We start from the raw sequence: 288,358 nt of genomic DNA on the forward strand, positions 1-288,358 counted from the left end.
TGTGTGATGAAGAGAGGCAGAACTGGAGTCAGGGTGGCGGCAGTGGTGGCGGCGGCGGGTATGGAACCACCGTGGAAATGGACAAAGGAGCAAGTTGTTGCTGAGTGGGGCTAGTCTGGGCACTGTCAGGACACTTCACCTGGGTGCCACTGGCCCTGCCCACAACGTGGAGCCACCACCACTGCTGCTGCTGCTGTCACTAGACTGTCTGCCCTTCTGAGGGGAGGAGAGTGTGGGCTGAGGTGCTGCCCTCAGGTTGCAAACACAATGGTTGTGCCTAGGGTACAAGCAGGGCAGCTAGCGCCGAGGGAAGGGTGGTGTGTAGCAGTCTGGAGCCTGCACGGGTCCCGCCCTCAGATACACTGATCAGCCCAGTGATTGCCCTGACTGTGAGCAGCACAGGACGCTGTAGATGAAGAACGGTTCATTGTCTGCACTGAGTCTCCTCGAGGGGATTCCGTAGTCTGTGCTGCCACCGGAGGCCATGTTTAAGTCTGTGGTCTGTGCTCTGGACAGAAACCATGTGAGTGCCCTGATCCATGCTGCTACCAGGGACCAGGCTGATGTCCACAATCCGTGTTGCTTCCAGAAACCATGTGGGAGTCCATGATCCATGCTGCCGCTGCTGCTACAGACAGGGAGGGTTCCTCTGTAGTGGTGTTGATGGCTGCAGATTCATAACTGAGCATGAGAGACACCGTAGGCTGCTGAGACAAACTCTTCTCTCCACCCCACCCCTGTAAGCTTCCGCACTTTTCTGTGGATACCCGAACCTCGAAACAGGCGCGCGCATTCCTGACTCGAGCCCACGAGAACGGACAATTGTCCTAGGGGTTTGAACAGAGACGACACACACACAAAGAGACCTGGCTCATCTGCCAAGGAGCAGTGGCAAATGGCAGCTTTATTAAGCATAAGTCGGGTATATATACTGTGGGGCAGAAAGACACCAGCCCCCCATCAGGATCAAGGAAAGAGAAAAGTCAGGGGGCCGCACCCAAGGTCGGAGAGCAGCTGAACAGAGAAAAGAGGAAGCCAGGTGGGCGTGCTCAGGCTCAGAGAAAAGCTGACCCAGGAACCTTGCCTGCGGGCAAGAACCTTGCTTGCAGGTGGAATTACCATGACAGAAGAGTTCTCTCTGAGCTACACCCTTGGGCTGTAGGTGATATTAACATAACAGGAGAGGGCAGTTCTATGCCACACCCTCAAGCTGATGCAGTGGAACCAGGAAGCAGAACAGCCCTGCATAGCGCCTCGGGAAAAATGGGGACCTGTGTACCTACAAGTCTCCCTTTAAATATATATAAATATGACTAGCAGCTGTCTTAGGCATGTCGGTCGTTGGGTTAGGTCCCTAAACCCGTCTACGGGAATGTGTTCAGGTCCAAACGCACCCCTTGTCTTAGGCGAGACCACCCCCCCGTGCAATAAACCCGTCATTGCTTACTAGTCATACATTGAATCCAGCCATATTTATGCTGAAAGATACTCCGAGGTGAATGCCTACTAGGGCCAGGCCGTGGCGGACCTGAAGCCACTGGCCAGGAGAAAATGTTCCAGCATACACATGAGTAATCCTGGAAGAGACTGTGCTTGCACAGTGTCTGAAACGTTTTGCTCTGAATAGAGCTCTTTTGAGTAAGGCTACGGCACCGGCAAATGGGACCCCTGGAATGACTAACCATACTAAATTAAAGCCAATTAGCAGTTTTGTATTCCGGGGTCTGAGAAAAGCAGCAAAATCTTATCCAGCGACCAGCAGAGGTCAAAATCCACACCCAGTTTGTAAAGATCAACAAAAACATCCAATCGAGAATTTAAATTAATTTGAATGTCCATGGTATTTCTGTCTGACCGGCAGGGTTCCCGCCGCGAGTACTCAATGTTGCAATCTAGGGTAGGGGAAGTAGCTGCTTCCCCTCAGGGGGTAGAGCAGCCTAGGCTAAACAGGCAGATCAAGGCAAAGCAAAGATAAGAAGCTGGGAAAGGGGCAAAGGTAGGCGCTGGATCATCTCTCAGGAATCTTTTTTGTCGCCTCTGCCACGCCCGCGGGGTCTCTTGATCTCGCCTTGTCCTCAGGTCTCTGAATAGAGGAATCCACGGTCCACACCAGACATTCAGGGACCCAAATGGATTGCTTTGCATCCTGTGGAAACACACAAACCACTCCTCTACCCCAAATTAATACATGAACTGGACCATATTACACATTGGGAGTAACAAATAGAACAAAACTTAGCTCAGCCAGTATTGACGTTGGCTGGTCTGAACTTAGAGACCTACAGGTCTCTGCTCCAAAGAGCAAATTTCATTGGCCTGTGCCATTGCAACTGGCCTGAACATTGGCCTGAATTAGCCAACCTCAAAACATTATTTTTTATTGGCCTGCACAATTGTAGCAGGTCTTGAACTGGGCTGAACCATCAGCCCCAAAATATCTTTTAGGATCAACTCCGCCTGGAACTTTTCCAGGGGCAGAAAATTATTATCTGATCCAGTATGTGAGCACTTACATAACTGGATAGAATTATTAAAATTGTTGTCTTTATGGGGGCACATTGCCTCCCACCAACATTTTGAGAAGTAATTAATAGGATCGACATATCTGGCTACAGATGTGGAAATCTTTGTCAGTCATCAATCCATACAGAAAACATTAGATTTAAAATCAGACAACTGTTTCTTACAACAACCTCTTTAACCCCGATTTACCCGGGGTATTCCCCATTTTTTAATTATCTCTTATTTAATTATATCTCAATCCCCAATACATCCTGGCCGGCTACAGGATGACCCAGTCCACTATCCTCATCTTTCCGATCTCGTCTACGAGTCTCGGCGGAGGGTGTCCAGGTTGAATGAAATCCATAGAACATGAAGTTGAGGAGAAACAGCAGCTTGCTTATTGCTGAGGGAAGTTATGATTCTTTGTAGATAAGCTCCTAAAACATCTTGTCCTGGAATAACTCTGTAGACCAGGCTGTTCGTGAACTCAGAGTTCCACAGTCTCTGCTTCCCCAATGCTAGGATTAAAAGGCGTGTGCTACAACAACTTGAACTCATAGAGATCTGTCCCTGCCTCCCAGGTATTGGCATTAAAGGTGTGTACTACCACACCCAACTACCTTTTAAAGAACTTTAACTTTTAGCCTGCTTACATTTTTAACACATTGTAAACCAGTTAGAGGTTTTCTTCCTCTTAGAATCTCTCTTTACTGTATATTTCTCCTTATTGGACTACATAAGTCTTTAATTTACTAAGCAATATGGAGATCCTTGGCTTTGATGGCTAGATCCAACCCATTTTTTAGCTTTCTATTGAGATGGAAAATCCTTGACCTAGCAGCCTTAATGTTGTCTGCCATTGCCCCAGGCTATAGGTCCGCCTTTGTTATCTAGGATACAGGCAACCTGCTGAAGCGGCAACCTGCTGAAGCAGCTCCCCAGCTACGGCATGCTTTCTGAGCTAGCCCAAAAGTAGCAACTGCCTGTCAGAAAACTGTAGGCTCGTGGCCTCTGCCAGCTTAAAGGCATTTGTGTCTGGCTCGGCCTTAGTCATGGGCATGCGCAGCCTTTGCTCTGTTGGTGTCTCCGAGCCTCGCATAACACCACATACAGCCTCTGATGTAAACCTGCCCTTAGCCCGCCCACTTGTGGCAGGCACCTTTTGCCACCGCGGTGTTCCACGCCTCGGCCGCCAGTTTCCTGGGACTCCTAGAGTTGCCAGCTGCAGTTGCGCAGCCTGCCGGAGTCCTGTGTACAGACCCTGTAAGGTCTATCGGCCTCCACGCAGGTGGATCACATTCCGCCTAGCATGTAGCTCATTAGCTGCGGGTAATACCCAGCTCCATCTACGGCTTGGGGCTCAAGGCTGCTGCGCTCTCTTATTTTGTCAAAACTCTCTCTCTTTTTCTCTTTTGCCTTTAGTTACTCAAAAACTTTTAATAGAATTGTTAGACACACCTTTGAATATTTTCTCAGCTCGAGGCCTGCAGTTACATGGCCATCGGCTATTGCTAGCGTGCTTGCTTAAGCTGGATCCTGCAACTTTGGGAACGAATTCCAGCCAGGAGCTAGCTGTGCCCAGCCTGTACTCTTTGGCAAAAATTAAAGTTCCCTGAATTTGTGAGAGTCAGGGACTGAGTTTTAAAATAGTCTAAACAGTCTCTTGAGCTGTGTCATCTTAATCCTGGTACCAAGTCTCATTACGAACTTTAGCAGCTGATTTGCCCACTGGCCTTCAGCTCTGGATCAGACCTTTCGGCACCCATACTTCTAAAAATTAAACTCATTCAATACCCCCTTATCACACGTGCACAACTGCACATCACAACACTGGCCAGATTCCGGATCGTGGGGGAACCCCTACCTCTTTGGGTTTCTCGTGGTAGATCCACAGACGGCAGAACGCTGTTCTTCAGTCCTTATTCAAAGCCGACCGGGGGACGCCATCTGTAAGCTTCCGCACTTTTCTGTGGATACCCGAACCTCGAAACAGGCGCGCGCATTCCTGACTCGAGCCCACGAGAACGGACAATTGTCCTAGGGGTTTGAACAGAGACGACACACACACAAAGAGACCTGGCTCATCTGCCAAGGAGCAGTGGCAAATGGCAGCTTTATTAAGCATAAGTCGGGTATATATACTGTGGGGCAGAAAGACACCAGCCCCCCATCAGGATCAAGGAAAGAGAAAAGTCAGGGGGCCGCACCCAAGGTCGGAGAGCAGCTGAACAGAGAAAAGAGGAAGCCAGGTGGGCGTGCTCAGGCTCAGAGAAAAGCTGACCCAGGAACCTTGCCTGCGGGCAAGAACCTTGCTTGCAGGTGGAATTACCATGACAGAAGAGTTCTCTCTGAGCTACACCCTTGGGCTGTAGGTGATATTAACATAACAGGAGAGGGCAGTTCTATGCCACACCCTCAAGCTGATGCAGTGGAACCAGGAAGCAGAACAGCCCTGCATAGCGCCTCGGGAAAAATGGGGACCTGTGTACCTACACACCCCCACCCTTGGAAAAGAAGAAAAGAAAAGAAAAGAAAAAGAAGCAGTCCAGACAGGAAGCTCCTAAAGAGAATCCTTTAAAACTGTGGTAAAGATGCTGAAGTGTAGCTCTTCACACTTGATGGCTTCTAGTGGACAGGTGGGAAAGGATTCGGTCTTAAGGGGCTGACCACCGGGAGTTTGGTCATGCTCCAGTGAGTATATGGAAGACAAAAAATGAATTTGGTAGGTCTTTTAGGGGGAGACCTGGAAGAAATGGGAAGCAAACGTGATCAGGATGCATTGTATGAAATTCCCAAATCCTTAGTAAAAATATCATGTTGGGGAAAAATAAAAGCAAAACAAGAAGGAGAAGAAGAAGAAGAAGAAGAAGGAGAAGGAGAAGGAGAAGGAGAAGGAGAAGGAGAAGGAGAAGGAGAAGGAGAGAGAGAGAGAGAGAGAGAGAGAGAGAGAGAGAGAGAGAGAGAAAGAAAGAGAGAAAGAAAGGGAAAGGGCCATTCTGAAAAGGGTTATACACTATAGGGTCCCCAGCTATATGATGTTCCAAACAGGCAGACAGGGCTTGCCAGTGTCTCTGGTGGTGGAGGGGATGAACAGGCAGACGGGGGTTCCAGGATCTCTGGTGGTGGAGGGATGAACAGGCAGACGGGGGTTGCCAGGGTCTCTGGTGGTGGAGGGGATGAACAGGCAGATGGGGGTTGCCAGGGTCTCTGGTGGTGGAGGGGATGAACAGGCAGACGGGGGTTGCCAGGGTCTCTGGTGGTGGAGGGGATGAACAGGCAGACGGGGGTTGCCAGGGTCTCTGGTGGTGGAGGGGATGAACAGGCCGAGCAGGCAGGGGTGAAAAACAGCACAACTCTTCTGAACAACACTCTAAGAGCGAATACACGTCCTTGTCTATGTTTCATAATCCACAAATATACAACCAAGTGTGACTCTCATTGTAAACCATGGGATTTGGTTGATGTCAGTCAACGCTAGCACACTGACTGCAGCAAGCAAACCGCTGTTGTGGGGTATTGATGGTGAGAGGGGCTGTGTGTATCTGTGGGAAAAGGGCCATGGAAACTATACTTCATTTCATTCAGACCCTAAGACTGCTCTAAAAGCTCAATGCATTAAAAAACAAAATGTCTAATGCAAGGCTGGAGAGGTGGTTCACAGTTAAGAGCAGTGGTTGCTCTTCAAGACCTGAGTTTTTGATTCCCAGCCCCAGGTTCACAACCTCCTGAACCTGGAATGTGGCTCCCTCTTCTGGCCTCCACAGGCACTGCGTGCATGTGGTACATAGAACATACATGTAGACAAAATACCCGTATACATAAAAAGAAGTTTAAAATAACAAGCAAACAAATAAATAAATGTCCAGTGAAGGGCTAGAGAGATGGACCCGCAGTTAAGAGCCTTTGCTCTTCTTTCAGAGAATCTGAGTTTGATTCCCGGGATTCATATCAGGCAGCTCACAACCACCTGTGATTCCAACTCCAGGGAATTTGACTCTCTTCCGGCTTCTGTGGAGGTCAGAGGACAACTTTTAGGAGTTGGTTCTTCCCTTTCACCATTTGGATCCCAGGGATTCGAACTCGGGTCATAAGTTTTGGTAGCAAGCACCTTTATCTGCTGAGTCATCTTGCTGGTCCCTTATTCCTCGTTTACTCTTAATTCTTTAACTATATATTTAATATTTACCTCCATATGTTGATAATCGTTCTAATCATTTTTGGCTCTCTGAAATTCATTTTCTTGTAAATTCCTCAGGAAAAGCTTATGGGAACACTCTTTTCAAAGTTCTTTCTTACACGCTGGTAAGAATTTATTTGTACCCTGATGTTTAAAAATCAGTTTCTCACTGGGCAGTGGTGGTGCACGCCTTTAATCCCAGCACTTGGGAGGCAGAGGCATGTGGATCTCTGTGAGTTCGAGGCCAACATGGTCTACAAGAGCAAGTTCCAGGACAGACTTTAAAGCTACAGAGAAACCCGTTCCCCCCCTTTCTCTCTCTCTCTCTCTCTCTCTCTCTCTCTCTCTCTCTCTCACACACACACACACACACACACACACACGAAATAAACAGACAAGCAAAAAATCAGTTTCCCAAGATATAAGATACTAGCTTGTGTTTTGGCTCCTTGGGCTTCAGGAATATGTTCCTCTATTTTCTTCTGCTTGCAACACAAAATCTCAGGGGGATTTTTTAGCTCCGAAGCCCTCCCCAGCTCATGCACTAGGCTTGTTTTGTTTTGTTTTGTTTTTTGCTTACTCAAATGATTTTTCGTTTTCCTTAAAGTCCATCATTTTGCAAAATTATGCCCTGGTCTGGGCCACTCTCGGTCAATGTTCTGGGGCTAATGTAATGTAACCTTTCCACGTGTAGTTAGCTTCAAGCCTTCTTTTCTTGTTGTTTCTGGAAGGCTTTCTTGAGCCGCAGCCTTCAGGGTGCTCTCTCGGCTGCCTTGGTTTTTCATTTTCTTTCTTCCTGGCTTCTCTCGTCTCTGTCTTGAATCCCTTTGACCTCCTTCAAGGTTTGCTGCTCTCTCTTTCATCTCCGAGTCATGTTTGTTTCTTTGATTTTTTGCACATTTCCATTTCTCTTTGTTTTCTTTTTTTAATTTCTTCCAAGGCATTATCTGCCATGTTTATTTGTCTCCGTGTTCTCCCCAGGTTCATTTCTGAAAATACTTCTTTCATGCGGGCCAATCCCTCCCTGAATTTGTGACTCTGCTTCTGAGTTCTTCTGTGTGTGGACTTCTGCTGTGTCTTCAGCGCTTCCATCGCTGCCTCAATCTCTTTGTGTTTGCTCTTGACGCGGGAGGCGCCAACCTTTGTTCGGCACACGTGTTTCCTCGTGCGGTTTTCCCCTGTCTCTGGGGGTATTACTTCACTCTTTATTCTGTCTCCTTCATTAAAATCACCTTGCGCGGGAGGGAACCCGGGTTCTTTACTGTTATTCACTTCCAGAAAGGTGAAATTAATTTTTATGAACTTTTACAAAGACGGTGAACTCAATAGAGCTTTCTTAATTTCACAAAGCACCTGCTTGTTTGGTTTTTGGTTTTTGGTTTTTTTCTTTTTCTTTCTTCTTTGGCAGTGTTGAAAAAAATATGGCAGCCTGTTTTCTGAGATTTGAGATCCCTGGCTCTTATAAAAAAAATATCTCCCATCACCTGAATCTTCCTTTTCCCTCTCTGTTTTTTTTTAATTTATTTATTCCTTTATCCATTTATTGCCTTGCTAGCGACTGAGCCCAGGGGCAAGCATATGCTAGCTATGTCCTACCATTGGGTTACACCCGAAGCTCCCTTGATCTAGTTTAGATTCTTCATTCTGGAAAACCCAGATTGCTTCCCGAGTGCTCATGGGTAGGGATGTTTCTGCCTCTTTCCATCTTCCTGCTGAAGACCCACCGCGCACACAGGCAGTGCTGTGCTGAGCAGAGCCCCCAGTGGCTAGCCAGACCTACTGGTACAAGCCTGCCATTCCAGGTCCTGAGAGGCACAGACAGTGCTTGCCTTGTGGGAGACCTAGGTTCAAATCTCCAGTTCCAATAATCCAGAAACCAGCCAGGCGTGATGGGTCTCTGTGAGTTCAAGGCCAGCCTGGTCTATAGACTGAGTTCCAGGACAACCAGGGCTGTTACACAGAGAAACCACGTCTCAAAAACAAACAAACAAACAAACAAAACCAAACAAATAAAAAACAGAAAACCACCAGTTTTCAGCTATTGTTTTCAGAGAAGGACTCTGCTTCTCAGCCAATATTTATTGCCTGTCCCAAGAAGGGACGCCCTACTGACAAGGGTGGCAAGCACCTATGTGTTCCTTTCTTCACACATGTCGTGTCTTAAGGTCACAACCGGTGTGATGAAACGCCATGACCAAAGTGACTTGGGAGCAAAGAGTTTATTATTTGGCTTATACTTCCACATCACAGTTCATCAACACAGGAAGCCAGGGTGGGAACTCACACAGGGCAGGGACCTGGAGGCGGGAGCCGATGCGGAGGCCATGGAATGCTGCTTTCTGGTTTGCTCCTCGTGGCTTGCTCTGCCTGCTTTGTTATAGAACCCAGGACCACCAAGCAAGGGATGGCACCACCTACAACGGGCTGGGCCCTCCGCCATCACTCATTAGATAAGAAAAATGCTCTACAAGCTTGCCTACAGCCCAGTCTTATGGAGACATTTCTCAATTGGAGTTTCCTCTTCTCAGATGACTCCAACCTGTGCCTACTTGACCTAAAACGAGCCAACACAGTACCACACGGGCTTTGGTAATGACTATTCTTTGTATAATCACTATGTAGCTACGCAGCCCTGTCTGGTTTCCGGCTCCTGAGCCTCCTGCCTCAGCTCTCCGCATGCTGGAATGATGGGTGCATGCCACCGTGCCCACCAGCTTTGTTCAAGAGTTTCTGTAGGTGTTGGCTTCGCCGTCTAAGTTGGTCTGTCTGCTTTCTGTTACTGGCACATTCAAGTCTATGCCGCTAGCCTTGATGCTGTTTTTGTTTTGTTTTGTTTTTTTTAAAAAATACCCCAGTCATAACTTGTTATTAACTCAGGATGCTTTATTAAAAATCACATTGAAGCAGAAAACCACACTGAGCCCTGTCTGTAGTGCCGCGAGTGGATTACGACACTGAGGTAGACGGTTCCGATGCCTGCCTGTAACCCCGCCGTCAGCCCAAGTTCAACACCAGGGCACAGGTCCACCCGCCGGCCGGCACCTGCATCTCTTCTCTCCTGAAGGCTGTCCCTGCCTCTACCAAAGCTTGAGGACCTGGCCTGTGCTTCTGAGGTCATTCTCAAAGCTTTGTCTCTGATGTGCTTTCGGGGCGGGGCGGGGCGGGGTGGGGTGGGGTGTGGGGGAGACCACAGCCTAAGAGAGACCCCGGCTGTGTTCCTATAGCGTTGGCCTATTCCAACTACCCGCTAAGGGCTTTTTAATATGGGATAATTTGGATGGCCTTTGGTGGGAAATCTGTGTAGTCTACGTAACTGACGTGATTCTCTATTCCTTGTTTACAGCTTCCTCATTCTCTCAAGTTCCAGATGACAAGCACTTCACCCCAGACCCTGTCTCTCCTAATGCTACGCTTGTTTTCCAGAACTCAGCAATCTTTTAACTGTCAGCTCTGTGTTTTATTTTGTTTTGTTTGTTGTTCTTTTCTGAACACGAAGTGAGAACTCTTTGTCTATAGTTGCCAGGATGTGCTTAGTGTTTCACAAAATGCACATTGAGTTATTATCTCTCTGCTTCTTTGGGAATATGAATGCAGACTCGCCAGGTCAAATGCCACACCGGATCCCTGGTCCCAGGGAATGTAACTTAGCAGCACTATCACGGTCTGCTTTGCCTGCTAGTTAGAAGTCTTGTCTGTCTGTCTATCTTCCTAAGGGTGGGTTTCTTACTGACCCAGCCTCCAGGAGATTCTCCAAGACTTGGCTAGGCAGCTGTGCCTGGGGACAGATGGCCCAGGCACCAGTACAAGGAACTGGGCATCACCACAGAGCCTGTCTCTAGCTTGCACAGGGGCCTGGAGGGCATCTTAGTACACCTGCACCCAGAGCTGAGTTGTGTCCATGCCCTGCCCCCCAATCTTGGAACAGGGTATGAGTACAGAAACAGCAAGTGTTAAAGGTGGATTTGCAGGCACCCGAGACACCACTGCTAAGTCCTAGCAGGGAGGGAGTGCCATCTGGGTAAAGGACAGGGATGGGGACAGAGTGTGATAGACTCCACGCTGGGAGCTTGATGGCCTCAAGGCTCTTTGCATCGTGTCAGAAGAGGAGATGTGGACTGCCTTGCCTTCTAAAGCCAACTTTAAACACCGCTGACAGCAAGATGTCTCCTGCAGGAAAGCAGACAGGAAGGCGACTGTCTCTCTTGTTTCCATGGCTACAGACAGGACGCCACTGGGCAGTATGCTGAACTCCAGGCATCCTGGGCTTTGCCTGCAGGATGGAGTTACCTGAGCTTGGGGAGAACTCGGCAGCAGCATTTTAGATGCTTGTCTTAGGGTTAGCACTGTCTTCTTTCTCAATGGCACAGATCCATTTTCCAAGAGGTGTCCCTCAGAATACTCCTTCACCCAAGAATCTTCAGAAACTGCAGACTACGACCTGCCTGATGACCTTGACCCCTTCTTCACACCAGGGGGTGGTTTAGTAAAACTCACAGGCCACTTGGGGAAGGTGACAGGCTCTCAATTATTTGCTGGGCATGGGCTGGAATGGGCGGATGGTAAGTTTCTGCATTACCCATCTTCAGGGCAAAACCCTTGGAGCATTTGAGGGAGCAAACCCATGGAGTCTTTCTTCTTACAGAGAACCTATAGAACATGGGGTCCTGTGTTGCTGCAAGATTTTCCCTGTGCAAGATTTTCCCTGTCGAGCTGACAGAGGCTGCAGGCCAGGACCCCTGCTTGCATGCCCCACTCGGGGCAAATGTTCCTGATACAATGCACTTAGACGTCCCTGTGCCTCCACTCGGCCTGGCAAATGGCTTTCTCCCGGCCCTGTCTCCTTGGATGCATCCCTCCACCAGGCTTTTGTCTTCCGCTGCGGTGGAACGAATCGTGCCGCCAGGTGTTGTGTGGGCTCTGAGCACAGTGTGAAAATACCACTCGCTCAGACCGCGTGGAGCAGGGCCGTACCTGCCACTGTGTTTCCATCCCGGCTGTGGCCGCCCACACTCTTTATGGCACAACCTGCCTTGTGCTCGCAGGATCCGAACAAACCTGGAGGCCAACCAACCCGCTGCATTGGGGAGAACTGTCGTCTTCAGGCAGGCAGAAGTCACTGCTGAGTTGGATGGTGGCTTTGTTCTCTGGCTCTGAGGGTGCGGGATCTGAAGCACCTCCAAGATGGGGTCCTTCTAGCCTAGCCTAGACATTGCTTCGTGTCCCCTATCTTTACGGAGCAGTTCTAAGCCAATTCCATTATCCCCCTTACCACCAAGGCAAGGACGTCTCACTGTGTACATCTTTACCCACAGGCATGTCCCCGCTGGCATCTGATACATGTTTCTGGAATTTTCCGCTGAAAATATTTTTATTCAGTTCAAAGCCATCTTTTCTTCTCAAAAATCTCCAAGGCTGATGCTTAATACTAAGCATTAAATTTAGACCAGCATTCAAGTTTGCATTGAAAAAAATTGCTTTCAGCTGTCTTGGGACTTAGAAAATACTTAAGCCCCACTCCTTTCCTGCCTCACAATGGAGAGGTCCTTGATAAGTGGGAGGAGGTGTGTACGTGTGTATTTGCAACAAGGTCTCTGTATGTAGCCGAGAGGCCTTGAATTCACGTCCTTCCTGCTTCTGCCTCCCGAGTGCTGGGATTACCGGCCTACGCCATTGTGCCTGGAAGCTGTAGGAGTTTTGAAACCATTGTCTGAGCTGATGTTCCTGTCCTAAGAGGCTCCACTGTCCCTCTCAAACCCCACGGAAGTCCAGGCAAAGCTGAACCCCTTACAACTTTTCTGCACCAAAGGCCTCTGAGTCCAGCCAATCCAGGCTAAGCCAGAAGGTGTTGCAGGGAATTAACAAGCTCTCCAAATCAGAGATCATTCAAAACCAAGGGCCACCCACTTACGTTATATAATCATTCCCCCACCGTAGTCCTCACCTTGGTTAGTGATCAGCCACATATAGCCAGGAAAGAGAGACAGCCAAACAAGTCTGGATGAATTGAGAAAAGTGTTTGTGATGAGCTCATTCATAGCCCGCCGCAGACATAACCCCCTATTAAGAGGTGTCAAACCCACTGGCTAGACCAGCAAGGGAGGTATCCTTAAGCCGGTTCCCACTGCCTCTGACTGACAGTAAAGAAAGTAAACTCGAGCCCGGCCCTGCATGATACCAACACTGAATTAGTGTGGTCCAAATCAAACAGCATTTGTTGAGTTGTGACAGATCGGCATTCTCCCATTTTAAACTATTTATCTCAGAGTAAAAGGAACTGAAGGCAGAAACTACCATTTAGATTGAAGGCATATTGGACTCCTTCCTCCCCGCCTGGAACTGTCCTCCTTCCCCCTGCAGTGGACAGATCTGGGGAAGGAGGTCTCAGCTGTGCCCTTGGAACTTGAGGGGTGGTCAGGTCAGACATCTGGTAATTGTATTTGTTTGTTTACTTACTTACTTACGTGTGAGTTCACTCTTTCGTGTATGCCACACACGTAGAGAGAGGACAGTTCTCTCTTCCCACTGTGGGGTACAGGGTGTTACACTTGTACTGCCCATGTTCCTGCCCGCCGAGCCATCTTGCCAGCCCCAGGGGTGGGTTGGCTGTTTTTGTGTGTGTGTGTGTGTGTGTGTGTGTGTGTGTGTGTGTGTGTGTTTGTAAGAGGCATTAAGTCAGGCATGGTGGCATACACCTATAATCCCAGCACTTGGCAGACCGGGGCAGGAAGACTGCAGGTTCCAAACTAACCTAGGCCACTTAACTTAGCAGGACTTCACTTTTTTGCTGTTTTTAAATTTGAAATTGATAAACCACTGACTCCAAGTCCAGTTTATATGGAGAGGCTAGATATGGACTGGGGCCTAAATCATCTTGGACTAGAGGATCAACAGTCCCCCTTTGTATGCTGGCTCACTTTAGATTGAGGAAGAAGGAGCCAAGGCCATTGTGACAGTAGTTTACCTTGTCCAAGGAGGCATTCTTTCCTAACAGCCCAAAGGGCTGTCCCTCAGTGTATTTGCTCCTCTTGCCTTCCTTCGGGCTCCAGAAATCTGACCTGCAAAGGCCATCTATTGCTATGCTCCTAAGGATGATGGAGACATTTCAGAAATCAGAACAGGTATATGGGGTGCTACAGTTGAATTTTCACACAGGCTCCTATGTGTGAGCAATTGGTCCCCAGCTAGCGGCACTGTTTTAGGTCTGTAGCCTAGCTAGCAGAAATGGAGGCAGGCCTTGAAGGTAGTCTCTGCTTCTGGGTCCAGCCTGAGCTCTCTGCTTCCTGATCCACTTACATACAAGGGCTGCCACCCACGTCCCGCTGTAATGGACTGGGCTGCCCCAGTGGCCATGTCTTTGCCACTGTGATGTCAGGTATCTGGTTAAAAAAATTAAGGAGAAAAGTAACTCACACATGGGGCATGGGAATACCCCTACACTGATGCTAATGCAGGGGCCTCAGGGGTGTGCTGACATTGGGAAATCCTAGGCAATGCCATAATGAAGGGCAAAACACAATTCTCCAACTCTTTGAATATCCAAGGGGTGACAGAAAATGAGGAATACCGTGGGAAGTGGCAGAGAAGGACCTGGGAGGAATACTTACACAGTCAGGTGGCTAAGAGAATTGGCCCTGAGTTTTCCTCCCAGCCAAGGTGCTTGCAAGAATCAAGGGTCCACAACTCAGGCCTGAAACAGGAGCCAAGAACCTGGGGCCCAATCTCACTCTCATTTAGCGGGGAGGACAAGGCTTGCAAAGGAAAGGCTGTGGCCACGTGACCGTGTTAGCACCTCAGCAGAGGCAGCTGGGGAAGGCAGCCCTGTTCCCAAGGAAGAGCCACCTGGCTGGCCATCCTACTCAACAGCATGCCATTGGCCTGTCTGTCCATCGAACTGACTTTGGGGGAACATGGAAGTCATCAGAGGCCACACCAGGGCCACAAGCTTGAGGAAGAGCGAGATCATGCCCTGAAGCACCTTGCCTTGGTGACTTAGGGCAGACAAGTCTGAGCACACAATGCCAGGTATTCTTGTGTCCAGAATTCATTCACACTCTCATGCTGCAGGGCAAAGTCTATTGCCTCCCCTCCCCTTTGAAAACAGGAAGCAGGATCTGAAGGCCTGGAAGACTTTGGAGGCCACCTGGCTCACAACTACATTCTGGTTGGTTCCCATTTTTTCTCTTTCTTTCTTCCACCAAGAGCAACTCAATCTTTTCTGCAATACAGTGCTCAGATCTTTGTTCATTTTCTGATTGGTCGTTATTACTTGATTTTTAAAGCAAGACCTTATGAAGTAGCCCAGACTGGCCCAGAACTAGATATATATAGTCCAAGATGGCCTGGAACTTACACCCTCCTGAGGGCTGGGATGATATGCCTGTGCCACTATCTTAGTAAGGGTTTCCATCTTTGTGAAGAGACACCATGACTTCAACAACTCTTATAGAGGAAACATTTAATTGGGTGACTCACTTATAGTTCAGGGTTTCATCTGTTATCATCATGGTGGGACATAGTGGCATGCAGGCACACATGGTTCTGGAGCTAAGAGTCCTAATAGGCAGGTAACAGGAAGTGAACTGTCTCGCTGGGTATAGCCTGAGCATAGAAAACCTCAAAGTCCACCCCCATAGTGACTCACTCCCTCTAACAAGGCCACACCTACTCCAATAATAGTGTTTGAGCTTATGAAGACCAATTACATTTAAACTACCACAGCCACCAACCTCAACAGATAGTTAGTTATACAATAATTAATTTTAATAAAGACAATTATTATTTGCTATGCTGGAGATTTAACCCAGGACCTTGTGCATGCCATGCAAGTGTTCTAGACCCAGGCCATACCCCAAGCTCCCCACTGAGGAATTCTAGGCAGGGGCTTTACCACTGGGTCACACCCCTGCCCCTCACTGGGGGATTCTAGGCAGGGGCTCTACCCATCCCCAGCCCCTCACTGGGGGATTCTAGGCAGGGCCTCTACCCATCCCCAGCCCTTGCCCTGGCTCTTCTCACTGTTTTAGGACTCAACACTGTTTTACCTAGGAGTTTCCAAACACAGTAAGAATCATCAGTCTCAGCCTCTTAGTCATGTTACCTTCAGTTCTCAGAAAAGGAGGGCAGGACTCTCCACTGGCAGGCAGGGTGGCTATGGGAAAATAAGATGTCAGCTCAGAACTGGAGCAAGAGGTTAGCCTGTAGTCTGTAGCTAAACCTCTCGGCATTCTACCCCAAAGAGAGGCATCTGAACTTCCTCCTCCTCTGCATCTCCAGGGAGCTTAGGCTGTGAACTCACCAGGCCACCCAATGAAAGTGGCTTTTCCCTTAGTTGGGATGCAGAGAGATGTGTTTGCCACAAATCTTTCGGTGGAGTTGCACATATCAAAACCCGCAAGCAAGCACAAGGCTTCATGCCTGAGCTTTGCAGCGCGTCTCCACCTCCCTCGCTGCAGAGGCTGGGCCTGACTTTCACAAAAGGGCACTGCAGCCCTTAGCAAATCTCAGGAGGAAAACTCTTTGCCTGTTCCTTCCAGGGGCCCCCTGGCCTCCTTCAGGGATTTCCCCCAAGGGAAGGACGAGTGAAAGGGACAAAAACCGTGGAGAGTGTCAAAGGCAAGCAGCATTGTTGATTCCTCCTGGTGTCTGCCTGAATGTTAGATGCAAATAAGGGCTAGTAAGTACAGTTGGAGAAGCTAAGGGAAAAACCAGCCTTCCCAGGAGGACTGCCGTACACAGGGCAGTTACCAGGGCCTGACTAGCTGTGCTCGCCAGTCATGGGGAAGCCTGTGTGGACTGGCTCTAGGGAAATAAAACCTGTGTAAACTTGTTCTCTGAAGGTGGTTGCTGTCCAAAGGCTCCTCCCAGCTTTGAGGCTAGGCTGGGGATGGAAGTTCCCATTATCTCCCCACTGGCCAATGTGTGCTAACACACGCATGAGGGTAGGCGTGTAACCGGCATGCATGTGTATTTACCCTGTAAAGGGTACATGCTGCTGAAGAGGGTCCGGTGACCAGTGGGCTTCTGAGACCAAATTCCTGGGTTAGTTTAGGCTCAGATGTGGCCCTCACTGACAACCATCTAGCGGAGCTGTAGCCAGGACTCTGGGTGCCGTGACAGGCTGGAAGTAGAGGGGCCATAAAGTCATGGGGACTGCAGCTTAGGCTGGTTGGACGGTAGTGGGTGGTAGCTGGTTGTGGCTCGCTGGTAGAGCACCTGCCAGGAGCTTTCTGCCCACTCGCCTTCATTGTGCCCATCTCTTCCACTCCGCTCTGACGTTTCTACAGACCATTCTTCCTGACTTGTGAGTCCTGCCCCTCTCATCCATCTCGCTCAATCTGAATTTCACCGAGGGGACACATACTTGTGCCTTCCTTCCTATAAGTTACCACTGCAGCCAAAGGAGCAATACAGATTGCAACACAGCCCCAAGACTCGGACCACCTTATGCTCCAAACAGGGTACCCCAGTATGAGCCTATTTCACTTAGGAGTCCTAGGTCCATCACCATCCAGGTTTGTTGACAGTCGCAACTTGGTGGCATCTTGTACCTCAGTTTCCTCATGTGAAAGATAAGAATAATAACGCATACTTTATTGATGCAAAAATAAAAGGGATAAAAGGAAGCTTGGGTGTGGTGGTATGTCGGTGGATTTTTCTCTGAGCAGCCAGCTCATAAATAATGACACAAAGAATTATTATTAATTATGAAAGCTCAGTCTGTAGCTTAGGTTTGTTCTTAACTAGCTCTTACAACTTAAATTAACCCATTTCTATTCATCTACATTTTACAATGTGGCCTTTTGCCTTTCTTTCGTTCTATATGTCCACCTCCCTCCATGTCTCCCTGATATCTCTCTGGCTCTTGATTATCTCCTTCTACTTCCTCTCTCTACCAGGAAGTCCTGCCTATACCTTGTGCCTAGCTATTGGCTGTTCAACACTTTATTAGACCAATCAGAGGTGCCTTGGCAAAGATGTATCTTCACAGTGTAAACAAATATTCCTCAAGAGTGGTACATGCCTATAATCCCAGCACTTGGAGGTTGAGGGAAAAAAAGATGGTGTGTTCGTGGTCAGCCTGAACTACACTGCAAGTGTGAGGCTAGCCTGGGCTAGTGAGAGAGAGAATCGATCTCAAAAACAGAAACAAAACAAAAACAATCCAAGGAAGGTCATCATAAGCTTGTCTTCTCACCTGCCCTGGTGATGATCCTCTGACTCAGCTTAACTGAGGTCATTGAAGAGACCCCAGGACCACTCAGGCTGTGCTCACGAGTGGCTCTGTTCCTTCCCAGGGCTGTCACACCCTTATCAGTTCACTCAAAAGCCACAGGTCCGTTTCAATCCCTAACGCATCACCCACGTGGGTCAGCCAACCAACCAAACAACAAATCATCTCAGCGAGTAAACCGCCATTCCTTCCATTACTGGAAGCTTCAAGCATTTTGTTTTTAAATCTCGTTCTGTATGTCCCTTCAAGACGAGGCAGTGACGGACTTAACAGGGCTTAGAAATGGTTGGTATGGGTGCAGAGCTGGTCTTTTCTTCTAGTGCCTGATCACCCTCTGCAGGTTGGGGTTCCTCTTCTCTGGAAAAACAAGGATTTGAATCCACAGCCCTGGAACCAAGTCCCCGTTCTACCCTGGGCTGTGGGGCTGTGGACCAGTGACTTTCTCATTCTTGCTCTGGGATGGATGGAGAAGGGTTGCTTGCTTCAGCTCTCAGGCTGGTGCCAGGTGGACTCTTAAGGATGAAGTTCTCAAGCGAGAATCCGGGTCATTGGGCACTTGTGGTTAAGTACAGACTCAGAAATTTGGGGGGTGAGTACATGAGACAAAGCCTTGATCGAATTCCACGCGGACTGTAGTCTGGGAACCTACTTGAATCTTCTGTGCATCAAACCCTTTGCAAGCCCTGCACCCCCGCACCGTTGGGTCTAGAGCACACGACCCTATCTGCTAGCGCGTTTTCCTTTTCTCCCCCAGGTCAGCGTGGGGTTACTCAGTGCCACCAACGGGACAGTGGCAGCTAGGAAGCTGCGGAGTGGAGCCAAGCGGCAGACCAGAGTCCAGCAATGGGGATCCCCGAGCCCGGGCGCTGCCCGCTCCAATACCGCCCCACCCCCCGCGGCCGCCCGACCGCGCCCAGCGGCATCTCCTTCGGAGCGCGCGGCCACTAGGGCCACGGGAGCCGCAGAGCGCGCGTGGGTGTGGCGCCCGTGAGCTCCCGGGAGGACTGAGAGATCCGGGAAGAGATTTCCCCCTTCTTTGCCCCGCCACCGCGGTAGCCGCTTTCCACCGTGGGGCGGGGCCCGAACTGGGGGCGGGGCGCCGGGCGGGCGCGGCGCTATTTTCAGCCTCGCCGGAGGCTTCGCTCGCACTTCGCTGGGAGCCTTCCCGGTGCTGGCTCTGGAGCCGGGTCTGGTGGCACCGCGGAGAGGAGACCGGACCGGGCGGTGGCGGCAGAGACAGGGGACGCAACCAGTGCGGGGTACCCAATAGGAGCACGCCGCCGCAACCTCTCCCGCGCGCTCCGGCCGCCGACTCTACGCCAATCGCCCACTCCCGGCACCTAGGACTACAAGAAGAAAGAGACGCAGCCCGGCCCGGGCGGAGATCCTTCTTGCTTCCCAAGCGCCCGCGAGGAGGATTCTCCCGCCGTCAAGAACCTCGCCGGACCGGAGAAACCCGTGGCCTGGAAAGCACCGGCCGCGCCAGGTAAGTGCCTACGCCCCACATCATCCCGTTTTCTCCTTATGCTGGCTGCTTACCCGAAGGGATGCCCTCGGGAACCCTTGAATGAACCCGGGACCGCCCTGAGCGCAAATCTTAACGCTCGACACGGATCGGAATCTCAACCTGCAGGTGCTAGTGGGGCGTGCGGTGCTTGGGTCTGGCAGTACTTTGGGGACCAGCCCCCATGAGCGGGAACTTTAATTAGACTTTCGATCCTTGGTTTTCTCCGCGTCTTGGAACTGCCTTTCTCTCTCTTAGGGCTCTCCCTGAGGACCCTTCATTCCTGCTCCTAGACCTGGATGCTGGGTGCTTGGAGGCAGCTTTCTTTGGGCTCTGAGCGGCGAGCGCCCCAGGGTCGGGCTGGAGCATCCTGGGCGCCGAGGCTTTGACGTGCGCTTGGAGCTGGGACTTGGGGATCAGTTGGGGCTGGCTAGGCGAAAGGGGAAGTTGTTGGCGACCTTCGCTCCCTATTGGGAGGCGTAAGGTATCTGAGCACTCCATTGCGCATCTCCTCCCCGCAACTCTCTAGGGCCCCGGCCTGTTTTGTGCTTCGGGCGAATGTGCGTGCGTCAGTGATCGCAGGGAGGTGTGTGCATGCGTGTGTCCCGGAGTGCGGGAGTTGGAGCCTCCGGCGAATGGGGGTAGGAGGCGGTGAGATGATCCTCTTTGTGACGGGACTGAGCCCAGTCTAGCGGTGGCAGCAACTCCCGCTGCTGAGTAGGGCTGCTTTGCCAACTGCAGCTCTGGCTTCGCGGAAGGCCGGCCTGACCAAGCGAAGGTGCGTTCCCGGGTTTGGGCAGGGCCAGAGGTGGCGCTTGGGCATTCAGTGACCTCTTTCTATTTCCCGCGCAGGACTCCAAACCCTAACTTTACTTGCACATTTTGTCTCCGTGCCCCGCGGCCCTCGCCTGGAGCTGGAACAGTCGGGGGACTGAGTCCTGGGCTGCAGGCATACAGGTCCAATTTTGGAACACTGTCCTGCAGTCATTTCAGCGACTCGGCATCACCCGTATCGCGTAGTGTCTCTGAGCCGCCTCCCAGCAGGACCCTAAGCGTGATTGGCTCTAAGGGGAACAGGCTTCTGGAGCTCTCTGTTTCTATGGAAGTAGCCAGGCTGCAGGCCAAGTGGGAGACTCAGTTGGTGGGCAAGGACATAGCTCCAGGTGGTAGAAGTAGTTACACGGGTAAAGGCAGACTCTTTCCCCTTCCTCCCTCCACGATCACAGGCCTGAACTTCCGTCACCAAGTCACTTTTTATGAAGGTTCACATTGACCTTTTACTGGTGGAGAGGGGGCCTTGTCTTAAGTTCCTCCCTAGTGCAACCTTTGACACACAGAACTCTTTTTAAAAAAATTCCCATCACCACAGTGTCTCCTGACCCTGATGCCCCAAAGCACTGTTGTAAAGTCAATGAGGGAGGGACGGTGGTTCTTATAGAAGTCCCTTTCTTTTCTTTTTTTAGGCAGGGTCTCACCGTGTAGCCCAAGCTGGTTTGGAACTCATGGCTTCAACCTACTGAGTGCAGGGATTACCGGTGTGAGCCATTATGTCCCACAGGACATTTTCTTTCAATCAAACCACCCCACCACCTGCAGGCAGACAGGGTCCAGGGCCTCTTGAGAGTGGAAACATGTTCTGGAAGCTTCCATCTCTGTAAAGTGACACACAAGAGGTGTTATTCAGACCCCGAAAAGACTGAGTCAAAATGGGGGTGATCAATAATCCAGTAGCATTTGAACACAGAAAACCCCAAACAAAGCCTGACCCTGTCCCATCATTCGGCAGAGTCACCACGGGACACATGAATGGCCATCTTATTTATTCATTTACCCGGAATCCAACTTTGTGGGAGTGAATTATGTTCCTGGGGTATTGATTTTTTTGCTTTTCTTGTTTTTTTTTTTAAGACCCCAAATTTAAAAAGTCAAGGCTTTCTCAAAGCAAGATCAAGGATTAATTATTTATAGAGAAACATCAATCAGCCGGGGAGGGGGTGTACTCATTTATAAATTCCCTGAGTGGGCAAAATGAAATCTATTTTTCTCTGGCTCCAGCCGGGAAAGGAGAGCTGGCTTGTTCGACGGAGGACGCTGTGTAACTCAGCCTGCTGGTGGAGATGCCTTTTCCATCTTGTAGCTGGAATATCACTTGGGAAATTTTATGCATATTTGCTGTGTTTCCGTAATGAACATTTACTGATTACAGCGTATCAAGGGAATTTGATTTTTTAAACATTTATTCAAATCTCTGTTTATGTAAGCTAATAAGTCTGGGAAAGTTCAGTTAACTACCCCCCTCCCCGCCCTTCCCCCCACCATGGTTGTTGGGCAAGTATGCTTGGTAGGCTCATCTCAGAATTTATCCTTCATTCATTTACAACGGGGAAAGTCAGATTTCCCTGATTGGAAATACGGTGCTGGCTGCTTCCCTGCACTTTGCTCTGAGTTCGTGCCAGCCACTGTTTTTTGTGGCTTTGCTGATGAAGGAGAGGTTGGTGCTTAGAACTGTGATGACTGCTTGGCTGGTGTGTGGGGTCAGAGAAAGCTGCCGTGGCCAATGGAGTGCTGGGGGGGGCAGACGGGGAAGGTATGGTCACCTGCTCACTTGCCCGCCTCTTGCCTACCACTGACCCCCGTTTTAGCGCCCCCAGGTCCCTACCACTCTGTATGGCAGCTGCAACGGAACAAACTACAGTCAGTAGACAATTGCCCAGCCCCTGTGTTAATCAGAAGGTAATGAGTCTTCTAAAAGGAGGTTTATATAATGCTGGCCTGGGGAGGTCAAGACGGCACTGCAGAGGGACAGCCAAAAATAAACTAGATGAGTAAAGACGCTGCGTGCGTGCATATGTGGCGTCAGTATCAGCAGCAAGACACTTGCTGGAGGTGGGCAGCCTTCGTGTGACCCTCTAGTGACCAGAGGCTCCTGGGTGCTTTGTCTTTGGAGTCCCTTGCTAGATTTGCCTGACTTCAGAGCAGTTTGGGGGCCCAAGAAAAAGCAGCCCCCAAAGAGAGAAGACTCACTGGCTCCCGGTAACCTGGGGACAGCTTCCCGAGCTCAGGTGCAGAGGAGAGGGAGACGTCGGCTCACTTCCTATTGGCTGAAGGATAAGTGACCCTCCGGTCAGTAAATCACTGTGGCAGAGGATGTGACTGACACATCGCTAGTGTAAAGAAACTGTGACTTCTACCCTCTGGAAAACTACCTGTCATTTGTCATCTGGTGTTGCAGACAGGCTCGCCGGGACTTGATCGTGGGTGGTTAGGAAATCAGAGGAGTAGTTAATGCCCTCCGGAAGCCGGGAAAGCTGTGTCCCTGGGGGCCAACAGCCAGTGGCAACCCCGGTCTTGTTCTCACAGAGTACCCAAATCTAGGGCTGAGGATGTCAGGTGTAGCTGCCTCCCCAGGCTGTCAGGCTGGGATTTGCATTCTCATTTCCCACCTAGAAGACCCTACTTCTGGGGCACGGAGGTCTGGTGACAGTGAGGGGTATGGTATCCTTTTTCTGTCAAACCCAGCTGGCTTTGGTGAGTGACATTTAGTTGGACTAAACTACGATTGTCAGCGTTGAAACTTGGAATCGAATGACTCCTGTGCCACACTCCCAGGGCCAGCCCTCCCGTCACTGTCCTTCATTCTGCCATCAGTAAGTGTTTATTGAGTATGAATTTGATGTCTGTCACTGTGTCAGACCCTGGATACAAGGTGAGCAAAGGCGGTGCAGTCCCTGCTCTTGTGGGACAGAGACGGCTGTCACTCATCCATCCATTGCACCATTATGTGCTAGGCAAAGGCATTATTAGAAATAACCAATGCCCATGGCGGTCTAGGCTTGAGAAAGGTACGGATGCTCAGGTTGTTTGGACCCGTGTGTGTCCAGCAAGTGCTGGGTTGTGACCCCAACAGGAATGGTTAGGTTGTTATGAGCCCTACAGACAAGCTAGCCAGCTGACTTAGACTGAGGGCGGGGGCTGAAGAGATGATGCTGAGGTTAAGAGCATGGGCTGCTTTTCCAGAGGTCCTGAGTTCATGGTGGCTTAGACTTAGGGCCTGGGGTGGGAGAACTGAGACCATTCTTCTGCTAAGCTCTAAAGGAGTGGCTGGTATGTATCAGGTGAGTGGGGGGAGGGCGTCCTCAGGAAGGAAGGGACCAGGTTTGTGTGCTGCTGACCGATGAAGGAGAGGGCTAGAGGCAGCTGCATTCCAGACCAGGTGCTTATTCAGCTAACTGCTGTGGGGTAGGGAGACCCATGAGAAGGAAGCTACAGAGACAGTAGAAATACAGAGCCGCAGTTCCAAAGGAACTGGTTTGGGAGGGGACATGGTGAAGTAGTTGAGATGAGGCTTGTGGGACATCGGTGAGAACTCGTGGTTCCCTGAGATAGAGGTCCCCCTGGGGTCCTGAACTCCTGTCGGTTCCAGGACGGGGTGGTCCGATGGCTGGCGGTGCAGCCAGGTCTCTACAGTACTCCCCAGCCCACTTCCGCTGCACCGAACTTGTCGGTTCGGTTATCTGCTGCTGTGAGAAAGCACCAAGTCACGTGGTGGAGAGGACAGGGTTTGTCTTACACCTTCACGGCACAGTCTCCGTTATGGGGAGAAGTCGGGACAGGAACTCAAGCAGGAATCTGCAGGCAGGAACTGAAGTGAAGACCCTTACTTACTGATTCGCCCTCCTGGCTCAAGGTCAGCTACTTCTCTTATATCTTCGAGGACCATCTGCACAGGGTGGCCCCATTCACAGTGGGCTGGACTCTTCCACATCAACCACTAAATATTTATTTATGCATATGAGTGCTCAATCTGCATGTATGCCAGCATGACAGAAGAGGGCATCCGTTCCCATGATAGATGGTTGTGAGCCACCATCTATATCAAGTTGCTGAGACTTGAACCCAGGTCCTCTGGAAGAGCAGGAAGTGCTCTTAACCACGGAGCCATCTCTCCAGCCCCTCATCAATCATTAATCAAGAGAATGCCCTTAAAAAACATGGCCACGGGCCAATCTGATGGAGGCATCCTCTTAATTAAGGTTCCCTCTTCCCAGATGGCTCCCAAAACCAAACCAAACTAAAGCTAATGAACACAGTGGACACCTCTTTGAACTAGCCTCACCCAGGACCCACCTTCCCCCAGGGGAGTGGAGTAAGGCTTCAGCCACCTGCTTGTCCGCTGGCCCCTTGCAGGGCTCTGCCGCCCACCTGCCTCTGGAGTTGGTTGCCTACCACTCCTGCTGTGTTGTATTTACTTAGCTTCCTGATTGGTTCCCCCCCCCCCCGTAGTTTCTTCACTTGCCATATAGTGGGTCTACCCTGGCAGTTGGCTGGCATCTGCTTAGAAAGAGCTCCTTCGCATGTCCATCCGTTCCCTCCCTCCTAATGAACTGTACCTGCTTCCATCCCTTTGAGGGACACTGCCCAGAGCTGAGAGCTCCCCCACTCCCTCTGAAGTCTACATCTTCTCAGGCTGTCTGTGGCTCAGGGCCCTGGCTTCCACACAGAGAGCGTCCCTGTCCCCCAGGCTCCATAGTCTTCCAGAACTGGGGTGGGGGAAAGCAGGCCTGTGAGTCACCCAACTTCCTGGTGTGTGCCCATGCTGCTGGCTGCAGGCCCTGAGCTGAGTGGCTGCCGAGCTGCAGGCAACAGCCCAGGTCGCTGTCACCTTGTCCTCACTGTGTCTGGGCCAGAGCCAGCTGCTTCCCAGCTGGGCCAGCCTTGGAGATGAGAGGGATGGCAGGCAAGGAGGAGTTCTAGGTGGTACGGTTTTATGCTTTGTGACCCTGGGCCTATCTGAGACTCTTTGCCTGAGGGTAGGCTGTTCTCCCCACGCTCTCTGGCAGAGTCCCCTGTGGCTGTCTGCCGCTTGTTCAAGGCTTTCTGTTCAGGCTGGCCCGGCCCTCTTCAGCTGTGACTGCTAGCTATCGGTGGACCGCTGGGCATGCCCACCCATGGGGAGGTGATACAGCAGTGCCCCTCTGCCAGCATTCTATACCCTAGGCTCAGGCTGACTCATGCTTAACAGACAAGTCATACCCATCTTGGAAGCCATCTCTTTTCGGGGGGCTGACTCATCTGTCTGGACAAGATTCATCTGCCCAGTTTTGTGAGCACTGAGACCTTCCTCCAGCCTTGTTGGTGGGCAGGGTGGGGTTAGGGAAGGAGGCGGTGTCTGAAGGGAGCATCTCAGCCTCCAAGGTCCCCTATGTAGGGGGCCCCATACCTACCTAGCCTTGGGGGAAACTGGGCTAACCTACTCAGGCCACAGAGCCACAGAGCTTGTACGAATGTTGTTCTTTCCCGCTGTGTCAGCCATGAAGAGTTTGGTCTGGAGGAGGTACGCATGACTCTGCTGACTGGCAGGCCTGGGGACCTAAACTTTCGGTCTATCTATACTGGTGGAGTCGTCATGTGGCATAGTGTGTCTACACCAACTGAGCCGGTGCCTAATGCGGGCAGTCTCTCGACGCTGGCTGAATTAGGGTTTGGTGCAGACAGTATGTCCTGTGGAGCTGGCGTGTGGTACATGGGGGAGGCATCCGCTGGTTGAGTCTTGGAAGTTAGCACTGGAACCCTCCATTTAGTCTGTGTCTGCCCCACTATCTGGGGCCTTTGAACACAGCTCAGAGAGCTCAAACTCTCTAGCTTCCACAGCTTTCTTGGTGACTAGGCTCTGCCCAGGCCCAGGCGTCCCTTGAGACCCCAGCCTGACTTGTCTCCAGCCTGACTTGTCTGCAGCCTTTGTCTTCCAGGGCTCAGGTGGTTAAACCCAGTGCGCATCACCATCTGTCTACACTGTTGGAAACCCGTAGGTGAGGCAGGTAGTCTTTCTCATGGGTTGAGACAGTATGCTTAGCAGGTGCTCTGTCTACCCGGGTTGAGCTCCCATTACGGTGAAACCCAGCTCGCGTTGAAGTCTGTCTATACCACTGTTTGAGTCAGTGTTCCAAGCACTGGCTACTCTGGTTGAGTTCAACATGTCATCCAGGCAGACTGCTATATTCTTGAGACAGTGAGGCACATGGCCGGCCTCAGGCTTGCTGGGGCCAGTGTTTTGGGTTTCTCTGGAAACATCTGCCCACTCCTAGGTGGCTCTCTCCCTCATAAGGATACCTCCTTACCTTTCCTCCAGCAAACATCTGAGTCCAGTGTGGGTCCCGTTCCCTAGCGACAGTTCCCATGGCCTTCCCATGTCTGTATGTCCTTTCAGCAGAGACTGCAGGCTGTCCGTGGTCAGTGCCACCTCCGCCATCCTTCATGGCAGCCACTCACATGTCTTTATCGCTGGAAAGTCATTTCATGTGGATTATTGCCTTGATGTGCGTAGTAAATTGAGTTTCCCCTGCTTGGGTCCGTCTTGCTGTTTTCTGCTGAGATTTGGGGTCTCCTGAGATTTGGCTTCATCAGCAAATCTAATTGCACGGCCATTCGTCCCGCGAAAGCGCACCCTCTGCCTATGATTTAGCTCTTCGCCATCTCCTTTTCCATTAATTAAAATGTCCGCAGACAACCATGACGACCACATACACCCCTCACTCCGCCCCAGGGGGCCACCTCCAGGTTGCAACTGAAGCTGGTGCACAGAGTCAAACTGGTTCAAATCTTAGCTTTGCCCCTTAGTCATTGTGTGGACTTGGAACTTGGTTTCTTCATCTATAAAAATGGGAATAATGAGAGCCCCCACCTCCTTGAGGTGAGTCTAGCAGCTTCCGTCAAGGCGACAGCTGCTCTTGTTACTGTCCTTTCTTTGGTCTCTTAGCCTAATATGTTGGTCAGGGATCTAAACTGACAATGTGAGAATGGTTTGGGGCGGGGCATGTGGCTCCTTTGCCAATGCCACCTCAAGTGTTTGTTTGAAAGGATTTTGTGTGTGTGTGTGTGTGTGTGTGTGTGTGTGTGTGTGTGTAAGTGTCCCTAATGTGTGTGCAGATGCCCAAGGAAACTAAAAGAGCCTCGGATTCCTTGGAGCTGCTGTTGCAGGCAGTCGTGAGCTGCCTGTGTGGGTGCTCGGAACTGAATCTGGGTCTTCTGCACGAGCAGCCAGCTCTCTCCACTGCCCAGCTCTCTCCATGCCCAAACCCTCTGAAAACGGTTTCCCGATGATATAGTATAATACAGTGATATGCTTCACAAGTGCACTTGAAAAGCTTTTATTCCACTTCCAGCAAAGCACACACAAAAGTGAGTAGGGCGTGTGTGAGCCATGTAGCAACTGTCTGAGAGCCACTCAGGCCCGTGTTCCCAGCACCAGAGCAGGCATCAGAATGCGGCTAACACACACCCCAGAGCTCCCTTTTCCTGTTCCAGCCACCCCACCCCCACCCCTTCATGTAACTAGTGCTATAGGTTTGTTTTCCTTGCTCTTGAACCTGAGAGATACAGAATTACAGCCTACATGCCTGCGTGACTGGGTCAGCATCGTGTTTGAGGGGTACATCTTCCCTGTATGTCACTGTTGGTTTCCTTTCTGATTATTCTCCAGGGCTCCCCGCTGCCGTTTGCATGCATGTCCACCAGAGGCCCGTGTTTGGAGGCTTTGTCCTTAAGGTGATACTAGTTGGGAAGTATTGCAAACCATTAAGAGGTGCGGTATTTTGGGAGATCTTTAGGTCATCATTCAGGGCGTGCCCAAAAGGGGACTGTGGAATCATACAATGGTCTTTCTTTTTTCTTGTTACTTCTTGACTTCATGAGGTGCCCCATCATTGTCATTTGGCACTCTCGTCAGAACCCCATTTGGGACCTCCTAATCATGTACTGGAAACTCTAGGCCCATGAGCTAAACCCCCTTTTTCTTTTTACAAAGCCGTTGCCCCATCTGTTTCGCTGTGGCAACAAGGAGCCGACTGATACCATTCCCTTGTGTGGACACACTCTAACCTATTTACCCATTCTCCTGTTGGTTGACATTTAGGTTGTTCTGAGATTTTTGACCATGACAAACCATGTTGCACGTGTTTTTGCATGTGTTTCTTGGGTTCATATAAACATTTCTGAGAAGCAAGAACGTAGAGTCTCTAGGTTAGGGGGACACAACTTTTATGGGAACTGCAAACAGATTTATAAAGTGTTCATTCACCCAGGCATGGAGGTACACACCTGTAATTCCCATACGTGGGAAGCTAAGGCCAGAGGATCATGAACTCAAGACCAGCCCAACCTTCCTATCGAGATCCTGTGTGTGTATATGGATGTGTGCATGTGTGTGTGTTGGGGTGGGGTTGGGATTGCACCACCTTAGTCTTCTCAACAGTTATGTATAAGGGTTCTGGTCACTCCACGTTCTTTCCAACTCTGTGTGGTTGACTTTTGTCATTTTAGCCATCTTGTGACTATGTAGAACTATCACACTGTGCTTTTAATTTGATTTCTCAGATGACTAATAGAGTTTCTTTCTTGCCCAGGATATTTTGAACCTGAAAACACTCTTCAACAAATCTTAAAATTCACTTCCACCCCCAGATGATAGGATTCTGAAATGTCTCTATAGGTGTGTATGATTCTTTTCCGGGGGAAGTTTGAATATGCTCTTCTAGAAGGTGGGAGATGCAGTAGTCTGGCACTTCTGTGTGAGGGTGGGAACCGCAACTGTCACTATGAACTTTGAGTCTGCCCTGTGGGAATCATGTTCACTGCTGTCTCAGTGTCCAAGATCATCCGAGGGGGCTGGAGAGATGGCTCAGAGGTTAAGAGCATTGCCTGCTCTTGCAAAGGTCCTGAGTTCAATTCCCAGCAACCACATGGTGTCTCACAACCATCTGTAATGGGGTCTGGTGCCCTCTTCTGGCCTGTGGGCATACACACAGACAGAATATTGTATACGTAATAATAAATAAATAAATATTTTAAAAAAGACCATCTGAGTACCAAGCGAGGCACCATGAAAGTCCAATGTGATGAAGAGCTGCTCATTGGTCCTCTTAGCCCCTCCTACCTACATGACCCGACAGGGCTTTGTCAGTATGCTGAGCTGCCCTGGTAAGGGCTCTAGAAGTTGGGTTCTCAGTCCCTAAAGGTCACCCTGTACTGGGAATCCGTTCCCTCTAGTGACCTTGCCTCTCCAAAGCCAGCTATGATGGAGCAGCGGACATGCAGCTATGGTGGAGCAGCGGACATGCAGCTATGGTGGAGCAGCGGACATGCAGCTATGGTGGAGCAGCGGACATGCAGCTATAGTGGAGCAGCGGACATGCAGCTATGGTGGAGCAGCGGACATGCAGCTATGGTGGAGCAGCGGACATGCAGCTATGGTGGAGCAGCAGACATGCAGCTATAGTGGAGCAGCGGACATGCAGCTATGGTGGAGCAGCGGACATGCAGCTATAGTGGAGCAGCGGACATGCAGCTATGGTGGAGCAGCGGACATGCAGCTATAGTGGAGCAGCGGACATGCAGCTATGGTGAAGCAGCGGACATGCAGCTATGATGGAGCAGCGGACATGCAGCTATGGTGAAGCAGCGGACATGCAGCTATGATGGAGCAGCGGACATGCAACTATAGTGGAGCAGCGGACATGCAGCTGTGATGGAGCAGCAGACATGCAACTATAGTGGAGCAGCAGACATGCTTACCCAGGGCTATAAGCAATGACCGCTAAAGAGCTTCATCCCTTAGCTGAGCCTGGTGCATGGTCCTGTAATCCCAGCCATTCTAGAAACTGAGGCAGGAGGATCACAAGTTCATGTTCTACTTGGGCTACAGAGTGAGTTCAAAGCCAGCTTGGGGAAGATCCTATCTCAAAAGAAAAGGTCTGGGAATATAGCCCAGTGGTAGAGGTAGGAGGTAATTTCCCTTGCCTAGAGTCTAGCAGTGAGAGACTCAATGGTAGAGCACTTGTCTAGCATGTGTTAGGTCCCAGTCCTTAGGTGCCTTCATCTCCATCTTCGATGGGTGTACCTGCTGTTGGATCCCTTTACAGGTGTCCGATGTCCCCCTGCCCCATCAAAAGCAGTGTTTCATTCGTGTGTCATCGCCTCCTCGGCTTTTAGCACTAGCTTTCCGTAGCTGTCCTGCTTTCCATCCGAGTGGAAGCAGAACTAATAAAACCATCTCACTGAATCCTGCCATTGCTTGACCATAACAATACCTTCTGCCGTTGGCTGCATCTGGTCCATTTCTTTCCAATCAAACAGAAATCTTTGGAAAGCTATGTGGTTGGGCAATGAGAGCCCTGGGTCAGAGTCCTTGGAAGGAATGTGCCGTTCTTCATGTTCCTATTATCCCTAGGGAAGGGAGTGGACCCACATTCAACTGGGGTGTGAGAAGCACAGAGTGATGGGGTGTCTAAGGTTTGACAAAGTGGGTAAAAGATTCTAGCTGGGGTAGCTGGACTGACCGTCAAGATAGAGAGCCCACACCTCCCCAATGAATGAGTGTGAGCAACCCCCACCTCCCCAGTATCAGCAATGAGAAGTTCACAGGGCAAAGACACTGGGTGCCCAAGAGACACGAATGCGAAAGATTCATTAGCGGATTCTAGAAGGCTTTCTGGACGAAGCCAGCTTGAGACCACTTACCTCCAAGGTTTGGGATCACAGGGCACACGGTCTGTGTGAACCAAATACAAGTCACTTTAAAATAGGACAACAAATGACTCCGTGACACACACATTGTTTGTGTGATGTGTAGGCGGGTGTGTGAAGATGGAAGAGCTAAAAGCGGTTTGCGAAAACAACACCTTTTTTTTCCTTTGGTACGATGGCAGATTAGGGAGGTTTATGGTCTTCTGTGATAACTAATATGAAAGGTTTATCAATGTTTAAAAAAAAGCCTGACGTTTTTTGCAAAATTGATTTGAAGACTTGGCAGATTTGAGGGATCATTCAGTAACATTTTTACGGGTCGATGCTAATTTGATTCTGCCGACCGGCGCGACGCGCCAATTTACTGCCAGACCAGCATTAAGCACGGACCTTCCGTGCGAGTTTTATAGGCGGACAGCTCATAAAGATGTGTGCTTGACAAGTATTCTGCCTCTCTTAGGATGTAGAGTATGAAGTGTTTATCAAAAACCACCTAAATCGACCCTGCTTTGGACTCGTAAACAACCTGGGGACTTCAGCCTCATACTTCATTCAGTATTTCATGTCTCCCCACTCTAGACCATGGTATGTGTGTGCCAGGACCCTTTGTCTCCAAAAGCCACCTCCAGACACATGACAAACTCCGCTGGAGGGGGAGTCCGATGTTCTGAAGGGTGGCTTTGGAAACGGTCCTGCACATAACCACCCATGACCACGCATACGCTCAGGGCCCTCAGCGCAGTCTCTCTGGGAGGGCTGATATGTCCCCTTCTTAAGCAGCTCCCCATCTCCAAAGGTTCCCTGGAAGAAATCAAAGGTTACCAGGTGTGGTGGCACAAGCCTGCAATCCTAGCATTTGAGATGCTGAGGCAGGAGGATTGCTAGTCTGGTGCTAGTCTGGGCTACCTTGTGAGATACTTTTTAAATGAAGAAGAAGGAGAGAGAGAGAGAGAGAGAGAGAGAGAGAGAGCACAGAGGCTGCACTTGAAATAAACCTTTGACCCCAAGGACATACGTTTTTGCTTTTATTTTTATTTCCTGGGCTTCCCTGTGATGAATTATGGTTGCACCCCTCTCTTTGCAACTGTTTGAGCCTCACCACGGAGGCTCTCTGGAGTTCTGCACACCACCCCAGAAAAGTGTTTAACAGTAAAAATGACCAAAACTGCCCTTCTTTAATCTCAGACTCCAGAAACAGGGTGGATCTCTGTGAATTTTTGGGCCAGCCTAGTTTACATCGCAAGTTCCAGACCAGTCAAATATATGTTGAGAGACCTGTTTTACCAAAAACCTCAATTGAGCAACAAAACAAAACAGAACAGACCCGTGTTTTGCCAGTAAAAACCACTGCTAAGATTTCCCACAAATATGTGGCTGTGAACACTTAATCTTTCTCCCCTCATCCCACACACACCTTCAGGAGTGTCTGCCCGCCCCAGTGCTAACTGCCCTTAGCTTAAATGAAGATTGCAGGAGGACGAGGAACATACAGACCTCCATCAGCACAAAGCCTCCTGGGCCTCTGGCAGGGAAAATCTGATCTTGGGCAAATGTCAAGGTGTCTTTTTGAAATCTGTGTTATGGTATCAGCTCCTTGTGGGCATAGGACTTCATCTGGGTTTCATAAATATTGTATGGGACTCTCTCATTGCCGCCTTGGTCAGCCTGAGAACACAACACACACACACACATACACACGAGAGAGAGAGAGAGAGAGAGAGAGAGAGAGAGAGAGAGAGAGAGAGATCCCCATCGCCATTGCAATCTATTGCTGAGTTGTCATGAAAAGCCAATTGGTGATATTTCAATCACAACATCCCTGTAACAAATTCCATTCAAATTCCTCGGGAAGAGAGTTAAGGCTTCATCCTGCTGCTGGGAGAATGACACGCTAAATGTAGCTTCCTGGGGCCCTGGCAGCCATCCAGGGCTTTGTAATTTATACTTCTCCTTCCTGGTTCTCCGAGTGACCTTGGAACCTCTGTGCTGCTAGATTTCTTAGGTTCACGAGAGGGCGGGGGGGGGGGGGAAGCGGCGGGGGGGCATAATGGGGGACACACGACACGGGAATAGGGGGCGCTTGCCACCCCACCCCCCAAGTGAGCCCTCCCAGGCTCACCCATCCTGTGGGAGTTTAGAGAAAGGATGACAAGACACCCCTGGAAGCTTGTGGCTGGTGATGGGAAGATTGTTTGTGGCTGCTGACCTTTCTGCTAAAATTGCTGTCAGCTGTGAAACAGTCAAACGTGGAGCTGAAAGGTGGCTTGCAGGTGACAGGAGTCTCTCTCCTAGCCCCAGCAGCCAGCAGGTAATCCTGGAAGAGCAAGCTGCGGGGGAGGGGCAGCATGCAATGGCACTCTTCAGCTATTTTTGGTTGAGGAATAAGCAAAGTGACCCCGGACTGCTGCCAGTACAGACTCTAGCATGGGAGTGGCGTGTAAGAAAGATTAATGTACAATTAAAACCCGTGTATGGGTAAATTACAGGGCGACAGCTATCTAATGCAAACACTGCAACCGTGTAATTAAGAGGAGTTGCAGGCTCCCCAGGATCCGTTTGCTGGGGGAAGTGCTGGGGGCTTCCACTGCCTGTGGTGTGCTTGGGTGGCGACTCGTCCTGGCATGCACACGCACGTGGCACAGCATGGGGACTACGTGGAGGCGGCAGGAGGGGGCAGTCTGGGGTATATAAGGAATTAGCCCGCCCCTCTGGTCTCCAAGCATCTAGCTTTCTCCAAACTGCTCTGACCGCTGTCTCCCTTTTCACCTTTGCCTCCAAGGCAGTGCGAGAACCCTTGACTCTCTTTTCTAAAACTGTTTTTAATTCCTCCTGCTTTGTCAGCTTTTTAAGAGATATGTTATATTATGTGGAAATTGGATGCTAACAAGATTTGTATGAATAAATTAGACTCTTAACTTTTTATGTTATTACAAAATTGAAATGGACTCTAATGACAGTCAGAATTAATGTTCTGTTTCAGATAAATGCTGGGGATGTGACTGGGTTTCCAGTGCAGTCCTCCGTAGCCCTTCCTACGTGGCCTTGCCTAAGAAACCACCTCTGTCCTCCTCCCAGAGGGGTGGCCCTCTTGCGGTTCCCTATGGAATTCCCTGCCCATCGAAGGGTTGGGACCATGTTATATTCTGTTTAGGTCTTTAAGGTACCAGGGGCTGCTGGGAATAGCTGCTAGTGAGGTTCCCAGTGGCATCCGAAGGGAGAATTGTCCTGGGCCTTGGGCCATAGCCTCACCTGTATGCAGTGACTGGCTTTGAAGGCAGATGCCCTCCATTGAGACGACCCTTCCAGCCACCATTTGTAAAGTCTTGAATCGGCTCTCTTCTCTCTAGAGCCCTCTCCCCAAGGCCCTCAACGGTCATTGATCTATATCTCAAAGTTCCCAGGGAACTGAACCTCCACCCTGGGCATGTTGGGGTTTCTCTTTCCCTAATCCTCCTTGGCTGAGGTCAGCATCCCCAGGATCTATCAGTGACTGTGGTGTCACCGTGATGAGTCACCTGACATGGACAGAGAGGAAAAACGTTTGTCTCATGACGCAGTCCGTGCTCACCTGACCCAATGTGTTAGACAGAACACCATGCCAGTAGCGAGGAACTTCATGGGGCAGAAGTGGTGCAGGGAGAATACGGGAAGGGGTCAGGGCAGAATACAGGAAGATATATACTCCAGGAGTCCTGGGAGATGGCTCAATGGGTAAAGTTCTTGTTCAGGCCTGAGGACCTGAGTTCAAATCCTAGCATCCAGGTAAAAGAGCTGAACTATGACCCCACTGTCGGTAGGGGATGGGAAACAGGTAGACCAAAGGGACTTGCTAGGGAGCCAATCTAACTGACTTGGTGGTCTCTAGGTTAAGCCAGAGACCTTGGCTCAAAAAATAAGATGGAGAGATCGGGAAGTGTCGTAGTGGATAAAACACTTCCTCTGTAAATGTGAGGACTAGAATTCAGATTCCAGAACCTACATAAAACCCAGACACACACAGTAGCCACCGGTGATCCCAACACTCATGAGGTAGAGACAGAAGATCCATGGGGTCAGCTGGCTAACTAGACTGGCCCCCATCTGTGAGCCCAGGGTTCCGTGAGAGACTGCATCAGTAAGGGAAAGAGTGATTGAGGAGGACACTGGATGTTCATTTTAGGCCACCACACACATACCAACACGCATGAGCCCCAAAATATGCATGTACACACACACACACAAGTAGTGTGTTTGAATGAGTAGTAGTGGTTTGAATGAGAAATGCCTCCTATAGTGTTGGGCGTTTGAACCCTTGGTCCTCAGTTGGTGGTGCCGTTTGGGAAGGGTAAGGAAATGTGGTCTCATTGGAGGAAGTCCACCAGGGAGGCAGGATTTGAGAGTAGAAAGCCTCACCTACTTCCAGTTTGTTTGCTCCGCTCCCTGCTTCTGCCGCCATGCCTGTGGATTCAGCCACGACGCTCCGCCATGACGGACTCTTATCCCTCTGGAATCATAAGCCAAAACAAACCCTTTCTTCTCTAAGTTGCTTTTGGTTGTGGCAGTGTCTCATAGCAACAGGAAAGTAGCTAAAATAGATGATGGTCAATAAAGCAAGACATCCAGGGTCAGCTTCGGGTCTCCATATACACACGAATGGGTGAGCATGTCCTACACATATGTTCTCTCTCTCTCTCTTTCTCTCTCTCTCTCTCACACACACACACACACACACACGATACACTCCAGTGACCTGTTTGTTACAGCTGCGTCCCATCTTCTCCCTTTCATCACCTCTCAATAATGTCATCATATTATAAACTATCCATTGATTAGGTCAGCACCCTCATTATCTCATGTCTCTGAAAATGCCATTGCAAACAATTCAAAGATGGGCTTTGCTAATTGGCTAGGTACTTCTTCTTTTTTATTTATTATTTATTTATTTGACTAGGTGTTTTTCAACGTGGTGGCGTCAACAGTTAAGATGAGCAATCTGTCCAGGATGTTTTTCTGCTCTGGGTCCCCTCTTTAGCTCAGTTCTGGAGTTAAGGAACTGACAGGCTCTGGGGCTCAGTTCAGGTTCCTCCTGCACAAGATTTGAGTAATGGCAGGGCCACAGAGCTCCCACACATCCAAGATGCCACAGCACAGCTAGGAGTGGGTCAGGCCCCTGGATCTGAGAAAGGAAGGGGAGTCGGGGATTTTTCTGCAGAGGGGCAGGTCTGAGGGGTTGGGACAGTGGGATGTCAGCTGGCTCTTGTTTCCCATAGCTGAGGAGGAGGGGAGGGAGGGGGCTCTTGGCAGGGTGGGGAGGAGGGGCATGGGCAGCTCAGGTACTCTGAAGCTGGGACATCTCTAGTACCTAGCCCAGGGTGGGAGTGGTTAGTACTGAGGAAGTTCAGCTGCCAATCAGAAGGGATGGGGAACCAGGGTAAGCAGGCATTGGAACACTGAATATACAGAACGGGTGAGGGTGAAGCTCAGTGGTAGATCTCTTGCCTAGTGGGCCAGCGGCTCTGGATTCAACCTCAAGGACTACCTAAAATAAAACAATAAAAGAACATGTAGTTTGTGTGTGTGTGTGTCTGTGTGTCTGTGTATGGGTGCATGTGTGCACATGTGGGTGCGTGCACATGTGTGTGAAGGCCAGAGACCAACACTGGTTGTCTTCCACTGTTCTGACCGTTTGAGACAGGGTGTCTGGCTGAACCCTGATTCAGATAGACACGTTGATCAGTGAGCCCCCCAGGATCCTCCTGCCTTTGCCTCCCCATTGATGTGACTACAGACTTGAACTTCCACTTTGCCTGTTTTTTTTTTTTTAACATGGGTGTTGAGGACCACACTCAAGTCCTCCCACGTTTGTAGCAAGCGCTTGACCCGCTGAGCCAAATTCTTAGTCTCTGGTTTTGTTTACTTTTGAGGAGGCGTTTTGATGTCCAGCTCGGGCTCGTCTCAAATGTGTGATCCTCCTGCCTCTACCTCCCAAGTGCTGGGATTACAGATGTGCCACCACCATCAGCCTAGAGTAAGATTTCTGTGCATTTCCTGTCTATGAGAAGGTGGATTTGGAGATGGGTAACCACTGAGTTTGTCGAGGGAGATAGCTCCCTACCCAAAGACAAGGGCCTGACATCTCATGTCTGGACGGAACAGCAGAAAGGGACCATGACGGCTAAGACTTTATGCCATGGCTCAGAGCTGCACTCAGCACCTCTGGCCTGTGCCCCAGGAGGAATGGTCTCTGCCACAGAGGCTGATGAAGTCTTCAGTGTCCAGGCGTTTGGGCGGGTGGGCTGCTAGTTGGGCTCCAAGCCTTGACAACTCCAGCCTTCCGGGCGGACCCTTCTTCACTGGGCTCTGGATGAGTGTGGAGCAGAAGGGGTCTGCCAACACACTCTAGCCCACTTCTTAAGAGCCTCAGTCTGCACCCCATCCCCACCTTCACAGGAGTGAAAAGGATGCTTCTAGTGAGAGTGGCGGATGGGCTTTGGCACCCGCGGAGAGCTAGAGAGAGACAATTAAAGTCTTTGCACCCAGCGCCTGTGTTCTCATATATTGTTACGGAGAGAGGGTCTCCTCTATCACTTTATATTTATAAATGCATAAGTCACATTCATTTTATAAAAATGCAATAATCTTTATGCCTACTGCACATAACCTGGTTAATCACTTTATATATCACCAACACCTTTCTCTGGTAACGGATCTGTTTCTATTCCATTTTTGACATCTGCACCGCGTTACTTTGCATGAATTTATCATAATTTATATACCCAGTTCCCTGTTGGACATTTTGGTGGTTTTCATTTTTGTTTTTCAATTTTAGAGAACGTTGAAGTGAGCGTTCTTTGCCGTATACCTTGCTGTCGTAACAGAATAGATTTCTGGTGATGGAGGGCGCCTCCTCAAAGGGTGGGCACGGTTTTAAGACTTGTAACAGTTCCCGACAGATTGCTTTCCAGAAAGACCCAGCGGTGCATGAGTGTTTCTATTTGTTCTCGTAATTGCACCGGCATAGGGAATCTTTGCTTTTCTAAAATCCTTGTCAATTTGATAGGTTAAAGAGGGCCATAATCATTGCTTTTTAAAAGCATAACTTTTGGGGTCAGGGAGATGGTTCAGTGGTTAAAGCACTTGCCACACAATTGTGAGAACCTGAGTTCAGATCCCTAGAACGCATGAAATGCCAGGTGGGCGTGGAGGCCTGCCTGCAGTTCCAGTCTCAGTAGATGGAGGCTGGGGAATCCCTGGGGCAAGCTGGCTAGCAAGGCTATCATGTGTGCAAACTTGGGGTTCACAAGGGACACTGCCTCAATGAATAAGGTGAAAGAGTGATGAAGGGTGATTCTGGACGTCATCCTCAGGCATGTGCACCTCCAAATACAGACACACACAGACAGACAGACAGACAGACACACACACACACACACACACACACACACACACACCCCATACATGAAAATGGAAGAAGGAAAACAAATTTTTATATTAAAATTTATTTTAATTTTTTATGTGTGAAAGTTTGCCTTCCTGTGTATGTGCACCACAAGTGTGTAGTACCTTTAGAAGATGGAAGAGGGCAGTGTATCTCCTGGACCAGAGTTACAGCTGTTCTGAGCCACTTAGTGCAGACACTGGGGACCAAACTCAGGTCCTCTGGAAGAGCAGGAAGTGCTCTTAACCTCTGAGCCCCCTCTCCAACCCCAAACCCACTGTTTTAGTTATTGTGTCTTAAGAATACTTTCTTAAAATCTTAGAGGCAAGTTTTATCTTGTTCTTTATGGGATGGCATATTTGATTTTCAAAGTCTTTTGGAAATATGCATTCCAGTTTCCTATAATATCCAGCAGAAACTTATGGTGAGTAGTGTTTTAGTTTTAGATGAATGAAGGATGAATTTACAAACATACAGGCCTCCAAATAGACTTACCATATTGAGTTTTCTGATCTATCCGGGTATTCAACAGATATTTATTGAGAATCAACTGTGTGTGTTGTTATCCTAGGCAACAAAGGGCACACATATCAGAAAACAAATCCCAGTGACATCTCAGCCTCTACAGACCATAGTCTAGGAGGAGAACAAGACCTTAGACAAGTTGCAGGAGAACGTTAATCCCTCCTGAGGACTTTGCTCCTCAAACTAACCACTTTCCACTAAACACACCTCATTATTTATTATTATTATTATTGTTATTATTATTATTTTGTTTTTTTGAGACAGAGTCTCTCTGTGTAGCCTTGGCCATTCTGGAACTAGCTCTGTAGGCTAGGCTGGCCTTGAACTCAGAGACCCACCTGCCTCAGCCTTCCAGATCCTAGGATTAAAGGTATGCACTACTGCCACCCAGCTTAAACCCACCTTTTAAAACTTCCTCAAATCTTCCATCATAACTCATTTGGCATACTAGGGTTCAAGCTTCTAACACATGACAAACTTCGGGGGTACGTACTAAAACTTTATCCAAAGGATAACACAGCCCCACTTCAGTCTTCAATACACCTTCTCCCCTCTTCTTTATCCTACATGGCTGTTCAAAGCCACTACCATGTTCCCACACTATGTAACTTACTGGTGACCCACAAAGAAGTCATCAGTGAGATGGGAAGTTACCAGCCCTGATGGGTCCCAGAGGACCTGCCTTACATGATCTCTAGCTAAGCTTAACTTTCTCAACAGCTCACAGAGACCCCAGATCTCTTCCCGTTAGGGACCAAGCAATCAAAACATGAACCTGATGGTGATATTTCATATTTAAGCCACAGTAGGAAGGGACCTGACTCTCCCTCAGGGACGTGGAGAGCGTCTTCAGGGATTTAAATAGAGAAAGACTATTATTGAGACTTAGTCTGTTGGGTCCATTCGTTGACAGCTGCCGTGATGAGGAGCCATGAGTGCTGTTACGATAAGAGAGGATGCTCTATACCAACATGGTGGCAGAGTGGGCATTTCCTGATGGAAACTGAGGACTGGAAAGTCTAGGATCTTAGAGTCTCAAAGGATTGGCTATATTTGGGGTAGGGAGGCCAGCAAAGGGAACAGCCAAGAGTGGGCTTTGGACAAGAAGTTTGGGCAACCGTGTCTACTCTTTGAGAGGTCCAGTACATCTCCAACTATAGATCTGAGTGGCTTGATGAACCTGGAATTACAGAGAGAAGGTAAAGCTGGAGACAGAAGACTCAGACACCATTCACTCAAAGATGGTTGATAAAGCCCCAGACTGATGAAGGTCAGCCAAGGGCGGAATGTAGACAGAAGAGATCAGTAACAGAACCAGAATGCTTCCACATGGAGCAGTTCGAGCAGCGAGGAGGAACTGAAGCAGAGAGGTAAGAAGTGACCTGCTAAGCAAGAAGAAACCAGAAGAGTGGCGTATCCTGGAACCCTGGGGAAGGAAGTTCATTGTGATGACTCCCTAGGTCAAAGGCTAGTGGCAGGAAGAGTAAGATGAAGGCCAATGGGCTGGAGACATGGCTCAGTGGTTTAGAATGGCTGCTTTTCCAGAGGACCTGAGTTTGGTTCCCACCATCCGACATGGGTGGCTTACAATGTCCTGTAACTCCAGCTCCAGAGGATCCAGAACCCTCTTGTGGCCTTTGTGGGACTGCCCTTGGGTGTGCACGCACACGCTCATATATATATCTATATATATAGTATATATATAGATATATATATACTTAATTAATTAAAAGATGAGGACCAAGAATTGTTCAACGGATTCATCAATGTGCTCTAAGCAAGCATGGGCTTGTGGGGTGGTGAGAAGAAGTGTCTAATTTAGTGGCTTCAGGAGGGCATGAGGGGAGAGAAACCAAAGCTTGTGTAACTCGAGATATTTAGAAAGGGAAGGGAAGGAATGCAGTGGCAGTGGCGGGAAGAGGGGCTGAGGTTTTTCTATGTCTTGGATAGTCATTCCGTCGATACCTGGTTCTACATCTAGGTTCTGCATATAAGAGACAATTTGCAGTATTTGTCTTACCAAGCGAGTGTGGCTTATTTCACTTAACACGATTTCCAGGTCCCATCCAGTTTTCTGCGAATGTCAGGAATTTGGTTTTCCAAACTTTCATAAAATTCCATTGTGTGCATATGTCATATTCTCTGTTGATGGGCATCCAGGCTGGTTCCTCTTCCTGGCTATTGTGAAGAGCTCAGCTATGACACCAATATGCAAGCCTGTCTGTGATTACATCGATTAAAGGCCTTTGGGTAAGTACTTAAGAGAGACAAGATTGGATTGTAAGTTAGTCTATGTGGTTTGATATTTCTAAACTTAAATAATAGTCTATATTACTAATTTTATAGATAACCAAGGACACCCCCTACACACATGTCTTTAGTCTCTCTGTAGAAATAAACATGATCTTCTCTTTTGATCTATTGGTGCAATAAATTGTATTAATAGCTATTTTAATATTGAACCATTCTGCAGTGCATTTCTGAATTAGATTGTAATTGGCTGGTGTACATCACTGCTGTACCATATTTCCTGTTCAATAGCCATAAGGTTTATAATCTCCTTGTGATTCTTTCTCTTATGAATTATTTAGAATCTTAAAACATTTCAAGGACATTTTCCCTTTTCTGCTTTTTTAAAAAATCAATTCCCAGTTTTGTTGTGTTGTACTGAGAGGTTGTGGCTTGTTTGATATTGATTATTTAATTTTAGTTGAGAATTGCTTTGTGTTTTGGCTAGGGTGTGGTCATTGTTGTTTCTTATGCTTGAAACAGTGTGTACCTTTAATTATCGAGTGCAGAATTCCATGTGTATCCATCCATAAGCATTCTCTAACTTGGTCTTGTTATGGTCATCTTCTTATAGTATCTTCTACAATTTTAATTTTTTTGGCCTACTTTTATTTATCTGTACCAGCGTGTGATTCATTAAAAATCTCCCTGAGTGGTTACGAATTTGTTGATTCTTCTTTACATTTTCATCAACTTTGACTCTGTTTTTGTAAAGCAATGTTATTAGCTACATACAAGTTCAAGATTATTATATTTTCCTAGAGACTTGCCATAGTCTTGATGTAATAACTCTCTAAATCCCTACCGATATTCTTTTGATCAAATAAACTGTAGCTTGACTTAATAGTTTTACTGTAAAAAATAACTTTGCCTTGGTTATTTGTCTGGTGTGTGTGTGTGTGTGAGAGAGAGAGAGAGAGAGAGAGAGAGAGAGAGAGAGAGCAGTGCCCAGAAGAGGGCGCTGGATCCCCTGGAGCTGGGTTTGAGGAGGTTGTGAGCAGTCATGTGGGTGCTGGGAACTGAACTCTGGTCCCCTGCAAGAGCAGTTTTTGATCTTAATCATGGAATCATCTCTCCATCCCTTCTATATTCTTTCTTAAAGCTTTATTTTGTTCTACATATATTGGATTTTCATCATTGTTCACCTGGTTTCAAAGGACCAACGGCACTTTCTTCCCTCTCATTTTCCTTTTCTCACTCTCTGGCTTGGCGCCCGCATCTTCCATTTTGTTTTGTGTTTTTCTTCTAGTGTTTATCCACAGGCAGCAGAAACAACGGGTTGACACAGGGTGTAGTTTGAGCATATCTGAGACCTCAAAGCCTGCCTCTGTGGTGACACACTCCCTCCAACAAGGCCACACCTCCTAACAGTGCCACTCCCTATGGGCTAAGCACCCAAACACATGAGTTTGTAGGGGCCATATCTGTTCAAACCAGCACACTTCTTCCTTCCTCCCTCCCCCGCTCCCTCTATTCTTCCATTTCTTCCTCTCTTCCTTCCTTCCATCCACAGAGTCTCATTACAGCCCAGGCTAGCCTCCGACTCCTGGTCGTCCGGCACGCTTCCTGAGTGCTAGGATTATAGGTGTGCACAGCAGGGCTAGCCCCTTTCCTAGCCACATCTTGCGATTTCGTTCACCACCTCTTCAATAGTTTCTTTCGTTGTGTGTCAGTCACTTTTCTGGTTGCTGTGACAATCTGGAAAAGCAACCTCGGGAAGAAAGGTTTATTTGGCTTCTGGTTGGAGGGTAGAGCCTGTCACAGAGGGGTGTACAAATCAGTGACAGCAGCTCCAGCCCTGAGGACAGGAGCACGAGGTGACTGGATGCATTGTGCCTACAAGCAGGAAGAGAGAGACGCATGCCCATGACTCTATAGCTTCCTCTTCCTGTTCAGTCCGGGGCCTCAGACCAAAGAACAGGGCCCTTCCCGGCATGTTCAGGGTGGGCCTCCCCCTCCTCAGCTGAATGTATCTGGAAAAGACACAAGTAAGCTTTGTCTTCTGGGTAATTCCAGTTCCTATCAAGTTTGCAGTTGGGGTTAACTATTACACCCTAATTCTGAATATCAGCCTTTGAACTGCCAGTCACGTGGATAGAGTCGAGCATAAACTTGAATCCTGCAGAGGGCCGCTTCGATCTGACTTTTTCTCCAGACTTGTTCTCAGTCCCTCTGGTTAGCTATCTGTAGAATGGGGACAGTCATATTAACAAACTCTTTGGTCATCGTGAGGATGGAATAAGTGTAAAGATGCAGTGTGCTGAAGAGAGCCTCTGGTCAGCCTTGCTTCTCAGTGTGCAGCTCAGCAGAGACCCTGCGCTGACACTGGCTTGCTTGCCTCAAGCCCATTATGGCAAATCATCCGGAAGGCACTGAACTTTCTTTGGGTCCCCAGGTTGGCATTGCCGTCAGAGTCCCTGTGATTAATGACACTGTTTGGGACTTTCCTTATTCCAGTCTCTTAATACTTCGGTCTCATGTTTCCCATATATGTTACCTGCGTGTTTATGTGGGATTCATCAGGGTGCCAGCATTTCCTACTTCAATAACGAGTCTATTCTTAATCCCTGGAAATGTGCTTTTGAAATTCCAATCACTATAGTTTTCATTTCTTGAAACTCTAAAGAGATATTGAAAATCTACATGCCTGACTTTTATGGTTTCCTGTTTTTTTCTTTATTGCTTCGATTTTTTTTTAGAGAAAAAAAAAACAACATTCTTTTGAGACAGTGTCTCACTGTGCAACCCAGATTGGTCTTGAATTTGCTGTGTAGCTCAGGCTGGCTTCAAATTCATAGCTCTTCTCCTGCCTCAGCTTTACAGACATGAGCCACCTTCCCTAACTTGATTCTATCTGTCCCTTCAATGGTTTAAAATGGAAATGTTCACATAAACAATAAGTAAATTCATGCAAATTGGATTCTTCCCTCAGCTTAGGTTCTGATCTGTTTCCTCATCCTCCGACTTCACCATGAGTCATTTCCGTGTGTGGATTATGGCTTCTATGTAATATTCGACAGAAGCAAAAATTATCCAGACTAATTTAAGGTTGGTAGGGATTTTTTTTTAATGCTATCCCTGTGCTTCTTGAGTTGTCAAAATCGGGAATTATCTCTGCTGGGAGCTTGCATGCACACACAAACCTGGGACCTATTTGTCCTGTTACTTCTGTTGTGGGGGTAGGGATTCCAGGGTCACATAGGTAACAGAAGCGTGGATTCCGCAGCCACAGAGCAGGCGTTGGGTGTACGCTGGCTTCTTTTCCCCAGAAAACATTTCCCCTTTGTACAGAAATTTTAAAAAGTTTTGTTTTGCCTTTTAATTGCATCTATTGTAATAGTGTGTGTGTGTGTGTGTGTGTGTGTGTGTGTGTGTGTGTGTGTATGTGTGTGTTCCACGGCACATGTGTGCAAGTCAGAGGATAACTTTTGGGTGTCAGTTTTCTCCTTCTCTCATGTGGGTTCCAGGGATTGGAGCTGAAGACCTGGTCTTCGTGCACCTACTTCCTCAGAGCTGGGGTTTCAGGTCTTGAGACACCACGCCTGGCTTGAGTGTGAGGCTAGGTTTCACTACACTGAGGCAGCAGCCCCTGGAAGTCCAGCTCAGGTCCTTGTCGTACAGGGGTCCAGTGTGCATTGACTCCATGTGTGAGCGCCAAGGCCCCAGATCCTGACCTCTGGGACCTTTAATCCATCCTTTGGGACTTGTGGGAGCATTAGTATCATTTCCACATCTCCTCCTCCCTCTTCCTTTTCTCCTCCTCCTGTCCTCCTGCTTCCTCTTCCTTCATCTTCTCCTTCCTTTCTTCCTTCCTCTCCTCCTCTTCCCCTCCTCCTCTTCCCCCTCCTCCTCTTCCCCTCCTCCTCTTCCCCCTCCTCCTCTTCCCCCTCCTCCTCTTCCCCTCCTCCTCTTCCCCCTCCTCCTCTTCCCCCTCCTCCTCTTCCCCTCCTCCTCTTCCCCCTCCTCCTCTTCCTCATCCTCTTCCCCCTCTTTCTTTTCCTTCTCCTTTTCTCCCCCTCACTTCTTCCTCCTCCTTCTCCTCATACTTCACCTTTTCCCCTTCCTCTCTCCCCTTTTCCATAGTAAAGGGATCTTGGAAGTATGTATTTAATTGTTTTATGTTGTTTTCTCCAGCAGTCCTGTGCATTTGTGCTGGGGGCTGGTGCCGAGGAGGCTGTGTATGTCTGCCATGATCTTTTATTTAGACTTTCTGCATCTATAGTAACAAGCAAGATTAGTCTGTGATTTTATTTTTCTTTCATATTTGGCAGGTTTTAGTAGCAGGGTTATGTGTTATTCATAAAATTAATTAGGAAGTTTTCCTGCTTTCTTTATCCTCTGGAACATTTTAAATGGGAGAGAAAGCGTTTTTTCCTCGAAGGTTGCAACTAGCGGAGGACAATGCTCTTCGGGGTGGGGATGCAAGTTTCACACATTTGTTTTCTATCCAGATTCCCCACATTTTTAATCAGTTTGTATGACTTTTGCCTCCTAAGACTACCATACATTCAATCAAAAAGTTAAAATAGAATTCTTTGTAATATTGTCATATTGTAACAATGTTTTTTGCACGAATGCTACTTTCTCCTTCTCATTAGTGCTTTTTCCTCTACTCCTCCTCCCCCACATGCTGAGCATGAAACCTGGGACCTTAAGCATGTTAAGTACTGGCTTCTCTGCTGAGCCACACCCTAGTCTCTCACTGGAGGATTCTAGGCAGGGGCTCTACCACTGAGCCACACCCCAGCCCCTCACTGGAGGATTCTAGGCAGGGGCTCTACCACTGAGCCACACCCCAGCCCCTCACTGGGGGATTCTAGGCAGGGGCTCTACCACTGAGCCACACCCCAGCCCCTCACTGGGGGATTCTAGGCAGGGGCTCTACCACTGAGCCACGCCCCAGCCCCTCACTGGGGGATTCTAGGCAGGGGCTCTACCACTGAGCCACGCCCCAGCCCCTCACTGGGGGATTCTAGGCAGGTGTGCTACCACTGAACTCTACAACCTCATAGCCATCCATCCCAGTGCCAGGGACCTCTCCTTTCTTGGTTAGAACTTTTCTAGAGATTAATATGTTCCATTTGCCTTTCTGACAAAGTGCTGCTGGACTCATTTGTCCTCTGAACAGCACCTCTTTCTCTCACTATCTTAAATACTGTCAGGACTTTCTTACTCCTTTCTCCATTTCTAAAAGTTGAATGTCCAGGTCATTTGTTATCTTTAAGAAAGGACTGTAGCACTCAAACCAGTAGTGTTCTCTAAGCACCGTTCTGGCTGCCTTCCATAAGTTTTGATTGGCACAAGTTGCCATTATCATAATTTTTCATAGTCTAAAATTGCTGTTTTTATTTCCTCCTTGATGTGAGAGAAGTGTTCAGGAGAATACCTGAGAGTGTCTACTTTTTCTTTTATTATTAATTTCAGGCTCAGTAGTAATACATGCTATCCATTTCTGAAGAATTGCCATACTCTCATGAAATCTAAAATGCTGCCGATTACAATGCACACCATTATTTTTGGTGCCAGTGGAAAGCCTCTAACATCTCATCAGTTCTTAGAAGCATCCTGGTTTCCGAGCTGATGTCAAAAAAGATAAAACTCACCTTAAACGGTGAAATGTGCATCGTGGTGAGAGAGATGCTATCTAATGTACATTTCTTCGTAACATACTGTAACAGGGCATGAAGTCTGCCACCACTCAAAAAAATATTTTTCGTGTTTTGCCTGCAGGTGTGTCTGTGCATCATGTGGTACCCACAGAGACCAGAAGAGGGCGCCAGATCCCCTGGAGCTGGAGTTCCATGTGGTTGGGAGCTCCTGTGTGGGTGCTGGGAACCGAACCCAGGTCCTTTAGAAAAGCAGTCAGCTTTTGGAAGCCAGAGAGCAATCTCACCAGTGAATATATACATGTACATTATATACATATGCATACATATGTATTTCTACACACGTGGGAACACATTTACACACACATATAAAATCAAGTGTGGACTGTGCATCTCAAGTCTTCTATATCCTGTCATTCTCCTTAAGCCCCATGATCATTCTCAGTTTGAATGAGACCTGTTGAAATCTTCTGCTCTACTGATGCTATGTTAATTTTCCTTGTGATTGTGATATTGTGGCTTTCATTCCTGGCTCCAGGCCCTTAACCCCCTCCTCAAGCCTTTGAAACAGGAACTACCCTTCCCCAGAAAAGGTCAAGTATAGATTTTCTATTTTCTTCGGTCAAAAACAATTTTGTAGTCAGTATGTTTCCTTCATTTTTTTAATATTCTATTTTATTGCATTTTGGTTAGATAATGGCTTCTGTTGAGGTTTCTTTTTGTGTAGTCTAACATAAGCCAACTTTTCTAAATAATCTTTGAGTGACCAAAGAAAACTGTATTCTGTCTGCTGAACACAAAAGTGTGTTGGAAAGCCAGAGTTCATTAGTTAGATTCTTTTCATTTTTAATTGTATATGTACATGTGTCTGTGTGTGGGTCAGTGCATGTGGGTGCAGTGCCCATAGAGGCCAGAAGAGGGCATCAGATAACCTGGAGCTGGAGTTACCTGGGGTTGTGAGCTGTAGGACCTGGCGTGGGTGCTGTGAATTGAACTCAGGTTCCATGCAAGAACAATGCTCACTTTTACCCTCTGAGCCACCTCTCCAGGTCCTAACCCTTAGTGTTCTTCACTTAATTTTATTTTGATTTTGTTTTGTGAGAAAAGATCTCACCCTAGCCCAAGTTAGCCTTAAATTCCTTCCTACGTCAGTCTCTTGAGTGCTGGGATTACAGACACTTCCTAGCTTGTCCTCACTTAATTTTAATTTAAAATTAGTTTTAAATTAAATATTAATTAAATTTAATAATTTGCTCATTTAAAATGTGGCGTGCACCTTTAATCCCAGCACTTGGGAGACAGAGGCAGGTGGATCTCTGTGAGTTTGAGGCCAGCCTGGTCTATATAACAAGGTCCAGGATAGCCACAGATACATAGTTAGACCCTGTCTCAAATAAACAGCAACAAAAACAAAAAACAAGGGACTGGAGAAATGACTCAGCAGTTAAGAACACTGACTGCTCTTTCAGAGGAATTAGGGGTTCATGTCCAGCACCCACACATTGACCCGCAGTTGTCCTTAACTCAAGTCCCAGGGGATCTGATGCCCCTTCTGGCCTCCATGAATACTATCAGGCCCGCACATACCTGGTGCACAGACACGCACGTAGGTGAGATACACATACACGTAAAATAAATTAAGTAAATGCATAATTTTCTTAAACCTCAAACAAATCAAGAAGTGTTAAAGCCTTCAGCAGTAGCGGTTTGTGGTTCTTCCTTCCCCGTGACCTTCGCTCTGTAGGCCGATGCTGTGTTCTGAAGTGCGGAGTGACCCTTGACAGGTGCCCTCTGTGGGGTGACTCCTGGGCTCCTCTCAGAGCCTTCTCTCTCAGGGTTGGGCTTTTATACTTTGCCCAGGCTCCCAACCTCGGTGCATCTGACCAGATCTCTGTTCTGTGGCTTTAAGGGACCCCCCTCCCCTGCTTTCTGACCATGATCAGCTGCTGTGATTTGAATACGTGTCTCCTTAAAGCTTCTGACTTAAGTGCTTGGTACCCAGCTCTTGGTGCTACCGAGAGGTAGTGGAGTCTCTGGAAGGTGGCACCCAGTAGAAGGAAGTAGATTTTGTTGTTGTTGTTGTTGTTGTTTGTTTGTTTTTTGAGACAGGGTTTCTCTGTAGTTTCTGAGGCTGTCCTGGAACTTGCTCTGTAGACCAGGCTGGCCTCGAACTCACAGAGATCCTGCCTCTGCCTCCCGAGTGCTGGGATTAAAGGTGTGTGCCACCACAGCCCAGCTAAGGAAGTAGATTATTGAGGGTGTGCATGAAAGGGGATATTGGAATGTCAGCCCCCATCTTTTGTTTCCGCTTCTTCCTGGATGCCAAAGGCAAACAGGTCATGCTACCACATGCTTCGGTTGTACCACACTGCCATGGACCGAAGCAACTGTGCCAAGTGATCATGGACTGGCACTGCTACGACTGTGAGCCAAAATGAACCTTTCTACTTTTTAAGTTGATTGCATCAGGCATTTTGTGACAGCAAAGTGAACCTAACATGCCAGTCTTGTCTGGGGATACAGGCCTACCTTTTCTCTGATTTTTGTGTTTCTTTGATCTTTTTGGTGGGAATTTGGGAAGAAGAGGAATTCAGCAAGCAGTGACCCTTCTGGGCCATCTTTACCCAGAAGCCTGTCTGCTAGCTTTTCAAAGCTTGGAAATCTTTTCCAGGATGTAGCTTGTAGCTTCACTGCCTTCCTCCGTCCCTGTTTCCCACTCACTTGGGATGGATGCCATCACAGACAAGAGCATGCCATAGGAAGGGAACCGTTCTAGCATCCTTGACCTTGAAGGTGGGAGGACAGAGTTCTGTGGTATTAAGCACTGACTGCATTTGTAGTCTGGGGACACTGGACACTTTGGATGCTCCGCAACGCTATATATGTAATGCTTATTCCTACACATACATACCCATAATAAAGCGTAAGCTATAAATTGGCCATAGTAAGAGATTAATAACTAATAGTGACTACTGTAACATTATACTATACTATAAATCATTTGAAACCTAAGAATTGTTTGCAGAACTGTGGAATGTTCTAGGTGTTATTTGACCATGGCTAGCAGAAACCATGGTAAGTAGAGCCACAGAACAGGGAGTGCGGGGGCGGGGGTGGGGACAGCAGGGGGCTCTGTGCTTCCCTCTTATCACTGGGCAAATGGGAAGGGCTCTTCTGCTGACTGGATGCTATCATGGGGCCATCCATCAGCACAGCAAACCCACTGACTGGAGTGCATTGGTTATTGTTACCTCATGAAGTTCTCACTGTGGACTCCCGACCTCTGACCCCCTCTCTCGGGAACAGTCAATGAGGCGAATCCCAAGATTAGTACCATGAGTGTGGTCCTCAGCACAGTGGGACTATCGCTCCTGTCTGTGTGCTCATAAGGCCCCCTCCAGGAGTGCCACCCCGCCCCCACCTCCAGGAGTGCAGCCCCGCCCCCACAGGGGTCCTCGTCTTTCCAGAGAGAGTTGCACAGCAGGCCCATCCAGAGGATGCCTGTGCCAGGCCTGGCTCTTTCTGACAGCAGCCCCAGCCTCTGCTCCAGCTTTTTGTGCCCCCCCCCAACCCCGCTATTTCATCTGCCCACCCCCACCAGGAGCACACGGTTAATAGTGAGAGAGCCGACCCTCATGACTCTGTTCTCCATCTGCGACAGAGCTGGTCTTGAAAAGGAAAATTTCCTACATCCCTCTCCTGGTTACAGGCTGCCCGACAGACCTACATGAGGAATGCGCCTCACCGCGGCCCCTTTCCCGGGCCTGCCTCCTCATCAGGCCTTGCTTTGCATCAGGCGAGGTGGCTCGCTGGGGTCCCTTGCTCAGTATCATCACTGGGAACTCTGTAGGGCCAGCCAGGTCTAGGCGCACCGACCAGCGCACAGTAGGTGCTCAATGAGGGTTTCTGAAACCGGGATGATCTGAAGGTGCAGGGGTGGGAGGGAGAGAGGGGAGGAGGCGGCCATGCGAAGTGGGGAGGAAAGGCTGCTGGTGAGCCAGGCCCCAGGCTCCGCTCGGCTGTTCCAGCTCCCGAGTTTGCCGCACTGTTCCCAGCGGGTGCCAACTCTGAATGCCTGCTTAAGTCACTCCACGAAGCTCAGCTTCTCAATCTGTTTTTTATTTGCAAGGGCCAGATCCGTCTTCCTTTTTTAAAAGTCAAGCTTCTGAGAAAGTCATTTATATTCACAGTGATTCTCCTTTCAAATAGCGTCTTTGAATGGGGTGTTTGGAGTTGTGGATCATAGGGGCTGAACCAGCAGAGGCCGCGGGGCACGCAGAATCTCCTTGACAGGATTCCTGGAATAGGTGGATGGAGGGGACAATCTCAAGGAGATGGGCTTCTCCGCAGGGACCTTCAGTCCATCTACTGAGGGGTCAATCTCTAAAATGACCTGTGGGCCACTTTTCTGTATTTAGGGTGCAACATGTCCCCAACAGGGTCACATATTTGAACTCTTGGTCCCCCAGCTGGTGGAGTTGTTGCGGTTCCTGTGGAACTTTCAGGAGGCGGGGCTGAGTCACGGGGGTGGGGGGAGCTCTGGTTCCCTTCTGAGGTGCGCTCCCCAGCCTGCCAAGACTCCTGGAGTCTGAACTGCACACACCTGAACTCGTGTGCTTTTCCCACCGGTAACTCTCAGAAACTGAACAAACGAATCTCTCTTCCGTTAAGCTGCTGCTGTTAGGTGTTTTCTCATGGAGATCATAAGCAAAGCGGGTGCTATTTGGGGTGGGGAGGGGGGGGCTGCGTATGCTAAGCATAGGGACTGATTCTGGTGTTTGTGCGGGGGTATTGGATTCTGTACCCACACCTTGGAAAATTCCAGCCAGCTAGGAAGCATACAGTAAGTCTGTTTATGCTACCTGGCTAAGTAAGATATTCAAAGCTATTCTTTAAAAAGAAATGTATTTTTAAAAATTATTTTTTTATGTGTCTGAGTGTTTCGTTTGTGTGTACGTCTGTGGACCGCATGTGTCCCTGGAGCTGTAGTGAAGGACAATTGTGAGTCACCTGATGTGATGTTGGAAACTGAACCTAAGACCTCTGCAAGAACAGTGTTCTTAACCTCTGAGCCATCTCTCCAGCCCCAAGATTTATTTGTGTGTGTGCGTGTGTGTGTGTGTGTGTGTGTGTGTGTGTGTGTGTGTATTGGGGGTGGGTATGTGAACATATGAGTGCAGTTGCCCACAGAGACCAGTAGAGGGCATCATATCTCCTGGTGCTGGAATTCCACCTGATGAGGTGCTGGGAACCAAACTGATCTCCTGGAAGGGCACTGAGCACTTCACCTCTGAGCGATCTCTTCAGCCCCATGTATGTGTAATTTGTGGTTAAAGCCTCCATGTGCTAAAGGCCACAGCTGTATGGCCTCTGCTTCCCTCTCTAAGTATCCATCAAGAGCAAGTCCGGGAAGGATTCTGCCAGTGGCCCCGGTGTGGAGTAGCCTGAAGTGGGTGCAACCTTCAGAGGAATCTTCGCTTTAATTGCATCTCTTGAAGGTTCTCCTTGTGAGACTGTTTTTCTGTGTGCTCATGTATGGATTTAGAATAGGGAATCAATATGGCTTACCCTCAGCTTCCAGCATCTTCACTCTTCTTTCTTTGAGTGTCGGTGTTGAATGGCTAACCCAAAGTTTAATGGACAACCCTAAAAGTTGAGGAACTTGCATGGAGCTGGCTGACACCCAGGACACAATCAGAAAGATGCACAAGACTCTCCTCGAGTGGTTCGCAGAGCCCAAGGGAAAGCCCATAAGTACGGATAGAACAGACCATGTCTCAGGCTTGGGATGAAGCCTGTGGCATCCCACGCTGGGTGCTGGAAGGCAGCCCTGGCCTTCTTGGTGGCACCGGGAACTGTTCTGCTTCCTTCATCTTTCCTGAGGCTCATGCATGAACTGGTGGCTCAGAGCACTGACAGGAAGTGGGCTGTGGGGGCAGGAAGAGTCTGTTAGTGTGGGGCTGTGTAGGTCATGTTAATTAGTCACGTGACTGTGGATAGGGTGTGCTTGTCTGGGACCGAGAACTTTCCGTAACCAGTGACTAGGAAACTCAGGGAATTCCTTCCGAAGCCTACCTGATTGCATGTGAGCGTGCACGAGTGTGCACCTGCGGATGTGTGAGCACATTGGTTAGCTTCTCACCGCGGTGACCGAAACTCTCGACGGAGAAGATTTGTAGAGAGAGATTTTATTCATGTTCACAATTCAGAGTTCAGTCTGTCACGACAGGAAAGCGTGGCAGAGCAGTTGATATTATGTGGCTTGTGGTGCCAAGAGTGGCCAGGGATAATGTGTGCCCAAGACCCTACTTCCTCCAGGTAGTACCCACCTTGCAAGGTTCTGCAACCTCTCACAAGGGGACCAGCATTCAAAACATGAGCCTGTGGGAGATGTTTCATATTTGAACCTTTAACAGTGATCCATCACAGAGGACTCCAGCATCTCACCCCGTTGTCCTGGACACAATCCTGTCTGCCTAGGAAGAAGAAGGGGGTGGGGAAGAGCAGGGACACCTAAGCAGAGAGAAAAGAGGAGTCTCTAGAAAGTGGTGGGGGGGCTGAGGTGGGAAGCAGCAAGCTGTGCCCAGCAGGGGTCATGGGCAGAGGCGAGGAAAGGAAGTTATCAGTCAAGACTTATCAGTCAAGATGGAGGGAGAAAGTGAGGGCTCCACACTTGGTGAGGTTAAAAGACAGACTTAATTAGAAGTCGGTTGTTACGTGATATTCTTATGCAAATTCTCATGGAAGGGGCCAAGAGCCAGCCTGATAGACCAGATCTTAGGTGTTCTTGGCTGGGGGACGGGGGGGGGGGGGGGGGGGGAGGGAGGCAGTGTGCACCTGTGTTTGGGCACACCGCGACCGGCATAGATCGGTACAGCAAGCATCATCTGATCTTGAATAATAGTGTTTGTAGATGGAGGTGGGATGAGAGGTGTATGCCTTTGTTCCCCAGCAGACCAATGGTTGGCCCCAAGAAGATGCCACCTGTCACTGCCCAGTGCGTTAATCATTTTTCTTATTCATGAAACACAAACAAACAAACAAAAACACACCTGGGAGAAGCAACTCGAAGGAGGAAGGATGTGTTTCTGGTTCATGGTTGAAGAGGATGTGGTGCATGGTGTTGGGGAGCATGCTCACGGCTGGACTAGTAGCCCTGGGGGGCTGTTGTTTACATTGTGTCTGAGGGGGAGAAGAGAGCTCTGGCTGGACTAAATACTTAGAAGCACTGTGACCCTGTGTCCAAGGCTCCTGCCTCTTGCCCAGTTGCCATCAGCTGGAAACGGTTCCAACACTTGAGGGTCTGGGGGACATTCGCCACTCGAACCCTAATACCCAGGGACTCCTTTCCCGGATCCAATGCTGCCTGTTATAGGAAGGATGCTGGGAAGAGCAGCAGAGGAGAAAGGCTTAATGCCTCCCCTGAGCAGAATTCTTCCCCGGCAGGAAATCTGATCCAATTCACACCCTCGCCCAGCCCCGCAAGAACGGGCTGGCTCCGGCTGTGTTTGGTAACATCGCAACAAACGGCCACCTTGTCTCTATTTTGGTTCCTGCCAGTGTGTCTACTTTCTGCACCTTTTCCAAAGTGTTCTTTCCTTCTGGAAGGCTCCGGTGCCAAGCACCCCCAGCTCCTTCCCGTTTTGGTAAATTAGGGAACAAATGGTGCCAAGTTGTTCTCGGCTCTTTCGCGAGATGATTCGTAACCAGCTTATTTTCTTTTCCTCCATTGAGTGAACGCATTAAAGCTAAAATTAAATCATTACCCGCAGCACACACGACAATCCCCTTCATAATTACATCCTCTTAATTGGCATCCAAGAGCCCGGCTCATTTATAGTTCTCACTGCAAAATGTCTCAGACACGTTGGTTTATTTTTTAATTTATTTTTTTTTTTAAGGTTTAAAGGTCAACAAGAATATCTTACCTTAATTTGACAAGTGTGCAAGGAATGATGCTAGGCTCATTTATGTTCGGGTAATGTACAAAGAGATCTATAAATCAAGCGGGGTGGGGGTGGGATATTAGATGGTGCCACACCGGAGCATCTGCCTCCATTCTCAGAAAGAAATCGATACTACAAGGAAAGCGCCGAAGATGTGCTGATTTATGCCCCTGTGTCAGGCGCGAGATGTTGGCCATTTTTAGCATCACTTCATATCCTAAAACAACAGGGTCTGGTGGGGGATGGATGAGAATGATACTGCAACCTTCCTTTTATATATGTCAAAGAGTAAGTCATGTGTGTGTGTGTGTGTGTGTGTGTGTGTGTGTGTGTGTGTCTTCAAGAAAGGGTGTCTCTGAGGTCCCCTCATCCCCGTGTCTTTGCCTCTTCTGACACTGCCTTTGCAAAAGCCGCCGCACATGCCTCGATGGTGTGGAAGAGAATTAACCAGACTGCATTGTGGTGATTGTTGCCAGGGGACCGAGGCTTCTGCTTGGGAATCCTGGGTTTTCCAAACTGCGCATGCTACTCCGAACCTTGCCTTCCTTTTGTGGGGCCTACCTTGGCCTTCTTCACCGCTCAAGTTAGAGAAAAGTCACAGGCTCCACCATGCTGGATGTTGGGACTTGGTCCACTGTTGTCTGAAACAGGAGGAGGCAAGGTAAGGGGCTCCGTGAGGCTGGAAGGAAAGCTCTGGTGCGAGTAGACTTTGGAAAACCAAGCTGAATTATTGCACCATAATTCATGTGGGGTGTTGCACAGTTTTGCGGGGAAATGGAAGAGATGAGGACCAGATCAGAGGACCCTGTGGGACAGTGTATCAGGATTACTGGGGAATGGGGAGTAGCTGAGGAAGAAATTCAATAAACGGGGGAGATTTTGTTGCAGGGATTCAACATGTAAAATTATAGTTTTTGTAAGGAAATGATGTTAGGACAAAGCTTCTCATCACCTCCCGTGTGTAAGACTTTGATTTGGGGATTTGGAGGCTTTGCCTGGGCCACTCATGTTATAGCTGTCACCGTGCATTCATGTTGCCATATATGTCATGGTTCGTGCCCCATGTCACAAAGGTGTCTTCTTTTTCTACGTGAAGACATTGAGGAAAAGTTTGGTGCTTTGGTTTGAGAGCAGAGGACAAGTTTGGGAAACTTGTTTGTGTGACATCTCCGGTGGACCCCTTTCATGACCTTAAGGTGGTCTGAGGTTACAACTGGGACCATCTAGGGCCTCTGGGGCTTCACGGGCAGCCGTGCACACCCTGATGACGGCGTGCCAGACAAACCCACCAACTCACAGGTGCATTCGGCTGTTTGGTACCCAATATAGATAAACACATGGCCTGCCGCAGGCCCCGCTGGTTCGCCACCGAGGTCTCCAGTGGTATCTTCAAATCACACATAAGTATCAGCTCTCTTGTCTTTTGATTCTTTGTCCCTTTTGGGAGTACCTGAAGACAATGCGGGAGGCTCCTCTTCAGAAGGGCAGGACAAAGTCCTTGCAACCCTTAAAGATACAGATCCTCACCTTGGGGGGGGGGGGGGGGGAAATCCCATGAATCCCACACCAAGAATTTCTAAATCCTTGACTTTACAAAAAAATAGATTAGATAGCCCAATGGACTTCAAGATTATTGTTGTTGTTGTTGTTGTTGTTGTTATTATCACATGTGATTATATTTTGTTTGTGTTTTAACAAATAAAGCTTGCCTGAAGGTCAGAGTGCGAAGCTAGCCACATCAGATAGCCATAGAGGCCAGATAGTGGTGGCACACACCTTTAATCCCAGCACTAGGGAGGTGGAGACAGGAAGTGATATGGCTGGGTGGAGAGAGGAATATAAGGCTGGAGGAGACAGGAGCTCAGCATTCAGTCTGATGACTTGTAGAGACAGGATACCCCTGCGGTGTGAGGATTCTGCAGAGGTAAGAACTAGTGGCTGGCTGCTCTGCTTCTCTGATCTCTCAGCTTCCACCCCCTAATGTCTGACTCTGGGTTTTTATTATTAAGATCAATTAGAATTCATGTTGTAATTACATTTAGTTTTTGGAAAGGGATTGTGTGCCATTGTGTATGTGGAGGTCAAAGGACAACTTGTTGGTTTTATCCTTCTGCCATGTGGGTCCTGCCACACTGAACTCATAACATCAGGCAAACACCTTACCTGATGAGCCCTGTATGGTGACACACGCCTTTACTGCCAGCACTCAGGAGGCAGAAACAGGCAGATCTCTGAGTTCAAGGCCAGCCTAGTCTATATACGTAGTGAATGACAGACCAGGCAGAGCTACATACTCAAAAATAAATAAATATAGATAGATAGATAGATAGATAGATGATAGATAGATAATAGATGGATGATAGATAGATAGATGATAGATGGATGATAGATAGATAGATGATAGATAGATAGGTAGATAGATAGATGATAGATAGACGATAGATAGATAGATAGATAGATAGATAGATAGATAGATAGATAGATAGATGATAGATAGATAGATAGATGATAGATAGATAGATGAAAAAAGAAAAAGAAAAATGGTACCACACTCGGAGGGCTTTTTATTTTTTGTGCCCAGCTACTGCTTTAATGGAAGTGGCAGGTTTTGAGTTTTGTAAAAGGTCAGATCTATTTCTTGGCTATTCATTGTGATGTCTGGATGAGACAAGAAAACACACGCAAGCTCCTGGCGGTGTGGCACATCGTTAAAGAAGGCACCTACTCGGAAGGCTGAGGGGTAAACTTGCAGGGGGAGAAATGACCGTTGGATTGTTCAGGCGACAGCAATTAAGCTGTGTGCCTCAAAGCCTCTAGTAGACAGGAGTTTGAATATTTCCAGCACAAGCAACAAATACATGAGGTGATGGATACGGTAATTGCCCTGGTTTGATCATTACACAGTGTGTACATGCATTTAAATGTCACATTGGACCCCCGTAAACGTGTACAAGGACTACGAGTCAATTCAGAATCGCAAAGAAACAGGCGCTGGAGGGAAGACTCAGTGAAGTGCTGGCCCTGCAAACGTGAGAACCTCTGAGTTTGATCCCCAGAACTCGTGAAAAAAACTGCTGAGTGGGTGGCATGTGCTTGTAAGTACATTGCTGGGCAGGCGGGGATCTCTGGGACTCACTAGTCAGCTGGACTAGCCTCAGTTAAGAGCTCCAAACCAATCAGAGAACCTGTTTCAATGAAGATGGACACTGTACCTGAGGGTGACACCTAAGTTTATCCTTTAACCTCCACAAGCGTGCATAGACACACACACACATGCATACCCATTTGCATGAGAGCACATGTGTGCACGCACACATGCACACACACACTAATTAAAAAAAAACTTTTTTTTTTTCAAGACAGGGTTTCTCTGTGTAGCCCTGGTTGTCCTGGAATTAACTCTGTAGACCAGGCTGGCCTCGAACTCAGGGATCTTCCTGCCTCTGTGTTGCGGTGAGGGTGCTGGGTTCATACGGGTCCGTGGACAGAAGTCCCAGAGGCACCGGTACCATAAGAATGAAATCAGCACTGGGCAGTGTTGGTGTGTGCCTTAAGTCCCAGCACTCGGGAGGCAGAGGCAGACGGTTCTCTGTGAGTTCGAGGCCAGCCTGGTCTACAGACTGAGTTCCAGGACAGCCAGGGCTATTACACAGAGAAACCCTCTCTAGAAGTAAAATAATGACTTTAGCCTTTCTCAGTGGGCCCATCCTAAAGACTGGGCCAATTTCCCTTTGCCCAGGGCTTTTATTGTTCTCCAGTTCACACCTTAGATTTCCACATCCTCAGAACAACCCGTCTAAGCTTCCAAAGATACAGTGCCAAGTGCAAATTCTCGATAAAGGAAGTGTCATGGTTTTCAGGTTTCCCTCTAACCAAGTTTTGCACAGGCTTTGTATCCTTGGGAAACTCAGGCAAGATCGGCAAAACAATGGATGGATTAGGGCCAGGTGCTAGCACTCTGGAGCAGACTGGGTGTAGCCCAGAGGGAATGCTCCCACACCTCTGCCTCTGGAGTGCTTGCATCGAAAGTGTGTGCCACCACTGCCTAACAAAAATTAAATCTTTAACAGAAGAAAAGTTTGTTTTCTTAGGTCTTAGAGATTGCCTTTATATGAACTGGAGTCAAATTTCTTCAAGTTGGATTGGAAAACATTATCAGGTTTCCATTATGGGTATTGCAACAATGCCAAGTTCCAGACAAGGCTGGTGTGTGTGTGTGTGTGTGTGTGTGTGTGTGTGTGTGTGTGTGTGTGCAGAAGAAAGCCTACAAATATTTTGAAAATACACTCTATCATTCTCTGCCAAGCATCAACTTTTAGCATTTTGCCAGAATTTTTAGGAGACTTCAACCTTACAAGCAAAGTAATTAATTATGTAAAAGGAGAGGGAGAAATACTCCACAAGGCAACAAAACCCAACTCAACAGGACGTTAAATGCCACCTTGTTTCCATGATCCCATGGAATTTCACGTGGGTCGTTTTTAGTGGTCCACTGGGCGTGGGGGCACACACCTGTGGAGATGGACCCTTGTGAGCCAGGAGAATCGGGGTTTCAGAGCCATGCCAGTCTGTGTGCTGAAATCTTATCTGTGCACTGGATCCTTCTGAGCTGATTTGAAGTCATCAGAGATGTGATATCTTATGCTTAACCATCAGGGAAGAGACCCAACCACCTTGCACCCTGCAAATAGATGTTCTGCGCGGAGCTTGGCATCCCCAGCAGCCACGGTTCAGAGAGCACTTGGAACACAAACTGTACAGATAAATACCATCCCTACTGCTCTTCGGGACATCAGCCAGTCGAGGTAGCCCAAGGCCAGCACTGGCTGCGGATATCCGGCCAAAAATGCGGCTTCACTCGCTCTCTTCTTGATAAAGTGCTCATAGGCTGTTTCCTGGAAGCCCTTTCCAGGAATATACATTTCTCTGTGCTTGGGAGACGTTTCCCGGGGACCTTGTTGGAAGCTTCTACAGCTCTCATTTCTTGCAGGCATTCAGATCTTGCCAGCTGTAGGATGACGGACTTGCCTCCGAGAGGAGCACGCTGGGCAGGAGGGGCTTCGTCTGTCTTTCCAAACTAGCAGCTAACTTGAATGAGGGTTCCTTAAGTGCCATTTCAACAAAACCACCCTGATTGCCCATCTAGTGCTTATATTAACCTAGTATGGTAGCCTCATTTTAAATTGAAAAACAAAACCGAAGCACAGAGAGGTTAAGTAACTTGCCCCCCCAACCCCCCCCAACCCCCCCAACCCCCCCCCCCCCTCCCCCCCCCCCCCCCCCCGGTGGCACAGCCAGCAAGCAGTTGCCTAAGCTTTTCGTTGCTCTGGCAATTACCTGAGGATGGATTTATTCCGGCTTTTAGAGTCAAAAAGATTTCAGCCGGCCACGGTGGGCGTGGCTGAGAGCATGCTGAATTCTCCTTAGCCTCCTCCTTCCCCTCTCTAGGGACCCAGTCTGTGAGATGGTGCTGCCTACATCCTTAGCTGTTCCTCTCTGGAAATGCCTTCATGGACACTCCCAAAGTGTGCATGACCAGTCCTCTAGATGCTTCTCCATGGAGACTGATTGTCACAGAAGGGGAGCCAAAGTGCGATGCAGACAGCCCGCTGTTCCAGGGCTCCTCCATGTCATCACTGCAGGTCCCGGTGCTCTGATCTGGCCTCCTTGGCTCCCAAGCATCCCCATATGGACACAGGTAGAAAGGACCAGGGCCGAGAAGAGACATTTAACGGTTTGTTTCTACGATTCACAATACCCATGACCTTCATCTGTATGATAGACCAGAGTTAACTCTTATGCCCAAATTCGTGGGGTCCCCACAAAAGCCAACAAAGGAGACCGAGTCCCATATGTAAAGCAAAGAGCCTTTATTTTAATCAAGTTTGCAAACTCGGTCTGTCCGCATATCCAACATATTGGAACAACCCGAGAGCCCCGAGCTCAATTAGAATTGGATTTTTATAGTAGTAAAGGTGGGGGTGAGGGGTCTCTGAGGTTCAGGACCCCTGATTGGCTGACATTTGTCTAGGGGTGTCCTGTCGAGGTGTGCTGGCAGGTGATCCTATCTACAGCGGTTGGAATGTCAAGCATTTCCTTTGAATGGTCTGCCCTTGGGGTGGGGGTCGGGTAATCTCAGTTTGTGGTTCTTTTCTGCTACCAGGTATTGCTTCAGGGTAAACTACTGAGACTCAGGCCTCTTATTTAAATTTATCCGGTGGCCAGAGTCCCAGGTGATAATGGTTGGAAGTAAAGAACTTCCTTTGGGTGACTGATTGTCATGGCTGTACCTCACATGAACAATGCCTGCGACCATCACCATCAAAACACAGCCGGCTTCTAAAGCACCAGTTCTCCATAACAAGAGCAGGCATAGATCTCCACTCCAGGGTTACGACCTCTCACCTGGCTCCTGACAGTGGCTTCTTCCCTGGTCTCTGCCATTGCTCTCAGCAGGCTAGGAGGGCCCTGCTGAGTCTGAATCAAATCAAGCCACCTCTCTGATCTCATCTCCTTTCTTTCTTCTGGGTGTACATCTTTCTCCTGACACACTTCACTCCGGGGCTTTGGCACAAGCCACCCCATATGTCTATGTGGCTCCAAGGCACCTTTCCCTGTGAAGACATCTTCCACGTACTGATACTGAGGGACTGAGACCAATTTCCAGGCTCAAGCGCTCCATGGTTCCTTCCCCTTAAACTCTTTTTGTCTTTCTTCTGCCTTCATTGTACTGAGCACCTTCCAATGTTCCATATAATTTACTATGTTCATTATATTATCTGTTTTTCTCTGGTTGGAATAGAATTCTGTTCTTTGTTCTGTTGACTAATGGGTGTCAGTTGTCTAGAGTAGTTCCAGGCCTGCAATATATGCTTATTAAATATTTACCACATGGATGAGTTACCTCTAAAGGGAAAATGGGGGAAGCAATAGGTGAGATTCAAGGGGAACCCAAATCACTACTCTTTGTGTGTGCGCATAAAGAATTTTTAAAATTAAACTGAGTCAGAGAGGCTGGCAGTGTGGCTCAGTGGTAGATCACTTGCCCAGAATACAGCAATGAGGGGCCAAGGGTGTGGCTAAATGGCATAAAGGTAGCCTGCATGTTCTCTGTTCTCTCTCTCTCTCTCTCTCTCTCTCTCTCTCTCTCTCTCTCTCTCACACACACACACACACACACAGACAGAGAGAGAGATGCACATACAATCACGCGCATGCACACATAGAGAGAAACAGAGACAGGGAGAAAGAGAATTTGTAATGTGTGTGTGGTTTGTATAAACAGGATAGTCCATTTCTCCACCCAAATATATGCCCAAGTGGATCCTTCCTCATACAAAATGCTTAAGTCCAGAGCCCTCCTGCATTCCTGAACTGTTCAGGTTTGGGAACCTTTGTGTGTATAATAATGCAGAATCTTAAGGGATGAGACCCAAGTCTAAGCACAAAATCCGTGGATGCCTCCTATGCACATGATGCCTGAAGCCAGAAGGTGATTTTATACAATATTGATATTTTGTACGGGAAAATCATGTTTTCAAGGGTGGAGTTTCCTACCTGTGGATCACAGCGGCAGCAGCGGGGAAGTTTTAGATTTCTGAAGTGTTTTGAATTTGGACGTTAGGGGTGCTCGGTCTACAGTCAGGTGTTTTTGTGACCCAAAAGATGCACAGGGGCAGGAAGAGAAGGTGGGCATCTGACCTGCAGGGAAGCTTTGTAAATGAAGGACAAGAGAAACGGAGAGGGCTGCAAACTGGCTGTAGGAGCTTTTCTTGCAGTGGTGCCGGAGAACGACACGGACAACACAGCTGGCCTTCCGTCAGGGCCCTAGGCTGGATTGCTGCTGTGATTTGAATGAGAACGGCCCCCAGAAACTCTTATGTTAGAATGTTTGCTTTCCAGTTGGTGTATTGTTTAGGAAGGATTAGGAGGTGTGGCCTTTTTGGAGGAGGTGTGTTACTAGGGCTTTCAAAGCACACACTAGGCTCGGTCTTGCTCTCTTCCTGCTGCCCGTGGGTCAGATGTGAGTCCTTAGCTACTGCTCTAGGACCAGGCCAGCCTGCCGGCTGCCACGCTCCCTGTCGTGATGGTCATGGACTAACTCTCTATAAAACTATAAGCCCCGGTTAAATGTTTCCTTTCACAAGTTACTTAAGTCATTGTGTCTCATTATAGCACTAGAACCATGACTAAGACAATTACTGTTTTGTTTTTCTCTTCTGAGACAGGGTCTTACTATATAGTCTCTATACTGTACAGTCGAGGCTCACCTTGAGCTCATAAACTTTTTGCCTCATCCTCCAAAGTGGTGGGGTTTACAGTTTGGCTCACCACCTAGCTCTGGATGTTTCTGAGACTCCTGGCATGGTGTCTGGCCACCTTCGGCTGAGTAGCCTGCATCCTCTCCCTGTGAAAGAAGAGAAAGAGAAATGACTTTTCTTTTTTTTTTTGAGCCACCAGGAAAGCAAATGTCTGATATTATAAAAGGCTTAGTCCAGAAATGTGGATAAAGATAGAGAGATCTTCTAGGTCAAGAGGTGGCCAAGTTGAGTGTGTGTGGACCTGGAATCTCAGCATCTGGGAAGCTGGGGCAAATGGGTCCTGATTTCAAGTTGGCGCCACAGTGAGTTCAAGGCCAGCCTGGGATGCACAGTGTGTTCAGACCGGGCGACATATGAAAACCGTCAGGTCTGCTTGCTGGGCTCATTGCACTCACTTTCAGCAAGAGGAGTGAATCTCGACTGTGGGCTGTGTGGAAGCTTTGGTCCAGTTCAGGACAGGACAGCCTCCAGGCGAGACAAGCAAGCCAGCATCCTAGTCTCTTAGCTGGGAGACCGCATCTGGTCCTGTTGTATTCCGGGCAGCTTCCTGACCATCAATCAATGTCTCCAGTGAGCACGGTGCCTTCCGAGGAATACCATTGATCAGAGGAGACAGAAAACAAGTGGCCACAATTGGGACAAGTGAATATTCATTTGGAAATGTCAATGAGCAAGTAAAGATTAGGCCTGTGGTGACTTGCCTGGCAAGATCAATCCCTATCACGAGGTGACCCAGGTGTCTGTGGATGCTGAGAGCTGGAGCCAGGGACACCCCCCCCCCCCGCCCCCGGTGTGATGGGGAGAGAAACCAAAGGACTGGTGTCTGGAAGAATAATGTCAGACACACCCTCCTGGCACCCCACCCTCCCCATTACCAGAGAAGCTGATCAAAGCTGGGACTGGGTAAGTGCTCTCTGGGTTGTGGGTACCCTGCCCAAGGCCTTTGTGTTGTTGTGGATCACAACACAGTGGCTACAAGGCACAGAGAGAGTGTTTGCGTGGAAGGGAAATCGAGGAGGATGAGGGCATCAGCCTTGTCCAGATGGAGGGGGTCTTTAGTCTCCAATGGGACCCTTCTTTCCCATTCTGCCAGTGGGTCCCAGCTATATACATGTCAGGACTGCACCCAGGAGAGGCAGTGAAATTTGGGACTGGGGCCCCTGTTATGGAGCCTCTATATCCTGAGAGACAGAGGGACCAAGCTGTCTGCTTTGTCCTAGGAAATGTCCTAAGAGCCCTGCAGGCACATTGCAGGTGCTTTGTCCCCTAGGTGTGGCCCACCACTCCCTCCCCCACCCCAATTAACCATCTGCAGGAACTGCCACGGGTGTGGGGGAGGCTCTCAGTCCAGCTTCTCTGTGCCGCCTGCTCAGCTAATGAGGGGTTTGTGAAATTTTTAATTATGGCTTCCATGCCTTGCTTAATTATTTGCATATGGCTTTTACAAGCGAGACAGGGACGTCTGCGTGCGGAGCTTCTCCTAAGCCCCACGTTTGACTTTAATTAAAGGCAGAACCTGAGGTCTTCCCATCACTAATGATGGTGGAAAATTAGCTTCCAGTTCCCAGGGGTCATCCGAGTGATGCACCCTGAGGCGGAGAGGGGACGGAGAGGACAACAGAGCCGTATCGCAGATGGCAGATGGCCCTGCTAGGCTGCCGCTCCTAAGCTCCCCCCACCCTGCCAGCCCAGGCCACCTTCCTACTGTCCTTCCTCCAGGCCCAGAGAAGAGACAGAGCTTTGCTGGCCTCTTCCAGGAAAGAGGCTGATTCTCCCACTCCTGTGAAGAACGGAAGGAGCAGGGGCAAGCATTACTCGGGGATCATTCCCCCTGGGGGTCCAGAGCAGGAGATGTCCTGGTTGCAGCTGGACTGCCCTAGCTAGTGGCAGCTGACAACAGAATGAGGGGTTTGGAAACATGCATGTGTGCATTTGTGCATGTGTGCACTTGGCACATGCTCGTTAGCACACAGTACACAGACAGAGCCGTGGAGCCGTATTTTCACACGTGCAAGTCACAGACATGTTCACATCCTCAACCTCACATGGATAAAGGGTTTCCTAGGGCATAGGGCATGAGTCTGTGTCTGTAGGTTCCCTTCTCTAAGGACACACCACTTTTCTTCTTTTTTTTTTTTTCGAGAAAGTTCTCACTGTGTAGCTTTGGTTGGGCATGGACTCACTATGTGGACCATCTTTTAGGACCAGGACACCTGCTATTTTATCATGACCTCATCCTGATTGATTAGTCTGCAACAATCCTAATCTCAGATAAAGTCACATTCTGAGTGCTAGGGGTTAGGATGTGAGAATATAAATTGGAGAAGAACATCATCCAAACCATAAAGTGTGTGTGTGTGTGTGTGTGTGTGTGTGTGTGTGTGTGGCATCAATGGGGCAGAGAAGGAAAGGATGGGACTGGGGATGGCATGCCATATATCCTGCTCTGTCTCACCACACTGACCATCCTCTAGACAGAAGCAGAAGCCTCGTGCTGGAAGTCCACGTTTCTGCATGGGTACCATCAGGTTCCAGGGCAGCAGAGCCAGCTCCTAACCAGGGAGACCACGGTAGATTGGCACACCGACGCCCCGAGCCTTTTCTCTGCTCAGCTGATTTTATGTGAGTCTCTGCAACATTAGGCATCACTTCTATCCAGGGATCTCGTGCCTCCTTACACCAGAGGCTATGGTTTTCATGGCGGCGTGGACCCCAGGGCTGAGTGGCTTAAGGCATGGGGCCTTTATGTTTTTGTTTTGTTTCTTGAGACAAGGCCTTACTATGTAGACCAGGTTGGCCTTGAACTCAGAGCTCCACCTGCCTCTGCCTCTGAGTGCTGGGTTTAAGTGCGTGTACTGCCACACCTGGTCCTTCCACACACAACCCCCCACTCCCTGGTGCTTGAACCTGGGATCCCACTATTACAGTGTGCTGTACCGTCAAGGTGCACCCTTAGCCTGTTGAGTAGCCTTTGCATTGTTCACCAATTCGAGAATCCGAAGATTTGATGGTAGAAATCCAGGTTTCCAGATTGCCAGATCTGAGGGCTGGGATCTGCTTCTTGGGGGGCTATTGGCTATGTCACTTGAAGAACAACTTTCATTATACAAAGGAATGCATGTTTATTACTGGAAATGAGCTGTTTCTGACAGGGGCTCCCTAAAGACCAATGATTGGCCACTTTGGGTCCCTTTATTAAGATGCTTGTTTTTGCCTATCTTCCTTTTCCTCTTCAGTACCCTATAAGAAGTTGGGGCTTAATAAACTCCACTATGTTTAGCTGACAGAGACATTTACAGGCACAAGGATGGGGCCTTGCAGATACCATTCCAGTATGAGATGGTACCATTTGGCTAATGGTTTTCTATAGCTGTGACCCACTCCCATCTGACCCAAATGCCTTGGAGCACCACCATGTCTTGGGAGCATCAAGGTTTTCTTTTCTTCTTGCATCATTGAGGCTGAGTAGAGAGACTATGTAGGATTTGAGATAGTAAGAAAGAGGCTGTGGGCTCAGCAGGAGAAAAACCAGACATCTCTACATGTTGTTTAACATAAACACAGTCAGCCGAGCCATTGCAAGGATTGGGACCATGGGACTGGAGAGGAGGCTCAGCAGATAAGAACACTTGTTGCTCTTACAGAGAACTCAGGTTAGATTCTGTCATTCACATAGTGGTTCACAACCATCTATAACTCCAGTTCCAGGGAATTTAACCCCTGTTTCTGACAGGTGGCAGCGGGTATACTTATGGTTCACATACATCTATGAAGGCAAAACACTCAATGCATGTACATTTTTTTAAAAAGAGAGGGGGACAATCTGTGAGGTACATGCACTGTGGATAGAGGACTGGGTCCTTCACCCCAGGACATCAGCCCATCACAGCAGGGCTCTCCGTAAGTAACCCTGTGGGATGGGGTCCATGAGGGACCTACTTACTGCACAGGAAATACGACATGCTGCTGCCGCCCTATGAGAAAAACTGTGCTGGATGTCTGACACTTGGAACACTTTGCTCTCTCCTGGTTCCCTGTGTTGGAGAAATGCCCTGGGGACTTAAGACACAGTAAAGAATAGCAGGCTTCTATAGGTTCATCTGGGAATGATGAAGGAGGAGGGTGGGGCTTGGATGTTACCAGAGATGAGCTCTTCCAAGTTCGTGGGTCACACTGAGATTTATGGATGTGGGGAGTTTTTTTTTTCACTCTTTGGGGGCCCACCACCCAGCTCCCAAATAAATACATGCAAAGTTATTCTTACTTATGAATGCCTGGTTTAGCTTGGCTTGTTTCTAGCCAGTTTTTCTAACTTAAATTAAATTATCCCATTTTTCTTCTTCTATGTTTTGTCTCTGGAGTTTTTACCTTTATTTCTTCCCTATGTCTTTCTTCCTTGCTTACTCTGTGATTGGTTGTATGGCTGCATGGCTGGTCCCTGGTGTCCTCCTCTCCTCCTTTTCTTGTTCCTCCCTCTTCTAGTTCTTCCTCAGATTTCTCCTCCTATTTATTTTCTCTGCCTGGCAACCCCACCTATTGCTCTCTACTGCCTAGCTATTGGCCATTCAGCTCTTTATGAGACCAATCAGGTGTTTTAGACGGGCAAAATAACACAGCTTTACACAGTTAAAACAAATGCAACAGAAAAGAACGCAACAACGCATCTTTGCATCGTTAAACAAATGTTCCACAGCATAAACAAATGTAACACATCTTCAACTAGTATTCTACAACAGAATTGGGCAGTTCTGTTGAATTGAGCCTTGGGTGCTTTTTGAACAGGGACTTTAGTGACTGAAAACAGTACAGTTGTTTGGCGATCGGGAGCTGTCCAGGACTCCGGGTGCTGAACCAGCTTAGCACCAACAGACAGGAAAAGATGCTCAGAGGGCTTGGTCTGCAGCTTAGTACGGTAGAAGGGAGGAAGGGGTTTGGGGAGAGGGCATGTAAATTCTGGATTCCCAAAATCCTGTAGTGTGAAAGAAGGGGCCATCAAGAGATCAATGAGACGGAGGAGACTCAGAACAGACGTGTTAGTAAGATGAAGCTATGAGGCAGAACCTCATGAGGAGTTGGGCCCCTGACTCATGCATTAGAACTTCCAGGTCCCTGAAACCCAGACTCCTTCATGCTGGCCTATGCATGGGACAGAAGGAGGGGGCAAGGACACTTGATGGTTTTGCCCTGCTACCAGTTCTAGAGACCTTAGACTGTAAGAGACCAGCCTGCTCAGCGGTTAGCTTCATAATGGGGAGTGTGCTGCTCAGTCAGTCTCCCTATGGCCTGACTGGATTTAGAATGACTTAGGAGATAGGGGAGGCTCACCTGTGGCTGTGGCTGTGAGGATGATCCCAGAGAGGATAACTCACAGGAGAGTCTTTCCTGAATGTAGGCAGCATGGTCACCTGGGTTGCAAGTCCTAGAAGAAAGAGGTCAAGAGACAGTCTTGATCAAGAGGATCGCCATTCCCGCTCTCGGCCTCCCGCCACGGTGGGAGCTGCTTTGCTCCTGTGTATCTTCCCCACCACGATGGTCTGAAATCCATCCACTTGTGAGCCAAATAAACGACATATCCTTCGGTTGTTCCTGCCAGCACTTGGTGACGGTGCTGAGAAAAGTAACTCGTACACTAGTCAGGAAAGGAATGGCTGAGCTGGAGAGATGGCTCAGGGTTAAGAGCCCTTAACTCACAGAGGTTCTAAGTTTGATCCTCAACACCCATATCAGGTGGCTCTAAACTACTTTTAACTCCAGTTTCAGGGGGGTCTGATCTTTCTAGCTTTATTAGGCACCTCCTGTACCTCACATGCACACGCACACGCACACGCACACACACACACACACACACACACACACACACACTTTCTCTCTCTCTAAAACAAAAAACAAATCTTTAAAAAGAAATAAGAAAGGGGCAATCACTCTACATCTGCCTGCTGCATCTACTTGTCTCAGCCACATGATTTTAGCAAAAGGAACCCGTTGCTCTAGCGTGTGAGTGCCTTCCCCCTCTCCTCCTCGCAAAAGGATGCTCTGCCCACCACACCGTGCCCAAGCACCCACCAACTCTCTCCCAGTCATTGCTGGCGGCCGAGTGCCTAAAAGCAAGTCCACAGAGGCCGCCTTGTGCCAGCCACAGGGAAGGGGATTCCCTGGAAGGAAGCCAAGCCTCCGAGCCCGTCTCTCCTCCTCCAGAGCCTCTGGATTGCCTTTGGCAGCTTGGAGGCAGCTGCGCCCTGCCAGGGGCCAGGGCGCTCAAGTTGTACACACGCGCTCCTTCCTGCCCATATCATACCCCAACTTTCAATTTGGAGAAGTAAATATGCAATTTTTTCCCTTCCCTGTAATTTTCCCTGCTGTGGATGTCAGAGCAGCTGGGAAATGTGAATGGCTTAGTGCTTGCTAAAAGTAAAAGGAGGTTGGCCATGCAACGCTGTGCATTCTTGGCTGCTCTTGGCAAGACCCAGTGGATCTACTAGGAAAAGATGGTCTCCAAGCTATAAGTCAGGGGAGCGCTTCACCGGAATAACCCGTGTCTCCCCCCTTCTATTAGCAATGCAATGAGAGAGAGAGAGAGAGAGAGAGAGAGAGAGAGAGAGAGAGAGAGAGAACATGCATGCGTACATGTAGCGCAGATGTTAGTGAGGGGAGTGTATTTGCTTACACAGCCAAACTTTCTGCATTTTTCTCTGGAGACTTCCAAACCTTCCTGTCTCCGTGGCTGAAGGTCAGGACAGTCTGTGATGTAAGCTTTGTTGGAGAAAAACTGGGGCTGGCAGGGAATGAGACAGGTTTAGAATCAGACGGATCTGGGATGGCTGTAATTTATGGTGTAACCTTGACGTGTTTGGTCTCCCTGGGCCTTTGTTTTGTCCACTGGGAAATAGAGAGGCAGACTGAGAGATGTATACCTATCTTTCCAAGGAGGGCTTGCTGACCTCACACTGGACAAGCAATCAACACCCAGACTCAGCTGCCAGTTCCATTAGGATTTGCCTCAGCTGCAGCATGCCGCCTCACCTGAGGGCACACCCTTCCCTGGGTGACCCACACCCAGTCACAGAGAATTCTGGATGTAGAAAAGTCAGCCATTGCTGCCTGTTATTGCAGGATGCACCCACAAACTGTGTCTGCGGTAGTGTACTCCCACAGGCTGTGCCTGCTGCATGGTGCTCCTGCAGGCTGTGCCTACTGCAGGGTGCTCCCACAGGCTGTACACGTTGCAGGGTGTTCCCACAAGCTGTGTCTGCTGCAGGGTGCTCCCACAGGCTATTCCCGCTGCAGGGTGCTCCCGCAGGCTGTGCCTGCTGCAAGGTGCTCCCGCAGGCTGTACCCGCTGCAGGTCCTCCCGCAGGCTGTGCCCGCTGCAGAGGTGTCCTGCCCACTTCAGTTTCTGGCCTCTCCCCTTCACAGGTGTTGGTCCTTAACAAACACTTACACCTCTGAACGGTGTCTCAGCTCCTTCTCACAGAGAACCAGACTTGTGACAAATAAGGGTAATGATTTTCACTTCAAGAAGTGATTGTGAAGCAAGCTAAGTGGGCTATTTCTATAGTGTCCTGAGTAGTCTCTGAAACATTACCAAAGCAAGATAAATATCTGTTCCATTTTCTTTCCTTCCTCTAAAAAACCATGAAAGTCTATTCTGGGGTTCGAGCATGTGTTCCTAACCTGTGCTTTGTAAGATGGGCTGGGGAAACGTCCGGTGAGACAAGTAGCTCTGGGCTCACTCAGAGGTCTGTGCTGGGGGGAGACCTGTGATTGTGGCCAAGGACGCCGGTGCTAGTCTCACACCTGTGAAGTTCATTACCATGCATCCCATCAGCCCTTCTCAAGGATCCTCACTGAAAAGAGATTGAGCGTGCCGATGCTCCTCTGTCATAATCGCCATGTGTCCACGGGGTAATTCATAAAGGAGTTGGAGATATATTGAAATTCAATATTGTTTTAGTCCAAATCAATATTAATAATTGTTTGCATTTTTAAAGTGCAATTTGCAATTGAAAAACGCACAGAGATCGGCCGGTAGTTGCTAACACATCAAATTTTCCTATTAAAGGAATAGTCTCCTCACTTTAAGATGCTTCATTGACACAATGAGGGCTGACGCTGGCCCATGACAAGAGCTTTCTGTTATTTATGGGCACAGTGGTACAGTTCATTTCCAATAGGCATGAACTGAAAGGCCAGAAACTTTTAGGATTTATTTTATATGCTTGAGTGTTTGCCTGCATGTGTGGAGGCACTTACAGTACCCGCAGAGGCCAGAAGAGGGCATTGGATCCTCTAGAACTGGAGCTACAGATGGTGTGAGCCACCATGTAGGCGCTAAGAATCGAACCCAGGTCTTCTGCAAGAGCGGCCTGTGTTCTTAACCATGGAGCCATTTCTCTGGCCCCGAGGACTTTTAACTTTAAGTTCATGATTTCTTAATTAAAAATCATTTTTAGGATATTATGCATTCGTGCAGTCGCCCAGAACAACCTCCAGAAGTCCCGTGTGTTCTTCCTCTGTTTCTCCTACCAGTTAGCACTATGCACATTTGTGTTGTATGACGGTATGCCATCACCGCCAGGATATCCATGACGAGACTGTAAAATAGAGTTCGCTTCATCACCAAATGCAGTCCCAGGTTGCCCTTTAAAGTTCTTTAAAAATTAAAGATTTTTAAATGAAAAAGCTGGCCGTAGCTACATTATGATCCAAACCATTAGCTCGGTTTAAATGTCGGCTTTAACGCGATTTCCATCAGGGTCCGTGTGGTCGTGCACGTCTGTAATCACAGCACTTGGGAGGGGCACAGAGGAAGATCTCAACGCCCAAGCCAACCTGGATAACATCGCACGTTCTAGACCAGACTGAGCTACAATGTGAGACCCGGGCTCATTGTCCAGGTCCCAGAGATTTCTAGTTAACAGGGCACAGTCCTGGCTGGGCTCCATGTAGTGCATACATAAAACAATGGTTCCCCTGGTACACAGCAGATCCAGGTGGCCTCTTTTCAGCCAGAGAGCCCTCTGGTAGAAAAATCTGGTTTTGCAGAATTCAAGAATATAGTGCACGGCTTAACACTACAGTTTGATACTACAGCGGTTGTCACGGACACCTGTGTCAAAGACAGAGCCGGCATGAAGGCAAATAGCTTGGCAGGACATACTCGGTCCACGGGAACCCAACTGCCTCTGCAACAGTGCTTTTTAGTAATGTCGAACTTTTGAGTGAGACCCTAGAAGCCTTCCAGAAGGTTTTGTATGGAAGTGGCTGAGATTCGTGGTGAAGGACAGGCCTCAGACATGGGTGATAGACTCTCTCTGCAGATAGCAGCTCATCAGCCTGAGAGTGGCAGTATGGGCGTGGAAGTCACAAGATGCCTTGCTGTGTTCCCAGGCATTTGTCTCACCCCCAGAGCTGCTAGCAAGCTGGGAACTCATCCACAGTTGATGGACACATCACATCGACGGATTGTGAGATGAGAAATTCGAATCTTGAGGGTCTCACAGCTGGCTGGAGGGGAAGCCAGGCCCAGAATGTGAACTCCCCATTTGAGCTCAATAAAAACAGAACTATATAAACCACGCATCCATAAAATGGACGGCTTTAACCATCTTTTGAAAGCTTTATTTGGGCTTACTGCTCCAGAGGGTCAGAGTCCACCATGGCAGCAGGAACAGTTCGGAGCTCACATCGCAAACTGCAAGCAGGAAACAGAGTGAGCTGGGGGGGGGGGGGTCCTGGGGCTTTTGAAGTTTCAAAGACTGCCCCGTGACACACCTCCTCCAACAAGGTCACACCTCCTAATCCTTCCCAAATAGTTCCACCAACTGGGCACCAAACATTCAAGCATAAGAGCCCATGGGGGGCTATTCTATTCAAACTATCATAGTCTGTAAGGAGCCGTCAGGACATTGCCATTGCGAAATGGTGCTGGCTGTCCTGCAGCTTGGGGGTAAACAGATCCTTTTGATTTTGCTGCATTTGCATAACTGAGCCTTGCCCCTGGCCATTCTCGAGGCCCCAGTCTCTAGCAGAATGGTATTCACCAATCAGGACAGTCTCCGAGCCCCTCCACCCTAGAAAAGCAGCTGCCGCTTGACTTTCATTCTCTCTCGCTCCACGCTCTCCCTTCAACCAAGAGGCTCCAATAAAGTGTGATCAGAGAAGAATCCTTGATTCGTGGTCGTTCTTCCTTGCTGGTCACGGAGCACGCCACAATAGTCTGCATGTATGTGTGTGCATCTCGTGTGTGCCTGGTGCCCAGGGAGTCAGAAAAGGGTGTCAGATCCCCTGAACTGGAGTCACAGGCTGTTGTGAGTCTTCCTACATGAGTGCTGGTACCCAGGTCTTCTGCAGGAGCAGCATGCACTCTGCTGAACCATCCTTCTGGTCCCATTGTTGCCATTTTGAAGTGTGCAGTTCAGTGGCGTTAACTAAATTCACACTGGTTTGCAGCCATCGCCATCTCTCTCCCAACCTTTCTGTCTTCCCAGACTGGAGCTCTGTACCCACTGTCCTCTCCCGGACCCAGGCGATCTCTGTCTCACCTACCCTCCCTGAATTGACAACTCAGTATTTTGTGACTGTTCTAGCTCACTTTACATATATCTTCAGAGATCCCCTTGTGTTGATTTCAAAGAAATGGTATGTGTACTTTGTGTGTGCTCACACGCTCACACAAGCATGTAAAGGAGGTCAGAGGACAACTTTTAGGAGTTCGTCCTTCTCTTCTATTACATGGGTCCTAGGGCTCAAACTCACAGAGTCATGCTTGGAGGCCATCTCACCAGCCCCTTCATAGACATTTGAATGACACACATGAGCCGTGCGTCTGTCTGTTCAGGGGTTTGCTAACGTTGTATTACAGTTGGGATGTACGGTGGTTTGGCTCGCTGGGTTTAAGGTCCCCATGAAAACACACCTCTGGGAGTGCTAAAGAAGGGATTTAGAGACTGAACAGAGCAGGGCAACAGATCCACCCTCCAGATCCACCCGAATGTGGGCAGCACCATCCCTCGGGCTAAGGTTCCAGGCTGAACAAAAAGGGAGGAACCTGACTCCGTGGCTCTCGGCTACCCGACTGCCTAGGTACCGCAGCCAGCTGCTTCACACTCCTTCTTCATGGCTCTCCTGTGTTCACCTTCCACTGTGAGACAAAACCCTTCCTTCTCCATGTCGCTCCTGTCAGGTCCTTTGTCATAACAATGAGAACAGTAACTAATACAAAGGGATTGGAGGCCATTCATTTTATGGCGTCTCTTTATGTAAATGTTTTCATGTACATTTGCATAACTACAAGAGAGAGGTCCTACATTTACCTTTGAAAACCCGAAGTCTTCAAGCCCCATGTTGTGCCATCTTGAATGGATGAAAGAATTCCAGGTGATACCCTGATGGGCAGTGGGCCTTGGGCGTTTTTTTTTTTTTTTTTTTTTTTTTTTTTTTTTTTGAGGTAACCAATTCCATGGGGTTCGCTGGTGGCATCCTCACTTCCAGACTTTCCTGCTGCCTTCGCTGGACTTGATTCCAGCCCAGACCCAATCAAAACAAGCCCATAGCTCCCTGAAATGACCTTTTTAAAATTCCAGCTTCGTGGTGTGCCTCTCTCCCGACGGCCCCCAACACTTCCATTTATTAACTCATGCGCATTCCGCTTGCACAGCTGCTATTGATCACTACTCCGGTGCCAGGCTTGGTCCTCAGCACGGGGAATGCAAAGAGGGAGAGTGGGGAGGAGCGTCCCACCCAGCACCCATGGCTCCATGTGAGCCCAGCAGGCTACAACAGAAGCTCAGAGCTTCAGGGTTTGGGGGTGTTGGGATCTGCCAGGGTTGGGGTAAGGAGGGACTCAGTTGCTCTATCTTTAGGATTTCTGCTCTCTGCCCGATGGGTGTGAATTTCCCTGAGCAGGTGAGAAGTACTAGGCGGAGCCTGTACGTGTGGTGTGCTGCTTCTTTGACCAGGCCCACGGCAGTCATGAGCTTTCTGAAATCCTTCAGCCTTCAGGGAGACTTTCTGTGTTTATCCTGGGAGGGGGTGGTGAGCCTGGACTGCGGTGCTCTCAGGGGCTTCAGGGACAAAGTTCGGGGATCTATGAACCCAATTTACACTGTAACCTCCACGATAGGGAGCCATTTCTCTGACCTGTAGAAGCTTCTGCATAGGGTAGATCAGAGGGAACCTGACCGTATAACAGACCTAGGACGGTGGGCTCTAGGTCTCTACCTAGATACCCATAATCGATACCTCTCCCCTATCCAACCATGGTGCCCAACATCTGTGCTGGGTTCCATGAAGCTTGGCCTTGGGAATTTCAGGACTGCATCCCCTGAGGCCCAGTTGGTGGAGGAGGGCTAGAGCAATTTGGAGCTTGCAGCCCTGCTTCAGAGTCTGAGCCCTTCCAGCCATCCGTCTTCTTCACTGAGCGCTGCAACTTTATGCCTACGCATAAAACTGGAGGGACGAGTCCCAGAGTTTGCAGCCGCTGCCACTGCCGCCGCCGCTGTTAGAGCAGGTTTTAATTAGCTGCAGGATTTTAATGAGCTGAAATCAAGGAAGAGCCCCATCTCAGAAGTAAGCGGGAGCCACGCACACAAGGAAGAATTAGTCTGACAAATAACAAATGGAGGTGGTGCTCTTGGGGGACTGGGCCGTGGGCTCCCTCCGATCGAGGGGGAGCAGATGAGCATCCAAGGCCAGGAGGCCGAGGAGGGGAACCGAGGGTCTGCTACCTGTGCCCAGCTGCAGGAGTGGGAAGAGCCAGGTGCCAGGTCCGCTCTGCCACTGCCGCAGAAGGCACGGTGCCGGATTCAAGGTGACGGCAGTGCCTGGCTCCATTCTCCTCAAGTTGCCATAGCAGCCTGTCTCCCGACGAACAGCATCTCCCGTAGCCCTCAGCTGGGAGGGACCGCATTGTTCGCTCCTGCCCGTGTGAAAAGGACACACCGGGACAGAGAACTTTCCAGGGCCTGGGGCCCGCTGACCACGTGGGTGTATCCAAGCTGTCTGGTGTGAGATGTGCGGGTGGGTCTCAACAGCCAGAGGACCCAACAGCCAGAGGGGGGTCCTCTGAGTGGCTGAGAGCAACATCCCGGCCGCGGAGCAGCCACAGCCAGGCGTGTCCTTGGAGTCTTCCATGTGTCCAGATGTCGCCACTGGAGGTGCGTGTGATTTGGCTGAATTCTCAAGTCCTTGCTTATACCCTAAAGTCAATTTCCCCAAAGAGACATTTTTTTTTAATCAAATAAATAAGGAGATGGGAGAAATCTTCAGCCTTGCCCTGCGTCCCGGGAGGTGTAACATTAATTGGATCTTTTCTTTCTTAAAGTAAAAGTCGGTGACCAGGCCTTGGGGGAAAGAAACCACTAGAAGGCTTTGTAATTTTGAGCAGGGCCAAATACTCAACCAGGCTGTTTTATTTTTCATGCCTTAACCAAGCCCCCTGCAACCTCTTCTTCATTGCCAATAATTTGAATTTTCTTCTTGTCTGTTGGTTTTGGAAAGGGATGCAGGGAGACAAGGGACACTTGCCCTTGTCACCAAGGCAGAGTGTGATGTATGTGGTGAGGACAGGGGAGTCCCAGGGGGCAGCTGAGGTCTTGCAAATGTATTTTCATGGCCTGGGGCAGCCAGGCCATGGCCCGTGACACATTGTTATATGGAGGCCCAAGGCAACAGCTGGACTCAAAGAAGGGGGAGACAAATGACCTTTGGGCCAGCACCTCCCTGTTGTCTTGAAAATATGTGTGACCAAAGAACCCTGGGGGGGATACGGGGGGGGGGAGGCTCAGAGATGTGTCCTCTGGAACATGCATTCTTGGGGCTCTGTGGGAAGAGGGGCCTTGTAGATTCCAGGATGTCGGTCCCCTTCTAGGACATTACTGATGTAGTCAGATTGCAAGCCACTTCCTTGGGAAGCTAGGCAGCTGGCCTTCTGGTTCTCATTTGCATGAAGCCAGGAGTTGGCTGACCCTTAGTCCCTAGTGAGAGCAAACATGGAGAGCAGGATCCCAGGAGGAAAGGCTGGGGATGGGGCTTAGGAGCTGGTGGGGAAGCCACGTGATGCTGGCAGGTGCTGTGTGCTCTCAAGGGTCTTTGAAGCAGCAAAGATACAGCTCAGTCTCCTGCTTCCTCTCCTGGGTCCCAAGGCCACGAGCAGCCCCAGCCTGTCTCCATGAATGGATTTGGTGTGAGCAGATTTGGGGTACAATGGCAGAACCCCTTTAGTTGTTGACAGAAGCTTGCGGTGGTTGTAATGGTGGCCATGTGACAGATGGGGGAAGAGAAGGGATAAGGCAGCTTTCTGGAGTCACATCTAACAATGCCAGACTGGAAACAAGCAAGGCAGCGATCACAGGGGATTCCGAATCCCTTTCTTTGTCCATCATATAGACTTGGCGGTGACCCCGTGGGACCTTATTAGCCATCTTTGCAGGTGTCTCGGTGTGCTGAGCGTAATTTGTCCTTTCTCTCTTCTTTATTCTTCCTCTGTATTGGTTGGGTTGTTGTTGTCGCCTGACGATGCCCAACAGACAATATAAAGGCGGACAAGTTTGTCTCGGCTGCTGGTTTCAGAGAGTTCAGTCTCTACTGGCTTTTTCCTGTGAGCTGGGATAGACGTGGCAGTGAGCGCACGTGGGGGAGGAGGGTCTTGATCTTGTGACAAACAGGAAGGGGAGAGAAAGGAAGGAGGAAGGGAAGAGGAGGTGACAGCCAAGGGCAAGGTATTCCTAAAGACCCACTTCCAGTTCCCCACTTCCTTCAGCTAGGTCCCCTCTTCCAATGTGTCTACAATGTCCCACCGCCAGGGAACCAAGCCCTGAGACCTGAGCTTTGGGGGGCCTCATCCTCTGTAGGAATTATTTTCCTGTCAGAGACCACCAACTTTTGGTCTGATTGGCCTCAGGCGTCCTCCTCGGGAGGCTGGCGTGGTCGTAGGAAGCATGCCAACATCATAGACAGTGAGCCATTGACGTAGATACTTACCAGAAGGAGTGAGGGCATGTGTGCCTCCTTAGGGCACCTGCTCCAGTCTACAGGTGGGGTGAGGGTGTCAGTTTGCCTAGAAAGGTGTCAACTGCCTCCGTTACCTCTCCCCTGCGAGAGTCTGTCCTCTGCTGTGCGGCTGCAGAAAGTCATTTCCACCCAACCAGCTGCTTTCTAGGACTGTTTTGTTTCTTCGGGGGGGCTATGACAACTGCTCTTGGCGGGTTGGGTGGGTGTAGTGCCTGAGCATGCAAAGATGAAGACAGGATACAAGCATCTTCTGAGTGTGAGAGGGAAGAGCCCAACTCATCCCTTCTTGGTCACTCACACTCTCCCAGCATCTGGAGACCGACAGCGATGAACCTGGCTCTTCAGGCCCTTCTGGGAGAAAGGACACCAGAGCATGCTCTAGGTGTCTCTGTGGAAAGTGACTTCATCTTTTAGGAAGTCGTGAAATTTAAAAGTTACGTCTCTGGCTCTGTAAGACACTGATTGGACACTCAGAACAGTTCTACTACAGGGAGCCCCAGCTGTATCCAGGTCTGAGGCTTGGGGATCTGTGATTCTCCGTCTGGGCATACTGTGAACAAGGCAGGATTCCTTATGGCACATCACATGGGTGATAGGCAGCAGAAGTCTCTTTTTTAGGGCAAGGTTGTTGCACAGAGGTCGTGGTCTGCTCAAAAACCCCAGAGCAGGCGCTACCGATAAACTAAGCCCTGCTCGTTTCTGCTTCCTAAACATGAAAGCTGGGAGGTCGTGGGAACCACCTGCTCCGCAGTCCAGGGAGCCCGGCACCAGGCGCGGAGAGGCCTGCGGCAGGTTAATTAAAGTTAACTGAGTGAAAAAATAATTACAGAGACTGCAGAGTGGAGAAACCCAAGCCTGGAATTTATACTCCTCGGTTCCTAAGCTTTTCTGAGAATCAATCTAGTCCTTGGGAATTCTTTCCTGGGCACAGAAAAGGGCAGGGACGGACTTTATAAGTTTCGCTTTCTGCTTAAGGGTCTGAAGGCTGTACACAGAGAGACAGCGGTGTGTGCTGGGTCCTGTGGCCTTGGGTGGCATCAACGTCCTTTGGCACTGTCTTGAACTGGGGTGGGTAAGATCTTTGCAGGCTCCTTAGGTGGAAATAAAAGGTATCCTTTGGTTTATGGACAGGCCGTTAATATAGCCTAGCTCTGTTTCAGGCTTCCTGGCCTGGCCAATGTATGAGGCCAGCATCCTCCCATACACTAATAGACCTGAAGGTCCACCACACCTTCCTTACAGTGCTCTATCAAACCCTCTGAAATGAAGAGCCAACATAAAACTTCCCCTCTATGCCTTCTGTCCTTTTAATTACCTTTTACGTGTGTGGGTGTTTTGCCTGCTTGTGTCTGTGCACCATATGCATGCAGTACCTATGGAGGCCAGAAGAGGGCACTGGAACAGGAGTTAAAGATGGTTGTGAACTGCCACGTGGATTCTGGGATCAAACCCTGGTCCTCTGAAAGAACAGCCAGTGCTCTTAACCTCTGAGCCATCTCTCCAGCCCAAGCTCTTCTCTCTTGAGTTTGCTTCTCTGAAGTATTTTATCACAGCAATGGGAAAGGTGATTAGCACTCTGAGGCCATTTGTCCAAATACCTGGTGGGATATGAGCCCCTGCAGTGGTGTGGGTAGAATATTGTGTGTGTGTGAGAGATCTACGTGCCTAGGCCTGCAGCAGGTGTCTTGGGAACTTCCTCTGTCTTCTTACTTCCGCCTGGCCCACACAGTCTTGGCTTAGGCTCCACAACCTTTCGAAATAGCACCAATAATCGGTGAGTAGGTGTTCAAAGGCATGACTCTGTTGGGGACATCTCAGTCTCAAACCCTGTGGTGAGGTGTACCTGACTGTTAAAGAAAATGTTGTATTGGGTGGTAGTGGTGTGCACCTTTAATCCCAGCACTTGGGAGGCAGAGGCCGGTGAATCTCTGTGAGTTCGAGGCCAGCCTGGTCTTCAAAGTGAGTCCCAGGACAGCAAAGCTACATAGAGAAATCCTGTCTCAAAAAGAAGAAGAAGAAAAAAGAAAGAAAGAAGGAAAGAAAGGAAGGAAGGAAGGAAGAAAGAAAGAAAGAAAGAAAGAAAGAAAGAAAGGATAAGAAAAGGAATAAAGAAACCCAAAAATTGTTGTATTATTTTATGGGTATGAATGTTTAGCTTTTGTGTATGTCTGTGTATCATGTGCATGCAATGCCCATAGATGCCAGAAGATGGCGTCATAACTCCTGGAACGAATGGTTGGGAGCTGCCATGTGAATACTGGGAACTGAACCCAGGTCCTCTGGGAAAGCAGCCAATGTTCTTAAACACTGAGCCATCTCTCCAGTCCTGGGGTGTGTCTGTCTTGATCCGCAATCTGATCCAATTCAGGGCCATTCACTTGTACTCAGTGGAAGGCTTTCTTCTGCTCTTCTGATAGACCCAAGGTGAACAACTCACCTGTACTTACCCTGAGTCTGCAGATGCCAGAGGAGCACGCAGGGATGGAGGGCTGTGAGCCACCTCTGAAGGGAACAGTATTTCCTGAGGGGATCACAGAGCTGGGCAGGGCAAGTGGTTGTCACTGGTTACCACCTTTGACTGTCAAAGTTCTCACCACCCTTAGATGTCCCCAGGCAGCAACCAGAGATCGTGTGTCTCTCTGTGGCTCTACAGCAGGTTCAGACAGGAGACCCTTGGAGGGTGCAGGCAGCAACAGGACCCCATTCAGCCTCTGTGGGCTTCAAAAGATGGGCAGGCATGGCCGTGCATGTCTGTAATCCCAACACCCAGGAGATTGAGGGGATTATGAGTTTGGAACCACTCTGGACTGCATAGTGAGTCCCCTTCCAAAGGGAGGGAGAGAGGGAAGGAGACAGAGAGCTCCAGGGTGGGTTAGGGGAACCCAGAGGCTGCCCTGTTGTCGCTGCAGTGATAGGGGCCGTAACCTGCCCAGGTATCCCGGCACTGAAACGTACTTCTTCCCTTCCGTCTTGTAGACCCCAGCCTGATGGATGTCTGGTGCAGATAATGAGGGGAGAACGTGCCTTTTACACCCGAGAGGTGACCCCGGAGCGTGCCCCGGATGACCCCACGACTTGGAACAATGCGGCTAGCCTGCATGTTCTCATCCATCCTGCTGTTTGGAGCTGCCGGCCTCCTCCTCTTCATCAGCCTACAGGACCCTGTAGAGCTCACCCCTCAGCAGGTTCCAGGTGAGCCCTGAAGTTGCTGGCTACCGTTGCCAGGCCTCGTACAGACCTTCATGGTGGTCCTGGTGTGTTGGCCTTGGGGAACAATGGTCCTGGTAAACAGAGAAGGGGCCCTGTATTTCCCCTAACAGGTGCTGGTGTCCGTGTGGGAGTGGCTTTCTGAACGCAGGCCACCAGTTTCAAGGTTATGGCTTCCCTAGCTGTTGAGCTGAGGTGGGGGAGTGGAGTGGAAAGGCTGCCCATCTGGTTTGCGGTCTTCAGTGAATCTCAGATGTACAGATAATTCTGCCAACTCTTGGGGCATCTTCCACATTGTTTGGGACACCAGGGGATAAATATCTATTTTTCAAAGATGTTCCTGGAAATTGAACCCAGGGCCTTGTGCCCTGATCATTTTGTATTGTTTTTATTTTGAGACAAAGTCTGGCCTTGAACTCGTGAACCTACATTATCCTCCTGAGTAGCTAGGCTTACAGGCCTGCACCACCAATCTTCTTTTGAAATTTTTTTATTGTAGCAGGGTGTGGTGGAGCACGCCTTTGATCCCAGCTCTTGAGAGGCAGAGGCAGGTGAATCTCTGTGAGTTTGAGGCCAGTCTGGTCTACGTAGCAAGTTCCAGGTCCGCTAGGGCTATGCAGTAAAATTTCCGTGGGGGGGAGGGAAGTGTTACATCAATGAATTAATTTGTTTATTGGGCGGCGACGGGCATGCATGTGGAGGTTTGAGGACAACCTTTAGGAGCTGATTCTTCCCTTCCATCATGTAGTTTCTGGGGACTGGACTCAGGCATGGGGGTAAACACCTGTTCTGCTGAGCCACCCGTCTTCCCGGCCATCGTCATCTTCTTGAACTCACATATCCAGAGTGTGACTCAGTTTCCCTATCGAGCCCTGAGGTCCCCTTTGAATCTGGACCCTCTGACTTGGGACAGAAACTTAAGGGCATCCTGGCTTTGTGAGTCTGAGACCCGCTCCTACCACACCCCCATTCTCTCTGTGACCCATTAGAGCAGTCACTGTCTGTCTGCTGGGGGTGGTGGGGTACAGACAGTGAGAGGAAGGTGTGGAGCAGAACACTTAGGGCAGACGGAACATGGAATGAGGAGGTCTCTGGGGCTCCTGGTGCTAGATATGACGAAGCTGGCAGTCACAGGCATGAGGCTGAGGCCGGAGGTTAATCTGCTTTGAAGGAAAAGGAAGCCTGGGCTTTCAGACCACAGCACTCGCAGGGGTCCTTTGTGAAGACTCCCAGAGATGTGCTTTCTCCCCTGGGACACACTACTTCTCCCCCCACCCCCCCAGGATAAAGAGATGCGGAGGTCAGAGGTTTCGGCAGATGGCTTCCTGTGACACTCCTGCCTGCAGCCTCACACAGGACGGATGCATGCCTGCTCTCCAGCTGGGAGCTCTCCCCTCAGCTCTCCCCAGCTCTGGCCCCCTTTCTTTGTACCACCTCATTGTTTTGCTTCTGTAAACTGGAACCTTGAACCACTATACAGTGGCCTTGAGCCCAGATTGAAGGCTATAGGGCGGGGCGTCAAGAGGGATGGAAGAAACACATAGAGGCCAGAGCCTATCTGGACCTGGCAGCAGCTGCCAGAAGCCCTGCGTGGGGGAGGCTGATCAGTTATGCCTTTCATCACAGGCGGGGAGCGAGAAACAGGTTCAGTTGCAGGCCCTGGAAACAGCGGGCAAGCCAGTGTGCTGACACATTCCTGGGTCAGCCCCTCCAGCTGGCGGCTGTCAAAAAATGGGTCTGGCTGCTCCCCAGCCTCTGAGGATGCAAGTGTGCGTGACTGAGCTGGCTCCTCTGGGGACTTTGTAGCCTCTCAAGAGCCTTAGAATAGCTAGTGACACTGAGTCAGCACAGCTGGGTCCCGCGGGACAGGACAGAAGGAAATGGGTCCCTGCGACTCTTTGTAGTCCTGTGCAAAAGGAAAGCAGGGAGCTTGAAGACTCTCGGATGAATGGTGCTAGAGGCTTCTGGGGAACGCCTTTGTGTGTGCTTGTGGTACACACACAGGCAGGATGTTCAGGTATCTGATGTCTGCAGTGTGTGGGAGGGACCAGGGAGAAAAAGCATAAGTGTGTGTATGATCTCCATCTGGGCCAGGGTATGGGTCCCTCTGTGGTTCGTTCCTGGGACAGGTGACCTCTCGTGAGGTGAACTTCCGCTTTGATGGTCCTAGGGTATGCCCTGCCATGCCAATAGTCAGGTGGCAGAGCGGAACCCTTAATTTCACAGGCACTGGATTCCCGCCCCTCCTTCAAGCTTGCTTTGCTCTGAAACAGCTGCTCAAGTGCACAGATGTGTGGATTACAGGTGGGTGGGAGCCACAGTACAGCTGGGAGCTCTGGGACAGAACAGCACGGCACGTTGGAGGGCGCTTGAGGCTCACACTAGCAGGGTGTGATGGGTCACATGACACTCGGGATGCGCATCTGCTGTGGTGCGCAGAGCCAGACGAGGAGCATGGGCGGGTCTTCACTGTGACAGCCTTCCTATTGGCCGATGCAGGCTGGCCGCCCTCACGATGCACTATGTGCTGGGCACCCCTGACGGTCTGCGGAAATCACACCAAGCGCAGTCATAAAACTTTAAGTAATGCTTACGTTACTCTCCCTGAGCGAAGTGGTCCTGACATGAGCTGTTTGTGTTGATTTGTTACTATTCATTTATTCCTTCCCTGTACTTCTCACAGCAGCCTAATTGTGATTCGGTACCAAGAAAGCAATATCAAAGTAATTTTCCACAACATTAGTTACAATTTTCTTCTGATCCTTCAAGTGAAACAACCCCATCCTGTTGGCGTCTCGGAGCATATAAACCTTGATTACATTTATCTGTTGGAAACCAGTGCTTACCACGTGTATGCGCTCAGTTGCGTGGCGGGTGGCCCCCAGGGCCCCTGACCCAGCCTGGGAGTTTCCGTCCGAAGGCACCCTAGGCTAGCAGGCTATCCTGTCGGCAGGAACTCCAGAGGGACTAGAACACTGTTCCACACCGTGGTAGAAACTTTGCTGAGACTTAAGGCGTGAGTTCTGTGGAGTCAAGCATCAGGAACCCAGCTTGAGAAAGGGAAATGGAGTTCTTATGTGTTTGTGGTTCTTGGGGTCGGACACGGATCGGATCTCACTGGCGCAGTTACTAGATGTTGAAAGCACGTTGTTGTAGGTTGCTTTCTGTTGCTGTGATGAGCACAATGTCGGGGTGCGAAGGGAGCCATGTTGGGGTGCAAAGGGTTGATTTCATCATATAACTCCCAGGTCACGATCTATCTCTGAGGTAAGTTAAGCAAGAATTTCAAGGCAGAGACCACGGAGGAATGCTGCTTGCTGGCACTCTCCCTTACTTTAGCCAACTTTCTCTATGGCCTACCAGCCTAGAGATGGCACCGCCCAGAGTGGGCTGGACCCGCCTACATCAATTAACATTTAAGAAAATGCCTTACAGACAATGGTCACAGGCTAATCTGGTGGAACAAGTCTTCAGTTAGGGTTCTCTCTTGGCAGGTGACTAGGTTTGTATCGAGTTGACAGATACAGTTAGCTAGGACACATCTTCTGGGACCAGCTCGCCCCTTCAACCTAACGGGGCATTTAAAAGAATCTTACAGAATTACCAGCTTTGGTAAAGGCGAGCTGTGTTTTCTTTTTTAAAGAGTGTTCTGGGGCTGGAGACATGGCTCAGTGGTTAAGAGCACTGCCTGCTCTTTCAAGGGTCCTGAGTTCAATTCCCAGCAACCACGTGGTGGCTCACAACCAGCTGTGATGAGATCTGGTGCCCTCTTCTGGCCTGCAGACAGGCACACAGGCAGAACACTGTATAATTAATAAATAATAAATTTTTTAAAAAAGAGAGTGTTCTGTTTTATGTTAGCCCCTTTGAAACAGAACTAAATACATGACAGAAACAACCGCTTCAGCTCCTGCTTTCCGTCCATCACGGTGGGGTGGGAGAAACCTTGCAGGCAGAGCTCCAGGCAGAGACCCTTCATATGCTGAGAGACAGGAAGCGGAGAGCAGGGACTGAAACTGGACGGGGGTATTCCTGCTAAGATTCCGTTCCCGGTGACACACTTCCTCTGGCCAGCCACATCGTCTACAGCTCCCAAGACCTTCAAAATGGACCGTAAGCTGGGGACCCAGCATTCAAGATGCGCCTGTGGGTAACATCGTAGATCCAGACTATAACAGATAGGTACCCACTAGCCAACCTGCATTCTCAGATTAGATTTTCTTGTTTACTGGAAAATTCTACCTATCTAATTATGATTATTATCCAGTCTGCAAAATTACCAGTCCTGAGGCCAGAGCTTCTGCCTCCAGTATGCTCCCTTCTGTGGGGTTTATTGCTGTTCTTTGGCTTCCTTTATTTTTGTGACCATGTTCGCCATGTAGTTCAGGCTGGCCTTACATTCACAGCCTCCTTCTATAGCTTCTCCCATGCTTGCCGAAATTACCCAGCTACGGAGAGTTATAACTATTATTATTATTATTATTATTATTATTATTATTATTACAGTGTTAGGGTTTGAACCCAGGACCTAAAGCAAAGTGCTCTACCACTGAGCCACACAGCCCACCCAGAAACTCATTTATTGACACAAGATCCACACTTTCTCCTCATAAAAGGCCAGAACTGGCGATAATGGACTCGGCACAAGGGCTCCGGGGTCTTCAGAAGGCAGCGTCTGCATTCGCTTGGGCAGACAATTTCAGTAGCTGCCTTTCTCTGTGAACTGAGTGTTATAGGGAATGGAGATTAGAACGGTAGCATGGCCCCCGGAGCCTGCCCCCTGCCCCCAGCACTCCAACCTGACTAGGTCGGCCCCATCACTCCCTCCAGGCTTCTCTCCCCAGGTCTGATTTTTAAAATCCACACCAGATATTGAGCCAATTCACACATAAATATTTCAGTGTTTCTCCGTTCGAATGATAAGAATTGATGTTTTTAACATTACTACCAACCATCTTAGATTTCCTTAAAATTGTCCCACAGCTAAGTAGGCAATCCGTGAGAAGCTGAGACTGGAAAATCCAAAGTTTGAGGTGAGCCTGGGCTACGTAGCAAGTCCCTGCAGCAAAACAAACAAGGACTTGAATGTCTAGTCAGTGTTGAGACTTAATTGTCTCATAAATATAGACATGTGTATCTCCAGCGTCTGTCCAATACCTAGTTGCAGTCACACGTCGCAATTGCCTTATGAACACTTTAAATCTCTCTCCACATCTAAGTTTCTCTCTTTTCCTATTTTTCTCAGGATGCTGGCTGGGTCATGGCTCATATAAAATGTACCCATTTCAATTGATTGCACCTATTTCTCCTTTGTTCCTCGTATTCTGCATACAGTTAGGAAAATCTTGCCCAGTGAGCACACGTAGATTCAGTCTGGCCCCGCTTTGCTTTTTATCAAAACCGACAGGAATTCACACGTGGCTCCGTGATCTGTCAGGCAGCTCATGCCCTCCGGCTCTCTTGTGACGTCCATGCCGGTGGTCACGCCTCCATCTGCCCTTTACTCAGGGGTCACACCGGGGCCTCTCACCCTCATCCTGTCATTCCTTCTTCCTCGCTTTTACAAGGCAGAGTCCGTCTTCATGGGGCCAGGTGAGTTGTTACCAGCCGCCCATGAAGCTGAACTGAATGTTGGATCGATGGCTTGATTGATGTAATAAAAACAAATAGTGTTAGACTTGGCAGTGCATGGCTGTCATTCCAGCACTAGGGAGACTGAGGCAAGAGGATCGAGAGTACTGAGTTCAAGACCAGCCTAAAGTACAGAACAAGACCTTGTCTCAAAAAAGAAGGGAGAGAGGGAGAAAGGAAACTGATCTTCTCAGACAGAGTATGTTTATGTACTTTATATAATCTTTAAAAAATCTTTTAAATTACATCTATCTATCATCTGTCTGTCTATCTATCTATCTATCTATCTATCTATCTATCTATCTATCTATCTATCTACTTGTGGGGACATTATGGCATGGGGTCTCTGTAGAGGTTTGAGCACATCTTTCAGGGCCGGGGATTGAACTCAGGTCATTAGAGTTAGCAGCAGTCACCTTTACCCACTGAGCCATCCTGCCAGCCCATGTTCTTTACTGTCTGACTTTTGCACAGTGGCTTTCCCTAAATTAGGCTCTCCCTGGATTTCAGGGCTCTCTGCTCTTTCCCAGAGTGGAGTATCCGTGATTGAGGTAGCATAGTGGCAGCCCTGTTTTTTTTTTCCAGGATCCCTGGTTTAGACAAAGGGACAGCCACTGATGGCTTCTCGGTCTGTATGATACCCTTGGACCGCATTACTGAGAAAAAGCATTTTAGAGCAAAAATCACCAATGTCGATAGGGCATTCACCACGTGAAAAGTCTCATGCTGAGCAAATACTTAGTTTTGTTTTGAGAATGGGTCTCTCTGTGTAGCCAAGGCTAGTTGGTCTGGAGCTTGCTAGTAACCCAGGCTGGCCTTGACCTAGATCCTGCTGCCTCAGTCTCCCAAATGCTGGGATTTTAGGTGTTCACCGCCACACCACAGTATGGTTTTTATAACCATTGTTTCGTGCACGGAATGCTCGCTAAGTAGCTCAGAAACAGGAACGATGACCAAACACTGCCAGGCTCTGGCCATGTGGCGGACACTATCACAGGCATCTTAGATGCCTTTGACTCTATGGAAGTCCATGGTGAGACCAATGAGGTCGGAGAGGTGAAGAACCATGCCCAACGCCACACAGTTTCCAGGCCTCAGAGCTGGCCTGTGCTTGTAAGCATCTGCCCCCGCCCCGTCCCCTCCATTACCGCCTTACCCCCTCTCCCTCACACACAGGCCACTGGCATCACCAAGACCCAGGCCCAAAGCACTGCCCAGTGTTGATAAAGATTTGGAGGCCAGAGAGAGTGTGACCTGTGAGAAACTCTGAGTGGCTGGGGCAAGGGAGAATGTCACTTGAGGTTGAAGAATCATCCAGGCCCCAGGCCCAGCTACCCTCCTTGAGACACAGTGGGGAGGAGCCAGCCTTTGCCTCAGGGCATGGGAAACTGGAGCCTCTGGGCCAAAGTGTGGAACATTCGAAAACTCATTCTAGGATTGCAGAGAAGGCTCAGTGGTTAAGGGTACTTGCTGCTCTTGCAGAGGACCCGAGTTCAGTTCCCAATATCCATGTCAGGCCATGTCAGGCCTGATCGAGTACTCTCCAGCCTCTGGGGATGCCTTCATGCATGTGTGCATAAATACACACACATACACACATATACATTCACACAAATACAAATAGGTCTTTTACTGAAGAGAAAGCTCATTCTAGTGGCTTCCTGAGATCGGGAGTATGAAGGTAACAAGACATACTTAAGCGGGACAGTTGAGGATGGCAGATTCAGCAGATGGACCACAGGTCTAGGGCAGGCAATAGGAGAAGAAAGGATTCAGGGATACAAAGTAGTTACTTGTGCCATTGTTGAGCCTTAGTCCAGGATGGTGGTTTTTACCAATGTTGGGTCAAACAGGAAACAAAGGCTGATTTTTGTTTTGTTTTGTGCCTTTTTTTATTTGTTTGTTTTTTTTTTGAGACATAGAATCTTAACTATGTAGCTCTGGCTGTCCTGCAACTCAGTCTGTAGACCAGGCTGGCTTTGAGCTCACAGAGATCAGCCTGCTACTGAGTGCTGTCATTAAAGACATGTACCACCATGTCTGCCTTGAGAAAGGCTGGTTTTTAAAATAGTTTGTGTGTGTATGTGTGTGTGCGCGCACATACACACACACACACACACACACACACACACACACACACACGGTCATCTGTACACACACCACCTGCATGCAGATGCTCACAGCTGCCAGAGGAGAGTGCCAGATCCTTTAGGACTGGAGTTGCAGCTGGTTGCGAGCTGCCCAGTATGGGTGCTGAGAATGGAACTCTGGTCCTCTGTACCGGCAGCCAGCGCTCTTAAACTGAGCCATCTCTCCAATCCCTGTATTAGTTATGTCTGTGTTGCTGCTGCAAATGCCTGGCAGACACAACTTAAGGAGGGAGGGCTTGTTTTGGCTCCTGGTCAATAGTGATTGAGGGCGGAGTGCTAGAATGCCTCTGTCTCTAGCAGTGGGAGGTCCAGGCAGTAACTGCTCACCTCATAGTAGACCAGGAGTAAGAGAGAAGCATGTTTCCTCCAACGCTCTGCCCCTCGGGACCTGCATCCAAACCCAGACCCACCTCCTAAAAACTGGACAGCCTTCAAAACAGTGCGGCTAACTGGGGATAGTGTGTCCAGAACATGAGCCGGTGGAGGACTTTCCAGGTTAAACTGTAACAGGTACCGGCTACAGTTCCCAGTTGTTGTGCCTGTGCAGAGCTGATGGCCTGATGTGTGGGAGGATGAGGAGAATAGGGAGAGCAGTGTCTGGGGTTTCGGGCTGCGGTGGATGCATACGGAGGGTACCGTTTTCCAGCGTAACTCCAACAGGGAAGGGCAGGGGTCAGGGCTTCTGTTTCGGGCTTAGGGAATCAGAGATTCTGGGTATAGTTGAATGTTTTTGTTGGGACCACAGGCTTCCTAGTAATAACACAGAGACTTACTAATTTTAAAAGCTCGGCCATAACTTAGGCTTGTTACTAAATTACAACTTAAACTAAATCCGTTTTAAACTTAAATCCATTTCTTTCAATCTGCATTGTTTTACGTGGTTCGGTTACCTTTATTCTGGTACTTCCTCTAAGGCGCCTGGTGTCTCCTCTCGACCTTGCTCTTCTTCTCAGCATTAGCTTGGCCCTGAAAATCCTGCTTAGCTGTTGGTCAGTTAGCTTTATATTAAGCTAATCACAGTGGCTACTTCACACAGTGTACAAGAATAGTCCTTAACATCTGGGCTGTGTATGAGGAGGTATCCTGTAACTTCTCTGACAAGGGGCTGCACACCCACAGGCTGTTGGGGGGTTCCTTCTGCCTCCATACCCTCTTTATCGCTCGAGGTTGGGGTCCTGGGGTCAGGGAGGGTATACAGGGCTGTTGGAAAGCCCAGCCCTGGAAGAGGAGCTACTCTTTGTGTCTCTGTAGACTCAGGCCTGTACTGGACACTGCCCGTATTCCTTGTTGCCAAGGTTAGGATCAGGCTTCTAACCTGTCCTGGGACACAATCACCCCATCTGGGTTGCTGGGCTTGCCAGCTGGGGAAAGAGACCCGTGTGTGGCTGTCTGTACAGGGACCCCACAAGGTCCAGCATTCTGAGGAGGGTGAGGGATACAAGGAAATGCGACTGAAGGAAGACTGGGTAGGCTCTGCATCCAGGAGTATACAATCTGGGGATCAAGACAGAGTCTTGAGCATTTCCTTAGATGGCCCCTAGGGCATGTGGGAGAACCATGGCCCTGTCCCAGAGGGTTAGTGGAGAAATAAACTTACCTGGGTGTCACTCAGAGGACAAAGGTGGCTGTGAGTCTCGGGCCTCCCGAAGGAGGAGGAGTCAGAAGGGCTTCCTGGAGTCCACCTGCTGTGGGGTGTCCATCTCCAGCAGCCCGTGGTACTGCCTTCAGTGCGGGTGTCCAGGTAGGCTTGAGGGCGCTCCATGGAGCTGGAAGTCTTTCTCCAGAGTACAAGCTGCTCACCAGCTTACCCATGCTTTCTCAGCTCCAAACCTACAGAGCCAAAGTCGCAGTATCCGTGGGTCTGTCCGACTCTGAGGCTCCCGTTTATCCTCCAGCGACAAGGCTATGCTGGCTAAAACATGTGTGACCCTCATTCCGGGTTCCACAGTACCAGGGGCATGGCCCTGTTTGTACAGTGTTGAGGGCCATTCTGCAATGCCAGGTTCATCTGGTCTCTACAGAGACTACCCTTGTCCAGTTGTGAACCTTGGGAGCTCCAAATCCACAGAGCCCCCAGTGAGCCACAGTGGTAGCACCCCGGAAACTCTCGGCCAGTCCATCAAAGTGCAGTGACTCCCCCCCCACACCTGTACCCCAGCACTATAAAGCCTGTGAACCCTGCCCTCTCAGAGCAGTATTGAAATCCACAATCCTCCCAGAAATGAGGAGCCAGCCCCCTCCTGTTTCCATGGAGCTGGCTGCTCTCCTCAAACAGGTGGGTTTTACTGGAATCCTCCGGAGTCTGTTTCCCCGAAGCCGTTTTCTAACGGCATTGCGGAACATCGTATATATTTCCTCTAAACCTTGTGAGGCTGACACATCCTTGTTGTGACTGTGAATATCAGAAGTGACATGTAATTGCAGTGATCCATCCTGTTAAGTAGCTGGCAATATATCATTGCAAAATCAGCCGGGCTGGGACTCTCAGATCCCAGTGTTTCTAAACAATAGACCTGTACCATCTTCAAACTCACCGAGCGCCACCCACAGCTCAGCAGGGACACCTCGCCCTCCCTTGCCTCACCTTTCTGGGACCTCAGAGACGCATTTCCACTCTGGGCAATTCACACACTTGGTCTTCAGTTCTCCCGGGACATCCCTCTACCCCCTATGCATCGTATAACGATAAAGCAGCCAGGCTCTCCCAGTCAGGGCTGTGGGAGGGGAAACCAGGCCAGCTGTTCCTTCTAGGTTCATGAGGCCTTGCCCTTCCTGACCCTTAGACTCGAGGAATCCTTATAGATTCTTCCTGGGCCAGCTCAGTCCTCACTGTTCAGCAGAAGAAAGGAAGGCTCATTGTCCACAGCTGGCGGCAGGCACTTGGGCAAGACTAGAAACACCAGTCCTTTGCATAAGGACTCCATTCATGTTGTGTTCAATGCTAATTTAGACTGTGGTGTGAAGGGTGACCCTACAGCTGGGCAGAGAGCAGAAGTGAAGGTGGTGTGGACGGACACAGAGCCCTCTGTGGCAGTCAGTTAGTGCTAGAAAGAGACGGTCTTCAAGTCTTCCAGGATGGCAGAGTTGGGGGCTTTCCATGGTGCTGATGTTGGAGCCTGTGTTAGTCAGATTGTTCCATTTGTTGTTTGTTGTTTGTTTTTCGAGACAGGGTCTCTCTGTGTAGCCCTAGCTGTCCTGGAACTCACTCTGTAGACCAGGCTGACCTTGAACTCACAGATATCTCAGAAATCACAGAGGCCTGCCTCTGCCTCCCTCCCGAGTGCTGGGATTGAACACAACCACACTGTGACCAAAATGCCCAAGTAAAACAGAGGAGGAAGGATTTATGTGGACGAGTTTTCAGAGATGTTAACACATCAAGGTGGAAGGGTGTGGGCAGGACAGCTTACCTCATGGAGGCCGGGAGGGAGGAGAGAGCCTGGATTAGCTGGTATTCGCTCTTGTCGTACCCGAATCTCCTGCTTATGAGGTGGGCTTCCCTGTGCAGGATGGGGATTCCCTCCTTGGTCTGTTCAATCAGCCTGTCAATCAAAATCAACCATCAGGGGTTAGAGATGGATAACAGTGCTTAGGGCTCTTGCAGAAGATCTGAGCTCAGTTCCCGGTGCCTGCAGAGCAGTTCACAACTGCTCCTGGCCTCTGGGGGTATCTGGCACACACGGTATACACAAACTTACCCAGGAATACACACTTTATATATCCATATGTATTAACATGTTTGTATTATAGATTATATTAACTATATATAACATTGCAATTGGGCCTGCTGGCATAGGTTTGTTGCAAGGAGGCCATTTATTTGTCCCGGCTGCCCAGAACTGAAATAACCACACAGAAATTGTATTAATTAAATCACTGCCTGGCCCATTAGCTCTAACTTCTTATTGTCTAACTCTTACATCTTAATTTAACCCATTTCTATTAGTCTGTGTATCACCATGTAGCAGTGGCTCACTGGCAAAGATTCTAACTGGCATCTGTCTCAGGCAGAGGATCCATGGCTTCTTCCTCCGCCTCTTCTTCCCAGCATTCCGTTTAGTTTGCCCCGCCTAGCTCTGTTCCCCTATAGCTCTGCTATAGGCCCAAAGCAGTTCCTTTATTCACCAATGAAAGCAACACATAGACAGAAGGACCTCCTACAACATAGGTTTATAATTTTTATAATTCTAACTACTAGACAGGTTGAAACAAGCAAATTGCAAGGCCTGGACTACAGAGTGAGTTCAAGGCCATCTTGGACAATTTAATGAGACATCATTCAAAGTCAAGGGTAGCTGGTTGTAGCTTAGTGGTAGAACACTTGTCTAGCATACACGAAGGCATGAAACTCTAGGTTCAGTCCTCAATACCAAGATGAAAAGGTCTATTTTAACAAGTCTGGACTGCAGAGAAGTCTCAGTGGTTAAGAGTGCTTCTGCTCTCTTAGCCTCAGTTAGAGGACCTCAGTTCAGTTCCCAGTACCTAGATCTGGTGGGTCACAACCTCCTGTAACACCAGTTCCCAGAGATCCGACGCCCTCGTCTGGCCTCCAGGGGCACCTGCATCCACACACATTAGCAGAAATGGAAATAGAAAATAAATCTTTAAAAATAATTAGCCATTGCATCCCACCCTTGAATTCTCCTGTATATCCATGGATATCCTGGTGGTCCTCCGTTCTCATACTTTCTGGGAGGCCCTGACTTTGGGGTACCCACCATGTCTATAGCTAGTCATTCTGTCCCATAGTTTCTCCCTTGGGCCTAGACCATTCCTGTAACTGCTTTGGCTTCCCAACACCTCCTTCCTTCCTGTGGTCCCCATGTCCTGGGTCCCCCATCCCCCTGCAGATGGGAATGTTCGAGTCATCCTGCAGAAGACACCCCTGGGTCTTTCCTCACTTCCCTCTAGTGCCTTGGAATATGCTAGATGAAAAATAATGAGCATGTAGGAACTAATAACAGGAATCACCTAATTAAATTAGGAAACAGACATCATATTACTGTAATCTGAAAATTGATATTAATAGAAAACGGTCCCAGCATTGTTATGCTAAAGGTTCCTAGGGGTGGGGAAATTAGAAGAGAAAACAGAGAAGTGGGACATTCGTGGCTGATAGATGTGTGACTTATGTTTGCAGGGAGCTAGGACAAAACGCTAAAAATAGAAGCCGGGTCATTGTGTGGGGCTAATGAACTAATGGGCAGAATTGACTTTGAGAAACCACGCAGTTACACAGGTACAGGATGATAATTCCAAAAACAAGGCGGTGTAATTAAGCCTCAGGATGTGCGACAGTCTTGTTTTGGGGGGGTGCCAGGCTCTGACTTGGGCACTCTTGCCCTACGTGCCTTCACTCTGTGAGTTGCTAATCTCCACGTAGACTTTTTTAAGTAACTATGTAACATGGGAATTGACAGGTCTGGATTCTGACTCAAATCTGGGCATGGCCCATTCTATCCCTGGCTATTGCCTTAATGTTAGGGTCTGGGTCTTCTATTTTTTTTTTTGATGTTAATCTGCTATTTTTTTCCCAAGCACCTTTCTTGACAGAACCCTACAGATTTTGGCAACATCTCAACTCCCGGATTGCAGGACCCACTACTCTGGTTAATGAGAGCCAGGCCAAAGACACCTTCTGAAATTACAGTCCAACCAGGACTCTGGTCCCCATTGTGTGCCACGACCTGGGCACAGACCCATCAGGGCTGATGGTTCCGATGCCCGCCCTGTCCCCAGGTGGCCTGGTTTTAGATTCTTTCTTTCACAATGCCTCATTGTCCCCTCTTATGCAAGGATGAATCAGACTGTTCTCATATAACACCATTCACATGTCCAGAGGGGGTTCTTAGGTGTGCGGTGCCCTCTTTCCCACTCTGGCTGGGGAAGAATGAATTAGAGAGTTGGGGGAGGAGGCAGAGGTGAGGATTGTGTGTAAGATGCCCCAAAATGACATCTAGTAGGATTGCCATGTCTACACCAAGACCTGGCAAGGAGCCCCATAAAGACAGAAGGTGGGGTGAATGTCCTGCCTCGCCACCTGGACCCCACACCTATGTCTGTCCTCACTCACCTACTGACCAGGCACCTTCATGAACATTACCTAGCAACTGAGACTCCAATCTCAAAGTGACATGAGGCTCCAAGAGAGGCAAAGGGGACACCCCATGTTTGTCTTCCTTCTCTGTCCCTCAACTTACCTGTCCTCAGTTCTCAGGCCCCAAACGGTGAGCCCTTTGAACACACAGCAAACAGAACAAGACACCCATTGTGGCGGTGGCTCAGTGGGGTTGTGACAGCTCCAGCCTCCCAGTGAAATGCCAGTGCAATATAAGCAGTAGGGAACTGGTTCTGAGCCGGCCAGGGATCCAAAGACAAGATTGTTGCAACCATCTTGTCAGCTCCCGGGCCAGCCTTGATTATGGAAAACCAAGGGAAATGTGAGGCACATCCAACATGGGAAAGGCCTGGGTGTGGGGTAAGGCAAAGCTCCACGGGGTCAGCTGCCTGTGGGAGGGGTATGCACCAGCCCCTCACATTCCTGGGAACCCCATTCCTGTGCTCAGGGTCCATGCAGATCTCTCTCCCTGACACTGTATGCAGAATGCCAGGGCCTCAGGAAGATCTGATTTAGGCCCAAAGCCCACTATTACATGTCTGCTGATGTTCTCATTAGAGAGCTTACTTCCCGGATTTGGGGCTCGGCTGTTTTAACTCAAATCACCGTAGGGCTCTGCGGAAGATTCTCTCATTTAAATTTTTTATTTTTATGGGCAAATAGCAGAGCATGTTTGCACCCATTCTGTACTCCCCAACAGCGGCAGTCCGGGAAGCTCCAAACAACCACTGGCTTCTGATAGAGGGGGCCCAAGACTCCTGGGACTCCAGGTCTCAGAGGGAAGTTGGGCTGCCTTTCCTCCTGCTCTCAAGCCTGCTTGAGGAATTTCTCAGGCATCCTCAAAGGCCTGAAGCTCATTGGTAGAGTGGTTTGGCCTTGTCCAGGCTGTCCACTGAGCTCTGCTTGGTTGTCCTCAAGGACAGCGAGTCCAGGTCCTCGCCAGTGGTTCTCTACCTGGATGAATGATCTGTGTGCCTTACTGCTTTTTCTCCTTTGCTCTACCTTCTTCCCCTCCTCTCTGCTTCTGCTTCTCTCTCCACCTCCTCCTCTTCTTCTTTGAGACAAAGTTTCACTATGTAGCCGGGGCTGTTCTGCAGCTCTCTTTGTAACCTAGAAAGGCCTCAACTTTCTAGAAAGGACTCAGCTGCCCAAGTGTTGGGATTATAGGTATGTACCACTATACCTGGACCTGATTGTATTTCACAGGCTATTTACAGCTAAGACTGTAACACGTTTACCTGGATTCCCAAGGTCTCAGCCATAGCTAGGAGTTGTTTGGCAAAGTCCCATGGATCTGTGCATTTGACATCTCCTGTTGACTGCTAGGGACTGTGGCCTTGACAGCTTATGTGCTGAGCTGACCCCTCTCATCCTACTAGACTTAATAGCTGTTTTTCCCTGTGCCCCTGAGAGGACAAGAGAGATAGGGTAGGGCACCTGGAAAGAGTGGGTTCCCTAGGGCTAGGGATATTGGTCAGTGGTAGAGCCCCTGCCTAATAACCCTCAGTGAGAGGGTGGGAATGTGACTCAGTGGTAGAGCCCCTGCCTAGAATCCCCCAGTGAGGGGCTGGGGTGTGGCTCAGTGGTAGAGCCCCTGCCTAATAACCTTCAGTGAGAGAATGGGGATGTGACTCAGTGGTAGAGCCCCTGCCTAGAATCCCCCAGTGAGGGGCTGGGGTGTGGCTCAGTGGTAGAGCCCCTGCCTAATAACCTTCAGTGAGAGAATGGGGATGTGACTCAGTGGTAGAGCCCCTGCCTAGAATCCCCCAGTGAGGGGCTGGGGTGTGGCTCAGTGGTAGAGCCCCTACCTAGAATCCCCCAGTGAGGGGCTGGGGGTGTGACTCAGTGGTAGAGCTCCTGCCTAGAATCCCCCAGTGAGGGGCTGGGGTGTGGCTCAGTGGTAGAGTCCCTGCCTAGAATCCCCCAGGGAGGGACTGGGGGCGTGGCTTAGTGGTAGAGCCCCTGCCTAGAATCCCCCAGTGAGGGGCTGGTGGCATGACTCAGTGGTAGAGCAACTGTCTAGGTTATTCTAACGAAGGCTTGAAAGGATGGCTCAGTGTTACAGTGCTTGTGCAGAATGTACCAGTAATGAGCTTGGTGGTGTGATTCAATGGTCCAGACCCCTGCAAAGAATCTGCCAATAAGGGGCTAGGGACGTGGCTCATAAGTAGAACACTTGCCTGGAGTACATCATTGAAGGAGACCGTGGTATTGCTCGGCAGTAAGTTTCCTACTCAGCATGTACGAGGCCCTGAACTCAATCCCAAGCAGTGACACCCCTACCCCCTCATCCCCACCCAACCCCACCACAAACTAGAGTGACTCTCTAAGACGTGGCTGTAGAATAGGGCTATGGGCACCTGGAGGATGCAGCAGGATTAGACAGAAGAAGGATTTCTGCTTGCACGTTTTCCTCAGTGGTCCTTGCAGCAGAGACAGCCTCATCCCCTTCCCTTCCCTGCCGCGGTTCTACCTAACAAGGACCTCCTGGAAGGAGCCAAGCCTGCTTCAATAGCATTCTCCTATGACGCTTTCCCATTGGCAGCATCACTAGGGCTGTGAGTGGAACCAACAATCCTGACGGCCATTAGGGAGGTGGCCCCTGGGAATATGGTGTGAGCCAAGTGTGGCATGATGATGTCGACGTGAGTGTGATAGTGGCAGAGCAGGCACTGAGTGCTTTCTGTAGACTGGACATGGGTCCCCCTGTCCCCTTCTCCATCTCAGAGAGGCAGAGTCCCTGGGCCAAAGTCACACAGCCAGGAGCCCTAGTTTCCAGAGCCATGAAAATCTGTGAATTCTTACCTGTGACTCTTGGCAGCCACTAGGGGCTGCAGACAGTCCTCTGTAAGATGCTTGGCTTTGGAGGGCTAGCCCTGAAGTCCTGTTCTTTGGAATCTGCTTTGTTCCTGGACTTTGCAGACTCTCTCCGATCCTTGCGACTTCTCATCTTCGTTCCCGTCTAGGTCCGAGTGTGTCTATGCCCCGACACAACACCGCCGTAGGATGTGCACTTGCCTCAGCCTTCCACTCCTGCAGAAAAGAGTTCACACCTGAACTTGGGGCTGGTTGCTCCCTGTGCATCCTGAAATTTTCTCCTGCCACAGACAGGCGGAAAGCCACACCGTCATAGTCAGGCAGAGGAATCCTCTGTACAGCCTCAGCCACGGAAGCGAATGGAGAATTCTCCTCGCAGAAGGACGTCGGCAAAAGCGGGGACTGTAACCCCTGCTCGCACCCCAGACAGACTAGATAATGAAATTACATTCACAAAATTTCAGGTCGAGTGGTCACTGCTCGGATTAGTCCTTTCAAAGAGCCTCGCCAGAAGTGGCAGCGGTAATTAAAGGGTTGGCCAGGCTCAAATCAAGCCTGAGCTTGGGGCATGTACAGTGCCCATGGCAGAGGACTTGACTTGCAGAAGTGTTGGTGTGGGTTTCAGCCCCTTCCCTCATCAAAGGGTGGGCAACCTGAAGGAACAGAAAGACTACCGCTGGCGGGAGTGAACCTTTGCTGCTGGGAGGGCTATCCTAGTTTTACTCATTTACTTCAGACAGGACCTCATGTCGCCCAGGCTCTTCTCACACCTATCATGAAAACTAGGTTGGCCTTGAACTCACTAGCTCAGGCTAGCCTATTTCAGGGATTATTTTATACTATGTATTCATTGTGTAAGGTGATAGATTACATTATGATACTCTCATGCATATATGTCAGTTACTTTATGTTAACAACATCACCTTCTGTTTCCTCCACCTGGTAGTCCCCACCTGGTAGTTTCTTACCCTATCCCATGGTAGAACCCCTTCCTAGAACCCCCCAGTGAGAGGCTGGGGTGTGGCTCAGTGATAGAGCCTCTGCCTAGAATCCCCCAGTGAAGGGCTGGGATGTGGCTCAGTGGTAGAGCCCCTGCCTAGAATCCCCCAGTGAAGGGCTGGGGTGTGGCTCAGTGGTAGAGCCCCTGCCTAGAATCCCCCAGTGAAGGGCTGGGGTAGGCTGATCAGATGGACGCTGCTTCACCCTCAATGTGTTCCCCAAACTAGTTGGATATGTAATTCCATAATGAGTTCTATGTCTATCTTATGTAGAGTGACACTTTAGGGAGAGCGGTTTGGGACTCCATGGCAATACTGGTGGGTTTGTAATACAGGCAGTTTACGCTTGCTCTATCTTGTCATGTGATACCCTCATGCACAGTGTCATTCTTTGGCATTGCAAGAGGACCCTTACCAGGCACCATGCCATGCTCTTGGCTGTCCCAGCCTCCAGAACAGTGACCATAAAATTTCTTCTCTTTGTAAATGACCTGGTCTTGCTTAGTTTACAGCAACAGAAAACAGACCTAATAGGTAGGAGCCACACTATGCTGGTGGCTCTTCCTTTCTTTTTCCCTGCTCAGTAGGGGTGTCCCAGCATAGTAGAGGTCCTAGGTTGTAAGTAGGAAGAGGTAATACTGGTTCTTACCACTGGGACACTGCTGAGATGTCTGCTTGGGGAGAAGCAGGGGTCAGGAATTCTCTCTCACCTTATCCACAGTGAACTCCACCAGGGCAGGGACCTTTCAGTGTGTGTGAGTCCAGCACTTTTCATAAGAGCCAGTTATGGAATCAGCCTGGTTGTCCATCAACAGAAAGAAAAATGTTTTATATATGTATATATACATACATTTCACAAGTATATATGTATACTTCCTTCTTATTCTGCCAATAAGAAGGAAAAAATTATGTCATTTGCAAGAAAATGGATGGAAGTCAGGATATTACATTATGTGGGAAAAAATTTAATCTCAGGAAAGACAAAGATTACTTGCTTTTGTTCACATATGCAATCTAAATGCTTAAAGTAGGGGAGGTAGGGAGTGGAAATAGAACCCAGGGTTTTGTGTATTTTAAACAAGTGAGCCATGCCTCCAATCCTTCACTGGGGGATTCTAGGCAGGGGCTCTTCCTCTGAGCCACACCCCAGCCCCTCACTGGGGGATTCTAGACAGGGACTCTACCACTGAGCCACACCCCAGCCCCTCACTGGGGAATTCTAGACAGGGGCTCTACCACTGAGCCATACCCTAGACCCTCATTGGGGGATTCTAGGCAGGTGTTCTATCACTGACCCAAGCTTTATTCAGATACATATCTTTGGTGGTTATTTCCAGAATACCCTTCCCTAGATACTCAAGTTCTGTAGTATATAAAATGATGCAACATTTGCATCTATAACCTATGTACATCCCGTGTATATATTTTTTGTCAAGTCTGTCTTATTTACGGTATAACACAATGTAAACGCTATGTAAATAGCTATTTACACTGAATTGTTTAGGGGATAATGACAAGAAAAAATCGTACGTGTTCAGCACAAATGTAATTTCCCCCAAATATTTTCAGTCCACGGTTCATTGAATCAGAGATTGTGGAACTCGCAGCTACCGAGAGCCAACTGTATAATTTACATACCATAAAACTCACCTATTTCACACGCACACTTCACTGATTTTTAGTAAATTTACAGAGCTGTGCAACCATTACTTCAATCCGATTTTAGGATATTTCCATTGCTCTTCCCAAATCCCTTGCGCCCCTTCTGAGTCACTACCCACCTGCCCCCATCCCCGCTTCATTTCCACCCCCAGCCCATGTAACCACGAGTCCACAGTCATTCTTTGCAGGTTCCCGTCTTCAAGACACTTCCTAGCAGTGTGATCATGTCGGGTCTGGCCTTTCCCATCCGGCTTCTTTCTCTTTTGCATGACTTTTTTTTTTTTTTTAGATGTGTTCTTATTTTATGCCCCATCTCCACCTCTGTGTGTGTGTGTGTGTGTGTGTGAGTTCGTGTGTGCATGTATGTATGCATGCACACATATATGCTCAAATGCCCACAGAGCTAAAAGAAGGCATCGGCATCCATAGCTTGAGATACAGGGCAGTTGTGAGCTGTCCCATATGGATGCTGGGAACTGAACCTGGGTCCTTGGGAAGAGCAGTACGAACTCTTAGCCACTGAGCACCATGTTCTTTTGTTTGTTTGTAGTTCTGGGCATTTAACCCAGGATCTCGTGGGTGTTGTGCAGCTGCTTTGCTGCTAAGCTAGGTTCCCATACCTTTAGCGGAATGTTTTCGAGACTTAACTCTTCACAGCCCGTATCAGCACTGTCTTAGTTACAGTTTCTGTTGCTATGATAGAACACCATGACCAAAAGCAACTTGGGGAGGAAAGGGTTTATGTTAGCTTACAACGTTCAGTTCATAGTCAATCGCTGATGGAAGTCAGGGCAGAAACTCAAAGCAGGAACCTGGAAGCAGGGGTTGATGCAAAGACCACGGAGGGTTGCTGCTTACTGGCTTGCTCCCCATGACTTGCCCAGCCAGATTTCTTATAGAAGTCAGGACCACTTATCCTGCATGGTGCCCACAGAGTGGGCTGGACCCTCTCATATTAATCATTAATCAAGAAAGTACACTATATGCTTGCCTACAGAAATGTAGTCTCCCCAAATGACTCTAGCTGGTATGAAGTCGACATAGGACTGCCCAGGACGAGCACGCTGTTTTCTTTGAATATTAATTGCTATTGCATTCTGTAGCATTTTGGCTCACTCACCCACAAGTTAATGACCATTTAGATGGTCCGTGCCCTTTTGTCTCCTAAGTGTGGTGCTGTTGGGTATCTTTCCACACACGCCCTTGTGTGAACATGTGTTTTCACTTCTTCTGGGGAGGTGCTGAGGAGTAGAATTGCTGGTCTGTATAGTAAAAGTCTGCAGACTTTCAAAGAAATCACCAACCAGACTCAACCAGCTGCATCCACAAACGATGGGCGTGGCCCAGTGTCTCCATTTCCATCAGCATTTGATATTGTCCGCCTTTTTAATCACAGCATGTTAGTCAGTGTGAAGTAAGGAGGCATTTCAGTCTTAATTTGCATTTCTGTAATGATTAATGATACTGCGCAGGTTTGCTTGTGTTTATTGCCATCTGAGTATCTCCGTTAGTGAAATATCTGTACAGTCTTACACCCGTGTGAAAATGGATTGTCTTTTTATTGAGTTGTAGTTCTTTATTTCTACAGGCCTGTATCATTAGGTCTGCAAGTGACCTCCCTTCTGCAGCTCATCCTTGTGCTTTCTTTATTTTTTAAAAAAAATTATTTAATGTATATGAGTGCTCTGTCTTCGTGCACACCAGAAGAGGGAATCAGATCTCATTACAGCTGGCTGTGAGCCACCACGTGGTTGCTGGGAATTGAACTCAGGACCTCCGGAAGAGCAGACAGTGCCCTTAACACTGAGCCATTTCTTCAGCCCATCTTTGTGATTTCTTAGTGGCATCTTTTGAAATCCAATTTCTTTTTATTTGAAGAGGTGTGATTCTTTTGCAGGTCATGTTTGTGGTGCTGTGTCTATGACATCTTTACATAGCCTATACTCAAAAATATTCACTTATATTTTTTCTAAAAGTTGTATAAGTTTTCTTGTGTATTTTTGTGATCTGTTTCAAATTATCTGTGTGTGTATGTGTGTGTTTCATATGAACAAATGGCCTGACTTCATCTTTTTCTTTTCAAATTACATCTATTTATTTAGTGTGTGTGCGTGTGTACATACGCACGTGCACACATCCATGTGCACGCACACACACATGCCCACATGCACGCATGCACACACACATACGCACACATGCACACTCTACAGCACATGTGTAGAGGACAGAGGATAATTTGCAGGAGTCAGTTCTCTTCTCCCACCATATGGCTTCCGGGCATCAAACTCGGGTCATCAGGCTTGACTGCAGGCTCCTTCCAGTGAGCCATCTTCCTGGCCCCTGACTTCATCATTCTGAATGTAGCTAGCCTATTGTCTCAGCCCCTCTTCCTCCTTCAGAAATCTGATTTGAGCCATGGTTACCTTTTCTTTCTTCACTTTCTTTCTAGGTGACTTTTCTAGGACACTGGCCCTGAACTTAACTGTCCATCCACCCATCCATCATCCTTCTACCCATCTATCATCCAGCCATCTATTCCCCATCTACCTATCTGTCACCCATGCATTCATGAATCGATCCATCCGTATCCATCCATCTATCCATCCGTATCCATCCATCCATCCATCCATCCACCTATCCATCTATTATGTATACATGCATGCATCCATCCATCAGGGTCTTCCTTGTCCTCTGAGCTGTCTTCCTTCTGGACAGCGAAGAGCTCCATCCCTGTCCATAAACAAATCACTTTCACACTTCCCTTCAGAGACTGCCATCTGGTCAAGGTCATTGTGGAGTGCCTGATGCTCCTAACGCACTCTCTGGCTATGGTGTCACCTGCCGCATCCTGATGTCTCCAGCATGATCTCAGCCACTGCTGGCGTTGGGAACTACTTGTGGGTAGCACGGAGCTCTTGGCAAGGCTGCAGCAGTTTCCTCCCAGAGATGGGGTCAGGAAAGAATGCACTGACTTGTGACCAGCTTTTGAGATGATAGGATCAGGCCTCAGGGGAGTGTTGATGGACTATAATTTAGCAAATAGAAGACAAGACTTCCCTGGGACTGTCAGCTCTGCATTCTAGCACGCTTCTCGTTGCCTTGGCAACTCAACAGGTTAAACTTCTTCTGGGGCATCGGTGACTGCTCAGGCAGAAGGTGATAGGAGCCGTGAAGTGTGCAGATCAGCAGGCAGACAACAGCACTCAGGGTGACCTTCACTTCCCTGGTGGTTTAGCTGGCTCTGTCTCATCACCCATCTGTTATGGGTCCCCTCATCCCCCACCATCCATCCATCAACCCCCACCCCAATCCACCACCCATCCATCCTTTATCCATACTAATATATATCTATCCGTCTTCTTCCCATCCATCCGTCCATCCATCCATGTCACTGAGCACCTGCTGTGTGCCTTGTTTCCTTCTGGCTTCTTTAGCAAATGTGTAAATTCCTAGCCCTGAAGACCCACCGGGAATAACTCTCTGTGGGTCCAGAGGCACCTGGGAAATCTTAGGACCCAGGAAATTCATAGAGCCTTTATTTGGCACATGAGTGGATCCATTTAGAAAATAATCTTCACATGCAAATATTGTAATTATATAGACTTTCTCTCTGCAGATTCTTTTAAAGATTTATTTATTATTTTATATTATTTTATTTCTTATTTATTTTTAATTTTGTGTCTGGTTATAGGAATATACATATGTGTACAGGAGCCTACAAAGGCCAGAAGTATCAGATCCCGCGGAGTTAGAGTTACAGGCGATTGTGAGTGGCATCGTGTGGGTGCTGGGGACCAAACTCACATCCTCTACAGGGGCAACGAGTGCTCTTAACTGCCCAGCTGCCTCCCCAGCCCCAAGGCTTTTCCTACGTGGCAAATCACACTCCATAAACTGTCCTTAGTTTTTAGTTTTTTATCAATGCACTGCACAGCATACCTCTTTCTAATCAGCATATGTCGATGGTTATTGCCTTCCAAACTTGTGTGGTGTATTGTAACTGCGTACCTTTCTGCTTTGTTTTGTCCTATGGGGTCCCAGTATATAGCTCGGTCTGGCTTTGAACCTGTAATTCTCCAGTTTCCACCTCTTTAATGATTTATATTAAGTTGTTCTAGGTGTTTTTTGTTTAGTTTGTTTGGACCTACTGCATGAATTATTTCTATTTCCTGCTAGTCATCTTATTCTGTGTGCCCCTTTTTAGTACTGTAATGACGGTGGCTTTCCAGATGTTTTGTGACCCTTGGTGACACTTTCATAGTCATGAGTAGGACACCAAATGCCTGATGTAACATAGAGAGACACAAGTCCTTAACTCAGGGTATTGATGCTGAAGAAGGTGTATTAGTTAGCTATAGCTGCTGTAACAAAAGCACCATGGACCAAGTGGCTTAAACAACGGTACTGGATTCTAGAAATCCCAGATCAAGGGGTTAGCTGGGCTGTTTTCTTCTGAGGTCTCCCTTCGGCTTGTAGGTACCACCTTCTCCTTGTGCCTTTCTATTAATCTGTCTCTCGTGTGTGTGTGTGTGTGTGTCTGTCTGTCTGTCTGTCTGTCTTTCTGTCTGTGGGTATGTGTACTTGAGTGCAGGTGCCCCCAGAGCCAGAGGTGTCAGATCCCTAGAACTGGAGTTATGTATGGTTGTGAGCCACTGATGTGAGTGCTGGAATCAAACTGGGGTCCTTTGAAGGAGCAATGCCTGCTCTTCATCCCTGAACCATCTCTCCAGCTCCTCCCAGTGTCTTTACACGGCCTTTATTATATGTTTAAATCCTATCTTTCTCTTCTTATATACATACCCGTCATACGGGACGCACTCTCATGGTTCTATCTTAACCAGTCTCTTTAAAGGCCTCTCATATAGACATCCGTCATACGGGACCCACTCTAACCATGGCTCCATCTTAACCAATCTCTTCAAAGGCCCCACCTTCAAATATAGTTGTAGTGTCAGCCTGGGGGGTGGGGTTAGGACACGGTGAGTTGGGGGGCACACAACTGAGTCTGTAGCAAGTTTACAATCCCTAACCTTGCGAAAGGCCTCCCACTCCATGTGTACATGCTGGGGAGGGAGCCTGGGGTTCTGACTGTTCCATCTAAAGGTTTCTAGTTAACTCTCTGATTTCAGTGTGCCCCCAATCCCAAGCTGGAGTCTGCTTTTACCTTCTGTAGGTCCTTCTGAGGCAGATCTGGCTAGAGGGCAAAACTGCCTGGAGCTTCAAACCCCGCCTTTCTTCCAGTGAGCTCCCTACCCTGCTACTACTGCGTCCGCCTCCCTGGACACTGTGGGTTTAATCCTGCTTTCACACGCAGCCCATAGGCTGGGCCACCGAGTCCCCTTCACCCGTGGAAGCTGTTACCACCCTTGATCCTCTTTCCGCTTCCCAGAAATGTGTTGGAATCTGTCATCTGCTGCCGTCCCCCACCAGGGCTGTTTGTCACCGTGGGCTGCTATCTGTTTTATGCTTTGCTGTCGTTATACTGTGATCTTGGAGGGAAGCTGAGATAAATGTATATGTTCAGTCCTCTGTGTTTACCCAGAAGCCTTCTCAAGCAGAGGTAAAGCTGCAGGCTGCAGAGGAGGGCGAGGAAGCCACCCCACCCAGCCCCGCCACCAGCTCTTGAGTCAGTGAGGCCTGGGAGGCTTAGTGGAGAGAGGCAGGAGCTGGTCAGGGCCTGGGTACCACTCTGTGTCTCCTGCATCCCAGATGCTGACCTGCCCTCAGTTCTTACTTTGCAGGTGTGAGCTCTTCTGGACTTAGCTGGGTGCCTATTTACCTAGCTCGCCCCCTTCCCCACCCCACTCCTCAGCCTCAAGTTCCTAAGACAAGCCCAGTCTCCTCTCCCCATTCCCACCAATGATGTCATAGGTGTGGTTTTCTACAGCCGGAGACCAAGCAGGCTGGCAGTGTCTGACACCTCCCAAATGAATGTGTTTTCCCAACTATGGCTGACAATGATACATTTTTTTTAAAAAGCCATTTACACTTCCCCTGATATAAGATGAATTCCTTTTGTCAGCTGGGAGTGGCTCAGATGGGGAACTCCTGATTCTGTGGAGCCATATTACAGGATTGTCCCCAGGCCAGAGGGGGATGCCCAGGTGGGGATGAGCCTTGTCCATCTAGTCACCTGTCCATAAGGTACAGGGCACCTGTGAAATGACAGGAAGGGGCTGCATGGCTAAGGCAGGATAATGTGTGTTGATACTCATTCAGGCTTCCTTGTGTCTCTCTCTTCCAAGGCCTTAGTGCCCTTGCTTGGGAAGTGTGCATTATGTCTAAGGATCCTCCCCCACTCGAGGCTCCTGCTTCAGTGACTGGAGCTCCCTGGCGATTGTTCTCTAGGGAAAGAGTGGGAGAGGAGCGCTTTGGAGAGAGCATTACAGCCAGGCATGGCGACACGTGCCTGTCATTCCAGGCTGAGTGTAGAGGATTGGGGAAGCCAACCTAAGCTATGTTAACAAGTTCAAAGTCAGCCTGGGCTGTCCTAGAAAAGTGAAAGAGTGTGCCTGTGGGTGTGCGTGAGTGTGTGTGTATGTGTGTGTGTGTGTGTGTGATAGAGAGAGAGAGAGAGAGAGAGAGAGAGAGAGAGAGAGAGAGAGGTGGAGGGAGATGGGGTACAATGCCTACAACTCAGAGAACAAGGAATTTTTATAAGGTTCAATGAGCTAGCTATTCCTTGTGCTGTGTGATGAGTCCAGGTATGTGGCAGGACTCTAAGAGACAGGACTGTGGGGGTGACCTGCTCGTGGTGACCGAGGAGGATGGAAGTGCCCAGCCCCAGACAGGTCAAGCCTGCAGAGCTGCCTAGCACTCTGTGGGGAGGTCAAGAGTGGATGAACCCGGGTACCAGAATAGGCGTCACCTCATACAGCAGGATGGGTCTGCAGCGACTTGCTGTGACTGCCGAGGGAAAGGGGCACAGCGAGCCTGGGCTTCCATTCAATGGAGGGCTTCATTTGATGGTCACTGTCCCCTGTGTGCTGCTCCAGTCCGAGAAGCTAGATGTCCTGTCTTGTGACAGTGCCGCCATGATGGCCACACATGTTCCTTTGGTTGCTATATGAAAATGGGGGTTGGTGTTCAGGCCACGAAGGAGACCCCTGGCTTAACGCCCATGTGAGCATGACGGTCATTCTTATCATGGATGATTCTGCTATCACTGTGGTAGTTGGCTCCATGGAAAGCATGGAAGTCACCCCTGTGGACCCCTGAAACTCCACAGCCAGACCCTCCCTAGAGAACCCCCTGTCCATCAGAAGAAGCAGGAAGTTTCTAGTGCCCAGGGAAGGAACTAGAAAGACTGTCTGGGCCTGATCATGCACATGCTGCCCATTCATATGCATACAGACTCATGTCATACATGTATACACTTCACATACACACAGTACATGCATACATCCTGACCATATACACAAATACACATACATCACACAATGTACTGTACATTACATATTGCACAAATACATATACACCACACACACCATCTACATACAATGAACAAACATATATATATATATATGCACACTACATATATATGCACACCACACACACCATTCATTTCCACAAATACACATATACTTGTGCATGGCATGCGTATGCACACACACACACTTATATACACCATTCATACACAACACACACATGTGTATGCACACACAGTACATATCACACATACACATTATGCAATATACTCATGTTATACATCACACCATATGTGTGCCATACACTGCACACAGATATATACCTCATGATGCATATACAACATGCATGCATACTTACCACCCCCACACATTGCACATATGTATGTATACCTAGCATATGTATAATGTACCATATATGTGTGTGTGTGTGTGTACACACACACACACACACACACACACACACACACACACACATACACACACGTAGGCATGTCACATACACTGTCTGTTGGTTTTTATTGACTAGAAGAGAACTGCCCAGCCAAAATCCCCATGGCAAAGTAAGAATGGTACAAAGACAGAAGCAAAACAGACCAAAGCAAGCAGTGTTGAGGTACCAGGCTTCCCTGTCTTACCCCTCAGGTCCTCCCTGCTGTGATAGGCAGCGGAGTTGGGGGATTGGGGTGATGTCTGAGAGGCCTCTCTTACGGGGGATCATTTCCGTCATGGCTCACATCAGAGTGGCTGCTGATACCGGCCCAGTTGGGACCCACTGAGGACTGGAGCCCTGACTCTCTCACCCTGAATGGGTGTGGTCTGATCAGAGACATTGCAACAGTAACTGTCTCCAGGTTCAAGGCAAGTTGATCCTTGAACCTTTGAGGGAAATGACAGGGCTCAGTGGAAAGGCTGCCAGTCTCTGGACATCCTTTCTGAGGTTGGGGTTAAAGTCGGTGATGTGTCCAGTGTGTGTGTGTGTGTGTGTGTGTGTGTGTGTGTGTGTTTGCCTTAATGCCAGCAGAGGATACCCTGAGCCAGCTCATGACATTTTTGTTGCCCTGTCCTCTGACTTTGGACACTTCCTGGGACAGAATCAAAGGTCTCTTCTGTCATTTCACTCCAAGCTTCCTTCCTGTCCCTATCACCACACCGAGTGCAGGGCCTAGCATATGACAGGCAATTGATAAATGCTTGTTGAGTGCACAGAAGGATGGATTGGGGGGTGAGTGGAGAGATGCATGATGGGTAAGTTAGTGGATGGATGGATGAATGGATGGATGGATGGATGGATGGCTGTAGTACGCGTGGATGAGCAGGTGAATGAGTGAGTGAGCAGATACGTGGATGAATGTGTGGATAGATGGATGTAGAGTGGATGAATGTTGAGTGGGTAAGTGAATGGGTGGGGTGTGGATGGTGAGTGGATAGATGGATGGGCAAATGGATAGGAAGATGGATGGGTGGGTGGATGGACGGGTGGGTGGATGGATGGATGGATGGGTGGGTGGGTGGATGTAGTGTGAATGCATGAGTGGGAGAATAGGTAAGTGAGCAGGTAGATGGGTGGGTGGGTGGCGGGGTGGATGGATGGATGGGTGAGAGGATGGGTAGATGGATGTAGTGTGGATAGATAAATGGATGTAGTGTGGATGAATGAGTGGGAGAATAGGTAAGTGAGCATATGGATGGGTGGGTGGGTGGATGGGTGGCTGGGTGGGTGGATGAGTGTAAGTAGTATAAGGAATAAATGAAGGGAAGTTCTGCAAAGATTTATTAAGCTGGGAAGCAGTGTGGGAAGCTTAGCATTTCCAGATCTGATGGTTTCCTGTGGCTCTGACCCCAGTGCTCCCGGGTCCTGTCTTCAGGTTGCCTCTGCTTCTGTCCTGCTCATCTTATCCCCTCATGTTACCCGTCCCTCTTCAGCTGGGCCTGAGGATTCGTTTGGTACCATGATCCCAGAAGGGACCTGATGGGACACAAAGTTTCTAGAAGAAATAAGTACTGGGCATTCTAGCCTAAGTAACTCAGCCAGGCCTACAGGGGTCTGCGGTGACCTGAGGAAGCACCCCTGCAGCCTTCACCCCACCACAGCCCACCCCTGCTTCCATGTTCTTCAGCTAATCATGGCTCAGCCTTTATGCGACTGCCGATCTGAATACGCTAAGTGGATCAATAATGCGTCAGCCTTTTGCCGAGAGCAAGAGGAAGAGGGCGGGCTGCATCCATCAAGCCCTGAGTGACAGCTAATCATTTTTCACCTGGTGTTCACCCTGCCTAATACCAGTGTGGCTCTTCTCCCAGAAGGCACCAGCAAAGTTTCCTCAGCCACCCTCCCCTGCCAAGCCCAGGGTGCTGAGCTGGCTCACATCTCCTACACATGACCCTCAAGTGACTATGGGAACTCAGAGTCTGCGGGTGTGAGCAGATCTCTCTGTGTCTCTCTGACTCTCTCTGTGTCTGTCTGTGTGTGTGTGCACGCACACTTCTGGAGGCTGAATGCTTGACATTTGGAGCATGCCATGATCCATGATCCTTTCTGTGTTCATGTGTGGTCGTCCGAATGTTCCCTTGAGAATGGCACACGTGCAAGCCTGGAAAAGCACGTGTCTGTTCACTTTGCATGTGTGCATATGCACATAGGGGACCTGGATTTGTCATCTGGTGTGACTGTATGCCAGACACTGCCGCGGCCCTAGGGGGCCCTGAGTCATCTCTCTTGGAGATGGCATGCCTTATAGACGGCCCCAATCTGGAACATTCCCCTGCTACTCTCACCTGGGCACACACTTGCTGTCCTTCCTGCTGGAGAAAGTAGGTAACCTGAGGGACGGGGACCTGGGCTGGGTGGGAGCATTTCTTTACACAGAACGGCATCAAGGAGAGCCACATTCAGGTGCCTTCTCAGTGTCTCCAGAACTGGACTGCTTGAAACTCAAATGTCCTTTCCCTAAGGGGTAGCCCTGGAATTTCCAAGACTTCTCCACTTCTCACCATACTATAGGAGCATGCTTGATCCAAATCCTTGGACATAGACTGAGCAAGTTGACCAGCTGGCTCCTGTGTCCCGTGACCCTCTTAGTGTGTAGTCACCTGGTTCGGATGGCAGGGGTCTTCGGGAAGTAAATGCTAGTGTGCATGGGGGTGGGCAAACCAGGAACAGAAGCAGGAGGTGGGTACCTCCCTCCCTGGTGTTGTGCTTGGTTTACTGGGCACTGTGCCTGGAGCTGGGTGCCCCTAACTCCGTATGGATGCTGGCAGCAGCCTTGTGTGGGTGAGGCAAACCGCTCTTGCCTCAGGCTGCCTCCTCCTTGGCTGGGCTTTGCCGGCTAGCTCTAGGAATCCAGACCCTTCCTCGACTCTCTGGCCAAATCCAGTCCACCGACTTCATGTTGGTCATGCTTCTTCCTGGCAGCCACTGCCCTGGGGTGTCGCTGTGACCTGTCCCTCAATCCTTTGCACAGTTCTCAGAAGAAAGGGGCGATACTAAGAGAGGAGGAGACATACAGTTCCCCAACCCTCACTCCCCACTGGGGTCAGGTAGAGCATGGGAGGGGGACCCTGCTTTCCCAGTGGCTCCTTTATTCCTAGAGGACACCAGTGTCCCCATGGAGAACAGACAGAGGAGCAGCGAGCTTCCATCCTGCAAAGTGTGGCTGCAGGGTTGCTCCAGGGAGGCAGACATCTCTTCCAAATCTCCATGAATAATTGAAGACACCTTAAAATGTGCAGCAGCAGCCTCCAGGATGCCCTTCCCCCACAGTGTGCCGCTGCAAGTCTGGCGGCTGCCCCGGGCAGTTCCGAAGCCAGGCAGAGGTCAGATTCAGACGGATCAGCTGAGCCGTGACTCCTGCTCTTCCTTCTTCCCTGCCTCATTTCTCTCTCCCTGTCCCAAGAGCATCCGCGGCAGGGTGGGCTCAGCCAGGAAGACCTGCTACAGGTAGCAGGTGAAAGGCTTCCAAGAGGCCTGCTTTGAGGGGATAGGGGCAAAGGTGGGGCTGGGGGGCAGGCATTTCTGCCTAGTTAGAGGCCAGGTGCAGAGAAACAGGGGTTCTTGCAGCCTTCCAGCTCTCTGGAGACCTGCCTCAGGGCATGATGGGAACTAAAGGAGGTGATGATTTTCAGGAGAGCATCTGCAAGGCACAGCTCCCATCAGGAGACCCACTAGGCTGTGGTTACACCTAGGATATTGTCATGAAGGTGTGTGCATGTGGTGTTAGTATGTGGGGGAGAGGAGATGTAAGAGCTGTGTGGCTGTGTGTGATGGTGGAACCCAAGTCTTTGAAACTGATCAAGGAAGGGCCTCTGTTTCCCTTTGGTTTCTGACTGACATTCCCCACCCGTACTGACACACACACACACACTCAGTTTCTGGGGTACCCTGTACCTGAGTCTGCGAACACAAACTGTTGAGGGCTCTTCCAATATGGGCTGAGTCAAAAGTCCTAATCCTTCAAATTTGAAATTTTCAGTAATTAAATTTGCAAAAGCAAAAACTAAAATACAGTGGTTATGTACGTAATGCGGTGACACATGCCTGTAATCCCAGCACTTGGAAGGTGGGGCTAGCCTGGGCCACACAGTGAGGCCTTGTCTCCAAATCCCCCCGTCTCTGTGTCACTGTCTCCATCTCTGTCTCTCTGGTGTGTGTGTGTGTGTGCACGTATGTGTGTATCTTGGTCACTGGTGTGGCCCAGGGTCCCTGCTGTGTCATTGTGGGGCTCAGGAACAGCACCCCTGGAGTTTCCACCCAGTGCTATACCATTAGCCTAAGGAGCCCCTGTTTTCCTGTCATCTATTTCAGATGATGATTTTAGTTCTCCCTTGACTCCCCAGCACCCCCTCTAGGAGTCTCCCAAACCAGGACTCTAGGGAGCTCAACTCCAAGGTGACAAGAGGTGGACCAGGAGAATGGGCTGCAGTGTTTAGCTTCATCTCTGTCCCGCTATTCCCTGACCCCTCTTGTCTGGTTATGATAGATGCTTTGGGAAGGCTCGGGTCAGAGCAGCTGGTCCAGGATTTTTTTTTTAAAGGTTTATTTATTTATTATGTATACAACATTCCTTCCATGTATGCTTGCAGGCCAGAAGAGGGCACCAGATCTCATTATAGATGGCCGTGAGCCACCATGTGGTTGCTGGGAATTGAACTCAGGACCTCTGGAAGAGCAGTCAGTGCTCTTAACCTCTGAGCCATCTCTCCAGCCCTGGTCCAGGATTTTTGCATGGGGAGTAATGATGCCCAGGCAGAGTCGGTTTGAGCACAGGGAACCCCAAGGATACAGCCACTGAGGGCTCTGCCCTGGACAGGTGGTCCTTTCTCTTCTGGCCTAGTGGGAAGCCGCCCAGATGGAACATGAAGGCCACTTGCTTAGCTGGGGCTTTTTTGCTTTATTGGTGGGAAGCAGAGATCTAAGTTGACCTTGTTCTGCCCTGAGGCATGAGCACACGGCTCTAGCACTGAGCCTTTTCAGTGTGAAGCATTAGCCTCAAGGTAGAACAAGCCTTTGGACCCCGGAGGCTTCTAGGTAGGAAGCAGGATGGAGCTGGGTCTAGCCCATCCCAGTCCCTTCCTGTACTTCCTCTGCAGTCACAGGGAGCCGCTGCTGGTCCCTGGATGCATCCTGCTGTTGGGATCGTCTCCCAATACTTCATGTTCTTCAAACCACCGCCTGAAGGTTGACTTTATGTTCCTGATGTGGGAAAAACTAGGTACCCCAAACGTCCCCTTCGAGAAGTCGTCCATCTGCTGGGTCCCAAACCAGCTAGTGCTAACATGACGGGCTAGCCCAGGTTCCCATGGTGCCCTCTGCCAAGCCACGCCCATCAGGAAACAGGGACGACAGCCCGTGTTTATGTTCAGAATGTATATGCTTCTGGCCCTTACAAGACTGTGGATGAAACGTGAGTGTCGGCAAACGCTTGCTCCATGGAGTCCCAGAGTGGGCTTCCACAGCAGCCAGAGGACCCTGAGGGCCGGGCCTCGAAGCTTCCTGAAGCACCGTGGCTCCCACTGGAACAGACTTGGGAGTTCATGTTGTGAATCTGGCCATTTGCTCCTGTTTCCTCGGGGAGGCCCCTGGGGAGGAGAAGCACACGTTAAATATTTGTGGTTTTGCTGCGTTCGGTTTTAAAGTTCAGCAGTAATTACCGTGACCAGGTGCCAAGTGGATCTACTCCCGGGGGAGCCTCCTGCAGGAGCAGGCTGGTGGCTGCCTTCCAGCTGTATTGTTTGTGTAACCTGTGTGCCTTCCTCCTGGTGACCATTTTTCCTAGACTCTACTACTTTGCCGAACCCCAGACTCAATCATACTGCACTCTTTGGGGATGGAGAGAGAGGCCATGCTTCTGCCTGCTTGGTACTCTCCTCCAACCCAGCCAGATGGGGTTGCTGAGCCACGGGCAGGCTGTGGACAATCAGAACACCAACATGGGGTTGTTATAAATGGAGCCCAGAGACCCCAGCAAGTGCCTTAAGCTCGTGGTACACTCACAACCACACTCGTGGCAACTCACGTCGGTTCTGGTATGGCAGATGGAACACTCTTTATTTCTAAAACAGATTTTACATTTTTAGCCCTAGACCCCAGCCTGCCTCATTGCAGACCATTGATCTGCTCTTTCAGGTAAGCACAACCAACTCAGGATGTCTTGGCAAATTCTGGATGATGCACACAGTCTTGTCTAGTTCAGCTTCCCTGTGTCCTTAGTTGGTACGGATGCTGTTTTAGAATGGCACCAATAGCTGAGAGGAGGCGGCTTTTAGCCTCCTGGGGAATGGCTGTGTTTTTTGTTTTTTTTTTTTTTTTTCCTGTGACCACATTGGCTGTGGTTTGGATATGGCTCCAGTGTGTCTCCTGGCTCACAATATAGAGGCTTGGTCCTTGGCTCCTGTGTGTCCCGTAGTATAGAGGGCTGGTCCTTTGAGTGGATGATGGACGGTCCTCTAAAAGGCTGGGCCTCTTTTTCCCTTTTGTGTTGGGGCATCACGGGAGAAATAAAATCTTCCTTTTGGTGGCCTCTCAAACAGATGAGGTGACCCTAGCTGCTGTGCAAAGAAACAGGGAGTTTTAACAAGGACAACGTTGAGAGAGCACTTGGGAGAAGTTTTCTGAAAATAGTGTTTAGGGAAGATGCATAAGGGCAACCCCAATCCTCCTCACCTTACAATAAAGAGTGTCACACTGAATCCACCACCAGTGGAAAGAATCTGAAGTCACCTGTCTTTGCAGGTCCAGGACAGAGCGTGTGAGTTTCATTTCCCCTTTCCAAATTAGGATTTGTTGCCACGTGATGCTCCTAGACCAAGTCTGTCTGCTTTCCACCCAAAAGTTAGCAGGCACAGATAGATGGTAGGGGAAGAAATCAGGCTTCAAGAGCTGGGATCCGAGAAGATGATCACCCCCAGAAACAACCACTGGAGAGGGAACCCAGAGTTGCTGTTGAGAGATCCTATGCTATCAGAATCCTTTAATCTTTTAAGAGATTATTTACTTGTATTTTGTGTGTTGGTGTTTTAACTGCATCCATGTGCCGTTTGCACGCTACTAGTACCTGCAGAGACCAGAAGAGGGAGTCAGATCCACTGGTACTGGAGTTGATGGCCTCCTGGTAGGTACTGGGAATCAAATCCGGATCCTCTGGAAGAGCAGCCAGTGCTTTTAGCCACCAAACTATCTCCGGCTCTTCTTCATTTTTTTTTTATTTTTTGTGTAGACTTATTAGATACATCTAGTATATCTCTTTCATCTCCAGCTTTTTGAAATTTTAAGATATCTGTGCCTTAGTTCTGCATATGAGAGAAAACATGATTTTTGTCTGAGGCTAACTTGTATCAACAAAACTGCCTCCAGTTCTACCCAGTTTTTTAAAAAACTACATTTTTTTATGGCTAAATAAAATCCCATTGCGTATATGAAGTGATCTTAAGTTACAATTGTGTTCAGTGTGTGTAGCCTACCAAGCATGCTATCTTAGGAGCACAGCCTGCCATTGATGGCCATTTATGTCCCCTAAATGACCATGTGGCAAAATCTGTAGATTGCTACCATTGCCCAGCACAAGTAATTCAAACTTTATAGAATACATATTGCTTTCTCTCCTTCATAAAGTTGAAAAGGGGGCTGCAGAGATAGCTCAGCAGTTAAGAACACACCTTGCTCTTGCAGACGACTTGAGTTTTGGCTCCTAACACTCACATCTGGCAGCTCACAGCCTCCTATAATTCCAGTTGCAGAGGTGTGATGCCCTCTTCTAGCCTCTATGGGCCCTGCACTCATGTGCACATATACACAGACATATATGCATTCATATAGTTAAAAATAAAGAATAAATGTTTTGAGTTAAAAGCGGGTATTAGAGGAGAGAATGTGAAAACCAGTCGGTGAGCGGCCAAGCAAATGCTTGGTCTTTCTTCTATCACATCATTGCTCCAGATTAGTCTCTGAAGTGTGGTGCTTCCAGACAAGGTTCAAGTCCTCAAGGCGCTCAGGGTGGTATAGGGCTGTATTCTCTAGTTCACCATGTTATGGTTTGAGTGAAAAACATCTTCACTAGCTTTTGTATTTGAACACTTGGTCACTAACATCAGCATGGTTTTGAGAAATGAGGGACAGAGGTCTGTCACAGGGGGCGGGCCTTTGGATGGCTGTAGCCCACCTAAAATTCTGGTCTGGCTTCCCGTTTTCTAGTCCAGAATGTTGGGAACAGCCTCTTACATGGGCTTCTGCTGCCATGAACCACCCCCCCCACACACACACACACCTTCCTTGCTGTACTGAGTCAAAACTGTGAGCCCAGACAAAACCTTCCCAACCTTCAGTAGCTTCTGTCGGGTGTTCCAATACAGCTAAGTAAGAAGTATTGATGCATCCCTGCAGCTGGCACAGACCCGGCGTGGGAGGCTGCCACAGCCTCGGGGGGTGTTGAGACCGAAGTGTGGGAATGAGGGGCTCTCCACAGCTGGGTGTCTACTTTACCCAACCAGGTTTCTGCTCTACATGCCGTTGGCATGTGAGTTAGTCTCTGGACTGGGATCCACTCTAATGGAATCTTTCTTTGCAAAGCCTGGAAACCAGCACCCCCAACCTTCCCTGGAAACTAGCTTCCCCTCCCTGGAAACTAGACCCCCCCCCTCCCTGGAAACCAGCCTCCCTTCCCTGGAAATCACCCCCCACACACCCTCCCTGGAAATCAACCCCCCACACCCTCCCTGGAAATCAGCCCCCCCCCCTGCACACATCCTCCCTGGAAACCGCACACACACACACCCTCCCTGGAAATCAGTCCCCCACACACACACCCTCCCTGGAAACAAGCCCCCACCCCATACACACACACACCCTCCCTGGAAACCAGCCCTCCCCCATACACACACACACCCTCCCTGGAAACCAGCCCCCCCCCACACCCTCCCCGCAGCTGCTCACAGATGTCCTTGCTGTAAGGATGAGGTCCAGGACATTTGTTCATCGCTTTGGAGGTCCTGTTGTCTAGTCCTTGTGTCAGGAATCATTTTTCTCCATTGGAAGCTCGCTGCTCCTGCTGAGCTCCTGTTCTGGGCACCCCCAGCTGGTCTGGGCTGCAATAAAACCATGACATTGGCCACCCGGAGTTAACATCAAACCCCACAAGTTAAGGACAGAGTCTTCCATGAGACTGACTTTTCTTTATACCTCAGCCTCATGAAAGGTCCCCAGGCTACCAGCTGCTGGCCCAGGCCGGGGAGTTAACATGAGTACTTCATGTTCAAGGGTCTGTCAGAAAGATCCAGAGAATTCTGGGCTGACAGTGACAGTCTGTAGAAAGCACCCTCCAGGGGCAGAGGCTAGGGGAGTCCTGAACAGAAGCTGCCCTCTTTTCCCATGGAGTCCAGACTCATGACCCTCCCAGCACCTCAGCCTGTTCACCGGGAAGGTCCTCTGAACCTTGTCCGGAATTTTACTTTTTAAATATTAGTTTATGCATATGGGTATTTTGCCTGCATGTGTATGTGCATCACATGTGTGCAGTGCTCACAGGGGCCAGAAGGGGGCGTCGGATCCCTTGGTCCTGGAGTTACAGGCAGATGTGAATCACCATTGGGTCCTCTGGAAGAGCAGTCAGTGCTCTTAACCACTGACCCATCTCTCCATTTTCCAGAGTTTTAAGTGGGTTTTGATTGGTTATGAACAGTCCGGATTTATTGGCCGCATGTTTGACCTTAATCCCCAGTCACCACCATCCTCTCCTCAGACATCAGGCACCCTCCATTTCAAGTGGTTGATATTTCCGATGACTAGCCTTCATCTTGAGACTCTCTAAGAGTTCCCTATAGTTGGTGACCTCGTTTACATAATGAGCTATCTCATCAGGCGGGAAATTATGGGAGTTTTTACAGCTATAGCTCAGGAACCCGGGGGCAAAGTCCAGAGAAGTTCTTAATTATACCACAGCCCATTACCAAGTATGTTAGTCAGCTCTCCATGATTGTAGCAAAATATCAGAGACAATCAGCTGACAATGGGAAAAGGTTTCAGACCAGGGTTGCTTGTGGAGCCATTGCTTCTGCGCCTGCGGTGAGGCCGAGTATCAGTGTGTGCTTGGACACATTGCTCACCAGGAAGCCTGGATCCAGCAGAGCCTCATAGAGGTAAGTCCCCAGAGAACCTAGCTTTCTCCCACTAGGGACCTCCTCTTAAAGGTCCCATAGCCTCCCAGTAGCGCCACGTGCTGGAGGCTGAGCCCCTAACACCCGGCCTTCAGGGAACCGTCTAAAAGGCTGGTCCCAGCAAATCTGCGGCTAGGAACTGCAGCTTCCCGCTGACCCTAGATTCACCTTCATGGCTCCTTGTGTTTCTTCCTTCTGTGAATCCCACCCGTAATTTATGCTTCAGGCTTCCCTCCTCACCCTCCTCTCTTTCTACAATCAATTTTTATTTATTATCTGACAGTTCCGTACATGTATATAATGTGTTTTGATCTTATTCATCCCCCACCCCTGTCACCCACAATGAACCTCTTCTTCCTGTCAAGTCCCTTCCCTGAATTCGTGTGTGTGTGTGTGTGTGTGTGTGTGTGTGTGAATGTGAGGGGTGTGTGTGTGAGTGTTGTGCGTGAGTGTGCAAGTGTAAGGGGTTGTGCGTGTGCATGTGTGAATGTGGGGACTGTGAGTATGCGTGAGTGTGTAAGTGTGGGGGAGTATGTGAGTGGGGAGTTGTGTGTGTGAGTGAGTAGGTATGTAAGTGTGTGTGCGTGAATATGTGTGAGTGTGTGTATTATGAGGGTGTGTGAATATGTGTGAGTGTGGCGTGGGGGGGGGAGTGGGGTGTGAAAGTATGTGGGGTATGTATGAGTGTGTGTATGTGTGTGAGTGAGTGTGTGGGTGTGTGCCAGTATGTGCGTGTGTGTCCCATTTAGTTGAATTAGAGTTTTATTTGCGAAGAGAGCTATTTACTAGCGCACACACAGGAACACACAGTGGACAGATACGCCACTGTAGAAACGACTCTTCCCCTCCTAACAACCACTAACTGCCAGGAGCTTCTCCGGGAGAGGTGGGACCCTATGGGGCCCTCTCACACCCCCTGATGAAATATTGAAGGGCCCAACAGTTGCTGTGCATTCATGAATGCGACAGCCATGTTGTGTAGAGAAGACCGTCTCACAGCATTCCTCCCACGTTTCCGCTTTTACACTTCCACCCCCCCTCTTCCATGTTCTTGGGTGCCGGGGACCCACAGACAAGCGCAGCTGTACCAGACTTATGAACAAGGTGGCCATAGCTTCAGAGCCAAAAGAGCCAAACATGTTACAAAGAGGCCAAACACCCTCTGACTATCACAGTTTATGTTTGGGAGCCCCGTCCGCATGTCACCCTATAGCCTCCTAAGAGGCAGACATTTGTGAGCCTCGGTCGCTAATCAAATGGACTCTCTGAGGCCCAGGCTCCTGTCAGCGTGAGAAGACGGTGGCCTGAACCCACGGAGCACGACACAGCGCTCCACCTCCGGTGGAAGGGAGATGAGTGCGCGAGAGTGGCTACAGGCCAGGCTTGTAACTCCGTGTGGTTGATGGGAAGGTGCTCGGTGCTGGGCCAGAGGGTATCATCAGTCTGCTGGCACACTTCAGCATTCTTAGGACTGTCCCCCACCCCCCTCCTGTCCATTACCAGCTCCCCAGGCAGGGAAGTCCCCCAGCCCAGAGGAGAAAAGACATTCTCTTAAAGGCATGTGCTTTCTGGCAAGTCGCAGTGCCAGGCCTGGCTTTGGATCAGAAAATCCTAGCTGCCAGACTATTCCTGCCAACAGCTTGAACTGTGAGGGGGGTGGAAGAGAAAGGGACAGGGCAGCTACAGGTCCCTCTGTCCCCCGCCACCCCCGGCTGCCTAGAGCCTTCTTCCCGTGGAGGCCTGACCTAGCTCACAGTAGAGAATTACAGACATATCCAGAAGACAAGGCCTCAAACACCTCATGGGCAGAGCAACTGAGCTGGAAGGGAGGCAGAGCAAAAGGAAAAGTGTTGAATGGCCCCCAGTGTGGATGGGCGAGGGAGGAGGCAGAGTGCAGGCCACCAGCCAAGATATCCCACCACACTGCACGCAGAGTCCACACGCACACACACACGTGCATGCGCACGGGCACACACACACACACACACACACACACACACACACTTCATTCTCAGACTCATCGAGAAAATCACAGTTCCCTAAGCACTGCCTGTAATGGAGTGGAGCGTCTCTTGCACGTGTCTCTAATTAAGGATGTTTATTTTCTGCTGTACCCATGCATCCACGGGGCAGTGTCCTTGACTGCTCCCTGCTGAGAGAGGCCATAGGTGACCACCATTTAACAAAGCCAACAATTTGTGGTGACTAAGACAGACACCCGGAGGTGGGCTGGGAGTCCATCGCCAGTTCTCTATTGCAAGCGCATTTTACATCGCCCCCTGCCGTGGACGCTAAGCCTAGAGACCATTCAGATGGATGCCCCCTGTCCTTAGAGAACTCCCAAATGGAGACAGTGTCTGGAATCCACTGAGTTGGACCGTACCCCAAAGTCCACTACCAGGCTGAGCAACTTGTTTTCTTTGTCTGTGTCATCTGTGTTTTCTGAGCTGTGGTTCTGAGATGTGGAGAACCAACCAGGGGTCGGTCATGCCAGACCTGCTGCTGGTCCTGCATAGTTCCCATTGCACCCCAACTCCTCAGCACCTTCACCTCACTTAGTCAGCTATGAATATTGATGGGTGATGGGCAAGCTTGAGTCTAACCAGGTGTGTTACTTTTCTTTTGCTGTGAAAAAAAAAAAAACCACCATGAGCAAGGCAACTTACAAAAGAAAATATTTTTCTGGGGGTTCACCATTCCAGAGGGTGACCGTCACGGAAGAGAGCATGACAGCAGGCAGGCAGGCATGGCGCTGGAGCAATAGCTGAGAACTCACCTCTGATCCACAAGCAGGAGACAGAGAGAGCTCACTGACAATGGTGTGGGCTTTTGATACCTCGAAGCCCATTCCCTGTGACCCACCACCTCCAACAAGGTCACACCTCCTAATCCTTCCTAAACAGTTCCACCAACTGCAGACCAAGCATTCAAATATCTGAGCCTATGGGGGTCATTCTCTTTCAGACCACCACACCAGGGTCACCATGGCTGCGCATCAGGATCACACAGCGTCCCCACTGCCAAGCCTTCCTATCAGAATGGCGGTGGAGTGATGAGTGATACTTCAGTGGCTATTCAGAAAGGCTCCTGGTTGGTTCTGCTAACAGTCTATGACTTGTTCCTCACTGTTCTGCCCTCCTGTGGGATGATGGCCTCACTTTCACTGAGAAAGGATCTCCCTAAGGCACTTAGGTGCTGTGCACAACTGCCAGGTCATGTGGGGTGATTGCCCACTGTGGTCATCTGTCCCCAGGACAGCTGGGAAGGGCCAGTCCAGACTTTTGTCCCATCCTTGCAGAAAGTAGCAACCTGGCTACTTCCCTCACATCCCTACCCCAGACTTTGGAAATTGGGGATCTGTGGTCATGTAGAATGTAGCCCACGAAATAATGTGTGGGTCACAGCCAGGTATGGAGACCCTGAGTTATACATTTATAACTGTCCTCAGCACCCGAAATTGACTGCCCTGGCCTGGAAGGGGACATAGTTACAGCTGAAACAAAGGTGGCACAGGTCACCTCCCATGCTGTTAGCTTCTCATGTTAACTTTTCATCCTGTCTGTGACCAAAAAAAGGAGGCAGAAGCAACTTGAGGGAGGACAAATTTGTTTTGACTCAGAATCTTGTTTGCAAAAATGGCTGGAGAGATGGTGCCTCAGAGGTTTGGAGGGTGGGTTGCTCTTGCAGGGAACCAGAGTTCAGTTGCCAGCATCCATGTCAAGTGGCTTAGAACAGCTTGTAACTCCATCTCAGGGGATCTGATGCCCCCTTTTGGCCTCTGTGGGCACCTGCATGCATATGTGCAACTCTCCTCCCAGACACATATGCCCGTGATTTTAAAATACAAGACAATCTTTAAAAATAAAAATAAAAAACCACAAGACAGTTCCCAGAAAAGAATTGTTCCTGCGGACCATACAGCTTTTCATACTCCTTTCTGGAGTGTGGCCATCTTCCCAGGGTTGATGTCCTAGCCAACTCTTCCTTTGGGCTCTCCCTGGGCCCTCTTCAGAATGTCCTCTGCCCAGCCGAGTCTTGCCAAGCCTTCTCACTCTTCCTTTTGTCCCTTGCTACTTCCTGCCCCCGCCCCTGCATCTGGTAGTCATTCACCTGTCCTCTGGCTGTGGCTTCAGCATTTTTCTTCAAGTCCGAACGAATGTGCTCCCATCTTCCAGCAACAAGTGGCTGCAGTTTTCGTTATCATAAAACCAAAAAAAAAAACCCAAAAATGTAGCCAAGAAAATAGATATGTGTCTTCCACCCCACACTTGGAACATCTTGACATTTAAATCCAATTACCCTTTTCCCCATTCTTGATGAGGAAGTGACATGAAGCTAGGACTCCACGCTAGATAAATACGCCACGACTCTGGCTGCTTCGAACTTCCTAGGGCTGACTTGGGGATCCCATGATGGCCCACTCACTGTGGGGGTGTAGGATCTTACACTGATCGGGTTAGACGTCCCTGCCAGTGTTTGCCTGGAAAATTTTCACAGCGTTTGATCTCTGCATTAATTAGGAAGATGGAAGAGATGCAGAGAGATAAGGATTCGGGAATCATCTGTCATTTAGGGCCCCCTTCCCAGGGATTTTGGCAAGATGTCATGAAACAGATGGCCCCAGGTTGGGCAGGATTAAGTGCGTTCTCATATCGCTTCAAAGCCACGGTCCTCTTCGAGGCAATAAGGAATTGACTCTAAATGAAGCAGACCCGGCGAGGCGCCCTTGCACTATTATTCTGCTATAGATATTAGTTCTCTTCTGACATCTGCAGAGTCGGTGCCTGAGTTCTTTAACAAGTGAGCAGGTTGTTTCCTAGAGGAGGGGAGAGGGGATGGGGAGGTGAAGAAATCACCCCGACTCCTTAAGGCTCTGGGGTCCCATTCCCTTGGCCTTCTTGAAGGGCTTCCTAGCGGCGACCGTGTCTACGGGAATCAGGCAGTATTCAGGGCCAGCCTCTCCCTCCTTCAGGAACTCATTGACCGTGAGAAGCTGCGGGCTTGCCTTCACACATCACTTCCTTTCTCATCTGCAGAGGGAGGGAGTGTGAGCAAGAAAAATGTACGTTCGTGGAGATTTAGAGACTCATTTTAGCCTTTAGTTCAAACCACTCCACCTCTGCCTCTCCCCGCACTCAGTCATGACCGCTTCTGGCCCCAATGACTCTCCCTGCTCCCAGGGAATGGAGTATTTACCAGTAAGACACTTTACCATGACTCTGTAGTCCCACCTGGACTCCACTCATCTCCTGGAAGTCACAGAAGCAAGAATCCTTTCCTTCTTCCCTCTTTCTCTCCCTCCCTCCCTCCTTCCTGTACTTCTCTCCTTCCCTCCTCTCCTTCCCACTCTTCCTCTTTTCCTCCTATCATGACTGAGTGGCTGTTTAATTTTGATTTTCAGAGAATCCAGTCAGCCCCCAATACCCAGTGTTTGCGGTTCCTTCACTCCTACCCACTGGTTTTGTCCTGTATGCTTGGAGTTAGCGAATAACTAGACAACAATTCTTTTGCTTACTTTGTGGGTCCAGTCACAGCGGGAGGCCCGAGTGGTGCTCAGGCTGGGAGTGCTTGGGTGTGTAACTATGGATCTGTTCTTGTGTTGCATGGGACTCAGATTTATTCACACACCCCAGAACATTCCCTCCAGTTCACATGTGCTCACCGGCTTTTAAACATCACCTTGGTTCTTCTGACATCCCCTGACACTCGTGTGACATGGAAATCAAGTCTCCTCTGTGATGTCTAGTCTCGGGGTGTCTCTCAAAACAGATAACCAAAGGCTCTCGTGGGGTCTCCGCTGACAAATAAGGGCATGGTGAAGCATCAGACAAGCCCCACTATGTCCCCAGGAATCACCCTGCAGGAGAGAATCGAGTCTGGCTGCCACTGGGTGCTGTGGCACATGCACATGCTGGCACACATGTGTGCCCACATATACAGAGTAAACAAATTAATATGTAAAATAAGTTATTTTAGAGTGGGGGGTTAGCTTAGCTGGCAAAGTGGCCTGCCACACACGCATGAGAACATGGAGTATGGTTCCAGATCTCACATTGAAAAAGTATTGATCATAATGGCATGGACTTGTAACCTCAACCCAGGGCAGGTGGGGACAGACAGGTCTCAATGGCTCTTTGGCCAGCCAGCCTAACCTATTCAATGAGCTTCGAGCCAATGAGATACACTGTCTTGAAAGAGAGAGAGAGAGAGAGAGAGAGAGAGAGAGAGAGAGAGAGAGAAGGAAGGAGGAGGAGGAGGAGGAGGGGAGGGAGGGAGAGAGAGAGGGAGGGAGAGAGAGAGGGAGGGAGAGAGAGAGGGAGGAAGGGAGAAAGGAAGGAAGGCATCAATGAGGACAGACTTCCTGACAAACTACACACAAAGTTGATCTCTGACCTCCACATGAATTTGCACACACAAGGACACACATTAAATCATTTTGAAGTCAGTTTGCTGTGGTGGCTGTAATTTACCCTGGGATTAGATGGGAACATGAGCCTGGGCTGGGACCTTCCAGAAACCCTTAAGAGATTAAAGTAGAAAACCTCACGACAGGCAGACCTCACACATCTCTTTCCTCACTGTGGGCCGTGAGATTCCCTAGCAGAAACTTCCAATCCCTACGGGTGAGAAGACTTCTTCAGACCCTAACTGGCAGGCTCCTGGTGTTATTTCTTAAATATGAAGCATCCATCCCAAACTCACGCATTCAACACATGGTTCCTAACTAGTGGGCATTATACTGAAAGATTCTAGACTTAGAAAGTGGGGCCTTGATGGAAGAAGTCGGTGTCTGAGGTCGGATCTTTGTCTAGTCTCTTCCTTCAGTCTCCACTTGCACTCACCTCTGTCCACTGCCCCACACTCCCTCCGTTGCCAGCTCTGCCTCAGCACCGGCTCAGAGGTGGAGAGCCAAGTCACCGTGGGGCTGAGTAGTCTGAAACCACGAGCTGAAATAAATTCCCCGTTTAAATTGCTTTTGCGGGTATTTCATCACAGCCGTACACAAATGACTGATAGACCTGGGACTAGAGCCCAGCAAGGAGTCTCAAATCAGAGGTCAGCCAACTGTAACATGAAGTCTCTCTCTCTCTCTCTCTCTCTCTCTCCCTCTCTCTCTCACCATAAGTCTAGGGGTCCCTAGAGTCTGTCCCTTGCCCATCCATCTGTCTTCCTCACTAGAGACTGAAGATCCCTAGAGACAAATTATTTTTACATCAGCCCCCAGAACTGGCACTGCACGGCATGATGTATGATATATCTTGGCTTCTGAACAAATAGGACCAACCACAAGGAACTGCCCACACTGTCGAGGCAGTCATAGACCCATCAGTTACTAACGGTGAAAGGTAGGACAGACTTCACATCTTTCACTTCCATAGGCTTGCTATGCCAGAGCTAAGGACCTGGGGTCAGTTAGACCTTGACGGTCCATATGTGAGTAGCTGTCTGTGGTCCTGAAAACAGCCTCCTCCTTCCAACTGTGATGCTGGCGTCTGTGGTGTCTGCTGGAAGCCTGGGTTGGATTGCCTCCTTGTCAGTTATTCTGCTTCTGACCTCTGCCAGAACGTTTCCTTCTGCTGTCAGTCATGATCCTCAGTCATTTCTGCTTCTAACCCCAGCTTCTGCACTAGGCATGGTGGTCATTCCACCTGTGTGTGGCATGTCAGGCTTTTTGCAATAGTGGACTGTGCAGCTGAGAACGTTCATTAAGGAGATGGTTAGAGACTGGAGATGTGGGCCAGTGTGCAGAAGGCTTGCCTCTCATGCACTAAACCCTGGGTTCAATCCCCAGTACAACGTAAACTGCATGGTGCATACCTGAAATCCAACTCTCAGTAGGTGGAGAAGGAGGATTAAGAGTTCAAGGGCATCCTCAGCTGCTCAGGAAGTTTGAGACTAGTATGGGCTATCCGAGACCCCATATCAAAGGGGGAGGCTTACTAAAACAGTAACCATAGAAGTTGAGCAGGCGTGGTGGCCCATGCCTGTACTCTACCAGCTGCAAAGCTAAGAAGGGTGGATTGAGGGTCCAAGGCAAGTCTGACCTACCTGGACAGACCCTGCCTCAAAACACCAAAACCGGGAAAGTAACTCTAGGGCGAAATAGAAAGGTTTTCTGTCTAATCCCACCAAATAATAAATAAATAAATAAATGTTAAAAAAAAGATGAAACACAAAGGGACATTCCTAAGCTTTCATTAGACATGCCCTACTATGATTGCATCCACAGGCCAAGGGCATGGAGGCCCTGCCAGTTATCACAGACATCCATTGTCCACTTCCAGGGACAGAGGAGAAGTGACCACCATGAGCCCAGCATGAGCCACACAGGGACCACTTATCACCTGCTCAGCCAAGGGCTCCCAGGGGCCAAATAAGCAGGTATAAATCCCAATTTGGACCAAAGGTCTAGGGATGGTTGTGTGCTCCGTTTTCCCCAGTATCCAGGTACCCCAGCTGTGACAGTGGGCTCCCAGGGAGGGACTGGGGAAGTATTGCTCTGCCTGTTTGCCATGACATCATGGAGTGCTTCCTACAGGGGAACTGCCGTCACTCTTGATTGTTGAGTCCTGGATCTGGGATGTGGCTTGTGTCTTTTTATTAGGAGATCTACCCTCTGCCTCCCGGCATGCCTCCTTGATTTCTTTCTGGTATGTATATTGGCAGTATCCTCCCTGCTGATGCCCCATCTCTCTCATGCTTGGAGATGCCGTGTTCTATGACCATTTGTAGGTGAGCCTCCGGGGCTGACACTGAGATGAGAGTACACGTTGGTCATCATGGCCAAGCATCGCCATTTGGCTTTGATTGTTCCAGGATCCTGTCCTGCATCCATTAGGGAGTCCGAGTCACTGATGGCGTCTTTCACATTCAGCCTGGAACCTCTCTTAGATGTTAGCACTTCACTAAAAGAGGGGTGCCGCTAGGTCTCCCACAAACACACCCAGCAGAGTCTTTCCCAGTCTGCGGTGGGCCCCGATGTGGAAGGGTCACCTCTGGCACCCTGTGCTTGTTGTCTGCTATCTGTACCAGCAGTTGCATCATCGCTGCTGGCTTGCTCTCCCCAGGCTTTTCACAGCTACCCTAGTAGCAACTTTCCCGGGATCCATTCCACATGCTTGATGCCCGGCTCCCAGGGGAGCGCTCCCCTCTGAATCGTTCTCCCATTCTCGTGTAGCCAGCTTCACGGTCTGTCCTCTCACTGAGCACCCTCAGCAGTAAGTCCTGCTCTCCTGGGTCCTGACGCTGTCTGTTTTCTGGATCTCTCTCCTCTCTCTCCTGGGACGTCACCCCTAACTTCCTTGAGCAAACCCAGCAATTCTCCAGCGAGGGTGCAGCCGCTGGTTCTGTGGGGGTGTGCGGGCAGATCTTAAGGAGGACACATGTTCTTGACCAGCAGAGACCTGCGACTACCAGCTTATACTGCAGGAGGCTGGGATGCTTTTGAAGCCTAGAGGACTCTGGGAAGTCTGGGAACTTGTCCAAGTCTTAGTCCTGATGTCCCAGTTTGTTTTTTCAGGTCTCATTCAGGTGCCAGACCTAGAGTAAGTTTGGAGAAACATTCTAGTTCTCTCCTCTCTCTCTCTCTCTCTCTCTCTCTCTCTCTCTCTCTCTCTCTTTCTCCTCCATTCTCCCTCTTTCCCTCCCTCTCTGTCCTCTCCCCCCTCCTTCCCTACCTCTCTTCTGTGTCTACTTCTTTCTGTTTCTTTTTCTCCCCCTCTTCCTCTCCTAAGTATTAGGCCACGAGTGCTCTGCTGCTGAGTTTTATTACCAGCCCCTCACTGGGGGAGTCTAGGCAGGGGCTCTACCACTGAGCCACACCCCAGCCCCTCACTGGGGGATTCTAGGCAGGGGCTCTACCACTGAACCCAGTGGAGAATTTCTTTATAGGCTACCAAAGAGGCAGTTGATAGCCAACTCAATGTTCCCAAGTTACCATTGGTCCCACACTTTTTAACTTCCCGATACACTTTTGTACACACCAGAGTATTTCCTCTACTGGTGTGTGAGCTTCATTCACCAGTAGTACATGTTGTAACAGCCGTGTTACTGTGTCTTCTTACACGGGCAGCAGGCTGCCTGTGCTTACCCACCCATTCTGGCTGGTTTCTGGGCATGTACACTCTCAGACTGCTGAGGGAAGACCCCGGGGACATCAGAAAGTGTGCCAGGCAGGCAGAGCAGGATGATGGAGGTGGGAGTGACCTTGGAGCACACTCCTCTGTGGTAAAGAAGGCAGTAAGAATTGAAGGAGGCACAATTCGGGCTGTGATTTAGTCAGTCAATCCTACAAGGAGCTCTGGAGCCCACATGGCTTCGCAGCTGTGTCCCAGCTGCCGGGAAAGAAATAGGACCTGCAAACTCCACTTGAATCAACTCAGGATGCAGGGAGGGAGGTGTGACCTCGGGCTAGGTTACTTTCTGTAGCTGAGAGCAGTCTCTGCAGTGAAACTCAGCTTTGAGTGGCCTGGCTGGGCTGCCAGTCTTGTCTGGGCTCAGCCTCTCCCCCCACCTCACAAGCTCCCCACCACCCCTTGCCCCATTCCGAGCTCCTGGCTCCAGTGCCCGCCCCAATCCAGACTTTCCAGGCAGAGGACAAAACTGCCTGGCGATTACTTTCCAGGAAAGCAAACTTCCAGCGTTTCCATATTGCCTGGCTTATTCAAAGATGGTTGAAAGTGAATGGTAGCTGACATTATTGGAAACACTTCCCCTTTCCGATTCATGAAAGCCTCCCAAGGGCTGCCATTTGGTTCTGAGATACAAGCAAGATTTCTGCAAAACCAAAATAGCATTTAAAAAAAATTAAAACAACCTGGCACTTTAACACTCTGAAATATGTTCATACCATTTTCTGTCGATTTAATTAAGATATAATATGTAAACAAGAAAACACATGCACTGTAAGCGAGCCTTGACAAATAGGGACTATCATCTTAGTGGAGACACACGGTATGGCCCTCACTCTAGAATATTCCCCCGTGTCTCTGGTTGCTGTGGGAGTTCCTTCAGCTCCTTCAGCCAATCGCCGCTGAGTTACCAGCCCATTGGGGCGTGGTCTCTCCCTTTAAAAAAAGCAGCGGCTGTCCTCCACTCTCTCTTTGTCTTCCGGCTCCATTTCCGGCCCCTGGACTCCTTTCCTGTTCGCGCGGAGGGGCTGTTGTCTGGGACGGTAATCTGTAAGTTTTTTCCCCTTTGAATAAATAACCATTATATTAATCATAATTCCAAACTGGTGTGGGATTGTCTGTGACTTACGCCTTCATCTGGCGCCCCACGTTTGGTTGTAGAACCCCCCCTTCCCCCCCACTCAACTGCTTGCTACCAGCTCGGCTAGTCACGAGACCTCCCTCAGCTGCGGCCTGTGCCCTGTGTGTGGAGCCAGCAGTTCAGTTAAACCCCACGCCTCCCAAGCTCCACAGGCTCGGGACAGTCTCTGCCTGCCTGGTTTGCTCTTTTCTGAGTTGTTTTCAAATTTCCCTTGTAAGTGCGACGCTTTAGTGGCGTGAATCAGAACGACTCGGTCACGTGGAGGCATACGCGGCTTCCGGGTTGCTCTTTTCTACCCCTGGATTCTGGGTTTCTGGTTCCGTGTATGGAATTGATTTAATTAAACTTTCTTTCTTGAGCAACTTATATTTCCTAGTTTTTAACAAATACTAAGGCAGACACTGAAACAGGACCTGTTTAAGTCACCTTTGCAGTGGTTCTAGTCGCAACTTGGCAACAGCGCCACCAACTAGACAAGAGGTAATATGGCAGTTTTTGTTTCCAACGCCAATTTTACTGTTTTCTTTATTAATACAATGGATTATGTCATGCAAGGTTTATATGACTATGGGAATATATTAATTTACTTGTTACTAGGTTTCAGTTTTCTTTTCAATATTTTATCATTAAGAAAGATACGACTTTTACGGACTAATATTGAACAACTAGTTGAAAGGATTAAAATTATTGAAAATCAGGGGTTATCTGAACAAGTGGATACTATGATAGACAAAATTGACTCCATGTCCAAGGGTACTAGGAAGTTACCTGAAAGGGTACAGGCTGTTGAATTTGACGTTCAGATGTTACCACAAAGTTTTGATAAGGTAACAGATAGAATGAACCTCCAGAATGGGAACCAAAAAACTGATACCTTAGTGAAATTACTAGAAACACGGGTAGGTCAGGAGATTCAGGATTTAAGGGATACAATGATAAAAAGATTAGAAATGATTGAAGAAACTATTGGAGCTGGTGAACAGAGTAAGAAGGCACAAGGACAGGATACAATGCCACCACCAGCTGTTAGAACTGGCTTACCCAGGGTCCTAACAACATACCCTGTAATTTATTCTGACAAAGGGTTAACTTCCAAAGGCTCAAAGGGAGTTAAGGAAGCTAGATGGACACCAATAGCAATGAATGATTTAAAAGAAATTAAGCAAGCTGTCGTTAACTTTGGCTTGCACTCTGCATTTGTTAAGGAAATGATAAGGACTTGGGCTTCTAATGTCAGAGCTACCCCCCATGATTTCTCTCAGCTAGTGTCTGCAGTTTTAGATGATGGGCCTTCCTTGATGTTTGGAATTTATTTCAGAGAAGAATCCAAACATATGGAACAGCAAGGAAGAGCAAAAGGTGTGGAGGTTTCCCAAGATCAAATTCTTGGTGTAGGAGCATATGCTGATCCACAGGTCCAAGCTCTTTATGATGAAGAAGTGCTGTCCTTATGTCACAAAGCAGCCTTGAATGCTTTGAATAGAATACAAGATCCAGCAAAAAGGGTCGAATCATATACCAGGGTTAGGCAGGGACAGAGAGAACCCTTTACTGACTTTGTGCAAAGATTAATTAAGGCTCTGGACATAGGGGTAACAGACCCAGAAGCTAGACGAATACTTCTTGAATCTCTAGCTTTTGAAAATGCAAATACTGAATGTAAAAAGATAATTGGGCCTTTAAGATCTAGATCAGCACCAATGGAAGAATGGATACAGCATACAATGAATGTTGAGATGTTTAGCTATAACGATGAATCCTGGGTAGGAGAAGCGATTTCCAAAGCTATGAGGAGACATCAAACTACCAGGTGTTTTAATTGTGGTAAATTAGGACATCTGAAAAGGGATTGCAGGCAAAGAAATCCTAGGAATAATATCTCCTCTGGGAATGACAAAAGTAGGAGATCTCAGCCTTCAGGTATATGCAGAAGATGTGGTAAAGGCCGACATTGGTCCAACGAATGCAGGTCAACAACAGACAGACAAGGCAACCCGATACCATCGGGAAACTCCTTGAGGGGCCTCTCGCAGGCCCCCAAGCCAAAAGTGGCCCAGTCATTCCCAGTTACAGTCGAAAATGTGTCTCACCAAGAAAATTAAAAACTCCAATGTCTGCCGTAAAAAGTAATACTGGTCTAAATGATGAATTACATGTGGAGAATGAGTCAAAAAATTCAGGAGGACAGAGTAAACGTATATTTTGGCAAACGTATATTAACGATCAAAGACCAAAGCTAAGAGTCTGTATAAATGGCATTTTTATTGAAGGCTTATTAGACACAGGTGCGGATGTAAGTATAATTACTCCAGAATCCTGGCATCCGAATTGGCCTCTTCATGAGGTAGATGTTCAGTTCCTGGGAATTGGAACCCTATCTCGTGTAAAACAAAGCACAAGATGGGTGGAATGCATAGGGCCTGAAGGGCAAATAGGAAGATTAAGGCCATATATAGCAAATATTGCAATAAATTTATGGGGCTGTGACCTGCTACAGCAATGGAATACCCAGATTAACATTCCTGTAGTTCCAGGAACTCACAATTCTGGGAAGGATATAATGAGGTATTATGGAAAAAGGTCACCAGCCATTCAGGCTGTACAAGAACACACAGCCAATAGCAAACCTTTAGAGGTACCAACAGCCCTACCTTTAAAATGGCTAACTGAGAAGCCAATATGGATCAAGCAGTGGCCTCTAGCTGAAGATAAGTTACAGGCTTTGGAACAGCTGGTACAAGAGCAACTAGATGCTAACCATATTGAAGAATCAACCAGCCCTTGGAATTCTCCTGTGTTTGTTGTAAAAAAGAAATCTGGTAAATGGAGAATGGTGACAGATCTAAGAGCTGTCAACAAGGTAATTCAGCCTATGGGTCCGCTACAATCTGGAATTCCTTTGCCTTCTCTATTACCAAGAGGATGGCCTCTTATAGTTATTGATTTGAAAGATTGTTTTTTCACTATACCTTTGCAAAAAAAGGATAGAGAAAAATTTGCCTTCACAGTGCCTACTTATAATAATTCTCAGCCTACTAGGAGATATCAATGGACTGTCCTCCCACAGGGGATGCTCAATAGTCCCACATTGTGTCAATATTTTGTTAATAAGCCACTGGAAATAATTCGTAAGCAATTTCCCAAGTCCATAATTTATCATTACATGGATGACATTTTATTATCTGATTCAAATAAAGATACTTTGGAAAGTATGTTTGAAGAAGTAAAGAAAGTTTTGCCTAGGTGGGGATTACAAATTGCCCCTGAAAAGATTCAAAGAGGAGATTCTATTAATTACCTAGGCTACAGAATAGGGTTAGAGAAAATTCGAACACAAAAGGCACAAATTAGGAGAGACCGGTTACGGACTCTTAATGACTTCCAAAGATTGTTAGGAGATATTTCCAGTCTACGACCAGCTGTTGGGATAACACCTGATCTAATAGTTCATTTAAACAAAACCTTAGATGGTGATAAGGATTTGAATAGTCCCAGAAAATTGACAGTTGAAGCAGAAAAGGAACTGACAATGATTGAGGAAAAATTACAGGAGGCACATGTGGATAGGGTCAACCCGAATCTTAGTTCCATCCTAGTCATACTGCCTTCCAGAATTTCTCCTACAGGGATTTTAATGCAGAGGGAAGATATTATTTTAGAGTGGATATTTATACCTCATAAACCAAGTAAAAAATTAAAAACTTATGTAGAAAAGGTTTCAGAATTAATTATAAAAGGTAAACTGAGACTTCGTCAACTAGCAGGTATAGACCCAGCAGAAATTATAGTGCCTTTTACTACTGAGGAAATAAGAAAGTTATGGGAAGATAATGAACCATGGCAAAGAGCTTGTGCTAATTTTTTGGGAGAAATTAGCAGCAACTATCCCAAAAGTGATAGACTTAACCTCATAAAGAGAACTTCTTGGATTCTTCCTAGAATTGTACGTGATGCTCCAATAACTGGAGCTCGGACATTTTATACCGATGCAAATAAATCAGGGAAAGCAGGTTATAAATCGGAAGAATTGAGTAAGGTGGAACAAAGCCCTTATAATTCTGTCCAGAAGGCAGAATTATATGCCATTCTTATGGTGCTAAGGGATTTTAAAGAACCTCTTAATATAGTTACAGATTCACAATATGCAGAAAGAGTTATCTTGCATATTGAAACCGCTGAATTCATACCAGATGACACAGAGTTGACTTCATTGTTTATCGAGGTACAGGACATAATTAGGAATAGGCTTTGTCCAATGTACATAACACACATCCGGTCCCATACCGGTCTGCCTGGGCCTCTAGCACAAGGTAACGCTGAAATTGACCAATTATTGATTGGAAGCGTTCTGCAGGCCTCAGAATTTCATAAAAAACATCATGTCAATAGTAAAGGCTTAAAGAAAGAGTTTTCCATTACATGGCAACAAGCTAAGGACATTATAAAGAGATGTCCTACTTGTTCTTTCTATAATCAAACACCGTTGCCTGCAGGGAGTAACCCAAAGGGTACTCAAAGGAATGAAATCTGGCAGATGGATGTGTTCCACTTTATGGAATTTGGTAAATTAAAATATGTACACCACACCATAGACACGTATTCAGGTTTTCAATGGGCAACTGCCCTGAGCTCAGAAAAGGCTGATTCGGTAATCACACATTTATTGGAAGTTATGGCCATCATGGGTATACCTGCACAAATAAAGACAGACAATGGTCCAGCATATGTATCTAAGAAAATGAAACGCTTCTTTGCTTATTATAATATAAAACACGTTACAGGTATACCAAATAATCCTACAGGTCAGGCAGTTATAGAAAGATCAAATCGTACTATAAAGGATATGCTAAACAAACAGAAAGGGACGAAAGATACCCCCAGAAATAGATTGCATAATGCTTTATTAACCTTGAATTTTCTTAATGCTAATGAGAAAGGAACAACAGCAGCAGAGAGGCATTGGATAATGGAAAAAACTTCTGAACTAAACCAACCTGTTTATTTCAAAGACGTGCTGACCTCTCAATGGAAGCCAGGAGATGTGCTACGTTGGGGAAGGGGTTTTGCTCTTGTTTCCACAGGAGAAGAAAAATTGTGGATACCATCAAAATTAATAAAGGTTCGATTTGAAGAGGAGAAACCTCTTGGAAAGGAGAAATGACAGCATCTACAATGATGATAACCATACAGGTGGTAAGAAAAGCATATAGAATGGGGGCAGGGTTCTGTTCTTATCTCCACAGGAAAACACTGATCTTTGAAAAGTTCAAGGGACCCTGGATATTTGAATACTGACAGATGGAAAATAACGGCCCAATAGGGACTATCAAGAAAACTGAATAGGTTCTGTAAGTACCATATACTAAATCATATTTCTAAATTTATAGAGCTGGTTTTAGAGTTGGACTCTGGCTCAGTCCCTCTCTAATTCCAAGCCTGTTGTTTAAAGAAAAACCCAGAGTTTCTGGAGTTTCTGTCTCATGTCAAGAGCCATGATATGGGACAGAAAGAAATATGAGTTTAGAAAACATCTTTACTTTTCTTCATATCTATCATACCTTCATTAAATATATCTATCATGTCTCTCATTGAATATAGGTATTCATGTATATGTCTATATAATTAATGTTTAAGTTTTCCACAATGAACAATGAGTTTTTCCTACAGTGACATTTGAAGTTTCCAGGAAGAAGATGGGGCCCCATAACAACAACTCCACCTGGTTGATATGACGTCATGATACTGATAGCGCTACTACAAGACCTGTTTTGGGTACCAGCTGCACAAGACGGTTCCAACGTGCTGAAATGGTGCACATCTTGTACAACATTCTGGCCAGACCTCCACAAAATACTCAGAGACTATTTGCAATTTTAAAAGACATTGATCTTGAAATTTAACCATCATTTTACTTTCATAGGATCCCCCAGAAAGAATGTCGCCCCCATGACAGCTGGAAGTAATTCTAGAGAACGACGTCCCCTCTCCCAATAAAGTTTGTCCTTGGGTTTAGGGACATCATTTAGGGGTTGGTTATAATTAGTATATGGTTGAGGGTTGGGGGAGGAATTTTATAAGCACAGGAATCCTAAAAAAAAAAAAAAAAAAAAAAAAGGGAGGGATAATTGGATTATGGGATAAACAGATTTGTACTTGTGAGTTATTGCTTTTAGACAAACATATTGGTATCGATTCTTATATATTGATACAAAGTTAAATTATGTTGACTATTTTATGCATGCATGCTTCATGCTTCTACCTCTGTTTAAAACATTTTTATGTATTTGTATATATATATTGTATTGATATATGTATATTTACCATATTGCATTGTACACTTCTACCTCTGATTAAGATACTTATATATTGTTTATGTATTGATATATATTTACCATATTGCAATGTATACTTGCACATTGTTTATATTTGGAGGTCTCATTGTCCTCAATTATTGCACACTTGTTTATTATCTCAGTCTTTAAGTTAGATAGATATTGAGAATTATATAGATCAACAGTCATCTAAGTTTGTCATTTATAATTAGACTAATCAGGTTCTTTAGATATATAGAGATTATATTCAGTATAGATAGATAATCTTCAACCTCTTCAAAGAGCTGTAGAAAATGGCCTTTAATCTAATTCAGAGTTCTATGGTAGGGAGACACAATCACTCCTGGCAACACTGATCTATGCCCGAGAGAATGTTGAGCACCAAAGACACTCCACCTGGAGCCTTTCTTCTTGGCAGAACTGGCCTTTGGGTAAAGAAATGCTCATACCTCAACTACTGACAGAGTTACAGAATATCCGTAAATGGATAAAACAAGACTGTCATATCCTGCCAAGACAGGGTAAGATAGTTTTGAAGTTTCTTGCCTTTGAAAATGGTATGTCAGTTACATCAGGCCTTAGCCAAAGTTGGTTGCTTCAACGCTGCAAATGTGACTTTGGGTGTTTGTCCAGGTAGCCAGTTGTCTCTGCGATTTGTTACATGTTCTGGAAGTTGTTTGATTGCACTTCCTAATTACTCAGATAACATTATTTCCCTTCTCAGATCTTCGATGGGATTGAAGATTATATAAATGTAGTTACTTTCCTTTCATGACTTGGCCAAGTTATTTGTTATACAAGACTTAAGCTAGTTAGAATAGGATATTTGTATTTATTGTATATAATTTCGTAGGTTTGTACTTATTGTATATAATTGCGTAGTAGGCTTAGTACTCTCTTACATAAACAAAAGGGGGAGATGCTGTGGGAGTTCCTTCAGCTCCTTCAGCCAATCGCCGCTGAGTTACCAGCCCATTGGGGCGTGGTCTCTCCCTTTAAAAAAAGCAGCGGCTGTCCTCCACTCTCTCTTTGTCTTCCGGCTCCATTTCCGGCCCCTGGACTCCTTTCCTGTTCGCGCGGAGGGGCTGTTGTCTGGGACGGTAATCTGTAAGTTTTTTCCCCTTTGAATAAATAACCATTATATTAATCATAATTCCAAACTGGTGTGGGATTGTCTGTGACTTACGCCTTCATCTGGTCACTCAAAACCCCACCTCTACCCCCAGGGCAGCTACTGATCTGATCCCCCGGCCAGAAATTACTTTGGCCTCTTCTGGAATTTCATGTCAGTAAGATCTCTCACTGTGTTCTCTTTTGTGTTGGGCTCCTTTAATGCTTGGCCAGTGACAGCTTCCATCTGGCCTGCATCTTGGCCTTTTTCTCTCACAGATAAGGAGTTCGTTGTACAGATGTGCCCTCGGTCCTGTATCCACACACCCGAGGATGTTCCTCTGTCAGCTTATCTGCACCACTTACAGAGACCCAGACAGTGTTGGACCAGTGAGGTTCAGGCAGGAAGTGTAAGTGGGTGCCGTGAACCAGGACGGCAAGCTTCACTCTCCCCCAGCATCACACAGCTCCCAAGAAACTCCAAGAAAACAATCCCACTAGATGACTGGTCCATTGCGCGTTTTCTTCCATTAAATGCTTCGAGCGTTTTCTTTGGCTACATCCACCAAGCTGCATTCATTCCCCTTTTTTAATTCGGGGTCCTGGTCGCCGAGAGACAGGCCTACTCGGCAATCTGTTTGGGCACATGCATGTCAAACGGACTATATATCATGACATCAGACATTTTGAGAAAATTGCTTTTTCACCCTGAATGCCAAGTCATAAATAATTTCAGGGTAGGAAGAGTTCTAGTAAGCATGTGTTTGACTCCAAGGAATGGTCTGTAAATACTGCAAGCCATCGAATGAAAATGAGGGGGCGGGCAGATTTGTGGGGGTCCCTTCCAATCTGGACCTGGCTATAACTTATTTTAGCAGCTGCTTCAGAAGCTTCATCCAGATCGACATTAGCAGGGGTGTGCACCCCTCCCCCACCACTAGGAGTGTGGCTAGAGGAGGGGTCCACAGCGGTATCCTTAATCCCAGACTTGACCTCCTCGGACAGCCTTTCTCTTTTGAAAGGTGACGCTTCCCCCTGGAAATGGCCTGACACTATTCACACGCTGGTCATACCCCTTTCTGTGGAGGTGGGGGGGTGAAGAAATGAAGGCTGCTTTTGTAGTGTTTGCCGATTTCTGTGGTGTGAATATTTCTCCTGAATCCAATTCTAAGTTTCCATGTAAAAAATTTTTCTTTTTTACCTGCTTAGAAGTATAACACACACACACACACACACACACACACACACACACACACACACACACAAGATAGGCTCAGAAAGAAAGCAAGAAATGGGGCCTGGTGGTGTGCTTGCCTGGCATGTACAAAACCCTGGGTTCGCCCCATAAACCTGGCATGTTGGCATACCCTGTAATCCCAGCCCTGAGGAGGTGGAGACTGGAGGAGCAGAAGTTCAAGGTCATCCTCAGCTACACAGCAAGTTTGAAGGCGCCCGGGCTATGTCTCGAGGAAAATGAAAGGGAAGTGGTGCTGGCAGGTGCAGGGGAGGTAGGTGTCCCTCCAAGAGGACACAGGAAGGACTTCAGAGACATCAGTCGATTTTGGCATCTTCTACTGGGTGGGGAATCCCTGGGTGTTGGTGTCATTGTGGTTATTTCATTATTTGCGGTGCTGGGCCTGCAAGGCTTCATGCATGCTAGGCAGGGACTCGATCCCTGACTGCATCCTCACCCGGCTGTTATTCTTCATAGTGTCAGTGTTATATGTTACATGTTTTTTTCTTGCATAAATGAAATATTTCTTGTTGAAAAACCTTCTGAGGGAGTCTTGGGAGCTTTGAAGTTGCTTTCACAGCACACTCGGGTAGGATTTTGCTGCAGGCTGTGGAAGCATCCCTTTTCCTCTTGCATGCCGTTGCCTCGCAACAGACTCTGTTGCAGAAAACGGAAAGGAAATGGAAAAGCCCTTTAACCTGTCCATGAATTGCAGGACCTGAGTTCTGCAAGGGACAAAGCCCTCTGTAAAGACGGGGACAGTGAGAGAGCCAATTCAGGAAGTGGTATGATTGGGGACTGAGATGCTCAAAGGTGGGCCAGAGGTCTTAGGTCTGAGAGGGCCCTGAGAAAGCAGGGACTCTCTCCAACCAGGAACAATCTGGAACTTGAAAGAGTTGGGGAGGACAAGAGGATGGGAGCCCCAGGGGTCACTGAGGGTGTGGGAGAGCCACTAGAAATGGGAGGGTGTGTTCTTGGGCATGGCCTACCTCTTGCCCTAATAGGTTTATAGCTGAGTTCAGTTTCTCTGGGGCTCAAACTTCCCTTTCACGGCAACACTGCTCACTGAGACTTACTGTAAGTTTTTCTGCTTGTCCCTCATCGGGTCAAACCCTTTCCCAGGACCACGAGGCCCAGACCCAAGACAGAGCCACACAAGTGAGCCCTTCCCAGTGTCCCAGGCACTGCCCACCCTCAGGCTGCGGCCAGGCTCCTCCTGAGAGCTACCAAAACAGACACCTATATCCCACACCCAGCAGCAGCCCAGCCCCCAGGGACCACCTTATCATCCTCGCCAGTGGGTCAGGTCAGCTTGAGTCTCTCTCTAGGCGGGCCCAAATTCGGCAGAAGTCAAAATGTCCCATAATTGTGTTCATCAAAACCTTAGGGTTCTCCTAGGAGACCGCATGAATCAAGACGTAGGAGAGGCACTGGAGGGAATTGGCTAGAGCACCAGGGTGTCAGATGCCCCTTCAAAAGAGCCCCCTCCTCCAGCCTGGCACCTGCGTACTCCGCCAGCCGGGCGGGGAGTGGCTGAGGATTTCATTATGAGCTCAGATTACTATCAAGTTCAAGGGGATGCATGAAGTTATGAGCTCTCTGTTAATAAGGAATCCCATTTCCTTTCGCGGTTGGTCTTTGTATAACAGACATGTTACTGAAAATGGAAAGGACCAAACAGTAAGTCATTACCTCGGCCAGCAAGCCTCCCCCAGCAGATGTTAGGGATAGCAATGGGGCAGGGTGCCCAAGGCCCTCCTCCCCTCCCACCACACCCTCCCCAGAGCCAGCTGCTGTAGCCAGCCCCATCTGCTCCCACTCCGGTGCAGCTCTGCCCCTCTGTGCTGAGGAAGCATGGAGCCTCCCTCCTGCTGTGTCATAACTGATGACCATTTTTCTCCAATTAAACTGGAATTGAAGGATCCTCAGACTTCGACGCCCAAGTAAAATAATTAGTGCTTAAAATGTTAATTGTGCTCAGATGTGCATATGCCTGCAGAAGCGATCTGCAAGCCAGCAGGCAGGTAGGTAATCCCACACACACACCCTGCCCCTACCCAAGCAAACCGGACTCCCCCAGGGATCCCAGAGTGGGCTGCCCAGGGCAGGACCCTGAACTCATTCTAACAGTGTGACTTTGGGGTAATGTTGAGAGACCTACAGTGGCCCTCTCTTGTCCCTAAACTCCCGTTCAACCCTCTTGGTGGCCAATCCACTCTTCCCTGGACACTGAGAGATGCTGGTGGCTAAGGGCTAAACCCAAAACACCAAGTCAGGTGTGGTCCCCAGCTCTGCAACCCACCAGGCCAGCAATGTGGATAATAGTAAGACATCCAGCACCCTCCAAATGGGGACTGTAAAAGCAAATCATCAACAAAGCTAGCGAACACCATGCTTTTCCCTACCCTGTGTCTCTCTGTCTCAGAGCTTGTCACACACGCGGTCCCAAAAGAGTAATTACAGAATTGGTGTTGCCCTCCACCATGATTGAGAATGGTGAGTGGAGGCAGGAGCATCATTCTTTACTGTGGGCAGTGAAGGGTTCCCACCTAGCTAGTCTGTGCCTGCTCAGCCTGTCTCCTACTTGAGTGGGATACTCTACAGGCAACCTGAGTCCCAGGAGGAAGGGATGTGTGGCTAACCCCAGTCCCTGCAGCCTGCCCACTGCTGGCTGTGTGGAAAGGAACCCGCTTCCACTGGGACTCTGTATGTGTGTTGCTTGGCCCACGCGTGAGCCTCAGCTTCCATCTCCACCGAGATCACAGGCCTAAGAGGTTTAGCGTTCTCTCTGCTGTGCGTCCCAAGGAAATCCACTTAGGTATTCTGTGTTCCCTGATCCGCCACATAATAAGATTCCTTCATCTCTTGTTGTCATGGGAAATATAGATTGACTGATTAATATTAATGTGGTGGCTGATTAATATTAATATCGGAGGCGATCCATACTTCACAAGCACCGATGTTGATGAGTGCGACCGAGCCCAGACAGCTGTCGAGCTGATGGTTCCCAGGGGAGAGTACAGAAGCCACGAATGACCCTTCCCTCCACTGTCATTCCTTACGAACACCCTGTCATTAGGCGCGTCTGTCAGGGCCGGCAAGGAAGTGTGTTTGGACTCTGATTGTGGCAATTAAAATCCTCACCGTCCAAGACAGCGCATTTTATCATTTAAATAGCATTTTACATTCTCCTAACATATTTCGCCAGCAACATTGTTAAATTCGGTGATAAAAGGTTATTTTTTGCTTTTGAAGTTGAAATACGTTACCATTATCCCTTATCTGCCTGGAATTAGGAAGGGTTTCCGAAGTTGATGTTCTGAAGGTTTCATTATCAAAATTTGCCATACTTTGTAAAGCAAACAGTCTTTCTCCTTTTTTTTCACCTGTTTTAATCAAAGATGGATGGAAGCTTTGTTCTGACATTGGTGGTCGTTTGCAGCCGGGAAAGGACAGCAATGTCCTTCCCAGGAGCCAGGGTTCTATCCTGAGAGCTCACACAGGCCAGTGGGGACCCACACTCTCCTCTCATTAGGCACTACTGCTGTCAAAGTCCCGGGTGATGACCCTGAGCATCCTGGAGACTGAAAGGGGGAGGGCTTCTTGTATTTAATTCTATGGTGACACCACAGTCAGAGGCAGTACCTTCAGCCAGTAGAAGGAAACCAAAGCCCGCCCGTGACTGTATAACAATTACACATGCTGCTCTTGCTGTCTGACCTTCTGGCCTTCTGCTGCCCGCCCTTGCCAGAACTCCATCTGAAATCCTTTTCTTAAAACTTTGAACACCACTCACCCCACCATCCATCTCCATTCCTCACCACCGCCATCAACATACCATCCACATACTATCACACACACACTCCGTGGACCTCCATGCACCATCCCCACCTACTAACATGCCATCATGGGCTTCTTCCCGTTATCCGTGCTTCCCCGAGTCTGACATGGGTGAGGTGATCTGAGCTCCTCATCACCTCCCAGCTAAGTGAGCTCTGATCTAGGGCCAGCACCTTATATTTTACGGCAGAAACAAAAGAGGAAAGATTGCCTTGAGTTCACAGTTGCAAGAGAGTAGAGAAGGCAAAGCACATCACAGCAACCTTGTCTGTGGCAGTAGGAGTGTGAGGCAGTGACTGTTCACATCATGGGAGACCAGGAAACAGAGAAAGCAGGTCAGAACTGGGGCAGGTGTAGCATCCAAAACCTGCATCCACCAGCCATGACCTCCACCCTAAAGCCTGCAAAATATAGCATTACCTACTAAGGAATAAGTACCACAAACATGAGCCTGGAAGGGACATTTCAGATTCACATTACAGCACACACTCTCCCCAGTGCCAACACCTCTGGTCATCCTGGACTGTGGCCTCTTATGGGCAACCTGCCCTTGCTTTGCTATTCTAGGTTGTGGGGTCTCCCAAGGATGAATCCCAGCCATTTGCTGTGCATGAATGAGTCAGTTTTGGCCTGTCACTGGACCCCAATTTTCCCTCCCTTCCACCTACTTTCTTTCTATTTTGGTGCCAGGATGAGGATTAGTTCTGCCCACGAGGAGGTACATGCTCTCCCAGACTTCTGGCCAGAGGCGGCTGGGTTCTATCCAGATCTGTCACGAAGTGAGCCTTGAAGTTGACCTCGGTTCCTCTGAGCTCCCCCTCTCTCTCAGCAGGGCAAGGGCCTGCTTTCCAAAGAGCATTCTCTGCCCATCATTTGAGACAGAAGCCAGCCTAGGGCCACTCTGTCTGCAGCCTGTCTTTCTTCCAGGGAGCTCAGCCCTGCAGAGCCATCTAGACTGACCCATCTCTGCCTCTCTCAGGGATACAGGAGGGCATATGGCTGAAAGCTCAGGATGCCATCATTAGGGCCATCCATCACTATAAGCTACTTCTTGCAGCTCAGGGGATTTCTGGCTTCTCTGAATCCTTCTCTAAAATCCTTTCTCCCCGAAGACTCAGGCATCAGAAGCCCTCTGGTGCCCCAGCCAACTCGCGGCTACCTGATACCAACTGTGTCCTGTGCTCACCCTGCGCCCCATGTATATTGCTACCCAGCAGCTCCCACTCCCACCCTTGGTACCCCAATCTGCTCCCAAACAAACAGTAAACGTGCTAGTCACAGCTGGAAAGCATCCTTGGCATGATTTATTGCCATCCTTCCAATATTTTGTTTGGAGCAGTAAACCTATGGATATAAATCAAGTCATTAGAAGGAATGACGTTTAATCCTGCCGAAGGTGTCTCGATTGGGCAAAGCAGCTCAAAAGTCATTAATTCTTGAGAGGATGGCCCACCCGCCCACTCCTCAACCCTCACGGCACACAGGTGTGGGAGGCCAAAGACACAAACCCGACTGCTTTTGTTTCCCTGAGTGGCATGTGTCACGACCCCAAAGAAGGACCCCAATATCTGTTTGGTGAACCTCCTCTGGGGGTTGTCTTCCTTTCTTCAGAAACATGCACAGCCAGGAGGGACCAGCCTGTGCCTGTCTCTTCATCCTCAGGACAGCTGTGATGGTTGGATTTCAAAGGAGGCAGAGAGCAGCTCAGAATATCTTTGTCTTTTCATAGTGACCCCAGCCACCCGCTGGGTGCTCATTACGTGAGGGCCAAGTTCTGTCTGCAGAGGCAAACCAGGTCTAGACGTCCAGCCTCGGGGCACTCAAGGCATAGAAAGGCTGAACCTTGGGAGGAATATTCCATTGCCCCTCCACCCCAATCCAGCTAAATACTGGGATCGAGGTCCCTGCCCACCTTGTCTCCCCCAGATGCAACTGGGGGTACAGATAGGAGTGTCTTCCTTGAGGGAGTTCCTGAGAAGACTGCCAAACTCTAAGTGTGAGCATTCTGGTTGGCGGTCTAATGTTCATGGGCTGGGTCAGTGCTAACGAGGGCGGTGTCACATGTGACAATGGTGTTGTCGCGGGACTGGACGGTGTGGTTTCTCTGCCGCCTCCAAAGCTGTGGTGAGAGGTGGGTATGGTGGTTCACGCCTGTCATCCCAGCACTCAGGAGGCTGATCCGTAAGTTTGAAGCTAGCCTGGACTACAGAGTGACAGTCTGCCCATCCCCACCCAAAGTAGATAGATAGATAGATAGATAGATAGATAGATAGATAGATAGATAGATAGATAGATGAAATCAAGCCAGAGTGTACACCCATACACTGGCTAATGGGCACTATTTGCCCCCAGTTTCTACTGTTTATAGATAGAGTTCTGCATTCAGGTTGGGGTAACCCGATGTCAGTCTTCAGGCCTACAGGTTCCTTCGTCCTGGACAGAATTCGCTCTGTGGAGGATCGGACTGTTTGTCGGAGGCTCCCCTACGCCTACTCATGCTTGCCCCTGACTCCATTAGTCGACAAAATCGCCCCTCTCCACTCCTCTCCTCCTGAGTTCCTGACCTATCATTTCCCATCCACACTACGGTGTCGATCCTAATCCATTTCCCCATCTCCCTCTTCCCTCACTCACTTCTGGCTGTTTCTGAGGTGCCCCAAGAATGACGTTTGAGTAAGTAACCCTTAGAAACCCATCCCTCACCTTCTCAACCTTGTAGTCTGGGTCCTAGGAATCTCTCTTGGCCCAGGTCCGACAGCCTGTGGAGCTAAACGGGAGTGTATTGTGTACACTCAGTCCCGTGGGGAAAGTGGCTGTTCGCTGCCTGGAATGGTTGGGGGGCTAGTGTGCTTGGTCCGCTTTTTCTCACAGGCCAGACGAGGTCTCTAGGGAGAAGACTCCAGGGAACTTCATACCGTGAGCTGGGCTGGGCAGAGCAAAAGGCTGGCTATCACAAAACCAGACACACAGGGAAGGTGGCATCTCCACAGGCAGCCACTGCCAAGTCCATTGTTCATATCTGTATTCTGGGATCTTACGGCTTTCCTACACATTCAGCCCAGAGGACTCCAGGGTGACTCATGCCCCGTCCTTGGCTGCATCTGACTTCAAGAAGGCCTTTCCCTTACAAAAGTGTACTGTGGCTATTAGCAGAGAACAGCTATGCTGGCCTCTCCCTGCCTCCTCCTGAAATGAGTGGGCCAGGGAGTTCTCGGCCTCACCTCTGAAACCCAGTCTGTCACTGGGCACACAGAATGACCCCTGGGAGACAGAGGCTCCGGTGTTCAAACGCTGGATGGATGAGAGGACCCTGGTAGTGTAGTCAGGACTGGGAGACTAAGGGATGCCTCTGGGTAGAATCAGTGGTCAGCGTTGGCCACCAGTGCACAGCCACCAAAGATCAGAGCACCCACCCCTAAGCCCCTGGAAAGACCTTGGGCGATTCTGCTAGTGGCATGGGGTAGGGTGCCTCCCTCAGGACAAAGTGGGAGGACAAAGTAAGGGACAAGGCCCACTTTAGAGAAGCCTCCGCTAAGATGGATTTGCTCTTTGTGGCTCTACAGGGTGTCACAGCCAGGAGCTGTGACAAGTCTGACAGCCACAGGACAGCTCAGTAATTGATGCTGCTGCCCAGACGGACGAGGCGTCCGAGGCCAGCTGGAGCGATCATTATCTTTCGGTCAGGCCACTACAGTAATGAGGCTTCCCCACTGATGGACTCTGCAGGCCAGTACAGGAGACAGTGAACACATCCGTCCTCGGCCGGCCAGCACGGGGCTGCTGCTCCGTGAAGCCCCCTCTGGCTCCAGATCCTAGGCCATTCCCTTGTTTTTATTCCCTGGGACTCTAGAGTTCACTCTTATTTAAACCGAATTTACCCCCTTCCTGCTGAGATGCTAGGAAGGTGTCACCCACCAGGCACCCTTGTCCTCTAGGCAGCCACATTCACCCTCTTTTGTTTATTTTAAGTTTAGGTTCTTTTACACAAAGTCTCATGTAGCCTAAGCTGGCCTGGGACTCACTATGTAGTTGAGATTGTCCTGTTGCCCTGTAGGTAGAGTTTTCCTGTCCTGGCAGCCAGTCTCAGATAATCACTCAGAGGCTTAATATTAATTCCAAATACCCAGCCAATAGCTCAGGCTTATCACGAACTAGTGGTTACATTTTAAGTTATTATAACCCATATTCCTTATTTACGCTTTGCCATGTGCCAGTACCTTTATGAGCATGGCACGTTCGTCTCTTGTTCCCTCGCCTCTGCCTGGTGACTCCTGATTCGGCCCTGCCTCCCCCTTTCATTCTCAGTTTGGCTTTCCCACCTGACTTCCTGCTCAGCCGCCGGCCTGCCAGCCTTTTATTAACCAATGAGAGTAATATATATTCATAGTGTAGAAAAGGACTGTTCCACAGCATTGCCCCTGTCCCCGTTTCTCAAGTGCTAGGATGATAGGCATGTGGACCCAGCTCCATCCATCCCATTTGATCCACTGGGCACAGCCCTGCGCAGCTGTGACTCCCAGGCCCAGTGCCTCCATCCTGTTTCCTGGCCCTCCTGTCACTTTGGCAAGAGCTAGCTTTACACACACACACACACACACACACACATACACACACAGCACCAGTGAGATGTGTATGTCTGTCCAGCTCCAGCTCATCCCCTCCTTCTCCTCCTGCCCTTACACATGGGGAGCCCCTAAGCACCCCAAACTCTCCTGGGACTTGTTTCTAAATTTCAATAAAAACACACTAGAGTCCCATTTAACACCCAAGCCAGAAATGGGAAGCTGCCTCTCTCCACTCCCAGTCAGCCCCCCTGTCCCATGTGATTTGGAGCTGACTTTCTGTCGGTCCAGGAGGGTCTTGCTCAAAGTTCACAGCAGCAGTGTGAGATCCGCTGCAGTGGGAATATTTACACCTTGGTAGTCAGCTCGGAAGGTCAGACCCCTCCCTACCCAGCTGCTCAGGGAGGAAGCTGTGAAACGCTCTCCCCCTCTCCACTAAACTGAAGTATTAGGTCATTAGGTCTTGTCCTTTCTCAGTTCCGTTTACTAGCGTCTGGGCCAGGCCTCGGGTGCCTCTTGCTGGTCAGGGCAGCTTTGCCTGATGGATTTTGCCGGTCTGTCTTCACCTCCTCAAGACACAGTGGTGCTTGAGTTCACAAGCCCAGAGCTGAGGTCTTGCACCCTGCGGGATAAAGTCTGGTGCCTTTAAGACTAGAAAGCCCCTTGCTGGCTGGACTCTTCCAGTCTTTTCAGTCCTGCCCTTTTACAATACCTTCAGTATCTGCATCTCTGCCTTCACTCCAAGAGCCTGGATCCCCTCACCCTGTGAGCCTGGATCCCTTCACCCCTCAGCCTGGTTCCCTTCATGTCCTGGGCCTGGCTCCCTTCACCCCTCAGCCTGTCTTCATTCATGCCCTGGGCCTGACTCCCTTCACCCCATAAACCTAGCTCCCTTCACTCCTCAGCCTGGCTCCCTTCACCCCTTGAGCCTGGCTCTCATGAGGCAAAGCAGCTGAGCTCGGCCTGGAATTGATTTCCTTCAGGTGCCAACAGCTGTCACCTTATTTCTTGACTGACTGGCCCTGCCTGCTGCAGCCCCCAGTCCTACAAGCACATGAAGAGTCACTTATTCCTGCCTTCTCTCCTAACTGGACTAAGATGTCCCTTTCCTGGCTAAGACACTGTCGCCAATGGCAGCACACCACCTGGCCGGGCTAGGTGCTTGCCCCCTGCTGTGTGGGTTAGAGGCACATGGTGGAGAACAGCACAGCATTCTGATGCTGTGCACAGCAGGCCAGCTGCCTGAGGTGCTGCCAACGCAAGAAGCAGAAATAGGAGCTCCAGGGCCACAGCGTGTCGCCCGTGGGTGTCATGAAGTTTGTTCCTGCTTGCTTTCTACACCGCTCACTCGCTCCTGCCTGTCCTTCCAGGTTTGCATTTAAGAGCCCCTGAAGGAATGGCAAGGCACATCTTTTGCCAAGTCCTGTATGGAATCCCCGAGACTAGCAGGGATGCCAACTCAAGTGCCCCCTACCCTGTGCATGCCCCATCACATGGCAGAAAGCTCACTGGGTGGAGAACATGTGTACGCCGTGACACCTCTCTTTGCCGTGTGTGCTCTATGGGATCATGAGACATGTCAATCAAATCCCATCAGTACACACGCTGACGTACAGTGATCATGTGTGTGACCCCTCCCCTCCCCCAGACACAGTGGGAATCTCCCAGATTATACACAAGGAAGTGCTTCAGCTGGAGTTCATCCTCAGCTCTCTCCCTGTAGATGGGCAGGGCACTGGAGGACTGACATGTTTAGGGCTTCCTTCCCCCACCAAGTGATGGGCAGGTGGCTGGTGGTGGGTCCGGTGGGGCAGCTGCTGGGTTCGCAGGCTAGCCAAGCGGCTGGCTGGTTGACTGACAGACAGCTTTTACAGGCCGGTCTTTGACAGTTTCCAGGGAATTCACAGCCCAGGCTGAGCTGACAGGGAACTACCCAGTTGAATCGAGAATCCTAATCACAGAGGCAGAGAGCGGAATTACTAAACAAAACAAGAAGCAGCCAGACCCACCGGGCCAGTGCTCACCGTTCAGAGATGGGGAGATTCCTACTTCCTTCCTCTCCTGGTCCTTCCAGAGCCCTGCACCGCTGCAGCAGCTGTGCCCGGGAACACAGCTGCTGGGAAGGGGACCAGGACATCCCAGCACCGGGAGCTGGCAGCTCCAAATGTCCCATGCCACCTGCGCCTTTGCGGACTTGCAGGATGGGTGCTTTTAGCTCATTGTATAGATGAGAACACAGAAACCATGCGACTTGAGTTCAAGGTCGCACAGCACTCCTGTCTGTTTCTCTCTCTCCCACCCACCTTATAGTCCCTCGCCCTCGTTCTCCCTTTTTGATATACTGATCCCTCATCAAATGATGTGACTCATACTCAGTGTCCCAGGCCTGATGCCACATGCCTGTTATCCCACCAATCAGGGGACTGAAGCGGGAAGATCGTGAGTTTAGGGCCAGCCTGGGCTACATGGTGAGATCCTGACTCCGATAACTAAGAACAAACTCTCCAGACAACTTTTCTAAGCCATGTCCTGCGATGATTCCAAACTTAGACATCACTGTACCCTCTGCCACAGATTCACGTGTTTCCCCAGATTCATGTGTTTGCCAACTTAATCGACTCAACAGATTCACACGATGATGATACTTGGGAGGGAATTAGAGTTAGGTGAGGTCCCAAGGCTAGCTCCATCCCTAGATAGGATTAGGGCCATAGTGAAAACAGAAGGAATGACTTGGGAGATGGCTCCTGGGTAGAGCACTTGCATGGACTCCACCAGCAAGAGACTGGGGGCGTGGCTCAGTACTTGAGTGCCCGGTGGCGTTGGATGAGCCCCAGGGTTCAGTCCCTAGAACTGCAAAAAGAAGAAGAGGAGGAGTTAAGAAGAGGGAAAAGCAACCTGAGTTTGCAAGCTTGTGCCCACCTGCATGAGCTGCCCTCTGCCATGCTCGGCCCCAGGTGCCGGCCATGCTCTCGGGCTTGCGGCCATTAGGACCGTGAGCCAACTGAACTGTGTTTTCTCTGTTACCAAGTCTTGGGTAATTCAGAAAATGAACAATGGCAAACCCACATCCGACTGACTTCACTTAGAGTCAGGACACCTGGAGGACATCAACCCAGAGAAGCCAAGGCTCCGGGTTGGAGGACAGACGCCGCCGCATAGACGTTGCTGCTGTGCCACCTGGGAATGATGAACTGGTCTGAATCCCACCTCCCACAAAGTGCCTGTGCCAACCACAGAGCCAACTTCAGGGTCCAGAGACAGCTGGCCTCTGTGTCAGGGACAGCTCCACTGGCCAGAACACCCCCACACACCCCCCACACACATACACACCCACTCCCCCCCCTCATACACACACGTCTTGTGCAGCCATGTGGGGATGCCCTGCACCCAGTTCCGGCAATGCCCTGTAATCTAGCAATTTGGTAAATTGAATTTTCCTGTGAACACACGTGAGGATTTAAAGCCTTTTCGTGAGGTTTCTTTCATCCAAATTTGGTGCCTAAAGCCCAGGCTGCTCTCTAATTGCCGAGCACTTGGGTCTTTCATTTTGCATCTAATCTGCATACATTAATGGTCTTCCCATGCAGAGGTCCTTATTCACCGGGAGGCAGTCAGAGGTCCCTGGGAGCAGCTCAACCCTCAGCCCTAGGCCAGCAGAGACCTCAAGGTCGGAGTGACCTGGGCCCTTGGGAAGAGAGCCACAGGAAGGGTGTCCCCAGCCACAGGACCCCAGCCTGGTGTGCCACAGGCAGCTGCAGGATACAGCCGGCCAGGGGTGTCTGTGTCAAGGGGAGGCGGGGCTTCGTAGCCATCCAGCCGTGAGTGGCAGCAGATCCTTCTGCTTGGGCTGCCCCATCCGCCTGACCACCCAACTGGCACCTGCCAGTCTGATGTGCAAGTCCTTCCAGGCCACGGAACTGCACTAGAGAACTACTTGGAAAGAGTTGGTGGCTCTGGCCAGAACCCTGGCCGCCGTCTCTGCAAGGAGAGGCCCAGCTCCTAGCCCACATCTGGTACCAACACAGTCTGTTAGCATCAGCCTTACCACAGGCCTTTATTGAGCCCCTACATATACAAGGCATTGCTCCAGTCTAACAAAGGCAAACAAGACAAGCTCCTCCCTCATGGACATCAAATTCCAGCACAGTCCTTCAAAAACCCAAAGATCCCCACCCCCCACCCCACCCCATCCCACCCCACTCCACCTCTGCTGCCAAGATCTAGTCGGCTCTTGCCCCGCCCTTGGGACATGATACAGACCCATAAAAGCATTTCTCCTGATTCAGATTGAATTGCATACCCTCCCCTGATGCTAACATCTTCACCCCCAGTACCTATAACTGTGACCACACAGGCTTTCTACATACATACCAAGTGAAGGCAATTTGGGGGGGAAGACAGCCATGAAAAGAAAGTAGTCAGAAACTGAATTTACATTGCCCAAAGCCAAGGAACACCCCAGAAGTGTCAGAGGCTGGCAGAGACAGGAAGGCTCCTCTCCACAGGCTTGGTGGGGTGGGGAGGCCCTGGCAACAGCCTTATTTCTTTAATTTATTTTATGGATATTGAATGGTTTGCCTGCGTGTATGTATGTGTACTACATGAGTGCCCAGCGCCCTCAGAGATCAGAGTGAAAGACCTCCGGAGCGGGCAGACTCTCACTGAAGTCTCGGGATAACACGACCCCCCATGAACTCACGAGAGATTGTCCTTGCTACAATCACATGAGATTTATTGACAGGACAGGAACCAATGCACCGGGGCTGAGACTCGTAACCCACGCAGGGGAGGAGTTCGACCTCGAGTAACTGGGAGAAGGGTTTTTTTTAATTATTTATTTATTTATTATATATACAACATTCTGCCTCCGTGTATGCCCACATACCAGAAGAGGGCTCATTACAGATGGTTGTGAGCCACCATGTGGTTGCTGGGATTTGAACTCAGGACCTCTGGAAGAGCAGCCAGTGCTCTTAACCTCTGAGCCATCTCTCCAGCCCCCGAGAAGGGGTTTTTAAGGGAAGAAATCACAACCCAGTAATCCAAAGCGGGTAGGGAGGGCGTCATTGAAAATTCCGAAAATACCAGTGATAATCACAAGGGGGTAACTCCCTGTTACTCAAGATTATTCTTAAGATTATAATCTAACTTTATCTTTAGCTAGTTCCTGAAACAGAGTCACTGAACCTAGATTTTTGGCTCTATTTTTCCTGCTAGCGGGGTCTGGATTTATCCAGGTCTTTCAAGAGGAGGGCATCAGATGCCGTAGAGCTGAAGTCACAGAACTGCCGTGTGTATGCTGGGCCCCAAACCTGAGACCTCTGCAAGAGCAGCAAGTGCTCCTCACCACTGAGCCAGCTCTCCAGCCCCAACCCCTTCTTTCCCCGCCTTTCATCCTTCCAAAGGGGTGGACAGAATCGCTTTGGTTATTCTTCTCAGCCCAGTGTGTAGATACTTAGCGGCAGCGGCCACAGAGGAAAGGAAGCCGGCCAATCCAGCTCAAGGGACAGCAGCCAGGGACAGCAGCCTGCATCTTCACGTTGCTGTGAATACACACACTAGGTGCGGTTAGCATTTAGAACGTTAGGTGATAAGAATACCAAGGACCTGCCTAGTAGTGTGGGCGGGCTTTACCCAGTCAGTTGAAGGCTTTGAAAAGAAAGATTCGTGTTCTCAAAGAAGGAATTTTGCCTTCAAATAGCCTTTTTGACTTGACCTTCTTCTCTGCCTGTCAGATTGCCTGTGTAAGCTGTCATTCCATGACGAACTCCTTAAAACCGCTCTCTCCTTTCCTCACCTGTTTCTCTTCTTCTCCCCATCCTCTCTCTCGCTCTCTCTGCCCGCTCTTTCCTCCCTCCTTCCCTTTCCCTGTTCCCTCTTTTCCATGTATGTACATCCTGTTGGGTGTGTTTTTTCCTCAGACTCCTAGAGAGCAACTCCTCACTCAGGAACCAGCCATGTTTCCTGTGATACGGGGTCTGGTTGCTCGCTCAGCACTGGCCCCATACAGGGCTGCCCTGTGGCGCTGGGTCCTGTCCAGAGCATGTGTCGGGTGTGGCCTTCTCATCAAGAAGTGGAAGCCGTGGTGCAGACACTGAAACCTGAGTTGCCCAGGACACGGGTGGCTCTGCTCGTCCTGGGGGATGTGAGGGGTGGTGAGTGTGGGCTCAGTGTGCGTAGTGAGGCTCCCAGGACCCAGACGGAACCAAGAGGAATCGCCTGGGAAGCCCCAGGACAGCTATGAGGCATCTTCAGCCAGAGGTTCCAGGAGGTGGAAAAGGGAATTCCAGAAGATCAAAGAATCAGTGGTGGACTTGAATGTGGAACCCACCCTCTGCCTCTCCTGGCCCTAGACTTCTCCCGCCCTCACCCTTCTGTTTCTGACTCCTTCACAGTGGCTCTCCCTCTGTGGACCCCAGAGTCCAGAGTGACGGGACTCTCTCGACACTGCCCACCAGGACTGTGGCCTGGGTAGCCCACACGGCTGTCAACCTCAAGTGTTGACATCCCTGGAAACATGAGGCATTGTTAGCTCTTTCTAGGTTCTCTGTTCCCTTCCCACCCTGTTAGTGGCAGTGCCTACACAGTCTAACCACAGGGCTAGGCCCAGTTGCCTCCCCCAGTTTCTGCTGACCATTAGGGATTGGGGATTTGGTATGGACCCCAGTCGACCTCCTTATGTCTCTGCAGAGGGGTACACATAAGATCCTTTCACCCAGAAACCCCACGTGCTAGTGAAGCCACTTTCCGACCTGGTCACTGACTCAGACTGTCCCTCCTGATTGTTAAGCTGTGCGTGCCAAACATGCTGGCACACGCCTTTAATCCCAGAACTTGGGAGGCCAAGACAGGAAGACTGCAGGTGTGAGGTCAGCCTGGGTTGTTGAGTGAGACTGTCTTAAAAAATAAAATAGAGGATGGAAAAGAGGAAAAGGTGGAGGAAAGAAGAGGAAAGAAACCTGACTTTGTGGGGCTGGGGTGTGGCTCAGTGGTAGAGCCCCTGCCTAGAATCCCCCAGGGAGAGGCTGGGGGTGTGGCTCAGTGGTAGAGCCCCTGCCTAGAATCCCCCAGTGAGGGGTTCATCAGTAGAACACTTATGCATGAAATCCTGAGCTCCATCCTCAGAGAGAGAGAGAGAGAGAGAGAGAGAGAGAACGGAAGAAAAGAAAATAAAGGGATGAATGAGCCTTACCTATCATCATTGGCCTTTGCTTCCCCCTAGCAAGTAACCAGAAAGATTTTCAGCCAAAATACTGAGAAGAAAAAATTCAGGCAATGAAGAGTTCGGAGCACGGAGCACATTTGGCAGTCCCCATAACTCACGCTTTGTTTTTTCTCACTGATGCTCACTCTTCTCACGTTGTGTGTGTTTCTTTGAATGTCATCTGTCCAGAAGGAGGAAGGAACAGTTTATTTCCTGCTGTGCAGAGGGTTGTAGTGCCCTTGCAGATCTTAACATTGTGCTGAGAGTAGCAAGCAGGCAACCCCCACTCAAGAACAGAGAGAGGGTGTGGCTGACCTTGAGGGAAGGTCCCCTGGGTGAGGGTGGGAGACATCCCTGTCATTGGAAGGAAGGGGGTGCTGGGGATCACAGCTTATGCTGCCCAGCAGGCTCACTTTACTGTTTTTCTGGGAGTGAAATCTAGGACAAGCACCCTACTACTGAGCCATGTGCCCAGCCCCTCACTGAACCACACCCTCAGACCCTCACTAGGGGATTTTAGGCAGGGGCTCTACCATTGAGCCACACCTCAGCCCCTCACTGGGGGATTCTAGGCAGGGGCTCTACCACTGATCCACACCCCAACCCCTCACTGGGGGATTCTAGGCAGGGGCTCTACCACTGAACCACACCCTCAGACCCTCACTAGAGGATTCTAGGCAGGGGCTCTACCATTGAGCCACACCTCAGCCCCTCACTGGGGGATTCTAGGCAGGGGCTCTACCACTAAGCCACACCCCAGCCCCTCACTGGGGGATTCTAGGCAGGGGCTCTACCACTAAGCCACACCCCAGCCCCTCATTGGGGGATTCTAGGCAGGGGCTCCACCACTGATCCACACCCCAACCCCTCACTGGGGGATTCTAGGCAGGGGCTCTACCACTGAACCACACCCTCAGACCCTCACTAGGGGATTCTAGGCAGGGGCTCTACCATTGAGCCACACCCCAGCCCCTCACTGGGGGATTCTAGGCAGGGGCTCTACCACTAAGCCACACCCCAACCCCTCACTGGGGGATTCTAGGCAGGGGCTCTACCACTGAACCATACCCTCAGACCCTCACTAGGGGATTCTAGGCAGGGGCTCTACCATTGAGCCACACCTCAGCCCCTCACTGGGGGATTCTAGGCAGGGGCTCTACCACTGATCCACACCCCAGCCCCTCACTGGTTGATTAGTTGGAAGCCAGCACTCTACCCATTGAGCCACATCCCCAGCCACTGTTTTTTTCTAAGCTGATTCAAGCCAAGCTTGGGCTCATTTATTGCTCAGGCCAACCTTGGACTAGCGCTCCTACTGCCTCAGCCTCTTGGGGGCTAGGATTACCATGTCTCACTGTGCTCTGCTAAGTTTCGTTTTTGTGTAGATGCTGTTTATTTAGAGCCTAGGAGGCGGGGACTGGAGGTGGCTACATTGAAACCACAGCCTCCCTCTTCTTCAGAGTCCCGTGCTACTGATACCAGTCCTGGACAATCAGAAGTGGTGGTGAGCTGACCTTCCTTGGGCGCTTCGTAGAGTTGTCAATGGTTCTGAAGTACAGTGCTTGGGGCATGTACTTCATGCTTTAAGATACTCTAGTTTCTGGCTTTGGCTTGCCCACGTGAGAGCTGGACTGCTGGCATTGGGGAGGGTCCCTTCATTACAGTTCTGCTTATTCAGAGGTAGTTGTGTGGGAATCAAATCAGTCACCTAACGAGCTGCCATGAGTTTCAGGGTTGGGATTGGGTAGCTTCAGGCCCACTCACCGCTCCACGTGAGCTTGGGCCTTTTATCTGTTATTAACCCCAAGGGGGCTGTTGCAGCCAACTTGACTTGTTGGGCAAATGTGCTTGGGGTTGTGTCCTGGTGATTGGGAGGCAGCATGCATAAGACAGAGTCCTCCTGTCCCCTCTGCACGGGTGAAAAGAGACAGGGCCCGCAGCCCTAGCGGCCACAGCCTGGCTTTGCTGAGTAATGGGAAGGCCTCGGCAAGCGGCTCGTCAGCCCCACTCCTGGCCAGATTCAGCATGACTCATTGGCTCCAGAAAAGGAATATAAATAAGCACCGTCACACCTTGACAGGTTGACAGGAGTGACAACCAGAGTAAATCCCCGTATCCGAGACTCTGAGGGGGAAGAGGTGATTTAGCAGAACCCGCTGCCGTCACCAGAAGAAAATAATTAAGGAACGCCGTGGTGGAGAGGGAAACGGAGCGACTGCAGCGGGTCCCTTCTGGTGAAGGGATCTGTCATTGTTGGCAGCAGGAGAGGACCCCGCACGCCAAGGAGAAATGAGCTCTGGAAGCTTGTGCTGAAGGCAGAGGGGATGGGATGAGGGGGCAGGCCCGTGAAGATGGAAAAGACTCATCTATTGTGAAGGGACACTGGGCGAGGGCTTCACCTCTAAGCCGGCACCCACTGCTCACCCCACTTCTGCACAGAGCTCTCCCCACCAGGGAGGATTGTTCAGAAGTTTTCCCCATGTGTTTATATGTTCTCTCTCTCTCTCTCTCTCTCTCTCTCTCTCTCTCTCTCTCTCTCTGTGTGTGTGTGTTTGTGTGTGTGCACACACACACACAAACACACACACAGAGAGAGAGAGAGATTTGGAAATACCCAGAAAAGTGGGCATGCCGTCCTTTGTCCCAAAAGGGTATCACTTGTACCCAATCCAGCAGAAGAGAGAGTGTGTCCAAGGTCTGCCTCTGCTTCCCTCAGTTAAGGTTTGGGTATGAAACAGCCCCCCACGGGCTTGTGTGTGTGTTTTTTTAACTGTTTTTTTTTTTAAGATTTATTTATTTATTATATACACAGTGTTCAGCCTCCATGTATGTTTGCAGGACAGAAGAGGGCACCAGATCTCATTACAGATGGTTGTGAGCCACCATGTGGTTGCTGGGATTTGAACTCAGGACCTCTGGAAAGAGTAGTCAGTGCTTTTAACCTCTGAGCCATCTCTCCAGCCCCTGGGCTTGTGTTTTGAACACTTGGTTACTTGCTTGTAGTACGGCTTTGAAGGCCATAGTGCTTTAGGGAGTGGGGTCCAGCAGGGAGAAGTGGGTCACTAGAGGTAGAACTTGGAGTTTATACCCATGTCTGGTTCTGCTCAGTCCACCACTATGGGAGGAGTCTGCCGGATGCTGCTATTACCATGACTACCACATTGCCTCCACTGCCATGGTGGGCTGAAATCCCTGAGGCCTTCCTCTCACTTCTGTCAAGTGTCCAGTCACAGCAGCGAGAAGGTTCCCAACGCCTTACCTCACTTGGGAGCTGAAGAAGGTTCTAGAAGATATGTATGGTAGCCCACACCTATGGGCCTAGCAAGGAGATAGGAGCAGGAGGATTGTCAGGAGCAGGAGGATTGTCAGTGTGAGGCCAACTTGGTGTAAAAGTGAGACCCTGTCTTGGAAAAGAAGGTTCTGGCGTCTGGGGAACTGGCTTAGTTAGCTCAATGTTTGTCGTGTGAGCATCAGAACTGGAGTTTGGCTCACAGGCATCGAAGTGAGAAAGGCAGGCCTGGCGGTGCTGGGATGTAGGATCCCAAGGGCCCAGTGGCCAGTAAATCTAGCTGAAGTAATGAGCACCAGGGTCAGTGAGAGATGCCATGAGTAAGGTGGTCAGTGATGAAGACTGTACCCTCACATGCACGCATGCACACACACACACACACACACACACACACACACACACACACAGATACACATGAGTGCACTCACATACACATGACAAAGTAAGTTAGAGAACAGTTGAGGAAAACACCAAATGTGTTGACTATGCATACGTGGCCACACACAGTGATGGATCCAAAACTTCAGGGCATTTAGGCTTTCCACCCCAGAAGGAGCCTTGGTTGGCCTCCTTGCTTGCTAGTGAATGAAGGAGATGTGGGGCGTAGCCTCAGACTGGACACCACACGATCAAGGCCACAACTCTGAAGCCAGAAACTGGATCCCACAGAGAAATTCAGAGTCGGGGTTAGTGACCACTTGGATGTCCCCCTGTCTGTTTCCTATAGCCACTGTCCTCTGCCCAGTACACAGAGACCTCAGGGAGAGTGCTGGCCCCTCAGACCCACTCCTTCCCTGCCAGGAACCAGTCAGGTATGGCTGAGCACAGTCCTCCAGAATGCCAGCCCTCGCTCCGGCTCTTTTCTTGTGTGAGAGGCAGCTGTTTCTCTGGTTGTGACCAGATTGCAGCAAAGTTTCAAGGCACAAATGTCCACTTCCGGACCCAGGACCAGAGTCCCTGACATCTCAGTGGACGGCTAAGATCTGAAGTAGGAGATCCCTCACCAGAAAAGCTGTCTTCTCAGCCGCCAATTGCCCCTCGGCACACCGAACGATTAGAAGCAGAATTCCCCGTCCTGGCCAAAGGTTCACCTTCCTAGAACACATTGCCCCGAGCGACCCCTGCCCAACCCAGTGTGACCTCTCTGGTGGGCAGAGGGAGCATTCCAGAGCTTGACCAATGTCATGGTTTGGATATGAAGTGTCCTCCAAAAGGCTTGATATGGTTTGAGTGTGAAAGGTCCTTCACAGGCTTGGGTTGTTGAACACTTGGCCACCTGGTGGCGCTGTTTGAGGCTGTGAAACTTTCAGGACACATGACCTAGATAGCAGATATAGGACTATAGGGGCTGGCTAGAGGGCTATACCCAGCCTCAGTTTGGCTGGTATCTCTGGTTTCCGGTCAGCTAAGAAAGAACAGATTACTTCTCAAGCACACAGAGGAGACAGGTAGCAGTGCCTCACCCACCATGCATTTGTGAGTCAAAACTAAATCCTCCTATGGTTTGTCTCAGTAACAACAAAAGTATTAGTACAAGGTTCGTGTGTTAGAGGCTTGGCCCTCGGCTCTTGTTCCTATTTACGAAGTTCTGAGAACTATGGATGGTGAGGCCTAGCTTGACAGAGTGGGTCGCTGGAAGTAGGCCTTTGAAGGGATCTTTTCTGTGTTGTGCTCTCTCTATTTCATGGTCAGCTGTGAGTTGACCAACTCTCCTCTACCCCCATGATACTCTGTCCAAGCCCATGAAGCCAAGCAGCCATGGACTGGTCCCTCTAAAACAGTGTTTGTGATTAAATCTTACCTATTTTTTTTAAAAAAGTATTTATTTATTTATTTTAATTTTCTGTGTATGGGTATATGCTGTATGTATAAGTACTACATATGTGTAGTACCCACAGAGGCTATAAGAGGGCGTTAGAGTCTCTGGAGCTGTAGTTCTGGGAATCGAACCCAGGTCCTTTGGGAGAGCATATTTCCTCTTTTAATTGGTGTATACTAGGCATTTTGCTATAGCAATCAGAAAAGTAACCGACACAGCAACATGCAGATCTCTGTCCATCTTCCCCACATCACCAGTCAGCACTTGTCCATGCCTCGGCTCTGCTCACACCTTTAGGGGACACCAGGATGAGCCAGACATGGACATCATACCCCTGAGTGTACCAGTGTGCCGAGAAGGCCAGAGCTATGATGGGAATGTCAAGGCAAGGGAACCTCCTAGGGATTATGGAGTGCCTTTCTTCCACGGGCTTGGTGTGTACAAGCATCATCATCTTCAAGTATGGAGTAGGCTGTGGTGACAGACATGGAGAGAGACCCGACGGAGCTTTGTATTAAGCACTCTGAGACTTGATGACAGGGTGGGCTGGAGGGTGGCTTTAAGGGGTCCTGCATGTTGGGCTGCACAGATGTGTGGTACTTCCACACTTAACTTCCATGGCTTAACACGTCTCTCCTCTGTTGCTTTCCAGGCATGAAGTTCAGCATCAGGCCCCAGCATGTAAGTTCCGAGAACCCCATAAATCGCAGGTGCCTGGGGAGAAGCTGGGAAAGACAGTTCAGAGCTTACAGCAAATCCATTCATAGGAAGAAAAATGTGCCGGGTCCTTTCCAGGAGCCTCGGTAACAAAACCCAGGGCTTTGGATCCATGAATTTCCCTTCTCTGTTAGATGGCTCCTTTGGACTGAGCTAACAGACATGGTAAATCCCAGCAAGACTCCTGCAGGCCACCATCTCCCTCCGCCCACCCTAGCCAAGCCGAGGTTCCTGGAGGGACTGCGCCACCTTGTGGTAGAAATTATATTTGCCGTTCAGGTACCACATTTTCACATATTGTGTGGCCAACAGGTCTTAGACCAGAGAGGCTCACACCAGCAACACCAGCCTGTCCTCGCTTCCCTTTCCTGGAGAGAAATTTAAGCCAGAGTGGTTAGAGGCCAGGGTCATGTGACCCTCCATGCCCAGGTGCCCTAAACATCCCTAACCACTTCTCTCCTTGTCCCAGGATGGCCACTTGAGGATACCCACAGAAAGGGTCACACGCAATTTACCTAGCGGATCCCCACGAGGCCTCCAACTGCAGGTGCCTGATCAGCCTCGACCTCACCGGAAGGCGAAGGCGGCGGGGTCTCCTTCGCGACTCCGGCAACGCAGGCGGAGACTGCTCATCAAAAAGATGCCAGTTGCAGGGACCATCCGAGGCAACAACTCGTCTGAGAGCTTTGTCCAGCCGAGACCCCACACCATGGACAGTCGCTGGATCAGCCTGCACCAGAGCCAGCAGGAGCGCAAACGTGTAATGCGAGAAGCCTGTGCCAAGTACAGGGCCAGCAGCAGCCGCAGAGCGGTCACTCCGCGCCACGTGTCCCGTATCTTCGTGGAGGACCGCCACCGCGTCCTGTACTGTGAGGTGCCCAAGGCGGGATGCTCCAACTGGAAGCGAGTGCTTATGGTGCTTGCGGGGTTGGCCTCATCCACTGCTGATATACAACACAATACTGTTCATTACGGCAGCGCCCTCAAGCGCCTGGATACTTTCGACCGTCAGGGCATCGTCCACCGCCTCAGCACCTACACCAAGATGCTCTTTGTCCGGGAACCCTTTGAGAGGCTGGTCTCTGCCTTTCGAGACAAGTTTGAGCATCCCAACAGCTACTATCACCCTGTCTTTGGCAAGGCTATCCTGGCCCGATATCGGGCCAACGCCTCGCGAGAGGCACTGCGGACTGGCTCCGGTGTGCAGTTTCCGGAGTTCATCCAGTACCTGCTGGATGTCCACCGGCCTGTGGGCATGGACATCCACTGGGACCACGTTAGCCGGCTGTGCAGCCCCTGCCTCATCGACTATGACTTCGTGGGCAAGTTCGAGAGCATGGAGGACGATGCCAACTTCTTCCTACATCTCATCCAGGCGCCTGGGAACCTGACCTTCCCGAGGTTCAAGGACAGGCACTCTCAGGAGGCTCGGACCACGTCGAGAATCACCCATCAGTACTTTGCTCAGCTCTCCTCCCTGCAGCGACAGCGCACCTACGACTTCTACTATATGGATTACCTGATGTTCAACTACTCCAAGCCTTTCTCGGACCTGTACTGAGGGGTGAGGCCTGCTGGTCAGGGGAGGGCTTTGCTTGCCCACTCACCTGTGCGTAGGCACGTCCTAGTCTCTAGGAGCTGAGCTAGACCGTGGGTCTCAGAGGATGTGAGGGAGGGGGACAGAGGCCCAGACATTGGACCTTGACTCTTGTCCCACACTCATTTCCTCATTGTGCTGACTGAACTTGATACTGAGTGCTAACATGGATGCTCCAAGAGCTCAGCCAAGATGCTGACCAGGGAAGCCTGAGGGCCCCAGCGGTAAGGGATGTCTTGCCTTCCCTTAGCCTTTGCCTTGTACCAAACCACGTGGTTTGCTGCTTTTCTATGACCCAGGGGGAGGCCGGAATAAAGCACATGGTTTTCAGAGCAGTGGTGTCTACTCCATGTCACGCTGTGAGGTCACAGGGACCTTGCCCTCCCGCTCTGGGGAGTTTTAGAATTTTATTTGACTTTTGAGCCTATGCGAATATGTTCTCGTGAGTGCCGGTGTCTGTGGAGGTCGGAGGCATCCGATTTCCCGAAAGCTGGAGTTACAGGCAGTTGGGAGCCCCTGGGGGTGCAGGCAACCACACTCTAGTCTGAACTACAAGAGTGGCTGAGCTCTCGGCCTCTGAGCCACGTCTCCACCGCCTGCTTTTGTTCGGTGAAAACAGGATCTTTCTGTGTAGCTCTGGTTTGCCGGCTGGGGGTTCATTCCTTTCTCCCAATCAGCCAAACCGCCTGCGGGCCCTCCTAGAGGGAACTCCCTGAGGAAGAGACAGATCTGTTCCACTGAGGGAGGTGTGTCACACCTTCCAGGAGGCCCTCTGAGGACTGCAGGACGGGGCACACTCTCTGCCAGCTGCCCACAGTGGTCAGTTCCTGTGATTTTTCTCAATAGGGAGTGATGTTGTCCTCCGCTCCCTGGACATCTGACCTAAGCTGACTAACACTGTAATCAGCACAGCCGTGACCCTGACCATAACCCCAGCCCTATCTATTCACCTGACCGAACACTTCAAAGCTGGTGGTTACCTATCCTTGAGGAACCACCGTTGGGGGAGGGGAAGGCAAAGCTGCAGGTCAAACCACCCCTAAAGCATACAGTTCTATGCCAGAACCAATTGTAAAATTGTCACCAGTCAGAGTGACACCAGAAAGGTCCCAGTGTGGGCAATGTTGGTGCTTAGCGTGTGGGCGTGACTGGGGCTGTGTGGACCATCTGTAGGGAGAGGGACACACTTTGTATTGGGGGCAGATGTTTTTGCCTGTCTCCCCAGGACTGCTGGGAACCTCAGCCTTCCTTTCTGGATTCACTGGTCCTCCTGGGAGACCACTCCCAAAGTTGTTCCCACTAATGAGGGAGCTGCTGTTGAATCCCTAAGAAGAGACAACTCTGAGTCCCCGGGGCAGTAGATGCTGTCGGAATCAAGTTGGCCTTCCACATTGACTGGAGCTAGACCATCTCCATTTTGCCTCCACTGTGGACTCTGGAATCTTCCATTGATTGGAACAAGTAGCTGAGGCCACATTCTATCCAGGAGCCCTGAGCAAGGGTGAGGCTGCCCTCTGGTTCCAGCTGTAGGTGACCATCTGATGGCAAGGGACCCAGAGGGACTTGAGATTCATTTAAGGCAGATGTCCAAAGGCCCAGAAAGCTGAGAAGGCTGTTCCTCTCCCTGAGCCAGGACTGGCTCCAGACCCAAGTAAGAGATGGCAAGAGGGGCCTGGCTCACTGTGCCCAGAGACAGCAGGCCCTGGGCTCCAGCACTCACAGAGAGGAACTGAATTCATAGTGCAGATAGTGTCCCTGGTCATGGGAGCATTTAGCAGAGCCTGGGGCGGGGCGTCAAGTATCTACTACTCAGCAAAAGGACACCTGAAGGCCCAGCTGAGCAGCCTGCACTGTGACTTAGTCTACTGCTGCTCAGGAGTAGGAGAGAGAGAGAGAGAGAGAGAGAGAGAGAGAGACTAAAGATAAGACACGTCACATTTTTCAGAGGCACCCAGGCTTGAGCTGGGCAGGCCTACATGCAATGTATCCATTACCAGTTATATTATAAGGGAGGGGGAGCAGGACACAGGTCTCCGATAATCATAATCATCACCTTGATGGCCCCCAGCATGGCCACCAGCAGAAGGTCACAGGTCCAGGCCTGAGGTCCTACCCAGTATTCACTGTGGTATCTCCAGCCTCTAGCCTGCTTGGGGCAGACTGTGTAACATAGGAAAGAATGTGTGTACATGCATGCGTGTTGTCTGTTTGTCTATATGTCCTTCTGTATGGCTCCCTATGCTTGGGTGCCTGTGTGGCTGGGATCATGGACAATCCTGTCCCCCGCACCCTCTGGCAGCATCTTGTGTTCACTACCCAGTCCTGTCCCGTGCCCACCATGCTCCCTGAAAGGGGACCACATGATCAGAGACTAGGAAGGGTCATGGGTGTCAAGAAAGCTCATCAAGTTTGGAGACTAACTGCCCAGGCTCAGGTGTCCTCCTCTAGTGTGGTCTATCACACAGGGCCTCACTAGGAACACACACATGTACAAGTGCATGCACGTGCATACACATGATTCCCATCAGGTCTTTGAGTGGCTGAACTTCCCTGTATATAGAAGTCATTGTCTGGATAGACACAGCAACATCATTAGGAAACACGCGCGCACACAATCTATCATTGTCTGGATAGAATCAACAACCAGCATTGCAGAGCCCAGTGTTGCTCCTAAATTCTAAAAGTAGAATCCATCTAAGGCCTTCAAATCCCCTGGGGACACGACATTTAAAATCCAGACAGGTAGACCCGGTGAGCCAAGCAGGTAGGACAAGCCACTTGTCTCTCCTCTTCCAAGTGGCTTGACTGGGGCCAACACAGGGACTTCATAGGTGCAGAACCATTCTTGACCAGCAGGAGGGGCTAAGTCTTTACTCCTAAACAGACGCCTGTGCATCCCAAGCTAGGCCACCAGATGGCAGCAACATTCCAGAGTTAAGTGGGGCCCAGCCGGAAAGAATTGCAACCCCAACCTCTCTACAGTGAAATTTCACAGAGCCCCTGGAAAGATCCCAGAGGCAACTTTCAAACCCACCAGTTCCAAAAGACTCTATCTCTCCCAATACCACGACTTCTCTCACCCCTCATACTGGCCCAAGATCAGGGTCACCAACACCAGGCAGGCGATCGTTTCCATCCGTCCAGGAGGTACGAGGTATCCTTGGACCTCACTGGCAACATGTATAAATCACACACACACACACACACACACACACACACACGCACGCACGCACGCACGCACGCGTTCAGACACTCAAGTGCTACTTCCTCTCACATTGACACCCACCTGTCCTCTCAAACACAACCAGATCAGATACACGGACACACGCACACACAAGCTCATGAGCTTCACCTCTCCCCATATTTAAATAAATGGGAAAACCCGGATAGCCCCTCCATCTCGCCAAGCATAGGCGCCCTTTCTGCTGGGTCCTGTTTTCCTCCCAGGTCCCAGTGTTCTCTCCCATTCGCCCCATCTCTCTGCCTACTCCTCCTCCAAGATGTAAGGACCCAAGCACAGTCCTTATGCTTCCCAACAACAGAGCACAAAATCAGTCACTCCATCAAGAAAAGAAAACTCAAGGCATGGTGATGCACACCAGGTAATCCCAGTGCCCAAGAGGCCGAGGTTGGGACGAGCTTGGTCATGTGAGACCAGCCAGGGGTGCACAGCGCGACCTCATCTCAAAAATAAATAAATAAGCCATGCAGTGGTGGCACATGCCTTTAATCCCCAGGAGTCAAAAGCAGGAGGATCTCTATGAATTCAAGGCCAGCCTGGTCTACAGAGTGAGTTCCAGGACACTCAGGGCTGCACAGAGAAACCTTGTCTCAAAAAATCAAAATAAATTAAAAAAAATAAATCTTCCTAGGGGGCTTGTCTCAACCCTGCTCTATCTTCCCAACAAAACTCTGACTCCCCTCCTCTACCTCTTCTTTCTCCGGAAACACCCTCCCACCTCCACCCCCCCATCACCCCACTCCCACCTCCTTCTCGATGGCTGATTCCGTTTCTTCAACTGCCTCCAGTATTCCGAGTCCAGCAGCCACTCACCTGCCTGCATGCCCCGGCCCCCCACCAGAAGAGAGCTCCACACTGCCCCTGTACTGTATTCCCGGTTATATCACCCCTGCCCTCCAGCGGCTCCCACCCCCCCACCCCCCTTGGCTAACTGCCTACCCCACGTCTGCAGCAGCACATAGAGAGGCTGACTCAGATCTTGCGCCCCACCCAAGCCTCATCTCCTCCATCCCAGTGCCTCCACTCTCAGGTCCCTGCCTCCTAAGAGAATCTGGACTGCATTCCTCTTCTCCCTTCTGTCTTTTTTCTTTGCTTTCTTCTTTCTGTTACGGTAGCGCCTTGCTATCATAGGCTAGACTGGCTCTGGATGCACTTAGTAGCCCAGGCTGGCCAGGCTCACCACCCCCCTGCCTCCACCTCTGCAGTGCTGGAATCAAACTCATGGGCTAACCAAGTTCTTTTCCCTGTTTGGAGGTGTAATCTACACCATGCCATTGTCCTCTTTGGCCTAGGCTCTTGAAGTAATAAAAAGTAAGGATGGCCAGGTGTACTGGTTCACACGTGAGACTGAGGCAAGAGAAACACTTTGGGTTCAAGGCCAACCTATGTAGTAAGTTAAAGACCAACCAGGGCAACAGAGTGAGGCACTGTCTCAGAAAATAGCAATGCGGCTGGCAACATGGCTCAAGAGGTAGAGGCACTTGCCGCTAAGTCTGATGACCTAAGTTCAATACCCAGGACCCACACGGTGGAAGGAGAGAGCTGACTCTTAGAAGTTGTCTTCTGATCTCCACACGCACGTAAAACAAACAAATAAATGTAATAGATTAAAAAGGAAAGAACTAGGATATTGGTCGTGCTTTGGTCTATTGCCTTCTTAGACTCCCCAGAGAGAGGCTGGGGATGCGGGTGCCTGTTAAGGCGTTTGTCAACATGCTGAGGCCGTCGGTTCAAGCCACAGAAGACACACAAAATCATGGTACTTACAGGCTTGCCCCATACTGCTCTGCATATTTCATGAATATATTATCTTATTTACTTGCCATTACCACCCTGTAAGATAGATACAGTGCAATTACATCCTCCCCAGATTTTTAGAGATAAGGACCTTGAGACACAGAGAGGTTAAACAATTTGCCTGAGGCCGCATAGCTATGCCAGGACTGTCTCCGTTCTCAGCACCAGGCAGTTTGGTCTGCTGTCCAGTCCTCACCGATTTGAATACTTTGCTGCTCTCGTGGGGGATGGTTTGTGAGAGCAAATTAGGAATCCAGTGGTCTCCAGAGCGAGGGAAAGACAAGCTCTGCTGGGAACAGAGATTCCAGACACTGTGGAGCAGCTGCCGGGGTCTCTGATGAATGTCCTGCCTCCCCCACTGTTGCTGGAAGGTAGCATGGGGAGACAAGAACTCATCCATCCAGCAAGTGTGACGGGAAAGAAGGGGACAGATCCTGAGTGGGCTAGTGCGTGCCTGGAATCTGAGTAATCTGGAAGTTTAGGCAGGATCATCGATCACGAGTCCATAGCTAACCTTGACTACGCAGCAAGTTCTAAGCCAGCGTGGACTCTATGAGAGACTCTGCCTCGAAAAGTAAGGGAGTGGGAGCAGGAGCTGCAAGAACAGGAGGAGGAGGGGGAAAGGGAGGAAGAGGAAGAAGAGAAGGAGGAGGAAGAGGAGGGGAGGAAGAGGAGGGGCAGGAAGAGGAAAAGCAGGAGGAGGAAGAAGAGAAGGAGAAGAGATCAACCCTAGGGCTGAGGAGTAGAGAGAGATGGATGGAAGCTGAGAATCTGGACCCTTCTAATGGATTGACAGGGAAGAGGGACACAGGGTAAGCAGAAATGACCACAATGCAGGGGCAGTGGGCAGGTCCCATCCCATAAATCTCCCCTCTGGGGCATCTCACACAATTCCATGAGAGCCTGTCTACTGCCCATCCATCACCCGCCAGCCTGCAACTTCCTGTCATCCATGGCTTAAGGCTGCCCAGGAATGTCTGTGTGTCTGTCCAAGCATCCGCCCAGCCTGGCACCCTGGCCAGACAGTAGCTAAAAGGTACAAATTAAGGCTTCTCCTTGGGGTGCGGAGCCCCCCCAAAAGGGGCACAGGGGATGGAGCGAGTTCATCTGGTATCTGAAAGAGAGCCCCAGCTGCTCCCAGGGATGTGGGTGGGTGGCACCCACTGTCCCAGAGACCTGCTTGTCCCACCGCCATGGGAAGGAGCAGGGTGCTCAAATCCAGGCCAAGAGCAGCAGGAACAGAAACTGGGAGATCAGAGTTACTCTCCAAACCCATGTTCAGATTTTTACTTTGCCTTTTATTTATTTCTTCTTAAATCCTGTTTCTCTCCCTGAGGCATCTAATCTATTATTTAACATCGGATTGTACGATTGAAACTCCCAGGCAAATTGAAAATTATTTGTGTTGGAGGTTTCAGGCAAGATGCCGAGACTACCATTTCTGGGGGGACTCTGAGATCCAAGCAAACCCAAAGACGGGCATGCAGCTCTGATCTAGGAAGGGGTCGGGCCGAGCAGGGCGCTGGGCAGATCCAAGGGCCTCAGGCACCTGGGGCTGCTGCACTCAAGCCTAGCACACCCAAAGCTTCACACAGCTCAGGGCCATTAATCTCCATGCAGCATTGCACCAGGGAAAATTCTACTGATGCCTCCCACTGGTCAAAGTCCTCAAGAGGCCAAGCAGGTGCGATCAGTCACCTGGCCCCGCACCCACCCTGGGGAAAAGCCTCAGTCGCAGGAGAATTAATGACACGGGGACAAGAGCTCACCATCATTTTTCAAAGGTTAGCTCTCCATGGATTGGCAGCCAGGTTGGCTAGCCTTAGGGAGTGGGCATAGAATGAATAGGATCATTGGGAAGTGACTGAGGATCAGGGCTTGGGGTGACCTGGGGAAAGCAGTGTAGGATTGCTGCACCCCAAAGATGGACAAGTTATGTGGCATCATAGTGCCTTGTTCAGAACCAAGCACCAAGGGGCTGGGGATAAAGCCAGTCAGTAAAAACGCTTGCTGAGCAAGTCCAAGGACCTGAGTTCAGATCCCCAGCTCCCACGTGCAAAGCCAGGCACAGGGAAGGGTGTCTGTCATCCCAGTACTGGGGAAGTGGAAATAAGCAGATGCCTAGAGCTGGCCAGCCAGCAGCCAGCCTAACTGAGCCTAGGTGCATTCTCTCCATGAGAGACCTTGTCTCAAAAAATAAACTGGAGAGGAAGGCGCTAGATGTCAACTCCAACCTCCATACATACATACATGTGCACTTGTACCTGCAACACTTGCACACACACACACACACACACATACACATGACTCAGGACAACCCTGTGTGGATGGCTTTGGGCCCATGGGAACAAGCACAGTCGCTGTGGACTCCCTTGCCTGGCAATGGTACAGTGTGTATAGGGAAGGAGGGAGGCTGCCTGTGAGGGCTGATACCAGCTCCACAGGGACTGTAAGGTCCCAATAAGGAGATTAGAGTCTGTGCTGCCACTGAAAGGCAGTAAAGAGTTTTGCGGAGTGCCACGGCCCAGCTTCTGGATCGCGGAGGATCATAAGGGAACCTGAGCCTGCTGAGCCTGGCCTGGTAATGCAGGCTTAATATCCAGGTACCCCGCGAACTTGAAACAGGAGGATGGTGAGCGTACGCCTACCTGAGCAAGATGAGAGACCCTGTCTTCAGGTTAAAGAGAGGAAGGTGGAGCTGCCACTCAGGGGCAGACGGACTTGCCTGGAATGTTAACACACTCTGGACTCCATCCGCAGAATCTCAAGGTTCTAGAATAAAAGATCCAGAAGGCAATAGCTTGAGTCTGCCAGGAGTGTGCATCCTGGTTTACACAGAGTCGTCCCCCTGCTGCATCCTCACAGAATGCTAGCAGCAGCAGGAGAGCAGCCTTGGGAGACTGTCATAAGGATAGCCTTGCCCTTTGTGAGAGTTCTACCCTCATGACCTCGGCCCTCTCAGAGGCCTCACCATGGGAGCAGGGCTTTTAACATAGTTGCGGGGTTCCCTTTAGACCCTTAGATCTGCGGCCTGCCTGTGGCGGTTTGAAAGGAAACAGCCCCCACAGGCTCCTTTGTTGAATTTGCTGGACTGGTTGGTGCCCATTGATGGAACTGGTTAGCAAGGATTAGGAGGTGTGACCTTGTTGGAGGAGGTGCGTTGCTGGGAGTGGCTTTGAGGTTTCAAAAGTCCAGACCATTCCCAAGCAGCTCGCCCCTCTCTGCCTACTCCTGTGGGTCAAATGTAAGTTCTCAGCTACTGCTCCAGTGCTGTGCCTGCCTGCTGCCATGCTCACTGCCACAACGGTGGACCCTTGCTCTTGAAACTGTAAGCCACCCCCCTATAAACTTCTAAAAGTCGTCTTGGTCGTGATGCGCCATCACAGCAATTGGAACCTAGCTAAGACACTGTGGCCTCAGCCACACATCCAGGCGACGGTGCAGACCCTGAAGCCATGACTCCCATGCCTTTTCTGCAATTCACACCCTACCCTACCCTAGCGGGGCTAGCCTGCTGTGCCCACCAGCCTCTCAGGGCTCTGCACACCTGGTTTGGCTCCAGGACGCAGTCATCAGGCATATTCACCCCCTGAAGGCAACCCCTGCAGGGGGCTGGATAGAATCAGAGAGAGACCCCCCCCCCCCCCGTCTGTCTCACGGCCAAGACCAACATTCAAACCACTGTGAGTGCATTGAGCAAGCACGTGGGCCCACGTGGGCGAGCGCGTTCACACTCACACACACACACACACACAGAACTTGACCGCCTACAGAGACAATGTCACTATTCAGAGTCCTCAAGAATACATGCGATTTTGTCACAGACTACAGACTTCCAATATGTGCACACACCTCGATGGAAATGATAGTCCCGTCTTTAGATAACAGCGGTAAGAATTAGACATCGCTCCAGCCGGCACCATTCAGTAGGAACAATAGGCACTTAAGGCCGCCAACTTCACATGGAAAGGACCCGACCAAGGGCTCAGATGGGGACTGGAACCCAGGGCCTGGGACCTTGCATACCAGGGGCTCTGTCTACAGGAGGCCCCTCTGTCCATCTGAGGGCTGTTTTGTGTCTCTCTCCCATTGTGGAGCCATTTCCTCTACTATTTCCACAGAGTAGCAGCCGGAGCTGGGCTCTGGGCCTTCCGCTCAGGAAAGAAGTGGTTTTATCATCATTCTTTGTCCCAGCCTTAGAGAGACTCATGAGCCCAGTCGGTCCAGATCTAGAAATCTGTCCTCCAGAGGTTGCCAGCAGGGGACCAAACTAAGTAGGAGAATGCCCCTTGAAGCTTTGTGTGAGCTAGTCTCTCAAAGGATCAGAAATAGCCAGAGATGGCAAATGTTGGCACTAGCCTTTAAGACCCAAAGAACCCAGGGCAGGCATATTGATTTATACCTTCACTGAACTGACTGGTTTGCGCCTTTAAAAGCCAGGCAGATCCCAGTTAATGACGGGGAACTTCTGAACCACACAACCTGTTTAGGAGATTGTCACCAACCTTCCACCCAGAACAAGAAATGCCTTTGCAGGGCTTTAAGCAAGCACTTCTCCCAACTTCTTGCCCACTGGTTTCCCAGAGGGCACCTAAAGAGGGAAACTGAGGCAACAAACACAGAAAGATTACCTCACCGTTGTGGGTACCCGGATGAGGGGTGGTGGCACCTGGCCCAGGGTGAGGTGGTGATGGAGTCAGGCATGGGCCTGAGGAGTGCCTTATCTGACCTTAGTGATGGACTGGGGATGAGGTGAGGGTCAAAAAGCAGGCTTTCAAATGACCTCCAGCTTCCAGAGCTGAGTAACAGGAGAGATGGGGACCCTGTGGTGGAGACCAGGTTAGGAGTACAGCAAGACTGGGTTCTGAGTCTGTATCGGGGTCTGGAGTCTAAGGAATTTTGGATGTCCCAGACAAAGCCGCATCAAGCAGGCAGTGGGATCTGTTGGTGGGAAGAAGCATGAACCTATGCGGGGTACAGACAGATCCAGAATGAGAAAGGGACCGTGCGTAAATCTGTGCAGGGTATAGACAGATCCAGAGTGGGCAAAGAGACCCCGTGCGTAAATCTGTGCAGGGTACAGATACATCCAGAGTGGGCAAGGAAACCGTGTGTAAATCTATGTGGGGTACAAACAGATCCAGAGTGGGCAAAGGAACCATGTGTAAATCTGTGCGGGGTACAGACAGATCCAGAGTGGGCAAAGAGACCATGCATGAACCTGTGTGGGATATAGACAGATCTACAGGGGGCAAAGAGACCGTGTTTAAATCTGTGCGGGGTACAGATAGATCCAGAGTGGGCAAAGAGACCATGTTTAAATCTGTGCGAGGTACAGACAGACCCAGAGTGAGCAAACAGGCTGGGCATGTGTGTACACACGAGACCGACTCTCCCCACATACATCTCCACAGGGGCTGATGGAGCCAGGTGTAGTGACAGAGAGGGGCTGGCCAGGAACAGGTAGCCGATCCCAAGTCATCACAGTCAGGCATACAGGACCTGGAATGGAGAATTCCGGAGTGAATTATTATGTTCCTGATCATTATGTCCAGGTGGGAGAATGTCTGTGCTTAGCTCTGTTCACAACTTTTAAAGAATTAGACATTTGAATCTGGTGGTGCACTCATATAACCTAGCACTGGGGAGGACGAAGTAGGAGCGTCACAAGTTCAAGGCCTGCCTAGGCTACAGAGACAGACCGAGTATCAATAACAAAACTGAACAATTACCAAAAAAGCTTAAAGCTGGGAGGTGGTGGTGCATGCGTTTGATCTCAGCACTCAGGAGGCAGAGACAGGCAGATTTCTATGAGTTCCAGGCCAGGTTTCATAGAATGGTCTAGAGAATGAGTTCCACGATAGCCAGGGCTACACAGAGAGAATTCTGTCCCAGAAAAGAAGAAGAAGGAGGAGGAGGAGGAGGAGAAAGAGGTGGAAGAGGAGGAGGAAGAAGAGGAAAAGGAGGAGGAGAAAAGGAAGGAAGGAAGGAAGGAAGGAAGGAAGGAAGGAAGGAAGGAAGGAAGGAAGGAAGGAAGGAAGGAAGGAAAAAGAAAAAGAAAAAGCCACTCTGGACCTTGGTTTACCCTCTCTTCTGGGCCTGGACCAGACGGTTCTGCTGTAAGGGCACTTGGCACCTGGCCTGAACGTCTAAGTGCAGTCCCGGGCCCCACATGGTGTTGGGAGGAGAGAACTGGCTCTCACAAGTTGTCCGCTGACCTTTCTTTACAAATGCACCCTGGCACACATTTAAAAAAAAAAAGTCAAACGTAGTGATGCACGCCTTTAATCCCAGCACTCGGGAGACAGAGGCAGGCGGATCTCTGTGAGTTTGAGGCCAGCCTGGTCTACAGAGCTAGTTCCAGGGCAGCTAGAGATACATATTGAGAACCTGTCTCTAAAACAAAAAATTAAAAACAAATTAATTAACTCAACAAATTTAAAAAGTTTGGGTAGAGCCAATACATGAATCAGCACTCATAATTTTACATAATATTATGGTGTGTATAATTATATTCAGCACATTATATAATTATCAATTATAGACTAGCATGTATACTATTCTCATGGAATTTGTATACGTTTGTGAGTGCACACACACACAAACACAGGACAAAGTTTAGAGTCTTCCACTGGTAACACATAATAAACACAAAATTGCCTTCATTTCTTCTGCAAGGGCCGGTGACGTGCCCAGCCCCACCCTAGACAGTTCATTCCTGGGCTTGGCCTGCAGCTGCCGCCTGCAGCATTCTTGTCTGTTGGCTGCAAAGCACCAGGAACAAGCCCTGCAGCAGGATGACGCATCCCCATTTCCAGGCTCTGTTGGCGCCCAGTCCTTGTAGACGGCCCTTGGGTGACACTGGTTCCTGGGTCTGAAGTCCTTTCTGCCCACCACAATGCCGATGGCGCGGCCACGGCCGCAGACAGCGCTAGGTACTACAGGGCAGGGGACATCGGAATCAATATTTAACCTCTTACGCATCTGAACCCAGCTTCCCTACAAAGAAGGAAATGAGATCGCCAGGGTGTGGGGGATTCATTTGCAATTAGTTCTAATTACTAAAGGAATCGATGTTTTAATTTTTTACAATGTATCTGAACTCTCCAGCTCTTTCCGTGATAAAGCAAAACCCAAGAAGTTTCCATTCCCCCAGTTCAGGCAAACACCTCGTGTGTGTGTGTGTGTGTGTGTGTGTGTGTGTGTGTGTGTGTAACATCTTTTATCAGTTCGTCTACAAGAAGACTGGATAGCTGTTTTGAAAATTACGTTATTTTTTTTTTTTTTTTTTTTTTAGCTCAAGGCCTCAAACCATAGGCAAAAGTTAATTCTAAAAAGGATGAGAGCCTTACATGTAAAAACAATGGCTTAGGAAAATGTAGCCAGCTATAACGTGGCTTTTCTGTTTATACTTCTTTGGGTGACCTTCCAGGTTTTCTGCCTGAGGCTTGAATGTCCTATAGGTTTAGAAGAAGAAGAAGGAGAGCGAGAGAGAGAGAGAGAGAGAGAGAGAGAGAGAGAGAGAGAGAGAGAGAGAGAGAGAGAGAACCTGTAGGGAGGAGAAGGCGCCATTTGAGGGAGGGGGCTCAAGGCAGGAGCTGTGGAATCCCTGTGGATTAAGGAAAGGACAAGGGAGGGGCCTGCCATGCCCAACTACGTGAGCAAAGCTTCTCTCTCTCTCTCTCTCTCTCTCTCTCTCTCTCACATACACACACACACACACACACACACACACACACACGATGCCAGAGGAGGCACATTTCCACACCATTCCACACCATTTCGATAAAAATCTAAAACAAGCTCCTAGCCCTTGCTCGTGAATCTTGCTACCCGCAGAGGAATCCAACTTAAGTTGCGCAGAACGGATGGGCTTTAACTGATCTGTATTATTTCCTTTGTTTTGTCGACATTTCGGTGGGGGCTGTCTGTCGATCTGTAACATCGTTTTCTAAAGTTTGAAACATACAAGATGGGGGACCCGGGGCGGGGGGGGGGGCCTAGCTCAGTAGCAGCATCATAGGCGCTGAGTTCTGTGGCCAACACTGCAAGGAACAAGAAGAAAACAATACACAGTGGGGCCGAAAAGTAGTCTGGGGGTAGACAAATAGGTTAATCCCTTATCTGATTTTTTTTCTTTTTTTCTGCAGGCTGGGTCTCCAACCCCAGCGCCTCGCAAGTGCTAGTTCGTTCTGCCTCTGCCTTCAATTCTATCTTTGAAAATCACAAGTGTGTGCCTCTCTGTGTGTGCATGGTACACGCTCACAAATGTTTGTGCCATGTGGGAACACATGGGCGTCTGTTACATACATGGACAGCTGGAGTCGCGAACGCCATTCTGTGTTCACTACCGTTTGTATCTGTGTCTGTCCGCGGCACTGTGCCTAGAGTCTTAATTCTCTGTGCCTTTGAGCACGTGTATTCATGTGTGTGTATCTATGTGAGTCTGGGCGATACGTGTCCAGGAGCACATGGTGTGTACATGAATAGGAAGCGGTTTGGGGAGACAAACTGACGTTTTGGCACCATCCCTGTAGGAAGAGGAACTGGGCCGTGTTTCCTTTTTGTGCATTTTGTTGGGGTTTATTGTATTTTCTTATAATAATAATAATCTATAAAAAAGGCTGTTGCTAAGCTGGTGGTGGCGGTGCACGCCTTTAATTCCAGCACGTAGGAGGCAGAGGTAGGAAGATCTCAGTGGTTTGAGGCCACCCTGGTCTACAGAGAGAGTTCCAGGATAGCCAGGGCTACACAGAGAAACCCTGTCTGGAAAAACAAAACAAAATACACCAAAAAAAAAAAAAACCCAAAAAATGAAAAAAACAAAAACAAAAAAACAATTTTGTTAAATCTAAGACCTGTACAATGAAATTCCCAGTGAACCTTCAGCACCTGCGTCCACAGGTGGTGGTCAAACCCTCCTGCTATCCGCCCTCACCCCTTCCAATATTTTTAAAGACATCACAGTGTTTCCGGGTTTGGAAAAGAAGAAAAGGAGAACTTCCCAGAAGACCCTCACGCCTTAGGGACTGCTCCCTGGAGCTAGGCTGCCCTTTGTCTCCTGGGCCCTGAGGACAGAAAACCCCAGGACACTTCCTAATCTTGCCTCAAAGATAGAGCCCAAAGCAAATAGGACAATTTTCTGCAGTCCTGTATTTTATCTTTAATCCTCAGGCAAATTTTACAGCCTCACCCCCCACCCCCAAGGTGTACACATTTCTCTTAATTACACAGTCACGGGGCTTTAAGCCCCAACTCTAGAATCCAGGGGCTGCTCTAGAGATAGCCACCCAACCTTCCCATGAGCCACTGTGACTCCTACGGGTGGGCAGGAGGGGTGAAGGTACGAAGGTCGTTTGGAAAGGGCTGCTGCCACCATCACAACCATGTTGTCTTCGTCATCATCAGTATCATCATCTCTTTTGATGCTAGGACTGAAAGCCAAGGCTTTGCCCACGCTGGGTAAGCGCTCCTCCACGAGCCACACATCCCAGCATGCTACCAACTTTAAGAACCACACACCCTAAGCATTTAGCCTAGGCCTGACCAAGTTCTTTGCCATCTGTTCTTACCTTTCATTTTCTCAGCATTCCCATCAGCTAAGGTCTTTCTCCGCTCCCACATCACAACTGAAGACAGACAGGAGATGGCATGCCCAAGGCTACTCAGGTAGACACGCGGTCCCCACGCAGGCTCCAAAACAACCCCAAGGAGAAGGGATTGCCTGGGAAGGGGCAGAGGGCCATCCTGGGAGGCTTTTGTCCTGGAAAAAGAGCCCCAGGACTGGACTGAGAGACCAAAGGTCACTTTCCTCATGGCCTGTAATTATTCCTGGGAAAAAAATTCCCTGGGACTCTTGCAAAAGCGTGTACGGAACCCTTTGTCTTTTGAGACCAGATGGTCACCTGAAACCATACAAAGTCACTTAGCAACAGGCCCCAAGTGTTGGGCCTGTGTTCTCCTAACAAGAGGACCCCAGAAAAAGCCCCACTACACACACACACACACACACACACACACACACACACACACATACAAACACACTTTGCTGGACAGAACATGCTTGACTCCGGAGCTGAACCCTGGATTTCCTACCATTACCAGGCCTGAGTGTAAGTGGAAATCCACTAGCCTGTTTTCCCAGTTAACAGAGAGCAGCCCCATCCCCCATGCCTGGAGGGATTGCTGGGGGCTACTCAAGGGTCCACTGAAGCAGCTCCCTAGAATGGAATGGGCCTTGAGATGAACCCAGGTGGAGAGCCTGGGGCCAGTGGCCTGGCTTGGTTGCCTGGAAGTAGCCACATTCTGCCTGTCCACCCCCCACCTGGAGCGTTGTCTCCTGAGGGTATAGGTGAAAGGCAGATCAAACCATCTCTGTCTTGGACTCGAGGAACTTCGTTAAGATTAAATATTATGCTGGGTGTGGTGGCACATGCCCTTAACCCCAGCACACAGGAGGCAGAGGCAGGTGAATCTCTGTAGCTTGGTCTACAAAGGGAGTTCCAGGCCAGTCAGAGCTACATTAAGAGACCCTGACCCCGCCCCCACCCCACACACACAAAAAGGTTTTCAAATTATAGGTATAGACACACATCTGACTTACTTTTTTAAGTTTTTATTTCATGTGCATTTATGTTTTGCCTGCATGTATATCTGTGTGAGAGTGTCTGATCCCTTGGAACTGGAGTTACAGACAGTTGTGAACTGCCATGGGGGTGCTGGGATTTGAACCTGGGGTCTCTGGAAGAGTAGCCAATGTTCTTAACTGCTGAGCCATCTCTCCAGCCCCTACTTACTTTAAGTATTCTTAAATTATGTGTATATGTGTATGTGGGGCCAGTACATACATCTGAGTGCTGCCGGCTTGAAGAGTCCAGTAGAAGGGATCCATTTCCTGGAGTACTAGGAGTCAAACTCCCGAGCCTTCCCTCCAACCCTAGAGTTTTAAATACTTCTTAAGACAGGGCTTCCTTATGCAGCCTAGGCTGGCTTTGGCCTCCCAGAGTCCTGGTAGTTCAGGCATGTGCCGCTGTGCTGGGTGCTGGCAGGAGTCCTAGAAATACCTCGCAAACTCTTATGCGTTCTAAGCCCGAAAGCAAAACCCATTTCCCGAGGCAGAACCCAATTTTGCCCAATATTCATTTCACTCTCAAGGAAGGGACTCCAAGGCAGGAGGTAAGTCTGATTGTTCAAAATTTGTTGGCATGAAACCCAGTTTGGGGCAGTCGGGTGTGGCGGGGAGGGCTGTGGGATTCATTGGGATAATTTCCCTTTTGTCTAAGGGTGTCTGAGATAGGTGTAAGCTTTTTTTTTTTTTTGTACTGATATTTTGCTCTGTTGTTTTTGAGATCAGGTCTCATGTAGCCCAGGCTAGCCTTAAATCCATGATGTAGCAAAGGCTGGCCTTTATCATCCTCCCTCTCCTTCTGAAGTGCTGAAATTATGAACACTGGGTCATTAGACCTAGCACATTGGAGACAGGGTGACACTCTGTAACCCAAGTTAGCCTTAACTTTTTGTTCCTTCTGCCTCTACTTCCCCAGTGCTGGGATTATAGACATGGGCTATCAGATCATTATCTCAGTCTCCATTTTCATTGCTCACATTGGTCTCCAAGTTGTCTAGAATCTTCTAAGGAAAATTCAAGCCAGGTGGTAGTGGCACACACTTTTAATCCCAGCACTCAGGAGGCAGAGAGAGGTGGATCTCTGAGTTTAAGGCAGCCCTGGTCTATATAGTGAGTTCCAGGACAACCAGTGCTGCAGAGAAAAACCCTGTCTGGAAAACGAAAAGTTTACAAAACTGGGGTGGGGGATGGGTTCTACAAGGTGGTGGAGACGGGGCCAAGGGAAGCTCAATCTGTAAGCTCTGGGCCAGCCTGGTTTCATCCTAGCATGAAGAGGGCCCTCTCTTAGTCTTCAGGTAGACACAGATGTAGGTAGCTCTGGCTTTGACCCCAGGAAGCCTCCAGTTGGAAGAAAAGACATCTCGACATCTCTACCCAGGTCCCCTGCACCCATATCCCTCCTTCCCCCAAGATGAAGGACCCTCACTCCGCCTGTTGGTCCGGTCCTAAGAATGTTGAAGCAGGCTAAGGCACCTAATTTAAGGTTCATTTCCTCTCTCTAATTAAGGGCCTGTTGGAGGGTTGTTGTTCTCGTAGGGGTCTCGGTCTGGCCTGGAGCTCAGGCTCCACTTCTCTCAGTCCCCCACCCCCCCAGGGCTAGGATTCCAGGCCTGCACCACCACCCTTCACTAGCAGTGCTGCTAATGGGACTGCCCTGGCCTGCGCTTCCTGAGGAAAGTTAAATGGGGCAATCTGAATGGAGCACAGATCTGGCTTGCTTTGCAGACTATAAAGACTTCGGCAATAGTCAAATCTAAGCGACATACGTTCTGCCTGGATTCATCCAGCTTCATCTCTTGGACTGTAGTAATGAAATATGGAGACCATAAGATGGTCCTGCGTGTTTCCAGTCCTAATTACACACCCTCAGTTTACAAATGTATCCCAAGTGGACTAACCACCACAGATCACTAAACAGCCGTCATGGCTATGCCAGCTTCTCTCGGTGTTAAGAGGTGGTTGACATTTAGCTAGCAACTTAAAAAAAAACTGTTTATTTAATTTTAGATTATGTATTGAGAGAGGGGGTAAAGGGCAGGTGAGGGCAGGTGCCAGAAGGGTAGGGGATCCCCTGGAGCTGGAGTCACAGGCAGTTGTAAGCTGCTATGTGGGTGCCGAGAGCTGAACTCCTGTCCTCTGTGAGGACAGCATATGGACACGCCACAGAGCAGAGCCGTCTCTCCTCCAGCCGCGTTAGCCAGGAACTTCAAAACACGCAGGAAAAAAGCTAAGACCTAAGTTACTGCTTCTGAACGACACACACACAGAGTTCAGCATTTCAATAAAAGGACTGGAGAGCATGGACACCAAGATCAGTTGGATCGAGGAAATAAGGGTCCTTCAAAATGGTCAGCCCTTGCTCTGATTAAATTGTGCATTTTTAATATAGTTGGTATCAAATCAAGTGAAACTTTTAAAAAAAAAAAAAGACCTGTGGGGATTTAAAGTAAAGAGAAGCCTGCTATTTTTCAGGGTCAGCAGTACCGCGGTGAGATTTGTCTCCGAAACAATGACACTTGCTATCTCTGGAGTTCTGTGAACACTTTTGAAGTGCCATATTAAAACCAATCTCCCGGCCTTGAGGCAAAGGGAAGCAATTAGTCGTGGAGTTGTGAATAAATAAAAATCCATTTATACACCCGTCCTTGACATGTGCCTTGTGAATCTCAGGAACTTCATCTAGAGGGAAAAGAAGCATTAAATCATGAATACCAGTCCCGATCACACTGCCATGTGGCTTCCTAAAACCGCTGAGTTCAGGCTAATCTTTTAAGTTTGAATTTGTATGTATGTATTCACCCGTATTGAACACAAAACAAAGACTCACCAACAGTCACTCAGGTGAGGAGACGCGAGGGGTGCTGGGGGCCATTAGGGCCACGACAAGTAGTTTTTGGAGGGTCCCTGGTCCTCAAGTGAATCTAGCATACTTCCCTTGCCCTCCCCTTTTCAAGTTGGGAAAGTTGTACTTCTGAAGCTGAGGGCATCACTCGTCAGCCAGGGAGGAATTCAGAGTCCTTGCAAAGCTGTTTTCCCTTTGTTCTAAGGGTCAGCTTCTTCAACACTAAGGGACTGGGCTGTTTCTAAGTTTCACTAACATAGACTGTCAAGACTGGGAAGCCAGTCACAGAACTGAGTTGACTATCCAGCTGGGGAAGTCGACCTGACCTGACGCTAGCCAGAAGAGCACTATTTAAGCCACGCTGGGAGCTAGAAGCCCAGGGAGTTCCGGAGCGTGGGAAGCAAATGTGGGCAGCCATGGCCCCCACAGCTCAAATCCCTTGACCTACTTCCCGGGCCCCTTTCTGTTCTTGGAGCCGCTTAAAATCCATAAATTAAGGAAATTAACTGATGGGGCCTGCGGCATCTTTGTAAGCTATTTAAATCTATAAATTTACAACATCTTCTGCATATATCAAGTAATTGAACTAACTGCAGGGATGTAACTTTAATGAGAAAATTTCCCCCTTCTCCAGGAGTTTGAGATAATAAATAAATAAATAAATAAATAAATAAATCCCTCAGGAGGAAAGTTTCTTATTCCCGCGTGAAGTTACAGACGCGCGACTGGGATGCTTTCTTGGCACTAGAGGTTCCCTGAATCAGGGGAGACTCCCCCCCACGCTCCCCATCATCTTTCTACAAGTGGTCGGATCTGGCCCCGAGAGCACCCCCAGGAGTTTGGCCGGTAGAGGGCGCCCAGGCCCGGCCGGAGCCAGAGAAGGGGACCGGGGCGCCGCTCCCAGCCGGAGCGCACCCGCCTTCCTAGCCGAAAGCCTGGCTTTGGCCCTGGTGTCCCGGGAACCAGGCGGGGGCGCAGTATGGGCAAAGCGCACGGGCCACGACCCGTTTCCTAGGAGCCGGGAAAGGGTCGAGAAAGGAGGGACGGGCGGGGCGCAAGGGAAGGAGGAACGGGCAGCGGGGAGCAGCTAGGGGCGTCCTGGGCGCAGGCCCCGCGCCGCGGGGACCTTTGGCCGCCACCGTCTCCATCGCGCCGAGCTCGTTCAGGAAATGGCGCGAGTGGCCCCGGGCGATCGGCTGGGTGCCCCCCACGCCCCTCCCCCGTGGTGGTCACCGTGTGTCCGCAGACGTCACGGGCGGCGCTGCTCCCCAGGAGAGGGGCAGCCGGGGCCGAGACCCCAGGAAAGAGGGAGGGAGAGAGGGAGGTAAGCCGCCTGGCAGCTTCTCTCCCCTCCCCACACCAAGTCCCGCCCTCAGCCCCGGGGCGCCGCGGCGGCGGCTGCTTCTCTCCTCTTTGTAACCGAGGAGTCGAGAAATGTGAGAAACGTGCCCTGTGTTACTTATTTGGGAGTCGAAAATTTATGCCCAGCTGAAAGCGCCCGGGGAAATATTACATCAGATGAAATGACAATGATTAAAATCAGCCTCTCCCCCGCCCCCTCCCCGAGCCCGGAGGAGGCCCGGGCGCCGCGTGGCCGGACGGCGGGGGGCTGGGGCGCAGAGGGCGCGGGGCCCGGGCGCAGTGCTCCCGGAAGGGTCCTGGCCGAGCCCCCCGGCACCCAGGCACCGGGCTCCAGGAACCACGGGTGGGGATAGTGAGGTGGAAAGGAAGTGGTGGTGGTGGGGGGAACGGTGCATTTTTGTCGCCGAGCGCGGCAGGCGCGGGCGCGCGGAGCTAATTGCGACTCTAATCCTCTGCCCCGAGGCGCAGCTGAGCCCGGAGCCAGGAGTCGCCCGCGCGCGCCCGCTCGCGCTCGCCGCGCCGGGGTAATTTGGAACCGGATCGCTGCCCTTTGCAATCCGGGCTGGGCCGCGGCGAGGCGCACAGGCAGCCGGCTGGGTTTGGGGGGCTGATTTTTCTTTTTTTTCTTTTCCCCCAGCCATCGGGGGAGGAGGCCGTTGGAGAGAGGGAGGAGAGGAGGTGGGAGCGGCGGGAGGGCAGCCGAAGAGCGGCGCGAAGAGGAGGCGGCGGCGGCCGCGGCGAGGAGGGAGGAGGCGAGGGGAGGGCGGGGAGGGGAGGCCCCGGCGCGGCGCGCCGCGAGGGGCCGCGCGGAGCGGGGGCCGGGGCGGGAGGGGTGGGTGGGGGGAGGGTTGGGGGCGAGAGAGAAAGTAACTCCTGGACGAGACCGGAGCGACCCGCGCGCATCGAGCACTAGGCGACGAGGCTGCGCCGGGCGCCCGACACCGGCGGCTGCAGGGGGCGGGGGCTGCGCCGGAGCCCGATCCGCCGCTCCGGCTCCGAGGTAAGCTCAGCGCGGGCGGCCACAGCTCAGCGCCGCACACCCCTGGTTCCCAAAGTGGCGGCAATGCCGAGAAAGTCACTCGGCCCGGGGCCGGGGCCGGGACCTGGGCTGGGGGTTGGGGGGGGGGCGGGCTGCTTTGTCCCTTTGCTGAGCTCTGGGGCTGGCGGCGTGGGGGCGCCCAGCACAAAGGCCTGGCGCGCACGGGGCGGGGGGTGCCCACGTGGGCTGGTCCTGGCCGCGGGTGGACCCTCCCCGCTCGGCCCGGCTCCGATTTTCCTGCCGCGCGGTGTATGCGTCCAGGTCCTCGACACTTTGGTTCCAGTACCGGCTCGAGTGCCCTGCAGAGCCGGTGACTTTATGAAACCGGTTCCTTGCAGCTGGGGTTTCGGGGCGCACAGAATCGGGTTGGCGCCCAAATCAGAGAAAAGGGGGGGAAAGTCTCTAACGGGACAGATGTGCGTCCTCTGACGCCCACCCCACGAGTCCCGTGTTAGACGCACTGGTGGTGGTCCCAAGACTGGACCTCGATCTCCATATCTCCGCTGCCCACACGCACCCCTTGACCTGGATGCGGACACCCTCGTTATCCCACTCCGCGCCACCGTAGCGCCTTTCTGCCCTCCCTCAAGAAACCTCCGACTGCAGAAAGATAAAACCTTGAAGTTTTCACTCCGTGTCTCAAATGTGCATGAAGGAATTTAACTGCACGAGCGAATAACAGCATTAGTTTCAATTAATTTTTTTAAATCCCGGCAACAATAAACTTTGAGAACAAAAGCGCTTTTACGTCCTTAATTAGGCGAGCTTCCCATCTGTGGTCTTGAAGTGTCTGCCTCTTGATTTAACTTTGTCTCCGCCCCCACCGCACTCCCACCCCTTCCTCGCTGGGCCTTTAGGGTACCTTGGCCACCCCGCCCCGCGGGGCCGGAGGTTCGGCCCTGCCGGCTTCTGGAGCCCCGAAGTTCACACGGGCCGGCGGGCTCAGCGGCTGGGCTGTCGCGCACCAGGTGGCCCGCCGCGTCCCTCCCAGTCCACCCCCTGGACAGTCCTGCAGGCCCCTGGCACTGTCGCTCCGGGCAGGCGCCCAGGGCGTAGAGCTGAAGGGAACTCAGAGGCGCCTTCTGTTTACCTTTTATGGTTAAAATAACAGCTTAGCAAAGAAGCGACTTCACGAAGAAGCGATTTAGTGAAATCGTCTCAAGCTGCCGCAGCTCAGCCAGTTTAATCACCCCCAGAGAGCTGAACAACTGCGAGCACAATGGGACACAAAATCATTTTGTGTGTAAATGAGCGTGGCATTCTGCTCACTTCCCTCTGCTCAGGCGGGCGGGGCTCGGCTGCGGGTGGGCGCGGGACCTGGGTCTCCCACCACAGCTTGGAGAAGCGGGTCAGTGCTGGGCCAGTTTGCAAACCCGCTGAGGTCCCTGCAACAGGCGGCTTGGCCAAGTCTCAGCCGCTTCTGGGCTGTGGTGTTTGGTGCAGTGAACTTGTGTCTCTTATCAAATGCACTTTTATGCTTGTGATCTTAGCAGTGGTCTCGGGAGAAGGGTCGTGGTCCACCACAGATGCGGTTGTCGGAGGGAGCAGTGGAGATTCGGGTCAAGGCGTAAGGCCTGGGGCTTCCAATGGTGAGTTTCTGGTTTGTGCTGTGGGAAACATGCTCGGCCAGCTTGGGAGATGGGTGCTTGATGCGATGCTACTTGTCACTTCTGAGTTGGGCCCTGGAGGGGGGGCATGGTGCTTTGGTAGAATTTGGGAAGGAATTCTTTCTAGCTCTGTTGACCCTTAGTAGATCTTATCTTCCAACTCCCTCATCCCCACCCCCTCCCAGGGCTGGATAATCCATCGGCTCTGTTTTGGTTTCTCAAAACTTCCTTGAATGACCTGGAATGTCCAAAGCAGGAAACTGGACCCCCCCTCCCCAACACACACACACACACACACACACACACACACACACACACACACACTATGGTGGTAGAACACCATCCCTTTACCCCAAACAGTTCAGCATAAAGAACTTTCCAGAGCACTGGGGATACATAACAAATCATAGGGGAGGAACCTTTCTTGTATTTGAAGGTTTGAGTCCATGTGCCTCTGACCACATTTTATATGATTGAATGCTGAATTTTAAGGCATAGATCTAGAGGAGAGAGTTTAGTAGGGAAAAGCTTCATGTGGGTACCAGGATATCATGTAGTTGACCCATAAGGATTACACGTATGTCAGAGAAGTCCAGGTTATGTTTGTGGAATCCCCACCACCACTGTATGTGTGTGTGTCTGTCTGTCTGTCTGTGTCCCTGTCCATTCTCCCTTTCAGACACTCCCAGGCCAGTCGAAGTGGTAGTCAGAAACCTACCCTTTTCTACCCTACTGCTTGGGCTCAGTAAAAATCCCCCAGGGGAGCTTTCTGGAGCTCTGAGGCACAATTTTATTTCAGGTGTCTGTGGCACATAGGAAAGTCCCTGAGTTGCTCTGGGGAGGAGGGGAGAAAGCCCATTTGCTGATTGCTGTCTGGCCAGCTCTCAGTGCCTCAAGGGCCTATGATCCTGAGGGGGTCTGGAATACATTAGGCTCCGGCAGCAGCATTCTAGGGGTCTGTGGAGAAGCAGGGAGGTGCAGAGTAGGCAAACAAAGACAGGTTTTGTCTGCTTTGGGAGTCTGGGTGATTGGTGCCTTCCCCAGTGACACTTCTTCATCTGTGCCCAGGCTTCTTAGGAAAGAGGTGTCCTATACAAACTGTCTCTTAACTGGGTTGTGAGAGGTCCTGGGCTCCCCAGTCAGTTGAGGGGAGCTGCACTCCCCCAAGGTTCTCTCCACTGATGCAAGAGGAGACACGCTTGGTAACACGGCTCTAACTCAAAATACCAAAGAAATCAGATTTGTTCTGAAACATTGCAGGGCAATAATGGCGAGCATATGTTTTAGGCTGTCATTAGCCGAATTAGCAGACATGGAGCTGCTTAGAAAACGTGTGTGTGTGTGTGTGTGTGTGTGTGTGTGTGTGTGTGTGACGGGGGGGGGGGAGAAGGGGGTGGATGCTATGGCCTGGAGGTGTGTTTTGGGGTGTTGGGTGGAATCTGGGAGGGCTTCCTGGTATGTATGGTGTCCCAGACAGCATCTTTGTAAAAATCATTGACCCCAGGGAAGATGAGTGCCCATGGCTACTGGGGAATAAGCCCCCTGTCACTGCTTCCCACAGATACTCTGGGCAGGGATGGAAGCCTAGATGCCTCACCGCAAGGAGCGGCCGAGCGGGTCCTCGCTTAACGCACACGGCAGCAGCGGCGGCACCACCGCGGTGAGCTTGTAGGGTGGGCTGGGTCGGCCCCTCCGCCCCTCTGTTCTTTTCTGAGGAACCTGCTCACTAGCTGCAGGTCTCCTGGGACCCAGCACTTAGGAGATAGATATCGACTTACTGTACGATTATGTACTTTTTTTTTAAACAAAAATGCTCTTAATTTGATGTGAAATTTACTACATGTATAAAGCTCGGCGCCTTAGGTGCTGAGGAAGTCACTAATTTAGAGGTGTCTCGTTACTGAGACAAACTTGCAAAAAACCCCTGAATCCCAATTCACAAATTGGTGATTCGTTTGTCAGGGGATGTTTCACATCTAACACATAAGCCCGCGACCTTTAATTAGAATTTTGCAGTTTGTTTTATGCCCCTGGAGGCTGACACCTTGAAAAAAAAATTTTTTTCTTGATTTCTTATTGCTAATAAGCATCCTTCTCCCCACCCCCCACCCCCAGTACTTTGAAGAAAATGATGCAAATACACTTAATTACAGTGGTGGCCGTAATTTGTCAGCTGAATATGTGATCAGGCACAAGCAGAAATGATCTGATTAAATCTGTGATCACATTCGAAATAAAGGGGGATTTAGGAACCCTTGTTTTTCAATTTATTTCTGTCTCTAGGAGGGAGGAAATATGTCCCGGCTGTCACTCACCCGGTCGCCTGTGTCTCCCCTGGCTGCCCAGGGGATCCCCCTGCCAGCTCAACTCACCAAAGCCAACGCACCTGTGCACATAGATGTGGGTGGTCACATGTACACCAGCAGCCTGGCCACCCTCACCAAGTACCCCGACTCCAGGTAAGCACTCTGCTCCCAGTGTCAGGCGTGGACTGCAGGTCCCAGGCATGCATAGGGTACTACACCAAGGCCAGTCGCTCCCTGGTGCTCCTGAGGGTTTGAGAGATGGCTTGCTTGTCGAAGACCACTTCAGACTGGGGCTTTTGACCCGGCACCAGTAGCTTTTGTGGTATGGCACGGAGTTCCTGACCTTGGAGATCCAGTCCCGTGAGAGCCTGGCCAGCAGCTGGCTGGGGACTCTCGCAGAGTGGCACTCAGGAGTCAGGTGTGGGTGGACATGGTCAATGCTGTTTCCTCTCCTTACCCTTGGGAAAAGGCATGGCCTGCCAGCTGCAGTTGTCCCCTGCTTTGTTGAGGTGGCCACCGTTTGACCCTCAGTGCTAAGAACAAGCTTTCCTTTGGAGGTAGAGTGAGTCAGCAATTAGAGGACAGTTGGGGACATTTTTGACAATGGCTGAGTATGAGTTCAATGCCTTGTAATGTATGGGACTATCTATGACCAGGACCCTGACAGGGAACTTTCAGACTTATCCCAGGAGGAACCCTTAGCATGGTGCTGAGTGCCACCACGCCACCTTGCTTCTGGATCTACTTCCCAAGGACACACCTTGGCCTGGCAGCTGGCGGCAAGACTAGTGAGGGTGGGCTGTGTCTCTGAATATCTCCTACAGGTGACACTGCATGCGGCTTGCCCCTGGCATGGTATAGCAGCTAGCACCGTTAGCCAGCAGGAGGGTAGGCCTGTCAGACATCACCTCTCTTTTATACATTTAAAGTAAGAAGAGAAATTAATTAATCCCCTAGACACTGAGGGCTCATCACCAGGGTGGAGGCTCAGAGCCTAGAGGACTTTGGTGTGCGGAAGTATCTGGCAGAGAGAGCCCTCGTCGTTACAGGACTGCCCCCGGAGAAGGGGATGCTGGATGTAGGTTGGGCGTCTGTTGCAGACAGTGGCAACACAGAGATTAGGCACGGGGTCCTCATGAACTCGGAGCATTGGCAGGGCAGGAACCAGAGGCTGTATACCGCACTGGCGGCATGCTTGCTTGCAGAGCCCTGTCTAGGCTAGGAGATGGATTCTATTCATTTAATTTCAGTTTTGCCTTCTGCGGCGTGCCGGAGTTGTGTGAGATAGATCAACCCTTAATCGGCTGACGGTGTTTGTGAGTGAGATTCATAAAAATCTTCGCCCACAACCGTCTTAGAAGAGTGTTTCCTGAGATCCGACACTGGCCTTCCTGCAGCACCCAGCCTGGGTGGGCGGGGAGAGGGCTCTCCCTTCACATGTTTGTCCCTGGTTGCTTTGGGAGACTGAGGACATTTTCCCTCCCTATTCACAGTGTAGCTTGCCCTTGCTTATCGACTTGTGCAGTGGGCCGTGCTCCTTCTCTGGGGAGCTGAGGGCTTGGACCTGTGCTGTGGCAGTGTAGGACCCTCCACTGCCTGAGCATGCCCAGAGGGGCTCGCAGTCTGTGGTCTTTACCAGAGCTGGGCTCTGGGTGAATCTGCAGTTCTGCCTAGATGATTCTGGTTCAGCAGAGCTATTTGCTGGTCCTGAAGCTGAGGCCTAGAGCAAGGACGCGTATGACCTATGAGACAGTAGAGGCAAGGGGTCATGGGGAGCTGCAGAGCTGTTATGTGTGGAAAAAGCCCTTCACGTTCCCTCATTTTTCCAAAAGTGGATTATTGCAATCCTGGAAAAGATGTGTATCACTGACTGGGCAGGTGGAGACGGAGAATTTAGAGTGCGGAAGTTGCCCTTGGAGATCGCTCTGGATGCCAACAGTGTCCCACCCTGGGAAGTGCTGCAAGAGTCAGAGGACTCTGCCCCCGCCCCCGCTTCTGAGCTCATAGCATTGTACCCCAATCTCTGGCTGTTGGTTGATCAGGGTGACCTAGACCCTGTGGACCTGGTGGTCGGTGCCTCCTCTGGTTCACCCTGAGCAAATGCCCTGAGGCCAAGAGTGGATTCATGGTCTGCCTCTCCCTGTGTCATACCCGCTGGGTGTCGCTTAGCTGCAGCTGACACAGTCCCTTGCTGGCACAGGAGCGGCACATGAAGGTGGCCAGGTGCTTTGGAACTAATAACATTGCGCACTAAACCTTCCTGGAAGTCAGGGTCGGCACTTTAAAAGGCGGACAGCTAAAAGGAAGGAAGATGATGGCACCCTGTATAATCAGGGCAAGTGGCTGGATAGCGCGAGTCCCAGCTGCCAGGGCAAATTCACCAGCTTATTCCACAGAGGACCTCCGAAGTTGCACCCTCAGAGGGCTAGTCTAGGGATGGTTCCTACCCTAGACATAAGAAGCCACCAACAGAACTCAGGAGGTCACATGGGAGCTTGCTCATGAGACCCTGTGAAATGCTAAGGGTTTTCTTGTGGTAACTGTCCAAAATTTCCCTCCAGCCTGCCCCCGCATCTGATGTAAGGCTTGTTTGCTGGGGCCATGAAGGGCCTCTGTCCTAAGAGGAGGTACCCTGCTGTCATTAGTCCCGGAACAGACACCGAACCATGGAAAGATCTAGATCCTGCTTGTCCTGGCTCCGTAGACAGCCTAGAACCCTGCCAGCCCCGGACAGTGGGTGGACTGGGAATCCTCTAGACCTACAGGCCGCGCGAGAGCCTCCGCCAACTCCGGCGTCAGAGCAGTTTGGAACCCCGCCAGACCCAGCATTTTGCTTGCTACACAGAACAGAACATTTGAGCTCCACCGGGGGAGTGTGGAAAGAGTTCCCAGGAAGGCTGAGGTGTCGAATCTGCTGACTCACCTGTGCACGTGGCTCTGCCCTCTTCCCTTGCCAGAGCCTGGTGTAGACCCTTAGCTGTCTGCCCTGGCATGTGATACCGTGGCTTAGCTACATCTCTGTCCAGGGTTTCTGGGTGTCCCCCTTACCCCTACATTGAAATGTTCAACTTTTGCAGGGCCAGGTCTCAAATGAGCTATGGAACTCACAAGGGTTTCCAGCAGGGTCACCAGGCAGTGAAATCCTGAGTTCTCACTGACCGGTCAGGGTGGCCCGTATACAGTAGAACCCCTGTCGGGAGCCCCCTCCAGAGAGAGCGACAGAGACAGCGCGAACAAACAGTGGTCCCGGGTGTCTGCCCTTCCCTGTGTCCTGGGGAGGACATTGTCACCGGCAGCCTCTGGAGCCCTAAGGATTTATATTTGTCAGTGGTACCTCTGGTTCTTCAGGCTCAGGCCTCCACACCCCTAACCCACAGGTTCTGACGTGCTCACTCCCACCCGCCAAGGCAACCTTGCCCTTTATACTGCCCCCATGGGAAAGGCCGGGCTGTGTCCTGTCCCCACAATGACATGGGACTGCGTGGATTTGAAGTACCTGAGAAGGGCATTGGGGGCTCTCAGCTCTGAGCTCTGGCAGCTGGCATGCTCTGGGTACACATGGCTGTGACTGGGCGTGGCTGACTTGGACTATGCAGAGAGTGGGTGGATGTGGGAACAGGACAGAGAGAGGATTCTTGGAAGGGGCAGGCTGGTTGGTGCAGGCAGTGAAGGGCCTTGGGCCCTGGCTTGTACAGGTCAGACCAATAAGTCCTTATTCCCTAGTTCCCTGGTTCTACAAGGCTTTTTGGTAGGGGGTGTAGTTTCGAGACAGGGTTTCTCTGTATAACAGCCTTGGCTGTCCTGGAATTCACTAGGTAGACTCGGCTGGCCTTAAACTCACATAGACCCCACCCTGCACCCTGACCCGCGCCCTGAGTGCTGGGATTAAAGGCATGTGCCACCATTGCCCAGCCTCCAAGGCTTTCCTAGGGACAGTTCTCCCAGACTCAAAGTCAGCTGACCACTGAAGGATACTGTCCACCTCCTTTCTGCTCCCAGGCGAAGTTCTTAGCAGCCTTCAACCCACTTTGGGGTTCCCGATGATCTCACTTAGCCTTTGAGGTCTGCAGAGCAGTTAGCCAAACCAGACCCTGCCGCTGTGTGCATTAGGGAGGCACTAACCTAGATAGGCCCTAACACCGGGTGTCTCTGCCATGAATTGGACAGGGAGAGGTATCAGGGGCTCCCCCAAGGCTTGCCTCCTCCGGGCCCTGGGCCTTAGCATTGTTTTTTTAGGCACTAGAGTCCTTTCCAAACCCAGCCTTGGACCAGATTGTCACATGCTGTGGTATATATGAGTACCTGTCCAGGGTATACTTTGTGGGGGTGGGTGCTTGCTGGATCCCACATGCAAACATATGTCCCCTCTTGCCTGTCTCTCTCCTGTGGCTCCTTCAGTGAGCAGCTGTGGGGAACTTGTGACTTCATGTGTCTGAGTCGCTTGTGTTAGCTGGTGCACATCACTGCCTGAGACTGCGATCCTATGCCTATTGGCTGAGTGAATGTGCTGTTACTGATGTTGGTTGAAGTGGCTTGGGTGAGAGAGTGTGTGTCCCCAGAGACTGGGCTGGGTGACTGGGAACTGGCGTGCTGGGTGCTCAACATGCCTTTCTGGCATAGGTGTGTCTTTAACTCGGACTGGATAGTTTATGTGGCTGCCTGTGCCTTGCCGTGGTTTTCCAGGCCTGTAATGTGTGTCAGTGGGCCATCAGCCATAGCTGGGTATGTCCCTTAGCTGGCTCTAGCTGGTGACTGTGGTTGGAGAGTGTGACATGACTGTCCTAGTGTCCCTTGTGTGTGGAGGCAGTCTGTCTGCCTCACGGGTATGCAGGCTGGGGATTGTCAAGATGGTCAAGGTCTCTAGGTCACCCTTCAAAGTCTCTAAGGGTGACCTCTTGCCTCCAGCTGAGTAGAAGTGGGGGTGGGGCAGGTGAATTCAGCCCTACCCTGCCCATATCCCATCTTTCCCATCTCTCCCAGAATAAGCCGCCTCTTCAACGGCACAGAGCCCATTGTCCTAGACAGTCTCAAGCAACACTATTTCATCGACCGGGATGGGGAGATTTTCCGCTACATCCTGAGTTTCCTGCGGACGTCAAAACTGCTGCTTCCGGATGACTTCAAGGTAAGTCCGCAGCCAGCGGCACCCCCTGCGCCGCCAGTGTCATGGCATTACACAGGGGACGCTGTGACTTAATAAATGGACCCACGGTTGTCATGGCAACCACAAAAAGTTAGCCGGTGAAGCTGAGGGCTAGATCAGTTTCTCTAAACTCATTCTGCTTTCTCACATCCTCCACGTATTTATTGGGGTGTGGCAACCATTAAGCTTTGGCGCTCACCCCAGGTGGGTGTTAGTTGTATTTAAGGACCACCATGTGCTGGAATAGAGGAGTCAGAGGTCTGTGTGTCTGTCCCTTGGTGTCAGTTTGCAGTGGGGAAAACCCCTAAGAGCTAGGTGGTCCCCCTTTAAACCAACATTACTCCCAGCACTTGGGATGAGCTTGTATAGGTTGCTGATCTGGTTCCCTGCCTTCCTGCCTCAGCACTGAGCCCCTCTGAAGTCCTGGGGAATCATGGGAGGAGGGAAACTCAGGCCTGGCTCTTGCTGGCAAATGTCTTTCTGTCTTTGTGTTTCCTCGCTTTGAGGCTTCCTGCAGCGACCACTGCGCCAGCAGCCCTGGGGCCCTTTTTCATCCAACCTAGTTACAAAATGGCAGCAACTGAATTTGGTCTGAAAATAGAGCTATGGGAGGAAGCGGAGGCTTGGCTCTTTCCAGTCTAGAAAGTAGAGGTTAGGTCTCAATTGCATGGAGCCAGTGCTTCAGAAATTGTCAGGGGTATGGTGGATCCCATGAGACAGCCACTTCATCCCAGGCCTTTCAGGATTGAGGCAGGAGGATTGCTGAGTGTTCTAGGCTAGCCTGGCCTACAAAGTAAGACACTATCTTTAAAAAAAAGAAGAAAAGTTGGCAGGAATGGTGGCGCACACCTTTAGTTCCAGCACTTAGGACGTAAAGGCTGGCTAGTCATTGTGAATTGGAGGTCAGCGTGGTCTATAGAGGGAGTTCCAGGCCAGCCAGGCCTATATAGTGAGACCATGTCTCAAAACAAAGAAACAAAACCAAATAAACAAAATAAGAGTACTAGCCAGAAGACGAGGAAACCTGGCCTGGGTGGATTTGAAAGTGTTGGGCTAGGTGGTGAAGGAAGAGCGGAGCCGACAGGTGGGAGGGCCGTGCTAGGGGTGTGGATTTCACTGGAGAGACGTCTGGGGTGATGTGAACCGGGAAGGGAGAGGGAGGCTGCTGGTGATAGCTGGATCTTGGTGGGTGCTGGTGATAGCTGGATCTTGGTGGGTGCTGGTGATAGCTGGATCTTGGTGGGTGCTGGTGATAACTGGATCTTGGTGGGTGGCTCAGCAGTTGGCACAGCTGAGAGTGGGGAAGAGTGATCTGGTCTGCAAATCTCACGCGGGCTCTGCTGTGAGAGATGCAGGGAGCAGGAGTGGGGACAGGCTAGCTACTTATGTCACTGCGTTTCTGGGTGTGCTGGGAGTAGGGAGAGGGTGACATTGAGGGGAAGGGTGTGAAGGCTGTGAGTGTGGCTTATTGGGTCAGGAGGTACTGGAGGGCGTGCCCACTTCATAGCTTCAGCCCTGAGTCAGTGAGCGAAAGTCTAGGCATGGAACGTTCTGGGCTTGGGGAGAAAGTTGGCATAGAGGTATCATATAAAACTCCAGCGACTGGTGAGAGCTGGGAGAACAGACCTGGGATGGAGCTCCAAAGAGTCTGTTATGGAAAGCAGGCAGAGTCACAGCTCGTGGTGGGTCCAGATGGTGGGTCTTTGGGGCCAGCAGAAGCATGTTAGGCTTTCAGGATGAACTGTGTGGTGAGAGTTGATCTCCCTTGCTATGCCCCGAGCCCCGCTGAGTGGCATGAGTCAATGGGCATAGGTCACTCAAGAATCAGTGGACACACAGCTAGTGTCAGGGTCCGTGGGGACAGTTTTTGTGAATGGGCTGTTTGATGAGGACCTTGTCATATTCTCTACCTGCTTGGGCGGGGACAGGCACTCGGCAGATCTGTCATTTGATCTTCATGTCTCTCAGGGCCCAGTGTTGATATTCATTGTAAAGAGGGGAAGCTGGCTCAGGGAAGGTCAGCATCAGATCTGTAGCCTTGTGGCTGATGGGTGACCAGGCTAAAATGCTTTCTGTGAAGGTCTGCATGGGAGCTGGGCAAGGGCGCAATGTGTGATTGAACCCTGGATTCTGTGTGATTGTCTTCTGGGTGGATTTCCAGGAAGGCAGTATACACCCGGCTCCCACCCCTCTGGTTTAGCTCCTAGCTCACTCCCTCTTCCTTCCTTCCTTCCTTCCTCCCTTCCTTCCTCCCTCCCTCCCTCCCTCCCTCCCTCCCTCCCTCCCTCCCTCCCTCCCTCCCTCCCTCTGCCCGTCAGTCCTTCCATCCTTCCCTCCTTTCCTCCTTCCTTGACAGTTTCTCTGTGTGGTCCTGGCTGTCCTAAAATTCACTCTGTAGACCAGGTTGGCCTCAAACTTGTAGATCCGCCTGCCTCTGCCTCCCAAGTGCTGGGATTAAAGGTGTGAGCCACCAGTGGCTTCTTTCTATGACACTTCTGTTTGTCATCCAGTTGAAGGACCAGGAAGAGAGTCTCCACAGAAGCATACCAGCCTGCTCTTAGTTTCTTTACTTCCAGGACACACTCATTGGAGTCTTTGCTCATCTCTACAGTGGAAATGACCATCCTAGTCCACACTGTGTCCTGAGAGCTAACACGTCTGTGAGAAGGGGAAGGGGACGCACTGGGGACGCACTGTGGATAGGATGGATAGGATGAGCGGCCCAGATGGAACTACCTACTGCTTCCCTGACGCTGTGTGTTTGTCCACAGGACTTTAACCTGCTGTATGAGGAGGCGCGCTACTACCAGCTGCAGCCCATGGTTCGGGAGCTGGAACGCTGGCAGCAAGAGCAAGAGCAGCGACGTCGCAGCCGGGCCTGTGACTGCCTGGTGGTGCGCGTCACCCCCGACCTGGGGGAACGCATCGCACTCAGTGGCGAGAAAGCCCTCATTGAGGAGGTCTTCCCTGAGACTGGGGATGTCATGTGCAACTCTGTCAATGCTGGCTGGAACCAGGACCCCACGCACGTCATCCGTTTCCCTCTCAATGGCTATTGTCGACTCAACTCTGTACAGGTGAGGAGGGCCTTGGGTGCCTCCCCAGAAGCCCCAGGATGCAGAGCGGGAGGGAGGGAGGGGGATATAGTCCCGGAATGGAATGGACGAAACCCATACAGAAAAGGCAACAATGTGCCAATGCATAATTTATGCCTTGCTCATAATTAAATGATGGTGCCTGGGGGGTGGACTTAAAAAAATTGATCTGTACTTTTCTTTTTCCCCTAAAAGGATGTTCTTTAAAAAAAAAAAAAATTGGCCCAGAGTATTTTTGACGGAACATGCTTCATTTAACATGCAGAGGCTGACTTTGGATTCAAATTAAACCCAGGCACCAGGAAAGGCAGGGAGCCTTCCCATGAGGCCGGCCCTGAGGCCACTGGCAGGCAAGAGCTGCCTGGGGCTCTTCTGTCTTTTTGAGACAGGATCTTATGTGTAACCCAGGCCAGATGCAAACTTCAGCTCTTCCTGCCTCAGCTCCCTGTTTCTGGAAGCTTTTCCCCCAACTCAGAGACACTTATATTTTGGGGTTAGGACAGAAAGGACCCTTGGGGGGAAGCCCCCACTTCCTGCAGGCTCTGAGTAAGAGGCTGCTACTTGCTGGACACAGATGTAATACCAGCCCCCACCTTCCCGGAGACATAAACCCAGGCGGCCATGTAGGCCTGCAAAGACTCACCCACCGAAAGGACTCCCCCTCTTTCCCTCCACCTAGAACTCTTTGAGCTGATGAGCCCTCAGGCCTCAAACCATCTGGGACTCAGCTCCAGGAAGCAGGTGGCTGCCCTGAGGCTAGGGGGCAGGGGCTTTCCATTATTGGAGCGGGAGATTGAGAGAGGGGGTGCCTAGGGCCATGTGTGTGTGTGTAGGGTTGGGTTAGGCCACACCCTGGATAACAGGGAAGGGACCCAAAAGCTTCCCTAGTTCCTAGTTGGGCACCCCTGAGAGTTGGAAGAAATAGCCTGGGTGGAATAGCAGAGGCCCACCCTGGTTGGCTAAGTTGAGGGGCCCCCAGGCCTGACTGCACCCCTCCCTCCTCCGGCCCATCAGAAGGTAGCTTGCTTTGCCTGGTACCCAGCTGTCCACCAGGCCAGGCAAACTCTGGAAACTGGGCACTCCTGACCCCTTTTGCTTCCCCTGCAGGTCCTAGAAAGGCTGTTTCAGAGGGGGTTCAGCGTGGCTGCATCCTGTGGGGGTGGTGTGGACTCCTCCCAGTTCAGTGAGTATGTGCTTTGCCGGGAGGAGCGGCGACCGCAGCCTACCCCGACTGCCGTCCGGATAAAGCAAGAACCCCTGGACTAGGCCCTGCCTCGGGGCCCACCTGAGACCCCACTCTGTCCTGAGATAACCCCAGAGACATGGAATATAGCACTGAGGAGTCCTGCCCGTTTGTGCTTCACAGTGGGCACAAGACTGAGCTCCTCCGTGGGAGTGCTAAGTGTCATGGCGACAGAATGAGGGGTGCCGGAGGCATGCCCGTGGAAGGACTGTGGACGTGACCCAGAGATGTGGCAGCAGCGATGCTGCCAGCTGCCAGCCCTTCTGCTCCTCAGCCTGGCTCAGCGTCCTCTGCTGGGCCAGACACTCCAGAGCAGCTGTGTACCCTCCTCCTCGCTTGGTGGACGTCGGCAGGCCTCCTCGCGTTGGAGATGGCTTATTTTTCTACAGTATTTAAAAAACAACTAACTGTCGGCAAGGCCAGCAAGACCGTCGCTGCTTTTTACCAGGTGCTTAGTTCTCAGTCCATTGTTCAGCAAGCCTTGCAAAGGATGGGCTGCCGGCATTCGGGCCCAGGTGCCTGCTGAGCTGGGGCAGTGGGGACAGATATGGCAGGCGATGGTGCTGCCAGAGACAGCACAGGACCCCCTAGAGGCAGGGCAGCCGGGAGAAGGGCTGTGGGGGGCTAAGTGACTCCGTGACTTTTATCTGAGACACTCTGCTGCCACCTGTGTCCCAGGCCATACTTGGTGCACACCTGACCCGCTAATGCCCAGGAGCTTCCAATCCCAACTGACTGCTCTCACATCTGGGTTCCTGGAGAAGTCTCCAGGCATCCAGTCAGCGTGGGGCCATGGCTTATCTCAGGAATGGGCCCGTCTACCAAGGGACCTACCTGTCCCCATCAATCTCTGGGTCCCCTGCTCAGGAAGCCACTGTCGGCCCCAGCTCCAGTTTTCCCACACTCATGCACACTGAGATTTAACTAAATGTACTACACTAGCCTGTCAGTAAGGCACAGACCCAAGCTTACCTACCCAGTGCTCTTAACCCTGAATCCCAACAAGGACTGGTCCTGAGAGGTCCTCACAGACCTGCTGTCTCCCAGACGATAGGCCCAAAAGATGGACACTCCGGCCTTGTCACATCTCCCCTAGCTCCTCCCACGTGGAGGGCCTGCAAAGAACTGATGGAGGGGGTGCCCTGGTAGGCACCCCCTGTGTATAATGCCTGTAGACTTGTATATGACTCCTTTAATATTGTAAAGATGCCGATGTACAATTGTTTTGTGTTTGTGTAAACACGTTGCGTTCCTGGTTCATGCCATAAAGGACGCTGTAAAGTAAAAGACTGAGCCTCCAGTCCTGTGCAGAAGCCGCAGCTCGACTCCCACACTTGACTCACTTGGCTTTGGCAGTGAGGGTTGCAGGGGCCAAGGAGGGTGCTCCCTTCCTGGGTTCCGATTGAGGAAGGAGCGGTGGTCAGTGGGAGACGTATGGTTACAAAGCTTGCTGTTGTTCTCTGCATCTGGGTGTTCTAGATACTTCTGTGGGTCCCCGCTGGGCCGCACAGATTTCTGCTTTCTGATTCTTATCCTCCAGCCAGATGCAAAACAGGTAGGCAGGTTTCTAAGGGGTTGAGACCAGGCTTAAATGTCTGGAATTTTTCGTACGGTATTTCAGTTGGAACTGGGTTGATGTTCTTCCTCCTCCCCTCTTTTTTTCTGACTTGGAACTCACTGTGTACTCCAGACTGGCCTGAGAATCCCAGATCCTGGGACTGCAGCTTTTTGCTACGTCTAATTCGTTCTCTTTAAACCCCAACACACAATGGTGTGGGGAGGTGACGCAGAATGTCTCGGACCAGCCAAGGGACAGAGGCTACGCAGCCAGCATGCAAACTGGATCCCATTATGTCCCTTTCCAGGGAGAGTGTCTGAACATGTCATATTAGGCCTCTAATTTTAATGAGCTTTTTAAAGTTTTTACTCAAAGCCCTGTGTGCTGAAGCCCACAAGGACCCATTTTATATGCCTGCCCGGGGCCACCAACCTCCATCTGCCTCGGAGCTTGGGAATACAGCCCAGCACCTTCAGTCTGAGGCCACAGAGACGCCATCCCAGCATACAATCTAATTTGCTGGACAAACTTGTTAGACTTCTCTGCTGAGCAGCGTGCCTGCAGCTGGCACATCTGCATTTTGGCATCAGGCAGGCATCTGAGGAGGAAAAAGGTATTTCTTGCAAGGAAGTCATGTGGAAACACCTAATGCTGTATGCATTTGTGGATTTTTTTTTCTAGTATAATAGCTGTACTTTCAAGCCATCTTTTGTGTGTGTGTGCAGGAAGCCACAGCCGGCATGGTAGGCATTCCTGAAATCCCAGCATTTGGGAGGTGGAGGCTGGATGATCAGGAGTTCAAGACCATCCTCTGCTACCTAGTCAAGAAATGTAATTTTACACAGTCCTGTAACTCTAACTACTTGGGAGACTGGGACAGGGGGATTACAAGTTCAAGGCCAGCCTAGGCAATTTAACAAGACCCATAAAAGGTAAAAGAGGGCCAGGTGGTGGTGGCACACACCTTAAATCCCAGGACTTAGGAGGCAGAGTCAGGCAGGTCTCTGAGTTCAAAGCCAGCCTGGTCTACAAAGGAAGTTCCAGCAGCCAGGACTTGTTCTATGGAACCAAAAAAGGAAAAAAAATTCTTCCTAATGATTGATATGCACCCTTTCCTTAAAGCACAGAGTGACTATCATATCATTTCTATGACATACCAGCACTTTCTACCTCTGTAAACCTCATTACTAATCATTCTTTATATGCAACTGGGCAGAGCTGGGACAACGCTACCTCCCACACCTCTGCCTGTCTGGTGCCAGGGAAAGCTGTAGCAGGTGGCCCCACCACTGTCCCATTCATGAACTCAAAGCCAGTTCGCTGTGTTAGTAATTCTTTTGGAAAGTGGGATTTTTCTTTTAAAATTCTTACTTGATTGTGTTCCCCAGAAACAGTAAAGGGTTATTTCATAACTGACAACTCCAGTGTGTTGTTTCCAGCGCTCCGAGGCAGCTGCTAGAAGGCTTGGGTTCTACAGAACCTTGGATATGGATTCCATGCTCAAATGCTGGGATTCCTGACCTGAGGATCCTGGTGAGCGTCAGGCCCAGGGCAGCTTTGTAGGCTGCCGGCACCTGGTGTGTCCTGGCAGATGTCCCTGAGTGAGCGGGAAGATCCCAGGCCTGCTCTCGGGGTACTGGGACTGGTGAGAATTTCTACGCCTGTTATGGTGAGGAATGAAGTATGAAGGGTCTCCCCCAAACACTTGAATGCTTGGTCCCAACTGGTTGCAGTTTTAGAAGGCCGGCGGAATTTTAAGGACACGGTGACTAACCACCATGTAGACTCCCGCTGCCCCAGCTGCCGTCCCATTCTAGTCATGATAAACTACCCACTGGGAGCCCAAACCAGTCCTTCCTCCTTGAAGTTGCTTCTGTCAGGTCACAGTGTGAGCTAAGCCAAAAAGGGACAGAGAACAAGCCTTTGAGAACCAGGGATCCAGACCCCACTAAACCCTCAACCAACTTGGCCTCCATCTTTTCCTTGTGTTCTTTGGAGATGTCTGCCCTGATTGTCCCAACTCATTACACTCTGTCCCCCTCTGGAGACAGGTAAACAGTGGTCCAGATTAATTACTCCAGGCCACACAGGATGTATGTGGCTCCCCCCAGCACTCCTCACCCCGCCCCCTACCCTAAACCTCTCCTTCCCAGGGACTTTCTCTCCCGCCACCCACCCTGATCCCTGCATAAGGCAGCCATTTTGGCTACAGCAGTCTCTTGGTCAGCGGCTCCTCTCTTACTCTCCCTCCCCACCCCTCCTCTCTGGTCCGGTTTAGTTCAGCCCGACTTCCCCACACACACACTGCCACCTGCTTTCTCCTTTAAATCTACAGTAAGAATCCTCGCTGTACTTTAGGAGAGTCACGTTCTCCTTTTATTTCACTTTTCGTCTATTAACTAAATGACAAGGTGGGACATACAGACAGGTGGGACATACAGACAGGTGGGACATACAGACAGGTGGGACTTACAGACAGGCATCATCAGGACACTGGAGACCAAGTACTACCGGGCTCCGGACAGAGCCAGAGGTCCCGCTGATGGCCAGAGAGGACAGCTGTGCGTCTGGAGCTTGCCATGTGGGCTGGCGCAGGTGTTGAGCACAGTGTGGTGGTCACACATCGAGCTGATGGCCAAGTAGATGGGCAAAGCTGTTTGGCTCCCAAGCTCCAGTAGCCCCATGATACCAGTTGTCTGGTGTCCTTTCCTGTTGCTTTGATAAAGCACTCCTGACAAACGCAACTTAAGAGAGAAGCCATTTATTTGGCTCACAGTTCAAGGTTACAATGCAGCGTGGTGGGGAAGCCAAGGCAACCAGAACTTAGGGGTGTGGGGGGGTGGGGGGCGCTGGTTAAATCAAATCCATAATCACAATGATATCAGTTACTGTGAGCAGGGCCACTCTCAGCTTACTCTTTTTCTTTCAGACCAGGGCCCAGCTTTAGAAGTAATGCTTCCCCTCCACACACACACATAGATGCTGGGTCTCCCCACTTGGATTAGCCTAATTAAGAAAGCCCTTCATAGTCATGCCCGCAGGACAAGCCAGCCTAGAATAGTTCTCATTGAGAGTCCCTCCGTGACTCTGGGCTGTGTCAAGTTGACAACTCAAATGACAATCACACCAGTCTTGTGCCACGTGTGATGAGGACATGACAACCTTTCTTTCTGTCCCTCAACCTGCAAAGCAAGTGATTCCTAGTAGAGAGAGGGCTTGCCCCCACCCCACCCCCAAACCCCTCTGAAGATGGGCAGAGGCTCAGTGACACTGAACAGTCTGGGTTACTGCACAGGGTCAAAGCTGAGACCGTCCCCTGCCACGAGCCACCTGCAAATGGATGTCCTTAAAAATAACTGTAAGAGGGCTGGGTCATGTATGGTGGCACATGCCTTTAGTTCCAGAGGCAGAGGCAGGTGGATCTTTATGAGTCCCTGGCCAGCCTGGTCTGCATATCAAGTTCTAAGCCGGCCGGGGATCTATAGAAAGACTTGCTGGCAGAGACATGGTGAGGGGTTGACAAGGAATTGTAACAATTGCTAACAACAGAGGGATGAACTCGGTGTCCTTAATCTCAGTCTTCAGAGGGAAAGGCAAGCAGATCTCTGAGTTCGAAGCCAGCCTGGTCTACATTAAAAAATAAAAATAAACTAAAAAAGAAAAAAAGATGTTTTTTTTCCCTTAAGACAGGATCTCGCTCAGTAGCCCGGGTTAGCCTCAAACTCTTTAGCATCTTCCTTAGCCTCCGAGGTGCTGGGATGATAGGTGTGTGCCACCACTTCTGGTAAGGAATGGTTGTAATGTCTGTTCATCAAAGGTAGTTCTTGCCTTTACGGAGGCAAGGTTTCTCACTAGCCAGCGGAGGCTTGTTGTTAGTATCCAAGGAAACCTTCAAAGATAAAGCTTTAGCATCCAGTGGGAAACCCAAGACAATTTCCCTGCTACATTTCATAACTTCACCTGGATCTGAGGAAGGGAGTCAAGGGCACCTACTCACAGAAAGCTAGACGGTATCGGCTGCATTTAGATTAAAATCGTTAAACTCCCTGGCTGGGGCACAGAGGCCTAGAGAACTGCTCCCACCGGAATCCCTTTCTGCTAGAAGGACGTCCTGACGATGCACTCTGGTGGCCCGGGTGTTCTCTGGGGGACTCAGGAGATCCCCTGTGTGGAACAAGACAAAGACAAAGGTGGTGTTGACATCTCGGGGTAGCTTCCTGCCAGGAGCAAGGTTGGCACTGCTGTTCTCTAGGAAGTAGCAGCGTTTTCGACCGTGACCCGAAAGGAACACAAACCCCAAGGGTTTCAGGTAAAAGAGAGCTGACTGAGCATTCCATCTCTCTCTCTCTCTCTCTCTCTCTCTCTCTCTCTCTCTCTCTCTCTCTCTCTCTCTCTCAGATCTTAGAGTTTGTTGGTTCCATCATCACCCCCATGACCCTGTGACCTTTCGGCAAGAGTGAGGCTCAACCCCAGCGCGCCCCGTGTGTTCCCTATTACAGCATTTGGATGTGGAATGGCTCTCAGGGTCTCATGCGTTTGAACACTTGGTGATGACATTAGGGGAGGTTGTGAGACTTTCAGGAGGCAGGTGTCGGGTGAGGAAGAAGAGGTCACTAGAGAGGGAGTGATGGGACTTGGTGGTAAGAGATAAACTCTTTGCTTCCTGATGCACCTACATGTGAGAAGCAGCTATGCCACGCCCACTCCCGCTGCCATGCCGTTCTTGCTATGATGGGGACCTCTCTCCTTTTTAGGTCACAGCAATGACCCTCACCCCTACCCCAGCTACAAATCCCTAGATTTGGAAGATGTGGATAGAGGCTCTTTCTTAACAAACCCCAAAGCTTAGCATGTGTGTCACCTGTCTGATCCACGGTGAGCCCACCAAACCTCCCTCCTGGGAAAGGACCGCTGTGGGGGTATGAGTCCAGGCCTGGCTGTCCGTCAGTCACTGTTTATCCATTGAAAACATAGGCCTCCTGTCTGCCTATCCTAGCCCCTCCCCCAGAGTAAGGACTGCTAGGTTTATGCTGTTTGAGGGTTAGCCATTCAAGCATAACTTGAAATGCCAGTGTTGGACATTAGTTAGCAGAGGGTCTCTACTCCAACACAAACCCCCTTAACTTTCATTATGGGTCAGATACGAAGTTCCCCCAAAAGGTTCATGTGTCAAAGTCTTATAGCACTGTACTCGGGAAATGTCAATCAGCCAGCCCACTGATGAGTTCCTAGATGGATAGGCAGGGTTTAGGCTCCCTGTAGACATGACTTTGAAGGTTGTATCTTGCCCCTGGGCTCTGCCTCACCCCCTCTCTCTGCTCCATCACGATGCCTCACCATGAGGCTAAGGGAAGACACCTGTTTATCCATGTGGATTATTTACTTTCCATCATTTATCAGAGGTGCTGTCAAACTATGCAGAAGAGAAACCATATTCTAGTTTCTAAGTTTGTCACGTCACCAAACACAGATAATCCCAGATTGTGTGTGTGTGTGTGTGTGTGTGTGTGTGTGTGTGTGTGTGTGTAGAATGAACAGTCTCACAGGCTGGGGTGAGGTGTAACACACGAGAAGAGGGACTCCAGATGGGTTTCATTTTGGAATTTTGTCTTTATTTCAGAACAGCCAGATGTGACGACCACCCTTTGTGAACCATGGGGTTGTGGGGGCAACGTTTCTTGACCCAAAGCCATGGCTGAAGAATAATAGTTGCCCACCCTCCTAGGATCCACCTTAAACAAAAATTGCAGACCAGGCCGGAGTGAGAGTTCACACCTGCCGTCTCATGTGGAAAGGTGAGGCAGGGTAGCCATGAGTTTGAGCCCAGCCCGGACGACATAGTTTCAGATCAGTTTGGGCTACAGAGTGAAACGAACCCCCTCCCCAGTTCCACTAAAGAGAGCATGCCAAAACAAAACAAAAATCACAAACCAGGACAAAAACTTCAGGACAGAGTCAGAGCCTGCACAGGCAAAGACCTGCACGCCAGGATGAGGCTCCTGAGGATGCCGATCCTGCCCACAGGGGGACACAGGCCATGTAGGTTGAAGCCTGTGTCTAAGATGTCACTAGTGCTTCCTCCTCTGGGTCCTGGATGGGGTCCAGGACTCCCGAAGTGGCTGTGGTTTGGGACGCAATAGGCTGAACTGGGCGGCTGCCCCCGCGGCGGACGCGGGCCACGCCCTCTTGGACGCGAACACACCCCCATTTCCCCGGGCCCAAGGAGACACGCCTGGCCCTGCAGACAAACAGGAGGCAGATTTGTACGAGTAAGTACAAGGTCCTGGAATGCTCGCCCTGTTACCACACACTATACAGAGAATAATTGGGAGAAGATTGTGCAAGAAGCTGGGGCGTGCAGCGAGATCTCCAAGTTCCCATCCCCAGGATGGGGGGTGGTGGACAGGACAGGAAGGGGGCAGCTTGGAACAGAGGAGGGCGCCACCTTTGGGTGGCACGGATGCCTCGCTCTAGCAGGGGTGCAGTGTGGCTCTGCAGAGGGCTATAGAACTCTGGTCCCTGCCGAGGGTTGGTGGAGGGGACCACGCCCACAGCCTCCGGGGAGCTGCAGCTTCAGTAGTGGCATCGGGGCCCCGCCTGGCTGTGCCTAATGAGGCACAAACCGTCGCCAAGGCCCCCAGGCTGGACGCACACCAGGTCCTGGGGGTGGCGGGGAGAGCTGGGGAAAACCCCACCCAACAAACTCCAAAGACAACCCCTGCCGCACCCCAGGGTCTGTGCCTGGCCAGCTGGGCTGCATTTTCAGTCCCACGGAGCCCCCAGAGGTGGGTCCAACCCGGAGGCCCAGTGACTCACTTCCCCAGGCCCTGAGGCCTCAGTGGAAGGTGCCTCCCTCTCTTCTCAGGCAAAGCCTCCTTTGTTCTCTTGCTGGCTTCCCTTCACAACCCCTCTCCCTCCTCTGCCTTGCAAGCTCAAGTCCTGCTGCGGTGTTTCAGTGGTACCAGCTGTAATCAGGGTAGAGCGGGCATAGGCAGGCACCTCCAGAGTGGTCGGGTTTGCAGAAGACTTGCCTATTCTCTCTGTCACCTTGGCTCTCCCACCGCCCCAGACACTCGGGAAAGCCCCCACCTCCATGCTCAGGTTGTGGGTGTGCAGCTTGCTGGGGTGCAGGGCTCCTGGGTGGGGACCAGAAGGAGGGTGGTTTTGGATAGCTCATCCTGATGGGCACCACCCCGAGCCACTGAACTGGCCTTGGCACTAATCTTACATCAGGGAGAAGTTTCGAGCGACACCTCACTCTCCTGCCGCCACCCCCCCCAACCTCCCGTGAGCCTCCCCTAGTTCCCATGCCCTAGTGGAGGGACCATGTGGAAAGTCAGGCCTGAGAGGGGAATTCATTAAGCCACCTCCAGACACAGCCTCTCTTTCGGTTAAGGCCTAAGTTGCCTCCACTCTCACCTTCCAGCTGCCCCTCCCCTTCCAGTTATGTGGGAGGCTCTGGCGTCCATTGGGTGGTGCCCAGCTGTGGTGAGCTGACCCTCTCTGCATTGAGAAGCTGCCAGGGCCTTGAAGCCTGCCTGGTCTGTTTTGAAGACTTATAATACAATTCTTATTTTATTATTATTATTATTATTTTCTTAGGATTTCATATTTGGTATTTACATCATTTCTACCCTCCATCTCCCTCTCCAACTTCTCCCGTGTCTCCCCACACCAAATCATTAACTCGTTTTTTTAAATCTTATTTTGTTTTATGTGCAATCATGTTCTGCCTGCATGGATGTGCATCACGTGTGTGCAGGGTCCATGGAAGCCAGAAAAGGACGGTGAATCCCCATGGGACTGGAATTACAGACAGTTGTGAGCCAAAATGTGGGTGCTGGGAATTGAACCTAGGTCTTCTGGAAGAGCAGCCTGTGCTCTTGACCATTGAGCCATCTCTCCAACTCTCATGACCTCTTCTTTAATCATTACTGTTACTTATATTCACACAACCCACTGAGTCCGTTCCTACAAGGGTTTGGGGCTCACCACTTGGGGTTTCAGAATCTATGGCGGCTCATCCTTAGAGGAAACGGATTCTTCTCTCTCGGCAGCCTTTCCTCTCCTGTAGCTCCTCACCTAGGAGTAAGGCCTGCGACATTTCCCTCTTCACCATCAGCCAGTGGAGTGGCTGCCTTGACACAGGTCTTCTTTGGGCAGCTATATTGTTGAGACCCCGTGGGTGCAGCTTCCTTGTCGTGTCCAGAAGACACTGTCTCGCAGCCGGCCTCCTGGGCCTCTGGCTCTTACAATCAGTCCTTCCCTTTCTCTTCGATTTTCTTTGAGCTTTAGGTGTGGGGTTTGTGATGCAGAGGACTAATTGTTTTTTTAAAAAAGAAATCCCTTTATACATAAAGAAATTCTCAGTTTTATTTATAAAAGTCAAAAATGGGGGCGGGAGTCCCTGATGTCCTATAAACAGGAGAGACAAAACATTGTGAATTCATAGTTGCCCGGGGAATGTTCACTCTTCAGGTATATTTAGTGTCTGCATCAGCCAGGCAGGCACATGGCCAGTGGCCTAGAAGAGACCCTGCTGGAGGCTAGGATCTGAGCCATCTGGATGACACGAATGGTCGGCCGGTTTATTCAGTCTATACACCTACCCAGCCTCTCCTCACCCGTGCGGAAAGAGCGTTTAATAGCTTCATTTGGCTGGGCATGGTGGGGCACACCTGTATCCCAAAACTCAAGAGGATGAGGCTGGGTAGGAGGAGGACAAGTTTAAGGCTAGCCTAGACTACAGAGGGAGTTCGAGATCAGTCTGAGCTACACAGTATGACCCTGTCTCAAAATCAAACAACAAAAGCAAAGCCAGAAAAGAAAGTCCCATTTACTCAGGAAAGATGGATATGGAACAGTATAATGGGGGCCTGTGGGATGGCTTAGCAGGTGAAGGTGCTTGCAGCTAATTCTGACAACCTGGGTTCAATCCCCAGCATCTATCCAGTAGGAGAAGAGAACCAACTCCTGCAAGTTGTCCTCTGACTTCTGTATGTACTCCATGACACCTGTACAAACTCACCCACCTACACACCCCACACACAATAACTGTCATTTTTCAAATGGCTGCACCAGGCTCCAGAGCCTGGTTTTGCAAAAGCCAGTACATCGCTTCCCTGTGTCGCCTGTGACAGGCTGCCACAGACCCTGTGGCACAAGACAGTGTTAAACTAGAGATGATAAATTTTTTTTTGTCTTTTTCTAGAGGCCAGAGTGTGAAATGGGACTCAGGATTGTGAGTTGTGCTCTCTAGTGACCCGAGGGCAGAAGCCCTTTTACTAGCTTCTGGAGGCAGCCTGCAGTCCTTGGCTTGTGGTTTCCTGTTCCAGTCTCAACATCAGCAGCCCAGCATTCTTAAATCTCTCTGGCATTCTCTTTTTCTGAACTCCTGTAATTACACTGGATGTACAGATAATCTAAGCTAATGTTCCTACTCTAAGGTCAGTGGATCAACCTTAATTCCATTTGGAAACTTGATTGTCCTGTACCAAATAGCCTTACCTGCATGCAGATACCTGTGGAGAGCCTGTGGATATTTAGGAGGATTCCTGTGCTTATCACAACTGGGTAGTAACTTTACTCAAGAGTTCTCAGTTGTGGACTTGTAGCTCAGCAGTTGAGTGCGTATACATGCAAGGTCCTAGGTACCTTCCCAGCATCACAAAATAGTGACAGTGATGGTAATGATGTTGATGGTGGTGATGGTGATGGTGGAAGTGGTGATGGTGATGATGGTGTTGGTGGTGATGGTGCTGGTGGTGATGGTGGAAGTGGTGGTGGTGATGATGGTATTGGTGGTGATGGTGTTGGTGGTGATGGTGGTGGTGGTGATGGTGGTGGTGGTGGTGGCGGTGATGGTGGTGGTGACTGTGATGACAATGATGATGGTGGTGGTGGTAACTGGGATTTTGGCTCAGTGGCAGAGGGCTTGGCTACTATGTGAAAGGTCCTAGGTTCCATCCCCAGTACTGAGAAGAAAAAGAAAGCAAGACAAGAAAATCTTTTTGAGATTTATTTTTATTTCTGTGTGTCTGTGTATGTCACATGCGTACAGGTTCCCACAGAGGTCAGAAGATAGCACTGGATGCCCCAGAGCTGGAGTTACAGGCAGTTGTGAGCTCACTGACATGGATGTTGGTAATCAAACTCAGATTATTTATTGTGCACCCTTAACCACTGAGTTATTTTCCATTCCCCATTGGGAATGTTAAGGTGTAGTTGCCTTTTATTTTAAACCTCTTTGGGGGCCCACCACCTAGCTCCCAAATAAACACACAGAGAGGTATTCTTACTTAGGAATGCCTGCGCTTAGCTTGCCTTGTTTCTAGCCAACTTTTTTAGCTTATATTATCCTGTTTCTCTTTAGCTACATTTTACCTCTGGGCTTTTTAATCTTTCTTTATTCTAAATATCTTTCTTTCCTTCTTATGCCGTGGCTGGCTGGCTGGCTGGCCCCTGGCATCCTCCTCTCTTTTTCTCCCTCCTCCCCCACTCACTCTTGATTCTAGATTCTTTCTTCTATTTATTCTCTCTGCCTAGCAGCCCTGCCTGTTTCTCTCTCCGGCCTAGCTACCGGCCTTCCAGCTCTCTGTTACACCAATCAGGTGTTTTAGACAGGCAAAGCAGCACAGCTTTACAGAGTTAAACAAATACAGCATAAGAGAATGCGACACATCTTTGCACCATTAAGCAAATATTCCACAACATGAATGTAACACCTCTTCAACTAATATTCCATAACGTTAGGAGCTAGAGAGATGGCTCAGCAGTAAAGAGCACATACCACTCTTGGAAAGGACCAGAGTTCGGTTCCCAGTACCCACATATCAGCTACAACCACCTGTGACTTTAATTCCATAGGCTCTAATATCCTCTTCTGGCTTCTCTGGGCACTCACATGAATGTGGTGCACATAAATGCACATAGGCCCACAGGCATACACGTCAATTTGAAAATAAATAAATACTTAAAAAAAAGAACAAAATCTTAGTTGTGTATATGCTGAGTTCAGAGTCCTCATTTAGGTCTCCTGGGATACAATAGTGAATGAAAACAAGACAAACAAACAAAAACATCCCCAACCTTGCAGCATTTACACCTTGTGAGTCCAGATGGGAATTAAACAAAAGAAGTCAAATGAACCGTAGGCTCCATCATGCTAACTGCTACGGGGTAAAGATGAAACAGGAAGGTGGATAGGAGTATGTGTGTATGTGTATTACTATTTTGGCGTGTGTCGGGGAACATCCATCACTGGCTCTCGCTTCCTGTCTTGTGCCTGGAGGCTGACAGCGCAAACAGGGTAAAGGGGCTTCCTTACCCTCTGGCTTCTTGCTTCCTTGCCTTCTGGCTGCTCGTTGGCTGTGGCTGTTGAGCAGCACACTTGGGAGACTGGAGGGCAGAAGACAATGAGGTCAGCATCTCTCATCCCTCCTCCAAAGGCCTCAGCTCCAGCAGGAGGCTTTTCCGTGGGGCTGGGGCTGAGAGCGCATCTCTTTCTTCCCCTCTTAGGGTCTGAAGGTGTGAACTCTGGCTGGCTGTACACGGAGGGCTCTCACCTCTCCGGCTGCCCCGTGCCTTTGCAAATACGCCTATATCCTTTAAAAAGCATTTTTTTGTATTGTATGTGTATATGGTGTACGTGTGACGATACATACGTGTTTATGTTCATGTGTGCAAGCGCTGGCATGTGCACAGAGGTCAACAGACAGCCTCGTGTACTGGTCTCAGCTTTGCATCTTGTGTGAGACGTGGTCTCCTTATTGTTCAGTGCTTTGTTCTCAGGCCAGTCGGTCTTCCAGCCTCCAGGGAGTCTCCCGTCTCCACCTTTCATCCTGCCATAGGGACACTCAGGATGCAGACACATGCTACCATGCCAAGCTTTATGTACATCCTGGGGATTCAAACTCAAAACTCCATGCTTGCATTGCAAGCCCTTCACCTGCTAAGCCATGTCCCCAGCCTGCAAATAGGACCTTACTAAAGTGTCTTTAGAATGTCCTTACTGGAAGGGGTCAGGCTCCTCTTACCAAGAAGGCCTTACTGAAACGGTAACATTAAAATAGAGATCCGAAGAACGTGAGGATGCTGCATTGGTTACACCTTCTGTTTCTGTGACCAAAATACTTGAGAGAACAACTTGAAGAAGAGAAGATGTTTGGGGTTCCTGGTTTTGGGGGCTGGGGAAGGATTTGGTTTGTGGTCACTCAGCCCTGTGTGTTTAGGCAGAATATCACTGAAGAGGGATAGACCCTAAGCTTGGGGCAGGGGAGGGACTTAAAGTCCCTGGAACTCGTACTAAGCCAATTCATCCTCAACCAATGTGGAGTTAGGATAGGGTAGAAAGGCCTAGACATCGCCTTGCCTTTTGCATCTGACAGTGGGAGGCATGTTCTCAGCATCTCCCAATTAGCCCCAGTGGGGAACTCAAGTTCCAGTGACCCGCATGGTACCACACTTAAACATGCCTTGTGTTGGCTCGTCTGCTTTGCCTGTATTTCCCAGCATGTACCTAGGAAGCATCTCAAATGAACTACTTGCATTCAAGGGCTTGGCTAAGCTTTGGCCTTTGGCTCCTGCAGACTCCCAATCTGTGATACCACTTTGAGCTGCTGCTGAGTGACAGACAGGAGGACAAGGGGAGAGACGGGGCACAGCTGACTGCTGCTATGTTGGCCCGGAGGAGAGCTGAAGGAGGCTTGGGGGAGAGTAGAGCCTGGAGAGCTGGTGAGAGGAGGTTTCTGTCTGGATATATACTCCAGAGAAAGAAGCCAGCATGTCCAGATGTGAGATGTGAGGACCGCAGAGGTGGTCATGGTGACTTCAAGTTTTCAGCTCGAGCAAAGCAAGGATGGAGTGGCCTTTGCCTGGGCTGAGAGGACTATGGAGGAAGAGCAAGATGGGGCAGCAAGTTGGGAGAATGTTGGGTTGAGATGCCTGTTAGACACAAGAGTAAAAAATCTGTGAAGCAGTGTACACCCAGGGAGGATGCCAGGAGACAAGATGGAACTTCTTTGGCAAATCAGTGACATTTCAAGCCAAGACTGATGAGATTATCAAAGGAATGAATGCTGGGGGTGTGGGGGAGTGTGGAGAGGAGGAAGAGGAGAAGAGGAGAGGAGAGGAGAGGAGAGGAGAGGAGAGGAGAGGAGAGGAGAGGCACTCTGGAGCATTCGGTACTGAGAAGTCAGGGCAGCAAGGGTTGGGGAAGGTGTCCAGTTGGTAAAATGCTTGAGTAGCAGGCATGAAGCCCTGGGTTCTGTCCCAAGCACCCTATAAAACTAGATATGGCAATACAAGTCTGTGACCCCAGAACTCAGGAGGTAAAATCAGGAGTTCAAGACCATCCTCTGTTACATAGTGAGTTCACGGACAGCCTGGGCTCCAGGGAGAGGTTGTCCTAGTAATAAATAAATAAATAAATAAATAAATAAATAAATAAATAAATGTCAGGGGAGCACAGAAGGACCAATGAAAACGTCCCCGAAGGAACCATCAGTGAGGCGGGGAACAAGTAGATAGGACAGGAAAGAACTGGAAACAAACATGAACGACATTGATTGCAAATAATCTGATGAACTATTCTAACAAATTTTTAATTTTTATTTTAATAGGAATATAAAACATAAAAGTTATACGTATATAGCGAGGAGTGATTTTGAATTCATTTTTGCTCGTATGTTTAGTGTGTATGTGAATGCAGGTGGGCATGTACCATGGTACAGCTGCGGAGGTCAGGGGACGACCCTTCCACCTCGTTTTTTTTGTTTTGTTTTTTGTTTTTGTTTTTTTGAGATAGTTGATGTTTCTGTTGTTCTACATGCTGCAGGCTGGCCCACAGACTTCCCACTGATTGACCTGTCTCTCCATGGGAGGACTGGGTTTCAGAGGCAGCCACTGCGTCTGGGTTTTCAGCTGGGTTCTGGGAACTGAATTCAGTCATGTGTGCTTTACCCATGAGTCGTCTGTCCCAGGCCCTGGTTTGGGTTTTCTGTTTTTTTCTTTCCTTTTTTCTTTCTTTCTTTCTTTCTTTCTTTCTTTCTTTCTTTCTTTCTTTCTTTCTTTTATTTTTTTTATTGAGATAGGGTTTCTCTGTGTAGCCCTGGCTGTCCTTGAACTCACTCTGTAGACCAGGTTGGCCTTGAACTCAGAGACCTGCCTGCCTCTACCTCCCAGTGCTGGGATTAAAGGTGTGTGTCACTGCTCAGCTGGTTTTGTTATTTTTTGTTTTGCTTTTTGTTTGGTTTGGAGATAGGCTCCTGCTATGTACCCCAGGCTGCCCCTCTCTTGATGATGGTGGTGGTATTATGAGACAATCGGATCTCACTCTGTAGTCAAAGCAGTTCGAGAACTCACTACATAACCAAGACAGGCCTTGAACGTGTGTCTATTCTCCTGCCTCAGCTTTCTAGTATTAGGATGACAGGCATGAGCCACCATATCCAGCTGTGTCTTGTAACTGATGTCTCCTGCTGGATGTTGTTTAGCTGTGATACCTCCCAAGGACTCACTGAGCTGCAGTCCTGAGGTGGATGGACTCTTTAAGAGATGGTGACTAGCGGGTTGGAGAGATGGCTCAGCAGTTAAGAGTACTGGCTGCTCTTCCAGAGGTCCTGAGTTCACAAGGCAGCTCACACCTGTCTATAACTCCAGTTCCAGGGGATCCAACTCCCTCACACAGACATACATGCAGGCAGAACACCAAAACACCAAAGCATATAAAGATGGAGCGAAAGAGAGAAACACAGTCACTAATGAATGACCCTGGAGTCACTGATGACGTGCTCTGGGAGGGGTTTAGGTACTGATCATGAGATCCTGGAGTCAGGAGAGGACGGCTGCAAAAGGAACATTACCTTTGCCACAAGATGACGCAGCACACACCATGCCATTTGGTGCATTCCAAGAGATGATCCAAGCAAACCCTGTTGTCTTCATGAGTAGCCCGTGCCAGGTCTTCTGTCACAGAGAGCCAACTAACACAGTCACTGTGTCCAATTTGGTAACAAGACTGAGATGCTGTGTGCTGGGCTAGTCCTCCGAGAAATGACTCCCTTCCTATGAGTCCTAAGAACACGGTGGGTGGCTACTTAGGAACTAAGTAAAGACCCCACTCATCAAATTTCCCGTCTGTTCATTTATTGTTGATATTCTCTTCTTTCATTCAGTTATTTTCTTTTGCTACTCATTAATGTCCATTCACTCCAATAGGGGATAATCTGCTTCTTCATGATTTATTTGGAGGCTTCTCTTGCCCCATTATTGGTGGTAATAATGTCTCTTTTGATTAAAAACATTTTTTAAAGAAGATGTCTTAGGTACCTTAGGCTAGCCTTGAACTCACTCGTAGATGAAGGTGACTTTGGGCTTCTGATCCTGCATCCTCCAACCCTGTAGTTATCACACCTGGCTTTGCTTTGACATCCTTTGGGCATGCCTCCACTCGGTTTTTTAAAAAAGGATTTAATTTAATTTTTTTATTTGTATGTCTGTAAATGCATATGCTCAGCCCTACCATTGTCAGAGAGGATATTGGATTCCCTGGAGCTGGAGTTATAGATGGTTGTGAGCTACCTGATGTGTGTGCTGGGAACCAAACTTGGATCATCTGTAGCAGCATGTAACCATAACCATGGACAGAGCCTCCTCTCCAGTCCCCTTCCCCCATTGTGACCCACTCCCTGCTTCCTGGCACACACCATTTGTATCTCAGTTTGTATTGTCTCGACCAGTCTCACATATATACTGTGATTTTGAATGGATTTCTTGCTGGTTTTGTTGTTGTTTTTGGTAGGTTTTGTTTTTGCTTTTGGCTTTTTAAGACAGGCTTTCTTTGTGTAGCCCTGGCTGACCTAGAACTCACTCTGTAGACGGGGCTGGCCTAGAACTCACAGAGATCCACCTGTCTCTGCCTCCTGAGTGCTGGGATTAAAATCATGCTGCATTTTTATTTTTACAGAAAATGATGGAACTCTAATGGTGCTTCCGATTCTAATCTGACATCTTGCGGCACAGTCCTAGTTGTGTCTCAGCAGCCTGTGAGAAACACGACTCCTGAGTCCTCAAAATAGCTGTGCGCCACCCTTCTCTAAGAGCCCCAGCCACCTCCCTCACCCTCTGGGCTCTGATACAGACTCAGTTAGCATGCTGGGTCATAGGTCCCCCACCTCTACCACCCTGGTCTAGTCTCCCCTACCTGGTGCTCCATCCTCTTAGAGTGCAAGCTCTACTCTGGACCTACCCCCCTGTGCTGCACCACCCTCAGCACCATAACCAAACCTGCCCTGACATGTTCAGGAGGGAGAGTAAGAACCCTGAGAAGACAGCAAGCATAAGTTGGACCTGGCTTGTCATCCATCTACTCGGGACACTGAAGCAGGAGGACCTCAAGTCCTGGACTGCCTGGACTACAGAGTTAGTTCAAGGGCAGCCTGAGCAACCGAGTGAGTCCTTATCTCAAAGTCAAAAGTAGAAAGAAGGCTGGTTACCATTAGAGTCCCTGACTCGAATTCCTCAGTAAGGGAGTGGGGGTGTGGCTCAGTGGTAGAGCCCCTGGCTAGACTCCCCCAGTGAGGGGTTGGGGGGTGTGGCTCAGTGGTGGAGCACCTGCCTAGAATCCCCCAGTGAGGGGCTGAGGGTGTGCTTAGTGGTAGAGCCCCTGCCTAGAATCCCCTAGTGAGGGACCAAAAGAGTTGGCTCAGCAGTACAACTTCTGCCTAAGATGTATACAGCGCTTGGTTTGAGCCCCAGCACTACCACCACCAACAACAACAAAAAAGAGACACATTTTTGACTGAGTGTACCGCACTACCACCACCACCACCAACAAAAAAGAGACACATTTTTGACTGAGTGTACCACACCCCCACACCTCCAGTACATGGAGGAAAGTGATAGGACCAGAACGCTACAGTACTAGAGATGCGGAGGTCAGGTGAGGCTGAAAGGTGAGGACAGGTAGGCGGTCTTGGGAGGCAAGGGCTGCTCACAGCCTTTAGCATCACTGCAGTGCCTCTGTCTCCAAGAGGGCAGCTTTCTGGCTTCGAGTTCCCACCCCCAGGTTTCTAGGGCCTTCACAGAAGACAGAGACAGTAGCTTATGCCTGTTGTCCCAGGTACTTGGGAGACTGAGGCAGGGGGATAGCTTGAGTCCAGCGGATACAGAAAAAAAAAACAAGGGAGGGATGTTTTTCTCATCAGTTCAGATCTTCCCCGAACTGTTGGCAAATTTCCACTCACAGTCCAAAGACTCTTAGCAAACTGAGAGCAGAACAAACACCAAGAGTCAAAACAAACAAACAAACAAACCAAAAACCACCAAGAGTCTTTGATGAGCTAGGTGGCTGGAAGATGCTAAGGAGATGCTAAAATTGAGGTTAATGTGCAAGTGAGTTTATTGTCTAAATAACATAACCTAATGTGTCTCAAATCTTTTTATCATTTTACTTTATTTTTCCAGATAAGGTTTCTCTGTGTAGCCCTTATAGCCCTGGTCATCCTGGAACTCACTACGGTAGACCAGGCTGAGTTTGAACTCAGAGATCCACTTGCTTCTGCCTCTTGAAAGCTGGGATTAAAGGTATGGTGCCACCGCTAGGGTGCACGCCTTTAATCCCAGCACTCAGGAGGCAGAGGCAGGCGAATCTCTGTAAATTTGAGACCAGCCTGGTCTGGTCTACAAGAGCTAGTTCCAGGTCAGGCTCCAAAGCTACAGAGAAACCCTGTTTCAAAAAAAAAAAAAAACCAAAACCAAAACCAAACAAACAAAAAAGGGATGTGCCATCATGCCTGGCTTCATTTTTCTTTTCTTTTTAAAATGATTTATTTATTTTTATTTTATGCGTTGGTGTTTTACCTGCATGGATGTCTATATGAGGGTGTCAAATCCCCTGGAACTGGAGTTACAGACAATTATGAGCTGCTTTGTGGGTGCTGGGAATTGAACCCAAGTCCTCTGGAAAAGCAGGTAGGGCTCTTAACCACTGAGTCATCATCTCCAGTCCCATATTAATTTTCATATGAATCTTAATATAACCAGTTGAGGATAGGGTGACGGCTCAGTGGTTAAGAACATTGCTGCCCTGGTGGAGGATCTAAGTTTGATTCTCAGCACCCACATTGCTTGGCTCACAACCACCTGTAACTTCAGCTCCAGGGGATCTGGTGCTGTCTTCTGGTCAATTCCAGGACCTTCAGTCATGTACACACACACACACACACATATATGCAATATATACATAACTAAAATAAAATAAGTCTTTAAACTATTCTGGTTATTGTTTTTATTTATATCCCACTAAAGATGGAACCCAGGACCCCTTACATGCTACGCAAATGCTCTGCCACTAACATGTGTCCCCCAACAAATCAGTTTATCTTTCTAAATCACTGAACAGATAAGTCCTCAGAAAAGGACTTAGAGCATGTCACCATCCTAAACATGTTTTAAAAGCACATTGTGTAACAGGGATTATAGAGACAAGAATTAATGCCGACTCGCCATGGATAATGTAATCAAGAAGAATGGGGGCTGGAGAGAGCATTCAGTAACTGAGAGTGTTGCTCTAGTGGGAAACCCACGTTTGAGAGTTAACACCCACATTGGGTGGCTCACAACCAGCTGTAACTCCAGGTCCAGGGGATCTACCACCCTCCAACTCCCCAGTACACATGCAAACACACACATACACACTCATGTACACATATGTGCACATGCACTAAAAAAATTAACTAGAAGGAAAACACAATCTTTAAATGCTGTCCGAAGGAAGACAAGGTTACCATTGCTGGGTATAGAACTATGGGGGTGTTCTTCACCTTGAGAAATGGTGGAAAAAGAGACAAGAAAGAAAGACATGGTAGAGGAGTCAAGGCGAGTCCATGACAGCCTACCGCATGGATTCCTTTCTCCTGTGTAGTTTCTATCAAAGAAACACGGTCGCCCTGTCCCAGCTTCCTGTGACCAGCAAGATCTGACGCAGTGCGTAGAGACAAACCAGGAAGCGGAGGGAGAAGCAGGAACCAGGGCCTCAGGGAGCATTCAAAGGCCCACTCCCAGTGACCTACTTTTGCCAGCCAGCTCCCACCCCCCACCCCTTCCAAAGACTCCTCAACCTTCAAAACCGGCACAAACTAGCTGGAGACCAAGAGTTCCAAACAAGAGCTTGTGAGGGAGAATGTGAGATTCCATTCAAACTCATTCATGCATACGTATACATGCATATGTAATACGTATACAGCTGATTTTCCGTATTCACTCCGTGTACATTCCTTCAACCTACTCCATATCGAAAGTATTTGTAAGCACTGTACTGACTTTTATCTTTTCCCCCTAATCAGTCCAACGGACCAGTTATGAGCAAGGCATTGTGTTAGAGACACAAATTATTTAGAGATGGTTTAAAGCATCTGGGAACGCATGGGTGCTTTACATGCAAATATTATTCCATTGCATATGAAAGACTTGCGCATCCTCAGATTTCAGCATCCACAGGGGTTCTGGAACCAATCCCCCCGTAGATACTGTAGGACAACTACTTGTATGTGGGCGGGAAGAAAGAGGAGGAGGGAGAGTAGAGGGGAGAATGAAGGGAAGAGAGGAGGAGGAGGAGGTATTGGGATGGAGAGAAGAGGGAGGGAGTTCTAAAATGGTTATTTAAGGTCCAGAAAGGAAAGCAAGGGTGGCACAGTATCCAAGAAGAGGTTCCACCCACTGCAGATCCCAGAAGCTCAAGCGTGCAGCACCGGAGAAGGGGGACTGCTGAGAACTCCCTGCGCAGACGGGGGTTTTTCAGCCCTAGGGCGTTCCCACAGACACCCTCTCCCCAGCTCTCCATCAGTCAGACAGCTCTTTGGACTGTATGGGTTGCAGGCGGTCAGTGCTTCACCTGTGGAAATAAACTAGGAACAAGCCCTGCACTCGGACACACCTGAGAATTGCGGGAAGGCACAAAGAACACAATGAAAGAGCCTCCAGGACCTCCCGCAGTTTTCTTCCCGCCTGCCTCCTTGCTTACTTAGGCTCCACCTACTGCCTTAGAGGTTAGTCAATGTCACATTTTGAAATACAAAACAGTTTAAAATATAAAACAGCAGCAGCAAATCCCAATATAAACAATCCGACTTGCTAGCTCTCCACTTGTGCAGGTGGTTTATAGATGGACACTTTTTCCTCCTGAGAAAAATGAAGCCGGCTTCTCCATTTCTGCGCAGTCTATCTAACCTGCCATTACCGACCAGTTCAGGGATTCAACCAACTGTGGCTTTACACTCATGCCTTCTGAAGCCTTTCTCAGACTGGGTTGTAGGATAGAGACATGCAGATTTGAAGGTGGCCCCTGACCAGTCACTTCTTGGTGGCCTTTGCTGGTCTTCTGGGGAGAAGTTGAAAAGTCTCAATTGAGCTGAGTTGTGGAGGAGTACACTGGTGGTTCAGCACTCAGAAGACCCCTTGGAACTTGAGTTAGAGATGGTTTGGAGCAACCATGTAGGTGCTGGGAAGCAAATTCTGGTCCTCGGCAAGAGAAACAAGTGCACTTAACTGTTGTGAGATATTTGATTACACTGTGTATAGATGTCACTGTGAATGGTTTAATAAAAAGCTAAACAGCCAATAGCTAAGCAGGAGATATAGGCAGGACTTCGAGACAGAAGACAGGTATGGGAAGAAGAAAGGCGGAGTCACCCTTCAGATGTGGAGAAAGCAGCATGGGCGGTTTGGAGATGAGTTAATGACCCACATGCCAGAATGTAGATAAAAAAAAATGGGGTAATTTAAGTTATAAGAACTAGTTAGGAACAAGCCTAAGCTAAGGCCAAGCATTCATAAATAATAAAAATTCTCCATGTCATTATTTGAGAGCTGGTGGCACAAAGAAAATTCGACTACATATGACATCCAATGTGGAGGCTCAAATATCCAAACATAGGGCCTGAGAAAGCTAAGAAAAGTTCTGGACAAGGAGCTGGACATGGCTCCCTAGTGCTGCAGTCTCTCAGGCACAGTGACTGACAGAGTAGTTTAAGATTTGTCTCCTGCACGCACTTAGTAAAGCCATGTCCAGACACAGAGACCCTCTTAAAAGGTAAAGCATGTTTGAGAATGTGCTTAGATGCTGAAGAAAGAAAAAGAATGGGTATAGACAGTCATAGGAAAATACATAATTAGTTTTAAAATAACAAAGTCAAGTCTTTAAAGAGAGGAGTAAAGTAGTATTAAAAAAAAAACAAGCCACATAAAGATGGGAAACACACAGGGTGTTTGGATCCCGTTTGGCATTTTATTAACTTTGAATTGTTTGAGTGTTGGTGAGCAAATGACATCCACTGAGCTACCCTGGATTATGGAAAGGACTGTTGAGTTAAACCAGCCTGGGTAGTTAAAGAAGCAACACTGGATTATGAAAAGGACTGCTTAGTTAAACCAGCCTGGTAGTTTAAAGATGTCATGGCTTCAGAATGGAATTCAAAAAATGTGTTGCCTTAGGGGAGAGGTTGTGCTTTTGTTTCTAAAGGAAACAAAAAGTTACAGATTCCTCAAAGTTAATAAGGATCAGATTTGACCAGAAGAGACCTCCCGAGGACCTGGGCTACAAACAGAAAACAAAGGAACAAAAGAAAAACTACAGAACATGGGATGTCTAAGCTGATCCTTTGTGAACAGCTCATGACAAATCTTGTTGGCTACAGAGTCATTACATATGATTACATGCCATCCTTTCATTTGACATGGATAGAGGTTTGGTTATGCTGTCCAAACAAACTTATAAAGTTGACAGATGCCTTTTACCAGCTCAGACATAAAACAAATAATCATCTTTAGCTGACCTGTGCACACCTCACATTCCGTATTTGAGTTAATGCGGATATGTATGCTACCTTTAAAAGTCTGTATGTTTTCAGTGCAAAAGAATCAGACATCAATGAAGACAACAAGGCCCAGGTGATCCAGCTTCTCAGAATGCCTCTGTACAGTTTCTTCAAAATTCTATAACCAGAACAACTTCAAAGCTGCTAGCTGAGATGGTCCAGCCTCACAGACTACTCCAGCTAGGACTTCAGATAAACCCTATACTTTCCCATTGCTCAGAGACGGGACAACAAATGTTGGAGTAGCTCTTCCAGGACTTGACCATCATCTACATTTTCTCAGGGTCCCCTGCCAGACAACAGGAAGCAGTCTAGGAAACACAACATCAACATTCCCAAGAGGTGGGATAGGTGGTCTTGGGTGATTTGGTGGATAATGGATGTTTTTCAAAGTTTAGGGGTTTGGTTACAAGTTGTTACTGGTCATAGTCAGAAAAAAAAAGTTGAGCAAAGGAGATTAGATTCAGGAATCTCTTTCTGAAAAGAAAATGGGGGCTATAGAAATGATAAGATAAAGGGTAGATTGTTGAATCTACTTTCAAACAAAAAAACTACTAGTCTCAAATATTTTACATTGGTATGGATTTTTATATATTGATACAAATTTAAGGTTAGTTTGTTATACTGTATATATGTTTCTAATCTTGTTTGAGATATTGTACCTATATAGCGCATTTAAAAATGTAATATACAGTGTTAGTTCTTAAAAGCTATTTAGGATAATAATGAAAGACAGGTTAGTAGTTAGTCATTTATAACAGTTAAACTTATAGTCATGTAAACTATATTTTTAAGGTCAAACAGATATATTCTAACTAAATAGGTGGTCTTCAAACACTTTAAAGATCTACAGATTATGGCATTTAAAATGTTAGTAACATAAGGCTTTTCATAACAGTGAGACACATCTGCTTCTGGCAGTACCAATTTACTTCAATGAAGGACAATGAGGGGGCTGGAGAGATGGCTCAGTGGTTAAGAGCATTGCCTGCTCTTCCAAAGGTCCTGAGTTCAATTCCTGGCAACCACATGGTGGCTCACAACTATCTGTAATGAGGTCTGGTGCCCTCTTCTGGCCTGCAGACATACAGACAGTCAGAATATTGTATACATAATAAATAAATAAATATATATATATATTTTTAAAAAAGGACAATGAACATCGAAGAACTTCCATATGGGGTTTGTTTTTATTGTGACAAAGTTAGTCATTTGGGCAAGAAACTGCCCTTGCCATGACTACTGACAGTATGCTGTCTAAATTGGACAAGCAGGACACAAAAGAAAATGATTGCTGAACTTTGCCAAGACAGAGTAGGATGGTCCTGAAAGACCCCAAATGTCAGGGGGTCTCAGTTGGAACCCTCTGTCCAAGAACCAGTTGACTCAATGCAAAAGCACGAGGTAGTTTATTGAATATACAGGTGCCTGAGGATGCTACAGCAACCAAGTTACTGAGCATGCCGGGCTGAAGGCACATTATGTATTTATAGGGATTTAAGAGTTACATAAGAGGTTGCATAGCAACAAGCATTTCATTGGTTCTCAAATTGGCGGGCTTAGCTCACCCCGGGAATGGCCCCATGTCTATTCCCAAATTTCCCCGAAAAACCACAAAGCTAGATAGAGAACCCTGCAGCAAGTTGACAGTTTCGATAGAATGGCTTGGGGGTGGGGTACTCCCTCTCCTCAGCCTAGTCAGCGAGTCTGCAACCCATAGACATCCTGTTTTAGCATGGGCTGGGCGGGTGTGTGTGTGGGGGTGGGGGGAGGTGGGGGACACTTTCCTTCTATGGCCCAGCTAAATTTCGCAGAGTCATTAGCTGAGCCTGGGGGCTTTTTTTCTATGGCTCAGTTAAGTTTCAGCAGAGTTTAACATAGTAGTGGACATGGGGGTCTTTCAAGTATGGGGGGCCTTAAGTCCTTCAAAATTCCTACTTTACAGAAAAGTCTGTCATATATTCTAGGCCTGTAGGTTGAAAATGGATGCTTCAACATTGCAGAGGACCCTTGGTTAACTGTCCAGGAAGCCAAATGTTTCTATCATTTTCTATAGTTTTAGAAGTTGTTCTATGCTTCCTATTTATTCAGGTAAATTTATGTCCTTCTCTGGTATCTGAAGAAGTTGAAGATGAGATAGTTATAGTTACAGTTTTCCTTGTTACCAAATTCAGAAAAGAAATTCACAAAAGCAATACAAAGTGTATAAGGTTGAGAGACATAAAAGCTTAAATTGTTTAGCTAAGAAAATGTTTTGAGGTCTAAAAAGATAGTTTTGGGTTGGTAATGATACAAGTTATGATAAAAATGGTTTAGATATAAAACTTTGGACTCATCAAGATAGGTAACATTTTCCCTGAAAGTGCTAAATACAAATGGACTTGACATTATAAATGTAATTCTTACCTGATAATTGTTCTTTTTGAATGTTATGTTACTATGTCAGAGTTAAAAAAAAACCCTTTCCTTTTTATTTGGACAAATGTTGTGAGATATTTGATTACACTGTGCAAAGATATGTTACTGTGATTAGTTTAGTAAAAAAGCTAAACAATAGCTAGGCAGGAGGTATAGGTGGGACTTGTAGACAGAGAGAGCTCTGGGAAGAAGAAAGGGAGAGTCCCAAGCCAGACATAAAGGAAGCAGGATGGGCAGAATGGAGATGAGGTAACAAGCCATGCGCCACAGCATAGATTAAAAAATATGGGTTAATTTAAGCTATAAGAATTAGTTAGGAACAACTAGTTCCTAACTAAGAAACTAGTTAAGCCTAGGCTAAGGCCAAGCATTCATAATTAATAGTAAGTCTCCTTGTTATTATTAGGGAACTGATGATCCTGAATAGAAAGTTTGTCTACACTTAACCCCTGATGTCTGCTACTTTGTAAATGAATTAAAAATAACAAGAAGGGAGGGAGGGGAGCAGCCTCAGTGGATAAAGGCAGCTGGAGAAGGTGGTGGAAGGAGAGAGCCAACTCCTGTAAATTGTTTTCTGATCTGCACACATGTGCTGTGGCATGCACATGTGTACATACAGAGATACCCCCCCACAAATATATAAATACATGCATGAATACCCCCTCACAAATATATAAATGAATGTAAAATAATACTTTAAAATTACATTACATTATATTTAATGTAAAAATACATTAAAATTCATATGAAAAAGTAAAATGAAAAAGAGAAAGCACAGTTAGCAGACTCCTCAGGTTGGGTGGGGAGTCCTTTAAGGTACACTCAGATACCCAGTAGCCAGGACTGAGGAAGTGCAGATAAAGTAAGATCCCTGAGCTAGTTCAGTTATGTCAGTTTGACACAAACTGGAGTTATCTGAAAGGAGGAGCCTCTGCTGAGAAAACATCTCTGTAAGATCCACCTGTAAGGCATTTTCTTAATTAGTGATCAATGGGGGAGGGCCCAGCCCATTGTGGGTGGTGCCATCCCTCAGCTGGAGGTCCTGGGTTCTATAAGAAAGCAGACTGAGCAAGCCATGGGGAGCAAGCCAATAAGCAGCATCCCTCCATGGCCTCTGCATCAGCTCCTGCCTCCAGGTGCCTGTCTTACTTGAGTTCCTGTCCTGAATTCCTTCAGTGATGTGAAAACATAAGCCAAATAAACCCTTTCTTCCCCAACTTGCTTTTGGTTCTGGTGTTTCATCGAAACAATAGTGACCTGGTTTTTTATTTGTTTGTTTGGTTTTGGTTTTTTGAGACAGGGTTTCTCTGTGTAGCCCTGGCTGTCCTGGAACTCACTCTGTAGACCAGACTGGCCTTGAACTCACAGAGATCCGCCTACCTCTGCCTCCTAAATTCTGGGATTAAAGGTGTGTACCACCCCCAACCGGCTTGCCCTTGTGTCCTTTGTGCTCACGTGACCAGTTTCCTATGACAATAGTTTACAAGGAAAACAAACCCATGTTGCCATTTTCTTAGCAATCTCTAGCTTCTTGCTTGCTTTACGGATTCATTCCCAGCATCTGCCTATACAGCAGGCTGCTGTGCTCTGGGTCCAGGCAGGTGAGGAAAGAGACTCTGCCTTTGAGGGTATCTTCGAGTCCACGGTGAGAGGACAGCTTCAGACACTGGAGCGTTTGAAAGGTGACCACTCGGGCTTCCTCTTTGCAAAGAGAAGAAGGAATAAAATGTAGAGAATAAATCTGCATTCCCAAATAAGACAAGACACCCTAAAGAGAGCGCCTGTTCCTGTGAGGCCCAGATTATACACTAGGGGGGTGAGGCCAGCGCATGTGCTGGGACAAAGCCTCCTCCCTTCAGAGTGTCTAACCTCTCAGAGGAGGTTATGTCAGTAGATGGTCAAGCGTTGAAGGGTTTCACAGGGAGAAAGCAGCCACTGGGCACTGGCAAATGCAGGGAAGGTTCTGGAAGCGATGGGTTCCGGTGAGACTCTTCTCACACATTTAACAGAGTCCAGAAAAGTATTTGCAAAACAAAGTGGTATAATCTTGAGCCATCTAATGACTAATTGGTTTCTGACCAAGAATGCGCAGTAAGTCCTGGGAAGTTCTCAGCTATGGGAGCCCCAGAGCAGCTGTCTTTATTTTCCCAGGGGTCAACACAGAGAGTAGCCCAAGGAGTGGTCTTCATCTTTTAGAAAGTGATTTTCCTTTTTTTTAAAAAAAGATTATTATTGTCTTTTAAAGATTTGTTTCTCTCTCTCTCTCTCTCTCTCTGTCTCTCTCTCTCTCTCTCTCTCTCTCTGTCTCTGTCTCTGTCTCTCTCTCTCTCTCTCTCTCTCTCTCTCTCTCTGTCTCTCTCTCTGTGTGTGTGTCTGTCTGTCTGTGTGTGAATGCAGGTGCCCATGGAGGCCAGAAAAGTATGTCTGACCCCTGGGAGCTGGTGTCACACAGTCAGCTGCGAGCTACCTGATGTGGGTGCAGAGAACTAAACTCAAGACCTTCGGAAGAGCAGCAACGGCTGAACTATCTCTCAAACCCAGGATTTTTCTCGTATATTATTGGGGACTGTGGACCCCCAGACCCTAAATTTCCTGTGACCCCCTGCCTGCCGGAGTAAACAACTTGTTTTCCTATGTTTGCGCTGCTCTGAGCAAACAAGAGACCCTCAGGAGTTCCTGATGGCAGGGAAGTGGTTTCTGGTGGGCTTGCAGCTGAGAGTTAGGGCGTGGCCATTAGTCAATGAGACCCTATATAAGCTGCCCTGGAACACAATAAAGAGGGCATTCTTGGGGTTACCCTTGTCTCTCCTCGCTCCCCTCTCTCTGTTTGTTTCAATCTCCAGGCCCTTGCCTGACTAGCAAACCGTGGTAGCGGATAGAGCAGGTGTTGCGCTACATTGTATCACAGCTATATACAATTTTAATTTGTCAATGATATCGTGATACATCTGTGAATGACTTCTCGGGGTCAACATGGATAGTGTCCTATGACCCCAGGAACCCACTTCCAGCCTTTTCTTAGCAGTGCCATTTGGTCTTGCAACTCAGGAGTGATGAATACCAGCTGCCTTTGTTGCGGGGGGGGGGGGGGGGGGGGGCTGCCCTGCTTCTATTAAAACAGCAACAGTTTCAGGCATTTGAGTGTACACCTGTGAACTCAGCCTTCTGACAGCAGAGACAGTGGGTGCTGACTCTGAAGCCAGCCTGGACTACGTAGCCAGCCCTTTCCTCCAAATGAGCTGAAATACCCCCCCAGAGCGGCATCTCTGCCAGTCTGCTAGCAAGCATCCACTGAGCACCTGCTGGCTCTGACGCCGTGGATGCTGTCACTGCACCCTTCCAGGCTAGGTGGGAGGAGCGTAGAGTCTTGGATGAGACGTGACAGCATGGAGCCCCCGGGCCAGGTGGAACTCGGAGGGGTCATAAGGGATAATAATAACAACGATAAGGAGAAGGTACAAGCCAGTCTAGAAGCAGCCTCTGCCTGTGACATGTCATACACAGTGCTGGGCCGAGTCCCCTGAGGTAGCCTCCCAATGGCATCCCTACTTAATGGGTGATGAGTGTGGGGTGGAAATACCTGAGAGATCGGCGTGTCGTGACTCTAGGATACATGTTCTTCACCAGGCCTGCCCAGAAGATGCTGGGCACATGTACGGTACTACGTGCCACGACCAGATAGGAGGCAAGGAGGCCTATCTGGAGAAGCTGTGAGAGGCAGGTGGAAGAAGAGGGGGTGGGGAGAGCTGGAGAGAAGCCTCACCAGAGCAACCCTTGAGGCAGAAGCTGCCCTCCCACCAGCCCCCTTTCATTCACATAAAGCTGGGTTTGTTTCCATTTATCTGCTTGGCTTTTCAGCCAAGATGCTGTTAGAAAAACATATTGCTCTAATTTGAGCCACATGTGCATGCCCTGGACAGAGTCTAAACGGAAATGTCAGGACCTGAGTTCCAGACTCCAGAGTCTGGGACCGGTGGACAGAGAAGGACTCTGGCCTCGGGGGTGACCCGAACACCTTTCAAGGCCCTTCCTTGGAATCAGTGCCATGGCTTTGGGTTAGGGCATGTAGATCGCAAAGTGGATGTGCCTATTAGCATCTGTGGACAATCCCTGGCACCTGCTCACTGCCAGGACAAGGAATAAAGGAGGATATGGGGCGGAGTCCTCCCTGTGGCTCATCTTCTAATCAGCTCCATCTATTCTCTTGCTCAGAGTCAAGGTCTTCACTCTGAGTCTTGAGTCAATAACACGATGTGTCCCATGGGGGTGGGTGCTTCTGTCTACACAGCTGAGGCGCAGGTGACCCAATATCAGGTCCCATCCAATCTCACCCCAATGCTTGGCCATGCATGGAATGAGGTTAGGGAACTGCGTCCACATCCCACTGATCCAAAAGCGACATAGAACGACAGTGTGCTTGTCCCGAGACTGTTTTTAGGACTGGAGAGATGACCTGCAGTTAAGAGCACCTGCTGCTCTTCCAGAGGACCCAAGTTCAGTTCCCAGTGTCAGGTTGCTCACAATCGCCTGTAACAACAGCTCCAGAGGATACAATACCCTCTTCTTGCCTCTGAAGACATTTACACCCACATGCACACACCCACACACAAATGTATCCAGTTGAAAATAAACGAAAAACAAATAAAAAAACAAGGGCTGGTAAGATGTCTCAGCATCTAGGAGCATTGGCTTCTTTTCCAGATGACCCAGGTTTGATTCCCAGCTTACACAGGGCTGCTCAAAGCCATCTGTAATTCCAGTTCCAGGGGATCTGATGCCCCCTTCTGGTCCCTGTGAGCACTGCACACATGTGGTGCACAAACACACATGCAGGCAAAACAGCCATATACATAAAATGAAAAAGAATTAAAAAGATTGGTTTCAATCTTTGCCTCTGTAATTTATTTTGAATTAAACTGTATTATATGAATGAATTGTTTGGTACATTTAAGTGAAAAAAAAACTGCAAAGACCCACCTCATAGGTGTATTGGTTATTCAGGACAAAACTGAATGACAGAATCAAAGAGTGTATTTTTGATTCAAGACCCAAGACCCTTTTAATGGGTTAGAACCTTAATCCTGGCAAGGGAGCCCATGTAGAAACAATCCTCCATCCTCACGTTTGCCACACCTAGAGTTACTGTCCACCTAGCCTGGACTACATTCTCCAGCAAACACATTTTAAAACTTCCAGTAAATGGAGCGACTGATACCTGGGCCCGAGGAGGGTTCACACCTGTAGCTTACACCCAGGACCCTCAAGGACCTGTTGTCCCTCGGGGCATCCGGGAGTTGAGCCCACAAATCTTTCAACTAGTGAGGGCCAGAGAATAGCTACCAGACCTGGCATAGGTGGGTCTCAAAGGATGCTTTAGGGGTAAAAATCTGGGGCAATTGTGAAGCTTACTTTTATGTTGCTGTTTTTGAGACAGGGTCTTTTGTAGCCCAGGATAACCTCCAGCTTGCTGTGAAGCCAAGGATGACTTTACGTTTCAGCTCCTCTTGTCTGCAGCTCCCAAATGCTGGGGTTACAGGTGTGAGTCTCCATGCTCACCACGGTGCCTAGCAGATTTTAGGAGTTTGGGCTTGTTTGTTTATTTTTTAAAGATTTTTAAAAAATATTGTGAGAGGAAAGAGACAAACAAAGAGGCAGATAATGAGAGATCATAAAGTTGGGTGGGTAGGGAGGTGGGGAGGGGTCAGGAGGATCTGGGGAAGGGAAAACATGATCACATATATTTTATAATAAATTAAAAAGACTTATAAAACTAAGAAGTATATTGTATCTGTGTAGCATATGTCACATGTGTGCCGGTGCCTAAGGAGGCCAGAGGCACTGGATTCCCTGGAGCTGAAGTGACAGGTGCTTGTGAGCCATCTGCTCCGGGTGCTTAGTATCGAACTCGGAGCCTTTGGAATGTGTGCTCTTAACCACTGAGTCAGCTCTCCAGAACCAGGTTTTTCAGTTTGTTTTTTAAGATTTTATTTTTGAAGTGTGTGTGTGTGTGAGAGAGAGTGTGTGTCTTTGCGTGTGTTTGTGTGTGTATATGTGTCTGTGTGTTTCTCTGTGAGTGTGTGTGTCTGGACGTGTCTCTGTGTACTGTTGTGTGTGTGTGTCTCTGTGTGTCTGTATGTGTGTGAGTGTGTGTCTCTGTGAGTGTGTGTCTGTGTGTACACGCATGTGTCTGTGTGCTTTTGTGTGTGTATGTCTGTGTGCATGTGTGTCTCTCTATGTCTGTATGTGTGTGTGCGCATGTGTGTCTCTGAACGATATGCATGCAGTACCTGAAGAGGCAGGAGAGAGCGTCAGCTCCCCTGGGTGCTGGTTGTGAGCTCTCTGATGTGGGTACTGGGAACTGAACTCCAGTTCTCTGTAGCAGCAGCAGTTTCTTTTAACCCCTGGGCCGTCTTGGCTGCCCCAGACGATAGGGGTTTGAAACGGTACTAAAATAGATTTCTATCCAGCCCGGCAAAGGAGAATTGTGAATGTCAGAGCTTGCCTAGCATGTACAAGGTCCAGGGCTTGATCCCTTGCACTGAGAAGGAAGGGAGGGAGGAAGGGACAGAGGGAGGAAGGAAGAAAGGGAGGGAGGGAGGAAGGAAGGGAGGGAGGAAGGGAGGGAGGGAGGGAGGGAGGGAGGGAGGGAGGAAGGGAGGAGGGGAGGGAGAGAGGAAAAGGAGAGAAGGAGGAAAGACTTGGTGAAGGAAATGAAAACAGCGTTGAGGATGCTGACGTGCAATCAGTCTCCATTTGCTGCCGGAATCAGAGTGCTCCTCGCTCACATCTGTGATGTGGCAGCATCCTTCAGCTTGCTCTACCAAGGGCAGAGAAAGGCTTTGGAGTCTCCCAGGCGGCCAGGAACTATGCTGGCTCAACTTTATAGCCAGGATGTAGCTACCTGGATTTTCCTCCAGGCTAGGAATGGCCTGGAAGGCTCTCCTGGGGCATGTCACATGTCTCTCTAGGTCCTCTGCCTCCAGATGGGCCAAGGTAGGGAAGTCACGCTTGCTATTGCAAGGTCAAGCATCCAGGCAGGTTTTGGGAGTGGGGGGAGGGTAGGGCTCTAGTTCTGTGGGAATAGGTTAGCTACATTGTGGCCAAAGCTTTGGGGGAATCCCAGCAGGCAATCACATAGCTGAGACACTTGGCTTGAACCCAGGCTGAGCAAACAGACTGAAACCGAGTGAGTTCTGAAACACGAGATCACAGATGTTCAGCCCTGGCCTATGGATTCCGGCATGATTGGACTCTGCAGCTGAGGTAGGGATGGGAGGCAAGGAGAAGGAAGTATCACACACACACACACACACCCCCACCAATGTGGCAGCCAGGCCAGTGATGGATACTAGCTGCTACACACAGATTCCAGCAAGGAAGTCTGGGCCAATGCAAAAGCAGTGTGCCCTCAGCTGGGGCTGGTCCTAAATTTGGGTTTATCAGATTGGTCATCTCAAATTCCAGCAACCAATTACGATGAAACTGCTCACCATTAACCAGGTTGGAAATGGCTGGACAGATGTGTGCCTGATTCTAAGTTCATAAGCATCAAGGGTATCCTTGGCGGCCTCTCTTCCTCTGATGGAAAATTTCTTAGGGTTTAACAAGAATTTGATGTGACTTTTTTTTCCCTCCTCCCACAAAAGCCTGGGTCTCAAGACACCACGTTGTACGGTAACCCTGTAATCTTGGGGCTTAATCAAAACATATTCCTACAACCTATTCTGGCGCTCCGGATGAATGTTTATTTTATAGCAATTTGCTATGGTTCTTTATTGTATTTTATTTTTAAGGGAGAGAAAGGGGAGAATTACTTGGAGCTAGACTTTTCCCTGCCCCTAAGCAGGTCTTTCCACTCGAGAGGCTGTGTCAGATGCTCAGTGCCCAATTAACTGCAGAGCCGTTCGAGGAGACAGAGGGAAGGACGGGGCATGTGACAAAGAGTTAACAGATGTCATTTTCAGTGGCGGCTGGCCCACTGCTGCTGGGTCATTTGTTGGATGGAAGCCGATTCGACTGCTGTCGTAGACATAGAGTAGAAAATAATTATATGCAGGCTGCATTAGCCATAACAGATTGGCTGTAGAACATTCTATTAAAACGTGACTCCTATGCTGCCGCCGTGGAGACGACCCCTACCTCCTGGTTTTGAAAGTGCCTCCAAGGAGCCTCACTGTACTATCCCATGGGGAAGTAGGTTAAGTTCCACCTTGGCAAATTCTGTCAAGGTCTGGGGATGGCCTGAGCGCCTTACGGAAGCATACTTCAGTAAGGCAACCCCATGCCGGGCCACAGCAACTCCACATTTGCTATTTGAAAAATGAAAGAATTAAATTCAAAACAAACAACTTCAATTTAACACCAAACTACAGGATAACCAATCTTAAAAATGTCACAATGTAATGGATCTTAATACCCGTTGAAAATACAAGAAAACACTGCACCATTGTTCCCCAGCCATGCAAAGCAACCTCACAGAATCTCAGTGAAGGAGAAAGAAGGGAAAAACACCTTATTACTTCCAACCCCTGCGAGCCATTTTGGTCTCCAAAGGTTTTAGGCTGCCCGAGGCCGTGTGTCTGCAGTGTTTCGGGAAATGACTTGCCTTCGCACGAATGCTGCTCTGTTCTGCAGCGAGCCTGCCTGCCCCGGAGCAGCGCCGCTCCATTTCTGGTTAACTCTTCCTTCCCGGGCCTGCCTGGCGCTTGCAGGGAACAAGGCCCAGGGATACCAAGGCCACTGCAGCCAGGCCTCCTGCGGGGCGGCAGGGGCTACCGCTCCTAGGACCCAGCAACTTCTCAATGCTGGCAGCTTCAGCAGAACAGGCAGAATGCAGGCAGAATTCTCTCTCAGAGAATCTATTCTCCAAAGCCACTGTCATCAAAACACACACGCGCTGAAGTCAGGGGACAGAAGTGGAAATGTGGGGGCTAAGGATGGGCAATCCGATTTCCGGGGGCATTCAACAGAGGGCAGCTGTTGTCTCTGCTCTTTCTCGCATTCGGGTGAAACTCTTCTGGATCATAGCAACAAGCAAGGAGGGTCTAACCTGCTACCGGGACACACCTCGAGCCTGAAGCTTTTGCTTTTGTGTATTTGTCTGGGGAGCACTGAGGATTGAACCCGGGCCTTGGTCATACTAGACCATTGCTCTTTGACCACACCCCCAGTCCCTCTCTGGGTGGGGAGGATTCTACACCTATGCTCAATGAGCCAGGCCCTCAACCCCTCACTGGGCAATTGTAGGCAGGTTCTCTACCACTGGGTAAATCTCCAGTTTTTGGAGACAAGAGTCTTGCTAAGCTGTGTATTCCAGGTTGACCTTAGAGTCATAATCCTCCTGCTGCAGCCTCAGGCCCGAGGGTTTCATTTCCCCTGTGACACTGGCTGAGGGAGGACCGGCGACAGAAGCGTGTTTGAAGAGCTAGGGACGACAGAAAACCATTTAGCACTGAAGAGGTTAATACGATTCCTAAGTGTTCGGCAATCATGGCGATTTAGTGCCATTTCGATTATTACACAATAAACAGACCATGTTGTCTGGAAGCAAATTTTTATGAGTATAGCTGAAGGGCCTGCAACTTATTTAGCTGCCGAAACTCAGGGAGAGAGCATTTTGGAGTGTGCACACCTCAGATCAGAAATACAGGTAAGCAGAGAAGGGTGAGTCTTAGGTCACCACCCCTAAAGTCCTACACCAGGACCTTTTAAGGGAGGATGTCCATATGTGGAAATAAGGTTCACCAAAGTTTTTCCGTTTTTGCATTTGTTTTTACACAGTATCATTTTAAATACAATACCATTGCATTCCAGTGTGAGGGAATTGGGGATTTCCAAGAACATGTTAAGTTCAGGAAAGAACAACATGTTTAACATGGGCAGGGGATGTGTGAACTGGTTTTGGCTGCCTTGAATATTCACCTCTCCCCCCTCCTCCCTCCCTCCCCCCCTCCTCTCTCTCTCTCTGTCTCTCTCTCTCACACACACACACAAACTCACTCATAAACATTAATAACTATTGTATTTTACAGACCTTTGGGTTCAATGATCACAAAGCTAACCAAATTTCTAATAAGAAAATTGAACATGTGAAACTTGGCAATGGGGGCTGGAGAGGTGGCTCAGTAGTTCAGAGCGTGTACTTCTTGCTCTTCCAAAAGACGTGAATTCAATTCCCAGCACCCATGTCAGATAGTTCACAATGCCTGTAACTCCATCTTCAGGAATCTGACACCCCTGGCCTCCTCGAACACGTGTACTCACGTGTACACATCCCTCCTACACACATGTGCACATTCCCCTCTACAAACATACATATACAAAATTAAATATAAATAAATAAATAAATAAATGAAACTTGGCAACGAAAAACGTGGAGAGAGAAGGCAACTTTCAGATCTTTCAAATTTCACGGGTGCCCTAAACTCCAACAGGCCCCACCCCCATCCCTTTGTCTTCCATATTTAGTACTGTTCAGCTTTAGGAAAATGGGCATCACCCATTCCCTACCAACAAATGAAGGAAATGCCCCGAAGTGGAGAGTTTGGGGCTCAAGATTAAAACGAGCACGTGTGAGCCTGGCCTGGCTGTGCAGGTTTGTCATTCCAGTTACTTAGGAAGTTGAGGCAAGAGGATGGAAAAGTGAGGTCAAGGTTAACTGGCAACTTAGATACTACTTCCAGATAAAAAAGGCTAGGGATGGAGTTCATTAGCTCAGTGAGAGAGAACTTGCCTAGCAAGCTTGGGGCCCTAAATTTAACCCCTAGCACCAAATCGAACGGACATGGAAGCATCATGCTTGCACTTTGAGGGCTCGTAGAGATCTCTCTCCATCACAAGGTATCTACACAGAGAGACAAGCCAGCCAAGTATTCTTCTCATCCCCAATTTAGAGATGGAACAAGCGAGGCTTCCAAGAAGAAGCAACATGGTTAGTCCACATCGTTACCTCTTATGGCGCAGGAGCTGTTTCCAAGAAGAACTGTGAGGAAAAAGGCCTCCGTGAGAGAACTGCATGGTTTGATTTAAATCTCATGCCTAAGCTGCAGGCCAGGGGGACAGGAGAGGAGGAGAAGGGGACCTTTACTCTCAAGGGTCCCTAGGGACTATACAGCTGGATTTGGGCAGCACAGGGCCAAAACAAAGCCCCAAAGTTACGCCCCACTTCTGGGACAAAGAGTTAGCTTTCTGCAGAGAGCTCTGTGTGTGTGTGTGTGTGTCCATGCTCACGTGTGAGTGTATGTGCATCCATGTGCTTGTGCCAGCTAGTTGTGAGGGCCACCATGGCTGCTGCGGAGAGCAGGAACAGTCACTGTGACTAGGTAAGGAAGGGGGCCTTACCTACAGCAGACCAGCCTGCCCGACTCTTTGGAGAGCCGCACACTCAAACACTCAGATGCACGTGAAGCTTCCAGGGCTGCCTCTCAAAAGGAGTCCATTTCAGACGGTGTGCCTGGGTGGAACCTAAGGCTCAAATGAATGGGACATTGGGGTGATTCTCAAAACGGGCAGACGGAAGAGCACGCCTTGACGATCCTAACTTGGGGGCCATATTTCTTTGTGTAAAGCTTTCTTATTAGGTCTTCCACAAATGCTGTGCTCCTTAGGGGGCTGCATTCACGTGGGTTATAAGAGTTGGCTGTCACCCACCTATCTGTCTTTCAGACTGTCCGTCTCTCTGCCCACTCACCTACCCACCTACCCTTCCATCTATCTACCCACCAGCTGACCCCTCTGTCTGTCTACCTCCTTGTCTATCCATCCCTCTTTCTTCCTGTCTCTCCACCTGCCTACCCTTCTTTCTTTCCACAAGTCTACCACACACACACACACACACACACACACACACACACACACACACACACTCGCCTAGTCAGCAGATCTTTCCCGTAGTCCCATTCTGGGTGCCAAAGCGACAATACCCCATCAGGCACACGGCAGGATCACCTTAAGAGAACTGGTGACTCCTAAAGGAAGTGTGGGAGGCTCAGAGATGGCTGAGTCCACTGCAGGTGGATTACCACCCAGCTCGTGGCCTTGGGGTTCCAGAAGCCTGGGATACCTGGCTGACGGCAGTTTGGGTCCCCAAATCACCATCTATCTCCTTAAGAGGTCACATTCTTTCCTCTCAGAAGGGAATATGCAGTTCGCGATTGTTGCGGGGTGGGACCGAAGAGGACACGTGGACCTCAGAGAATCAGCACAAGAAAAGAGCGACAACGGCAGCCGCAGAGAAAATGCTGTACCCGTGGCTCCTGTGCAAACCCAGGTAAGCCCTATTAGGAGCCCAGAAGCCACTGGGCTCAGAGTCTTCCAAACTGTATTCTGGATTCTCTTTGAAGTGTTTATAATTGGCCACTCGGAATAACCACGGTGCTTATAAAGTCATCACACACAGGGTCCTGTCTCAGGGCAGGATCACGGATGAACATGGCTCGTCTGAAAATAACTTCCAACCACGAACATCTTGGAGATGAAAACATTGCTCCTTAACCCTGCCCTGGCTGACCAAGTCCTTGTCTGGATGCTATAGGGACCTGGTCTTTCCCATGATTGACAGGACTCTTCTCCAGGCCCCGCCCTCATTGTATAGTATTGAGAAAGTCTCACTATGTAACCTGGGCTGGCATGGACCTTGCTGGTACAACTGAGGCTGGTTTCAAACTCACCAACCTGCGTCAGTTTACTTCCTTAGCCCCTGAGAACCAGGCCAACACCACCAAGCCCAGCTCCCTCCCTCCCTCTCAACTCGGTGTCCCTCCCCTTTCTTTTCTCATCTGGCTATGCCAGGAAGAGCAGTTGCTAATGCTTTGGGGTCCCTGGCATTCTTAATCTGGAAACCCAAGACAAAGCTATAATCCTATGGGTCTGTGGGAAGCATTCAATGGAATATAAATAAAGCATTTAATCAAATAATTAAATATTATTTTTCATAGGAAAATTTAAATGTAAGGAGGAAAAAATAATACAGACTTTATTGTTTTTCAGAAACATTTATTTCATGGGTTGAGGGAGTGATTTATGAGAACTTGTGCCTAATATACCCAGGGCCCTAGGGTTAATCCCCAGTACTGCAAGTACAAAAAGATACATTATTTCATATAAAATGATTTTCAATTATAAAATGGCTTTCTAGAGGGGCTGGAAGGATGGCTGGTGCCTAAGGGTACTTTCTAATCTTGTGAAGGAGGAGTCTGGTTCCCAGCACCCATACCAAGGAGGCACCCATCTACTTATGGCTCCAGTTCCAGGGAATCTAATGCCCCCTTCTGGCCTCTGTGAGCACTGCACTCATGCACCCAGACACACACACACACACACACACACACACACACACACACACACACACATATATCAAATAAAATCATCAAAAGGATAAAACAAAATGGAATTCTAAATTTGGGGGTAGTGTTGTCATAATTTATGACAAGGAGAGCTAGAGCTAGAGAAAAAAGCTAGCATTGGGTGGTGTCTTCCCCTGAAGACTCCCAAATTGCTATTCCAAGAAAAACAGGCTCTGCCAAATTCTGCATTTTTTATTATGTAGGTCTATGTTTGCATTTATATTTTATTCTGAATGCGCAAACATCAAATGCTAAAAAAATTATAAATGCATAAAAACAGAAAGAGGGATGCACATCTTTTTATAGAATCTCAGTGGAGCCTACACAAACCTCTAGCCATACCACATATGCCTGGATTAAAACATGCAGCAGCTCCGAGACAGCCTGGCTAGTGCTAAACAGGAAAACCCTGAAAATTAGGCTGATCTCTGCTAATGAATATCATTCTCGAAAAAGAATCTCTGGCTTCTTGCTTTCTTTCGATGTGTGGAAACAGATAGACCTTGAGTCTTTTTATGGAACACAAGCCCACGACAGAATAAAAAAGAAAGAAGCCAAAAGAACAAACTTTAAAACCCTGTATTATTATTGTTGTTGTTGTTATCGCTAGTAGTATCATTATGTGCTATTTCTAACTTGTTAAAACTGATCAAATAGAAAGCTGTGAAAAGAAAAAAAAATTAAGCCAACGAGGAAAGTGTGACTTGTCTTTAATATTTTATAATTGCCAAGGGACATGCAGAGATCAATGGATTTTTGCCCAAGATGAATGTCAGAAAGAGATGTACTTCAGTCTTTTAGGGAATATCGGGCTATTTAATTCTTGTGTCTGATGCATGTGAAATAGGCCTGCCTCGGCCTTCTTTCTTTGCTGGGGGCATGGCTGGTGGCGGACATTACCAGTTTTAATAAGCCCTGTCCGAGGAGTGGCAGGGGACCCGATAACCCTCGACTCTAATGGATCGGCCTGTTTGTTCACTTACACCTTTCTCGCCTCCCTGGCTAATTGTAGTTTTGCATGCTGAGCGGTTTCACTTTGAATTAAATGAAAGGGGGAAAGGCCGCGCAGCTGGTAAGCCAGGACCGCGTTCTGGATGGTGGAGTCCGGGTACCAGGTACTGACATCCCAGAACTCAGTTGCTGGGGCCATGTACTTCACTTGTTAGAGAAATTTACATTTTACCCATGCTTGAGTTTTTATGGAGAAAAAAAAATGAGCCAATTCAGATCACTTTATATGTAATGTGCCCCCTTGTCTGTAGTAGATGCGAGCCGCTGGCCTCAGGCCCGAGACGTCCTCATCCTCCGATTTCAGACATTGGTCAGTGACTTTTCCAGCCCCTGGGGGTGCCACCCCAGAGCTCTCTTCAGGGTCACACAAATGCCGGATTGCTTCGCTTTGTCTAACGAAAAATCAGAGAGACACAAGGAGGCTATGCTAGGTGCCCTTACACAAAAATAACAAGGATCAATGATTTAAAAACAGCCCTCCCACCAAACCCTTCTCTTCTGCCCAGAGAGCTTGAAGAAAGTTTCAAAAGCCTTTTAAGGGATTCTCAACAAGATTATGAAAGAAATAGAGATGTCAGATATTGGGGGTGGGTGCAATCTTCCTTCATTGTCTACTTTCTGTATTGGAGATTGAATTCTGACATGCTAGGCAAGCGCCCCTACCCTTGATCTAGCCCCCATCTTTTCCTGGCTTTAATTTTTTTGCAGCAGGGTCTCACTAAATTGATTATGTTAGCTTAGAATTCACTCTGCAGCTGAGCCTTGAACTTGTGATTTTTCCTGCCTCAGCCTCCCCAAGATGCCCGCGTCATCTGGTCTGACCCCACTTTCAGAGTAAGTCATTTGCTGTGGTGGAGAAGATTGTCCAAGAGACCCGCATTACAGGTGGGGTGGGCAGCTCCATCCCTCCCCCCATTAAATTCATATAATGCCCCCAGGTTTGATGGGCTCCCACCTGTAAAGCCAGCATAGATGCAGAGTGGTTCCTTGATCTCAAAATAAAATAATAATAATAATAATAATAATAATAATAATAATAATCTCCCAGGGTGGGGAAAGGCACTGCCTCTCAAGAGCCACACTGCATGGCCTCCTGCAAGTGAAGTCATGTTGTTGCCCAGGCAGAAGTGAAAAAAAATCACACTGTAATCTAGAAAATATTGCGAGTATTTAGACGAGCCAGAAGAAAGACAATATGACCTGTCATTGAGCCAAACGAAACTAGGTCTCCGTAAGCGTTAAACAGGCCATCCACAGCTCTCTGGATGAAATTCTTTTAGACAAAACAATAGCTGGATACCTTCCTCCTGCCCTCACATGACTGAAAGATGGGATTTTTTTTTTTTTTTAAGATCGTGTCTCGAAGCTATAGTCTGTCACAGCAAGAAGAAAGCCCGGGGCATCCCAGCTGTATCTAGTTTCTTACTACAGATTTTTTCCTTCCTTCTTAATTCTCAATAAAGGCAGGAAACTGTCAGCCTACAGATCCCTCAGACATTCTTAGACCCAAATTCTCCCTCCTTCTGTCTCTCTCTTTCTCTCTCATTTCCTTTTTTCTTCTTAGGACGCGGTTTGGTTGTATAGCGCAGGCTGATCAAGTGCTGAGACTATGAGCTCCAAGCCTGGACTTGAGTTGTTGTGTTTGCTGTTTTTAGATGTCGTCTTCCTCACAAGGCCCACATCACTTAGTGATCTCTTCTTCACTCTGTAGAATCTCTCTTTCTTTCTTAGATTTCTTATTTTTTTTATTTGTGGGTCTGTGTATGTGTGTGTGCTTGCAGGTGCCTCCTGAGGGGGCCAGAAGAGGGTGTCAGATCCCTTGGGTCTGGAATTCTAGCAGTGTTGAGCCACCTAAAGTGGGTGCTGGCAACCAAACCCTGGTCCTCTGCAAGGGCAGTAAGTGCTCTTTTTTTTTTTTTAACTTTCTTTTTATTTATTCTTTGTGTCTTTCACATCTTGCTTCTCCATCCCATTCATCTCCCTGTCCCTTTGTTTCTGCCCTCTGCCCTAAACGCCACCACCAATAAAATAAAATATAATTTAAGAGAAAAGAAAAAAAAGGAAAAGAAAAATCTCGTCATGGAAGCTGCTGTGCGACACAGGGAGTCACACAGTAAATCTTTTTATCCAAACATCTTTACTTGTAAGTGTTCATTGCAGAGAGTCATTGGTCTGGCTCAAGGCCTCTGGTTTCTGCCACGCTGTCAATACTGGGCCCTCATTGGGGCTCCTCTTGGATGTCCTGCAGTCAGCCTGTGTTGTGGAGATCCTGCAGCTTTGGATCTGCAGGACCAGCCCCTTCATGTTCTCCAGCAGATCACAGATGGGGAGAATTGTGTGTGTGTGTGTGTGTGTGTGTGTGTGTGTGTGTGTGTGTGTTAGGTAGGTTTCTCTACATAGCCCTGGCTGTCCTGGAACTCGCTCTATAGAACAGCCTGGCCTCAAACTCACACAGATCCTCCTGCCTGTGCCTCCTGAGTGCTGGGATTAAAGGCTGTATCACCAAGCCTGGCACAGTGAACACTCTCAGCCGCGGAGCCATCTCTCCAGCCTTCCCCTGGCACCGCTTGTTCGACCAGTACCCAGTGACTCCCAGCGCATGCCAGCTCTGGACTAGATAATTCATTGTTCACATGGAGCCGACAAGATGTACTTCTATTTGCTAAAGAAATGAAGAAAGACTGGGGAGCTAAGTTAGTGGGTAAGAGCACCAGCGATGCAAGCCTAAGGAACTGGGTTTGCATCCCCAGCCCCCACCTAAAAGCTGGGCACAGTAGAAAGTACTTTGTAGTCCCAGTGCTGAGGGAAGATGGCTGGGGCTCGCTGGCCTGTAAGCCCAGCTGAAAAACAAACAAAAGAACAACCCGGCAGATTCCAAGTTCAGTGAGAAACCCTGTCTCAAGGTAGAGAGTTATGGAGCAAGACGGTCAGTGGCTTCTTCTGTCTGCTGTGGGCACATATGGATCACACACACACACACACACACACACACACACACACACACACACACACAGAGTTATAGAGCAGGACAGTCAGTGGCTTCTGCCTGCTGTGGGCACATATGGATCACACACATAGACACAGACATACACAGTCTCATGTTCTACTATGATCTATCTGGTCTCACACAAATAAAATAAAATAAAACAAGAAGTATAGCATATAGGGCCCCCTGCTTATGCCCCTATAGAATGTCATTCATCACAGCATCTAATAGGGGCTCTCCCTCTCTCCCTCTTACTCTCTGTCTCCCTTCTTCCCTTCCTTTCCTTTATCAATATTCGAGTTACGAAAGTGATTTTTAAGCCCACAGTATGACCAAGAGCAAGCCCAGCGGTGGTGGCACACGCCTGTGATTCCAGCTTCTGGGGAGGCCGAGACAGGACGATCTGGAGGGTAAAGCCAGCTTGGGCCACATACCGAGACCATGTCTTAAAATAAAAACAGAGCAGGGCTAAGAGGGATTGAAGTTCAGCAGTGGAGTGCTTGCCAGGCATCTATCTGTAAGGCCTGGGCTCAAGCTCCAGTACCAGAAAAAGAAGGCAAAGAAGAAAGAACTGCCCACAGCGTGCCCACTGCATGCAAAAAGCCACGTAGTCCCAGAATCTTTCTTTTTTCCCCAATTTGCATGTGGACCTGGGCACTCACTCACAGACCCAGTGTGCAGAACAGACAGGAACAACAGACCCAAGTTGGAAGTGATTTACTTCATTAGCTGGGATTACAAGTTTAACTTGCAAACCAGAGGTCAACATTTCTCATTAACAAGGGGGCCGTGAATCGCTGCAGGCTGTGGTTCAAGAGGAGACCACTCTTATTACTAACTACACATTTCAATCTGTCTTTGATGTTCTCCTTCTCCCTCCTCCCTTTTATTTTTTGGCAGAGGAGCTGATTTTAATTGTGGCACTCCAACAAGGCTCTCTCTCCATCCCAGGGAGCAGCAGCCTCTTGTCTGCTGCTGCCGAGCGAGAGAGAGCCAGGATGCAAGATTGGGTGCAGTCCATTGCTTAGGGCACATTTTAATGGCTCCCCGTTCCTACAAGGCTCGGATTGTTTTCCACGTGATTCTGGTTAATTTAGCTGCGGGAAAGGGCATCGGTTTTCCTTGTGAGCTTCTGATCCGTCTGCCTCGGTGAGGTGAAAGACATTAAAACAGGGAAGGAGGCATCGTTGTAAGTTTCCAGATGCAAGGACCAGACCTCGCACATTCGCCAAAACCCAGAAGAGCGAAAGGTGCTTGACAGAGGTCGTCGGGCTGTTAAAAGACGCTCTGTTGACAAAATCCTCAACGTCTTCTCCGGCCTCCTCTCTTCAAAACCATTGCTAAGGGTTAAAAGAAGCAAGTTAAATGAAATAAAAACCGTTGTGGAAGATTCTAGCCTTGGAATCTCAAAACCCTAACCCACAAAATCCTCCCCAAAAAAGAACATCAGGAAATGCAGCAGCAGGCTTCAGTCTCTCTCCTTCCTTCCCTCCTTTTCTTTTTCTCTCTCCTTTTTTTTTAAATTTTTTTTTTCATATAGGATCTCACTACATAACCCTGGCTGTCCTAGAATTTGCTATGAAGACCAGGTTGGCCTTGAACTCACAAAGTTTTCCCTGTCTCCACCTCCCAGTGCTGGGACCAAAGGTGTGAGCTACCACACCTGCCTTCTTTCTCCTTTTCAAGATAAGAAAAATCTCCTTGTGTAGCCCAGGCTGCACTTGAACCCCAAACTGGTCTAGAGTTCTCCATCCTCCTGCCTCTGCCTCCTAGGTGCTGGAATTATAGGTGTGAACAACACCCTTCCCTCCAAACACATGCCCTGCCCCTCACCCAACTTGCACATTTTTGTTTCTGAGGTCACTGTCACGGTATTGGAACTTCAGATGGAGCCTTCGGACACAATGGCCTTATCTACTAACTTGGAAGCATTGAAAGTAACTAAATTGTTATTCTAGTCTAGTTTAGTAAGGTCACATTCGAACTATTAAACTTATAATATTCCTTGGTCACTACGGGTGATCCATAGATGCCAGAGACCATGAATGGGTATCCTTTGCCTGGTGGGAAAGCTACCATGTTTCCCCACGGGAGAGAATGGTCAGGTTTCAGAACCACTTTGGTGCAACAGATTCCAGACATGGTCCAGGACAGGAAGTTTGATATCGAGGCCACAGAACTGGAGTGGGTGGCTGCAGAAGGTGGCCCTCCTGGTTTCTGGTTCCCATATGGTGCTCCAGGGCTTCCCAGCCTCTGTAGAAGGGGCACGGTTTCTGTTTTCTTTGTTAACTCTCAGGATGAGGCTCCAGTTTCTTGGAAAAGCAATACTGGTAAGTACTAGGAGGGCATGGGGCTGGAGAGCTGGCTCAGAGGTTAAGGGTACATACTACTCTTGCAGAGGACCTGAAACAACCGCAACCATGAGAGGCTGGCTGTTCACCTGTCTCTAACTCCAGCTCCAGGAGACCCAAGTACCCCTTCTGGATTCTGCAGGCAGCAAGGTACCCAAGTGGTGCACACACATCCATGTAGACAAAACACTCAGACACATGGTTAGGTCAGTGTCAGCTTCGGTATGTTAATAAGCGCCTTAGCTAACCCCGTGTCCTGGGTTTGAGACCTAACACACATAATATTGAAAAAAATAATAAAATCCTCAAGGAGAGTGGGGAAGAGCTTTTCTGAGCCGTAACGGTCAGTGACTCCGAACCAGGAATCCGCAGGGGTGGCGAACAGAGAAACTGCAGCCATTGATGCTGGAGGCCACGTGGCACTGTCCCATAGCATTCTCCAGCCAGGCCAGGCAGTCACCTTGAGGAGTCGCTGGGGGAGGGGTACCTCCTCTAGCAACCTTTGAGTCGCTACAGGGTAGCTACAGCAACACGGAGACGTCTCAGAAAGGTTATTACCGCTGTCTAATTTCAAACAGGCTTCACAATGGAGGGCTGTCTTTGTGTGGGATTAATTTTCAACCCCCAGGATTTGATGTCAGTAGGAAAGCGGCAGCATGGGACTCCCTCTGCAGCCTTCTCCCCCTTCTGGCCAGCGCCAGGGGCTCCTTGGGAGATGAAAACTCTGACAAGCCCTTCAGTCAAGCTGAAAGCAGCCGCGGTCCAGTAACACCCGCAGCCCCCCGGGCATCCCGTGACCCTTCCGAAAAGTCACGTTCACTTTGCTCTTGAGAAAGGAAAAATAATGCCGGAGGCATTTTATTTTAAACCATGTGAAATAAGGAAACGTGAAGATGCGAAAATGAAGTGGAAAAAAAAAGTTCGAATTCATTTCCGTTCTTGCAACGGCTTAGAAGCCAAACTGGTTCATTTTGAAGGCGTGCAAAAAGAGAATCTGATCCATTCACCAGTAGGCACAGACCACAAAATGCTTAAGGTAAAATATGTAAATACGGAAAATTATCTGTTGAAAACCATCTCCCTTTGTGCTTGGAAAAATTTTTTTTCAAGCATCTTTATTTCTATTCTGCATTAATATACCATTGAGCAGAAAAGTTACTATTTTGGGCAAAAACAACAGAAACCAAGGTGCTGAAAAACAAGCCTTCTAAAATGAAGTCCAGCGGTAGAAAGGATTTCTATGCTATCGTGCAGCTGGGTGGCATTTTTAGTAATAAAGAATGTTATTAAAGATAATAAATTACATAATCCATTTTTCAAAAGTGTCCTTTGTATGAAAACTTGACACAAAACTTGACTTCCAGTCCCCAATGTGATTTCATTTGGAAATGGGGCTTTGTCCTCTGTTTGCCCCCAGCCCCACACCCCACTATCTTTCCTGGTAGAACTAGGACCCTCAGTAGTATGTTCACACACACCACAAATGACTGGCTACAGTTGCTTATCATAGTTCTATGTTCAGCTTTATTTTTTTTTTAAATATGAAGAAGAGGGGCTGGTGAGGGGTCTCAGCCAGTGAAGTGCTTGCCACCCAAACGTAAGGACCTCAATTTGATTCCCATGTTAAAAATGGCAGGTATGACTGCTTGTGCTTGTAATGTAGTTGGTGGAGGGCTGGGACAGGCAGACTCCTGGGGCTCCCTGGCCAACCGCTTAGCCTAATTGGTCAGTGCCAGGCCAATGAGAGATCCTGTATCAAAAAATAAGATGGACTCCCAAGGGTTGATAGCTGAGGTTGTCCTTTAGTTTCCACATGCCTGTGCACGTGCGCGCGCACATGAACACACGCATGCGCGTGCACACACACACACTCATACTAAGAGCCGGTTATGGTGAGGCACACCTGTAATCCCAGCATGAGAAGGTTGAGACAGGAGGATTGCAAGTTTGATGACAGTGTGAGCTATGTAGTGAGACGCTATAGAAAAAAAAAGTGCTGTTGAGACAAAGGGTTGGATAAATGTCTATAACTATATCATCATTCACCGTGTTGGATTTAAATATTGTTATGGTTTGTATGTGGAACGTCCCCTGTGGTCTCATATGTCTGAACACTTGGTGCCCAAACCCTAATCAACTAAGCTTCCAAGCCGAGTTCCTGAGACACTCGGCTTCTGGGGAGGCACTGTGTGGACGAGCTGGCATCAAAGCAGCAACTGTGTAGACTATGCAGGAGACCAAGGGTGCTTCAAGTGAAAATGCAGATCCCTGGGGACCTTCAGATTGACTTCACCATAGAGAGAAGGCGTTTCCAGAATGCCTTGCAGATCCACTCGGTCTTTGGTTCCCATTCCTTCCCCTTGCTTCCATGGTTTTAAAGTGGGTTCAAATCTCACATCACCTCAATAGAGCTATCAAGGAGTAAAAACTATTAAAGTACATAAATAAACACACATACTGTCCTCACTGTTTGTTTCCCTCCAACTTGACACAAGCAAGAACATCTGGGAAGAGGAGCTTCAGCTGGGAAAATACCTCCAGCGAATTGCCTGTAGGGGAGTCTGTGAACATTTTCTTGATTAATGATTTATGTGGAAGGGTCCAGCTCACCCAAGTGGTGCCACTCCTGGGCAAATAGTCTTGGATGGTATGAAAAATTAAGCTGATATGACCAGGGGGAGCAAGCCAGTAAGCAGTGTTCTTCCATGGTCTTTGCTTCAATTCCTGCCTCCAGGTTCCTGCCTTGAGTTCTTGCCCTGACTTTCCTTAGTGACGGATTGTAAAATGTATGCTGAAATAAACCCTTTGTCCTCAAGTCGCTCTTGGTTATGGTGCTCATCACAGCAACAGAGAGCACACACACACACACACACACACACACACACAGAGGCCAGCATTCTGTGACTCAGCCTGTCTCCCTGTCCTTACACACACACACACACACACACACAGAGAGAGAGAGAGAGAGAGAGAGGCCAGTATTCTGTGACTCTGCCTGTCTCCCTCTCCTTACACACACACACACACACACACACACACACACACACAGTGGTGTGCAAAAAGTCTTCCTTGATCCTCGCATGCTGGTCAAAAGCAGGTTCACAAGGCCCCCTTGCTTCACCTAGACCTAGGGAAGGAGAATACAGGAGCTAGAAAGCCTCAGGCAGGTGGGCACTCGTCGTCGCAAGCATGAGGTATGGCTGGTGATGCTTTGCATATCTTAGATTTGGGCGTGTATGTAAGCTTTTACTTTATTTATTTATTTAGACTTTTTTTTTTTTTTTTAGGGTTTCCCTGGTATTGGAACTTACTCTGTAGACCAGGCTGGCCTCAAACTCACAGAGATCCGCCTGCCACTGCCTCCCAAGTGCTGGGATTAAAGGCGTGCACTACCACTGCCCTGTTATTTTTTTTTAATGTCTCATTAAAAATGATTTAGCTGATTGCTGGTTTGAGGGCACCTCTTTAAAGGCTGCTCTCCCAGCCAGTATTTCTCTCACTTCTTCCTGGTCCTGCTCCTGCTGTAGGGTTGTATGCTAGGGCTAAGGTCCAGCCTGAATGAGCCTGCAGACCCACGGGGGACCCACTGCCGACTCTATCAGAGGAGTGGATGGAAACTCTTCGCTGACCTATCTCAGTCCAAGGTCATTGCTCCCTCCTTAAACTTCATCCTTTTACGTGGATTTCTGAAATCATTGATAGTAAAATCCCAGCTTTAAGACGCCCGGGGAGAGCTGGGTGTGGTGCGCACATCTGTGACACTCACATAGGCTAAGTACAAGGGTGGCGTGTGTGAGGCCAGCCTGGGCAACATAGCCAGACCCTGTTTCAACAAAACAAACAAACAAACAAACAAGTCAGCTGAGAGTCACCAAATTAAACTAGAACTTTTCTTGCTCATCACACAAAAGGCAAATTATTATGTTTAATCACAGTCAGGAACCACATTTGCATTGTGCAATAGTTTGCTCTTCTGTTAAGACCTTGAAAGAGCTGGAGGAGCTGGGCATGGTGGCACATGCCTGCAACCCTGGCACTTTTGGGAAGTGGAGGCAGGTAGGTCAGGAGTTCAAGGTCTTCATCCCTGGCCGAGCAGTGAGTGTGAAACCAAACCGGGTGCTGGAGGATACATTATTCCCACCATCCCTGCGACTTTCCAAGCCCTGCACATGGAGCTGAGGGCTCTGTTGGGTACGTCATTCTGCACGGGCTCCAGCAACGCAGGTACCAAATCTAAGGTTGCGAAAGTTACACATGCTGGCCACAGGTAAAGGATAGGACGTGAGGTTAACTGGAGCCCCAGGGTCTCCGCACCAGGGAGCCTTGGCATAATTAGACTTCACACTGGGCACCTCCTGCACCGCTCTCCCCCGCCTCCGTGTCGGGATGTCGAGTCCTGAGGCTGCCATAGGATCCACACAGTGAGCCTGCAGTTGAGGGTTCCTGATGTGGTAGGTGGTCTGTTGGTGCGAAGGGGCGGACTTGCTCTGCTGGAGGCTTTCAGCAAACGTCTTGCCCAAATCAAGGGGCAGTTTCCTGTGGACCAGGCCTCAGAGGACTCGGTAGCAGGAGCCAATTGATTGGTTCTGGTTTTTATTTTCGTGTGTGTGTGTGTGTGTGTGTAATCCAAAAGAGGGTGTCAGATCTCTCAGATCCTCTGGAACTGGAGTTACAGGTGGTTGTGAGTCACCTGACTTGGGTGCTGCCACCTACCTGGGTCCTCTGGAAGAGCAGAATGTACTGTCTCACACGGAGCCATCTCTCCAGCCTCCAAAGCATTTCTTTAAAAAAAAAAAAAAACTTTAAAATTTTTATGTGCCAAGTCCAAGAACACATTTATCACCCTCTAAACTCCACGCCCTGCCCCTTTGCTGCTATTTCAGTTTTTGACTCTCGGGTATTAAGAACAGTTCCCACCAATCCACGGTCTGGTCTCAGCACTTTTGATACAGGATGCAGCATCGCTAGCTCTTGGCGTGATGCTGTATTTCTGATCGGCAGAACCTACTTTGGGCTTGCCTTGACTTTGAACCCTGACCATCACCTCCCCATGTCTTCCCCTCTCCAGCCTTCTACATCTGTGTCTGAGAGTCTGACGATTTCTGATTCTGTGTGCGCCTGAGATGATGCCCTCGGGGCTCTCTGCATCTGGCTGACTACTCAGTGCAATGGCCTCCAGATTCCTTTACACCCTTGCAAATACCAGGTCTTCAGTCATGGAGGCTGGGGAGCACTCTACCACTGCGTGTGAGCACCACAGACTCACACCCTTTCTCACACACTCACCCCCACCACTTCATTGTAACTGTCGTGAATAATTCTGCAATGAGCATAGGATGCGGATGTGTCTTTGAGATTCTGATTTAAATTTCCTTAGATATTCGCCAGATAGCATAGTGTTTATCCACCGCTGGTTTGTTTTCTGGAGCCTCCATGCTATTTTCCATAATGGGTGAACCAATTTACGTTCCCACCAGCCACACCCCATACTCTCACCTCTCTTCATCTCCACTAATATTTATTTCTTTTCTTTTTAAAATGTATTTGTGTGTGTGTGTGTGTGTGTGTGTGTGTGTGTGTGTGACTGTGAGAACGTTTGTCACATGTGTACAGTACCTGTGGAGGTCAGAATAGGTATTAGATCCCTCCGAGCTGGAGTCAGAGGCATCTGTGAGCCACCTAATGTGGGCCTTGGGAATCAACCCCCACCTCCAGATCTCTGGAAGAACAACAGCAAGCACTCTGAACTACTGAGCAATCTCTCTAGACCCCACCTTTACTTTTCTATTAATTGCCATCCCATAGGTCTGAAGCTGCCGCTCACTGTGACTGAGATGAGCATTTCTCTGGCGGTCAGAGATAGAGGCTGGGGGAACGTCTCCACATGCATGTGTTAATTTGAATTAATTAGTTAGTTAGTTAGCATGTGTGCATGCCCATGTGTGTCACAGCACACATGAAGTTTGAGAACAGCTTGCAGGAGTTGATTCCCTCCTACCATGTGGGTCCTGGAAACAGTCTCAGAGAGGCCGGCGTGGCAGCAGGCACCTTTATTTGCTGTCCTGATTTCTCCAACTCTTCTTCTCCCCAAACCACATGTCTTCCCTTCCAGGGCAGACACCATGCCGCAGACATGTGCAACCCCACTGTGGATGGGCACAGCAGCTTTGAGCCACACGGCTCTCACAGGTTCCTTCACAGTGGAGGCAAATGATTACATCTTCGCTGAAGTCTTCCCAGTGTCTCCATGGGATTGGGAGACTGAGGATGCTGGAGCTGACCACCCTGGTGTTAACCAGGATCCCCTTGAAGGATGTGAACTCTAGCCCACCCCACCTCAGGCTCCCACCAGATGTTGCCTCCGCATCCAGCTGTGCAGCTGCGAATGGGCTAGCCTCTGCCTTGACCTTGACCCAGCACATGACATTTTGTGGGGTTCTGTTAGTAAGCAGAAGGTCCCACCAGCTAAGTGCCTGCTGTATGCAAGCATAGTCACCGCGTCCTTTAACCCAGCCACAGTAAGGACACCTTCACCCCAATTTCCCTGTGGAGTTGTGATTTTCTTACTTTTAAAGACAGGGTCTCTAGGTAGCCCTGGCTGTCCAAGAACTCTCTTTGTAGATTAGGCTAGCATTGAACTCACAGAGATCTGACTGTTTCACCTCGCGGGTGAGGGCCATACCCATCTGTGGTGGTCAGTCTTGACTGTCAACTTCATGCAATTCAGAGTCTCTTAGGAAATTCAAGCCTGGGTATGTATCCAGAGAGGTTTAGCTGGAGTGGGAACACCCAGTCTGAAAGTGGGAACCACCATACTGTGGACTGGACTTCCAGAATAAATAAAAAGGAGCAAGCAAGCAGAGCACCAGAATTCACTTCCCTCTCGCTGATGCTGGATACCACGTGACCAACCGCCCCATGTTCCTGCCACAGTGACTTCCCCATCAAGAGGAACGATAATCCCAACTAAGACCAAAATCAACCCTTTCCTTCTTGCTCTTGCTGGGTGCTTTGCCACAGTAGCCAGAAGAGCAGGTAATATGGGACTTTGGGAAGCTTGTCATGTATGATCCCGGCTCTGAGCACCGGTGCCACAGTAGCTGGAAGAATGGTTAATAACGGGACTTTGGGAAGAGCGGGATTTGAACTCCCGTCATCCTGCTTGTCATGCCCGATCCCTGCTCTGAGCTCCAGAGCTAGGCCGCTCTAGAAGTGGAGGCACAGGCAGAGCAGTGCAGCCAGGGCCCGGGCACAGCTGCCCACACTTTGCCCACGGTCCTCAGCCCCTCGGACCTCAGAGGATGATGGGTAACAGACCCATACGTACATCATCCCTGAGCATCGAGGCACCACTAGCTGGAAGCTCAAGGAGCATCAAGAGCACTGAGGGTCCTGAGAGTCAGCAGATGTGATTTGGGGCAAATTTTCCTAACTTTCATGTAACATTCCATCTGATACTGAAAAATGCAGGTGACCTGATTCTTTCCTTTGAATCCCAGCCCTGTAAGAAAGCCTGGGTTGAGGTGATGTGTTGCCGGTCCCGCCCTACTAGATAGCCTGTCTCTCCGGGTGATGAGCCGCTGGCATCTGAATTAATTACTTCCTGATTAATTATGCTGCTTCCGTGTGAGGGAGACAGGGGCTTCAATCAACTGTGGCCACTATCTCTGGCCCTATTGCCTTAACAGGCTAGCCTCTGTCAGGGAACCTGGCCTCTGGCCTGGAGCCAGGGCAGGCAGGAAACTAGAGAGACTAGCACGAGATGTGCTGCCAGCAGGCAGAGGACCCAAGGTTTAGGGCATTGTGGAGCCATGCAAAGGGGCGTCTGGGGAATGGAAGGAGGGTCAGTGAGTTCAGAAATGGAGGGTGGAGATTTCTTTTTGTTTGTTTGTTTGGGTTGGGTTGGTTTTCCTGAGGTAGGGTTTCTCTGTGTAGCCCTGGCTGTCTTGGGACAGGCTCTGTAGTCCAGGCTGGCCTTGAATCCATGTTCCTCCTGTCTCTGTCTCCCAGAGCGCTAGAAGCACAGGTGTGTACCAGGCCTCACTAACCCACCAGGCTCTTGGAGTATTCTGAAACCGGGTGTTTCCGCTTCAGCAGGAGGCACTGGGCCTTCGCCGATGATGCTTGGAGCAAGCGTGTTCCTTGGCATGATTATTTCATCAGGTATGAAGGGTCACTCTCCAGCTCTCTAGGCCTGTACAAGAGGCTCTTATGGGCATGAAGTGGGATCTCCATGGTGGAGGGGAGGGGAAAACAGGCAGCTGTCAGAATTCAGGCATGGTGAGAGCCACTGCCCTCCCAGCTGTGGCACCCAGGCATGGTGAGAGCCATCGCCCCCGCAGCTGTGGTACCCAGGCACGGTGAGAGCCATCGCCCCCCCCCAGCTGTGGGCACCCAGGCACGGTGAGAGCCATCGCCCCCCAAGCTGTGGCACCCAGGCACGGTGAGAGCCATCCCCCCCCCCCAGCTGTGGCACCCAGGCACGGTGAGAGCCATCGCCCCCCAGCTGTGACACCCAGGCACGGTGAGAGCCATCGCCCCCCCCAGCTGTGGGCACCCAGGCACGGTGAGAGCCATCGCCCCCCCCCCAGCTGTGGGCACCCAGGCACGGTGAGAGCCATCGCCCCCCAAGCTGTGGCACCCAGGCACGGTGAGAGCCATCCCCCCCCCCAGCTGTGGCACCCAGGCACGGTGAGAGCCATCCCCCCCCCAGCTGTGGCACCCAGGCACGGTGAGAGCCATCGCCCCCCAGCTGTGGCACCCAGGCACGGTGAGAGCCATCGCCCCCCCAGCTGTGACACCCAGGCACGGTGAGAGCCATCGCCCCCCCCAGCTGTGGCACCCAGGCACGGTGAGAGCCATCGCCCCCCAGCTGTGACACCCAGGCACGGTGAGAGCCATTGCCCCCCCAGCTGTGGGCACCCAGGCACGGTGAGCACCACATCTACTCAGCTTCGTTAGCTCCTCAGCCCTCCAGGGCTCCCTGTCCTGTGCATTCTACATTTGACAACTGTCACACTGGCAGAGCTGCAGAGTGACAGCTTATTTCAAAGGAGATAAGACATGATCCTTTTCCATTGTCACTACTAGGCACTGGAGTTGGAACGCAGACTGGTAATCCCAGTACTTGGAAGGCTGGAGCCCGGGGAGCTGGAGTTCAAGGTCAACCTGGGCTACGTAGCAAGATCCTGTCAAAAAACACAAACAAAACCAAAAAAAAATCTTCAAGACATGGGATGAAGTTCAGTGATAGAACACTTTCCTAGTATGTGATATGTGTACATGTGTATGTATGTATACATTATATATATATATATATATATACACATATACACACAGGCACACACATATGTGTGTGTGTGTGTGTGTCACCTCTCTGCCCACCATTTGAGCCTGCACACCACATCTATGAGGACAGCAGAGGTGACACAAGCCAACAGGAGAGCTCCCATGAGCCTGGGCCTCCCCAGGTCTGGTTTTGAATCCTTCTCTATAACAGCGGTGTTGTGTGGCCATGGCTGAATTATCCACCCCCTCTAAGTCTCGACTTTCAGAAAGAGAGCAGCATGCTTCCCTAGGCGTGATTATAAGCTTGACTTAGCTACCTGGGTGCCACTGTACCCACCTTGAATAATGGAAGCAGGAAGTACCGGCTTCCTGTATGTGAGTGCTTCATCTCAGATTGAGCCCATCCCTGATCCCCAAGCCTGTTGTGAGGGTCTGGGGACCACATGCATTGTATAGAGCAGCTGTCCAAAAGTTTAGCTTCTAAGAGAAACCGAGCAATTCGTGTGAGCAGCGCTGCCCTACTGAGGCATCCTGTCCAGGCTTGGCTGCTAACCTCCTAAGCCCCCTGGAGAGTGTGATCGGGGAGACACCTTCTCAGGGCAGCGGGATAAAAAGTACGTTCTAGAAAGGCCCAGGACAGTTGCTCATATCCCAGGGTGTTAAAGGGAGATGTGTGCACAAACACAAAGTCAGGGGGATGTGAGGAAGGGGTGATGGTGGCTCTAGAGGACCAGGAAACGGCTCTGCTCACCAGGCCTGGCCTCTGTACCTTGATTCCTGCTCCTGGAGTATGCCAACGCCTCCCCCACTGGGTTGTTAAGGGGATTGAGCGGATAACAGGGACTGATCGGGTATCGGTATCTGCGGTTTGGCTCTTAATTTTGTATGCTTTTCCCAGGCACTGATGTAAATCTGTCCAACTCACTTATTTTTTTTTAAGCTAGCACAGTATTTTGAAAAAAAAAAAAGTGGGTCTTAGGTGAGGGAGGAAAAAGAATTGACCCATGCAGCTGTCCGATGGGTCCTAAGTCAGAGGGAGAAAACAAACACAGGTGGGCATTCCAGCCACTGCGGAGGCTCTCGCAGTCGCCAGCCCGCTACACGGCTTTCATCCCTGCCTGACTGGTGAGGCAATGAAGCCTCATTGTGATCCTCTGAGAACACAGCAATGATGCTAAGTTCCTTTTTCCCTCCTTTCCCCCTGGTTCTGGGGATGGAACCTAGGCCTTCATTCACGGTTGGCAAGAGTTCTACCAGCCTCATCCCCAGGCCACTGGGCGATTCTCGGAAGTACTCTACCATTGAACAGCCAGACCGTTCTAACCATATATATGTATATATCATTTTTTGACAGTTTTAAACATGTCTATAATGAACTTTGGTCATTTTCACATTCTCCCCATTGTCTTCTTTCACCTCTCGTCCCATCAAAGTCCCTCTTCTCAGCAACCCCCTCCTACTTGGACACTGCCACTTCACACACACGTGTGTGTGTTCTGAGTATGTGTGTGTGTGTGGAGTGTGCATGTGCAAGTGTGTGTGTATGAGAGTGATAGAGAGCGAGAGAAACCCACAAAATTTAGAGCTGTTTTCATGAACATGAAGTGAGATTTTTTGCACGGGTAACTTAGCAGTGGCTACACCACTGAAGAAAATGACACCAGGTCACCCCTCCCCCCAGCAAACACTGATTGCCAATAATCCCTCAGGGAGAGGTAGAGCCTCCTGAGACGAGACTTTCCTCCATCCCTGATGGAATCTTGATAAACCCAGCCTTCTGCATGCCTTGCATAGACAACTGCAACTGCCGAGTTCATGAGCACAAAGTTCATTTTATCTCAGAAGACATTCTTTAGAAGCACCCCTCCCCTTCCTCCAACTCTTATTAGTCTTCAACCTGCTCTTCCGCGATATTTCCTGAGCTTTCAGGAGTGACATAGATGTCTCCTTTTGGGCTGAGCACTCAACAGGTGTTTATTCTCGGTACTCCGACCAGGTGCGTTTATCACCATCCAATGCAAAAAGAAACTTCTCTGACCAAAGCTGAGAGCACCACTGATCTATAGACATGAACATATGTCCATATGTTCTAAAGACAGCAGTTCGACAACATGTCCATTTGGCAAAACAACAGTAGTAGGTTCCCCTTAGGGCCTATGACTTCCCTAGCCATGGGTTCTTTACCAGGTGTCCAGTGCCAAGCAGCGATTCCCCTCCTATGGAGCAGGCCTCAAATATAATCAAAGAGTAGTTGGGAGCCAGGTATGGTGGTTCACAACTTTAGTTCCAGGGCTTGGGAGGCAGAGTCAGGCAGATCTCTGTGAGTTCAAGGCCAGCCTGGTCTTCATAGGGAGCTTGAGTCAGGCAGATCTCTGTGAGTTCAAGGCCAACCTGGTCTCCATAGGGAGCTCAAGTGAGGCAGGATTTCTGTTATGTGGTGAAATTCTGTCTCAATGGTTGGTTACTGCAGTAACAGTCATACCACTATTGCATCAGTGAATGTCACACTTGGTCACTTACTAGATTACCATTGTTTTCAACAGTTAAGCAGTTCTTTTACAAAGCAGTTTCCACCCTGCACTTACAGAGTGATAAACAACTGCCTTACAATTTGCCAAGAACCATGTTTTTCATCTAGGAACAAGAAATTTGCCATCTTGGGAACTTTAAGAAGGAAGACGTTTATTGCACAATTTTAGCAGGATCACCTGTTTTCTTTCTCAGTATGCTCACTCCATTAGTAAGAATCAGAAGATTCCCCTTTGGGAATCAGAGTTTCAAAACCAAAAGCATCGCTCTGGACAAGAATTTCTCATCTGACTACTATAAGGGACTATACTGGCTTTCCTCTCAGATCCTCGCCAAGTTTCTGCTAGAGTTTTCCTATGGAGAAGAAAATAAGACAGACCTTTCCCAAAGACTCTTGCCTCAAGAAGAGAGATCCAGGATTCAAGAGTACTGACAGACAGGTGTGGTGGTTCATGCCTACATCCTAGCACTAGGGAGACTGAGGCAGGAGGATCTCAAGTTTGAAAGTAGCCCAGAGACTGTCTCAAAAGAGACAAGAAAACCAAACAGGGCACTAAGGGCCATGCAAAGGGATTTCAATCCCCAAGCATCCTTTGTTCCATGATTTAAGGCAGATGGGCTGTGGAACCATGTTTGGACACCGTTCAAATACCCACAGGTGATTTTTCTGGGTGCATCTCAGAAACAGGAGACTGGGACCGGGCCACACCACTCAGGGTCTCGTATGGGAATCCTTAGTAGTCATAGAGGTGAGAAGAGCTACAAAGGAGACAGTGAGAGAGGAGGAGACCCTGCTCCTTCCCTTAACAGATTCTTCCATCACAGAGATTGTTAACCCCGACTCCTGTTCTTGCCTGTAACATGAGGGCCGGCTTGTTGGGGTTTCTATCCCACCCGGTACCCCATAGCCGGCAAGTTCCAAAGAAGCCCCCCAAAAATCACACACAGGACTCCATAAGATAATAAACTGATTGGCCCATTAGGTCAGGCTACTTATTAGTTCTTATAACTTTTGTTACCCCATTATCCTTATCTACGTTAGCCACACGGCTCAGTACCTTTCTCAGCTGGGCAGGTTACATGCTGTCTCTTTGGTGGTCTGCGCAGGAATTGCGGAGGGAGCTTCTGCTTCCAGAATACTCCCAGTCTCTTTGCTCCACCCCTACTTCCTGGGCGGGCTGTGTCCCGCCACCCAGCTAGCTATACCCGAAATAATTACACGGAAACTGTATTCTTTTAAACACTGCTTGGTCCATTAGTTTCAGCCTCTTATTGGCTAACGCTCACATCTTGATTAACCCATTTCTAATAATCTGTGTAGCACCACGAGGTGGTGGCTTACCGGGAGGACTCTAACCTGTGGCTGTCTCGGAGAGGAGAGTCATGGCGACTGCCTGCCTCTGCTTTCTTTCTCCCACAATTCTGTTCTGTCTACTCCACCCACCTAAGGGCTGGCCTATCAAAAAGGCCAAGGCAGTCTCTTTATTAACCAATGAAAGTAACAATAGACAGATAACCCTCCTCCATCACTTGCCTAAGTACCAACTCCCAGCCCCACTGACTAGTGATGCTCACACTCACCCTCATACCTTTCTGTGGCCTCTGCCAGGAATACCTGGCTCTTCTATGTACCTGCAGCTACCTCTCCATCTAGTTAAGGTTGGCTGAAATGGCACATCCTCTGAGATGCCTTCTTTAGCACCAGAAGCCCATGACTTCTTCTTTGGCACGGACACCACTGTAGCCAGCCTAAATTGGGTGTTCAGTAGCCGTGTTAGCAATGCTCCAGGGAGGGACAAACGTAGTCTACAGGAAGAACAGGTGTCTCCCTTGTCAGGATACTGTGTCTTTGTGGTGTTGCACACTCAATAACTTTCAGTTCATTTCTGCACGTCTGTCCCTCTGAGGAGCAGTGATGGATGGCTGAGGACTAAGCCCCCCCCCCACTGCTCTTCTTTCCTTGAGACATGATCTCGCATTGTTATTCAGGCTTCCTTCAAATACACAATCCTCCTGCCTCTGTCTTCCGAGTTCTGAGATGGCAAGTATGCATCATAACCTCTGGTCTCGACTTTATCACTAAGGTGTAGTTGGGTTTAATGATTCACCTTCTCGGAAATATCTTTGTAGTTTGATGGTAATATTTAATCAATTTATGTTTAGTATAATTACTTCTATATTTGAGGTCAAATCTATATTTTTCTATTTGTGTCATTTATTTCATTTTTCTAGAGATTAATATATTTTTAAATATATGTTTTGCTTGGATACATGTATGTGTACTGTGTGTGTTTAGTCTCCTCAGAGGCCAGGAGAGGGTGTCAGATCTCCAAGAACTGGAGTTACAGAGAGTTGCGAGCTGCCATGTGGGTGCTGGGAACCAAACCCAGGTCCTCTGGAAGAGCAGCCAGTGCTCTGAACCTCTGAGCCATCTCTCCAGCCCCAGGATTTATACATTTTGTTATTTTAGTGTATGTGTGTGCATCTGTATGAGTTTAAATGCTCCCTGTTTGTAGGAGCCAGATGGGGAGTTGTGTCCTCTGGATTTAGGCTACAGGGGGTTGGGAACTGTCCTGTGTCACTTGTTTTATGTTCCTTTGCTTCTCCTTGACCTTCAGTTGGAAGAAAATCTGTCTACTTCTTCATACGTGTGTATGTGTACCATTCCTTTAGTATTTATGCTCCAGAGATCATGTTACAGACTGAACCATGGTCCTCAAAATGCAGAGGTTGAAACTCCAAACCAAAGTGTGACTGCATTTGAAATAGGGAGCTTATCATAGAAGTAATACAGGCTAATCAAGGTCATAAGGGTAGGGCCTTGATCCTATAGGATTAGCGAATGGCATTTGTTAGAAAGGTCACTACTCAGAAGACAGAATCAGGAGGACCACAAGTTCAAGGCTAGCCTGGGCAACTTAGACCCTGTTCTAAAGTTAAAAGTAAACAAGAACTGGGACTGTAGCTCAGGGCTGGAGCGCTTGGGATTTGATACCCAGTGACTCAGTGACTCATCATATATATGAGAGAGGGGGGGGGAGAGACAGAGAGACAGAGAGAGAGGAGAGAGAGAGACAGAGAGAGCTAGACAGAGGAGCTCAGTCTTCCTGCCTCCTCCTCTGCCCTGTGATGTAAAGACACAGCAAGAAGATGGCTGTCTTTCAGCCAAAAGACAGCCATCACCAGACCATAACATCACTATTTATTTTGATTTTTATTATTTATTTTGTAAGACAGAATCTCACTGTGTAACCCTAACTGACCAAAAGTTGTTAAATAAAACAGGCTGGAATTGAACTTACAGGAAGATCTACCTGTCTCTGCCTCCTAAATACTGCTATTAAAGGTGTATGCTTCTCGCCCAGTGAATACCTCTGTTTTTAAGATTTTCATTTTTATTTTATGTGTATGAATGTTTCTCTTACATGTGTGACTGTGCACCATGTGCATGCCTGGAGTCTGAGGGGGTCAGAGAGGCAGTCTGATCCCCTCACACTGAAGTTCAGACAGTTGTGAGCCACCCTGTGGTGCTGGGAATTGAGCCCGGGTCTTCTGGAAGAGTCTGTGCTCTTAACCACAGAGCCACCTCTCCAGTACTCACCTCTACTTTTAAGAGTGTGGTGTTTTATCAATCTGAGCAGAATTTTATTGAAATTCTCTACTTTCCCCTTTCTTTCCTTAAACATAATAGTCAACTGTTGTTCTGAAGTCTGTGCCTTGTGTCCGATAACTCTGGCCACTGGGGCTCCGCGGGTCTGTTTCTTTTGCCTGTTTCTTCTCTTGTTTTTCAGTCAAGAGGTCTTGTCACCTAGTATGTTTAGTAAATGCTGTTTTTACACGGAGAATCACATAATCAATGTGATGGTGCAAAATAACTTTTCTCCTAGATTTTTTCTGCCTTTGTCAGTTGCTGTGGATCTAGACTGGTTTTTTCTTTTTTAAGATTGATTTATGTATTATGTATATAGTGTTCTGCCTACATGTATGCCTGTATACCAGTAGAGGGCACCAGATCTCATTACAGATGGTTGTGAGCCACAGTGTAGTTGCTGGGAATTGAACTCAGGACCTCTGGAAGAACAGTCAGTGCTCTTAACCCCTGAGCCATCTCTCTAGCCTGGGAGCTAGACTTTCTTAATCTGCTTTGCATCTAAACTCCATCTTCATGAGAGCTGGTGTTGGTTATGGTTTCAATCTAAAATACCTCTCACAGGCTCCTATTCAGAATACTCAATCCAGACTGTAGAGTTGTTTGTAAAGCTGTATAGCCTTAGGAGATGGTGCCTGGCTGGCGGATGTAGGACACGGAGGGTGGGTCTTCAAAGGTGACAGACCCCCTCAGTCTCTGGCCCCATGCTTTTTGCCTGGTCAACCATAATGTGAACGGCTGCCTTGTTCTCCATCGCTGTGGACAGAACCACTCTGTTGCTGTGCCTTCCACACAGAGAGGAAATGAAACCCTTTGGAACTGTGAGCCGAAATAAGCCCTCCACCCCTTAAGCTCTTATGTCACATACTTTGATCACGGCAATCGAAAAGTAATTAACACAGAGGCTGATTGGTTGGTTTTACCCTTACATCTTTTCAGAGACCCTATCCAAGAGCCCAGGACATCGTCAGGGTCATTCTGAGACAGTCAAAGCTGGGCTCAGCTTCTTAGCCTTGAAGCGCCATTCCTAGGGCCAAATGGTGGGAGGGAGAGAACACAGCTAAACAGAAGGTTTATCTTCCCAGATTGTCTTCTCTCCAGGAATTTGCCCCCTCATGTTCTCACTGTCTGAGAAGCTCTCTTGTATTTTAGAACAGTTTTTAAAATTATGTAGCCATCCTCACTGCTCGAGGTGGGAGGCTTTGTTTGATCCAGGCTGGTGTTCCAGAGCCAAGAGCAGATTTCCCAAATATTTCTTTAGCATAATTCTTCACCTATAATGATGGTTAGCGCACAAATTAAAGTTTAGACTATTGGCTTTGGAGTAATAAATTCCATCTGGGTAGGTTAAAAAGAATATAAGTTGGTTACACTGGTTGGAAAAAGTACAAAATTATAGTTTTCTGTTTGAGTAAATTATGCTAATTAAATTAGCATAAGGAACTTTTGAGCAGGCCTTGGAAACACACACTACAACAGAGAGAGCTTTCTAGTACCTTTTCCCACAGTAAAAATACGTCTTCGGTTCACAACAACAAGAACAACGGGCTCTCCCAGCTCTCTGCCAGGCTCTGAATCACTTACAGAAAAAACACTTGCCAGGCTCCTGAGAAGACAAAGTATTTGGCTGAGCCACACAGCACTTGGGAAATCTATCAGCAAACACACAGAAACCAACATTAGAGATTTCCATTTTATTTATTGTTATGGTTGGAATCTGAAATGCCCTCCACAGGCCCATGTATTTAATGCACTATGTTGGAAAGTTTTGGAACTTTAGAGGCTAGAACCTAGTTGGAGGAAGTGGGTTACTGGGAACATGTCTGTGAGGCTCACTCTTTCTTTCTCTCTCTCTCTCTCTCTCTCTCTCTCTTTTCCCTTCCTCCTCCTCCTTCTCTCTCTCTCTTTCCTTCTTTCTTTTTTTGTTTTGAAATGAGTTTCCCTATGCCTACTATGTCACTGACCTAGAATTATCTATGTAACCCAGGTTGGCCTTGAACTCACAGAGATCCACCTGTCCCTGCCTCCAGAGTACTGAGATGAAAGGCATGAGCCACCACATGAGGCCAAGAGGGCTATATCGTGTTTCTCACCCTCCTCCTCCCCTTTCCTGTTTCCTGTCCACCATAAGGTAAACAGTCTTCCTTCATATGTTCCTGTTGCCATAATATTCCCCTCTCTCCTCCACATCTGACCAAGTGACCATGAACTAAATCCTCTGCCATTCTGGGCCAAAACAAACATTTCCTTTCACGGTTCGTGTCTGTCAGGTACGTTATCATAGCAACACAAAGTCTGACTAACGTATTCATTCTAAAAGTCTCATAAATCATTCTTTAAAATGCCAGCATCCAGAGCTGGAGAGATGGCTCAGTCGTTAAACGTGTTCGCTGTTCTTTCTTGCAGAGGACCAGGGTTAAGTTCTCAGCATTCACGTGGGGACTCTGGGACTCCAGTTCAAAGGGCTCTGATGCCCTCTTTTGTCCTACAAAGGTACTACATGCACGTGGGGCACACACATATGCAAAACACTCATCTACAGAAAATAAAAACATATAAATCTCTAAAGTGCGAGCATCCATAGAAATGGAAAAGATGTGAAGAATAAATAGAATACACAAAAGTGTTTGCTCAACCGACGGGAGAAGTGAGACAGCCAGCAACTCACCCAATACCTGCCTCTGTTTCAGCCTCTTCCTTGACAGGTGTGTCACGCAGAAGAGCAAAAGGGCCATCAGAGCAGAGCTGGGCCTGTTATGGCAAAACTTTCCAAGTCACCTGGTGAGCCTGAAGGCCTGCTTACACATGTGACCTTGTGTGCATTAGCAAAAGGGAACAAAGACTAGGACAGTTGAGGGCATTGACTGTAGGCATACACACTCTGAGACACAAGTATGGTCAATTACCAAGGTTGGGCACGTTAGCTGTACTGGTACAGTACAGCTAATGGCACTTAGCAAAGTAACTGGGGAAACTGCATGGACAGAAAAAAAAAACTGAACCCAAAGGCATCACTTTCCATGAAGGCTGCAGTGGCATGCATGATAATGTCTTGGTCTCCAACTATAACCAAGAGATTCAGACCAACAGCTCAAGCCAGAGTGATTTCTCTAACAAAGGAAGGGTTGATAGCAGGACATCTAGGAGTCTTGCAAGTTCATGGAGAGGTTGCTCTCCAGCAGGCTGCTGTCAAAGAGTATTAGGACTGGGTATGTCCTCCCTGTAGATGAGCCTAACCACCTCATTTCACAGAACATGAGTTGGAACTGTGCAGGCGATCTTTCTACATGTCAATGCTCATAACAAACAACGGTTCTGCAGCACAGGCAATGCTTCTCTCTGGTAGCTTCCTCCTCTGTCATTTTCTGATCTGATTTCCAAAAGTGAGCTCCATGACGTCATGTAGTCAAGCAGGGAGTCCCAGTGGCATCTGCTGAATGGACAAGTGATGAGGAATGTGTCCTGATAGTGCAGAGGCCCAGGTGTCTCAGGACCAAGTCATGGGTGCCAACATGGGTTTACAGGTGATGTGGAATGTGCCAGATGGTGCAGAAGCCCAGGTGTCTCAGGACCCAGTCATGGGCGCCAACAAGCGTTTACAAGTGACATGGAATGCTTCCAGACAGTGGAGAGGCCCAGGTGTCTCAGGACCCAGTCTTGGGCGCTAATGTGGGTTTACAGGTGATGTGGAATGGGTCCAGACGGTGGAGAGGCCCAGGTATCTCAGGACACAGTCACGGGTTCTAACATGGGTTTACAAATTGAAACCTGAAAAACCTAGGGGTGATACTACAAATCTATAATTTCAGCCCTGGAGTGGGGGTGGGGACAAAAGGCTTGAGAGTTTGAGGCCAGCATGGGCAACACAGTGAAACCCTTGTCTCAGAAGCAACCAACCAGAGCTGGAGAGATAGCCCAGAGGTTAAGAGCACATACCGTGCTTACAGAAGAGGACAGGAGTTCAGTTTCCACACCCACATCACATGGCTCATAGCCTCTAACTCTTGCTCCAGGGGAATCTGACACCCTCTACTGACTTCCAAGGGCACCTGCACTCACGTATGCACATACCCGTGTGCACATACCCGTGTGCACACGCACATGTACATGTAATTAAAAATAAAGTAGATCTTTAAAAAAACCCAATCAACTACCCAGAGTATCTTGAGAAAGAAACAAAAACAATCATATGGAAGCTAACAGGACAAATCATCATATACTGATCACTAATATCCAAGCTCCAGCCTCATTTCTGCTATACTTTTGTCTCATTTTATCTGTAAACATTTTAAGCATGTATTTCTGAACAATGACTGGAAAATATAACCATAATACTTCCGCTATTTAAAATAAAACAAAAAACCCTAACAATGTATCTTTTAACATTGGGGATCTCTTCAATATTCAAATTCACAAGTGGCCTAAAAATGTCACCTCTATCTTTTTACCACTTATTCGATCTCTATGATTTTTCTTGTAAACCATTGTTGAGGAAGTCATTTCAGCAGTGGATTGCTTTGATCTATGTGGCATTTAACATGTTCTGCTTAGTTTGCATTTCCTGTAAGTGTGGTAATTGATCTAGATAAACCTAGGTCAGAGTCAGGGAGGGAGGGAGATTGAGATTATCTGGGGCTCAGAAGGGAAGACTGAGTATCAAAGTTGGTGTTGACTTTTATGTCAGAAGACACAATGCTAGCCTGGCAGCAGTGGTGCATACCTTTAATTCCAACACTCAGAGGCAAAGACAGGAAGATCTCTGTGAGTTCAAGGCCAACCTGGTCTACATAGTGAGTTCCAGGACAGCCAGAACTACACAAAGAAATCTTGTCTTGAAAAAACAAAACAACAAAACGAAGAAGGAGGAGGAGATGGTGGTGATGGCAGAGGGCTGGGGAAACAGCAGAACAGGTAAACACACCTACTATGAAAGCGTGAGGCCCTGAGTTCAAATCCCAACACACACGTGGAGAAAACAACCTGCCACAGGTTGATGTGCCTGCATGTCACGCCAGCACTGTGAGAGACATCAACAGGAAGATCCCCGAGGCTTCCTGGCTGCCAGCCTGCTCCCGAATCAGTGAGAGACCCTGTTTCATCAAGAGATGGCTTAGTGGTTAAGAACACTTGTTCTTTCAGAGAACCCGGGTTTAGTTTCCAGAACCAACATGGTGGCTCACAGCTATCAGAACTACAGTTCCAGGGGGACCCAGTACCCTCTTCTGACACTGCAGGCATCAGGCACACACATGGTACATAGAAATACATGCAAGCCAAATAGTCATATAAGAACATAAATAAATCTGTGCAAAAAATTAAGTAAATCTTTGAAAAAATAAATAAAAACCACTACCAACAACAAAAATAGTTTGAGAATAAGACAGAGTGATACAGCAGGACACCCTATATCCTCCTCTGGCTTCTCCAGTATGTACACACACACACACACACACACACACACACACACACACACACACTCTAGCGACCAATCAGTTACTGATCACTCCTAGACCCATTGACACACATACTATGTCTATGCCAGACAGTGCTACTCTGCCTATTGTGTCTTCCACACATAACAGCTAGAATTCTCTTAGGAGAACTCACCCTGGATATCATTTGACCACTGAAGCACAGTTAAAAAAAGAACTTAACCAAGGCAGTTGCTTCCTCTCCAGTTAGAATCTTCTGGAAAGACAGGCCACTTTCAGCAGACCTTCATGTATGCTTTCTTTTCTGTCTCTTTCTTTTCTTTTCGGTTTTCTTTCTTTCTTTTTTGAGACCAAGTCTCACTGTGTAGCGCAGGCTGGACTTGAACTCGCTATACAGTTCAGGCTAGCCTCAAACTCTCCACCCTTCTGTCTCAGCCTCTCAGGTACTGGCACTATAGGCCTGGGTTACTGGGTTGAGCTCTTATTTTCTAACCACAAATTAACTGTCAGGGCTGGGACTGGAGCTGCTGGAAGAAGACCTTTCAGCTTGGTTTTTTTGGCCCCCAGCGAGGAGAACGGCCAGCCTGCCCTGAGATTTGCTGAAGAAGGCCTTGCCCCGAGGTTCGCACAGAAAGTCTGGACTTTCTCTTTGTGAATGTCTTCTCCTGTAATTAAGGAATCGTCTAATTTGAGGCATAGATAAAATTCATCAAAATTATATTTTCTAAAAGTCATAAAACTGAAGCTGCTGAGGTCTTTCTGGCTGCAGGGAAATAGTGAATGGATGGAGGGATGCTATCAAGACAGAATTTAAGAAACTGGCTCATTCTCTCTCGTTCCCAGCAAAGAAAATACCCCAAAGAAACACCATTGATTTTGCATTTCGAGAAACTGACCAACTTTTCTTGATCAAACGTCCACCGCAAGCCGGAGTCAAGGTTAGGCAGGCTCCGGGGTACCTTCCTTTGGGGCCTTCGTTCCCTGTGATTTTGAAAAAGCAGGTTTGGGCGATCAGAGACCTTTCCACTGAGGATAGGAAAGCTGGGCTCCCAATCCCGGCTTCCTTTACTATGTTTTCTGGGCCATGTGAGAGCCAGGCTGAGGGTAGGGAGGTCTCAGAACTTAGGCTGAATCTGCTCAATTGAGGAAAGAAAGGGACCTTGTCTTCCTTATTGATTTTCGAGAGGATGGAGAAACAGCCAGACTTTTCTATGTCCTTGACCCCTGTGGTCATCCCAGAACACCTCTGTTAGGGCTCTCCTCGAAGGCTTTGTTGTTTACTAGCTCATGGAATGACTTTGGGACAGGTCGTGGTGACTCAGTTTCCCCAACTATGAAATCATGAAATTGGACTTGAGGTCTTTTTCTCACATCACCGGGTAAGCTTTTCTAGTTTGGGTGACCCTACAGAGCTGCAAGACGGGAATGGGGAGGAGGGAGGAGCGGGAAAAGCACGTCCCACCCCATAACCCGCCCCCTCCCGCGAGTCCAGCTTTGTGCCTGACCTCAGAGCTCGCCTTCGGCCTGGGCGGGGTGCAGCACGTCTCCCGGCCGGTTCCGAGAGGCTGGGGCGGGGCAGCTCTGGCTGGGCAGCCCCACCGGAAAGACTCGTTTGAACTGGAGCTGGCAGAGCCAGGGCGGAAGCCGACTTGTCGTCTCCGCCTGGGGCTCTCCTGGTCCCTAAGTCACGTGCAGATAAGGCAGCTCCTGGTCAGGGCTTCTACACCTGAGCGGGCCCCTAAGTTCTACCCCAGTTCCCCCTGGGACACTCCCTCGGCTCTGGTGCTCCGGCTGGACTGAGCCTCAGTGGGGGAAGGGGACAGGAACCGGGAGGACAGAGCCCAGACGAGGTCCCGTTGCTAAGCAACACGACCCAGGCCCTGGGCTCTGGCCTCAAGCAGCCAGAAGCAGCCTGCTCACAGCTGCCTCCTCGCAGCCTCTAGCTTGCCCAGCCAAACCTTCTGGAACCAGAGTGCTCAGGAGACCCCAGGCGACGAGCTCCTAGGCCTGCTAGACCTCAGGCAAGGTGGACGGTGATTTGCCAGCTTGAGTCCCAGATCAGGATCGAGATAGCTGTTACCACCTGGCAGCTGGGCACCCCTGGGACAAGCTCCTTCACACCTGCCGGCCATCGGAAGGGAACTCGGAATGAGATCCTAGTGTTGGGTGGTGTCGGGCCTCAGATGAAGTCGATCAAGTCAAGTCAGGGGTCAGCCAGCTCTGGCATATGTGTCTCTGCCAGTTGTAATAACCAGTTCCAGCATCAGAGGTTAGTGGCTGGGCCGGCTAGGCAGCCACCGCCTGGAGAAAATCAGGCATTTCGAAGACAGACTAGGCTAGGCTGCTTGCAGCTCGGCCAGCCTACAGCAGGCACCAGATCCAGGGCACAAAGTTGTAAGCCACTGCTGTTGGGGAAGACAACCCTGAACACCGCGGTGAAGCCTGTGAGCCGCCAGGAATCTGGCCTGTGTCTCACAGCCCAGTGGTGATAGCTAAAACTGGGATAGAAAACATCCCCTCTCCAGCAAGAAGCACAGGTTACCCCTCTTCCTGAAAGCTCTTGTGGGAATACCCGGTGAAAGTCACAGGCACCTGTGAGCACGTGCTCCTCCATCTCAAGTCTAGGGACCAGTTAATAGAAACGTTATGAGATATACTGGACTTGGCCTCAGAAGACCTGGGTGACCCATGTGGGGGCTATGCCCTTTTCCTTGATACTGTTTGAACTTGGACAACTTATATAAAGTAATATAATGTCCTCACGTTATTCTCACGTATAAAAAGAGGTTGCCCTATTTTCAGAACAGCAAAAGGAGGTCTACAATTACAGACTCACTGAAAGATTTTAGACAAAAGATCCACCACTGAGTCAGACCCCCAACCCCTCACTGGGGGATTCTAGGCTGGGGCTCTACCATTGAGCTACACCCCCAGCCCCTCACTGGGGGATTCTAGGCAGGGGCTCTACCACTGAGCCACACCCCAGCCCCTCACTGGGGGATTCTAGACAAGTGTTCTACCATCGAGCCACACCCCAGCCTCTCACTGTGGGATTCTAGGCAGGGGCTCTACCACTGAGCCATGTTCTCACCCTCAAAGGAGATTTCTTACCACCTGATAATGAAATGTGCAATGACCAGCAGCACTGGGAAGGCAAGAATGCCATCCTAGAAGGAAAAACAAGAACTTTGTGTCTCACTCTGGGAAAGTATAACCCAGTATTAGAGAACCGTACAGATGAAGGAGTCGTCAGAAACCCTTTGTTGTTTTGACTTTTTTTTTTATCACAGCAATGGAGAGAGGTGACCGGGAAGCCTGAGAGCTAGGGTCAGGCGAGATCTGTTCCAGGGTCCCCATAGCTGGAACTGGGAGCCGTCCCACTACTCTACATTAGGAGTGTTACTGCACTGACTGGACCTCTCTTTGGTCTTGGTTTGCCTCACCTGTAAACCTGAGGTGAATACACCAGCAACCTGTGCAGGTGCTCAGAGGGTCAAGGGTGTTTGACATAGACCCCAGAGTGCTGCAACACACAATAAATACTAACTGCTACTAGCTAGTGTTCCCGTCTTTCTCTCACCGTAGACACGCTCACGTGTGCAGAAAAGCTGAAGGGAGCATGGAGCGAACTCCCGCCCAGCCTCGCAAGCAAAACAGCCACATGGGTTTCACCACACATGGACTCGTCTATCTCCCTATCCCTCCTCCCAGCTCTCAGCCCACTTCCAGAGGGCAAATAGCGTAGTGACTTAGGATGGCAGCTGTTCAATAGGAGCAAGGCTGCAGGAGGTATGGATTCAGACAGAGCATGGTAAGGCTGGCTGCTCCTTGGTCTAGAACTGTAGTTCTCAACCTGTGGGTCCCAATCCCTTTGGCGTTTCCTCTCAGGTGTGTATGTAACAATTCATAACAGTAGCAAAATTATAGTTATGAAGTAGCAGTGAGATAATTTTATGGTTGGAGTCACCATATCTTGAGGAATGGTATTAAAGGGGGCCAGCATTAGGAAGGTTGAGAACTGCTGAACTAGGCTGAAGCCTCTGCTTGGAAGACATTAGGTCAAGGGAGAGTGGGGACTAGAATCCACTAAAGACACCATGACTTGCTTGGGTGGAAGTCACTAGCAGCATGTGTGGGTCCTCCAGTAATGGTCACCTCAAAGTGCTCAGACTTCTTGTGCAGCGGCTCAGAGCACCAAGTGTGAGTTCTGGCCCTCAAGGCAGAAGTTACATCGTCCTTGTTATACAAACTGAGACGTTACAGCCTTGATTCTTACTGGCCAAAGGAGACAAAGACTCAGATAGAGAATTACACTCCACCTCTTGGTTATGACAGGACAAGGTCTTCTTGTAAAAAACCCACAGGATGGGCACACCATGGCAGTATTTGGAAAGACTGACTGTATTTGTGCCTTGGGTCATAAGAATTCTTGCTAAGTTTTTTATTACATACTTTATTACATTTGTTTATTTATTTGGTGTGCGTGTGTATGCACGTGTGTGTGTGTGTGTGTGTGTGTGTGTGTGTGTGTGTGTGTGTGTAGGTCAAAGGACAACTTACAGAAGTCACTTCCCCCCTTCCACCATGTGGGGACCTAGGGACTTAACTCGGGTTATCAGGCTTGGCACAAGGTATCAGCTTTGGCAGAAAGCATGTTTACCCATGAAATCCATCTGATGGATTAATAATTCTTTTTTAAAAAAAATACTATTAGCACAGGCCAAGCCAGCCAGAAAACAAGGTAGGCTGCCCTTAGACCTTCTCCCCTTCCTCTCTTTGGGTCCCTAGACCCAATCCCTCAGCCTTGTCCTTAGCACTGTCACAGATCAGAGCTACAGCCTCCCCAGCACACCTCCTGTGGAACCCACAGATCGTCCCCCCGCACACTTTTCACTGTATCCCGGTCTCCAGCACCAGCAGGGATTCCCTGAGAACACAACAGTGAGCCGGCCAATAAAACAGGGAACACATGACTACCACACTCTGAAAATCCAGAGAGGAAACAGAAGCCAGGAAACAAAGCACCACCCAACAGAGACTAACCCAGAAATCAGCCCCTAGACCTATAATCACCCCAAACCCAGATGTCAGCATAAGAACACGGTCAACAACAGCCAGGGCAATATGTTTCCACCAGCGCCCAGCTTTCCCACCCCAGCAGGTCCTGAATAGTCCAGCATAGTTGAAGCACAAGAAAAAGGCATAAAACCAACCTTGTGAAGATGATAGAGGTCCTTAAAGAGGAACTGAATAAATCCTTTAAAGAAATCTAGGAAAACACAAACAGGTAATTGGAGGAAAAGAGAAAAAAAAAAGCAAACAGTTGAAGGAAATGAATAAACTGTCCAAAATTTGAAAATAGGAACAGAAGCAATAAAGAAAACACAAGGGAATCCTGGGAATGAAAACATAGGCACTTGAGCAGGAACTACAAGGGTAGGCTTCACCAACAGAACACAAGAGATAGAAGAGAGAATCCCAGGCATTGAAGAGAAGATAGAAGAAAGTGTTAAACCTAAAAAATTCCTGACACAAAACATCCAGGAAATCTGGGACACTACGGAAAGACAAAATCTAACAATAACAGAAATAGAGGAAGGAGAGGAATCCCAGATCAAAGGCCCAGAAAATATTTTCAACAAAACCATACAAGAAATTTTTCCTAACCTAAAGAAGGAGATGCCTATAAGATCTACAAGAAACTTAACACCAAATAGATTGGACCAGAAAAGAAAGTCCCCTTGCCGCATAATAATCAAAATACAAAACATTCTGAACAAATAAAGACTATTACAAATGGCAAAGGGAAAGGAGCAAGACACATATGACGGCAGACCTATTAGAATTACACCCTACTTCTCAATGGAGAATCCAAAAGCCAGGAGGGCCTGAACAGATTTGCTGCAGATTCTAAGAGACCACAGACTACTTTACCCTGCAAAACATCCAGTTCCCCAATAAAAAGGACACAGACTAACAGAATGAATGTGGAAACAGGATCCATCCTTCTGTTGTATCCAAGAAACACACCTCAAAATCAAGAATAGACATTACCTCAGAGTAAACGGTTGGAAAAAGATATACCAAGCAAATGGACCTAGGAAACAAACTGGAGTAATCATTTTAAAATCTGACAAAATCGACTTCAGTACAAAATTAATCAGAAGAGACTGGGAAGGACACTACATTCTCGTCAAAAGGAAAATCTAAAAACATGACATTGCAATTCTTACCATCTATACTATACCTCAAACAAAAAGGAACCAAGTTTGTAAAAGAAACACTATTGCATCTTAAATCACATATTGACCCTCACACGGTGATAGTGGAAGACTTCACTACCCAACTCTTGCCAATGGATGGTCATCCAGACAAAAACTAAATAGAGAAATGTTGGAGCTAACTAATGTTATTTTTTTACAGGACATTTCACCCAAGCACAAAAGAATATACCTTCTTCCCTGAACCTCATGAGCATTCTCCAAGATTGACAACGTATTCAGATGCAAAGAAAGTCTCAATAGATATAGGAAAATTTATAACTCCCTGAATTGTATCAGATTATCAAGGATTAAAGCTGGATTTCAACAACAAAATCAAAAGAAAGCTTACAAACTCATGGAAACTGAACAGCTCTCTACTGAATGAAAAGTGGATCAGGACAGAAATAAAGAAATAAATAAGACTTTCTAGAATTCAATCAAAACCGAATACAAAGCATACCCAAACTTATGGTACATGACGAAATCGGCACTAAGTGCTTACAGAAAACAAATTGTAGAGATCTCATACTAGCAACTTAACAGCACACTTAAAAGCTCTAGAATAAAAGGAAGTAATCACACCCAAGAGGAGTATAGGGCAAGAAATAATCAATCTGAGGGATGAAATCAATAAAATAGAAACAAAGAGAACAATGAAACAAAGAATTGGTTTTTTGAGAAAATAAACAAGATAGACAAACCCTTATCCAAACTAGTTAAAAGGCAGAGAGAAAGCATCCAAATTAACAAAATAAGAGATGAAAGGGGCAAATAACAACAGACACTGAGGAAATTCAAAGAATCATAATGACAAGCTGTAAAAATCTATATCTATCAAATTGGAAAATCTTAAAGAAGTATATAATTTTCTAGATAGGTACCATTTACCAAAGTTAAACCAAGATCAGATAAACAATTTAGATAGACCTATAATCCCTAAGGAAATAGAAGCTGTCATTAAAAGTAACCCAACCGAGAGAGAGAGAGAGAGAGAGAGATGATTTTAGCTCAGCATTCTCAGACTTTCAAAGAAGGGTTGACATCAATACTCCTCAAATTATTCCACAAAATAGAAACAGAAGAAACATTGCCCAACTCATTTTATGAGGTCACAATTACCCTGATACCTAAACCATATAAAGACTCAACAAAGAAAGAGAATTACAGGCCAATTTCCCTTATGAACATAGATGCAAAAATATTCAAATACTTGCAAACAGAATCCAAGAACAAATCAAAAAGATCATCCACCATGATCAAGTAGTCTTCATCCCAGAGATGGTTCAACATATAAAAATCTGTCAATGTAGTCCCCCATATAAACAAACTGGAAGAAAAAAAAAAACACACGATCATCTCATTGGATTCTGAGAAGACCTTTGACAAAAATCTAACACCTCTTCATGATAAAAGTCCTGGAGAGATTAGGGATATAAGGGACACACCTCAACATAATAAAAGCAATATACAACAAGCTGACAGCCAACATCAAACTAAATGGAGAGAAACTCAAAGCAATTCCACTAAGTTCAGGAACAAGACAAGGCTGTCCACTCTCTCCATATCTATCCAACATAGTACTTGAAAGTTTAGCCCCAGCAATGAGACAACTAAAGGAGATCAAGGGGATACAAAATGGAAAAGAAGAAGTTAAAGTATTATTTGCAGATGATATGATCGTATACATAAGTGACCCTAAAACTTTCGCCAGGGAGCTCCTCCGGCTGATAAACACCCTCAGCAAAGTGGCTGGATACAAGATTAACTCAAAAAAGAAAAGAAAATCAGTAGCCTTCTTGTATACAAATGACAAACAGAATGAGAAGGAAATCAAGGAAGCAAAGCATTCACAATAGCCACAAATAATATAAAATACCTAACCACGAAAACGAAAGGCTTGTATGATAAAAAATAGCTTTAAGTCTTTGAAGAAGGAAACTGAAAAAGAGATCAGAAAATGGAAAGAGATCTTCAATACCCATAGATTAGTAGGATTAGCATAGTTAAAATGGCCATCTTACCTAAAGCAATCTACAGATTCAATGCAATGCCCATCAACATTTCAACACAATTTTTCACAGACCTTGAAGGAAAAATTATCAACTTCATATAGAAACACACACACACACACAAAAACCTCGATAGCTAAAACAATCCTGAACAATAAAAGAACTGTTGGAAGTACTGCCTTTTCTGATTTCAAATTGTGCTACAAAGCTATAGTAATAAAAACCATATGGTATTTACATGAAAACACACACATTGATCAATGGAATCTAACTGAAGACCTAGATATAAATTCAAGAACATATGGACACCTGACTTTTGATAAAATCCTGAAATACACACTGGATACATAGCCTCAACAAATGGTGCTGATCAAACAGGGTGGCTGCACGTGGAAGAAAGTGTATTTATCCATATTTATCACCTTGCAGGAAAGTCCAAATGGATCAAAAATTTCAACATAAAACCAGATACACTAAACGAGATAGAGGAGGAAGTAGGGAACAGCCTTGAACGCATGGCACAGGAGACTTCCTGAACAGAACACCAATCGTGCAGGCACGAAGACCAACAATTAACAAAGGGGACCTCATGAAACTGAAAAACCCTTGCAGGGAAAAGGACACCATCAGTCAAACAGCTGAGTGGTCTCTCTGGCTCCTCAAAGAACAGTTTGCTAGCTTATATCTAGTTGCAGAAATTATGCATCTAAAAATCATTTTTTATTATTACTGTTTGCATGTATGATGAGTGTGTGCAGGCTCTTGTGTGCTACAAAATACATATGGAGATCAGAGGATGACTTTGTGGTGGTCTCTTCTCTTCTTCCACCTTTATGTGGGTTCCAGGGATCGTACTCAGGTCAGCAGGCTGGGGCAGCTGGTTTTAACCTGCTGAGCCATCCCTCTGCCCAAACAATTTTTCTTACGTGATTTTCATGTAGTTTGTGTAGACTGACTTACCTATTACCCTCTTTCACACTCATCCCCCTCCTGTTGAATCCTTTCCTATCTCCAGATATTATTCCCCTTCTGCTTTCTTGATTCTCTCTTTTTATGAGACAAGGTTGTTCCGTGTAGACCATGCTGTTCTCGAACTCAACAGGCCCACCTCTACCTCTAGAATACCGAGGCTAAGGATGCGTGCTACCATGCCTGGCTTGTATTTTCATAGCCGTGTGTGTTCGCACTGTCCTTGGCACTAGGAGGCTACTTGCCCACACCCTGGCAGGTGAGGAAGTAGAGAAAGGGCAACATTGGCGCTCAGCTGACCTCCCAGACTTCCCATTTTCAGTCAGCCAAGGACCCTGACCCATGCAATGGCTTTACCCACATTCAGGGTGGGTTTTTTCTCTCTCAATTAATCCTCTCTGGAAACAACCTCACAGACAGACTCAAAGATGGGCTTCACTAAGGCCCTAGATGCCTCTTAAGCCAATCAAGCCGACAGTCAGAATGAACCACCACACACTAAGGCTTTCCTGTCCCAACCGTTTTCATGAAAACTGCAACCCTTTTCCTTCTTTAGGACCGAGCAATGCTCCGGTGTGCACATCAGATTTGAATGATCCATTCATCTTTCAGTGGCAGCACCTACGCCGCTTCTGTCCCTTGACTGTCGCAAACAGTAGAGTGGATATACACGTACGCCGTGGCATGCAGGCTTAGGTTCCCTCGGGTAGCACCTGGAAGGAATCTTGTGAAAGGCACCCACTTTTCTGAAGAACAAACACTCCCCAGTTCCTTCTATTAACCCACAGACCTGGACCCTACTAGAGTCCCAGAGTCTCATTCAGTGAAAGCCAGGCATGTACAAGGCTCCTCAGGCCTGCTCCTCTGCAAACTCCTCCAGAGGACGAGGGGACTAGACAGACACTTTGTGTCCCTGTCACTACCAGCCCCGTGCCTGTGGAAAAGGGGAAATGGAGCCTCACGGGAGACACCAGACACCAGTTCCGAAATGTGGTTGCGCACATGCTGTAGTTCCTCGGGGCTCTGTGTTATTCTGTTGGAATTGCTTCTCGTAGTTCTTGGTTTTGCCCTCTGGGATCTTTATTGTGCCTTCCTTTTCCATGAGAAATGGCCAACAAACAGGCAGAGCTTGAGCCATTCCCTGCCTACTGAGCAAATATAGTAATTCAAGGGTCTGTTTAGTTTTTTGAAGATTAATAATCGGACAGTTTTTAATTAGATCACAAGAAAATCTTCTTTTGGGGATAGGGTATGGCTTAGTAGTAGAACATCTGCCTAGAATCCCCCAGTGAGGGGCTGCGAGTGTGACTCAGTGGTAGAGCCCCTGCCTAGAATCCCCCAGTGAGGGGTTGGGGTGTGGTTCAGTGGTAAAACCCCTGCCTAGAATTCCCCAGTGAGGGGCTGGGGTGTGGCTCAGTGGTAGAGCCCCTGACTAGAATCCCCCACTGAGGGACTAGAGTGTTGCTCAGTGGTAGAGCCCCTGACTAGAATTCCCCAGTGAGGGACTGGGGTGTAGCTCAGTAGTAGAGCCCCTGCCTGGAATTCCCCAGTGAGGGGCTGGGGTGTGGTTCAGTGGTAAAACCCCTGCCTAGAATCCCCCAGTGAGGGGCTGGGATGTGGCTCAGTGGTAGAGCCCCTGCCTAGAATCCCCCAGTAGCAGGTTGCGGGTGTTGTTCAGTAATAGAGCACTTGCCTAGCAGGCAGAGAACTCTAGATTCCATTCCAGGTGCCACATGCATGTACAAACTCTTACTGGACAGCTCAGGCCTCCAAGCACAAGTGTCCCATTGAATAAAATGAAAATACCACGAAACTGTAAGTCACACAACATTTTTCATTCAGTGGCATTTATAACAGCAGTCACAGCCCACAGACTCCACGTCCAGAAAAGAGGCCGATCGAATGTCCTTCTACCAGTCCTGGCGGGAAGGAGCATGTTGTAGTTCATTTTCGGAAAACAATCTGCTTTCTTGTCCTTATTTCGATGAACTGCAAAGTTAGTGTCCTTGTTAGGTTCACCCACTCACACACATCCGAGAACCCCTGCTGGTCCCGTACTCACCAGCATATGGAGTTGACAAGTCTGTTGCATTTTAATTATTCTGGATGGCGTGCCATGGTGTCTTCTTGTGAATTCGATCTACATTTTCCGGAGAACTACTGGCGTTGAGTGTTTTCTCTTGCACTTTCTGTTCATCCATGTTTTCCTGTGAGATACATCGCTTCAAAATCTTTTCCCCACAAAGTTCTGCATTAGAGAATAATTAGAAGGTGTGTGTGTGTGTGTGTGTGTGTGTGTGTGATCACATGCATGTATGCAGGAGCATGTGGAAGCCAGAGGTAGACGTGCATGTCCTTCCTCAACTGTCTTCCACCTCACTGAGGCAGGGTCTCTCACTAGAGCCAGGGGCTCATATGATTCAGCTGGGCTCACTTGCCAGCTTGCTCTGGCAATCCCGGGGCCGCCTCTAGAGTACTGGGACTGTAAGCATGTAAACGGGTCACTGCATCCACCCAGCATTGACGTGGGCTCCGGGAAGTCAGACCCTGGTTCTCACACTTACATAGCAAGCACTTTACCCAGCTGAGCCACTCCCTCAGCCACAGTGGCAACAACTTGTGCGAGGCAGTTTGAATGCCTGTCCCGTCACCCGCAGTGGCTCTGTTTTCTGATAAAACCCTGGTTGATCCAGGGGTTAAAGTTCATTTGTTTTCCTCTGTATAAATTCAATTTCCCCGGTATCTTTCTTCACAACTTTCTAGATTGCTTAGCATCTTTGTAAAAAGAAAAAAAAATCAAATAACTGCCCTTATGAGTACTTATTTCTTTTTTTTTCCCAGCAATATTTTTGTTGATTGTTTGGGAATTTTACATAACGTACCTTGATCACACTCATTCCCAGTCTTCCTGGGTTCTCCCCCTCACCCTTATGACCTCCCCTGGAAGGAGGAGGAAGAGGAGGAGGAGGAAGAGGAGAAGGAGGAAGAGGAGGAGGAGGAGGAGGAAGAGGAAGAAAAGGAGGAGGAAGAGGAAGAGGAGAAAGAAATATACCAAGTCCAACTTGTGTTGCCCATATATTTATTGGAGCATGGTCAAACTCTTAATGGCCACCCCCTTAGAGAAAATTGAGTCCTTCCCCACTCCCATCAGAAGCCATCACCTGTGGAGATCCGCACTTCAGCATCCCTAATACAAGTTTTAAGAGTTCTCATCAACGGCTTCTGTCTATGCTGTTTCTTTTTCTTTGGGGGGGGGCAGTTGTGACGGGAGCCTTTTATGTCTCATATTCTCAAGTGTGAGTCTACAGTCATCGATAGCACTGCAAAAGAAGCTTCCTTGACCTTACAGTCAGCGGTAGTGTGGCTCATGGAGTTCACGTTGTTTCTGCCAATAGCAGAGACCACTGACGTCCATTGGCCTCAGGTTACAGCCCAAACCATGAACCTCTGAAAGGTCTCTGGTGGAGGTACAGACCTTGGACATCAACACAACCCTCAACCTCAGCATGGACCATGGGCACCATCACGACTGCCAGTGGCAGCAGCACAGGGCATGGCCACCAACATGGTCTCCAGTGGCGGCACAGACCACAGACATCAATAGGCCTCCAGGGGCATCATGGACCACAGACTTCCACCCGGCCTTTGGCAGTAGCAAGGGCCACCGACATCAACATGGTCTTAGGAGACAGCACAGCCCACAGAAAGCAACATGAATATCTGTTTCTAAGTTCTCTCTCTTGTGCGCACTTTCTCTCTCTCTCTCTCTCTCTCTCTCTCTCTCTCTCTCTCTCTCTCTCTCTCTCTCTCATTTGTCAATCCTTTTCCAGGACCAGTCTATCTTGATTACGCAATTTTATAGCAAACTCAAAATTTCTCAGTCCTTTATCTTTAAAATGATTTTTCAATATGCAAAGTAGGGATCCCTGCATGAACCAGTTAAAATTCTAGTGTGTGTTGGCTTAACAAATGAAAAACATGGAGGAACATATGAGTACCTTAAGATGCTCTGGGATGTATACATTACAAGGACACCTACACCCGTCTGGTACTCAGTCACCTGAGCACAGATAACATCACCCGGGAATGCGTGATACCCCTGAGACAGTGGTGTGTCCCCCCCAGAGGAGAAGAGGTCCTCTCCTCTTGGACTTTTCCACTCCTGGGATTCCTAGTGGCTGAGATCTCCATAGGAGTGGATTTCTCGTCACTTGATCATTTTAATGGGTCCATGTTGAAGTTTCTTTTCTAGAATGGAGCAAGACTTCCTGGGAGGGGGGAGGTGCTATATCAGAGTTAATCATTCCAGAGAATTCTTGGCTGTCCCTTGGCAAGCATTGTGGGCTTCATTCCAAATGGAGTATGATCCAGGCCTAACCCCTAGGACTCCCTAATCCAAACTTATGTGGAAATCAGAGTTTTGCATTAGTAATTAGTTAAAGTCATACAAGATGGGCGTTGATTTGATATGACTACATCTTTAGGAAAAGGGAAACTATGGGCACAGGCAATCATGCTAGAAGAAAGGCTGCAAGAAGATATAAGAGAATACAATATAAACCAAAGAAGTGAGGAGAAAGATATAGGGGAGACCCTTCGTGGGGCTTTGAGTGAGAATGGCCTCGTAAGTCTGGGCTATTTGAATACGTGGTCCCAAGTTGGTGAGCTGTTTGGGAAGGATTACGAGGTATGGCCTAGTTGGAGGACGTGTCCACTGGGGGTGGGCTCTGCTATTTTAAAGACTTACGCCATCCCACCACAGCTGAGCGCCTCTTTGTCTCCTGTTTGCAGCTGAGATGTGAGCTCATCTGATGCTCCCACCAACTCGCCTGCTGAGAGCCACCCCGCTCCTCGCTGTGATGGACTTCCGCGTCTTCTAAAGCCGCAAGCCCAATCAAATGCTTTCTTCTCTGACTTACAGCCTCCAGACCTGTGGGAAACACACTTCTTCTGTTTAAGTTACTCTGGGGTTTCCATCATGTCAACCGTGACCCTCTGAGTTCGGTTCCCGGGACCCATCTCAAGGTGGAAGTAGAGGGTAGACATCATAGACTTGCCCCGGGTCTCCACGCAGATGCTGCGGGGTCATGTGTGTCTCCCGTCACACATCATATGCACACATAACAATAACAAAAAGACAAGCAGTTCTTTAAAACCCACCTGTATTACAACTGTAGGAAATAACTTCACTGAAGGTGTGGCAGGACATGATGCTAATCCAAGTAATTCTGGAAATACCTGAGCTCTGGTAGGCAAGGAGACTTTCCACGAAGATCAGGGTTTCCTTGTTAATTCACTCTCCTCATAAGCTGGGATTGAACTAATAAATAAATGGATGGAGATGTTTGAGGTCAGAGCTCTGTCCCCTAATAGCTCACAGGAAAGCAAGGAGACAAGGCAAGTGTTGTCTGTGTGGATAACCATCTGTCTAAATATCATGTCAATGACCTATCTGTCATCTATCTACCTCCTATCTGTCTTTCTACCTATCTATCTATCTATCTATCTATCTATCTATCTATCTATCTATCACATGTCTACATTCCAATCTACCACCTGTCTGTTTATATACCGTCTGCAATCTGTCTACTGCCTACCTACCTCCCTATTTTCATCCATGCATCTTCCCATTCACCTATCCATCTACTAATCTATCTATCTCCTGTTTTCCCCCTCTGGAGAATTCACGCTAATACACATGGACCCTTGGGGAGATGGCTGGTTCTAAGACTTAGTTGCTGGAAATGTTTCCCCAAAGTATAATTATTGAGACATGGCAAAGGGGCCCAGACACCCACTGAAAAATTTCCAATGGCACAGACAGACAGTGTGACCAGCAAGCTGATACAGCACTTATTGATAATTCACTATGGGTTGTGGAGAGCCATTAGCCCTTTATTTCAATGTAAATAAATAAGGGACAATTTGATCAGTAAACTAACAGCATTAGACTGTAACTCAATGACTATTACAGAGAGCCATGGGCCTGTGCTAATGGGCATAAGTGATTCCCGTGTGGAGTGACGTGAGCAGCTATTTCCTATGTACCTACTCTCTTCTCCAGAGGGCTGGGCACAGCTGCCCCCCCCACCTTCATCCAAACTTCCATCCAAAGAGAAGGATGTGGAAAAGGAAGGGCAGAAGAAGGATGAGGTGAAGAGACCAGATACACCACCTCCATAGATGCTCACAGTTGTGTGGAGAGCATGGACGCTTTCCTTTCTTAAATTCCCTGCCACGTGTGAGTGTGGGATGAGTGTATGCCTATGAATGTGTGCATGTACATGTGTGGGAGTGCAGGTCAGCACATGCTACCACATGCTTGCGGAGGTCAGAGGACAAGACTGAATGTCGGCCCTCGCTTTCCCTTTGTCTGAGGCAGGGTCTCCTTGTTCACAACTGAGTATTCTGGGCTATCTGGGCTGCAGGCTTCTGTCCCTGCCTCCCACATACCTTAAGCATGCTAGAACTACAAACTCACAGGACAGTAACAGCATTTACATAGGCTATGGGGATTCAAACCCAGTTCCCCACACCCGTGCAGCAAACACTTTACCACTGAGCCGTCTCCCCAGCCCGAAATAGAGTACCCTTCATATCTATGCTGGATATCACAAACTAGAGTTATCTGAAACAAGGGAACCTTCATAAGATCTAGCTATAGGGTATTTTCTTAATTAGTGATTAATGGGGGAGGGTTCAGCCCATTGTCGTCCTGGGTGCTATAAGAAAGCAGGCTGAGCAAGCCATAGGGAACAAACCAGTAAGCAGCAGCCTCCATGGCCTCTGCATCAGCTCCTGCTCCAGGATCCTACCCTGCTGGAGTTCCTGCCCTGACTTCCTTTGATAATGAATAGTGATATGGACGTATAAGCCAAATAAACCTCTTTCCTCCCCAAGTTGTTTTAGTCATGGTGTTTCATCACAGCAATAGTAACCCTAACTAAGACAATAGCACACACCAAGAAGGGCATCTCACTAGTGTGGTCTTCTTCAAACATATAGTGGAAATTTAAGCAGAACAGAAGCATCTGACAGATTTGAGTTGAGGAACATTCTCCAACATACCTGACCTCAAATCTGTTAAGGTCATCAAAACTAGGGAAAGTGTGAGATACTGTCATAGCCTGGAGGAACCCACGGAGACTGGTGACTAATGAAATTCTAGGAAAGAGAAAAAAAGAATCAGGTAACAGCTTAAGAAAATCTGGGGGCTAGAGACAAAACTCGGTGGTAGAGTCCCTGCCTAGAATCCCCCAGTGAGGGGCCGGGGGGGTGGCTCAGTGGTAGAGAGAGCACCTGCCTAAAATCCCCCAGTGAGGGGCTGTAGTGTGACTCTGTGGTAGAGCTCCTGCCTAGAATTCCCCAGTGAAGGGCTGGGGTGTGGCTCAGTGGTAGAGCATTTGCCTAGAATCCCCCAGTGAGGGGCTGGGGTGTGGCTCAGTGGTAGAGCCCCTGCCTAGAATCCATCATTGAGGACTTTGTAGTTAAACACTTGCCTAGTATGTGCAGGGCATGTGTGCACGCGCACGTGCACGCGCACACACACACACACACACTCACACACATGCACATACACATGTATAAAAACACCAGAATATAGTCTGTAAGGAAATCAATACTTTATCAGTATTGGCTATTTATTTATCAAATTATTTATTTATTTTTGCGTGTGCACATGTACACACAACTGCCATGTGTGTTTAGAGGCGAGAAGACAGTTTTGAGGAACTGACTTTTGGTTCCCCATTGTGGAGCAGGGTCTTGCTTGTATCTGCAGCCATGCAATGTACTCAGGCTAGTTGGCCCAAGAACTTCCAGAGAGTCTCCTGTCTCCATCTCTCATCTCACCAAAGGAGTGCTCAGATTACAGACATGCACCACCACTCGGGCTATTGACATGCATTCTGAAGATGAAACTCAGGTCATCAACTCTTATGACAATCATTTTAACTCGTGAGTCACCCCAGCAATCCTAGTTTGCTGGTTTTGAGTCATGTGCTCTACTGGTGTAAAATATTAACAGGGCATACACAGGAACCCTCTGTTCCATCTGCACCCATGTAATAAAGCACCACCATCCATTATAAAGGAAGAGTCTATTTGGGACTTAGTGGTTCTAGGGGATACCACTGATGTCCATTGCCATCAGAGAGGGGAATCATGGCAGCAAGCAGCCATAGAGACTGGAGCAGGAAGTGGAGAGCCGAGGGCTCACATCTCAAACTACAAACAGGAAGCAGAGAACACGCTCGGAATGGCACATAGCTTCAGGAACCTCAAAGCTCACCCTCAGTGAATACTCCCTTCAACAAGGCCACACTTCCTCATCCTATGCAAACAGTGCCCCGGACTGGTGACCACATATTGACATGCCCGAGCCTATGGGGGACATCTCTCATTCAAACCCCTACATAATCTTTGCAACTTTCCTGGACCTCTTCTAAACTAAACTATCCTTAAAAAGAGTATCTTTAAGTCAGGCATGGCACCATACACCTGGAGGCTTAGCTCTTGAGTGGCCGAGGTAGTGTGTGTGTGTGTGTGTGTGTGTGTGTGTGTGTGTGTGTGTGTTAAGAAAGTTTAAGAGCCCAGATATGGTGGCACACGCCCTTAATCCCAGCACTCAGGAGGAAGAAGCAGGAGGATCTCTGTGAGTTTGAGGTCAACCTGGTCTACAAAGCATGTTTCAGGACAGCCAGGGCTACACAGAGAAACTCTGTCTCAAAAAAACAAAAAAAAACCCTAAACAACAACAAAAAACAACAAAGACCAGACAGACAGACAGACAGACAGACAGACAGACAGACAGAAAGAAAGAAGAACCAATTTATATTGCACATCTGTGACATGCTCTAAACAGAATTTTTCTTCCATACTTCTTTCTTTTTATTCCTCCCTCCATCCTTCGATGCAGGTAGAGGTTGAGGACACTGGTCAGGGTAATGATGCTGCTGGCCCCATTGTTACGCCGTCTTACTCCCAGTGTGGTTCATGTGTGTCCCCCAAAGTCCTCAGGCTGGAAACTTAACCCCAATGCAGTCAAGTGAGAAGTGGGGTTTCCTAAGAGTTTGCTGCTCATCGGGACAGAGTTGTGCCGCACGCTGAGAATGGGTGCTGAGGCGATCGTGAACGGAACAGTGTCACTCTGCTGGGAGTGACTTAGTTACGGGACAGAGCAAGGTGGCTCCTCTCATCCTCTTACTCTTCAAGTCATTGCCGTCCCAGCTCTCACCATGATAGTATAGCAAGAAGGCCCTACGGTGTCAGCAGCCTGATCTTGGCCTTGCCAAGATCTCTTTTCTAAACGAGACCCTTGGTGCCTGGACCAGGAGTTTTAATCATTGCTAAGATGACTGATGAATCCCTCCGGCTCCTCTCGGTGACAGGAACCCTGACTGCCACAAATCTGGACTTTAAGATTGGCATAGTCTCCTTAACGTTGTTGGTCTCTTTTTTTTTCCCTAGCATTTTTGCGTCATCTCTGACCATTTTGTCCCATAAACCTTAGATCTAGAAACATGGCAGGGAGCAGGGGGTGAAGGGTGGCTCAGTGATCAGAGTACTTGCTACACAAGTGGACTAGAATTTGAGTCCCAGAACCCAGGGTGGTGGATGAGGTGGCTCAATGATAATTCCAGTCCTGGGAGGAAGAAACGGGAGGTTCCTGCAGCAAGATAGCTAGCCAGGCTAGCTGTACTGGAGACGTCTGGGTTTGATTGGAAAGACCCTGCTTCAACGAATAAATGAGAGAGAGAGAGAGAGAGAGAGAGAGAGAGAGAGAGAGAGAGAGAGAGGAGAGAGAGAGAGAGAGACTAATTCCCAACATCAACCCTGAGCCTTCACACACACACACACACACACACACACACACGCACGCACTTGTGCACACATATGAAATCGCATGCCGCATGCATACACAGAAAACGTGCAGAAACAATGAAAAGCTATGGCAGTGAATTGATTGACACCATTGGCCTTCTTTGCTGATCATTTCTGCACTTTAAAACAAACAAATGGAGCCAAGGCTGGTTGTTGTTAGCCTCGAGGAACTCTGGAGTGAGGCAGACCCCAGTACTGTCACCGTCTGAGCTCCCACCTGCCCCCAGTTGACTTGGTACCAAGCATTATCATTTCAGAAGGTGCCAGATAAAAATACAAAGAAAGGGAGAGAGAGAAGGAGAAGGGAAAGAAGGGAGGGACTGGGAGAGGAAGGATAAGGGAGAAGGGTTGGGGAGAGAGAGGGGAGAAGGAAGAGGAAGAGGGGAATAACAAGGGAGGGGGAGGAAATAGCTCCCAAGCTCCTACCCTCAAAAGACAGACAAGCTCATGGAGCGAGATTACAAGCAGAGACCTTCCGTGACATCCATGATGTCCAGGACATGACAATGGCATGGATGTCCATCTCTGGGCGTTAGCGGAGTCTTGTTCATTCTAGAAAGTCACTTTGCCCTTACAACGTCACTGCTGGGAGTTGGTTGTGACTGCCATCACTCTCTCTACAGAGGAGCAGCCTGCATTTGGAAGGATGATGGACACCCTACTCGCTGTCACAGGTGCATTTGCTCTGCATTCAGTATCTGGGTGATGGGCAGGGGCTGAGCTATACCGCTGCTGCTGTTAACACATGACTACTGCAGCCCCAGTAACTGCTACTGTTACTCCTGTGAGGGTACCATTATTATTACTGCTGCGGCAACTATTACTCCAGACGCCGCTCTATACCTGCTGGTACCACTGCTGCTATCAGGGTTACTACTCCCACTATTGCAACCACTATTTTTATTATTTGTGGGGAGCCATGGAGCCCTGAATATTACTGACATGAGCACGGCCATGACAAAGGACATCAGTGCCTCAAGCCCATGGAATGGCAAGGTCTTCCCCAGATAAATGCAAAGCCTTTCCCTGGCCCAAGCACCCATGTCGACAGACAATTGACTTTTAAAACCATGGTTTGCAGAAATGATCCAATGCACTCTTCTGGTCTCTGTGGGTATACACTCATGTGGCATGCACCAACACAGATGCATACACAGAAATTGAAATAAAAAAATCACCGAAAAACAGAGAAATAAAGGCACCCAGAATGTCTTCCTGCCACACACATTACTTCTGCTCATTTTTTCTGATTTCTCTCCACCCTGTGGGAAGCTGGTCTCATGAGTGAAATAGCAGGGACCGACATATTCTTCCTGGAGAAGTGAGGGTCACTTCTGTCACTAACTGAGAGGCACTCCCACCTCCCAAAACAGGAACAAGTAAAGGAAAGGGACATCTATGCTCCTACTCAAGTTATGGGGACCTAAGGAGATTAGTTCTTTTTGTTAGTGTGTAAGGGGGAGCGCATGGACCAGGGACACACAGAGGGCAGAGGACAACTTCCAAGGGTCAGTCTCTCTTCCAGCGCATGGGCAGCAGGGACCGAACTCGGGTCATCAGACTTGGTGACAAGCACTTCCCCACTCAGCCTCTTGCTGGCCTGATAGGTCACAGGTCTGCATCCCTCACTGTAAATATGATTAGCTCAGAGGTGGGAACCAGGCAAGGAATGCTGTCCAGCCAGGATCTTCACTAGGAAACATTTTCTGGAACCTTGACCTGCAGGAAGCTGTGCCTGTTCTTCACCAAATCAACCCCAAACTAATGTAGGGAAAATGTCACTGTCCTTTTGGGAGCATGGAGCTGAAAGCCCTGCCTGGATGGCTGGCAGAAGGCTGAGGGAGAGGCGGAGTCTGTAGAGAGCCTCTGGCTTGAGCCACTCCTCTCTGACAAGGGAGAGGAGCCAGAGAGCGCTCTTTAAATATACTTAGTCTGAAATGAAATGCACGGTGATAAATGAGAGTCCCGGCTTCTGTTTCTTAGGAGTGCCCTGGGTTCTAGCTGGAAAGGGGCAATCAAAGAGATAAGTGGCCAGCAAGGACCCTCTCCCTTTTCAACCTTAGTATTAAAATCCCTTTGATGGTCCCACTGGGCCTTAGGCCAAAGGAAGGAACGAGTTCATGAACACCATTAAAGGACTAAAAATAACTCACTTATTTCTCAGTTAGACCGGCTTTGCCTAAGTCTGGGAAAAAGCAAAGGGTTAGAGGGAGATGGACCTTGAGAGCAAAAATCCATGGTAACAAGCGACGTCTATTTACGGATTACATCTCATGATGATGAGGGTCATGCAACTGTGGAATAGAGGGATGAAGGTGATATCATATGCATCCATTAAATTTTCTCTAATTAGGGGAACCATCCAGGGTTTTTTTGTACTTTTGATAAGCAAAACATTTGCTCTATTGTTTTAAGAGGTTTTGAAATTTTACTTCAAGTTTTAAAGATTATGTTTGTGCATGCGGGTCTGTGTGTGGGTATGGGCACATGTGAGTGCAGGTGCCTGAAGAAGCCAGAAGAGGGCGTCAGAGCTCCTGGAGCCGAAGCTGCCAGTGGCTGTGAAATGAAATATTGAAATGGTTGTGAGTTCTGGAGAACTCAAGTCCTTTAGATTAGCAGCAAGCACTCTTTAGCGTATGTCACTTTCCACCCTCACACGGGACACTGGGACCTGTCCTAAGTTCCTGTCTGTGAGAAGGGGCTTGCCCCTTCCATGTCTTCTGAATCCTCCTGCCAGAGCTTTGTGTCCATCATCATTTTTATCTTTTAGTATTCTCTGGAGGTAAAGAAATGGCTTGCAGCATGGAGGCAAGGAGTCTTCGGAGATTTGTGGGTGCCGAACACAGTCCCCTTTCACAGCTGAATGGGTGGGGAAATTTAGAAACTGTGCTTCCTAAAACATGATTTGAAGGGCATGTCCTCACTATGCTGGCTCAACCTTCCTCTGTAGGCTCCAGGGATCACCTGACACCAGCCGTCATACACCACTTTCTTAGGCTGTCATAACGGGGAAGGGGGTCTCAGCTAATTGAAGTCGAAGGCACAAAGGGTCTGACACAGAGTGAAAGGCCAGATGCCAGGAGGAGGGGCAAAACCAGCCATCCCTGATTAGGGTGTGGTGACCAATGGGGACCAGTAGAAGAAGGCACTAGGCCTGAGGATGAGAGGCATGGATGGCACACAGCTGTGGGCAAGTGTGCAAGTGTACAGGTTTGGAAGTGTGTGCAGGCGTGTATGTGTCCATGCATATATATGTGTGTGTGCGTGTGTGTATGTATGTATGTACATATATATATATATATGCATGTTTACAGGTATGCAGGTGTGTAAGTGTGCAGGTATATAGGTGTGTGTGTAAGCAGATTTACAGGTGTATGTGGGTATGATGGTTTGAATGATATGTCCCCCATATTCTCAGGCATTGAATACTTGGTCCCCAGTTGCTGGCACTGTTTGGGGTGGCTCAGGAGATGTGGCCTTGATGGAGGAAGTATGTCACTGGGGATGGGCTTTGAGACTTTAAAGACTCATGTCATTTTAAGTTTGTTCTCTTTGTTTCCTGTTTAAGGTTCCAGATGTGAGCCCCCCACTGCTGCTCCAGCCCTGCCTTCCTGCTGCCGCGCTTCCCCAATGTGGCGGTGATGGACTCCTATCCCTTGACCGTGGTATTTTATCACAGTGATAGAAAAGCAACTGAGACAATGTCTAAGTTTACAGGCGTTCAAGTATTTAGGCTAAAAGGTATCTGGTGTGCAGCTGTACAGGCATGCAGGCATGTCGGTGCATCCAAGAGCAAACACACAGGCAAACAGGCAAGCAGATGCTAGATATCTGGGATGCACGAGTGTGGGAATATAGGTATATTGTGGGATATTTGATCGCACAGTGTGAAGATGTCTCTGTTTTACCTCCTTGTCTAAGGCACCTTCTGACTGGTTCAATTAGGAGCTGACTGGCCAATAGCTAGGCAGGAGAGGATAGGTGGGACTTCCAGGGAGAGAGGGGAACTCAGGAAAGAATCTGAGAGGCAGGGGATTCACCATCTAGACGCAGAAGAAGTTAGACATACAGTACAGAGGAGAGGTAATGAGTCACACAGCAGAACATAGCTTAATATAAATAAGTTAATTTAAGTCTTAAGAGCTAGTTTGGAATAAGCCTAGGCTATGGCCAAGCTTTCATAATTAGTAAAAAGTCTCCGTGTCATTATTTGTTATTCGGGAGCTGGCAGTCTAAAGAAAGCCCTGTTACACACACACACACACACACACACACACACACACACACACACACAGAGATAGATAAAGATATATACAGGTATAGTGACACACAGGTGTGTATGTTTGCAGAGGAGGCAAGTTGGTTCCCTCTGGATGAAGTGAGAAGCTGACACCTCTGTGGTCCTGGTATCCGACAAGACAGAGACGCAGTGTTGGGCAAAAGGGAGTTATTGTGTCTGTCTGCATCACGGGAGCCAGGCCAGCACTGTGATCCCACTGTTGCCAGTCCTATGAGCCCAGCTGACGATGCACTGGCTGTAGAGGAAGCCTTGAACTTGAGGAAATGTCTAGTCTTCGCGACACCACAGCCTCTGAAAGCCTGTGGTGCACAGTCAGGAAGAGCAGCTGAGACCAGAGTGACAAGAGAGGGTCCCTGGGCCACTTCGACTCAGCAAACGCTCCATGTCCCTAGAGTTCCTCAGTCACTTAAGTGGAATGAGAGCTCCCATCTACAGAGGCCAAGTCAGAAAGGGGAAGGAAGCAAGACCTCAGAGACAGGAGCAGTGGTGGGCGACAAAGCCCTGGGAGGTCCATCACCGAGCAAGGGTCCCTTCGTAGTCAACAGCAGGGTGGTGAGTGAGTACCTGTAAACCAGGGCCGGGTCTCCAGAGTGCACCTGAGATGCAATCTACCCCTGAAACACCTATCTGGTGGCAGGAGACAGACTTTCTCAGTGCCTAGGAGGTGTGAGTCCTCCAATCCTAGCCCATTTTCCACGGAGCACGCTCAAGTGATGGGGCTGTCTCCCAGGCCAAGGGTTGCACAGGCTAAATGCCCATCTTACGGTTGTCACTTAAACACCATTTGTAGACTGTCTTCCAAGTGGCAGGCATGGGGTCAGTGTCAGAGGTCAGGGTGAATAAGTCAGTCCAGGACATGGATCTGTCCCAGGAGACAATGGACAAACAAATAAGGTCATTTCAGACATCATTCTGGGCACAACAAAGAACATACTAAGTGTCAACGGTGTGGGGAATGACAGGAGGTGACAGGTGGCATAGAGTCTAGGAACAAGGGCAGGAGTGTCTCACCAGGTGCTCTGAGCTGTGGGCTGAATGACCAGGAGAAGCCAGCCACAAAAGTGGGCAGGAAACCCTTTCCAAGTAGAGCAACGGCCGGCAGGGCTTGAGGAGCCTCTAAGCCCACCAGAGGGCAGGCTGCAAAAGACTTTGGGAAAGAAGGGAGTGGGTGGGGAGGGGTAACACAGAGAGAGAGAGCCTGGGGCCGGAACCAGAGATGAAAGTCTGTTCTAGCCCAGGAGAAAGCAGTTTGAAAAAGAACCTAAGGGGCCAGAGAGACCTCCCAGCAGTTAAGAGCCCTGGCTGCTTTTCCAGAGGACCAGGGTTCTATTCTCTGCACCCACATTGTGGCTCATAATTGTCTAAAGACTCCATTTCCAGGAACTCTGCTGCCATGTTTCTGGCCTCCTCGGGCACCAGAGATGCACTTGGTACATAGACATACATGCAGACAGGATATCCACACACATAGATAAATATAAAAAAAAAATGAACAGTACTTGAGACACCATCTTAGAGAAGACCTGCTTCTCTTTGCGTGTGTTTGTGTGGATGTCATGTGTACCAGGTGGCTGCAGAGGTGGGAAAAGTGCATCTGTCCCTTGGATCCTGGCCTGGACTAGAGATCAACTACTACTTTATGGAAGAAGTGGACTATTCTGGGACCTCGGGATGCCTGCAAAACTGCCTTTTTCTTACTGAATGGATTTAGAAAAGGAGCCGGCCTTCATCAGCCTTCATTTACAGACCTGGATTCCCGACTAAATACTCCAGAGAAGGTTAAGGCTGGGGTAAGTCTTTGCTCATGGCAGACACTGTTTCCCAGCGGTGGTATTGCTCTCTGTCCGTGAAGAGACCCTCTTTTCTGGCCTCCAGGACCTTGTGGTTTCCACTCTGTTTTGCTTTTGGGGCATAGGAGACCAGACCCGCGTATAGTCTTGCGTATACAAGGCAAGCACTCGACCACTGAGCAACATTCCCAACCGTCTTATTTCCTTTTTAAGTTTTTATTTTGAGACAGAGTCTTGAGAAGTTGCCCAGACTGGCCTTGAGCTCTTTATTGCCAAAACTTACTTGGAAATTGTGACCTCTCTATCTCAACTCCCAAGTAGCTGGGATTATCAGGCTCTGCTGGTATCTGTCTATGTGCATATATTTTTATATGTATATACTTATATGTGTGCATATGTGCATATGTATGTGTTTGTGTGTATATATGTATGAGTATGTGTATGCATGTGTGGATATTTATGTATGTGTACATAGATATGTGAATGCATGTGTGTACATAAATGTATATATACATGAGTATACGTATGTATTTATATCTGTATATGAATATGAGTATATATATACATATATGTGTGCAACATGTGTGTGCATGTGCCTGTATGTGTATGTATGTATATCAATAGGATTAGCAGGACTCTGCAGAGGAGTCCTTTGGAGGAATGCCTCAGAGCCTCCCTGGTGACTGAGCAACTGTGAACACAGACCATGGTTCTACTCAGAGTAA

The 288,358-nt window shown here is 49.0% G+C and overlaps 2 protein-coding genes and 1 long non-coding RNA gene across 7 annotated transcripts; 2 read left to right on the forward strand and 1 right to left on the reverse strand.

Annotated features, from left to right (window-relative positions):
- Positions 1–19,047: 19,047 nt before the first annotated feature.
- On the forward strand, positions 19,048–162,013 carry Chst8 (carbohydrate sulfotransferase 8). 2 transcript variants are annotated; one of them, XM_048448770.3, is made up of 4 exons: positions 19,048–19,398; positions 81,026–81,241; positions 160,020–160,048; positions 160,554–162,013. In XM_048448770.3, the coding sequence occupies exons 2-4, from the start codon at positions 81,112–81,114 to the stop codon at positions 161,643–161,645; spliced, it is 1,251 nt and encodes a 416-aa protein (XP_048304727.1). In that variant the 5' UTR covers positions 19,048–19,398; positions 81,026–81,111; the 3' UTR covers positions 161,646–162,013. The 2 variants fall into 2 exon arrangements, with proteins under 2 accessions (XP_048304727.1, XP_085551491.1); XM_085695365.2 differs by lacking the exon at positions 19,048–19,398 and adding an exon at positions 20,020–20,194.
- A 20,388-nt stretch (positions 162,014–182,401) lies between these two features.
- Positions 182,402–197,270, forward strand: Kctd15 (potassium channel tetramerization domain containing 15). Of its 4 annotated transcripts, none has more exons than XM_087906342.1 (7): positions 182,402–182,550; positions 184,080–184,178; positions 185,758–185,856; positions 186,480–186,655; positions 191,483–191,627; positions 194,417–194,722; positions 195,848–197,270. In XM_087906342.1, the coding sequence occupies exons 3-7, from the start codon at positions 185,785–185,787 to the stop codon at positions 196,004–196,006; spliced, it is 858 nt and encodes a 285-aa protein (XP_087762468.1). In that variant the 5' UTR covers positions 182,402–182,550; positions 184,080–184,178; positions 185,758–185,784; the 3' UTR covers positions 196,007–197,270. The 4 variants fall into 4 exon arrangements, with proteins under 4 accessions (XP_087762468.1, XP_087762476.1, XP_087762473.1 ...); XM_087906350.1 differs by having other exon boundaries at positions 184,083–184,178; XM_087906347.1 differs by lacking the exon at positions 182,402–182,550 and adding an exon at positions 183,618–183,828.
- Positions 197,271–239,872: 42,602 nt separating this feature from the next.
- Positions 239,873–264,015, reverse strand: LOC146896058 (uncharacterized). The gene is made up of 4 exons (XR_015003684.1): positions 263,926–264,015; positions 263,317–263,401; positions 246,236–246,303; positions 239,873–240,511 (listed from the first exon to the last, which is right to left on the reverse strand). It is a non-coding gene; the product is annotated as an uncharacterized LOC146896058 (long non-coding RNA).
- Between the last annotated feature and the right edge of the window lie 24,343 nt (positions 264,016–288,358).

This window comes from Myodes glareolus, chromosome 1 (genome assembly GCF_982192425.1).
Source record: "Myodes glareolus chromosome 1, mMyoGla1.1, whole genome shotgun sequence".
NCBI lineage: Eukaryota > Metazoa > Chordata > Mammalia > Rodentia > Cricetidae > Myodes > Myodes glareolus.

Excerpts from the sequence above, each read along its gene's own strand:
- Chst8 (XM_048448770.3), top strand. The coding sequence starts at position 81,112 with ATGACCCCACGACTTGGAACAATGCGGCTAGCCTGCATGTTCTCATCC. Across the intron at positions 81,242-160,019 it reads CACCCCTCAGCAGGTTCCAG|GCATGAAGTTCAGCATCAGG; the intron begins GTGAGCCCTGAA and ends GTTGCTTTCCAG. Across the intron at positions 160,049-160,553 it reads TCAGCATCAGGCCCCAGCAT|GATGGCCACTTGAGGATACC; the intron begins GTAAGTTCCGAG and ends TCCTTGTCCCAG.
- Kctd15 (XM_087906342.1), top strand. The coding sequence starts at position 185,785 with ATGCCTCACCGCAAGGAGCGGCCGAGCGGGTCCTCGCTTAACGCACAC. Across the intron at positions 185,857-186,479 it reads GCAGCGGCGGCACCACCGCG|GAGGGAGGAAATATGTCCCG; the intron begins GTGAGCTTGTAG and ends TTCTGTCTCTAG. Across the intron at positions 191,628-194,416 it reads TGCTTCCGGATGACTTCAAG|GACTTTAACCTGCTGTATGA; the intron begins GTAAGTCCGCAG and ends GTTTGTCCACAG.